Source organism: Schistocerca americana, chromosome 2, assembly GCF_021461395.2.
Source record: "Schistocerca americana isolate TAMUIC-IGC-003095 chromosome 2, iqSchAmer2.1, whole genome shotgun sequence".
In the NCBI taxonomy this organism is placed as follows: Eukaryota; Metazoa; Arthropoda; class Insecta; order Orthoptera; family Acrididae; genus Schistocerca; species Schistocerca americana.
The window spans coordinates 858,246,763-858,535,120 of NC_060120.1; the positions used below are offsets into that span (position 1 = coordinate 858,246,763).

At 42.7% G+C, this 288,358-nt stretch overlaps 1 protein-coding gene across 1 annotated transcript; it reads left to right on the top strand.

Annotated features, from left to right (window-relative positions):
* The first annotated feature begins 23,380 nt into the window (after positions 1-23,380).
* On the top strand, positions 23,381-230,438 carry LOC124594489 (suppressor of lurcher protein 1-like). The gene is made up of 6 exons (XM_047132864.1): positions 23,381-23,576; positions 51,951-52,137; positions 117,563-117,753; positions 143,415-143,628; positions 222,148-222,389; positions 227,144-230,438. Exons 1-6 carry the CDS (start codon positions 23,381-23,383, stop codon positions 227,197-227,199), a joined length of 1,086 nt encoding a protein of 361 aa, XP_046988820.1. The 3' UTR covers positions 227,200-230,438.
* Positions 230,439-288,358: the final 57,920 nt, after the last annotated feature.

The following is a 288,358-nucleotide window of genomic DNA, read 5'->3' on the forward strand; positions in this document are numbered from 1 at the left end:
GAGGTAACGAGCCGGCGATGCGACGCGCGCGCCGCCGCCCGGCTGCTTTCGCAAACTGGCGCGCGCTTTTAATCGCCACTTGCCACTCACTCCCGTACTTGTACTTTTCATCAGACACTTCCGAGTGAGTGCACTGCCTACCCAACGAGCTGTCGGATACACTGCCTATGCGTACACATTTACTAGACCACACAGGGAAATATACACTTCCGACAACGTCAGCGTGGGGTCGATCTGTAGTACTATGAACACTGAATAAATTTTTCAGCTGCCGAGATCACTAAAATCTTTTGTTCATACAGATTATCAGCTAAGGTAATTCTCTGTTGCTATCTCCGGTCCTGCAAAAGATGGGACCGAAAGTGCTAGGATACAGCAACTGACATTGCAGCACACATACAATATCCAACATTTGTAATACATGGCGTAACAAAATACCTACGTTTCGATCATTAAACAATCTTGTCTTTCAGTACAGTAAGTGGTGGTATGCAATGTTTGTCCTTGTTCGTATCGTGAGCTATACTAGAAGCCGGTAAGTCTGTTTAAAATAACAGCTATGTACATCCACTGAAGAGCCAAATAAACTGGAACACCTGGCTAATATCGTGTAGGGCCCCCGGCCAGAACGCAGAAGTGCCGCAACACAACGTGGCATGGTCTCGACTAATGTCTGAAGTAATGCTGGAGAGAAGTGACTATCACGGTATAAGTGTATATTTTTTATTTTTATAATTATATATTTTACGATTTTGGTTGTGGTGGCTTTAAATATTGTGGCCTAGTATGAGACTTTTAATTAACATATACCGCGATAACACTCGTACGGACAGCGGCTGCCGAGAAGTACGCACGATATAATATTTTTTAAACATAGCGCGCGACTCACCGCCTTCTAATAAATAGTTTGCATGAGCGCTGCTATTTAGAAAAGAAAATCTGCGTATTCTTACGCAAACTGTAATTATTAATATGGGTCTCAGGGGCTACTGGTTATTTATGTACCAAATTACACAAAGATTAACTGAGATATTGAGTAATGTAATGATTTTTTAATCTTTCTTTTTCATTATTTGCAAGGCAAAACTGGAGAGAATCTCGTCTGCCGTTAGGCGGCCAAAATGAAACATACTGAACTCACTCAGTATGCTAAATATTAATAAACGAAATCTATTTTGACTCTTTTTAACTGTGAAATTAACGAAGGGTCAAAATTGAGAAGTCTCTCGCATTTACATTTAATATTATGACATGATATTCTAATTAAATAATACAGTCAGCGTAATGGCCGACTAAATCCTGCTAGGGGAGATGAACTACCGGCACTACGAAGTTCTGTAATAATTTTATTAATTCTAATTAATGGTTGCAATCATGTGAGGTGCCAACTAAGTCAATAATACACACTTTCTAATACAATTTCTATTATATTTTTCAAAATACAGATAAAACTTAGGTTAATTATCAGACAGCACTACAATGGCGGCCTACCGCTAGACGAAACAAAACAGGAGAGCTAGTTCAATCAAAGCATTGTCTCTGATCTTCATGGCCTATGTTACACAGAGATTATACCAAAAAACTGTGTTTTGTTAATTACATCGATATTTGTGTTTTGATAATAATAACTTACGTTCTTTACTGTTTGTTATACATCGCCGGCCGGAGTGGCCGAGCGGTTCTAGGCGCTACAGTCTGGAACCGCGCGATCGCTACGGTCGCAGGTTCGAATCCCGCCTCGGGCATGGATGTGTATGATGTCCTTAAGTTAGTTAGCTTTAAGTAGTCCTAAGTTCTAGGGGACTGATGACCTCAGAAGTTAAGTCCCATAGTGCTCAGAGCCATTTGAACCATTTTTTGTTATTGAAATTTGTCTTGAATTAATTTATAATTCACACGTCTCATAACAAAAACTTCCTTTCCCTTTCTCCAAATGTCCATTTATGCGACGTACCGTCACATGACACAATGAATCGTGCAGTGCTGTCTATAAATCCGTAAGAGTACGAGTGGGTGGAGATCTCTCCTGAACAGCACGTTGCAAGGCATTCCAGATATGTTCAATAATGTTCATGTCTGGGAAGTTTGGTGGCCAGTGGAAGCGTTTACACTCAGAAGACTGTTCCTAGAGCCACTCTGTAATAATTCTGTCGCATTGTCCTGCTAGATTTGCCCAAGTCCACCGGAATGCACAACAGACATGAATGGATGCAGATGATCACACAGGATGCTTACGAACGTGTCACCTGTCAAAGTCGTATCTAGACATATAACGGGTTGGGACCACTCCAACTACACACGCCCCACACCAGTACAGAGCCTCTACCAGTGGAACAGCCCCTGCTGACATGCAGAGTCCATGGATTCATGAGTTTGTCTCCAAACCCCCACACGTCCATCCAATCGATATAACCTGAAACGAGAAACGTCTTACCAGACAACATGTTTCCGGTCGTCAACAGTCCAATATCGGTGGTGGCGGGTCCAGGAGAGGCGTAAAGCTTTGTGATTTGTAGTCATCAGGGGTGCACGAGTGGGCCTTCAGCTCCAAAAGCCCATACCGATGATGTTTTGTTTAATGGTTCGCACGTTGACGCTTGTTGATGGCCCAGTATTGAAATCTGCCGCAATTTGCGGAAGGGTTGCGCTTCTGTCAGGTTGAACGATTCTCTTCAGTTGTCGTTTGTCATATTCTTGCAGAATCATTTCCCGGCCGCAGTGATGTCGGCATACTCGCGAAATGGTCGTACGGGAAAATCACCACTTCATCGCTACCTCGCAGAAGCTGTGTCCCATCGTTCGTGCGCCGACTATAATAAGTAACCAGTTTATGAACTCTGAAACTACGGAAGAGTCCAAACAGTGGACGTGCACTCATACTCCTAAAAAGCCCAAAAATTTCGAGCACAACCCGTCAAACCGAAAAATAATTTTCCATTTTTTTTTATCTCAAAGGAATTATGGCAATAGATTTCATGAGAGTAACGCTTGAGAATACACTGAAAGCAGACGTTTATTGTGAGACTCTTATGAAACTTCGAAGCTCAGTCCAAAACAAACGGTGCAGGATCATTACCGAAGGAACCTTCTCCATCACGAGAGCCCACGACCCCTTCCTGCTTCCCGTAAATCAAAAAAATAAAAACCTCAGACGTTCTGCCTGGGAGATTTTTCAACACCCTCCCTAGCCCGGATTTGGCACCAAGTAACTTTCACCTTTTTCCCAAGATGAAGGCGTGGCTGGGTACTTAACGCTTCACTACCAACGATGAGCTCAACACATCTGTCAACAATTGACTTAAGAACCAGGCGCAGTCATTGTTCGTTGAAGTGATAAAGGATTGTGACAAATGTTTGAATTTTGGTGGCGTGGCGAGTACATTGAGAAATAGTGTCAGCAGCTACATTTTGCTTTTTTCATACCTATCTGAGTATCAGTTTGTGAAAAATTTGCGTCGTTGTTTTGGTTAGCAGTTAATATAAAATAAAGAAAGTTCTACCCAGAAATAGTTCTTACTCAATAACGTGCATATCACAGATAATAATAGAAAATATATCCTAAACGACTGCAATATATTCAAACTCTGATCTTATTCGGCTCCGCTAACATACAAGTCAGCACCAGTCAAGAAAAAATAAACAAAATTCATACTGTTCTCAACATCTTCCCGAAGTAACTTTATAACAAGGCAACCATAGTTATACTGCTTACTAAACGAATAAACATCACAAGAGCTACTTCTGCTACCAAAATTCTCCTCAGCCACTCACCAATGCTACCGACAACCCGACTACACAAGTCTACTACACAAGAATACCTAATATAATGACAGAGGACAGTCTCCTAACAAAAACTTATAGCTGTGACCAGTCATTGAAAGATATCTTCAGTGTGGAAACGCAATACAGAAAACACTCTATTTCGCCCTCAAGGCCGCTCAGTGCAGTGTACACTGAAGTGACAAAAGTCATGGGACAGTGACATGCAGATCGCGGTAGTATCTCGTCTAAAAGGGCAGTGCATTGGCGGACCTGTTATTTGTACTCAGGTGAATCACGTGAAAAGATCTACAGCTGAGCAGAGAGATTAACAGTCTTTGAACGCGGAATAGTAGCTTGAGCTAAACGCATGGGGCAGTTTATTTCGGAAATTGTTAGGAAATTCAACATTCAGATAGTACGAAATTTCGGGCATTACAACGCAGCTGCCGACGGCCTTCATTTCACAACAGCGAGTAGTGACGTTTGCGTAGTGTTGTGGGTGCTAACAGACAGGCAACAATGGATAAAGTAACCACAGAAATCAATGCGGGACGTACGAAGAACGTTTCCGTTATGACAGCGTGGCGAAATTTGCCATTAATAATCTATGGAAGCAGACGACTGACGCGAGTGCCTTTGCTAAGCACAACATCGCCTGCAGCGCCTCTTCTGGGGTCGTGAGCATATCGCTTTGACCCATGACGACTGGAAAACCGTGGCCTGGTCAGATAAGTCCCGATTTCAGTTGGTAAGAGCTGATGTTAGGGTTCGAGTGTGGCGCACGCTCCACGAAGCCATGGACCCAAGTTGTCAACAACTGACTGTGCAAGCCAGTTGCGGCTCCATAATGATGTGGACTTTGTTTACATTGAGTGGACTGGGTCCTGTGGTCCAATTGAACCGACCATTGACTTCAAATGTTTATGTTGGGCAACTTGAAGACCATATGCAGCCATTCATTGCCTTCATGTTCCCAGGGAAAGTGAAATATTTGTGGATGACTGTGCGCCACGTCACCAAGGCACAATTGTTTGCGACTGGTTTGAAGAACATTCTGGACAATTCGAGCGAATGATTTGGCCTCCCAGATCGCTCGAGATGGATACCATCTAACATTTATGGGACGTAATACAGAGGTCGGTTCGTGAACAAAAAAGTGCACCAGCAACTCTTTAGCAATTATGGACTTCTGTAGAGTCAGCGAGAGTAAGCATTTCTCCAGGCGACCTCTAACGATTTATTGAGCCCTTGGCAGGTCGAGCTGCTGCGCTTTCCCGGACAAAAATCGGTCCGGTGTGTTGTTAGGAGGTATCCCATAACTTTTCTCACCTCATTGTGTGTATGTTTCATAACTTGTAACGGTTACACTGCATTTGAAAACTCAACACAAACCAGTGGCTCTCCCCACTGTGCTCTGTATCCACCCTGCAATAAACGTCAGCTGCCCTTCAGTCAATATGAGAAATAACAGTAGAACGTTAGTGGGATTGGGTTGTTTTGGGGAAGGAGACCAGACAGCGAGGTCATCGGTCTCATCGGATTAGGGATGGATGGGGAAGGAAGTCGGCCGTGCCCTTTCTGAGGAACCATCCCAGCATTTGCCTGGAGTGATTTAGGGAAATCACGGAAAACCTGAATCAGGATGGCCGGACGCGGGACTGAACCGTCGTCCTCCCGAATGCTAGAGAACGTTAGTGTTCCGTACAACATAGCAAAAATAGATCACCGTTTCTTCTATGTGACTGTGGTTACCACATTCTTCTGGATGCTAATTGAAGAAGCCATCGCCGCGCAGGGTAGCCGCGCGGTCTAGAGCGTCATGTCATGGTCTGCGCGGCTCCTCTCCGTCGGAGGTTCGAGTCCTCCCTCGATCATGGGTGTGTGTGTCGTCCATAACGTAAGTTAGTTTAAGTTAGATTAAGCAGTGTGTAAGCTCAGGGACCGATGACCTCAGCAGTTTGGTCCCGTAAGATCTTACCACAAATTTGCAATTTTTCAAAGAAATTAACCGTTCTCCAAGTAGACAATGTATTTGTATAGCTTGGCCACACTATACATTGACCATTATGACTTCGTACGCTGCTCGGGCCCACGACAATCAGCCGTTCTTCCGTCTACAGTCCTAGCCACCAACCAACTCCTGTTCACCCTCATGGCAACTACTCGGACCAGCAACATCAAATCCCTAACAAGACTAGTCAGAGCCACATAAAAGGCTCGGCGCTGCCTCAAGACTTGTCAGCCGCTGTAACCCGCGGCCGCTGGCAGCGGCTCAAGTTATCGCAGCACTTCCGTGTCCCGCTGACTGGCACCTCCAGGGCAGCTGCAGAGCTGTAGCTGGCTTCCAGAAGATACTGTAAATTCCACATGATACTAGAGACCGCTACCGTTCGCCATCGCGCGAAGGCTCGGATTGGCACTGCTGCACGCCACACAGTCGGCTGAACACGCCGTCTTGGGAGACTTCTGAGGGCCACACCCGCACAAATGCTAACAGCAGGAAAGGCGGGAAGAGGAGCGTGCCATATAGATCGGTTTCATGGCGCACCACTTATTTATTGCCTTTCTTAGCCTCATGTCACGCAAATACTGTAGTATCTTGACTGGTTTCGACTCTTTAGTAAGTGAAATGATAATTAAATCAAGACCGTAAGCTGTCGACAGGCGCTGATATACATCAACGGGGACCTGAAAATATTTGCCCTGACCGAGACTAGAACCCGGGATCTCCTGATTACATGGCAGGCGCTCTATCCATCTGAGCCACCGAGGGCACAGAGGATAGTACGACTGCAGGGATTTATCCCTTGCACGCTCCCCGTGAGACCCCCATTCCCAACTTAATGTCCACACACTACATTCGTAGTGCCCCTGTCCATTACACTCATTACTCATGGCAGACAATCTTACCGAGTACCGTAAGAGTTCGGGCCATGCGCGTGCATCCAGCACAGAAGAAGAAGTTCAATGGGTGTTTAGCCTTAACTACACTCATGCTCATAAATTAAGGATAATTGCAGAATATGGTGCCACACAACGAGGCACTACACGAAACTGGCGCTAATAGCATAGGCACATAGAGAACATACATGACACAGATCGTAAATCCACGGTATTGGTGATAAGCTGAGAAAACTGTCCCGAAACACATGTGCTACTAAACTCCACTGTTTCCTGCGCATGTACCCCGACATCAATATGGGATATGATCACCATGCACACGTACACGGGCCGCACAACGGGTTGGCATACTCTGGATTAGGTGGTCGAGCAGCTGCTGGGGTATAGCCTCCTATTCTTGCACCAGTGCCTGTCGGAGCTCCTGAAGTGCCATAGAGGTTTGAAGACGTGCAGCGATACGTCGACCGAGAGCATCCCAGACGTGCTCGATGGGGTTTAGGTCTGGAGGACAGGCAGGCCACTCCATTCGCCTGATATCCTCTGTTTCAAGGTAGTCCTCTACCATGGCATCTGGGTGAGGCCTTGCGTTATCATCCATCAGGAGGTAGGTGGAACCCACTGCACCACTGAAAAGGCGGACATACTGGTGCAAAATGACGTCCCGATACACCTGACCTGTTACAATTCCTCTGTCAAACACATGCAGGGGTTTACGGCCACCAATCATAATCCCATCCCACTACATCAAACTACGACCTCCATGCAGGTCCCTTTCAAGGACATTAAGGGGATGGTATCTGGTTTCTGGTTCACTGTTCAGACTATACCTGGACTCGTCCGTGAACGTAACCTGGGACCACTGTTCCAATGGCTATGTACTTAGTTCTTGACACCAGGCTTTACGGGCTCTCCTGTGACCAGGGCTCAGTGGAATGCACCTTGCAGGCCTCCGGGCGAATAAACCATGTATGTTCAGACGTCTGCAGACTGTGTGACTGGAGACAACTGTTCTAGTGTCTGCAGTAATGTTCCGAGCAAGGCTACCTGCAGTACCCCGTGGCAGTCTGCGGGCACTGATGGTCAAATATCGGTCTTCTTGTGGTGTTGCACACTGCGGGCGTCCCGTACTGTAGAGCCTGGACACGTTTCCTGTCTGCTGGAATCGTTGCCATAGTCTTCAGATCACACTTTGTGGCACACTGAGGGCCGTGCTTCGGCCCGTTGTGTTCGACCAGTCTCCAGTCGCCCTAGTATTCTACCCCTCATAACGTAATCAGTATGTGTTCTCTGAGCCATTTTCAACACACAGTCACCATTAGCACGTCTGAAAACGTCTGCACACTTACTCGCTGCATCATGTCAGAAAGAACAGATACCATGTTCATATCTTTAGTAAGTAATCAGCAAATGTATAACAATGCAAGTAATTATTGAAAAACGGAAATGGGCTAGTAAAACATCAGGAAACTAAGTTACAAATCATACTTCTATTCAAAGGTTAAAAACCGTATTTGCATTAGCTATAAGACATATCATTCAATTCAAATTAACAGACACTTAACCATGCATTTGTTGCGTACGTAGCCATGTAATGAGGTGCAGTGAACAGCGGAAAGAACTTCCATGCGGAGAAGTGGGGTATACTGAAAGGATTAGCAAAGGACTCACACAGTACGAATAGGAAGAAACATTAACGCTTCGCATACTTAGTGGGTCATAAGCGACTAATTTGCTTTTTATTTTGAATGTTTACATGAAATTATTTGTTTCATCCTGCTGCAGACTCTGCTTTCAGTGTTTCGTTACGGCCTTTTCAATTTGTTTGCAAATGCGAGAGCACATATGAATACGGTGTAAAATAAGCACAAACAAAGACCGCGAGCCTGTGTTGGGAAGATAATAAAACAGAGCAGGTGACCGACGTACCTGCTTTGCAAACAAGGACTGGCAGTGTAAACGTGGCAGTCAAGTGCCAGTGTGTGCGCATTGCGTCCAAAACAGTGTTTTTATTTGGAAAAGTGAAACATGTAAGAGTGCGCGCTATTATCAGCTTTTTTCTGCACTAATCGTATTTTAATTCCGGCTTCTGCAATTAATGAGTCTCATCATGCACCTGACACTTTACAACATTTATGTTAGGTGTAGGGTGCGGCTGATGGTGTCAGAAACAGTCCCAGAACAGTTCAGATATTTACATTAGACACTTAACCTCACCACTTGGTACATTCCTGAATGAGGACATCGTCGGAAAATGTAGTTATGATTGTTATTGAGATTAGCTAATACACTGTGTCACAATGAGACCAACCGCCATGAGTGGAGCAGACATGCTTACAAATTAATTTTTGATATACTGATGACACAAAACATTATGCCCTTGTAAAGCGACACAGCGACGATCTGCCTTGGCATGGATTTGACAAGAACTTGGTAGTTTTACGGTAGCATGAGGCATCAGGTGTGGACGCATCGGTCGCGTAATTCTCATACCTTACAGCTCACGCCCACTGTCGTCCTAGATGGGTAGCGTTCGTTTCAGATCGGCACAATTTCGTGGCCAACGCATCTACGTGTCACGTTTCCCTTGATGGGACATCCACAACTGTTATTCATCGTCAATGATCAAATCTGCTACAGTTGTAAAAATTATTTATTTCTAGAAAGGAAAGCTCAATCCCTGTTTCAGGACATATGTCTCCTCTTCAGGCGCATATTAAAACGTGAGTCTATAAAGGACGCATAACGGAGATTAAAATATTTTGCATTCAATGTACCAAGGATTCACTATTGTAACATAATTTAACCTATTTTTACCTCAGTTATGCATCCTTTATGGATTCACATTTTAATATGCACCTGAAGATGGGACGTACGTCCTGTAACTGGTGTTGTCCTTTCCTTTTCAGAAATAAATGTTACAACCGTAGCCGATTTTATCATTGACATCTACGTTTGTTCGCTGTCATCCTCCTGTAACCACTGTAGCACGGGCGCTGTGACAAGGACAGTTATCCTAAGAAGATGCCAGTGCCGTAGGAGAGACATTAAGCGTTTAGGGATGCAGGTGGTCCTCAATGATGTTCATGAAATCCACAGCCGTCATGGTGCCTTCGATTACTAGCACAGGTCCCATGGAAGAACCCATAGCCTTTTTAGTTTAGTAGTGACCCCACCGGATCCATGGCGCAACGCATTTTTCGTGCAGCCGCTAGCCTTGATATATCTGGACATGACACCATGGACATATTGTAACAAGAAACCTGATTAATCCGACTAGGAAACGCGGTTCCGTGATGATCCCGTGTCGATTGCGATAGAACTAACTATGCCCTTGGGTCAACATGGCACACTTAGGAGATCGTCTGCTGTACTGGCCGTTGTGCTTCCAGATCTGTGGTCCAAGTGATCGTTCCTTAGGCATCACCGGACGCGAAAACGGAAGGGCATATGGTCAGCACACCACTCTCCCGGCTGTTGTCAGTTTCTGTGACCGGTGTTCCTACTTCTCAATCCGGACCCGCCAGGTTAACTGAGAGCGCTAATGCGCTGTTTCCAGGACCCGGGTAGGCGCGCCGGCCTCGGATCGAATCCGCCCTGCTGATTAACGACGAGGACCGGTGTTTCGGTCAGCCTGGATGTGGTTTTTAGGCGGTTTTCCACATCCTCCTAGGTGAATACCGGACGTCCCCACGTCCCGCCGCAGTTACACGCCTCGCAGATATTTGCAACACGTCCGCTCTATTTCATGATTTACAATGGACGCAGACAGTTGGGGTACACTGATTCCATCCCGGGGATACGGGGTGGCGGCAGGAGCGGCATCCGGCCACTCTCTCAACTAATCATGTCAAATCCGAACAATGCCGACCCTGCCGAAATTGCAGGACAAAGGCACAAGCGAAAGAAGTTGCTACTTCTCAGTCTGGTAGCTCTTCAATTGGCTTCACAAGGACTGCGTGCACTCCGCTTGCCAACAGCACTCGGCAGATCCAGACAACGACTCATCCAAGTGGTAGCCAAGCTCGACAGCGCTTAACTTCGATGATCCGACGGGAAGCGGTGTTATCACTGCGGCAAGGCCACTGGCATATTAACTTGCAAGCGGTTGGTATCGGCTGCTAGCCATTTTCGACTCATTTGTCGATGCCTTGGCGCCGAGCCACGGTGGTGGGTAGAACGCATTCGATTAGGGAACAAAAACTGGAGGGAAAGGCTATGAAGGGGTCCGAACGGAGCCCATTCTTAGGCCCGCGTACAGGGAGATGAAGTCGCCACGCTCAATGATAGTCTAGGGACATTCAGTGGCTTAGTAGCGAATGCTCTGAATGGATAAAACCCTATTTCCTGACAAAATGTGGAGCAGGGGCTTGCCACAACTGACGTCCGCAACTGCGATGCCCTAGGGAACCACATCCATTCTCTAGAGCCACTGTGACTGATCTCTTTCGGTGGAGCCAGGCCACGATACGAACACCTGGACCAGCTCGTTTGTAACAAGAAAATGTAACGCTTTATACCTGAGTTATCAAGCCATGCACTCTCCTCAAAAGTATCCAATAAATGAGCAGAATAATAAACAAGTATCATACAATGATATGTGATAAGTCACAACACATCTACTTTTTTAACAGGTAAATAGTTACCTGAATTTGCCGCTGGATTCATTGTCCGTTTGATTTAATTCTTTGGTTCTCGTGGAAAAAAGATTTGTTCAGAAATATAATCGGCCCTTCAGACAATCACGTGAGAAACGCGTGTTTTGCCTCTCTGAATCCTTGCGTGGTTTCTCGTCAACAGGCAAGCGGAGACACAATGCTGGAGGGACGGTCAAAGAAGGAGAGAAGCTCAAGATAAATAGGCCAGAGTATGGAGTGCCATGAGAGTGTGCGGGGAACAGAGAGATATTAACGACTGTGGAAATCATGTTGAGGATGCAAGAAAGGCTCGAGTAAATAATCGGCAAGGTGCTGTTTTCATTTCAGTATCTAACGTGATTCACAAACATACTGCAGTCGATACTATATATTACCAGCTGGTGTCGAGAATCTAAGTGAGTCATAACAATTCGTAATTCAAAAACTTACGCAGTTGTGGAGTTCTTATTTTAAATAATCTTCTTCCCACGCAAAAAATTTACAGTGACATCACCATTACACGAACGACGCCGTGACACAGATAAAACAGAGCACATTGTTGGAATGCTTTGGAAACCATCATTTCGTATATAGAGGACAACACATCATGGCACATTTACACCATGAGAATAATGGGATTCAATGTCTAACAACAGACATGGCATGTTGCTGATTCTTTTAGTAGCATTACGCAATCAGATTGTAACTAAATAAAGTCGTTGCCCAACGGAGGATTGAATAATAATTGGAGGAAAGAAGATAGTTTTATACAACACAGAAAATATTCAGTTTTTCTACCATCAGCCATATGAGTGGTTTGATGCAGTCTGCCTCCTCTTCCTATCCAGGGTTAATCTCTTCATCACATAAACTCAACATCCTCATTTGTCTGACAGATACCGATTTCAGTCTTCTTCTACAGTTTTTACATCTGCAGCTCCCTCTAGTACAACGGAAATCATTTCCAGATGTCTTAACACATATTCTATTATCCTGTCCCTTCTTCTTGTAAATATTTCCCACGTATTTCTGCAGAGAACCTCCTAATTTCTCATCTTACCAGTCCACTAAATTTCAACATCCTTCTATAACGCCACATCCCAAATGTTTCGTTCTCAGAGGCTGTGCTCCAGACGAGATTATTCTCAGAGAATTGTTCCTCAACTGGAGACAAATGTTTGATACTACTAGATATCTTTGGCTCGGAATGTCCTCTTTTTCTGTGCTAATCTCCTTTTTATGTCCTCCTTGCTTTCTCCATTATACGTTACTTTGCTAGCAAGGTATCAGCACTCCTTCACTTCGTGTAGTTCGTGATGCCGAATTTTTATATCAATTTTATCACTGATCGCATTGCTTCTACTCCTCATCGGTTTCGCCTTTATTTGATTTACTCTCAGTCCATTATCTCCATAACATTGGAAATATTGAGACACTGTACGCATCAGGTCTCATTAATTGTAAATTTCGCAGAAATTACATTTATTCAAATTCGCTAAAATGGAATGGTTGTGGTGATGAGGTTTGTCCATGAGTGCTCTGCAGACATTGTTTGCGTCTCTAGCACGGGTGGATCTCACTCAGAAGTGCCGTGGATCTTGCACACGTCTTTCTTACACATCTTAATAAATTGTAGTCGAAGTCTACAATAAACGTGCCTTAAAGTCTCAAACTGTGAAATGTAAGATTATTTCGCTTGTTTGCTACGAGAGTCACAGCTTAGCTGTCGGTAGTTACTGTACTGTATGAAGAGAAGGGATAGCCACCACTATTGCCTAGTTTCCGTACGCTTTGTACTGTAGTTTATAGTATTGAAGACCAGTTGTTTAGTAAATTTTTCTGCTTTAGGATCACGAAATCCCTTCGCAGTACGCCAAAGAGTAAGTATCTCGAAAAGAGTCTAATTTGGAGCTGTGATTTGCAGTAAATTAGCCATTTACCGCACACAGACTTTTTTTTTTTTTTTTTTTTTTTTTTTTTTACATAAAGATCGTTTCTGTAGTGCTATGTGTTGTAATCTTCGTTCAGTTGTTAATGGTGGGAATTTTTCACGAAATATATACGTGTACTACAGTTTCCTGTCGTGGGTGCCTTACAATAAGCTCAATGTTTTGGATAGCTGTATAACCGGGAAGTAATGAAGCAGACTGTTGGATATCAATCCCATCTGCAGATGAAAATTGCTCGAAATCATTACGCATTTAACGGACTAACTGGCATCTCAGTCCAACACTTGACTCATAAATACGTCGCCATACAATCACATGAATTTGGGCTACGATATTAACTCTTTATTACACTGAGAGGGAAACATTCCCAACGACACAAGACTTGTTTGTTAGGTGATCCCAAAGGGCTCGACAGCACAGGTACAGCCATGGGATGCACACAGCTTTCGATGTTGAAAGATCTATGTGAGAGATCTTTCAGATCGATTTCTGTTGACTGATTACGATATCAGTTCCCACTTGAGCCATTAGCATATAATCAGTTCTCTTCGCCAAAGCTTACCAACATACTGAAACGTGCCTGATACAAATGTAGATATTTACAGGAGCAGCCATGACAATTTGAAATCCTTCTTAATTTTGGCCCACGTTGTCTTCTCCGTCTTATACAATACATGAGGCAATTTTCGTTCATTTTACGTGTCGATGCTAAAAAAAAGCGTTGTGTTTTAAACATTTCCTTACGGATTAACACTGCTGTAATTATTTTCTATACAATAATGAGTTACTTGTTATTTTCAGTGAACGGTAAACTAAAAAACAAAAAAAGAACCATGAATGTAAAAAGCAAAGTAACAATTTAGAACATAAAGAAATGTAAGTAAGATATATAATTATAATAATAATGAATGTTTAGATATTTTAATGTTGAAAATAGTCGATAGCGCATTGTGTACAGCGTATTTTAAAAAATATTGTTCCAGAAGTTAGTTTTTATACACAGGGATGTATATGGCTTGTAAGCTGGTTTTATTTATGTTGTAGCAAAAGTTTCCATTTTTCAAAATCAATTTATGGTGGTGGAGTGGTGGAGTAATTTGCAAACTTTCAAATTATTAAAAAAGTTGATTATACAGTTTTCAAGAATATTAATTACATTTCAATTTTTAAATGATAAATATTTCTTATGTATCACCGTTTCAAAGATATTTCCTTCAAAATTAATATGCCAAATTACCTTTCGGTGTGTGTTTTATCCCGTAAAAGTGAAATTCAGCGTAAACAAAATAGTATGTATGGCACTATTTTACCCCCTCTACACGCTCGTTAAGTTTCATTAGGATCATTTGTTGACAATTAGAAATGTTCCCTTGTGAGTATCGATGCTAATTAACTCATAAAGCGCCCGTTTCTGTTACGATAACTGGTACGTACCTACGAGCAGTAACTTTCCTTTCTTTGACGTATTTCGATTTCCAACTGTATCAGTTATTACTAATAAATGTGTAAAAACGAGGCATGTAAGTACATTACTATAGTTTCAGTCTTAGCTAAGCTAGTAAACAAACAGCTTATGCGTAAAGATACGTTTAGAACACTCACTTATGTTGCATATTGTCGAAGATGTAGTTTGGTAATGTTGCCGGGTAAAATATACGTCGTCACGAATTGAGCTGCCTGTCGGCAACATTTCCGGCTACTGTTGCTCGTCACTGTTTGCAGCAATATATTTACGGGCCAGAAATGTTACATATGGCCACGGTATAATAGCTAAATCAACGAAAGCAGTCAATTGGTAGTTAGTGCGACTCTGCCGCATTTCCATTCCACAAGGAACGAAATTGTCAAGAAAAATATAAACTGGGCTTTATAGTTACGTTCTTTTTTTAAGTAAACGAACTACGTCCAATGCTCGTGATTTGATGCTGTAAATATGCCTTTTCCAGCATACTGAAAGACGATTTTACGTTTATTGCAATAGCAATTTGTCTGAGAATTGTTAAATACCAGTATGAAAGACTTCATAGCAGTTGTCGTGTCCTGTGACGGAGATAGAAGGATGACTTACAGAAGACGAGAGTTCTTACCTCATAGATACGGTCGATGAGAAAGAGTGACGTGGGCTGTTTCTAGAACTTCGACAGTGGCTCGGCTATAAGTTAAAAGTATTTCAGAGCACACAGTTCGGTGTAAATCTGAGGGGAGCAGAAGGGAAATAAAAGTCACACTGGATTCATGACAATGGAACTCTGCTCGAGATACTACTCACTGGCTAATACCTTCTTAGCTAATTCCATGTTTAGCTGTGAATTCGTGTCGTTGTAAATCTGGTTTCTTGGATCACACCATATTAGGAAGCTTTTAGAACACCACCTCTGATGTTTCTCTGTAAGCCAGCCGGGGTGGCCGAGAGGTTCTAGGCGCTACAGTCTGGAACTGCGCGACCGCTACGGTCGCAGGTTCGAATCCTGCCTCGGGCATGGATGTGTGATGTCCTTAGGTTACTTAGGTTTAAGTAGTTCTAAGTTCTATGTGACTGATGACCCCAGCAGTTAAGTCCCGTAGTGGTTAGAGCCCTTTGAACCATTTGAACCTAAGATCAAGTGACGTGTAGGCGCAAGAAAGAGGAAGCAAGAGAGAGAGGGAAACAAATACAGATGACAGCAGAGGTGCATATTTTCCCCTCTCGACAGACAACACCGGCAACAACGGATATACGGAAACTGTGCCCAGTGAATTTTGCATCCAACCAGATATCTGTGAAATTCTCGCCCAGTATTTCTAGAAACTGAGCCCTCATCTACCCCAGTGGATGTCCACTTGAAAACTTACTCTTAGTAATACCTTAGGTTCAAATTTTGTCAAGAAGCAACTTAGCACAGTTAACATTGAAGAGGAAAAGGGATGATGCACAAAATAGAAAAAGGCAGCCGACTCGACGTTTTGTAATAATAGGAGATCTACGTTGCAAAAATGGAAAACGCAGAACAAGCTCATAACGTCAGAATTCAAGTAGTTCCGACAGCAGATTTAAGGCTGTATGGAATGAGGTGAAGCGAGAGACAAGTCAACTAGCCGCAGGACAGGATACACTCACAACTGAACTGATTTGAAGAGCAATAAATAATGATTCATAGGTAGCAAATACATTTATAGGCATTTCTTAAATATAGTAAAAGATATTTGGACAAACAGCTCAAACCGCGCGGGGTAACCGCGCTGTCTAAGGGCGCCTTGTCACGGTTCGCGCGGCTCCCGCCGTCGGACGTTCGAGTCCTCCCCCGGGCATGGGTGCGTGTGTTGTCCATAGCCTAAGTTAGTTTAAGTTAGATAAAGTAGTGTGTAGGCTTAGGGACCGATGACCTCAGCAGTTAGGTCCCACAAGACCTTACCACAAATCTCAATTTTCAAACAGTTCAAGAGAAAAATCACAACTGTATGTTCAAAAAGCAAGTCTCGTAAAACTGAATCATACAAATGTATCACCGACTTCTCCTTCTGAAATTGCGGAAATTATACATTTGCTCAAAAATAACAGCTCATCTGGTACTAAAGATCTGTTCCCAGTCTTATCTAAAATATATAATGCGTCACTAACGGCATTTTTCCAGAGAGGGTGAAATATGCCTCTGTTACACCCTTTTTTAAGCAAGGTTCTAAGATAGATGTCAATAACTACGATCTATTTCGATGCTGACATCAATTTACAAAATTTTTGAGAAGGTGATTTATTCTAGCACATTATCTCAACTTAGAAACGATAACATCCTCAGCAAATCAGAGTTAGTGTTTCAGAAAAATTTCTCTAGTTAGCACGTCATTTACATGGTCACTCACCGAATTTTAGAAGCACTGAACAATCACACAGCGCCGGTTGGTTTTTCTACTACCTATGTAAAGCATTAAACTGTGTGCATCACAGTACTCTCTTGGAAAAGTTCAAGTTTTATGGGGATGATGGTATAGCCGATCAATGGATGTCACATCTTACCAAAAAAAATGTAGAAAATTGTACTTTAATAATTCAACCAATGTAGTCCAGGTATATAATACTGACTGGACAGAAATCACTTACTGGGTTCCATAGGCTCAATCTTAAGTGCACTATTTTTGCTCATATGTGCTCTCGATCTTCCGGCTAATGTATAACAAGCAGATTTATTCCTTTTAGTAGATGACACTATACCCGGGCCGCTGAAACTTGTCACTTCAAGGTCACCCCCCAAGCGCCGTAGAGTTGGTAGTATAACTAACAAACAAGTGAGGAACGGGAGGCCCCGCGTCTTCTGAACCAATAACAGCACCGAACAAAAGCCGGTTCCGGCGTCGACGCTACCACGTTGCCGGCTACCATGTAAACATTGTATGTTAGTGCGTGAACGCCTGCTGTTGAGTTGTGTTAACGCCTCGACTACAGTTTTTGTTTGTTAAACAATGTCACCAAAACGATGTCGCTCACCAAGCAACAATCCGTTGCGCCATGGAGTGCCATTAAATAGTCAGGCTTTGGAATTGCTACGGAGGACGCTTGAGTTTTACGAGCAAGAAAAAGAATTTGTTTCTGTTCATGGGCATGCATCGATTCCTGCCGATAAAGTTTTAGAGCGTACATCGAAAACTCTAGGACTCAGTGAAAGAACAGTTATAAGGAAAGGGATGCTACTTCAAGACTTTTAATGCAGTGAAGTAAACAGTGTGGAAGAAAGCCCCAGTGTGTTTTTAAGTACTCCGGGCAAGAGAAAAAGCAGTCTCGTCCTGTTACAGGTATTGATTCTTTCCAATCCGATGCAATTCGTCGGCACATATACGGATACTATAAAAGGAATGAATACCCCACAATAGCGAAGTTGATGATTTCTTTAAAAGACAGTGAACTTTTCTTAGGGAGGAAAAAGTCACTTAAGATTATATTAAAAAGCATGGGCTTCCGTTTTAAAAAGTTAGATGGACCAAAACTGTCACTAGAAAAAGCTCGTACCATTGTCTTACACAAAATTGTAGGAAAGGACATAAACTCAGTCATATGGTTAGACGAAACCTGGGCCAACGCTAGAAAATCAGTTGAGAAATGCTGGACAGATGATACTCCGAATAGCAGCGGTCATCAGCCAACAGGAAGAGGATCCCGATTCGTTGTGACCCATACAGGATCTTCAAACGGCTTTGTGCCTGAAGGAGTTCTAGTTTTTAGATGAAAAAAAAACTGGTGATTATCATGAGGATATGGACTACCCACGGTTTCTACAGTGGTTTAAAAATTTGCTGCACGAGTTTAGTGTTCCGACGGTTTTTGTGATGGACAATGCACCGTACCATTCCGTGATTCTAGATAAAACTGCCACCATTAGTGCCCGTAAAGAAACTATGGTGCAGTGGTTGCAGGCGAGAGATATTGCTGCGGACATGAGCATGACAAAGCTGCTGTTATACTCGCTCGTGAAAGAAAAGAAGCCTGTGACGCCTAAATACGTTTTAGATGAAATTGCAACCAACAGGGCAACTTGGTAATTGTCTACCGCCTTATCGCTGTCATTTTAATCCAATTGAATTGGTTTGGAGTGGAGTGTAGACGTACATTAGAATTGACAACAAGACTTTTACTATAACAGAAGTAGACAGACTGCTACGTGAAGGGCTTGCTACTGTAAACGCTGCGTCATGGAGGAAAAAAGTAGACCGTGTTGCTAAACTAATAAGAGAAGCGCAGACTATCGATGGCATTGTAAATGAAAACGAACGAGTAATGATTTCTCTTAACGATAATGATGATGATGATGATGATGATGATGATGATGACGAAGACAACGGTTTTGGCGCCGATTCCGAGGACAGTGAAGGAGGACTGGATGGAATTGCACCATTGACATCGTCGATTGGTGAGTGTAAATGTATACAGAATTAATTCTTTTTCTCTCCGCAATCGGGTAGGCTATGAATGGTTTTCTTTATTTCATTCTATGAGTGTGGATAGCTTGTTATTTGGTGTGCTTAGATTCCATTATTATACGACGTTTTACATGTGGATATTGCTGTAACAATTTGGAACGACGTTTCATAAATATTGTCATTAACTTCGGGTGTTTTTATTTCCCGGTTTAATATACTATCAAACGCTTAGTCTCCGCCGTCGCTCTCTCCATTGTTAGAGAAACGCACTTTGTTGCATTTACGTAGAAACGTTGATTGTAACTAACGTTTACAAAACCTACTTCGGAGTTGTGGGCGTGTGCGGTGGCAGCTATTGCAACCTCGCAGTCGCATTGTAGCCAACCACACGCGAGCTGTCAAGTGACATGTTTCACCGGCCCGGATATAGTGTAGTAATCAATCGATGAATGCGTACAGAAACAGAAGAAATGGTAAATAGTTTCTTAAAATATCATGTACTGGAGCCTCTATTGATGAGAATTTAAACTGGAAAAAGCACATTTTGAAACTTCTTAGAAAAACTTATTTCAGCCACATTTGCACTTACAATAATTTCAAATCTTGGGTCGAGACAAATCAGTTAGTTGACATATCTAGCACATTTTCATTCAATAATGTCATACAGAATAATTTTCTGTGACAGTTGACCTTTAAGAAAGAAAGTATTCCTTGCTAAGAAATGGTGATCACCCAACATCATCTTGTAGACGTTAGCTGCTTGACAACATACATTATATTTATTCTCTCATGAAGTTTGTTGTAAAATATCCATTACTGTTCAAAAGGAAAAATGATGTACATATAACAGTACCAGAAGAAAAAATAACATTCATTAATCCACATTTCGATTGTCTTTAGCACAAAAAGGGGTGCACAATGCTGCAACAAAAATTTTTCACCACTTATCCACTGATATAAAATGTCCGATAGGCAGAAAAGTAAAGTTTGAAAACAAATCAGCATGTAGCCATATTTACAAATTAATTTGCGACTAGAATATTCATTACGTTTTATCGTGCAAAATTATCCATGGTACATGAAACAAACAAACTAACTAACTAACTAGCGGACAAATAGCTTGCTGAACGAAATGAATTTGCCATTAACGCTCGGCTGAGCCAGGTGCTGGCTTTTATTTCTGCCAGAGTTGCGTAACGCCCATACTGAACTGCAATGGCGCCCTATCCGATGAGCGTGGACGCCTCCAAACAAATGACCAGCAACGTCAACATCCTGCTGCCGGAAGATAAACGCCACCAACTGTCGAGATAACGCCCTAAGTTACGCCCTACTACAAACGCATATTGCACTGGTTCTCCTTGTTATAAAGTTTAAATTCTGTTTTTATGTTGCATATTCTGTTCTAGTACAACAAATTATGTATACATGACGAGCAATTTTTTTTTTTTTTTTTTTTTTTGGTTTGGTATTACACACGTTATTTTATTATACATGCAATGCCCTTGTACAGTATACATTACTCGATATACAAGGCTATAATTCTCATTCATCTTCCGGATGCCATTAATGACGATGGTGCAGAGAACTATAAGGAAAATTGACTTTTTGCAGTCGCATATAGAGGACTTGTGCTTGTAGTTATTGGTGTGGATGAAGAAGCCATGTATACTATATATGTCACCTCTACATGTGCATTCTGGCCTTTTAGTTAGTATGGCAACAACAGTTGTAAAACTACTGTAGGCTATGGTATATCATAAGTAAGCGTAGACCACGGTAAGTTTCCAAATACCTTTGGTCAGTTAGGACTGTAACCGCATTACCTGTATATTAGGTGTATTGCATACGTATCGGGCGTTAAGTCATTTAGATTTGTCTGCGTATGCGATCAGTGTCTTACTAGATTCCCCTATAAACAGGAACCGGTGAACTGTCTAAAAACCAAGTAAGGCTATAAAGGACCGCGTAACCTGCAGAACATTTTTGTTGAATACAGTTACCCTCCTGTCTGTAAACAGTATTTGTAGCAAAATTTAATCTGTATGTTTATTTAAAGTTTTGATCTAAAATTGTTGCTACGTACTGTGAAACAGAGGGACGTTGTAGTAGAAATAAAAAAAAAAGAATTATACGGCGCTCGAAAACGCCAGTCATTAAAGCTCATATAAAACGTGTTCATGTTAATCACAAAAATTTCCGTACTTATCAATAATAACGGGACACTTTTGCCTTTTATAATAATGAAGAACGTTCTATTGAGTACAAAATAACAATAATGATAATAAAGATTTTTCTGTGTCTGTGTTTATAAACAGTACTTTCATCAAAAGTAGTTCCTATGGTTACATAAAAGCGAAGAAGCTACGCGATTAGATAATTGTTTATTACTTACTTATGAAATGGAATTTATATTTTGTGAGGATATAAAATACACAGCGGAACAGATTGAAAAATCAGTCAACCAGTTGCAAAAAAAGGTTTATTATCCCTTGACCATGGTTTCGATATTTGTAAAAATATCTTCTTCGGAAGTATTGGCCTTTCTACGTGATATGATCAAATGGGCGTCACAAGATAATATATTTGTGTAAGTTACATGTACCTTAAGTTTGAGACTAACATCAACTGCTACAAATATACGGATTGTGTATTTGTATAAACTGGCCAATACTTCCGAAGGAGATATTTTTACACATATCGAAACCATGGTCAAAGGCTAATAAACCTTTATTTGTAACTGGTTGGCTGATTTTACAATCTATTCTGAATTACACAGTAGCTGTTTCGCAGCCATGTTTAAGATTTTGATACACAGTGGACTATTCTGAAGGATGGGAGGTTTTAATTGTGTGCAACCAAACAAACAAAAAACAAGCAGAAGTCGTCGGCTCTCATTTCCTCTCTTACACGGTTATTTATGTTTATTTCCGTACCAATGCTACTAATAATACCGCTAATCCTATCATATATACGTCATTTATGTACTGTACCAAAACTACCGAGCTGTACATTCGGTAGAGGGCAGCTCTGATGGCAACGCATATGGTGTACGCTGATCCAAGTGTATGGATCACATATAATTTATATTTATTTTTATAGTATGCTTTGAAAAGTAGAAGAGATAAGACTTATTTTTTAAGTTTCGTGTTGGTAACTTGGTTTTTGTGTTTTCCATCGTAGTTTCTGAAAACACCCAACGTAGTTCTTGTTCGAGTACGTCCAGTCCTCTTCATTATCATCAACTAAAACACCACGTAGGAGTCATTGGGAAAATTTAGAGTTCGACCTTTCCTCGTCCTCTTCTGGGCGCTACTTTCTCAGGACAGGTTTTACAAAACATCGGCAATACATCGGCTATGCCTCGGCAACTACCTACAAAGACCTGTTCCATCAACAACAATGTACTACAACATAGCTTTGTACATGTGACTATTTCGGTTTGATACGTTATTGCGGTGCCATGTTGTTCATAAGCAAGATGTAGTGTTCCTTTGTACACATGGTTGACGACATATTATGGGAATTTGGGTCTGACCGTGAAGCGTGCTCGATTAGCCTAATGGTAAGGCGACTGCTAGCGACAAGAGTAATATTAAGCTTCAAGTCCGGTTCGGCACACACTTTCATTGTCGTTTTTCCATTACGCCTCTGATGGTTGTCCATATTCGAAACTGCGAATACATTTAAAATGGTTCAAATGGCTCTGAGCACTATGCGACTTAACCTCTGAGGTCATCAGTCGCCTAGAACTTAAAACTAATTAAACCTAACTAACCCAAGGACATCACACACATCCACGCCCGAGCCAGGATTCGAACCTGCGACCGTAGCGGTCGCTCGGTTCCAGACTGTAGCGCCTAGAACCGCACGGCCACTCCGACCGTCGAATACATTTCATGTATTGATGTTTGATGTTGGCCACATGCTCACTACGCTATGCGCTCTTCAGAGACATTCCTACTCCATGATAGACGCTTCTCATTTATCACCCAATATTCTAATAAGTCGAAAACTGGTTCGTTATAAAGAAATGGCAGTGGGAGAGAACGCTGTTTCTTCGCCTTTCGCCTTTGAGAAACTTCCTATACAATGTATGAACTAAACCCTACACGCGGAATTGGGGAGTGCGAGGTGTCTCGTAAATAAAACAGAGGTCGTTTCCGAGTCGTCGTCGGCGTTGCGTCATTCGCCTCGGCCGACAGAGCAGCAGCGGCCAGCGTGTCCCCCGTCTTGCGCCGTGGAAGGATGTGGGGCAGTACGCCGCGGCGAGCTTGCTGGTCACGACCGACCCCGCTGCTCCGTGAGGCAATCAGGAAGCGTCCAGCGGCTGCGGCCTCTCTAGGGACCAGGCCTCTGGACAGCTACCTGCTACCTGTCCCCGTCTGCCTGTCGCAGCGATCACCCATTCTTCCAGCTGCGTCGCCCCCACGGTGCCACTGCGGTACACCCTAAATAGCTACCTTCCATCCCATTTCCTTCCGTTTTTCTCCCATTACCTTCCATTCTCTCTCTCTCTCTCTCTCTCTCTCTCTCTCTCTCTCTCTCTCTCTCTCTCATACACACACACACACACCCACACACACACACACACACACACACACACAAACGTACACTCGTGCGCGTACGCACGGCTAGTGTTCAAAATTTGTAAGCCTACATTCCATTCAGAGAACTGTTACCCTCAAGTCTCTTAAGCACATATGCACTACTGGCCATTAAAATTGCTACACCACGAAGATGATGTGCTACAGAAATTTAACCGACAGGAAGAAGATGCTGTGATATGCAAATAATTAGCTTTTCAGAGCATTCACACAAGGTTGGCGCCGGTGGCGACACAACGTGCTGACATCAGGAAACTTTCCAACCGATTTATCGTACACAAACAGCAGTTGACCAGCGTTACCTGGTAAAACGTTGTTGTGATACCTCGGGTAAGGAGGAGAAATAAGTACCATCACGTTTACGACTTTGACAAAGGTCGGATTGTAGTCTATCGCGATTGCGGTGTATCGTATCGCGACATTGCTGCTCGCGTTGGTCGAGATCCAATGACTATTAGCAGAATATGGAATCGGTGGGTTCGGGGGGGTAACACGGAACGCCGTGCTGGATCCCAACGGCCTCGTATCACTAGCAGTCGAGATGACAGCCATCTTATCCGCATGGATGTAACGGATCGTGCAGCCACGTCTCGATCCCTGAGTCAACAGATGGGGACGTCTGCGAGACAACAACCATCTGCACGAACAGTTCGACGACGTTTTCAGCAGCGTGGACTATCAGTTCGGAGACCATGGCTGCGGTTACTCTTGACGCTGCATCACAGACAGGACGCACCTGGGTGCACGAATGGCAAAACATCATTTTTTCGTATGAATCCAGGTTCTGTTTACAGCGTCATGATGGTCACATCCTTGTTTGACGACATCGCGGTGAACGCACATTGGAAGCGTGTATTCGTCATCGCCATACTGGCGTATCACCCGGCGTGATGGTATGGGGTGCCATTGGTTACACGTCTCGGTCACCTCTTGTTCGCATTGACGGCACTTTGAACAGTGGACGTTACATTTCAGATGTGTTACGACCCGTGGCTCTACCCTTCATTCGATCCCTGCGAAACCGTACATTTCAGCAGAACAATGCAAGACCGCATGTTGCAGGTCCTGTACGGGCCTTTCTGGATACAGAAAATGTTCAACTGCTGCCCTGGCCAGCACATTCTCCAGATCTCTCACCAATTGAAAACGTCTGGTCAATGGTGGCCGAGCAACTGGCTCGTCACAATACGTCAGTCACTACTCTTGATGAACTGTGGTATCGTACTGAAGCTGCATGGGCAGCTGTACCTGTACACGCCATCCAAGCTCTGTTTGACTCAATGCCCAGGCGTATCAAGTCCGTTGTTACGGACAGAGGTGGTTTTTCTGGGTAATGATTTCTCAGGATCTATACCGCCAAAATGCTTGAAAATGTAATCACATGTCAGTTCTAGTATGATATAGTTGTCCAATGAATACCCGTTTATCATCTGCATTTCTTCTTGGTGTAGCAAAAAAATGGTTCAAATGGCTCTGAGCACTATGGGACTCAACTGCTGAGGTCATTAGTCCCCTAGAACTTAGAACTAGTTAAACCTAACTAACCTAAGGACATCACAAACATCCATGCCCGAGGCAGGATTCGAACCGGCGACCGTAGCGGTCCTGCGGTTCCAGACTGCAGCGCCTTTAACCGCACGGCCACTTCGGCCGGCTTTGGTGTAGCAATTTTAATGGCCATTAGTGTACACTGAAGAGCCAAAGAAACTGGAACTCTCACTTAATTTTGACGTGGCATGGAACCGACTAATGTCTGAAGCTGTGCAGGCTGTCCAGAAATCCGTAAGAGTACAACGGGGTGGAGATCTCTTCTGAACAGAATGTTGCAAGCCATTCCAGATATGTTCAATAATGTTCATGTCTGGGAAGTTTGGTGGCCAGTGGAAGCATTTACACTCTGAAGACTGTTCCTGAAGCCACTCTGTAGTAATTCTGGACATGTGGAATGTCGTATTGTCTTGCTGGATTTGCCTAAGTCCATCAGAATGCACAACAGTCACGAATGGATGCAGGTGATCAGACAGGATGTTTACGTACGTGTCATCTGTCAGAGTAGTATCTACATGTATCAGGGCTCCCATATTACTCCAGCTGCACACGCCCCACACAGAGCCTCCACCAGTTTGAACAATCCCCTGCTGCATCCTACTCGGCTCAGGCTCAACAGTGGAACGTTGTCATACGTCGTACAATGTCAGGGGTGACGTTTCCCTTTATTATGGCATGGGTTACGAGAGCATCGCCCGGTTCCCCACCTACCTTTCACGAATGTGCAGAAACATGCTAGACGGCAAGGGTCTATAGAACAACATTACTGTGGACAGGAAAGGCATGAGGTAGTGTCTTCGGACGAATCCAGCTTCTGTCTGTCTTAAATTGATGGCCGCATTTTGGTTCGCCACAGACAGTTGGGGCGGTATCACAGTTACTGCATTCGCACAAGCCATACAGCGCCATTTCAAGGCCTTATAGTGTGGGATGCTATTGGGCACTAAGACAAATCTTAGCTGGTGCGTGTCCAGGGCACTGTGACCAGTGTGACCTACATCCTGCGACCCGTAGTCATATCCTTTCTGTACAGCACCCCAGACGTCATTTTTCAGGAGGAGATAACACGATGATACGTTGCTGCACGAGCACGTGCCTTCTTCGTGTCACAGCATGTCAGCCTTCCGGCTCGCCAGATCACCAGGCTTGGTTACCAGACGAAAATGTGGGGGTTATTGTGACACGAACGGTGCAGTGCTGTGACAAAGAGGCACACACCACAGATGAAATTTGCAGCCAGGTGAATTCAGCGTGGATGGCTGTACCACAGGACGCCTTTGCCACCTTTACGCATCGATGCCATCGCGCGTAGAACAAGTTATCAGGGCCCAGGCGGACCCTGTGCTTACTAGGCAACTGGACACATGCTGAACAGAGGTTACTGAAATGCACATAATTTCTGTAGAACGTACTAATCTATATATCTTGTGAATTTGAGCGTTCTATCTCTAGTCGTTAAAGATGTTCTGCTTTCTTTTTTTTCTGAAAGTGACTGTAGTTTTCCGTTGACTGTTTCACAACGACACTGTATATGGTGGTAGAAGGCATCAGGAGGGGGCCTATAACTATGTGGCTTGGACACGTGTGGGTTTAATACCTTTCTTAACTTTCGTTTCTGTAACTGTTACTGAGTCTGTTATTGATAATCACTTACGTTTTAAACTAAGTTTATAGTGCGTCGTAAGAGATTTTCTTTGGTGATTTGTACTTCATACCATCACTTTTAAATTCACGTAAATAAAAGTACATTCATTTTACACTGCAGACAAATTTCATTTCTGTTCTTCGCCAACGTAAGATTAGGTTAAGTTAGTATCATTGTTTAATAAAATAACAAACAATAAGTAGACAGTATTTCCAAAAGGCTATACAGGGTGGTCCATTGATCGTGACCGGGCCAAATATCCCACGAAATAAGCATCAAACGAAAAAACTGCAAAGAACGAAACTTGATGGCGCTATGGTTGGCCCGCTAGATGGCGCTGCCATAGGTCGAACGGATATCAACTGCGTTTTTTAAAATAGGAATCCTCATTTTTTATTACTTATTCGTGTAGTACGTAAAGAAATATGAATGTTTTAGTTGGACAACTTTTTTCGCTTTGTGACAGATGGCGCTGCAACAGTCACAAACATATGGCTCACAATTTTAGACGAACAGTTGGTAACAGGTAAATTTTCTAAATTAAAATACAGAACGTAGGTACGTCTGAACATTTTATTTCGGTTGTTCCAAAGTGATTCATGTACCTTTGTGAACTTATCATTTCTGAGAACGCATGCTGTTACAGCGTGATTACCCGTAAATACCACACTAATGCAATAAATGCTCAAAATGATGTCCGTCAACCTCAATGCATTTGGCAATACGTGTAACGACATTCCTCTCAATAGCGAGTAGTTTACCTTCCGTAATGTTCGCACATGCATTGACAACGCGCTGACGCATGTTGTCAGGCGTTGTCGATGGATCACGATAGCAAATATCCTTCAGCTTTCCTCACAGAAATAAATCTGGGAACGTCAGATCCGGTGAACGTGCGGGCCATGGTATGGCGCTTTGACGACCAATCCACCTGGCATGAAATACGCTATTCAGTACCGCTTCAACCGCACGTGAGCTATGTGCCGGACATCCATCATGTTGGATGTACATCGCCACTCTGTCATGCAGTGAAACATCTTGTAGTAATATCGGTAGAACATTATTAGGAAATCAGCATACATTGCGCCATTTAGATTGCCATCGATTAAATGGGGGCAAATTGTCCTTCCTCCCATAATGCCGCACCATACATTAACCCGACTAGGTCGCTGATGTTCCACTTGTCGCAACCATCGTGGAATTTCCGGTGTCTAATAGTGCATATTACGCCGTTTGACATTACCGCTGTTGGTGAAGGACGCTTCGTCGATAAATAGAACGCGTGCAAAAAATCTGTCATCGTCCCGTAATCTCTCTTGTGCCCAGTGGCAGAACTGTACACGACGTTCAAAGTCATCGCCATGCAATTCCTGGTGCATAGAAATATGGTACGGGTGCAATCGATGTTGATGTAGCGTTCTCAACACCGACGTTTTTGAGATTCCCGATCCTCGCGCAATTTGTCTGCTACTGATGTGCGGATTAGCCGCGACAGCACCTAAAACACCTACTTGGGCATCATCATTTGTTTCAGGTTGTGGTTGACGTTTCACATGTGGCTGAAAACTTCCTGTTTCCTTAAATAACGTAACTATCCGGCGAACGGTCCGGACACTTGGATGATATCGTCCAGAAAACCGCGCAGCATACATAGCACACGCCCGCTGGGCATTTTGATCACAATAGCCATACATCAACACGATATCGACCTTTTCCGCAATTGGTAAACGGTCCATTTTAACACAGGTAATGTATCACGAAGCAAATACCGTCCGCACTGGCTGAATGTTACGTGATACCACGTACTTATTCGTTTGTGACTATTACAGCGCCATCTATTACAAAGCGAAAAAAGTGGTCCAACTAAAACATTCATATTTCTTTACGTACTACACGAATATGTAGTAAAAAATGGGGGTTCCTATTTTAAAAAACGCAGTTGATATCGGTTTGACGTATGGTAGCGCCATCTAATGGGCCAACCATAGCGCCATCTGGTTTCCCCCTTGAAGCTAGACAAGTTTCGTTCTTTATAGTTTTTTCGTTTGATGGTTATTTCGTGAGGTATTTGGCCCGGTCACTTTCAATGGACCACCCTGTATATACAGTAAAATCCGCACACAACCCTAATAATGCCTCAGCGTGTTATCTATTTTATGAAGGCACACAGACTTCTAGATCATCAAGCGGAGCTAAACTAAGGAAAACTTACAAGGAAATATCACCAAGCTGTATTTTTTTCTCCTAAAAATATGGTGAGGAGAAAAAAAAACACAGTTGCAAGATGCCTTGCCCAGTAACCGATCCACCGCAAGGATTTCAGACTTTCGCTCGCATCGGTTGTTAATAAAGCCCCCCGCCCCACTTCAGCTGGCTAACGTCCGAGCGTGAAGTACTATGGCAACCAGCGGTGGGGCAAAGAGGACCGTTCTATTCAGGGTATTCTGAAGGCGAAGAAAATAGAAGGGTGAAGTGGACACATATGCCCGAATAGCTTTGAAATCTTTTTCGTGCACACATGTTGTTTTACTTGAAAAAAGGGGAACTAATATGAGTGAATAATATATCACTCTCACCCACATATACACTGAAGCATAGGCATGCGTATTCAGATACGGAGATATGTAAAAATGCAGAATAAGGCACTGCGATCGGCAGCACCTACCTAAGACAACCAGTGTCTGGCGCAGTTGATACATCGGTTACTGCTGCTACAGTGGCAGGTTATCAAGATTTAAGTGAGTCTGAACGTGGTGTTACAGTTGGCGCATGCTCTATGGGACACAGCACATCTGTGAGGTAGTGATGAAGTGGGGATTTTCCCGTGCGACCATTTCACGAGAATCCGTGAATATCAGGGATGTGGTAAAACATCATATCTCCGACATCACTGCAGCCGGAAAAAGATCCTGCAAGATTGGGACTAGCGACGACTGACGAGAATCATTCAACGTGATCGAAGTACAACTCTTCCACAAACTGCTGCAGATTTCAATGCTGGGCCATCAACAAGTGGCAGCGCGCGAACCATTCAACGAAATATCATCGATGTGGACTTTCGGAGCCGAAGGCTCACTCGTGTAACCTTGATGACGACACGACACAAAGCTTTACGCCTCGCTTGGGCCCGTCAGCACCGACATTGGATTGGACCGGAAACATGTTGCCTTTTAGGAAGAATCTTGCTTCAAATTGTATATGGAGGATGGACGTGTACGGGTATGGAGGCAAGTCATGAATCCATGGAACCTGCATTTCACCAGGGGACTGTTCAAGCTGGTGGAGGCTCTGTAGTGGTGAGGGGCGTGTGCAACTGGAGTGATAAGGGACCCCTGATACGTCTAGATACTACTCTGACAGATGACACGTACGTAAACATCCTGTCTGATCACCTGCATCCATTCATGTCTGTTGTACATTCTGATGGACTTGGGCAAATCCAGCAGGACAATGCGACATTCCAAACGTCCAGAATTACTACAGAGTGGCTCCAGGAAGAGTCTTCTTAGTGTAAACGCTTCCGCTGGCCGCCAATCTCCCCAGACATGAACATTATTGAGCATATCTGGGATGACTTGCAACGTGCTGTTCAAAAGAGGTCAGCAGGATTCATGGCGTCAGTTCCCTTCAGCATTACTTCAGACATTAGTCGAGTCCATGCCGCGTCGTGTTGCCGCACTTCTGCGTGCTCCCGGGAGCCATACACGATATTAGGTAGGTGTACCAGTTTCTTTGGTTCTTCATTGTACTTTCAATATTATTTTGACAATATTCTCGTATTGTATTCTGCGGTAGTTACATGTTTGTAAAAGTGAAGAAACCCAAGTAACCGAAAAACTGTTGTCAAATGCAGTTAATAATTTCCGATTTACAATTTCATATCTACCATTCACGCTGCAAATGGATTTCACTTTAACAATGGCAGCTTTGCAATCCGAGGAAAATAACGCTAGCAGCGATGTTAATAATTAAATAGTGGTACTCTACTTCTTTAATGACACACTCATTCATTTCAATCGTTTATCCTGCGTGTGTGAATCGCTACATAAAAATGTTGAGTGCAAAGAGATCTCTGGCAGCAGCTACAGATTACAATCATCACACTTTGACACGATAAGCAATGCACATTACTAACCTTAAAACAGTATTTTGCTGGCTGTTCAAAGTGTTGTAGCCTGTCACTGTTGTTTTCCCTTCGATATCAGGCATACTGACAGACCGGCCGAATCACTGGAACGCGTAACTCTCCGTAAGTAAGAGGCTACATCTGAAGGATGTTATATGTTGTTACGCTGGCCCAAGTTCACATAGCCGCCAATATATGGTGGCGAGTTGTTAAGAGTGTGGACAAAAACCATTGAATATCCAGAAGCCAAACACATCCAGCGGTAGAGAGCATCTTGTTCCCCCTGGTGGTGTCGGCAACACAGAAACTGCTGGTCTTTGCCCCTTGTGTTAATAAAGTTCCTCTTAACAGTCATGGAAAAAAAAATTTCGTTCTTTCCACTTTTCCAAAAGCGTCTGTTCTTTTCACATACTCCTCATCTATTGAAAGGGCCAAGGCGCCGTTATAACTTTACTCGTTTTTCCATCACTGCGCCGTTGTAGCAACGAAGCTGACAGACGAATGTGACTGGGGGAAGGGCAGCCTTATTATCGTCATTGTAATCCTCAAGTAAAGATGCATTGAACGTCGGTTCACTATTTTACTCTATATGTAGGGCGTCTATGATTACTGAAAAACACTGAAAGGGATAAAAAATAGCCCAAGAAAGCTCCATACACTTTCCTCCGCCTTGTGTGAAAGTTAGTCGAATGCAATGACACCTACCAATCGCAACATCCAGCAGCTTTCGTTCTTTGACGTTTAAACGTTGAAATTTGACTGACCTACCGTACTGCCCCTGGTGGTGCACCACTCGCCTTGTATGAAAGTTAGTCGAATGCAATGACACCTACCAATCGCGACATCCAGCAGCTTTCGTTCTTTGACGTTTAAACGTTGAAATTTGACTGACCTACCGTACTGCCCCTGGTGGTGCACCACTATCTCTTTTTACTGTACAGAAATTCGTACTCGCATTACTAAGCAGTTGCAGTGTAGCGAAGCAAGTGTTGAACAATCTGTGCGCGCGAAGTTTGAAAGCTGTACGTTCAAGCCATAACTGCGAGCTATCAGAATTAAGGCACAAATTTTCAGGCGTATCTATTACTGGGTCTGATATCTAACAAGTGTGCTTTTTTCCTCCTTAAAATATGAGGTAACGTTAATGATTTTTCTCTTGTTAGGCATGCTTAACCCAGAGCCTAATTGCTAAAGACCGTCGACTGAACAAAACCAAACTGAAGATGAAAGTCACGAGCACTAGCAATTATTACTGGTTTTTCGTCTTAAGCTTACCACAGTTAAATTGCATTTTTTCGCCAGACAGTACCTTATGTAGTCATACTGAAAATACAGTATACATAACAGGTCTTTAAAGTTTATTACCTCCAGGTAATAAAGAGCATTTCCTCATAAAATTCGAGCACAGTTTGGCTACGGTACTTTTGCCCCCTTGTTTACATGTTTTGAAGCCCACTGCTATTTCCTTCATCGTTGGGGAAACTTGAGAAAACGTGGTTACACCTTCACTTTCCACAGTTTTTCGCCTTTTAAGAACATGCTGTTACTTACGTTGCAGTTTTTCCAATTCACCCCACTATGGTAAACTTCACAAGAGATTTCCGCACTGAGTTTACTTTCGTTTATTTGCTTCCTGTGTAGGATGTGAGAATTGTAACCTTGTGAATGCATTTCTTTGTAGTTGTGTGTGTGTGTGAGTGTGTGTGTGTGTGTGTGTGTGAGAGAGAGAGAGAGAGAGATAGAGAGAGAGTCAGTTCTAATTAGAGAAAATATGGGAGGAAGAGGGCCGGCCGCGGTGGTCTCGCGGTTCTAGGCGCGCAGTCCGGAACCGTGCGACTGCTACGGTCGCAGGTTAGAATCCTGCCTCGGGCATGGATGTGTGTGATGTCCTTAGGTTAGTTAGGTTTAAGTAGTTCTAAGTTCTATGGGACTAATGACCACAGCAGTTGAGTCCCATAGTGCTCAGAGCGATTTTTTTTTTTTATTTTTTTTTATTTATTTATTTTTTTTTTTTTTTTGGAGGAAGAGGGGTAATTAGATTGATTACAAAGAACGCAGCTGGGAGAAGATGATAGTGACGAATAGGAACTGAGTGAGTAACGGGGTGGGATGTGCTAGTAGTTGGGGACGTGATTGGTTCGCTACGATGGTCTAATGACTTTAGGAGTGGTCTTTTATCTGTTAAGGTTTTTATGAAGGTACGCTGAAGCGCCGAAGAAACTGGTAAAGGCATGCATATTCAAATGCAGAGATATGTAAACAGAATACGGCGCTACGGTCGGCAACGCCTATAAATGACAACAAATGTATGGCGCAGTGGTTAGATCGGTTGCTGCTGCTTCAGTGGCAGGGTATCAAGATTTAAGTGAGTTTGAAGGTGGTGTTATAGTCGGTGCATGAGCGATGGAACATAGCATTTCCGAGGCAGCGATGAAGCGGGTATTTTCCCGTATGACCATTTCACGAGTGTACCATGGATATCAGGAATCCGGTAACACATCAAATCTCCGCTGTGGCCGAGACAAGATCCTGCAAGAATGGCATCAACGACGAATGAAGAGGATCGTTGAAAGTGACAGAAATGCAACCATTAAGCAGATTGCTGCAGATTTCAATTCTGTGCCATCAACAAGTGGATCCATTCATATCCATTGTGCATTCCGACGGATTTGGGCAGTTCCAGCAGGACAATGCGACACCCCACTCGTCCAGAAGTGCTACAGAGTGGTTCCAGGAACATTTCTCTGAGTTTAAACGCTTCTGATGGACACCAAACTCCCCTGACATGAACATTATTGAGCTGATCTGGAATGTCTTGCAACGTGCTGTTCAGAAGAGATCTCCACTCCATCGTACTCTTACGGATCTGTGGACAGCCCTGGACAATTCATGGTATAATTTCCGTCTATTATTACTTCAGACATTAGTCGATTGCGTGCCACGTCGTGTTGCGGCAGTTCTTCGTGCTCGCGTGGCCGTACACAATAGTAGGCAGGTGAGCTAGTTTCTTTGGTTCTTCACTGTACTTGTTTCTTCGTAGGTAAGGTGTTTTTGTTCTTTATCCTTATGATTCTTACGTGACGGTCTTCAGCGATAATTTACGTTGATGTCTGTGTAAGTTTTCGGCAACAGTTGAATGATTTGTCCAATACTTCCATGCTCTTAAAGCTCTTTGTATCTGGTGTCAAATATTCTCCTGCTTTTTACTGCATAATTTGCATCGTATGTATTACACTCTAGTTGGTAGAGTCCTGATTTCTGACATAGGTCTGCTTTTTTATTGCTTTTGGAAAGCATTTTTGAACTGAATTTTTGTTTTGGTGAACTATTTTTATGCCCAGTTTTCTGAAAGGATTAGGTATTCTGCATGTGTAGTTATGGTTGTATGTCGTTGTACGCCATCTTCTATTTATTCTGTGTTTGTACATTACAGGTTTATGTAGCAGTGTGTCCTTGTGTTCGTGATAGCTGGCTGTTTGTCTTTTCAGTTTCTTCACGTTATTTTTCAGCTGTGTTACTAACTTTTCTTTGTATCCATTGTTTGTGGCTATTTTTACTGTGATTTTCATTTCTGTTTGGTATTTTGTTTGGCCTGTGGACTAATTGCTGCTTTTTTGTGTGAGTAGATGAAGTAGAACCTGGACAGGCAAACCAATACATCACGATTAGTCGTTAAGGAGCGTTTAGCAACATCCGAAATATCACAACAGGGGGCGAACAGTGAGGAAAGTAAAAGGTTTTAATGACGTAGGATTGAAAATTTCTCAAGTTGGTTAATACAATTTTGTCTGGTACGGTAGGTGTATCTGATAGGAAGAGATATGTAGATTAGCACAACATTTAGAGTTGAAAAATGGCATCAAGCAAAGGAGACAGCCACGGGCTCTTGCTAAAAGAGGTACAGTTTCGTGTCCTGACAGAGACCGAGGTATCACGTTCCTCTCCTGCTATTAGACGTAATTAGCCTTTGGTTCTCGATTAATTAAATTAATTATGGTCGAGCTATTAATAGAAATTAAGCATAGACGGTTCACTCACAAAGCTATGTTAATAAGAGTCGTAGACAGACTCAAAGAAACATATATTTTCAATAAAAGCCTTAGTTACAGGTGAAATAAGATCACTTGATTAATTGATATTATAGCACTGAAAGAAGTGGCAGAGAGTGTTTGAAATGTACCAGTTGCAGAGGCTATTGGGCTGGCTCGGTCAACAGTAGTAAGTCACTCGAAATACATGCTAAAATACAAGAGAAATTAAGGTTATGGAGAGAGATTCTGTCAAATGATGCTACGGTGACAATCGAAATTTCAGCCTTATCTGGACGGTAGGAGTGTTAATTACGAGGTTCGGTTGCAGTCGTACTTCCCACCTGTCATCGTAATATTTATTAATCGAGTTGTCACGACGTTTGAGCAACAACCGAGCGAGGTGGCGCAGTGGTTAGCACACGGGCTTCGTATCGGGGGAACGACGGTTCAAATTCACCTTTGGCCATCCAGACTCAGGTTTCCCATAAATCACTTGAGGCAAATGCCGGAATGGTTCCTTTGACATGGAACGGCCGATTTTCTTCAACATCCTACACAATCTAAGCTCGTGCTCCGTCTCTAATGACTCGATGTCGACGGCAATTTAATCCTATTCTTCTTTCCTTCCTTAATTGACCAACAAGATGCTTTAACGGTTTGCTCGTGGAAAACCGTCAGCTCTCCCTAAACATTTGATATTACAGCTCTCAGATTTGCTGCTACAACATAGTGCCTAAACTGTTGGTCCGTCTGGCTCGGAGGCTGATAGCATCAGTCGCGAAAATGTGTGTTGACTTACTCACATAAGTCTGTGAAGTGAGAGCCACTGTTCGCTTGGGCGCTGTTGGAAGTCTCGACTCCCAAAAGTGCCACTACATTTTATGGTCAGCCAACCTGTGAATTTTGCAGCAATTTCGCAAGGCACTCTGCGATGTTACGTTGCCCAACGACCCAACTTCGTCTAGCAGACGCATTCCTGAGTGAGAAAGAGCTCAAGTTCCCGGAAAGTTTTGCTTTTAATACAATTAGGCCGCATCTCGCAAAAGTAAGATAACATACCTTCACACCCAGTTACAACCATTATTTCTTATATTTTCCGACGTTCCTCATTAGCTTCTCTATTTCTGAAGACGTGGCTCGTATAACGCATGTGAATGAAAGGCGTTTCGCTTCTTTTTACTTGTCATTCATTTTCAACTGCGTCTTGTGCCGTCCTGTTGGTGTGCGTACATCAGGATGTTCAATTTTTGGCCCTTTTCAAACACGTTTCGACCGAACACCTAACTTTCACTGTGTTTTGGTTTGGTATGTTTTCCAATGAAGTTGTTCAGAAATAAAACGAAGCGAAAAGCATCCGCTACACTACAAACAGGCTTTTCTTTAGGTGCATTACTCGAACTACATGCCCAAGAATCTGTTATTTATTACCTCTTGTCCACCCCCTCACCATACATCGCACTGATATGTAAATTTGAACATTCACTCATTACCGAAGCTCTGGAATTAAATTTTAGCCCCACATGTTTTTCCTTCTTTAACCGATGTGCTAGCTGAAGTCTTATCGCCATCGTTTGAGGATTTGGAGTCAAAATGTGAACGAAGATCTCTTTATTAAATGATAACTACCTTTATCAAATGTCGGTATGGGATGGAGGCCCCAATTCTGAAAGTGTTCGTCTGGAACACCATCGTATCGAAGAAAAATGTGAACTGCTGAAAACATGAAGATGAAGGAAATGAAGGTACTGAAAATATGGTGACATAAAGGATATTAAAAGGAGTGAAGAAATGTACTATGAAATTAGAGGTTGCTAGAAGCTTTCGAAGTTCCTCACCAGGAGAAGGCTTCCTTTGGAGCAAGGAAAAATATAGCAGTGGAGGAAAATGTGGAGGCGGCCGACGATTAGAATACATAAATCAGGTCTTCTGCTGTATTTGGTGTAACTGATGCCGAGAGATATGTTAACAGAGCACAGAAGTTGAAACTAATAATGATTGGTCTGTACTGTACCAATATCTTCATCTCTGCTTAACGACTGCAAGCTGCAGCCATTTGATTCTGTTACGGTAGTCAACCCTTGGTGTCGTCCTAAAAGTTTCACTCCCACCACCTTCCTCCATTACCAAATTTACGATCGCTTGATGTCAATCACCAAAAGCTTCTACTTCTTCTCTTCCGAAATTTTTTCTTGGTTCTCCCCGTAGCTTGCTTACTATCATCGGGAATAGACTGCAATCCTATCTCAGTCCCTTCTTAACTACGATTCTCTTTCATGTTCTTAGACTTTTATAACTTACAGTCTGCTTTCAGTCTAAATTAAAACAAAAATAAAATATTTCTATCGCTGTATTTTATCCCTGCCACCTTCAGAATTTCAGCGGTACTATTCTACTTAACATTGTCAAAAAGTTTCTTTAAATCTATATATGCTATAAATGTAAGTTTTCCTTTCATCAGTTTATCCTAAATTCATAGCGTCAGCATTGTGTCGGGTGCTCTGACATTTCTCTGGAACCGAATTTTGATCGTCCCTGATGTCGGGTGCTATCTATTTCTCCATTCCCCTGTAAGTATGCGAGATGCCCGGGTGGAGAAGAGTTTGTACCGCTTTAATTCTGCCGAATTTTGCATTAGAACTAGACATGCACTCGGCACCCTCCTTACCTACCACCTAATTAATTATGTGCACAACGGTAACGAAAGGAATTGATAGTGGACCTGTTAGTTGGTAAAATAAGGAGTGCACACTCACCATAATTTGATAAAAATCGTAAACTACTCAGTAAAAAAAGGGAATTTTATCATAACAAACTATAGGAAATGGGATTCTGCGCCTATCTACGAAATGATACGCGGATTAAATATTGCAATGGGATTTATTATAAACTTGAACACAAAGGTACTTGATTGTCGATACAAACAGTAGGCTAAAGGATAGGGTATACTGAACTATTATGAGAATAAGAGTTGGCTCGAGAACAAGGAGCTCCTACTCTCTGTGATGCAACAGACTGACGATAATGACTGGAGGCCCTAATGATTCAAATATTACTCCTCCGATTATAATGCAGTATCGTGATTAGTAGTGAGAGCTCAAATGGAAACATATGGAGAAACAATCAAAGTAGACTTGCAGCAAGGCGAGCGTGCATCCTGCTGTGGACTTCAGTATAAAAATGATTGGGGCTGCAACGCCGGAGCCGCAAAATAGGCTTTGCCAGTCCCTAAACTGGAGCACGTCGTCGATAGGCAGCGTTCTGATGATGAAGGCGCCGACTCCTGCTGCTAATAAACTCATACAAGGAAGATGGACATGTTCTTTCAGTTACTAAAGACAATTACATTAAGAGACCTATATCGCCTCAAAATTACACACTATGAGACACTAATAAAACCATAATATTTATATGCAGCTGAACGCTTGGATATGAAAACTATAAAACAGAAGAAACAGAAAGCATGTAAAAGAAAGAAACGAAAACAAAGAACAATATTGGGGCCAGTAAAACGTAACGATGAATACAAGAACAGGAGTGATGAAGATTTGTACAAGAAAATTGAACAATTAAATGTAATGGCGTGCATGAATGAAAAGAGGATATGCAAGATAATTTTTGAACGTGTCAGGCGGAAAAAAAGCTCGTTGGTGCAACTGGTACCAAGAAATTAGAAGTGATCTGGAAGAGGTGAATATTTAAGAACATGAAATTCTGACGAGAGATATGTTTCAAGACACTATGTTACTTTCCGAAGTCCAGAAAAAGAAAACTGGAGCGAAGTGGGCAGAATTTCGGAAACAACACCGCTCTGATCGAATGACAAATTGTTAGAATAACCGGAAGTTAAATCAGAAGTAGATATGTAGATATTTACGTGGTCTATTAGAGGCAAAAAAGTGAAAGCTGTATTATGATGCCGGTATAATTGAGTATAAGTCATCCTTTGAACTGTGACAGCTATAAGAAGTCAACAGTAGCACATCTCAAGCCAATAAAGAGATATTTCTCTTTTGCAGTGCTGTTCCGAAATTACGTATTCCTTCGAGCAGGTCATGAAGGTGATTAACTGTATTACCTTTAGACAGAATTTGAAGACTACGAGGTAGATGGCAGCAGAAATGAACTTACCTAGAGTGAAAGCTCTCCACGAGAGAACAGTCACGCCTTGTGAGGTCCCGAGATACGTTCCACGGGATAATAAAAATGGAAGCGTAGATGGGATTTTCTCGCTGTGCTCCTGATGTTAATGTAGTATGGCGCCGGCCCTGTATCGCTCAAAGGTAACCGTATTACGTGAGAGTGGCGGACAGAATGAGGCGCACACACACACACACACACACACACACACACACACACAATGACAGGCAGAGCGGGCTCCGCCGTGTTTTGGCGCGGAGGAATCTAATTCTGGACTTACGTGACACGACTCCGGCGTTCCTGGAATATTAAAAAGGAGCAGGCGAGACTGTGTCGCAGGGCGTAGTCTTCCTGCAAGTCAGGACCTTCTGCAAGACGATGTTACACGATCACTACACTGTAATTTCGTAACAACAGTCGTCTATTGACAAATCTTGTTTGCGTAACATCAGCGAAAGTAGAACCTACGAGGATATATCGACTTTCTGATCACTGGACAACCTGGTCACATTCGTTTCACAAAACGCAGCTTCGCTAACACATCTCGTTTTATTGTAAGGCTTAGAGCTTTAAAAGCTTAGCATTGGAATAGAAGAGGAGCTCATTCCAGTTTCCTAGAAGGAGCGTAGAACGAACACACGTAATTATAGGTCTGTACCACTGATGTCATTCTGTTCTGGAGATACTGTGCATTTTTACACCCACTGATTTGGAGAAGGAAAATCTCCTCCATACAAACGATATTACAGTGCCTGCATGCGTGTCCGAAGGAACAGACACTGCGGCGACTACAGTTGTTACGAAATACTTGAAATGTATACGCAGTTGCGACATACAGTGGGCTGGCTTCGGGTCCCGGTCTGGCTCAGGTTTTCATTGTTGTAATTCCCTTATATAGCTGACGGTTGTTTGTAACCCCAGCTGCGAATACCGTTCATTCTCTACAAAAATCTACATTGATTCTGCAAACATATATCTTGCGAAACACAGGTCACTCTGTTCCCTCGTGATAATCTGGGTCCCTTGGATACCACTGCCCAGGTTGATGCCGTGTGTTGACTTCAGGATGGAGTTCGATATAGTTTAGCAACGTCCTTTATCGAACAAAACTCGCGCTTATGGATTACCAGCAAAGATTTATGACTGGTTTTAGAACTTTCTTGTAGACAAAACTCAACATGTCATTGTTAAAGAGCCAAAAGCAACAGATTTAAAAATAACTTCAGGAAGAAGTGTGACAGGGCAGTTATTGTCTTCAGTACGCATAAATGATTCAGTGGGTAATGTCGAAAGTTCCGTGAGGCAGTTCGCTGGCGACTCTGTTATCTGTTATCTATATGCACGTGAAAGCGCCAAAAGACAAAACGAGTTGGAGGAAGACCTGCTGAGAGTGACAATTGACTCTCACCGTATACGTATGTAACATACTGCACACAAATAGGCGCAGAGACCCATTGCTGTTCGATTGGTGATAAACAAAAATCGTAAAATAGCTAGAAGAAACCGTCCAAAGCGACTTAAAAGTGGAATGGTCACATAAAGTTGGTGATTGGAATTTCGTGAGAAGATTCCGCCGCAACGAAAAACGCCTATCTTTTAATGATGTCCATCCCAAATCCTGTATCATTGCATTGACACTCTCTCCCATATTTCGCGATAATGCAAAAAGTGCTGCCCTTCTTTGAACTTTTTGGTGTACTTCGTTAGTTTGTCCTGGTAAGGATCCCACTCAAAATATAGCTATTAAATTACTCGTCACAGAGAAGCTAATTTTACCACGTATTTTAATTCACTTTTTTGTCTGTCTGCCCATTCGGTATAAATTTTGCTGTTGATTTTATACTAACTTCCTGATGAGGTACAGACATGAAATGTTAAACGTAGCTCAGAACTGAATGAAAATGCTATATTGTCTCGCTTTCTTGTCAGTCTGTTCGGCAGGGGTGTAAGTGAAAAAATTAGGTAATGCCCCGCATCTAGTCTGCCCTGCATGAGTAGTATGTTGTGTAGGTGCATCGCACTGTGTTTCAGGGGTATATCTCCAGACAGGCTCAACTGAGCAGAGAGAGATGGACGAGGAAAAGGAGATACACAGATAAGATGGAGGAGACGTACAGTGTGAAGCAGAGGAGGTAATAGATAGGGGAGCAGATCCAGAGAGAGTGATAGAGAGAGAGAGAGAGAGAGAGGGGGGGGGGAGGGGAGGGAGATGGACGGAGTAGGGGAGGAGGAGATGGATGGAGGAGGAACTGTGTGCAACATATGGACATATAAAAAGCAGGCCAAAATCGCAGAATATGGAATTAGTGGGTTCAGGAGGGTAATACGGAACGCCGTGCTGGATCCCAACGGCCTCGTATCACTAGCAGTCGAGATGACAGGCATCTTATCCGCATGGCTGTAACGGATCGATCCCTGAGACGATGGGGACGTTCGCAAGACAACAACCATATGCATAAACAGATCGACGACGTTTGCAGTAGCATGGACTATCAGCTCGTAGACCATGGCTGCAGTTACCCTTGACGCTGCATCACAGACAGGAGCGCCTGCGATGGTGTACTCAACGACGAACCTGGGTGCAGGAATGGCAAAACGATGGTTGCATCCGTGTTTGGCGACATCGCGGTGAACGCACATTAGAAGCGTGTATTCGTCATCGCCATACTGGCGTATCACCCAGCGTGATGGTATGGAGTGCCATTGGTTACACGTCTCGGACTCCTCTTGTTCGCATTGACGGCACTTTGAACAGTGGACGTTACATTTCAGATGTGTTACGACTTGTGGCTCTACCCTTCATTCGATCCCTGCGAAACCGTACATTTCAGCAGAATAATGCACGACCGCATGTTGCAGGTCCTGTACGGGCCTTCATGGATACAGAAAATGTTCGATTGCTGCCCTGGCCAGCACATTCTCCAGATCTCTCACCAATTGAAAACGTCTGGTGAATCGTGGTCGAGCAATTGGCTCGTCACAATACGCCAGTCACTACTCTTGATGAACTGTGGTATCGTGTTGAAGCTGCATGGGTAGCTGTACCTGTACACGCCATCCAAGCTCTGTTTGACTCAATGCCCAGGCGTATCAAGGCCGTTATTACGGCCAGAGGTGGTTGTTCCGGATACTGATTTCTCAGGATCTATGTACCCAAATTGCGTGAAAATGTAATCACATGTGAGTTCTAGTATAATATATTTGTCCAATGAATACCCATTTATCATCTGCATTTCTTCTTGGTGTAGCAATTTTAATGGCCACTAGTGTATTTGTCCGCAGCTCGTGGTCGTGCCGTAGAGTTCTCTCTTCCCGCGCCGGGGTTCCCGGGTTCGATTCCCGGCGGGGTCAGGGATTTTCTCTGCCTCGTGATGACTGGGTCGCAGGTTCGAATCCTGCCTCGGGCATGTATGCGTGTGATGTCCGTAGGTTAGTTAGTAGTTCTAAGTTCTAGGGGAATGATGACCATAGATGTTAAGTCCCATAGTGCTCAGAGCCATTTGCACCATTTTTGGTAGTGTAATTAATTTTCCTTACTTATTTGTTTTATTTTTTAGAAAAATAAAAGGTAAATTGACTGGTATATTATGAGGTGAGAAGACACTGAAGGAACCTAAAATTTAACGTGTCCGTCCTGTAGTCTCTATAAAACACATTGAAAAATTTAACGTTGGCAAGAATGATAAGATTTAAATAAAAATAAAAATGTTATGTGTCATGTTTTTATGCCGAAATGAAAAGTATAAAATAATTTCGGTTAGTCTCATATAGATTCCTAACACTGTAACTCCTGAAAAACTGTGATTGTGAATTTTTAATAGCTATGAGAATACTTGTGAGATTTAAAACGAAAAACGTGGGATGCACGCAATACATGACTGATGCAAGGGTTCACCTCCTTACCATTATCTGTTGTGTGCATCACACGTTATCGTATTGAATCTTACTAGCTTCTTTTTAACTATTATAAATTCACAATGAGAAATAATTTTATAATTTCCCGAGCGATTTCACCGCTATTTATTAAAACTTTCTTTTATTTAAATAATTATCAGTTGCGGCCGAGTGATAAGACTGAACACGAACAAATGAACGAAATGTGTACTGCTGGCTATTAAAATGGCATCACATGGTGGCATACAACGAACATCAAATTGCATGAAGTGTACTACAAGCTTGGGCATGCAAATCGTTGTCATTCAGCGCAACCGAACAAAGCTCGTAAGAGGAGTACTACATAAGGAAAAATTACGTAGCAGGTCTCTCATTCACAAATCACTTTTGTACGCTGGTGTTTATGAGGGGATTGTCTGCAAGCATGTGCCAGAATTTCAGCTCCGTGGCCTATCAGTACTGTGCTTTATCATACAACGATATTGCTGTCAACATTGGTCGGTGTAAGGTACCCCTTATTTGCAGATAAGAGCGCATTTTACTTTATTTCCAGTTTTGCTGTTTCTCATATTTGAAGTGAATGTACCAACGCTGCAGTACCTAAGAGGTAGGGAGCGAGAGGTAAGTTCCCACGCTCGCCAGCAGAGGCGGTTGGCTATCTGGCGTTCTCAGAGCCAGTGGGATGAGGTGCCGATGCAGAAATCGCTGGTGACATCACAAAGAGATACGTGGGGAAAGTGCATTTATTCTGGTGCGAATCAGGTGAATGTCATTAATGAAAATTTGTTAACAAACGTTGCCTTTTACCGCTCAGACATTTGGATGAGTCTACCGGTCATGAATACTATATTTCAAAAATTTTACAATGCCAGGAAACGTTAATATTAATAAATAAATGAATAACTTTGGCATAACCGAAGATGTACGATCTTATGCGAACTATACCGATTGTACGCTCAGGTTACAGACTGTGCGCCATAGCCCGGCAGTCGTCAGTAGGATGGCTTTCGGTCTAGTCATGAGGTAGACCACGCTCTTGTACCGTTAATAGCTTACAGTCAATGTGAACAAGTTCATTTTATGGTGTTTGTTAAATAAACGCGCCATAATGGCATCCCATGAAAAAAATTATTTGCGCAAAAAAATTCTTTCCGCTTCATTGCATAAGACATAGACACTAGGACTGCACTTTTAGAATTAGATGATCTGCTACCTCTCTGCGAGTGGGTATAAAACTACGAGAGTGTATCCACATGATAGGTAGGAAGAATTCCTACGCGGCAGATTACTAATTTTTGTATCGGGATACCACGACTGTCACGTGTATATGGAGTCTAAGGGTTGGGGAACGTCATACCCTACGCCATGGAGGATCTCAAAGGTTCCAAGGGACAAGCAACCGAGGTGTCACTTCATGTACCTTGAGTCAGGAAATGGGCCTCTTTGTAGTAAGAAAAAATATCCATACAGAGGAACGGCGACGTCTGGAGCAGTCTGATCTGGAGCAGTCTCCTGACGCACGCCGACACTGGAGTGCCAAACAACACTGGACACAAGAGTAACATCACGCCGTCTTTTCAGGCCAGTTCTGGTTCTGCGTACAGCACCGCGACGGACGTACCCGGTTTCGGAGAGTACAAGAAGAACCAACGTCGTCAGGTTGCATTCAAAATTGTTAAATGGGTCCAGCATCCGAGGTGGTAGTATGTGGCGCCAGTGAGGACTGAATATAGTTACCTGTGGTTCGCATAGCCGGTAATTTTGTCAGTAGCCATTTCATATTTTACTTTTTGCACCCGTTTGATGTGCCCTAACTTTGAGGCCTCTGTGATGTTATCTTCCCCTAACGCACGACTCCGTGTTGTTCATGCAATCCTGACCTACTTCGATACGGAGCGTGTTTGACCAGCACTTTCCACAGATGCCGCACCCACTGAAAATATCTGGTCGTGTGTTCCCGAGAGACTGGTACGCCACCATTCGCCAGCCATTACCGTTGATGAAGTATGGCACATACTTGAAGCAGATTCGAACGACGTACCCGTATCTTGTCATAGAGGGAAAAGGCTGCTACCTTACCACGTTACGAGCAAAACGTGTTTATTGTTTTAATGTGTTTGCTGTCGTTTCGAAACAAACTATGCTTCATCTTTCGTTACTTCGGAATTTTATCGCTTGATACACCACCTCTTAGCGTACCCCTACATCCTATTGTGTGTTAAGACTCAAAAGATAGTTTTGCCAGCCGGCCGAAGTGACCGAGCGGTTCTAGGCGTTACAGTATGGAACCGCGCGACCGCTACGGTCGCAGGTTCGAATCCTGCCTCGGGCATGGATGTGTGTGATGTCCTTAGGTTAATTAGGTCTAAGTAGTTCTAAGTTCTAGGGGACTGATGACCTCAGAAGTTAAGTCCCATAGTGCTCAGAGCCATTTGAACCATTTAGCCATAGTTTTGCCGGTGGTCATTGGTCATTCTGTTGTTTCTGGGCGTTTTGTTCTTATGAATAAGTTAAGTTGTACTTGAGCTTTTTACGAAGCAGAAACGCGGCCTAGAAATACATGTCTAGCAGCTGCTAAAAGTTTCACTTGCTCGTTTTTCTAAAGAAAATAGCAGAGATATAGAAATACGTTGTCTAATGTATTCAGCCTGCAGATCGCTGCTTTGTATTTCCGAATTGCCTGTTTCGCGCAATGTCGCCCATCTTCAGGTTATATATTTCCTATTAGAGTCTAACTTGTCTTAAAGGAACTGTCAGCTCACAGTTATTTTCTGTGGTATACCTCAGTGAACTAACAGTTTCTTTACGACCCGTTTTTTCTGCAACTACAAAATACTACCTGAAGATAAGCGACGTTAGCCGAAACCGTAATTCAGAATTAAACAGCAGCGGTCTGCAGACTGAAAAAAATTGACAGTTTTATATAAATAAGGATCGCAAATACTCCCCGGTAATAAATATGTCCAGTTTTTACTGAAATAAGTGTCCACTGTAATATTGGATAGGAAATCAGTTAAGAAAATTTTTTATGCCTGCAATCAACAAAGATAACGTGTTATTGAAAGAGAACACCAACTAAGAGAGTTCCACAAACAAAGTAACGTCGTCGAAGTGCTGAAGAAGAGAATGTTGACCTGGGCTGGTCATATAGCAAGTATGTCAGGGAATAGACTACCTACGACGTTGTTCTCTAGAACAACAGCTGGAGTGAGACGAAGGACCCAGAATTAGGTGAGAATTAGCTCAAATGGACAATCAACACACTCAACAGTAAGAAATGGAAGATACGTGAAGCAAGCGTGTGGTCGATAAGGTCCTTAAGAGGCGTTCAATACATAAAGCAACATATTTTTTCCTGCAAGCAGGTTGGTTTTATTCGGCATTCTACTACAGCATATTGTTCCCCACTGTTTTGGCTACAAATCCCTATTTTTCAACACTACATCTGTTCAGTGCGACGTCCTTACGCCTCCTTAGAGGTAAGTCCTGTGTGCACGCATGGTATCACTCTACTGGCAGACGACTTGCTGCATCAATAACCTCCTTGTCATCCAAGTATTTCTTCTTTTGGAGTGCGTCTTTCATTGGGACAAACAGATGGAAGTTGGAAGATGCGAGATCCGGGCTGAAGGTTGGATGAGGAAGAACCATCCAGTGAAATTTTGTGAGCTCCTTTCGGGTGCGCCGATCAGTGGGTGCCATTTCTCTGTCACGGAGAAGGAGAAGTTCGTTTGCATTTTTGTCAATGAACACACTCAGGATGTTTCTTCACTTTCCTGAGTGTAGAGCAATACACTTCACAGGTGATCGTTGCACCATGAGGGAGGACATCAAACAGAAAACCCCTTCAAAGTCCCAGAAACCTGTCGCCATGACTTTACCGGCTGAGGTTGCCGCTTTGAACAATTTCTTCGGAGGAGAGGTGATGCGGCTCCACTTCATGGATGGCCGTTTTGTTTTCGGTTCGAAATGATGAAACCATGTTTGATCGGCTGTGACCATGTTCGACAGAAATTGTTACGATCAGACTCGTAACGCGTAAGCTATTCCGCACATACGGTCTTTCGTTGCTCCTCATGGTCATTTGTTAGGTGACGAGGAACCCAGAGGGAGCACATCTAGGAGTATCCCAAATGGTGGACGAGTGTGTCACCACCACCAGTAAGAGTGTCCGCACGTTTCAGCATTGCAGCTCATAGCTGTGTGCGGCCGGCCGGCAAGCGGAAGATCCAACAGTTCTGCGCGAACTTGTTGCGGTGGCGACAGACGCATGGCCCAGTGTCTCAATGACAGAGTTCTGCTTGGAACACACCTCTGTTACAGATGCAATTTTGAAGGCTACGTAAAGCGCTGCCACCAACCGGAAATTAATGAGACTGTAGTGGTGAAGCGAGAACCCGCCAGGTTAGCCGAGAGCGCTAATGCGCTGCTTCCTGGACTCGGGTAGGCGCACCGGCCTCGTATCGAATCCTCCCGGCGGATTACCGTCGTCGCTCGGTGTGCCGGCCAGCCTGGATGTGGTTTTTAGGCGGTTTTCCACATCCCGCTAGTAAATACCGGGCTGGTCCCCACGTTCCGCCTCAGTTACACGGTTCGCAGACATCTGAACACACTCGCACTATTCCATTAATTACACTCGACGCAGACAGCAGGGGTACACTAATTCCGTCCCGGGGGGTACGGGGTGGCGGCAGGAAGGGCATCCGGCCACCCCTTTCCACTAACTTTGCCACATCCGTTCCTAACAATACCGACCCTGCGTCAGCGCGGGACACGGCACCAGTGAAAGAAAAGAAAGAAAGTGGTGAAGCGAGAATATTCCATGATGTCCCACAACAAATTCTACTTTTGTTTCAACCGAAATTGTCCGAGAACAAAAATGTGTGCAATACTTGCTAAACGCCTCGCATATGTTGCCTCACAATCGACGCTGAACACTAATCACTGATGGGTTCCACTTGTGCAGCCTTGTAAGGTTCCGAGAAAAACGCTGAATTCCCTCGGGATAGAAAGCGAAAATACAGCGAAACGGAACTGAAACTCAAGGAGGAACTTCCCGACAACACAGAGGCGGCGCTCTTCTGCATTTGTCATGTCGTTGTTTCCGGGCGTTCTATTCTTATCAAAAATTTAAGTCGTGCCAACGCTGTCCAATTTCTCGCGAACGGAGGAAAATACGGTTCGTTCGTCGCCGTTGTATTATTCACGTGATGCACGCACGGCCCGCGTGCGGAACTGGCTGCGTCTCGCGCCTGCTACGAATGCGGATGGCGCTGTGTGACTGCTGCGGAAATCACGCAGTCCCGTTCCCCGGGGGAACGCGTCACATCTGCGTGGCAGCTGCCGGTTACACGAGGCCGTGGTGACAGGTTGTTCGAAATGTAAATAATAAAAGGCAAAAAAGAGCAGGCCAGGTAAAGTCAGGGGAAGCTTCCTGCGTACGGGATTAATTTTAAAAATAGTCATATTAATTACATAGACGAAAATGAAATTCCACCACCAAGAAGTTATAAGGTTAGAGGAATCAAATTTAGCCTAAGCAGTTGTGTAGCTAATTTATTTGACTGAAATTTCCGGATCACACATTACTATATTTACAAGAGCGTCCTGAGATGTAATGTCTCCGAATTTTTTTATGTGACAATCCATAAAGTTTTATTCTTAATTCTTCGTGTTTACATACTTCCAGCCCTCTGCCACTAGAGGGCTCAGAAATGTTCCGCGTAACATGGCCGTGTGTAACGTAACTCTGTTGCTGTGTGAGAAAACACTTGCTGTAATAGAGCTTCGAATTCTACAGTTCGTCCACATATGGTGTACCTTCTCCTTAAGCATGACAACACCAGATTACAAACGAGCGCTGACACATCTGCAACAATCAGATGCTTTGGATTCACTGTCACCGATTATCCCCCATACAGTCCCGACTTGGCTCCATCCGATTTTCATCTCTTTCCGAAACTTAAAGAACAACTACGAAGATTTCACTTTGATCGTGATAAAGTGGTGCAAACAGTGCGAAGTTGTGACTCCATCAACGAAGTCAAACATTCTGCAGGGTTCGTATCAACGAACTGGTGTCTCGTTTGTAGAAAAGTGTTCGACGCCAGGGAGACTGTATTGAGAAATGTCTACACATGGAGAACAAAATTGTAGAACGTTAATAAAGTTTGTTTTATTTTAAACAAACATTAAGAGCTTTCACATTAAAATTTCGGACGCGTTACATTTCAGCACACCCTCTTATTTATTGTTTATTTACCTTGTCTGGGTTACGTCCCTTAGGCTCTATGTTAAATCAGACCAGTAACAACAAATACTAGTAAACTTTACAAAAATATTCGCAATTTCTATGCGTGCTCCTGTCTCACTTATATACATCTGAGAAATTATCATTCGAAGAATTATAATTACCAACACTAATAACAGGTGTGAAGAATGATAATTATAAATGCCATTTATATTAACACTAAGAATAACAATAATATTGATTATTTAACACCTTCGAAGCCTTGTTCAGTATCAATAGAAACAAAGGAGACAAAGAAAGATGAGAAGGCTGCACTGACAGTGCCAATTGCTGTTTAAAAAGAAGAAATTTTCAATGGAGGTCTTAAAATGTCTCTCTAAGTAGGGAAATTTCTACAGTAGAACAGTCCTGCAGCTAAACGACATTAAGAAATGGGTATGATTCAAATGATTCAAGAGGACACTGTTTTCATCAGTTCGATGAACGGCCAAAATTGCGAAATTCAGTTCTTTTTATTTGATTGACGACCGGTTTGAGGTACCACAACACATTTTCAAATCATCCAAACAGAAAAAAATGGTATACTTCGTGATAGCACGTAAACCTTGTACAATATTAACAAGGTTTGCTTGTTGTTACGGAATTTATAATTTTTTTTGTCTTTGGATGACTTGAGAATGGGTTCTGATACCCGGAAACGGTCATTAATTAAAGAAATAGAACTAAGTTTCGCAACTTCGGCTGTTTTTGTTCACCAAACTGATTGATACCCGTAGGTATCCTATTATTAATCCAGCATGGTAGAAATCCAAAGTATCACCATTTATAAATATCCTGTCATCATCTAAATAGTAAGAGATATCATTAGAAGTTCTCTTAGCTAAAAGGAAAAGTTTTGATTGTCTGCGGTTATTGTTCAGTGACACTCAACCGCGAAAGTTTGATGAAATTGTTACTCTGAAATAATGTAGGAATTAAGATAACCGACTTCGATGTTGACGAGGACAGGTTGTGTCTATTAAGAGAATGATTAACGAAACAGCGCAAATATAGCCCGAATCGTTTGGTCGATTAAGAATCCGGTTCAAGCAATTTGAAAAACGGCCCCTGTAAACTTACATAATACATTTAATGCAAGAAATATTTCAAATTAAGTACGTCATCAGATCTTAAGAAATGAAATACAGCTGAAAAATTAATAATTTATTATTTCGTCAGTAAGAGTGCAAGGAATCGGCAGATCTGATGTACGTGTACAGCCAAACGATTACAGTTTCAGAAAAATTGGATGATTTATTCAAGGGAAGGAGCTTCATGAACTGAGCAAGCCATTAACGCGTTGGCCCACCTCCGACCCTTATGGAAGCAGTTCTTCGGTCTGATATTGATTGACAGTTTTTTATGTCCTCCTGAGGTATGTGGTCCCAAATACTGTCCAATTGGTGCTTTAGATCAACTCCTGAAATGGTTGGAGGATGCTGCCCCTAATGCTCCAAAAGTTCTCAAGTTGAGTAGAGATCCGGTGACCTTTTGGCCAAAGTACGGTTTGGCAAGGACAAAGACAAACAGTAGAAATTCCCACCCTGTGCGGGCAAGCATTATCTTCCTCAAACGTAGAGCCAGGATGGCTTGCCATGAAGGACAACAAAACGGAGCGTAGAATATACTCGACGTACCACTCTGCTGTTAGGGTGGCGAGGATGACAAACAAAAGAGTCCTGCTATGAAAAGAAACGATGCCCTAGACCATCACTACTGGCTGTCGGGCCGTATAGCGGGCTACAGTCAGGTTGAAATGGAATTGACCGTTTGGCGTCATTGGCCGTGAGGCCCCTTGCGGGGCAGGTCTTATTACTTTAGAAGCCACACTGGGTGACCTGCACGCCGGATGGGGATGAAATGATGATGAAGCCAGCACAACACCCAGTTCCTGAGCGGAGAAAATCCCCGACCCAGCCGGGAATCGAACCCGGGCCCGTAGGACGGCGATCCGTCACGCTGACCACTCAGCTGTTGGGGCGGACACAGTCAGGTTGGTATCCTACTACTGTCTGGTGTGTCTCCAGACACGTCTTCTCCATGGAATCTCATCGACTGGAGGAGATTTGTCTATAGTTATAAGTCCCGCTTAGCATTGAGCGAAGTCGTGTTTGTCTGTACATGTACATCACATCTACCGATTTACGCCGCATTCGGATAATTCCCTGGTTGTGTGACGTTTTGTTGGCCTTGGAGTTTGAAACGAAACTGCATTTTTTGAAAGACATGATATTTGCCTTCGACTGCAGTTATTATTTATTTCACAATTGCAGTTCCGGTCTTTGCGCCATTTTCAAGCGTTATTGCAAAAGATTTTGCTCCAGTGCCACTTGTAGGCAGTTGTGAAAGGAATAATTCCTTAGAGTAGAATATGACGTCCTTTAAAAGATTCTACAAGGCTGTTAACACTGCTCGTGAGAAGTTAATCAGAAATTGCATTTGTTGAACTCGCCATTCGGATACTTCGCATAGCAGGCTTGTAGATAGGGCGGTTCATCAGGCTGACGCTGACGCTCGCCTTCCTCTCTGGTGTGCCCACAGCGTCCAACTGCGACGCGACGCTGAGCAGCGACCTGGTGAAGAACGGGTCGGTGTCGTCCCCCGGCTACCCGGACCCCTACCCACCGGGCAGCCACTGCCGCTACGACTTCCAGGGGCGCGGCAAGGAGCGCGTCCAAGTGGTCTTTAACGACTTCCTGCTGCACCAGCCGCCAGAGAGCCACAGAGAGTAAGTATCGCACTATTGCCCTCTCCTACAGTAGTCTGCAGAGGTTCACATTTGGAAACCAGTTCTTCATTGGCGAACAGCCCCTTTGTGGAACCAGGTTTTTATTTATTTATTTATTTATTCTTGTTTCTTTTACTCGCTCACTGTTCCTCCTTATCTTCTTTTTTATACAACCAATAAACAATACCATAATAAAAACAGGTGTGTTGTTACACTACGAGAAATCAGCACTGCCTAGAGACAATGAAATACACTCATACTCATAAATTAAAGATAATTGCAGAATGTGGTGCCACACAACGTGGCACTACACAAAACTGACGCTAGTAGCATAGGCACATAGGGAACACACACGACACAGATCTGTAGGTCCACAGCATTGGTGATGTTGAGAAAACCGTCCCGAAACACATGTGCTACAAAACGCCACTGTTTCCTGCGCATGAACCCCGACATCAATATGGGATATGATCACCATGCGCACGTACACAGGCCACACAATGGGGTAGCATACTCTGGACCAGGTGGTCGAGCAGCTGCTCGGGTATAGCCACCCATTCTTGCACCAACGCCTGTCGAAGCTCCTGAAGTGTCCTAGGGATTTGAAGACGTGTAGCGATACATCGACCTAGAGCATCCCAGACGTGCTCGATGGGGTCTAGCTCTGGAGAACAGGCAGGCCACTCCACTCGCCTGATATCTTCTGTTTCAAGATACTCCTCCGCAATGGCAGCTCGGTGGGGCCGTGCACTATCATCCATCAGGAGGAAGGTGGGACTTACTGCACCCCTGGAAAGGCGGACATACTGGTGCAAAATGAAGTCCCGATGCACCTGACCTGTTACAGTTCCCCTGTCAAAGACATGCAGGGGTGTACGTGCACCAATCATAATTCCACCTGACACCATCAAACCACGACCTCCATACAGGTCCCTTTCAAGGACACTAAGGGGCTGGTATCTGGTTCTTGGTTCACGCCAGATGAAAACCAGGCTAGAATCACTGTTGAGACAATACCTGGATTCGTCCCTGAACATAACCTAGGACCACTGTTCCAATGACCATGTACTGTGTTGTTGACACCAGGCTTTACGGGCTCTCCTGTGACCGGGGGTCAGTGGAATGCACCTTGCAGCTCTCCGGGCAAATAAATCATGTCTGTTCAGTCGTCTGTAGACTGTGTGTCTGGAGACAACTGTTCCAGTGGCTGCAGTAAGGTCCCGAGCAAGGCTACCTGCAGTACCCCGTGGACGTCTGCGGGCACTGATGGTGAGATATCGGTCTTCTTGTGGTGTTGTACACTGTGGACGTTCCGTACTGTACCGCTTGGACATGTTTCCTGTCTGCTAGAATCGTTGCCATAATCTTGAGATCATACTTTGTGGCACACGGAAGGCCCATTCTACGGTCTGCTGTGTTTCACCACCCTACAGTCGCCCCAGTATTCTACCCCTCATAACGTCATCAATATGTGTTCTTTGAGCCATTTTCAACACACAGTCACCATTAGCACTTCTGGAAACGTCTGCACACCTACTCGCTGCATCGTACTCTGACATGCACCAACACACTTTTGCGTATGTGGACAGCTGCCAGCGCCACCGTGCGACGACCGCAGGTCAAATGCACCGTATGGTCGTACCCCGAGGTGATTTAAACCCGCCAACCGCCCACCAGAACGTTGTTTCACCATGTATCAGCATTATGCTTAATTTATGAGCGTGAGTGTAAATCAGTGAAGTAGGCTAAAATTTTGTGCAGGGCAAGGAACTCAAACCCGGATACTGCACTTCTCTAGAACGGTTTTCCTAACCCCCTTGACTATCTTGGTAAGCTTGCCATCCAACCCAAATTCTCACCCAGTCACGTGCAAGTAGAGGTCCCTTGCACTAATCCCAATGCTCGTAGCAATCGAAGTCCTGCCGGGGTTCGGTGCACCCACACTGAAAGTACCTAGAGCCATCCTCGCCCATATTGATTTGTAGTGTCTGTTCCGTCGGATGGGAAGCGTGTCCGGACGGCCACTAACGCAAACATTCTAGAGAAGCGGAGCATTGGGATTTGTCTCCGTCCGGCACAAATTTCCAACCTTCATCACTCATTTAATTCAACCCCTGTAGGCCGCTGGGGCTCCTCGTTTCTAGTAACATAATTTCTTTACGGCCGCTCTATCACCAGTCGTACAGACACCACATTTGTATGTAAGTATGGTGCGTCAGTGCGTGACGCTAAAACGTCGTAAGCCAATTTTTCAGGTCCACGGGGGCTACGTGGTAAGTTATCCCTCCATCCCCCACCCATTAAGAAGGTTTCGGTTCAGAGCTATAGGGGGTGGATTCGAAAATATCACGGCGTCGCACCAATGGTCTTCTTAAGGGAAGCAGCTGGGAATCGACTGGACTGAATGCTGAATAAAGTCGTAGAATCTTCCAGAACGTTATAGAATCTTTCAGAACTTTCGAGATTGTTTCATATCATTCTGGAATTTTCCAGAATGTTTAAAAATGTTTCAGTATGTCTGAGGATATTCTCCATTGTTCCGTTATCTCGTTGTGCTTGTGATACGCTTTATATTCTCCAGCTCAGAAGGGTATATGTAGACGGCGGCTCGATACATGCACCACTATATTTTTGTAAACCGATTAGTGTGGATCAAGGAAAAGTGAGAAATAATAGAAAGTGAAATAAACTGAAATGAAAGTGAATTGCGAAAGGTAGAGAAAAGTGTATTAACTGGAATTTTATTGTGTTACCCGAGATTAACATTTAACAGGATGCCGACAAAAAAGGAGAAGGTCTTGCTAATGATGAACTGACAAGGATACACAACAGTGAAGAAATGAAACAGGTCAGCAGCGAGAAGCATGTTTAGCTTCACAATCGAAGAGAATAAAGAGATTAAGAGAAAACCTGCATCTACATCTACAAGCATACTCATCAGATCACACTTAAGTGCCTGACAGAGGGTTCATCTAACTGCCTTCGCAATAATTCTCTATTATTCCACTCTCGAACAGCGCTCGGAAAAAACAAACACCTATATCTTCCTATGCGAGCTCTCATTTCCCTTATTTTTTTAATGATGATTGTTTCTCACTATGTAGGTCGGTGTCAACAAAATATTTTTGCATTCGGACGATTAAGTTGGTGATTGAAATTACGTGAGGTATTCTGCCGCAACGAGAAACGCCTTTGTGTTAATCGCGTCCATCGTAAATCCTGTATCATGTCCGTGACATTCTCTCCACTATTTACCAATAATATAAAATGTGCTGCCTTTCTTTGAACTTTCTCGATGTACTCCGTTACTCCTAGCTGGTAAGGATCCCACACAGTGCAGCAGTGCTCCAAAAGTGGGCGTAGGTAGGTAGTCTCTTTAGTGGATCTGTCGCATCTTAAGGGTGTTCTACCAATAAGACGTAATCTTCGCTTAGCTGACCTTTTCTATGCGTTGTTTTCGACTTCAGTTGTTCTTTACTTTAATGCCAAGGTTTTTATTTGAATTTATGTTCTTTAGATTTGGTTGCTTTATCGTGTAAGCAAAGTCTTATGGATTCCTTTTAACACTCGGTGGATGACCTCACACATTTCATTATTTAGCGTCAGCTGCCAATTTTTGCGCCATACAGATATCTTTTCTCAATTCTTTCGCTATCTGTTTGATAACTTTACTAGACGATAAACAACAGCATCATCTGCAAACAACCCAAGACGGCTGTTCAGATTGTCTCCTAAATCGATTATATAGAAAAGGAACAGCAGAGGGCCTATAACTCGACCTTGGGGAACGCTAGAAATCACTTATGTTTTACTCGATGACTTTCAGTCAGTTACCACGAACTGTGACCTCTCTGACAGGAAATCACGTATCCAGTCGCACAGCTGAGACGATATTCCATAAGCACGCAGTTTCACTACAAGCTGCTTGAGACATTCGGGTGTGAAGAGCCTTCTGGAAATCAAGAAATAAGGAATCAGTCTGATACTCCTTCTCGATAGCACTCAGCATTCATGTGAGTGAAGATCGAGTTGTGTTTCACAAGAAACATGTTATCTAAATCTGTGTTGGCTGTGTGTTAGTAGAGCGTTTTCTTAGATATAATTGATAACGTTCAAACATAATATACACTCCTGGAAATGGAAAAAAGAACACATTGACACCGGTGTGTCAGACCCACCATACTTGCTCCGGACACTGCGAGAGGGCTGTACAAGCAATGATCACACGCACGGCACAGCGGACACACCAGGAACCGCGGTGTTGGCCGTCGAATGGCGCTAGCTGCGCAGCATTTGTGCACCGCCGCCGTCAGTGTCAGCCAGTTTGCCGTGCCATACGGAGCTCCATCGCAGTCTTTAACACTGGTAGCATGCCGCGACAGCGTGGACGTGAACCGTATGTGCAGTTGACGGACTTTGAGCGAGGGCGTATAGTGGGCATGCGGGAGGCCCGGTGGACGCACCGCCGAATTGCTCAACACGTGGGGCGTGAGGTCTCCACAGTACATCGATGTTGTCGCCAGTGGTCGGCGGAAGGTGCACGTGCCCGTCGACCAGGGACCGGACCGCAGCGACGCACGGATGCACGCCAAGACCGTAGGATCCTACGCAGTGCCGTAGGGGACCGCACCGCCACTTCCCAGCAAATTAGGGACACTGTTGCTCCTGGGGTATCGGCGAGGACCATTCGCAACCGTCTCCATGAAGCTGGGCTACGGTCCTGCACACCGTTAGGCCGTCTTCAGCTCACGCCCCAACATCGTGCAGCCCGCCTCCAGTGGTGTCGCGGCAGGCGTGAATGGAGGGACGAATGGAGACGTGTCGTCTTCAGCGATGAGAGTCGCTTCTGCCTTGGTGCCAATGATGGTCGTATGCGTGTTTGGCGCCGTGCAGGTGAGCGCCACAATCAGGACTGCATACGACCGAGGCACACAGGGCCAACACCCGGCATCATGGTGTGGGGAGCGATCTCCTACACTGGCCGTACACCACTGGTGATCGTCGACGGGACACTGAGTAGTGCACGGTACATCCAAACCGTCATCGAACCCATCGTTCTACCATTCCTAGACCGGCAAGGGAACTTGCTGTTCCAACAGGACAATGCACGTCCGCATGTATCCCGTGCCACCCAACGTGCTCTAGAAGGTGTAAGTCAACTACCCTGGCCAGCAAGATCTCCGGATCTGTCCCCCATTGAGCATGTTTGGGACTGGATGAAGCGTCGTCTCACGCGGTCTGCACGTCCAGCACGAACGCTGGTCCAACTGAGGTGCCAGGTGGAAATGGCATGGCAAGCCGTTCCACAGGATTACATCCAGCATCTCTACGATCGTCTCCATGGGAGAATAGCAGCCTGCATTGCTGCGAAAGGTGGATATACACTGTACTAGTGCCGACATTGTGCATGCTCTGTTGCCTGTGTCTATGTGCCTGTGGTTCTGTCAGTGTGATCATGTGATGTATCTGACCCCAGGAATGTGTCAATAAAGTTTCCCCTTCCTGGGACAATGAATTCACGGTGTTCTTATTTCAATTTCCAGGAGTGTATGTATGTTCCAAAATCCTGCTTCGTACCGACGTTAATGTCATGGGCCTGTAATTTAGTGGATTGCTCCTATTGCCTTTCTTGAATACTGATGTGACCTGTGTAGTTTTGCAGTCTATATGTACCGATCTTTCGTCGAGCGAGCTGTTGTATATCATTGTTAAGTATGGAGCTATTTCATCAGCATACTCTGAAAGGAACCTAACTGGTATACGTTCTGGGCCGGAATACGCTTATTTTAAGTGACTTCAGTTGCTTCACTACTTTGAGGGTATCTACTTCTGAGGTACTGATGTTGGCAGCTGTTCTTGATTCAAATTCTGGAATGTCTACGTCGTCATCATCGCTGAAGGATTTTCGGAAGGTTGTGTTTTTGTCATCTACAGTTTTCAATCGTTATCGCGTAGAGAAGGCATTTCCCTTAGCATCCTTTACATACGACAAGAATTTCTTTGGATCAAAATGGCTCTAAGCATTATGGGACTTAACATCTGAGGTCATCAGTCCCCTACACTTGGAACTACTCAAACTTAACTGACCTAAGGACATTACACACATCCATGCCCGAGGCAGGATTCGAACCTGCGACCGTAGCAGCAGTGCGGTTCCGGACTGAAGCGCCTAGAACCGCTCGGCCACAGCAGCCGGCGTTATTTTTATCAAAATCACGTGCCTAGCAAATCTGTAAGGTACGATGGAAATGTCCAACTGTGCTGGACAATGCAAAACTTCCTGATGTTCCGTATCGATTGTTTCATTTACTTGTTTATCTTGTGGAAAGAATTATTTGTAACAGTTGACGTGTTCTGCCTTATTTTCTTTGGTTGCTGACGAACACACTGCTGCCGGCACAAACTCTGCACTGCTCCTATATTAATTTCGCTGAATATTATGCTGGCTTTGACAACAGTAACAAGACGAAAATGTCGCATTAAGCGACTACTGACTTTTGATAACTTGCTAATTCATACTGTAGCTGTTATATCAGTCTTCAGGTCAGCAGCACGTAGATTCCACAATTCCTTGACTGACAAGACGAAATGCTTACTTTACAAGTGTTTTAGGCTGAAATCAAACACGCTTATCTCCTTCATTGCTAAAGCTGAGTGGTAGTAATGACTTACGGGAGGCAAATTATAATTTCAGATACACATCAGCGGCTGCCATCAACAAAAAGTGACGTTCTGTTAACTTACTGTACAATCGAAAACATGAAACAGCTACAGACAGCGGAGCACACAAGTGACAAGAGCTACGACGCTGATCTCGAAGCGAGGGAAGTCGGGAAATGGGTGTTATTTAACACACAGTGCTCAGGCTGGCTTCACGCGGAGCCACTTTGCAGCGCTTCTCAGTGGTTCGTAAGCAGCGCTTCCGCCGACGTTAGTGGTGCTCCTACCGAGCGTTTAAGTGGTGCTCCAAGCACGCGTTAGTGGCGCTGCAAAGAGGTGTCAGCGGCGCTGCAAACTCTGCTCTCCTCGTGTAAGACACTGAGCAGTTAAGTGGAGGATATTTCATTAAATGTTCAACAAGATACGATAGAAATTACAACAGAAACTTCCTGTCTTCTGCATACCTTGTCAGAGAAAGATATCGGTGTAGGTTTGAGGACACGTCTTGTGTTTCTGGACTAGAGGATGAGATGCCGGTAGACAGCTCTTTACCTGGAATTGATACTAAATGCATCCGAACAAAGACTGCAGATTACTTCAAGAATGAAGGAACATGGAAATAACTTAAATGTACAACAAATCTGAAATTACGATTAGCATGCAGCTGAGATATTTGCTTGAAATACAACTCTCCATGTACTGCATTTGTGAAGTATTGTAGCTACTGCAACACAGGCTGTAGCAAAAAGAATCATCCGATTCGGCACGTCTATATTTCTGAAACTAATAAACATATGCAATGAAATTTTTTTTTTGAACGGGAAATTCAAAATGTTTTTCTTTTTTCTTACCTTTTCATATGTGTTCTACATGCCCCCATTGAGATGTACGGCTTATGTCAATGCGGTATTCAAATTGTTCACACGCTGCAGCGAGCATGTCTTGATTTGCAGCTTCCACAGCTACTGTTATGTCTCAGTTCACTCATTGTTGTTGGTAACAGAGACACATAAACAGAGTCTTTTATAAACCCCCACCAGAAATAACCACATGCAGTCAGGTCCGGTGATCTTGGAGGACAGTAATGTAAGGTTGAATCATTTGGTCCAGTGCGAGCGGTCGATCGTTCAGTAATTGTTCGATTTAAAAATTTCCGCACTTCCAGATGCCAGTGTGGCTGTGTCCGATTCTGTTGGTAAATGAAGTCGTTCGAATCAGTGTCCGGCTGTAGGAAAGAAAAGTTCTCAAGCATATTGGGATATGTGCTTCCTGTAACAGTGTTCTCGGCAAAGAAAAATGGACCATACACCTTTTCCCGTGAAAATGTACAAAACACATCAAATTTTGGAGAGTCCCTCTGATGTTGTACAACTCCATGTGGTTGTTCCGTACCCCATATTCTCACATTATGACGGTTCATCTTTCCATGTAAATGGAATGTTGCCTCGTCACTAAACACTAAGCGTGGAAGAAGACTGTCATCCTCCATGGCCGAGCTGCTCTAGACGCTTCAGTCTGCAACCGCGCGACCGCTACGGTTGCAGGTTCTAATCTGCCTCGGGCATAGATGTGTGTGACGTAGTGACGTACTTAGGTTAGTTAGGTTTAAATAGTTCTAAGTTCTAGGGGAGTGGTGACCTGAGATGTTAAGTCCCATGGGGCTCAGAGAATTTTTTTTTTTTTTTTTTTTTTTTTTGTCGTCCTCCATCGTGCCAAGTACGAAATTCAGAAGTCAACACGTTGTTGTATGTCGCCTTCACGAGAACTTGCAGTAGCTGAATTTGAATTTTGTACGGTTTCACGTGTAAACGTCGACGCAACACACGCCAAACGGACATCGGGGGCATGTTGAGCTGTCGAGCTGCAGGGCGAACGGATTTCAGCGGATTCCTTGTGAAACTATGGTGGATGCGTTCGACGTCTGTCCAGACACTCGCGGACGGCCCGGCGATTTGCCTTTACACAAACAGCCTGTTCCTCGGAATTGTTCATGCCACCGTCTAATGCTCCTTGCTGCAGGAGGATCCACACCATACTTAGTACGGAAGGCACGCTGAACGGTCGTTACTGACATGCACTGCGCACAACGTATAAAACAAAACGCTTTCTGTTGTCCCGACACTGTTTTTACCAGAACTGAGGTGGGCGCTCACTGCTGCTACCTATCGGGAACCACGTAGAACTAGAAAGTTTGCTCTTTCCAACAGTAAGTTGTTCTCGCACATATCTCAAATAATATAATAGTTACGTAAAACTTTGAACATAGCTGCTAAGGTTCAGTGACCGTGTCAGAATTATGTTAGAACAAATAAGCCCTTGGTCACAAATATTAAGTCAGTCAAAATTGACCAGCTTTCGACGCTACTATGAGCGTCGTCTTCAGAATCAGACTAACTGCTCTAAAACATATTATGTATATAATACATTCATAAATTTAAAGTTTGTACTGACTGGAAAAGATGCAGTACTTACAAGTCACACATTAAAAATATCTAAGCCGGAAAGGCGACTTCATGAATAGGGCTGCTCATACTGTGAACAAGGGTTGCAACAAGACTCTAGTCTTGTTGCAACCCTTGTTCACAGTACGGGCAGCCCTTAGCGGCTCGCCGTCTCACAACTATTCATGACGCCGCCTTTCCAGCTTAGATCTTTTTTGATGTGTGACTTGCAAGTACTGCATCTTTTCCAGTCAGTACAAACTTTAATTTTATTAATGTGTAATATACCTAATATGTTTTAGAACAGTTAGTCTAATTCTGAAGACGACCCTTATAGTAGCGTCGAAACCTGGTCAATTTTGTCTTAATATTTGTGACCGAGGACTTATTTGTTCTAATATAATATAATAGTTACGTTTTTTTTTTCAAAATCAGATGATTCTTTTTGATACATCTTGTATTTCCTGTACTTGGATATTTAGTCGAAATAAACATTACTTTTCTTACCGAGAAAATTTTCTCTGTTGTGGACATGCCAGTTACATTTGTTCTTAATGTCCCCATGATGGACTGCCAAGCATTCTACTTTGCAATCTCTTTGCAGTAATCGTGCTGTTTCAGATCGCATATGGCAGGCCACTTTTTAATTTCAATGGTAACATTTCTGTATTGATGTTTGGTGCTTTTGTTCCTTTGCCCAACGCCATACCCACAACTTCCTCTTTGCAGTAGCTATTGCACAAGGGATACGCGGGTTAGCAACGTTGCACTCGGCCGTATGAAACATTGGTATGCTGTGGCGTAGTCTGAACGCTACCATTACGTTGCCTGCATAGTCACGAGTGGCGCAACTCTGTGTGGTCGCCGTTCGCGACGAAGCAGCCGGTAGGCAGCTCCACCGGCCAGTGGCTGTGTGTTGGTTCAAATGGCTCTGAGCACTATGGGACTTAACTGCTGAGGTCATCAGTCCTTTAGAAGTTAGAACTACTTAAACCTAACTAACCTAAGGGCATCACACACATCCATGCCCGAGGCAGGATTCGAACCTGCGACCGTAGCGGTCGCGCGGTTCCAGACTGTAGCGCCTAGAACCGCTCGTCCACCCCGGCCGGCGGCTGTGTGTGAAACCGCTCGTACATCTGCAGCATTTGCCATCGGCAGCGCTGCTAAAAAGTGCTGCTACGTCTGCACGGGTCCTAAGGGCGATCGGATGAGGTGGGCAGCGACCAGCAAACGTCATGGTTCCTTTATCACACCCTTGGTACGTAGTCGACAAAACGAAGGAACTTTGACTCAATAAACTCTGTTGAACGGAATGTTCACCTGTCTGCGAAAGAGCTACGCTAATGTAAAAGTGATGAGGAGGGACAGAAAGACACATCTCTTTATTTTACGGCCAGTTACGGCGCTATTTTTTTCGCCGAATTTAGTGTTACTATTTGCCAATTCCGGTGTTAGTTTCTGGCTCCTTGTTTTTGAACTAAGTTTTTAATTTTGTACCGCTTTTCATTGCTTCTTTTGTTTATTTTTCAAATCTTTTTTTTAAATTTTTGTGCTATGTCATTGTGTTACAGTGTTATGTTGAAACTGGAAATATATCTATCTATTGTATTCTTCAAGCTATTCCAGAAAATTCATCCAATTCGTCGTATATTACACATAAATGAGGATAGAATCTTGGGGAGAATTTTAACTTTCACATCGGAACTGGAAGTTAACTCTGGGGCCAATTCTAAGTTGCTGGTTTGCGTGGCTGCTGGTAGTGATCTCCTTGCTGCGGTTCGCTAGCTCTCTCGTTAAAGTCACAACGAGATTCGAATAACCCAACAATAAAAATAATTTTGTGTTCTCCGTTTTAGCAGATGCACTACGGTTGCAATTGTGCTGCACCTTTTTTGTCGAATGTTCGGCTGTATACGTGATGCATTGGTAAGGGGCGTGCGACTGGGCATTTGTCATTGGCCTCCAAGGTTGCCTGTTGTCAATGATATTTCATTGCTTGTGGAAAGTGTCTGTATATGTGCGCTCTTGTAATACTTACGTGTGAAGGGCGACTGTGCATAGTAGCAGCAATGAATACAGGAACTCCATACATGCTCCCACATGTGTGGGATGAGTTTGACTATAGTTTGGATGTTTGCCATGCGTCCGCTAGAGAGCACATTGAACATTTGTGAAAGGTAACTGAAAACTTTGATGTTAAAAGTAAATGTAAAAATCATCGCAAGTTTTTTATGTGCATGCAAGTAAAAGAGTTTTACTTTTAAAATGGACTTGTTCTTTGAAAATTAAAATCCTGTAGTTCTGTGCATCTCCTGAAATTCATCCTAAGTTTCTGTTCTCATACACGTAGATCAGTGGTTCATAAATGTTAAGAGACCATTACCCCTGAGTCAAGGCAGATACTAGCTAGGACCATCCCCTCCCCCTTCTCCATTACACATATACACATTACCACATTCAGAATGATCAAGAATTTTCTTTGGAAACTTTTATTTTTAAAATGGCGAAAAGTAAATGATATTTAGATTTTGTGAGCGCTTTATTTTATCACAAACTAGAGAGTCAACAACACAGTTGGTATTTCTTATTTCTAACAACCTCTTTTATAGAATGATGAAGCGATTTTCAGTGCATGCCGAGTGCTATTACGAATCCTCAGAAATGAAAGCTAACTGGCCACACTCAAGGCTGTCACTTGTTACAAAACATGTTTTCGCCGAACCACTCCTTTCCCTAGTGGCACCCTGCACCTCCATTTAAAATCAACCAAGTTAAAATGAGTGCACTACACATACTGTTTGTAAATCAGTTGATTGCTGACTCCTCACATGCGAAATGGCAGAAATTGGAAGAGTTCGGGTTATCAGTGCTTTGTTTCTTACTACTGCCACTAATAATAATAATAATAATAATAATAATAATAATAATAACAGTAGTTTAGTAATCAATACAGCAGTGTAGTAACCATTAAATAGTTATTGTTATGCTGACGACATCAACTAGTCCGTTTACTGTTGCGAAGACTGTAAAGAAGCAATTTCTTGTCTACTATGGGAACTACCTTCAACTCAGAGAAGACATTTTCGTGAGATATTTAGGCATATGATACATTTGTCTCAATTTTAGTGTCGTATTGAAAGGTGGCTACACTGAGCCACAGCGCCAGAGATTGCGCCAAAGAGTATTATTCAGCCGCCTCCACTGGCAGTGCCTGTCGAGGACTCGTAGTAGTCAGTGCTTGTTAAGAACTCGTAGCGGAGAGTGCTTGTTGAGATGTGCTAGTGAAAAGTGGTTGCTGAGATGTCGTAGGGAAGAGTGTTTGCTGAGATGTGATACTGAAAAGTTCTTGTTGAGATGTGGTAGTAGCGAGTCGGTGTGGAGAGATTGTAATGATTAGAGTGCTTTTCATCAATATAAATGAAGGTAAAAAAAAATTTTCTTTTTTCTCTCATTGTTTCAGTGTCCTAAATAATGCGTCATTACAGGTTCAGTCAACAAAGCATCTGGCGTGTGTTCTTGTATTAGAGTGTAATTCTGGATTTCTTTCGCAATTATAGTGTTTCTAATTTTTTTTATCAAGTCAGTATAAATGATACTCAAAATTTCGTGCCTTATTGAAGAAGAACCGTGCCAGATGTGTACGTTGAGTCATACTTCCACACACAGAACAGTTATACTTGTGCTTTGGTTTCGTAGGTTTTATAGTTGCTGGGGATGCTGGGGACTTAATTAATTAATTGTGTTAACGAAAATTTTCATTTCATTCTTTGTTGTTGTTCTATGCAGTCAGATTGCGTAATAATACCAGTCAGGGCCGGCCGTTTACGAGACACAGCGTAATCGGACATACAGCTACTAAAAATTTAAAAAATCTTTTCATTAATAATAATTAAGCCCCCATGCAGTATATGCACTGTATAAATATGTTTGTAGCTGATGGACTATGAGAGGAAGATGCTTGTAACTTCCCAACAGATAAATTATCTCCGTAACCTCGCAATGAAAATGTGACTCATATATAGCCTTTCAATAATTAACTGACTGTGAACCTAAACTGGTAAATCTGGACATCACCAGTGCTGCGTCATGGCCCTGAAAAGTCATTCTGAATAAATTTAAAATTCTTACCTCAATGAAGTCGCCGGATAACGCTTATTATCTGTTCCTATAAGAAATTGTTCTGGCACAGCCCAGTGCAATGCTGGCCGCTACATTTGCCATGTATAAAAAGAAACAACTGATTTTTCTTTACGATAATTGGGATGACCATGGATAGGAGAAATTAGTAAATCTTTAAATTCAGATGAGTGATTGCCAAAAGTTATTTTATAAGAAAGATTATTATTAAAAGATTTTTTAAAAACATTTACGTGGAACTTGATATAACAATAGTACAAAATCAGTTGTTACAAATTACATATGCGCGCGGCTATGAATAGTAATTCTTGATTTTACCCTATAGTATATCGCTCTGGCACGACCATCGCTCTCCATGACCGGCCCAACCACCCCACTGAGAGCTACTACTACTACTACTGCTGCTGCTGCCGACACTGCTCTCTGGTCTGTGATTCTATTGTAGCTTACATATCGCAAGCAGCTTGTAAGCAAACCATCGAAATTACATCTGCTGGACTGCGCTAGCAATAAATTCCTTAGTCATGAACCTCTTACATGCTGACACATTCGTTTCACAAGCAGTAACCTCCTCCAAATCGTCTTACGCGTTAATACTAGTGTTCGAAATTTAAAAACAATGTAATTATTGCTAGCCTATGCAATCAGTATCACAGGCTGACCAAAGAGCTATATTTTAAAAATAATATAGCTTTGTGACCGAAACACACTGAATCATGTTCTTTTTACCCCTGAAAAAATTTTATTTTGTCCCCGTTTAGCAACCACTGATGTAGACGTTATAGCCTGTTTTGAACCTTGCGCTTATTGATATCACACATCACATTTATTCCACTAACTGAAAAAGAAAAAAACTGATATAGCTACTCAAATCTTATTAACTGAAGAAAACATTGCTCTGCAACCTAACATTGCTGAAAGTTTTTCGAAACAAAACATGTTTGTAAGGTAGCTTCGAAAACATTACGCCTCTGATATGTTAACACTTCTTGTGATAAGAGATCGGAGAATATGGCAGTAGGGCATATACGTCTGATATTACGTCTAGTGCATCATATTTCATCAACGAACTTTCCACTATAATAAATCCGTCACTAAGCCGTTTTAAGATGGAACAGAGGTAAAAATTTATTCAATGTCATCAGACTTCTCAACCTTTTTCCACAACAGGTCGCACAAAAAGCGACACATTTCGAAAAGACCTTTCATGCAGTATATTATTTAATCTTTATATGCTCGCATTTAACATTTCTAGCACGTAAATTAACATGGCGCCTGTTCAGTTTTCCCCTGTCAACCCAAGTCAGGTAAGTGCCATTATACCCTAAATAATTTTTAATGTTAGTGGAAAGAAGTTCCTGTTAGCACCCTCAACTTTAGTCCAGCTTGAGGTCAGACTGGCTGGCAGAAGCAAACCTGAGCAGCGACCATATTAATTTGCGCATTTATAGTGCTGAAGTACCGAATTTAGTGGCTCTCGTATTTTTAATTTCGTGCTATCAAAATAGGCAGCTTGAATGGTGCGTATAAAAATGCAAACAGAATAGCCAGCAGGGCATATAGGTTACATCTAGGGCATCAGTTCCTCGCTCGACAAATTAACGGTAACTGTAGGGCTATACGTGAAGATCACCTCTGAAAAAAAAAGTAGAGGAGAGTGTTGTAACTGGTGCATCGAGTACCCAGGAACATATGATGTTTCCTGGTCGTGTTTCGATCTAGTGACTGATATTAAAATCACAAAAAGGAATTCGCGGTAGAAAACGCCACAAATCGTTTCCAGCATTTTCTCCTGTTTTTGTTGTTATGAAACATGAAGTTGTGATTTGTGCATCGTTTTTAAATATTAGGAGCTCTGTATAATATATTGAAGCTGTTTGAAGGATATTGATCATTTTTCTGTTAAAGAGTGATACGGTGAGTGAAACTGTGTCTATTTTTGAAATTAATTATGTAACGTGTGGGTGGTTAAGACATAGTTCGTCAATCGTGCGCCATCTTGTACCTTGAAACAAAAGAACGTCGTCTACAATGGAACTCGTGATATTTGGAAGTGAACTGATTTCTTTTAATGTCATAACGATTTTCCCTGTCTTGAAAATGAAAACTTATGTTGTTTGCCAATAGCTTTTATTTCAATTTTTTTTTAATTATAATTCGTTTCTGATAATAGTTCTTAATTTGCTTTCAGTTACTGAATTTTGGTATACAGTAGAGAAAAAATGTAACTCATAAACTATTAAATGCACTGTTGACAAGTTTTCTTGAATGTAACACTTCTAAATAGAATAGACTATTTGTTCTTAGGTAAATGACCATGTAGTACCTTGTTACAATTACTTACATTCAGAAAAACCTTTTCGCATTATTTTTTGCAGTATAAGAAAAATTGTGCAGTATACATAAAACGAATGCAATCATTGAAAAATGGAAAAAGAAAATATATTGAACTTCTAGTACGGGTTGGCTAGAGAGGAAGTCTGCAAAGTGTTGCCCTGCAAATACAATTTCAACATTAAATAACTAATATTAAAAAACTGCTCCCTACAAATTTTTATTTCTATATATGAAAAATGCTATGTTACAATGTTTCGTAAAAACCACCGATTTCGCGTTGTTTGCCGTGTCACCGTTTCCATTAAATTTTCTTACCCCTAGTGACGAGTAACACATTCAAGTTATATATACCTGCAATATTTGAGATGCACTGAACTTTCATCATAGGTTCAGACTATATGTCGCTCCTAGATTCGAAAACATTGCGTGCATACTCTTAATCATGCTCTCCACTGCCGTTCTTAGCTTCAACATAATTAACTGCGTCAATACTTGAATCTGCAGGCTTGGAAATAAACTGTTGCCAGCCTCTCAGAACTCCTACAAATGAAAGCGTGTTACTATTTTACAGGCAGTAGAGAAAATTCAATGTGAAATGACAGGTAAGGTGATCTCCGAATGCTAAATAGGACAAGAACACCGCAGAAAAAGCATGGCCTGGGGTCTCGGTCTAAGATGCAGTTTCAATCTATCATTATAGGTGTAGAATGTGATCTTATTTTGATTATGATCCGAATATTGCAAAGTGAACATACTTACATGTTTCGGGTTATTTAACATTCTTCAAAAGTTGTTCACGTATTGAAACGCAGTTATGGTCAAGTGAAGTACTGTAATAGCAACTTTTTTTTTGGAAATCTGATCCTAAAGCATCAATGAGCTATACTATAAGTGCAAACCGATCAGTCTGTTGCTATTATGGATTATAATGTAGCATAATTTTGTATTCATCTAAAAACATTTTTTCTCAAGCGCAATGACAGAAGGCATCTTCTGTTATTGTTCAGGCTCACGCGACCCATATGGCACGTTGACAGCTGAACAATGAAAATGGTTATTAAAACTACAGTCGATTACCTCTGTTAAGAAGTCTACCACCCAATGAAGCACCTCTCTCAAGTAATTAAAACTGAATTTGAAGCAGCACCGAATGAACTGAAACTGAAGAAAGGTCCAGGTCCAGATGAACTCCCAAATGAAAAATGAACTTCCTAAATGATAAATCGGTATCATGTATGTGTAACTCTTTCCACAAGATTTTGTACAAAACGTAACGTTTCGTTTTCATAACGAAGGGATATGACTAACTGCTCCACTTACGGAATGATAACTCCAGTTTCACATGTAATAAAAATACAACCAAGTAAAAAAGGAATAGAATAAAATGTAAAACAATAGTGGAATGGAACATAATATCACTTCAGATTTAGACCAAAAATAGCGACTAGAGAAGCCATGGTAGACTTAAAGACTTTACTAGGGAGAAGGTTCGAATGAAATAGGAACACTTACATAGCCTTTATTAATCTATACAAGGGATTTGACAGCATTAAATCAGACATATTACCGAAAATCTTGACAGATACACATTTAGACCAACAAAATAGAACAACAATATTAAACATGAGTAAAAACCAAAGTGCGAGAACAGAGTGAAACCCAAATTAGAAAAGGGGTAAAACAAAGGTACACGTTATCACCTATTTGTTTCGCCTATTCGGTGAAAGCTATGACGATCTTCAAGGGCAAAACGTCTGGAGTTACTGATAACGGAATTCTCATTCGCTGCACAAAATTGGAAAATGTTGCAGAATATACTTTCAAAATTCCTAGTAACTATGGAGAGAAACCTAAATCAGTGACCAAATCAAAAACCAGGAGTGAACGTGATTTCAAAACTGAAAGAAACAGAGTAGAAAATTGATTAATTGTTATTCAGCCTTTTTTCTTGCATAAGACAACATGTGCAGCATGGAAATCGTAGAAAGAACTGCGACACTAAACGTTCTGTCAAATGAAAGAAGCCAACTACCAGTAGACTTTTGTTTATTGTAGGAAAAAACTTACTGCAAAAGAACTTACCGTACAAAGTGTCATTCCCCAGCTGTCCTGCTAGTACGTAGGGAAAACAGGCAGAAACTTTAAAACCCGTTTCCAAGAACATGTAAGACCAGAAATCTGTTAGAACAACTGGAGATATAGCTCCACAAAATAAAATAAAAAAACAAAAACAGAATCTATGTTAAACGAACAGAGATTGCAAGCCTCAGTTGTTTCAGTAATTTTAAAGACCTATTGTAAAGCAATTCCTTGTGTATGTCTATTGTGTAACAATTAGATCTCCAGCACTACGGACAAATTCATCTTTGATCACACCATGAACAGAAACATCTGTGAAGTGTTTACAAACATTTGTATGCAAATGTGCCTCTTGAGTGAAGTGATGTGTACGAAAAGTATAGAGAAAAAAATGTTTGATTGTGCTAAACAGTTTCTTGGAGTACGTGGTAAGTTTCCACTGTTCAGTTTTTCCTCTATTTCACACACATTTTCCGCGTTTGCCTTATGAAATTCATAAGTTAAAATCAAACATTTTGATGACACGAATATACATTTCACCTCATTCAAGAGAAAAAATAAATCACGCATTAAGACAAATTACTACGTGTAGAGTAGGTACAAATGAATATCATAGTTGTATTTGTTATTAAATGAAATTTACATGATGTAAATAGTATTTAAACACTCCGTTGCTCCGAAAACGTATTATCTCTCGGTCAAGAGACGTACATTTGTTTCAAATGTTTAAGAATTTTTTAATTAAATGTGAATTTCAATATAAAGTTTAATCATCATACGGTGTTTTGAATTCCTATACAAAAAATGTAATTGTTGATTGAAAAATTTCGTGGATTTAAGACTCTTCGGATATAATGTCTTCAACTGCTCTCCGATAGCTTCAGCTTCCAAAGTTATGTACGTTGTTTGCTCGAGTTCATCTCTTGTCAGAGTTCAACAATAAATCAAAGAACGCAGCTTGCGCAAGATCAGTAGGAACTTCTAAGTATTAGATTGTTGTGTTAAGCTGACAATGGTGCCTGAGTGAAGAATATCTGCTTGTTTCTATGGATGTAAATGAAAAAAATGCTTAGAGGAATAATGGCATCGTGTAAATCAGCCATATGCACTTCACTATACGAATAAACACAGGATAATAACATGCTTTTCCTCTCATAATTCAAAGCCAATTAGTTGGATGCATTTTGTATGTTCCGTAGATGATTTTTACAATATCTCACCACGATGTCAGCTGTGTTAAGCATAGGGTGCCAATTATTGAACTATATGGAAAAGAAAACGAAAGTTAGTTACAAACTATGGCTGCATGCACTTTATTCAACGTGTAAACGTCACTACAGATATTCGGATGTTGGTTACGACACGTTCGATATGGCTGCCATCACTTGCGATGATTTGGTGCAATCGAATAGCGAAATACTGCATGACCCGCCCAAGTGTTGGAACATCTATACTGTCGATGACCTCCTGAATGTTTTCTTCTCTGAAACAGTTTTGGGGTAGTCGTTGTACACCTTGTCTTTAATACAGCCCTACAAAAAGGAGTTGCATGTCTTCAGATCCGGAGAATATGGCGGCCAACCGAGGCCTATGCTAGTGGCCTCTGGGTACCTCAGAGTCAGAATGGAGTCACGTAAGTGCTCCTCCAGGACATCAAACACTCTCTTGCTCCGATGGAGGACCGACTTTGCCAACGCTGTCATCACGAACACTACCCGTTCTCTCAAACTTGCGAACCAAATTATTGATTGTTAGCGTACTTGGACTGGTTGTCTTAGATTTAACTCTGTTGCAAACCTCCTTTGAGCCGCAGTTGGGGTGTTATTGATCGCATAGTAGGCCTTCACAAGCACTATATGCTCAAGCACGCTGTACCGCGACATCTTCAAGTGTAAATGGCCGACAACAACAAGTCGCGTCCGCATACGCATACTAATTCCCATCATGCTCCGTGGCCAACCGTTCAGTTTGAACTTCCTATCCCAAATCGTTCAAAAGCTGTGACGTTTTTATTTCATATACTTCAATAATTGTTAACCGGTAGGTTTACAAATAAGACACGTTTTATCTATGAGAACATGGGCACATGTTACTCATTTACGTAACCTGATTCTTACTTTGAACTGAGTTACAAATTTTTATAAACGTAAGCCAAACACATACCGAAAGTACATATTCAGAAATTATCCTGTAAGTACAAGGCATTCGAAAACAGACATGTTTTTAAATTTGTGTTTAAAGGCTCCATTACCTGCTAGCATTCTTAATTCGTAATAGAGATGGTCAAAAATATATACTGCTGCCTACTTTGCTCAATCCAATGCGAAAGAAACGTTCAGTTATGGACTCTGCAAATTATTCTTCTTGCCAGCGTTATACTCAAATTTCTTCTGGTCTTCTAAGAAGATTCATGATAAAGTAAATGCGTAGAAATGGTGGTATCAATATGCCTAGTTCTTCAAAGAATTACTTGTATGAGGTTCTGCACCTACATAAGTACTCCGCAACCTACCGTTCGCTGCCTGGAGGAGGGTACTCTGTACCACAACTAGTCATTTCCTTTCTTGTGTCTCTAGCAGAATGAGCGACGGAAAACTGTCTTTATGCCTCCACATGTGTCATAATTTCTCGTATCTTTGTGATCCTGAAGCGAGATGTATGTTGGCGGCTGGAACCAGACATTATCTTCCAGCCACATTTATACGCAATGAATACTCTCCGGTGCATATTTTTCCATGTGACATAAATGAATGAAAGTATGCGCAGTCATCTATTTTCATGACTTCATCAACAAAATCAGCAGTTACAAGATGAGGAGATGCTGCTGAACTCATTTGTTTACGAAGCTCAAGTCCTGATCTATGTGCACAATTGTGAATACTGGACATCGAGGATTAGATATATCCGTTCCACCTTCCTCTACTCTATGTGTCGTTGCTACATCCTGCCATGTACAAAATTAAGTGTCAAGTTATTGACACAGACTATGAAAATTCTTTTGGGTTCTTCATTTATTGTTCCTTCTGTAGTAGCACCTCTGTTGGAGTTGATTAAAATATTTTCATTATCAGAAAAATTTGGAGGTCGTTTCTACAAGAAAGAACAGGTGACGTCTCGGTATTAAACCCTGTGGAACGCCAGTAGTTATCTCTCCCCACTTAGAATAACATTCTTTATCAAATGACGTCCGAGCACTTTTTGTCAGTGAAGTATGAAGCTAACCCCTTACTCATTTTACCTTCAAAGCCATAAACTCTGAGCAAATGGCGAGATTGTTTCCCGTACGCTTCTGACGAAAATTCCAGTCAAAGCATTAATCTGAGCAGGATGAGTTACTGGTCCTACCCCTTTTCCCCTTATACATAGGGGCTCAAGCTCGGAACGATGAATGGGAAACCGTAATTCCGGAATATTACTCGTGCGTATTAAGTCCATAATACTGACCTGCCTAGCGGACAATATGTGGGACGTTCCCGAAGGAGACACGAGCAACAAAAAAGGAGAATGAGCTGCAATTTCGGAAGCTAACGCAGTAATTGCGAGCGTCCGGATGGAGCTCGAAATGTGTCCGCAGCGGCAATTTCAAGCGATGTCAAATCAGCAGACGCAGAGGATTGCTGCAATCCGCTCACCGAGAACAACGAGCGTTAATTGCAGAACATTATGCGCCGCGGGGCTGCGGTTAATCGCGTAGGTGCGCTTACCACTGTGAGTTCGCGGTACAGGGGCGGGGTGGGGTATGAAGAGGGTTGAGGGGTGAGGGTCAGCAAGCCGTCCCCCCTCCCCGGGAGGTGACGACCGCCGCAATTACTGCCGCGAACGCAATCAGCAGTGCTGCCAGCCTTTCTTGCAGGCCGTAGTAATCGCTGTGAGAATGGAGACGGTCGCTGACAGATGAGGCTCTCGTTGCTCTGGGCCTGAGAAACAAAGCGGCCCCTTCCCACCACTCAGCGAGCGACTATATTCTGCGTGTAAGAGGCCGTAAACGTTTCCAGATTACGCTTTAAGGCCTGGAGGGCGAAATCCACATGTGGGCATGCCCTAAAGGGACGACTAGACGGGGCAATTTCTCGTGACCTCTGTGTTCTTCAGGCCGCTCATTCTTTCTCTCGGTTTCTGCCATTTTTTTTTTCCAAAGATGGTTGCTTCCTATTCGGGAGACGGGATTGCTCGTATACGGCTTTCTTTGCACGATATACACTGAATGACAGAAGACGTAGGACAGAGGTAAGGAAGTACAGATGGCGTGTACACAAGGTACTAAAGGGCAGCTCATTGACAAACAAACAAAAATTACGCGAAGCGAAATGTAGTGTGAGGAGGGCTATGCGAGAAGCGTTCAATGAATTCGAAAGCAAAGTTCTATGTACTGACTTGGCAGAAAATCCTAAGAAATTTTTGTCTTATATCAAAGCGGTAGGTGGATCAAAACAAAATGTCCAGACACTCTGTGACCAAAATAGTACTGAAAAAGAGGATGACAGCTTAAAGGCCGAAATACTAAATGTCTTTTTCCAAAGCTGTTTCACAGAGGAAGACTGCACTGTAGTCCCTTCTCTAGATTGTCGCACAGATGACAAAATGGTAGATATCGAAATAGACGACAGAGGGATAGAGAAACAATTAAAATCGCTCAAAAGAGGAAAGGCCGCTGGACCCAATGGGATACCAGTTCCATTTTGCACAGAGTACGCGAAGGAACTTGCCCTCTTCTAGCAGCGGTGTACCGTAGGTCTCTAGAAGAGCATAGCGCTCCAAAAGATTGGAAAAGGGCACACGTCATCCCCGTTTTCAAGAAGGGACGTCGAACAGACGTGCAGAACTACAGACCTATATCTCTAACTTCGATCAGTTGTAGAATTTTGGAACACGTATTAGTTCGAGTATAATGACTTTTCTGGAGACTAGAAATCTACTCTGTAGGAATCAGCATGGGTTTCGAAAAAGACGATCGTGTGAAACCCAGCTCACGCTATTCATCCACGAGACTCAGAGGGCCATAGACACGGGTTCCCAGGTAGATGTCATGTTTCTTGACTTCCGCAAGGCGTTTGATACAGTTCCCCACAGTCGTTTAATGAACAAAGTAATAGCATATGAACTATCAGAGCAATTGTGTGATTGGATGGAAGAGTTCCTAGATAACAGAACGCAGCATGTCATTCTCAGTGGAGAGAAGTCTTCTGAAGTGATTTCAGGTGTGCCGCAAGGGAGTGTCGTAGGACCGTTGCTATTCACAATATACATAAATGACCTTGTGGATAACATCGGAAGTTCACTGAGGCATTTTGCGGATGATGCTGTGGTATATCTAGAGGTTGTAACAATGGAAAATTGTACTGAAATGCAGGACGATCTGCAGCGAATTGACGCATGGTGCAGAAAATGGCAATTGAATTTCAACGTTGACAAGTGTAATGTGCTGCGAATGCATGGAAATAAAGATCCCTTATAATTTAGCTACAATATAGCCGGTCAGCAACTGGAAGGAGCTAATTCCATAAATTATCTGGGAGTAGGTATTAGGAGTAATTTAAAATGGAATGATCATATAAAGTTGGTCATCGGTAAAGCAGATGCCAGACTGAGATTCATTGTAAGAATCCTAAGGAAATGCAATTCGAAAACAAAGGAAGTAGGTTACAGCACACTTGTTCGCCCACTGCTTGAATATTGCTCATCAGTGTGGGATACGTACCAGATAGGGTTGATAGAAGAAATAGAGAAGATCCAACGGAGAGCAGCGCGCTTCGTTTCAGAATCATTTAGTAATCGCGAAAGCGTTACGGAAATGACAGATAAACTCCAGTGGAAGACTCTGCAGGAGTGAGGCTCAGTAGCTCGGTACGGGCTTTTGTTAACGTTTCGTGAACCTATCTCCACCGAGGACTCAAGTAGAATATTGCTCCGTCCTACGTATATCTCGCGAAGAGACCACGAGGATAAGATCAGAGAGATTAGAGCCCACACAGAGGCATACCGACAATCTTTCTTTCCACGAACAATACGAGACTGAAATAGAAGAGAGAACCGATAGAGGTACTCAAGGTACCCTCCGCCACACACCGTCAGGTGGCTTGCGGAGTATGGATGTAGATGTCATTTGTACCGAGATAATTCACGTGAAAAGGTTTCAGAAGTGATTATGGGACATGACGGGAACTTTCAGACACATGGGATATTCCATTTCGGAAGTCGTTAGGGAATTCAGTATTTCGAGATCCACAGTGTCAAGAGTATGCCGAAAATACCACGTTTCAGGCATTAACTTTCACCACGGGCAACGCAGTAGTCGACGGCCTTCACTTTACGACCGAAAACAGCAGCGTAGTGTAGAGTTGTCAGAGCTGGCAGACAAGCAATAATGCATGAAAAACCCCAGAAATCAGTGTAGGATTTTCGATGAACGTATCCATCACGAGAGTGCGGCGAAATCAGGCGTTAAGGGGGTTATGGCAGCAGCCTGCTGACGAGAGTGCCTTTGCTAACTGCACGATTTCGCCTGCAGGTGACTGGAAAACCGTGCCTTCATCAGATGAGTCTCTATTTCAGTTGGTAACAGCTGATGGTATGTTGCACACCCTACGAAGCCGTGGACTCAGGTTGTCAATAACACACTGTGCAAGCTGGTGGCGACTCCATAATGGTGTGGAATGGACTAGGTTCTCTTCTCCAACTGACCGATCATTGATTGGAAATTTATTGTTCGACTACTTCGAGACCATTTACAGCCATTCATAGACTTGAAGTTTCCAAAGAACCATTTAATTTCTAAGGATGACAGTGCGTCAGTGGGATTAAAATTCGAAGAGAAAGGAATTCAGTGATAAAATTCGCCGATGACATTGCTGTCCTGAGTACAAATAAAGAAGAACTTCAGGATCTGTTGAATGGAATTAACAGCCTGATGAGCGCAGAATATGAACCGAGAGTGAATAAAAGAATAACGGAAGCATTGAGAAGTAACAGAAATGAGAACAGCGAGAAACACAAGATCGGAATTGGGATCATAAAGTAGACAAAATTAAGGAATTCTGTTACTTATGTAGAAAAATAATCCGCGACGGATGGAGCAAAGAAGTCATCAGAAGCATACTAGCACTTACAAAGGGCACTCTTGGCCAAGAAAGGTCTACTAGTGTCAAACATAGGTCTTAATTTGAGGAAGAAACTTCAGGAAAGTTTGCGTTTGAAATATTGCGTTCTATGGTTGTTATATCCTAGCCAGTAATGCCACCCGAGCCCGCTGCCAAAAGGTTGGCAGCATCAAAGTCCGGGCGCCGTCCGCATAAGCAGCGCCAGCGAGACAGGAAATCGCCGCAAGTCTGCGCGCGCCACCGCTGGCTTCTGGTTTCTTAAGCGCTGGAGTCGCGAGCGCTAGGACAGTTCTGTATTCGCCGCTCAGTTGTATACTCGCCACCGACTTGTGTACTTGCTAGTCAGTTGTGTGTTCATCGCAGCAGAGTTGTTGTTTGTCGCCAGCCGACGCTGACCTAGCCGCTCCGACTCGAACTAGACAGATTTCTGTAGACACGGAGTTCACTACTGTGTTTCTGTATCTTCGTTAATAAAGATAAGTACCGACTTTTATTTAATCAGAGTGTTTGGGTTTTCATCTTCTGTTCACTGTTCCAGCGGACCGGTCGGCCCGCTATTAAAAGTGTGGCGGTGACTTCGTAAGCCGTTTCTACAGCGAATTGTTTGTCGCTACGAACGCCGCCACAAAAATGGTAATGAAACAAGGACTGTGGGAGAAACGGAACAGGAGAGAGTTGAAGCATTTGGGATGTGGTGCTAAGGAGAATTTTGAAAATCGGATGGACTGATATGGTAAGGAATGAGCAGGTTCTTTGCAGAATCGGCGAAGAAAGGAATATATGGAAAACACAAACAAGAAGAATGGACAGGTCGATAGGATATCTGCTAAGGCATCAGGGAATAAATTCCGCGGTACTAGAGGAAATTGTACGGGGTAAAACCTGTAGAGAAAAAAGAGAGTTTGGAGTACGCCCGAGAAGTAATTGTGGACGTATGTTGCAAATGCTAGTCAGAGATGCAGAGGTTGGCACCGGAGAGGAAATTCGATGCGGGCCGCGTCAAATCAGTAAGAAGACTGATGACTCAGTGAATAAATAAATAGAATAAAATCAAAAATAAAACGCCTCTCGAACACAGTACAACAATGATTTTGCGTGTTATTTATTCTGAAAGCCGTTGGTAGTTTCCCAGAAATATGTGGCACTAGATGTCTAGGCACAGGTCATGAAATTCCCGTACAGTACGGACCGGAGGACTTCGAGCGCGGAGATGGCGCCCAAAAGCGTCCGATATGCGTTTCATTGGATTCAGTTCACGCGAATTCGGAGGCCAAGACATTTACGTTAGTCCACTGTAACGCTCCTCAGAGTACTGCAGCAGGACCCTCGCCTTGCGACACGGACTGTTATCCTGCTGGAAAACGTCGTCCTTCGGGGCAGACCTCGAACGTTAAGAGATGCGGGTGGTCCGCAATAACATACGCGTGGTCCACAGATGTCATGGTCCGCCCTGGAGGATAAGACAAATATCCCCAATCAGCCTGCGTCCGTCGTTCGCCTTGTTGACAGCTAATGCGGACCCGACCATCGAGCTAGCGTATCAAGAAACGTGTTACATCCGATCAAGCGATGCGTTTCCATTGATTCACGATGCAAATTGATGGGTGTGTTACGTAAAAGGTGTCGCCGCTTCCTTCGCAAAGCTGGCAGCAGGTGATGCTCCAAAAACGAACAGTAATACTGTGCATTGACGGTCTCCCGTGGAGGAACGTAATGCGTTAGTGTCTCCACAGCAGTGTTGCTACTACACTCCTGGAAATGGAAAAAAGAACACATTGACACCGGTGTGTCAGACCCACCATACTTGCTCCGGACACTGCGAGAGGGCTGTACAAGCAATGATCACACACACGGCACAGCGGACACACCAGGAACCGCGGTGTTGGCCGTCGAATGGCGCTAGCTGCGCAGCATTTGTGCACCGCCGCCGTCAGTGTCAGCCAGTTTGCCGTGGCATACGGAGCTCCACCGCAGTCTTTAACACTGGTAGCATGCCGCGACAGCGTGGACGTGAACCGTATGTGCAGTTGACGGACTTTGAGCGAGGGCGTATAGTGGGCATGCGGGAGGCCGGGTGGACGTACCGCCGAATTGCTCAACACGTGGGGCGTGAGGTCTCCACAGTACATCGATGTTGTCGCCAGTGGTCGGCGGAAAGTGCACGTGCCTGTCGACCTGGGACCGGACCGCAGCGACGCACGGATGCACGCCAAGACCGTAGGATCCTACGCAGTGCCGTAGGGGACCGCACCGCCACTTCCCAGCAAATTAGGGACACTGTTGCTCCTGGGGTATCGGCGAGGACCATTCGCAACCGTCTCCATGAAGCTGGGCTACGGTCCCGCACACCGTTAGGCCGTCTTCCGCTCACGCCCCAACATCGTGCAGCCCGCCTCCAGTGGTGTCGCGACAGGCGTGAATGGAGGGACGAATGGAGACGTGTCGTCTTCAGCGATGAGAGTCGCTTCTGCCTTGGTGCCAATGATGGTCGTATGCATGTTTGGCGCCGTTCAGGTGAGCGCCACAATCAGGACTGCATACGACCGAGGCACACAGGGCCAACACCCGGCATCATGGTGTGGGGAGCCATCTCCTACACTGGCCGTACACCACTGGTGATCGTCGAGGGGACACTGAATAGTGCACGGTACATCCAAACCGTCATCGAACCCATCGTTCTACCATTCCTAGACCGGCAAGGGAACTTGCTGTTCCAACAGGACAATGCACGTCCGCATGTATCCCGTGCCACCCAACGTGCTCTAGAAGGTGTAAGTCAACTACCCTGGCCAGCAAGATCTCCGGATCTGTCCCCCATTGAGCATGTTTGGGACTGGATGAAGCGTCGCATCACGCGGTCTGCACGTCCAGCACGAACGCTGGTCCAACTGAGGCGCCAGGTGGAAATGGCATGGCAAGCCGTTCCACAGGACTACATCCAGCATCTCTACGATCGTCTCCATGGGAGAATAGCAGCCTGCATTGCTGCGAAAGTTGGATATACACTGTACTAGTGCCGACATTGTGCATGCTCTGTTGCCTGTGTCTATGTGCCTGTGGTTCTGTCAGTGTGATCATGTGATGTATCTGACCCCAGGAATGTGTCAATAAAGTTTCCCCTTCCTGGGGCAATGAATTCACGGTGTTCTTATTTCAATTTCCAGGGGTGTATTTAAGTTCCAACCCTCGTATTTGAAATTAGGGTTCTATACCCGAAAGAATGAGAAATAATACAGTGTAATGGATTGTAGCTGAAGGAGTAGGAAATAATATAGTGTAATGGAATCATGAATAAAGCCAGTTTTATTTTAGAAAAAAAGTGTTGTGTTAATTATTGAAGCCCTTCCTAAATGTCCTCGTTGCGAGCAAGTACTCCACTGCTCGGGGTGCTATATGGTATTGTGAGAGGGTGCCTTTACGGAATGTTGATTCAAGCAGTTCCCGCTGCTGTTGTCGTGCAGAAGGAACTATCTGTAGTGCACTAGTGCGTCTTTACACGTCATAGGTCACTCTGGCTTCATGCTGTTAAATTTTTAAAGTATAATAGCTGTGTGTTTACGATCTTCTACAACCTGTTTTTCTGCTACAATAACTGCAGTATGAGTCACCTCTTACGATGTCTCCATTCTCTGTAATGTGAAGGAGAGTAGCAGGTTTATCTGGGACAAAATCTTGCAGCCTCGCTCGCATGGTCGACGGTCACTACATCCACATCGCCGTCTGAGTGATGGTACCGATATCCGTCGGTGGGATAGTGAATAAGCCATTAGCACGCCGCTATGTCGACAAATTTGAGGTAGATTGTGCTGTAAACGATACAGAGGTGTATCCCAAGTACACTACTGGCCATTAAAATTGCTACACCACGAAGATGTCGTGTACAGACGTGAAATTCAACCGACAGGAAGAAGATGCTGTGACATGCAAATGATTACCTTATCAGAGCATTCACACAAGGTTGGCGCCGGTGGCGACACCTACAACATGCGGACATGAGGAAAGTTTCCAACCGATTTCTCATACACAAACAGCAGTTGACGGTCGTTGCCTGGTGAAACGTTGTTGAGATGCCTCGTCTAAGGAGAAGAAATGTGTACCATCACTTTTCCGACTTTGATAATGGTCGGATTGTAGCCTACCGCGATTGCGGTTTATCGTATCCCGACATTGCTGTTCGCGTTGGTCGAGATCCATTGACTGTAAGCAAAATATGGAAACGGTGGGTTCAGGAGGGTAATATGGAACGCCGTGCTGGATCCCAACGGCCTCGTATCACTAGCTGTCGAGATGAAAGCCATTTTATCTGCATGGCTGTAAAGGATCGTCCAGCCACGTCTCGATCCCTGAGTCAACAGATGGGTACGTTTGCAAGACAACAACCATCCGCACGAACAGTTCGACGATGTTTGCAGCAGCATGGTCTATCAGCTCGAAGACCATGGATGCGGTTACCCTTGACGCTGTATCATAGGCAGGAGCGCCTGCGATGGTGAACGACGAACCTGGCTGCAAGAATGGCAAAACATCATTTTTTCGTATGAATCCAGGTTCTGTTTACAGCATCGTGATGGTCGCACCCATGTTTGGCGACATCGCGATGAACGCACATTGGAAGCGTGTATTCGTCGTCGCCATACTGGCGTATCACCCGGCGTGACGGTATGGGATGCCACTGGTTACACGTCTCGGTCACCTCTTGTTCGCACTGACGGCACTTTGAACAGTGGTCGTTACACTTCAGATGTGTTACGATCCGTGGCTCTACCCTTCATTCGATCCCTGCGAAACCATTTCAGCAGGATAATGCACGACCGCATGTTGCAGGTCCTGTACGGACCTTTCTGGATACAGAAAATGTTCGACTGCTGCCCTGGCCAGCACATTCTCCAGATCTCTCACCAATTGGAAACGTCTGGTCAATGCTGGCCGAGCAACTGGCTCGTCACAATACGCCAGTCACTACTCTTGATGAACTGTGGTATCGTGTTGAAGCTGCATGGGCAGCTGTACCTGTACACGTCATCCAAGCTCTGTGTGACTCAATGCTCAGGCGTATCAAGGCGTTATTACGGCCAGAGGTGGTTGTTCTGGGTACTGATTTCTCAGAATCTATGCACCCAAACTGCGTGAAAATGTAATCACATGTCAGTTCTAGTATAATATATTTGTCCAATTAATACCCGTTTATCATGTGCATTTCTTCTTGGTGTAGCAATTTTAATGGCCAGTAGTGTAGTTCCTGTGGAACGATGAGTATTACTTCCAGCACAAAACGCTCTAATTCATATACCTTAGGTCGTGCGTACTTGGCACGGAACGTTAATTTTATCGTGTCCTTTCTGTATGAAAGCGCCATCGTCGGTCACGGTTGACGCTGCAACCCCACTCCTCTCGCGAGTGAACCAAAACCCGCTCGAGTCTCATCGCTCAGTGCCCCGCGCACATGCGCTCCACAACACGACTGAGAGCCGACTCGGCGAGCTATGACGGTTGGTATAGTAGTGGGTGGGGTGATACACGTTCCTCTGTACATTCCGGTGATCTGCACGATGTGACAGTTTTTCCAGCTTCTCGTTTTCGTACATGTGTTTTCAAAGTGCACCCGATCTGATTTTGTTAGATAAGCTTTTGTCTAGAATCTGGATGAGGAACCGTGCCGAGCTCTAGGTGCAGCATTTTTTTCTTTGTCCCCTAAAGGCAGTAATCGCTCATGGACGTATGATGATGGCTAAATTCATAAATGTGTCCTGACTGTCAATAAAGCCATTCCTGATATTTGACTTTTACCACTGCGATCCAGTCAGCCTGAATACAGAATTACTGACTATTATAATAATGGTCGGCTTCCCCATGCATGACTTGGCACATTTATACACACATCAAAAAAGTTTTGCATCCCCACAGTTCCCAGAACTCCTGAAGACAGGCGTTGACTATGGATATTGTATCACAGACACCGTCCCTTAGACTGGTCAGAGATGTCCCTAAACCCGCCCAAAGATGTAAACAACCATTCATGAGCAGCGCCTATTAGACGAAGGGGGTCCGACAGCCGATCAGTTCCAGTCATTTCCACCAGGAAGGAGGTACACGGCTCGTGTTGTCTGTAGTTCAACCATGCCTAGACCGTCAATAACGCGGTTCGATCGCGTCCGCATTTTTACTTTGTGCCAATAAAGATTCTTAACAAGGGCAGTGTCCAGGCGTCTCGGACTGAATCAAAGCGATGTTGTTAGGACATTGAGGAGGTACAAGAGACAGGAAGTGTAAATGACATGCCTCGCTCAAGCAGCCCAAGCGTTACTACTGCAGTGGATGACCGCTGCCTACGGATTATGGCTCGGAGGAACCCTGAAAGCAACGCCACCATGTTGAATAATGGTTTTCGTGCAGCCACAAGACGTCTTGTTACGACTCAGACTGTGCGCAACAGGCTGCATAATGCGCTACTTCACTCCCGACATCCATGACGAGGTCCATTTTTGCAACCACGACACCATGCAGCGCGGTACAGATGAGCCCAACAATATGCCGAATGGACCGCTCAGGATTGGCATCACGTTCTCTTCACCGATGAGATTCGCACATGCGTCGGGGACGTGTTTGGAGGCAACCTGGTCAGGCTGAACGCCTTAGACACACTGTCCAGCGAGTGCAGAAAGGTGGAGGTTCCCTACTGTTTTTGGATGGCATCATGTGCGGCCGACGTACACCGCTGGTAGTCATGAAAGGCGCCATAACGACTGTACGATAAGTGAATGCCATCCTCCGACTGATAGTGCAACCATATCGGTAGCATATTGGCGAGGCATTCGTCTTCATGGACGACAATTCGCGCCACCATCTTGCGCATCTTGTGAATGACTTCCTTCGGGATAACGACGTCGCTTCACTAGAGTGGCCAGCATGTTCTCCAGACATGAAACCTATCGAACTTGCCTGGGATAGATTGAAAAGGGCTGTTTATGGACGACGTGACCCACCGACCACTCTGAGGAATTTACACCTATTCGCCATTGAGTAGTGGAACAATCTAGAGCAACAGTGCCTTGATGAACCTGTGGATAGTATGCCACTTCGAATACAGGCATACATCAATGCAAGAAACGTGCTGCTGGGTATTAGAGGTACCGGTGTGCACAGGAATCTGGACCACCACCTGTGAAGGTCTCGCTGTATGGTGGTACAACATGCAATGTGTGGTTTTCATGAGCAATGAAGAGGGCGGAAACGATGTTTATGTTTACCTGAATTGCAATTTTCTGTATAGCTTCCGGAACTCTCGGAACCGAGGTGATGCAAAACCGTTTTTTCATGTGTGTTATTGAAATTGAAATGGTCTTGAAAATCTTATTAGGAACGGTATCTTGCCAGTATCAATGTCGATAACACGCAAAAATGGTCGAGATTCTCGATTCTTGGAGTGGATGAACCGTCTTTATACATAAATTAAGTTTGTACAGAAAGCTCGGTGCTCGAGCCCTACCCGACTAATTTTTTATTATGGAATACTGATACGTTTTCTGAGGTGTTTCGCTAAATATTATCGCTTTATTAAATACATTCGTCGTGTAATTATAGTTCTTTGAGGACGCCGATACGGCTCTTCTATTACGCTTTTTTAACTTTTCTCCGTATGAATACATTTTCTTATACCTCTATGTAGTAGTTGTTCTCAATTCGCTTCGTTTAGCTCTGCCTCATGATGATAGTTCATACTTGCTTGTAGAATAACCTTCATTCCCACTTTCAGTTGCTGCAGATGCATAAACACATTCATTCTCAAATGCATTCTCGTGGTCAGCATCAGACTCTTATTTAATGACTGACACATCGTTGACTGTGCCACATAATTTCGTAAAATGCTATGTTGTTCGTTGAATTTGTTCGGGGCGGACGTACTATGATACCCATTTTGGTTATCCGTTGATCTGGTAACTCAGTTTTTTTGTTACAGAGGGTAGCTAACCCTCTGACCGAACACGCTGAGCTACCGTGCCGCCGCCATCTGAGCTGCCCAAGCACAACTCACGACCCGTCCTCACAGCTTCAAATCTGCCAGTACCTCACCTCCTACCTTCTAAAGTTTGGAAGGTAGGAGACCAGATAGAGAATGCGGCATCAATACAGTTCATGAAACTTCCTGGCAGATTAAAACTGTGTGCCTGGTCGAGACTCGAACTAGGGACGTCTGCCTTTCGCGGGCAAGTGCTCTACCATCTGAGCTACCCAAGCACAGTCTCATTCTGGACAGGCAACTTAATAAGTTCCGCACGCAAATGTGTCTCCAGACCTTTCGAACGCTTGACTTTATCATGCGGGTACATTTTGTCAAAGTCTATCTCGCTCCGAAACTTAATCATTATATGCAAATTCTCTCGCAGCCTACTACGGTGGCTGCCAAGTTATAGAGGCCTTTGGTCATTTCGTCATTGACGGTAGGAAGTTTCAAGACCCTTTATGAGTCACTGGGACAAGGACATTCTAGTTGGCTTTTTCGGTGAAAGTGGCGGTGGTATCCGACAGCGGCTTTGTTTGTAAGTTAGGTTGATTTTGCGGACAGTATGAGTGTTAGGGTCCAACGCCTAAAGTAAAGTGGACGCTTCTGACGCGAGGGCTTCTTCGGCTCACGGAAAGAATACAAGTATACTGCAGCGAAATGAAGCCAACGTCCACAGTGGAGCTATAGTTCGAATCCCCGTAAAGTCTCTTTCTTATTTTTTAGACGTTCGTTCTCTAGTCGTCATCGTCGTTTACAAGCAGGAAATCACTTTGTCACATGAGAAACGTCTATCACAGAATAATGAGATCTAGTTAACTGTATGCATTAGTCTACTAACCGTGCAGAGCAAGGCCATAACTGGTCCTGTCAAGTTAATGAAGGGGGCTTCCCAATGGAGTACACGACGAATATGCTTTTGGTGCTGTGTGCATCTAACCTGCTGATGCTCGTGCATTGCTGCGCGGTACACTCGAAAGCGCCATCCCGATGTTTCTCGTCGCCTGGGGCAACGCCTTTGGGATGCCGCTAATCTTCATCCACAAGTAGTGGACAGAGGTCTAAGAACTAGACAGGTTGTTGAAGTGTTGCACGATGAAGAGCTGCATCCATATCGTTACACGTTAACTCAAGACCAGCGGGCAGAAGACCCCATTTGACAATTACAGTTCTTTGAATGTTTTTTTCGCCAAGTAGAAGACAACGGAAGTTCATAAATAACATGATATGGCCTGACATATCTAACTTTGGTCGTGTAGGTGTTTCCAACCTCAACAACAACAGTTATTCGTCAGAATGCAACCAACGTGTGAAGGTGGCTTTCAGACACGCCTTTGCATCAAGCTGTGGGCTGAAATCGTGGGAGGAGTCCTTTTGGGCCCTTACCTATTGCTGGAGAGGACAAGCTGAATGCGATCCTGTATTGTACGTTTCTTTGAAATACTTTCCTTGACGCATTAAGAAACGTTCTACTCGGTGTTCGGCGACAACTATGGTTTCACCATGATGATACACCTACACACTTTGGAATGAATGTGTGTAACTATTTAAATGAAGCGTTTCCAGGGAATTAGTCTGGTCACGGAGGCCCAACGTTCTGACCACCAAGTTCCCCGGAGCTTAATTCACTAGATTTTTATTTGTGGGGCCACTTAAAGTATCACATTTATAGTATTCCACTCTTGGATATACTAGAACAAATAGATCGCTTGCATTCCACTTCGGGAATGGTGGTTGCAGGTGTGTTGCGTAAGGTTTAGCGAAGTGTTTTCATATGCAAGGTGGTCGCTTTGATCATCTTTACTAAATTGAATGTTGTTCATACGTGAACGTACCGCCTCTGAGAAGGTAAGCGTGGACATCAAATATTCAGAATGGAATTACTGCGTGTAGTCGAACGTGAAGTCTAGTGCAGCCTACCTATTGTCTGTTTCGTACCTCATTGGATACAGACGATATGACTGTATCCACTGTTATTCCCTATTTGCTTTATTTGTGTCGTGTACCAAATGAAATGGTCGTTTATGTCAGTAAGAACGTCATGTTAGGTACTAATGTTTAAAAAAGGCAACAGTAACAGAAGAAATTCCTATGATACTGCATTATGGAGGTGTTAATTGGATACATTTTAATGTTTTAACTGCAAGGGAAAAAAGGATGTTTGGAGCGAACACGACTCGAACATCGGCGAGATAGCATCATAGCACATTCGCCCCTCATGGAGTTGCCTCGTCTTGTTGAGCTAAAGGGACAGCTCCGGCACAGTGCAAAGTTCATGCTACCTGTTCGCATGCAGTCACAGCATTGCCAGAGCCGCGTTTTTTTCTTTTTTTTTCAATTTCATTTATATTAAACCTAATGGCTGAACTTGATTTTGCTAGATACAATACACTTGAACTGGTACGAGGTATCGTATGCCGACCACCAAGTGCAGCACTTTTTCTTCACCCTGTACAAGTTGTGTTGCCTATTATCCTGTCATCTGCTCCGCGTGTAGCCTGTGAGGCTGAGCCAATTAAAGTTCGTGATTCCCTTCTAAAATATCTTTCTCTCCTTAGACACACTCATTCTTAAGTTTTTGTTGTAGAAAGCCACTCTTACAATATACTCGAACAGACAGTGTCGTCGTAACTGCCGTCTGCTTCACATCTGCTGTGCAGCGAGCTACGTTAATTTAAGTATTAACTGTATTTTTCTTACTTGGTACTTCTTCTTCCGTGTGTTTCTGCTTTTAAGAAGCTTTAATTTTCGAGTACTAGTAATAGTGTTCCATAGATTTCGTGTTTGTCTTGAATACAGAGAGAGTCCCTTTAGTCAGCCATAGTGCTAGTAGTGCTAGCGTTTGTATTAAATAGAGTCCAGAGACAGGTAGTGTTTATTTTCATTGTTTTCAACAAGAAGTGTCTAGTAACCACAGTTTAGTCAGCTTTCAGCCGCCTTTAGTGAATTAGCAGTCTAGTTAAAAGTTGATTAACTGTCTAGAGTATGTAACGACAATTATACGTATAATAAATTTTTTTCTTTATGAATTTAGATAAATTAATAATAGCAATGTGTTAAATTTCTTTTTCGATTCTTTTCGTGTCATGTTAAAGAAACTGTGAGCAACTTTTGAAACGAATATTATTATTTATGTTAGATTTCAAATAATGTGGTAATCAAAGGGACGTGTATTTAATGTTAAAACTATTGTAAGATGTGAAAATTGTAATTTATACACTTGGTCCATACGTAGGTAATGCGTTAGGATATGTGTAGTAGAAAACCTGTGGTGAATACCCTACCTGTAGGGGAGCGGGAAAAGGTGGAGGCAGGCGAGGCGGGAAAACGCACACTAGCGCGGTTCTGCACAACGGGCTCAGTAACAGTCGGAGGCGAGCAACAGTCGGAAGTACACGTACTGTACCGAGGAGGCTACCCAGGAAAAGTGGATTCCATTGAGCCTCGGATGAACCGATTCCGACGACTACTTGGCATGGCTATATTCTGAGGCACAAAATTGGAAAAATTACGACGCTAAGAAGATGGAAAGTGCCGATGTTGTGTGAGCGTTAGCCGTGCTTGTATGTGTGCCGTGCTGCTCGCTATCTCGCTGCCCGCCATCCGCCGCACCGACTTGCACAGGTCAAACATTTGTTTCATCTTTAGAAGTGTATCTGTGTGGACCAGTGTGAAAATGTTTCTAACTGTTCAATAATAACGTGACTTTTACCAGAATTGCCTTAGCCATTACTGATCCTGATCACTGTCCTAGACAGGGTCCTTACCTCGTATTGTGCAACCCGAGTATCCTAAACTGAAAGTTTAATGTTAAAGTTAATGAGAATTATCAGCAGATTAATCTATACCATAAAGGTATATAAAGTTCTGTGTGTTGTTGCAAATGTTGGTAAAGAACAAAAGAGTTATTTTTTTTAATTGAGTTAGCGATGTTATTTAATTAATTTGAAACAGAAATAATGACAGTTAAATTATTCAGAAGTAAGACAAAAGAGTAGTTATCCAGAGATTGATAAATTTTGTGTGTTAATTTGCCTTCAGTACTTAACAGTTTCAGTATAACCACTATAACAGTTTCAGGACCCCCCCCTTTTTTCTCTTATCCATCCGTTCAAACCTTGATGTGTACTGCTCAGATTTGACCAGTAAAGCTAAATTCTATATTATACCTAAGTGTATTAGTGTTTTTCCATCTTTAATAGTAACATTGTATATGTGCTTTCAAAACTACTAATTATAGGGTAATCTATGCCCGATGTCAGTCTGCTCAACATACAAAAATGTAGTTAGTAGTAATCATTACTGTGTGGTGTTGTGTAAATGTAGTTCGTCCAAATTAGTACAAAAAGAGCAAACTTTAGTTCAGTGGATTTTTCGGATTCTAAACCTTGCCATATAACGTATCATTACTACGTGTTACTATGCTTGTACATGCACACACTTGTACACTCATTGCCTAAGTAGGCTGGCGACCGAATTGTTAATTATAGGTAGCATCTACTGTGTGTACTTCTTGTCCATGCGAAAGAGTAATTATACTTTACGTTTGCTTGACTGCATCACTGTAGTTATTGACTGAATATAAGTCCGATCTTGCTTCTATTAGGTACACGCGGTCAACTTATGTACTAAAATCCTTGTTTATAAGGTGAAGCCCGTGAACTTATTACAGTACAGGCTTTATAGAGCTAACGTACGTCCGAGCAGGGCGGTAGTGTTACAAGTGGCGACCGTGACAGGACATCCATCTGTTGTCGGTTACAAATTAATGTAAATACCGAACAGTGGATGTTCAGTGGCACGAATTGCAATAAAGTTTAGCAAAATAAACTGCAGTGTGAGTCAAGTATAATAGTGTGGTGTAGTTGGCATTTAGTATGGACAGAAACGTAGACGGGGTAGGTGCGCCAAGCGAAATGGAGAATGCGGCTGGCAGTAGCCGGAGTTTACGCGGCCAGATAACAGATGGCGTTGGCGAAAGACAGTTGGCGTACATACAATACCACGAACATGTCAATGAACAGATTGAAAGGTTGAGATCGCCTCGAACACAACAAGGGACAAAACAGGAAGCAGAGGGTGACTTTGTAGATGATAGTGGGTATGTGAACGAATCCACTGACATATTTGATTCACCACAGATAAAGAAAGAACCGAAAGAAACTTCTGAAGTAGAATCGGAACACATCGATCCTGTAGAACAAAACAGTATAAAAATTTTAAGTATGAACGACTTATTTGAACAATTAACCAAACAAATTGCAGGACAGAATGAGCAACTTCAAAATCAAGTCGGCAATCAGGTTAATCAGCTTAAAACACGTGTTGATCAGCAGCTCAAAACGCAGAATGAACAACTCAAAACACACGTTAACGAGCAACTCAAAACACAGGTGGATCAAATTAAAGCACAGGTGGAAGGACAGGGAATTAAAATTAGTAAACAGATAGAACAGGTAGAACAAAAAGTGGGTAATTTAAGTTCTGTGGTAAATACTCTGAAATTTGAAATTGATACCATTAACAAAAATATGGATACTATGCAGGAGGAAATTGGAAACATTAATTGTAGATTTGATGTTGAAATTCTCAACATCCAAGAGAAAGTAGAACCTTTGGTTGAAACTAAGGTAGACGAAAAAGTTTTCGGTCTTAAAACTGAGATCGTAAACGAATGTCAACACGGGATATCGCAATTGAAAAAGGTAGTTTCAGACACTGAAAGTGATTTAAGTAAAAAAGTAACCGGATGTGTTCACAATTGTGAACAAAATACTACGAAAATTCAGGGCAAAATTTTCGATCTGGAGAGCAAAATTAAAGATAGGCCTGGTGTTGTCTGTAATGGCACACCAATTACGAAGCTGTTAGAAGGCGAGGAACGCTTCGATCCGGCCAAGAAACATAACGGGTGGCATCCGTTAGATTTTATCAAAAATTGCGAGAGAGTATTTCCTGAGCACTTGTCTGATCAGGAAAAGATAAACGTAGTAATTAGCGCCTTAGCAGGTGACGCTAAGCGCTGGGGAATAAATTTAAATACCGAACGAATGACTTTCGAAGAATTCAGGCAAAGATTTACGGAAGAATATTGGTCTGAACAAAAGCAGGACCATTTATGGCGCGAGTTTATCATGGCCAAACAGCATGATAACCGGGGCAGAAATTCTTTGAAAGATTTCTGTGATTATTGGTACCGGAAATTGACACACCTAAGAGGTAGAAGATCAGATTCGGAAATTATCTGGGAGCTATATAAAAAGCTTCCGGAGGATTCAAAAAGGTATGTAGGAAGCAATCATCGCAGCTTCCAAGCATTTCTCGAAAGAGTCGAAGACGAAGATCATTGGCGCGAAAGTCGTGCCAATTATCAAAGTTTTGGTAACCGTAATAACCGACACAATGACGAACGAAATGACGGCGATGGATTTCGCGTCAATGTAATACAGAGAGGAAGAGGCAGAGGAAGAGGTAGAGGAAATAATCCAGGTCGCGGTAGAGGGTATACCGCGCAAAATAATAACGACGCGGGAAACTAATTTCCGCGAACGTTGCGGGCCAAACGGAAGCGGACAATACATACCGGCCCCGATTCAAGAAAAGATACCGGACCGACCGTAATGTAATAAGACAGGCTAGGGACGAGCATGGAACGCGGCGACGTGTTGTGGCGAAACCAGCGTCAGGTGCGAGCGAGAATGAATCATCGCTGCCGCACAGAGCGCTACATGTTAACAGGCGAGTGGAGCATCAGAGGGCAACGGCCCAGCCTAGCCGAACATCTGTTCGGAAAGAAGCCGCTAGCAATACGGCAGCAGTAGGTACGAACGTAGCAGTCAGAGCTAATGAAAATTTTACGAGTGATAATTCCGTGGCAAAGGAAACAATAAATGAAACTGTGAATACACAGAGAGGTGCGGTTAGCAGTGTTTGCAATGAGGTAAAAGGCGATAATGAATTAGCAGAAGTAACTGATTGGCGTGTGCAGATCGATGATCTGTACAAGGGCCTAAAGCAATGTGAGTGGGAGGATTTTAAAAGGGAGTATGAGGCGAAGAAATTAGTTGGTGGAAAGAGAGATAGTAGGGACGTCCATAAAGTGACGTGGCCCAAATTTGAAGAGGGGAAAATAAATAGCGCCGCGCAAAGTACGCGTGCTGCCAATAGGATGAAGGTTAATGATAGGAAGGATTTGGAGGATGAAATCCTCCGCATTGATGAAGAAATAACTTCTGCTAACAGTCCGCCAATAGTACAAGCTGCTACCGAGAGGCACCGTGGAGAAGGGGTAGATGATTACCTGAAAGTAATTAAAGTCCACGAGGATTACACCAAATATGAAGTCACAGTGGATGTGAATAAAGCTGAGGATGAGGCCGTTTTGCCAAAAGAGGAGATTGAATTAAAATCTAAGCCTGACGACAATACAGAGGAAGAACTTAGTGCCTGTCTCAGAAAAGCTTTTATGTTAGAACCTGAAAGCGATCCGGAATGGTCGGATTCCGACGATAGTTCAGATGATGATAGATACGTAAATACAGACGAAAATGAATGTACTAACTCTCCCTATTGTGCAAAAGTAGCGTGCTTAAGGGAATCTGATGTTGAGGAAGAGAGTAGTAATGACTCTAGTGAAGATGAATTTTTAGGTGTAAAGGAAAATGAACATACTTTTACTGAAAGAGGATATGAGAAAATCAGTGAAAATAAAGGGGATGCAGTTAAGTACGATATTGTACCTAACGATGACGACGTATCAAAACAAAATCCAGACGTTGAAACTGAACAAAGAAAGAAAGAGCCACCGGACGACTCTGTGTTTATTTTGCAAAGAGTTCAAGTAAGCAAAGACTTTGAACTCCAGAAACCGAAAAAGCCGCCAGATATAAAAGGTTCACAGGTCAGGAACGTATCTTGGGACGATGTCACAGTCGACCAAGCTGCGTTGCGGAAAAAAAGAGGAAGGGGCATGATTTAGAGTCTGGGGCAGATTTATATCGGATTTTGAGACTGTCATGAACACATTACATCATGAAACTACTGGATTCCCACCGGAAGAAATTTTGTTAGGCAGAAGTAGTAAAAGTTTAATTGAAGAAAAACTAGAGTTTCCACCTTGTACAAGTTTGGGATTGGATCAAAAGAAAGAATTGGTGATAAAAAGGGCAAAGCAAAAAGCTGAATCTAGATCTAAAAGACACAATAAAAATTTAAAAGTTTCAAAATTTAAAATTGGAGATTATGTTCTTTTAAAAACCCACGAAAAGTCTAGTGAACTAAACCATGAAATTTCAAAATTTAAGTATATTTATAATGGACCATATGTAATACAGAATATTCCACACGACAATGCTTACTACCTGATCTACCCAAAATCCAAAAGACCTTTAGGCGTAAGAAATATTGTGGACCTAAAATTGTATGTACCTAGGAACGAGTAAATGTGCTGTATCTTATGCTGAACCCAAATTATTCTAAATGTATCTAATCTTTGTAAATGTCTGTATACCCTTGAAAGTGTGCTAATGTAGTTATGTGAGTTTCAGATTACCAATTGTACTGTAACTGTAAAAATGTACGGAGAAAAGGACTGAAAAGAAAGGATAAATGCTATCAGTCAGATAAAAGATGGGACTGTCAAAATGAAAATGGGCAGTGTATGAACCATAATATGAAGGACTGCCAAATACCAATGAGGGCAGATAAATAATCGATGGAAAATTGTAAATGTGATCCAGGAGATGTCACCATATGAAGTGAAAAGGACTGCCCAAATCCGCATAATAGGCAGCAAATATGTGTAGTTAATTTTCTGAATATATGTGTGTGTGTTTTGTTTAGTAAGTAAGAAAATGGACTGCTATTCAAAGCATGCAGCGATAAATTATTTTATAGTGTATACAAAATATGCAATTGTTTTTGTAGTTAAATGTTTGTATTCCAGAATTTTAAATTATTTCTTTGAGAAATTCAGAAAAAATGAGTAAATTGCTATTTTAGTGAGGTTATGATGGGAAGTTGGACTGTGCAAAAGGCACTTGAGTAAATGACAAATAATTATTCTAGAAGTATTAAAAAAGTGTAAACCTATATACAGTGAGCAAAAGGAAATATGTAGTGTAAATCTTTTTGAACAATTAAGTAAAGACTCGGAACCACTGTATAATTGTAAGAGTTATTAGTGTTCCCATAAAATTTGGATTTAAGAAAATTTTCTGGAAACAGGGGCATGTGTAACGACAATTATACGTATAATAAATTTTTTTCTTTATGAATTTAGATAAATTAATAATAGCAATGTGTTAAATTTCTTTTTCGATTCTTTTCGTGTCATGTTAAAGAAACTGTGAGCAACTTTTGAAACGAATATTATTATTTATGTTAGATTTCAAATAATGTGGTAATCAAAGGGACGTGTATTTAATGTTAAAACTATTGTAAGATGTGAAAATTGTAATTTATACACTTGGTCCATACGTAGGTAATGCGTTAGGATATGTGTAGTAGAAAACCTGTGGTGAATACCCTACCTGTAGGGGAGCGGGAAAAGGTGGAGGCAGGCGAGGCGGGAAAACGCACACTAGCGCGGTTCTGCACAACGGGCTCAGTAACAGTCGGAGGCGAGCAACAGTCGGAAGTACACGTACTGTACCGAGGAGGCTACCCAGGAAAAGTGGATTCCATTGAGCCTCGGATGAACCGATTCCGACGACTACTTGGCATGGCTATATTCTGAGGCACAAAATTGGAAAAATTACGACGCTAAGAAGATGGAAAGTGCCGATGTTGTGTGAGCGTTAGCCGTGCTTGTATGTGTGCCGTGCTGCTCGCTATCTCGCTGCCCGCCATCCGCCGCACCGACTTGCACAGGTCAAACATTTGTTTCATCTTTAGAAGTGTATCTGTGTGGACCAGTGTGAAAATGTTTCTAACTGTTCAATAATAACGTGACTTTTACCAGAATTGCCTTAGCCATTACTGATCCTGATCACTGTCCTAGACAGGGTCCTTACCTCGTATTGTGCAACCCGAGTATCCTAAACTGAAAGTTTAATGTTAAAGTTAATGAGAATTATCAGCAGATTAATCTATACCATAAAGGTATATAAAGTTCTGTGTGTTGTTGCAAATGTTGGTAAAGAACAAAAGAGTTATTTTTTTTAATTGAGTTAGCGATGTTATTTAATTAATTTGAAACAGAAATAATGACAGTTAAATTATTCAGAAGTAAGACAAAAGAGTAGTTATCCAGAGATTGATAAATTTTGTGTGTTAATTTGCCTTCAGTACTTAACAGTTTCAGTATAACCACTATAACAGTTTCAGGACCCCCCCCTTTTTTCTCTTATCCATCCGTTCAAACCTTGATGTGTACTGCTCAGATTTGACCAGTAAAGCTAAATTCTATATTATACCTAAGTGTATTAGTGTTTTTCCATCTTTAATAGTAACATTGTATATGTGCTTTCAAAACTACTAATTATAGGGTAATCTATGCCCGATGTCAGTCTGCTCAACATACAAAAATGTAGTTAGTAGTAATCATTACTGTGTGGTGTTGTGTAAATGTAGTTCGTCCAAATTAGTACAAAAAGAGCAAACTTTAGTTCAGTGGATTTTTCGGATTCTAAACCTTGCCATATAACGTATCATTACTACGTGTTACTATGCTTGTACATGCACACACTTGTACACTCATTGCCTAAGTAGGCTGGCGACCGAATTGTTAATTATAGGTAGCATCTACTGTGTGTACTTCTTGTCCATGCGAAAGAGTAATTATACTTTACGTTTGCTTGACTGCATCACTGTAGTTATTGACTGAATATAAGTCCGATCTTGCTTCTATTAGGTACACGCGGTCAACTTATGTACTAAAATCCTTGTTTATAAGGTGAAGCCCGTGAACTTATTACAGTACAGGCTTTATAGAGCTAACGTACGTCCGAGCAGGGCGGTAGTGTTACAAGTAAATTGATTTCTTAGAATGGATAGGATGTGTAACTGCTGTGTACGGACGCAGGAGGAGCTGGCCACTGTTCGCGAACAGCTCAGCGCGTTGATGGCCGCAGTCAGCCGTTTTCAGGCTGCTGCCTCCGAGTGTAGCGGCAATGGGGAGTCTGGTGCGTCGCATGGCACACCCCCAGGTGTTACATGCTTCACCCACTGTCCCTGCTGTCGAGACATCTTCGCGTGTACCGGGCGGGGTTGGGCCACCCTCTCCCCAAGGGGAGTGGCGGGTTCAGCAGCGTTCGCGGCGCAAGAGGCGGAGGGTCAATGTGGAGGCTGGACGTGTGGCATCGCCCGCTCTGCCTGTGAGTGGACATGTGGCTGCTCCTTCAGCAAGGTCCGAGCAGGCACACGGGGGGGACAGGTTTATTAGTGATTGGGAGCTCCAACGTTAGGCGGGTGATGGGTCCCCTTAGAGAGATAGCGGAAAGGTCAGGGAAGAAGGCCAGTGTTCACTCTGTCTGCTTGCCGGGGGGTCTCATCCGTGATGTGGAGGAGGCCCTGCCGGCGGCGATAGAGAGCACTGGGTGCACCCGACTGCAAATTGTTGCTCATGTCGGCACCAATGAATCTGAGCTAACTATTTGTAGTATCGTTCCCAGAACCGATCGCGGTCCTGTGGTTTGGAGCCGAGTGGAAGGCTTAAACCAGAGGCTTAGACGATTCTACGGAGATCTGGGGTGCAAATTTCTCGACCTCCGCTATCGGGTGGAGAAATGTAGGGTCCCCCTGAATAGGTCAGGCGTGCACTACACGCAGGAAGCGGCTACAGGGGTAGTGGAGTACGTGTGTAGTGCACATGTGGGTTTTTTTAGGTTAGAGAATTCCCTCCCTGGGCCCGACAAGACGCCTTCTGAGACGCGAGAAGGTAGTAGTAGGCAAGAGGCAACAGGGAATAACAACATTAATGTGGTAATAGTAAACTGCAGGATCGTCTATAGAAAGGTCCCAGAATTGCTCTCATTAATGAACGGTCACAATGCCCACATAGTACTAGGGACAGATAGTTGGCCGAAACCTGATGTAAACAGTAATGAAATTTTAAACTCAAATTCGAATGTGTACCGCAGAGACAGGCTGGACAGTGAAGGGGGAGGCGTGTTTATAGCGATAAAAAGTACAACAGTATCGAAGGAAACTGACGGAGATGCCCGCATCTCGTGGTCGTGCGGTAGCGTTCTCGCTTCCCACGCCCGGGTTCCCGGGTTCGATTCCCGGCGGGGTCAGGGATTTTCTCTGTCTCGTGACGGCTGGGTGTTGTGTGATGTCCTTAGGTTAGTTAGGTTTAAGTAGTTCTAAGTTCTAGGGGACTGATGACCGTGGATGTTAAGTCCCATAGTGCTCAGAGCCAACTGACGGAGATCCGAAATGTGAAATAATTTGGGTGAAGGTCACGGTTAAAGCAGGCTCTAACATGTTTATTGGAAGTCTCTATAAGCCCCCTGGCTGTTGTGGCAGAGCACCTGAAGGAAAATTTGGAAAATATTTCGAGTAGATTTCCCGACCATGTTATAGTTCTGGGTGGAGATTTTAATTTGCCGGATATAGACTGGGAGACTCAAACGTTTATAACGGGTGGCAGGGACAAAGAATCCTATGAAATCTTTTTTAAGTGCATTATCAGAAAACTACCTTGAGCAGTTAAACAGAGAACCGACTCTTGGCGGTAACATATTAGAACTTCTGGTGACAAACAGATCCGAACTATTTGAAATAGTTAACGCAGAACAGGGAATCAGCGATCATAAAGTGGTTACTGCATCGATGATTTCAGCCGTAAATAGAAATATTAACAAAGGTAGGAAGATTTTTCTGTTTAGCAAAAGTGACAAAAAGCAGATTTCAGAATACTTGACGACACAAAAGTTTTGTCTCAAGTACTGATAGTGTTGTGGATCAGTGGACACAGTTCAAAACCATCGTATAATATGCATTAGAAGAGAGTATGTGCCAAGCAAGATCGTAAGAGATGGAAAAGAGCCACCGTGGTACAACAAGCGAGTTAGAAAACTGCTGCGGAAGCAAAGGAAACTTCACAGCAAACATAAACATAGCCAAAGCCTTGCAGACAAACAACAATTACGCGAAGCGAAATGTAGTGTGAGGAGGGCTAAGCGAGTGGCGTTCAATGAATTCGACAGTAAAGTTCTATGTACTGACTTGGCAGCAAAATTCTAAGAAATTGTGGTCTTATGTCAAAGCGGTAGGTGGATCAAAATACATTTTCCAGACACTCTGCGACCAAAATGGTGCCGGCTGGGGTGGCCAAGCGGTTAAAGGCGCTACAGTCCAGAACCGCGCGACCGCTACGGTCGCAGGTTCGAATCCAGCCTCGCGCATGGATGTGTGTGATGTCCTTAGGTTAGGTAGGTTTAAGTAGTTCTAAGTTCTAGGGGACTGATGACCTTAGAAGTTAAGTCCCATGGTGCTCAGAGCAATTTTTTTAAATTAAATGGTACTGAAACAGAGGATGACAGACTAAAGGCCGAAATACTAAATGTCTTTTTCCAAAGCTGTTTCACAGGGGAAGACTGCACTGTAGTTCCCTCTCTAGATTGTCGCACAGATGACAAAATGACAGATATCGAAATTGACGACATAGGGATAGTGAAACAATTAAAATCACTCAAAAGAAGAAAGGCCGCTGGACCTAATGGAATACCAGTTCGATTTTACACAGAGCACCCGAAGGAACTCGCCCCCCTTCTAGCAGCGGTGTACCGTAGGTCTCTAGAAGAGCATAGCGCTCCAAAAGATTGGAAAAGGGCACAGGTCATCCCCGTTTTCAAGAAGGGACATCGACCAGATGTGCAGAACTATAGACCTATATCTCTAACGTCAATCAGTTGTAGAATTTTGGAACACGTATTATAATCGAGTATAATGACTTTTCTGGAAACTAGATATCTACTCTGTGGGAATCAGCATGGGTTTCGAAAAACACGATGGTGTGAAACCCAGCTCGCGCTATTCGTCCACGAGACTCAGATGGCCACAAACTCGGGTTCCCAGGTAGATGCTGTGTTTCTTGACTTCCGCGAGGCGTTCGATACAGTTCCCCACAGTCGTTTAATGAACAAAGTAAGAGCATATGGACTATCAGACTAATTGTGTGATTGGATTGAAGAGTTCCTAGATAACAGAACGCAGCATATCATTCTCAATGGACAGAAGTTTTCCGAAGTAAGAGTGATTTCAGGTGTGCCGCGTGGGAGTGTCGCGGAACCGTTGCTATTCTCATTATACATAAATGACCTTGTGGATAATATCGAAAGTTCACCGAGGCTTTTTGCGGATGATGCTGTGGTATATCGACAGGTTGTAACAATGGAAAACTGTACTGAAATGCGGGAGGATCTGCAACGAATTGACGCATGGTGCAGAGAATGGCAATGGAATCTCAATGTAGACAAGTGTAATGTGCTGCGAATACATAGAAATAAAGAGCCTTTATCATTTAGCTACAGTATAGCAGGTCAGCAACTGGAAGTAGTTAATTCCATAAATTATCTGGGAGTAGGCATTAGGAGTGATTTAAAATGGAATGACCATATAAAGTTGATCGTCGGTAAAGCAGATGCCAGACTGAGATTCATTGGAAGAATCCTAAGGAAATGCAATTCGAAAACAAAGGAAGTATGTTACAGTACACTTGTTCGCCCACTGCTTGAATATTGCTCACCAGTGTGGGATCCGTACCAGATAGGGGTGATAGAAAAGATAGAGAAGATCCAATGGAGAACAGTGCGCTTCATTACAGGATCATTTAGTAATCGCGAAAGCGTTACGATGATGATAGATAAACTCCAGTGGAAGACTTTGCAGGAGAGACGCTGATTAGCTCGGTACGGGCTTTTGTTGAAATTTCGAGAACATATATTCACCGAGGAGGCAAGCAGTCAAGAAGTATATTGTTCCCTCCTACGTATATCTCGCGAAGAGACCATGAGGATAAAATCAGAGGGATTAGAGCCCACACTAAGGCATACAGACAATCTTTCTTTCCACGAACAACACGAGACTGGAATAGAAGGGAGAACCGATAGAGGTACTCAAAGTACCCTCCGCCACACACCATCAGGTGGCTTGCGGAGTACGGAAGTAGATGTAGATAGTACGCAAGATGCCTTGTCAGTAGAGCCTTCTAGTTTGGTGAAATCTCGTCGTCCCATGGCCGGCAAATACTAAAGGACGCCTAGGATCGCCAGGAAGCGTCAGCGAACATCTTGCCTCTAACAAAACTGTTCGCCAGGACGTGATCTGCCTCCCAGAGATCCTGATGCAAAGAGTTTGAAACATCCTTTATACTTGCCTTACTGCGTCGTAGGCCCTTAACGGAGCTACTCATTCTACTCTTAATTATGTGACTTCGTAGTTCTCAACGGGACTCAGCAGACGCAGCGTTCTCCTGAAGATAACGAACAGTTGGGCCGCGGAAATATTGAAACAAGTTGATTTTAGGATCCGGCAGCAAACCCGAAGAGACTTTCAAGTAATGTTTGCAGCCTTGACCATTCTCCTTAACCGGTGGCTACCATGTTCTCATGGTGTCGCTTGATGCCGGAATTCAGATCCCAGTGCTGAAATAATCGTTAGCAGTTCGTCATAAACAAACAGGTTCTCAATTTACTGAATTAAATTCTAGACCTTCAACTTTCTGCCTATAAAATGTTGAAAAACTTAAGTCACTCCGGAAGAGAAACGATAGAATTACACTCCTGGAAATGGAAAAAAGAACACATTGACACCGGTGTGTCAGACCCACCATACTTGCTCCGGACACTGCGAGAGGGCTGTACAAGCAATGATCACACGCACGGCACAGCGGACACACCAGGAACCGCGGTGTTGGCCGTCGAATGGCGCTAGCTGCGCAGCATTTGTGCACCGCCGCCGTCAGTGTCAGCCAGTTTGCCGTGGCATACGGAGCTCCATCGCAGTCTTTAACACTGGTAGCATGCCGCGACAGCGTGGACGTGAACCGTATGTGCAGTTGACGGACTTTGAGCGAGGGCGTATAGTGGGCATGCGGGAGGCCGGGTGGACGTACCGCCGAATTGCTCAACACGTGGGGCGTGAGGTCTCCACAGTACATCGATGTTGGCGCTAGGGGTCGGCGGAAGGTGCACGTGCCCGTCGACCTGGGACCGGACCGCAGCGACGCACGAATGCACGCCAAGACCGTAGGATCGTACGCAGTGCCGTAGGGGACCGCACCGCCACTTCCCAGCAAATTAGGGACACTGTTGCTCCTGGGGTATCGGCGAGGACCATTCGCAACCGTCTCCATGACGCTGGGCTACGGTCCCGCACACCGTTAGGCCGTCTTCCGCTCACGCCCCAACATCGTGCAGCCCGCCTCCAGTGGTGTTGCGACAGGCGTGAATGGAGGGACGAATGGAGACGTGTCGTCTTCAGCGATGAGAGTCGCTTCTGCCTTGGTGCCAATGATGGTCGTATGCGTGTTTGGCGCCGTGCAGGTGAGCGCCACAATCAGGACTGCATACGACCGAGGCACACAGGGCCAACACCCGGCATCATGGTGTGGGGAGCGATCTCCTACACTGGCCGTACACCACTGGTGATCGTCGAGGGGACACTGAATAGTGCACGGTACATCCAAACCGTCATCGAACCCATCGTTCTACCATTCCTAGACCGGCAAGGGAACTTGCTGTTCCAACAGGACAATGCACGTCCGCATGTATCCCGTGCCACCCAACGTGCTCTAGAAGGTGTAAGTCAACTACCCTGGCCAGCAAGATCTCCGGATCTGTCCCCCATTGAGCATGTTTGGGACTGGATGAAGCGTCGTCTCACGCGGTCTGCACGTCCAGCACGAACGCTGGTCCAACTGAGGCGCCAGATGGAAATGGCATGGCAAGCCGTTCCACAGGACTACATCCAGCATCTCTACGATCGTCTCCATGGGAGAATAGCAGCCTGCATTGCTGCGAAAGGTGGATATACACTGTACTAGTGCCGACATTGTGCATGCTCTGTTGCCTGTGTCTATGTGCCTGTGGTTCTGTCAGTGTGATCATGTGATGTATCTGACCCCAGGAATGTGTCAATAAAGTTTCCCCTTCCTGGGACAATGAATTCACGGTGTTCTTTTTTCCATTTCCAGGAGTGTAGAACAAAATGAGATCAACAAAACAAAAACAAAGCAAGTCGCCGAAGTGGCGAAAGACTTGCACCCGGTGAACGGTCTACCCGACGGGAGGCCGCAGTCCCAAGACACATTTATTTAACACTTTCGTAGTTGTGAACGGCTATAGATGCAGCATGGCTCTTTATTTCTGCACGGGACTCCCGACTTGTTGAGTCCATACCAAGTCGAGTTGCTGAACTACGCCAGGCAAGAAGGATGTGCGACACGATATTAGGTGACTTTTGTCACCTCACAGTGAAATGTTCAGAAAAATTAACTACTACACTGTCTACAAAATAAATGACTTGACCTTACTTTGCGTCGAGTTGCTCGTGGTCCGACGTGATTCTTTTCATGGTATCCATTATTGGCAACAGGCTCTTCTTGGTTATCGAGAAGCCTGTATGACTTTGGAACCACACAGTAACCTTCCTTAATTACTGTACTGTGGCCATGTCCACATATTACGAAACCGACGACAGAACAATCTCCATTTGGCATTAGTGCGCCAACACTTCACGTCCGTATCCCACCACAGATCATTCGCAAGCCTCCAACTTGTCTAACTACGACTGCGCGCGTTCGCGCAGACGATGTTACTGTTACAGTAAAAGAGCCCCTTTGGACTCCGAACAGTATGTACTTCCCTCACGTTGCCAGGTGTGTTTACTACAAAGGTTCGACATAATTGGTTGATTGGTTGTGTTGGGGAAGGAGACCAGACAGCGAGGTCATCGGTCTCATCGGATTAGGGAAGGACAGGGAAGGAAGTCGGCCGTGCCCTTTGAAAGGAACCATCCCGACATTTGCCTGGAGCGATTTAGGGAAATCACGGAAAGCCTAAATCAGGATGGCCGGACGCGTGATTGAACCGTCGTCCTCCCGAATGCGAGTCCAGTGTCTAACCACTGCGCCACCTCGCTCGGTGCGTTCGACATAATTATTTGTTACTTGTTCTTCTACCATCACATTACAGTAATTGCTGACAAAACCCTGAAGTACATACACGCAGGTAAGAAAAGTCAAAGGATACCTCCTAATATCGTGACGGACCATCTTTTGCCCGGCGTCGTGCAGCATCTCGACTTGGAATGTACTCAAAAAGCCGCTGGAAGCTCCCTGTAGACATATTCAGCCACGCTAACTCTACAGCCGTGCTCAATTGCGTAAGTGTTGCCGGTGGCGGATTCTGTTCAGGAACTGACCTACCGATTATGCCCCTAGATGTTCGATTGGATTCATGTCGGACGATGTGAGTTGTCAGACCATGCGCTCAAATTGTCTGGACTATTCTTCAAACCTATCGCGAACAGTTGTGGTTCGATGACATGTTCGGAAGTCCATGAATGGCTGTAAATAGTCTCCAGGTAGCCGAGCACAACCGTCGGTTCAGTTGCACCACAGGACCCAGTCCATTGCATGTAAACACAGCCCACACCATTTCACAGTGCCTTGTTGATAGCTTGAGTTTATTGCTTCGTGGGGTCTGCCACACTCGCACGCTACCATCATTTGTTACCAACTGAAATCGGGAGTCATCTGACCAGATCACTAGCGCCCAACGCATATGGTCACAAGCCCAACAGAAGCGCCACAGGCGATTAGCCCATTGTGCCAAATTTCACCGCATTGTCCTAACGGATACGTTCGTCGTGCGTCCCACATGGATTTCTGCAGTTATTTCACGCAGTGTTCCTTGTCTGTTAGCGCTGAAAACTCCACGCAAGCGCCGCTGCCTCGGTGGTCAAGTGAACGCTGCGTTGACTGTGGTGTGAGGGAACGCCCGAAAATCCGTATTCTAGACACACTCTTGACACTGTGGATCCAATATTGAATTCCCAACGATTTCCGAATGGAATGTCCGTTGCATCTAGCTCCAACTATTATTCCGTGTTCGAAGTGTTAATTCCCGTCGTACGGTCATAATCACGTTGGAAACCTCTTCATCTTCATCAACTGACCACCTGAGTGCAAATGACAGATCTGCCAAAGCGCTGCCCTTTTATACCTTGTGTACGCGATAAGTAAAAAAGTAGGGGTAAGCTATAGGGAGAGACGGGTCATATAAAATATGTACAACAACCAAGAGGGAATAATAAGAGTGGACGATAAAGAACGAAGTGCTCGTATTAAGAAGGGTGTAAGACAAGGCTGTAGCCTTTCGCCCCTACTCTTCAATCTGTACATCGAGGAAACAATCACGGAAATAAAAGAAAGGTTCAGGAGTGGAGTTAAAATACAAGGTGAAAGGATATCAATGATACGATTCGCTGATGACATTGCTATCCTGAGTAAAAGTGAAGAAGAATTAAATGATCTGCTGAACGGAATGAACAGTCTAATGAGTACACAGTACGGTTTGAGAGTAAATCGGAGAAAGACGAAGGTAATGAGAAGTAGTAGAAATGAGAACAGCGAGATACCTAACATCAGGATTGATGGTCACGAAGTCAATGAAAAGGAATTCTGCTGCCTAGGCAATAAAATAACCAATGACGGACGGAGCAAGGAGGACATCAAAAGCAGACTCGCTAAGGCAAAAAAGGCATTTCTGGCCAAGAGAAGTCTACTAATATCAAATACCGGCCTCAATTTGAGGAAGAAATTTCTGAGGATGTGCGTCTGGAGTACAGCATTGTATGGTAGTGAAACATGGACTGTGGGAAAACCGGAACAGAAGAGAATCGAAGCATTTGAGATGTGGTGCTATAGACGAATGTTGAAAATTAGGTCGACTGATAAGGTAAGGGATGAGGAGGTTCTACACAGAATCGGAGAGGAAAAGAATATGTGGAAAACACTGATAAGGAGAAGGGACAGGATGATAGGACATCTGCTAGGACATGAGGGAATGACTTCCATGGTACTAGAGGGAGCTGTAGAGGGCAAAAACTGTAGAGGAAGACAGAGATTGGAATACGTCAAGCAAATAATTGAGGACGTGGGTTGCAAGTGCTACTCTGAGATGAAGAGGTTAGCACAGGAAAGGAATTCGTGGCGGGCCGCATCAAACCAGTCAGTAGACTGATGACAAAAAAAAAAAAAAAAAAAAAAAAAAAAAAAAAAAAAAAAAAAAAAAAAAAAAAAAAAAAAACACGCGATACTATCGTCATCTGTGTTTGTGTACATGGGTATCCCAAGACATTTCCTTTTGGCCTTTGTCCCACTTCAGCGCGGGGTCGGCCTTGTTATTATTATGGAACTGGGCAATGTTAGTGATCGGGGGGAGGAGGGAGGGGTGGCCAGATGCCCTTCCTGCCACCACCCTATGTGCCCCAGGGCGGAATTAGTGCACCCCAGCTGTCTGTGTCTAGTGTAAGCCATGAAATAGTGCGAACGTCTTCAAATTCCTGCGAGTCGTGTAACTGAGTCGGAACGTGGTGATCAGCCCGGTATTCACCTATCAGGATGCGGCAAACCGCCTAAAAACCACATCCAGGCTGGCCAACACACCGGCCCTCGTCATTAACCCGCCAGGCTGATTCGATCCGGGCCGGTGAGCCTACCCGAGTCCAGGAAGCAGTGCTAACCTGGCGGGTCCTTGTCACCTCACTGTATAGTTTTAAAATCAAATAATCCAGTGACTGGAAAGTACGCAAGGCACAATGTTGTTGTATTACAAGTGGTTCAGTAGTTCGTGAATTTCATGACGCTTCCCCATGTCTCATTTTTTCTGCATAAATGTTAGTTACTTTGTGCGCAACATTTTTGCCTTAATAATGTAGTTATAAGCTGAGAAGTAGAAATTGCAATTAAGGTCCCGCAGTCCTCCACCCGTCCACTTTGTGCTCTCGGTGCTGCAGCGAACGCAGGCCGCCCTGTAAATGAGGTTCCCTTCCTTACAAGCGGCGGGTAGCGACGCGACACAAATGAAACCGTTATTAAGCAGGCAAATGTAAGTTTGCGCCGTCGTCCACAGCAGCCACGATTCTGGCGACAACTCTCGGTGCCTTCTTCGTGTATTACGTCGTGTAGCCTGCGCTGTTCTGCCCACCAAGAGTTCATTTCAGTATGCTTCCATCTTTTGGTGTCATCAAAGGAACGACGAAAAGTTTCTGTTTCAAGTTGGGCGATGTCACAGGTGCAGCGTCTTGGCGAAACAACGGAATACACATTCTTAGATGGAGGTGTGCCAGGGTCATTCAGAAACTTACTCCTTCTACTGTTTTGTCTTAGCTTTGGCTGTCGCAGCCGCATTATGATGGTGCAGAACTCATTTTTAGTGTTCCGTAGCTAAGTCGGTGGTAACGGAACCCTTATTGGATCACAGTGTTGTCCGTCTTTCTAACTGTCTGGCTGTCTGTTGAAAAGCCTTTTTCTCAGCAAAGATGAGACGAATCACGTTGAAATTCATGTCATACATGAAGGTCTGTAGTCCCTTGGTGATACAAAAACGCGAGGCTTCTAAGTCAAAACAGTCGAAAGATGCGGCCGTTTACGTCTCATAGTCGCAAACTCACTCATCACAACCAACAGCGTACTTCTCGTAGAACTAGAATCATGAGATTCGCCAAGAAACAAGGTTTCGCACTACAAATAAAGGAAAAAAAATCCGAAAATTCTGAATTTGTAATTAGATCAAAGAATTCTTTTTATTTCATTTTTATTATCAGATTGTCACTCTATACGTCCGTCCATTAAACCCCGTTTTTCAGGAACGGGAAGACGTATCAAGTTGAAATTTATCTCACATACTGAGGACTGCATTCTTTTGATGCTGTAAAAATGCTAACAGAAGGGGAACGTTCCAAAATGAATGTCGAGGTGCGTATAAAACAGAGCTGAGTCACTCAGTGCCTCACTGCTCAAGCATTTATATCAATCGAAATACATCGATGCTTGCTGAAGACGTATGGAGACCATATGCGAGACATGAGAAGTGTGAGCTGAACTGTGTTGCGTTTCGGTACTGATGAAAAGGATGTGCTCGGCAAACCGTGACTAGCTGCCGTCCCTCATAGTGAAAAGCGTCTCGACTAATTCATCCGCGATGATCAGAGAGTTACTACCAAGGAGTCACGTGCAACCTGAATGTCAGCTGTATTGCCTTAAGCAAGATGGTTCAAAATGGCTCTGAGCGCTATGGGACTTAATATCTGAGGTCATCAGTCCCCTAGAACTTAGAGCTACTTAAACCTAAATAACCTAAGGACACCACACACATCCATGCCCGAGGCAGGATTCGAACCTGCGACCGTAGCGGTCGCGCGGTTCCAGACTGAAGCTCCTAGAACAGCTCGGCCACAGCGGCCGGCGCTTAAGCAAGATGTTTATCAACCTTGGCTATCACAAAATGTGTGCGTAGTTGGCCCCACGGATGCCTACATATGATCAAAACAATCCTCCAATGGAAAACCGTTGGGAACTCCAGGACCTGCACGAAGCTAACGGTCACATGTTTCTGAACTCCTTCACCACCGTAGATGGGAAGCGGTGTCACCATTATCAGCAGGACAAAAGACGGTTCAGAAAGTGCACGCAGTGGTGACATGCGAATTCTCCAAGAACAACTTCAAAACACAGCCGCCTGCAGACAAAGTGATGTGCACATTCTGGGGTAGGGGGTGAGTGCTACTTTTGACAGTACAGAAGAAAGCCCGAATATCCCGTCGGGCCAAGGACGAAGACGAACTGTCGCTTATCACACGCTAACACCGGTCACCAAGATCGTTTTAAGGCACTGAAACTTAGTGTTTATTTTGACTCAAAGAAGATAACACATACGTGTCGAGACATGTCTCTGTAGATATTAAAAAATTAAAAAAAAATAAAAAATAAACTCATTGTGTTTGCATAAGGCGGATTTTCAAAACAACCCAATTTTTAAATCGCATACACGGAAGAACATCAAGAGGAGCTTCAGATCTTAGTAAAAAAGGGAGGTATTAGTTTCAGGATGACTTTTCCACACAATAATTCCTGCAAATTGTGTCCAACACATGTAATTCAGAGATTCGTTCCAATAATTCTCATACATCAGTTGCACGACCGTTGTGTGTGCAGATTGTTCTTTAGGCCAACAGTGGACAACAGTTCTAATGTTCTGGATGTTCTGGGCCAGTGGTTTGCTTAATATGACGTTCTGTTCCTAATGGGAGTTCACCTACTGTAGATAAATTCACGTATATCATGATCTCAGATAAAGAGTCAGAATACATCTCTCACCGGCAGCCGTCACAATTCGAAATGCGTTATTTTTAAACTTAGGACAAGGGGACAAGTATACTCAGTGACAGGTACTTACCCAGTTTGTTGGCTACGGAGTGCGGCATTCCACAGCCTCTCCCTCCATACAGACGGTGTCGCTACATTTCACCTACTCCCCATTCTTCGGTTTACGCTCAGTTCATAGCGTGAGCTCATTAGATTGGTCATTTCATTTGACAGGTCCTGTAATACATTCGCACCTCACTTAGGATGGCAATGTCATCAGCAAACCTTGTTATTGGTATCCTTTCAGGATGAATGTGAACCGCAGTTCTGATTATTTTTTTCTTTTTCTTCGTTGCCTCACCGACGTGCAGGTTGAACAGTATGGGAGAATGACTACTGCCCTATCTTATGCTCTTTTAAATCTAAATACTTCGTTCTTGGTCATCCAATCTTCTTATTCTCTCTTGTTTCTTGTATATATAAAGCACTGGGTGATCAAAAAGTCAGTATAAATTTGAAAACTGAATAAATCACGGAATAATGTAGATGTACAAATTGACACACATACTTGGAATGACATGGGGTGTTATTAGAACCAAAAAAATACAAACGTTCAAAAAAATGTCAGACAGATGGCGCTTCACCTGATCATAATAGCAATAATTAGCATAACAAAGGAAGACAAAGCAAAGATGATGTTGAAACTTCCTGGCAGATTAAAACTGTGTGCCCGACCGAGACTCGAACTCGGGACCTTTGCCTTTCGCGGGCAAGTGCTCTACCATCTGAGCTACCGAAGCACGACTCAGGCCCGCTACTCACAGCTTTACTTCTGCCAGTATCTCGTCTCCTACCTTCCAAACTTTGCAGAAGCTCTTCTGCGAACCTTGCAGAACTAGCACTCCTGAAAGAAAGGATATAGCGGAGACATGGCTTAGCCACAGCTTGGGGGATGTTTCCAGAATGAGATTTTCACTCTGCAGCGGAGTGTGTGCGCTGATGTGAGTACCGGGCGTGAGTCGTGCTTCGGTAGCTCAGATGGTAAAGCATTTGCCCGCGAAAGGCAAAGGTCCCGAGTTCGAGTCTCGGTCGGGCACACAGTTTTAATCTGCCAGGAAGTTTCATATCAGCGCACACTCCGCTGCAGAGTGAAAATCTCATTCTGGAAAGATGATGTTCTTTACAGAAAATGCTCAGTATGTCCACCATCATTTCTTCAACAATAGCTGTAGTCGAGGAATAATGTTGTGAACAGCACTGTAAAGCATGTCCGGAGTTATGGTGAGGCATTGGCGTCGGATTTTGTCTTTCAGCAACCCTAGAGATGTCGGTCGATCACGATACACTTGCTACTTCAGGTAACCCCAAAGCCAATAATCGCACGCACTGAGGTCTGGGGACCTAGGAGGCCAATGATGACGAAAGTGGCGGCTGAGCACACGTTCATCAACAAACGACGCGCGCAAGAGATCTTTCACGCGTCTAGCAAAACTTTTTTTTCGTTCTAATAAAACCCCATGTCATTCCAAGCATGTGTGTCTATTTTTGCCTCTCTATGTACATTATTCCGTGCTTTATAAAGTTTTCACATTTATACAGACTTTTTGATCACCTGGTATATTACCCTTCCTTCCCCATAGCGTATACCTACTTTTATGAGAATGTAAAATATCTTTTACCATACGACATTGCAGAACGTTTCTCTTAGTCGATAAACCGTACGAAAAGGTTTTGATTTTTCATAAGTCTTGCCTCCATTACTAATCGCAAAGTCAGGAGCGTCTCTCCAGGCCTTTCCAGGTGACCCGTTTAAATTGTATTCAGGTCATGTGATGACTTGATAAGAGGTAGGAATCAGTAATAAAACCATTTAAGTTGACCGAGTCTGAAAAATACCTCAAAAGCATATCATTACAAAGTGGCCAATATCTTCCGCTAAGGCAGTACGCCTAGTATGCTTAACAATAGAATTTAGAAATGGCTACCTTACAAGTAGTTCTGCCACGGCCCTGTCTTCTAGGATCATAAAGGTCGGTATTATAGTATTCATGTATAATGAACAGCCGTCAAACGATGTGATAATATGGCTGATAGATATCTTTTCAACATTCAACAGCGAATTTTAGTATTTGACTTCGGTCTCACGAAGGTTGGACTCTCAAGAAATGACTCTCAAAAATATGTTTATCGTATCATGACACTTCGTACCATATGTGGTATGCTTCTCAAAACAGTGATTCACAAGTGAAATCAGCCGATATCAAAATTCTACCAACCAAATTGAATTTCACGTGTCTAAAAGAAATAGTATACATATACTACGCAACTAGGCGTCGTGCACACAGTTCCGGAGATTGTAAGGACCTAGAAGTGCGAGAATTATCGCTCAATCAGCTTAAAGGTTCATACACCCAAGTTTCTGACAAAAATAATATACAGAATAATGGAAAAAAACTGAGGATGTGGCAGATGACGATGTTGCTGTTCATAATGGAAACAAGACAAAAGATTATATTCAAACACGTTCATAGGTTTTGTCGATCTGTAAAAAGCGTACGACAATGCCATGTGGAGCAAGATGTTCCAAATTCTGAGAACCAAAAAGGAATATTAGGAGTGGAAGACGCAGAACGAAGTGCTCGAATTAAAAAGGGTGTAAGACAGGGACGTAGTATTTCTCCCCTGCTGTTCAATCTATACAGCAAAGAAGCAATGACTGATATAAAAGAAAGGAGCAAGAATCGGATTAACATTCAAGGTGAAAGGACACTGCTCTCCTGAGTGAAAGTGAAGAAAAATAAGAGCATTTGCTGGATGGAATCAACAATCTAATGAGTGCAGAATACGGACTTAGAGTAAACCGAAGAATGACGAAAGTAATGAGAAGTAGCAGTAATGAGAACAGCGAGAAACTTTACGTCAGGATTGATGATCACCAGATAGATGAAGTTAAGCAATTCTGTTACTTAAGCAACAAAGTGGCCCAGTACGGACGGAGTAAAGGGGACATAAAGGCCAGACTAACAGTGACAAAAAGAGCTTTCCCTGCAAAATTGTCTACTAGTGAGGACGATATTTCTGAGAATGTACATTTGGAGCACATCGCTGTGCGGTAGTGAAGCATGGGCTGTGGGAAAACCGGAACAGAAGAGAATCGGAGCGTTTGAGATGTGCTACAGAAGAATGTGGACTGATACGGAATGAAGAGGTTCTTCACAGAATCAGCAAGGAAAGTAAAATGGAGAAAACCCTAACATTTATGGCAGAACATCTGTTACGAATTCACGTAATCACTTCCATGGTACTAGAGGGAGCTGCAGAGGGTCAAAACTGTAAAGGAAAACAGAGATTGGAACACATCCAGCAAATAGTTGAGGACGTACGTAGCGAGTGATACGCTAAGATGAACGAGATGAAGAGGTTGGCACAGGAGAGGAAACCATGACGAGCCACATAAAACTAGATAAAAGACTGATGACTCAAATAAAATAAAATAAAAAAACATTCAAGCTTATTTATATCTCCGCTTTTTTTAGAATATGACTGCGTGGTAACTGCAAGACAAAAAGACAGTGTACAGTATATATTTAAGTGTTTAACTGACACTATGGGTGGTCAACATGGGCGTCGTTTGAGATGCGGTAAACGTCAATATGTGCTATCCAGGGTTTCAATTTTCGTGACACAATTTTTCTCCACCCTGTATATAAAGCTTCGAACCACTCATAGCATAAGAGGTGACCAAATAAAACGAGGCAATTGGAAAAAAAGCAAGTAAAATGTTTATTACTTCAAAAGTAATTGTCTTAATTGTTAGGACATTTATCCCACTGTAAAACAAAACGATCAGTGCATTCATGGAAAAATGTTTACGATTCCATAGGGAACCAGGAATGTAGCCAGTCGTGCTTTTGTAGCGTACTAGAAACATACTTGGTAACATGGGCACCCACGAACGTGTTGCCAAGGATGTTTCAGCTAAGATGCTGAGCGTTCACTGGAAATCTCCTACACATCCCGCTCAGTGAACACCCTGCCTCTTCCTAAGCGATTTCTATGTTTTAGGAGTTCTGAAGAAAGACATTCCTGGTCGTCGATTTGTTTCGGACTGAAAAGCACACGACTGGCTACATTCCTGGTTCCCTATGGAATCGTAAAGATTTTTCCAAGAAGGCACTGACCGTTTTGTTTTACAGTGGGATAAATGTCCTAACAATTATGACAATTACTTTTGAAGTAATAAATATTTTTCTCGCTTTTTTTCCATCTGTCTCGTTTTCATTTGACTGCCCCTTACACATAACGCCAACTGACTGGAAACGTTACAGACGAAAATCACTGGTGAAGAGTAGGGATAGCCTACTTCTGAGTGCTGTAATAGTAATCTGCGTGAATAAGCATTCAACTGTCTTCCACAAACATGTTAAGTTCTGATGGTACTTTCCCCTACATTTATAACGTGTAATTAACTAACCAGTGGCAAGACGCAATCAGTACCTTCACTGCGTGATATCAGAGGTGAAGTCACTGATGACAGTGTCACCAAAGGAGAATTATTAAACACGGTTTTCCAAAACTCCTTCACCAAAGAAGACGAAGTAAATATTCCAGAATTCCAATGAAAAATAACTGCAAAGATGAGAAACATATAAGTAGATATTCTGGGTGTAGCAAAGCAGCTTAAATAACTTAAGGAAGGCAAGGCTTCCGGTCCAGATGGTATACCAGTCAGGTTCCTCTCAGAGTATGCTGATAAAATAGTCCATATTTAGCAATTATATACAACCGCTCGCTCACAGAAAGTTCCGTACCTAAAGACTGGAAATTTGCTCAAGTCAACCCAATACCCAAAAAGGGAACTAGGAATAATCCACTGAATTACAGTCCCATATCACTAACGTCAATTTGCAGTAGGGTTTTGGGACATATACTGTATTCGAACATTATGAAGTACCTCGAAGAAAACGATTTACTGACACATAGTCAGCACGGATTCAGAAAATATCGTTCTTTAGAGAAACACAACTAACTCTTTATACTCATGAAGTAATAAGTGCTATCGACAAGGGATATCAAATTGACTCCACATTTTTAGCTTTTCAGGAGGCTTTCGACACCGTTCCTCACTAACGTCTTCTAATCAAACTGTGTGCCTATGGAATACTGCCTCAGTTGTACGACTGGATTTGTGGTTTCCTGTCAGAAAGGCCACAGTTCGTAGTAATAGACGGAAAGTCATCGAGCAAAACAGAAGTAATTATCCGGCGTTCCCCAAGGAAGTGTTCTATAGGCCCTCTATTGTTCCTGATCTACGATATTATGTTAACGACATAGGAGACAATCTGAGTAGCCCGCTTAGTTTATATGCAGATGATGCTGTCATTTACCGTCTTGTAAAGTCATTAGATGTCCAAAATGAATTGAAAAATGATTTAGATATCTGTGTGGTGCGAAAAGTGGCAATTGATCCTTAATAAAGAAAAGCTATTCACGTGAGTACTATAAGAAAGCCGCTAAATTTCGATTACGCTATAAGTCACACAAATCTTAAGGCTGTAAATTCAACTAAATACTTAGGGATTACAATTACAAATAACCTAAATTGGAACGATCACACAGATAATGTTGTGGGTGAAGCAAACCAAAGACTGCGATTCATTGACAGAACACTTAGTAGGTGCAAAGATCTACTAAAGAGACTGCTTACACTACACTTGTCTGCCCTATTCTGGAGTATTGCTGTACAGTGCGGGATCCGTATCAGGTGGGACTGACGGATGATATTGAAAAAGTTCAAAGAAGGGCGGCTCGTTTTGCACTCCCGCTAAATAGGGGAGATAGTGCCACAGACATGATACGTGAATTGGAGTGGCAATAATTAAAACAAAGGCGTTTTCGTTAAAATGGGGTCTTCTCATGAAATTTCAATCATCAGTTTTCTCCTCCGATTGCGAAAACATTCTGTTGGCACCCGCCTACATAGGCAGAAATCATCATCAGGATAAAATAAGAGAAATCAGGTCTCGCAGAGAAAAATTTAAGTGCTCATTTTTCCCGTGCGCTGTTCGAGAGTGGTACTGTAGGGATACAATTTGAAGGTGGTTCATTGAAACCTCTGCCAGGCAGTTAATTGTGTATAGCAGAGTAATCACATAGATGTAGATGTATGCTTGTAGCCAAGTTACGTGCTGTGGGCTTGTTTGCTCCATCTGTTAGCCTTGTCTTTCTGTATAAAAACCTGAATATTCACGTTATTTATATAGTAATGAGCTGCCATCGCCTTCTGCTAATTTCAGTGGTGAAGTTTCCTATAGTTTTGAAAGATAATGGAAATGAAATAACTGAAGCATATTGTAATGTTGATCACAATGACGGTTCAGGAAAATTGCTTTCTTTGATGAAGGCAAAATGCACAGTACCTGGAATAGCTAGTTACTGACTCTAAAGTGCAGTTCGACCGAAAAGTCATCGCATTTTTCGGAATGTAATTCTCACTCTACAGCGGGATGTGTTAACCTATGCGAACGAAACATTCTGGTAGATCAAAACTGTGTGCCTGACCGAGACTGGAACTCGGGGCTTTTGGCTTTCGGAAGTAAGTCCTCTACCGACTATGCCACCAAAGAACGACTCACGACTTCTCCACACCGCTCTACTTCCGCCAGTGCGTCGTCTGCTACCTTCCAAACTTCACAAAAGCTCTCCAGCAAAACTTGCAGAACCAGCTGTGAGGATGGATCGTGAGTCGTGCTTGGGTAGCTCAGTAGGTAGAGCATTTGTCTGCGCAAGGCAGAAATGCCGAGTTCAAGTCTCGGTCCGGCACACAGTTCTTAGCTGCAGCTGCCAAGAAGTTTCACATTTTACACGTAGCGGCAAGGCATCAACAGTAACTTATATAACTTTCAAGTAGAAAAATATGTAATTGCATTCAAAACATAGTGAAGCCACCACGCACACAGAGAATACGTGCGTATAAGACATGGTACAAAGAATGTGAAACAACTGTATAAAACACCAGCTATATGCATCTGAAAATAATTAAGGAACTTCATTAAACGCGGATGGGATGAGTTCAACTGCCCAAATATTCGGATAGAATAAAGGAAACCAGTTTGTATACGGTACATCAAAAGTCACCCCTCCTGCTAAGCGTCAGTGCCCAGCTAGTCTCTACTTTGTCGATGGAAACATGTCATTCTCCAAGAATCACGCGGCGCTCTTATTTTCCATTGGTCGCGTCAGCTGCCTCGCCAAAAAGTTCATTCACGGCTCCTGCTGATGATATCAGAGACAATCTTCTTCAGTTATCAACTGCTCGGAACGTAATACAACTTTGTGGAATGTCTGCGATTTGAGAAGAGGTGAAAGAATGTCAGCAGTGTAAGTTGTGAATGTGACGGACAACTTCCAACAAAGCCTGCCCCCTACGTCAAAACTTGGAGAGATGGACTACCTACTGATATGTGTTAATTTTCAGTTTTTCTTGTTATTTTCGCGCAGTCGCCTTCTGAAAACCTGGGGTTACTTATAAATAACGCTGCATACAGGAGAAATGTTCAGTATTCAGCGATATCTCAGCAATGATCGTCTGATGGAAAATAGTTCGTATGGATATGTACCCTATTCGAAATCTTTCCCGACATGTAACACTTTCAACGAACACTGTTATTTATTTTCTGTATTTTGTAATACAGTTTGAGGTGTACATCTGAACAACAGTTAGGAAACGCTACAACTTGCTTCTTACAAAGTACCGATTGAAAAACAGGTATTTTTAACACATTCACCTCTAAGTATTTTCGTACACGTTATAGCTGTTTTACAGTTTACGATAAATGTTCGAATATCCCACTCTCAACTTCAATGCATCTGTACAATAATGGGAGAAAAGGTAGTGTTGCCTCTGCACGTTCTCCGATGAGGGCAGCAGCGTAATTAATGCGACCAGGCAGTTCATCTCGCGTATTCACCTTTAGTTTGTACAGCCCAGCCGTCATCCAGCCCCATAAAAGAATATAATGGCGGTCTTGGTGGCCCCTTAATTGTACTACCAGGACTAGTCCAGCTATTAGGGTAAGGAACATGGGTGCGCACCGCTATACCACAAACCATTCGGAATAGGGCACATGTCTGTATGAAGTTTCTCGACTCAAATGAGCGTTCCTTTCAAATCCATGAATAATACCCCCTCTTCTCTGGACACCTTGTGTAGTCGAAAAGACAGCGTACCTTTGCATAATTATGGGATTTGTTGACATAGAAGTTGTAAGAGGTCCTTGACTAAGGAATTTATTGCTAGCGCATTCGAGCAGATGTAATATCGATGGATTGCTCACGCGCTGCCTGCAATATGTGAGCTATAAGAGAATCTCAGACCAGAGAGCAGTGTTGGCTGCAGTAAGAGCAGTGTTGGCAGTAGGAGTAAGTAGTAGCCAGCAGCAGTCGGGTGTATGGAGTTGGCGGGGCTGGTCGTGAGGAGCGATGGCGGTGCCTGAGCATTGTAGTATAAGGTAAAAGCAGCCGCGCGCATATGTAGTTTGTTACAACAAAATTTGTACTATTGTCATATCAAGTCCAATGTAAATATTTGTAAAAATCTTTTAATAATATTTTTTTTATAAAATTAACTTTTTTGACAGTCATTCATTTCAATTTAAAGAATTTACTAATTTCTGCAATCCATAGTCATCCCAATTATCGTAAAGAAAAATCAGTTGTTTCTTTTTACACATGACAAATCTAGCGGCCAGCATTGCACTGGGCTGTGCCAGAAAAATTTCTTATAGGAGCAGATATATACGGGTTATCCGGCGACTTCATTGAGGTAAGAATTTTCAATTTATTCAGAATGATCTTTCAGGGCCATGACGCAGCACTGCTGACGCCCAAATTTACCAGTTTAGATTCACAGTCAGTTAATTATTGAAAGGTTGTACATAGTCACATTTTTTTATTGGGAGGTTAGTCACGTTATTATGGCGAGGTTAGACTGAATGTGAATGCTATACTTATTTTTTACTGTTGAGCGGTTACAAAGAAGAGTATGGTATTGCGTCATAATGTAAATAACTATGTTGCAGAAATCAAGGTTTTGGCCGCTGTAACCATGACCAAAACGTTGCTTTCTCCTGTATACTTGTTTACATTATGGTGCGGCACCATACTCAAAAAACTTTTATGTCAACTTATTCTGGCCGCGGAAGCATACGCAGTTCCATTATGCGGTTTAGCAAACAATACGAGTAGATGATATAAAGGTTCTGTTGCTTATTCCACGCATCTGTGTCTGCTACACAATGTTGCTTGCTGTCTTCGTTTGACCTCGAGCGCCACGCCCCCTCTGTTCTCGTTGCAGCTGCGAGGGAGTGGACGCGCTTGTGGCGTACGTGCACATCGAGGGCCGCATGGAGAAGATCGACAGCTTCTGCGGGGACGCGATGCCGAAGCCGCTCATGTCCAACGGCGCCCGCCTGCTGCTCGAGTTCCGCGGCCAGCACTCCTCCAGCCACGCCAGGGGCTTCAAGGCCACCTACAGCTTCACCGAGAGTGAGTCCGGACCAGTGGTCCACGCTGTCGCGTTATGCCGTTGCAATTGCAAAGTGAACTCTAGATGTCCTACGCGAGAAACCAACATTTCGGCGCTAACCATCCCACTATCCCCCTCCACCCCTGACTAGAGCCCTGACAGTGTCTGGGAACCTCCTTTTAATTTCTTTTATTTTTTATTTTATTTATTTATTTATTTATTTTGAGCCGTCAGTTTTAGAATGATTTGATGCGGCCCACCCTGAATTCCTCTCCTGAGGCAGCCTCTTCCTCTCAGAGTAGCAATTGCAACCCACGTGCTTAATTACTTGCTGACGTGTTCTAATCTCCGTCTGCTTCTACAGTTTTTACTTTCTACAGCTCCCTCTAGTACCACGAAAGTTATTCCCTGGTGTCTTAACAGATGTCCTCTCATCCTGTCTCTTCTTGCTGTCAGTGTTTTCCATATCCCTCCTCGTTTATGTTGCAGAGAACCTCCACATTTCGTACCTTATCAGTTCACTTAATTTTCAACATTCTTCCGTAACACCACATTTCAAATGCTCGATTCTCTTCTGTTCTCGCTTCCCCATAGTCCATATCTCAGAACCATAGAATGCTGTGCTCCAAACGTACAGTCTCAGAAATTTATTCCTGAAATTAAGCCGTATGTTTGATACTAATAGGGAATGCCCTTTTTTCCGGTGGCAATCTGTTTTTTATTCCCAACTTGGTCCACTCATCATGAGTTATTTTTCTGCCTAGGTAGCAGCATTCCTTAACCTCGTCTACTTCGTATTCATCAATTAATATTCTACGCTTCTTGCTGCTCTCATTTATGCTACTTCACGTTACTTTCACCTTTCTTCGATGTACCCTCAGTCTGTATTTTGTATTCATTAGACTGTTCATTCAATTGAAGACATCACTGAGGATTGCAAAGTCATCAGCGAATCGTATTGCTTGTATCCTTTCACCTTGAATTTTAATCCCACTCTTGAACCTTTCTTTTATTTGCTTCTTCAAAAAAAATGTGTAGATTGAACATTAGAGGCGAAAGACTGCATTCCTGTCTTACGCCTTTTCTAGTGCGAGCACTTCGTTCTTGATCTTCCAGTCTCACCACTGTGTCTTTGTTCTTGTGTGTATTGTGTACTAACCGTCTTTACTTATAGCAAACAGTAATATGGGGTTTGTCTACTATTCGCCTTCATGACAGCTTGAACACTGCTGCCGCCACTTTCAGTGAGGTGTCTGTAGGAGAATGGCAGAGAGGTCAACATTCTAGAACATTCCAAATGCCGTTATGTTCAGGTACGGACTCTGAGTAGGTTAGTGCAGTTAAGGAATGTTAGTGTCACAGGCCACTGTTCACAGATACTGCTTTGTGATAGTGTGCATAGTAACACATATTTAGTGCGTACTTCATGTAATTTTCTATGTAGTAAAGAGAGAGTGCAACCCTTGTGCATAATTGTACTCCATCGCTTTGACAGTGAATGCAAGCTCTGCGATACTTTTGTGCTTAATTTTTTGGAGACAGTTGAAGTTCCTTGCAATATTCCTTTGCTAGAATTATTCAAGTTCAAAACTTTACATGCATTAAACTTACAAACGTATTGCACCGAGTTTACGTCAGTACGGCTGGGAAGAATACCACACATAGTTCAGTGCACTTTAAATTTGATGACTTATAGTTTATAAGGGTGATATTGTATTTTTAATTAAGGAAGTTTAACCCAAGCAGGTTCCGTGTTGCCCGACCTCTAGTCAACATACGTTCCGAACAGTGACTTAAGTATAATTTCATAGAGAATAAAGTGATACGCGAAAATTCCTTTTTTCAAGAACCTACCTGAGTTTTTATTGCTGAGTAAATACAACACGTAAGTCTCTTGCAGTTAATGTCTCAATGCAGATTAAAGCAACGACCATATTACAATAATCATGTACTACTATTTTCTATCGAAATCAGCGAGATAGTAGTTTTGTATACGACAGAATCCTATCGCATTTCACAATAGAATCCCTTTCATTTTATTTTTATTTTCCGAGAGTCGCGCAATAAAGAGTAGTCCGATTTCACAGGTAACTCTGAATACAACGTGCTCTTAAATACACTTTGCGGTTGACATAAATTCTGGCGCACAGTTAATACAGAAAGTACTTACTGATTGTCATTCTGATTCCAATAGTTATCCCCTCCGAGTTGTCCCTCCACTGTACGCAGTACACAGAGCTGTAAAATGTCTTCATAGCCTTCCGTATCCGCCCTTTTCTTGATTGCAATGAGGTTCCATCCAGTAACCACAAAAAGTACCCCCATACCATAACTCCACCCACTCTGCACTTCACTGCCGGCACTACTACACGTGATGTGGGGTAACGATCTTTCGACATTCGCAAAAGCCGAACACTTCCATCGGACTGCCACAGGGTATGGCGTGATTCGTCACTCCAAATCACTCATTTCCAGTCGTAGTACCGTCGCCCTTTACAATGTCTCAAGCGTCGCTTAGCACTGAGTACAGAAAATTTGTAGTTTATGAGGAGTTGGTCGACCATTGTACCCCATTCCTTATAACTCCCTACGCACTATCATTGTGCTGACTGGACTGGTGGTAATACATTGAAACTCGAGAGCGATTCATTCCAGTGATTTTACAACCACCTTCTATAATGGGCATCAGTCCATGTCCGTCAGGTATATGAGATCTGCTTGGTCTTAGTTTAGATTTAGTTTAGATATCGTTATTACATCACGTTTCCATTTCACAGTCACGAACAATCGACTTGGGCAACTTTAGAAGGGTTGAAATGTCCCTGATAGATCTGCTACTTGGTTGGCATCCAAAGACTAGTTCGCGTTCGAAGGCACGGAGTTCTCCTGTCCGACTGATTCTCCTTTTATCGCTTCTGTACTTGTCACAATACTCGCCGCCTCTTTTCACGTTGGAGGATCCGCTTGTTGTATCATCGCGTTGTTAGTTCTGCATTACATAGGGGTGTCTTTTCGTCATGCAGTGTGTGTTGTTGTTGTGATCTTCAGTCCGAAGACTGGTTTGATGCAGCTGTCCATGCTACTCTAATCTCTGTAAGCACCCTCATTTCGGAGTAACTACTGCAACTTACATCCTTCTAAATCTGCTTACTGTATTCATCCCTTGGCTTCCCTCTACGATTTTCACCCCCACGCTTCCCACCATTACCGTTCTCCTAGTCAGGTTGCCCCACAAATTTCTTTTCTCCCCAATTATATTCAGTACCTCTTCATTAGTAACGTGACCTACCCCGCTAATCTTGAAAAGTCTTCTGTAGCACCACACTTCAAAAGCTTCTATTCTCTTCTTGTCTCAACTGTTTACCGTCCATGTTTTACTTCAATACATGGCAAGACTCCATACAGATACTTTCAGAAAAGTATTCCTGACACATCTACACGTAAACATATTAGTTGTTCTGTGTCTGCTTCTTCAACAACACAGAATTTATTGAACAATAGTTAAGTATAAATAAATCACAGAAAAAACAGATGCTGACTCTTCTTCAAACAAACACAAAAAACTTCCTGACAGATTAAAACTGTGTGCCGCAGCGAGACTCGAACACGGGACCTTTGCCTTTCGCGGACAAGTGCTCTACCATCTAAGATCCCCAAGCACGACTGACGACCCGTCCTCATAGCTTCAATTCTGCCAGTACCTCGTCTCCTACCTCTGGAAACACAAAAAGTCGTTTAGAGACGCATACCTCACGGCATTTAAAATGAACAGAAGATTTTCTGAAAATCTTGTATGTCAGTGCTGGAGAACAGTGCATTTTTATTATGCTGCAACGTGCTAATATGAACAACTCCTCGGCGCCCACACAAGCTGTCGGTACGTCAATGGAAGCCTCGATAGAACAGGGACGGCGCTCCTTTAGCAAAATAGATACATCCTTCTGAAAGCCAAACGCCGAAGGACAGTAATAATACAATCCAAATCGCCGTCCAATTAATAACCAAGTTTCACTAGATCGTCGTAAATAAGTTTCCAGAGAGCAGTTAGTGTACACGAGGTAGTTGGAGTGAGGCCGAAACGCTCCACGGGAGGCCCTTAATCTGTTGCTGTAGCTTAGCCACGTGACCTGGTCCGGCGGATGAAGCTCTGCGTGCCGAGCCATGAATTATATGGATTGATCCATTGATACGACCAGCGGGATTAGAAGGATAATAATGATTAGTTTCAACATGACATTATCAAAAATCGATGCAAAGTACACTGAGGTGACAAAAGTCATGAGATACCGACGTGGACAAACACAGATGGTGATAATACGGTGTGCGCAAGGTATAAAAGGACAGTGCATTGGCGGAGCTGTCATTTATATTCAGATTATTCACGTGAAAATGTTTCCTACGAGATTATGACCTCACGACGGAAATTAGCAGACTTTGAGTGCGCAATGGTAGTTGGAGCTGGACGCATGGGACATTCCACTTCGGTAATCGTTAGCCAATTCAATATTCCGAGATCCACAGTTTCAGTAGTGTGCCGAGAATACCAAATTTCAGGCATTACCTCTCACAACAGACAACGCATAGCCGACGGCCTTCTCTTAACGACCGGAAGCAGCAGCGTTTGCATAGAGTTGTCAATGCTAACAGACAACCAACACAGCGTTAAATAACACAGGCATGAATGTGGAACGTACGATGAACGTATTCGTCAGCATAGTGCTGCATAATTTGGCGTTAGTGGGCTATGACAGCAGACAATCGACGCCAGTGCGTTTACTGACAGCACTCCATCGTATGCAGCGGCTCTCCTGGGCTCGTGACCACATCAGCTGGACGCTAGACGATTGGAAAACCTTGGCCTGGTCAGATGAGTTTCAGTTGGCAAAAGCTGAGGGTAGGGTTCGAGAGTGGCGCAGACAATACAAAAAGCCATGGACCCAAATTGTCAACAAGGCATTGTGGAAGCTGGTGGTTGCTCCATAATGGTGTTGGGTGTGTTTATGTGGAATGGACTGATTCCTCTGGTCTATCTGAACCGATCATTAACTGGAAATGGTCGTGTTTGGCCACTTGTAGACCTACGAGGATGGAATTTTTATGGATGACAATGCGCCATGTCATCGGACCAGAGTTGTTCGCGACTGGTTTGAAGAAGATATTGGAGAGTTCGACCTAATGATTTGGTCACTCAGGTCCCCCGACATGAATCCCATCGAACATTTATGGAACCTAATGGTGAAGTCAGTTCGTGCACAATATCTTTCAGTGGCAACACTTCAGATATTATAGAGGCAGCATGGCTCAGTAATTCTGCAGGAGACCCAAGGACCTGTTGGCTCCATGCCACGTCGGAGGAAAGGAGGTCTGACACCACATTAGGAGGTATGTCATGACTTCCGTCACCCCAGTGTAACATGTCTACATATACGTCTGTATTCTGCAAGCTTCTCGACTGGTTGTCGCGAAGGGCACTTCTTGCACCTCTATCTGGTCCCCATTTCCATATTCCATTCTCGAATGGCACGTGGGAAGAATGATTCTCGTTAGCACTCCATATGGGCTCTAATTTCTCGAATTTTCTCATTGTGGTCATTTCGCTAGATGTTTGTGGGAGTAAGTAATAAGTTGTCAGAGTCTTCCCGGAACGTTCTTTCTATGAATTTGAATAGCCTCTCTTGCAGCGTCTGCAACTCGAGTTGAGTATCTCCGTTACAGTCTAGCACCGAGCAAACGATCCCGTGACAAAACATAACGCTTTTCATTGGATCTTCTTTATCTCTCCTGTTAATGCAACCTGTGCAGCCTGGTAAGGGTCCAAAACTGATGAGAAATTCTCAAGAATTGGTCTTGTAAGCCATTTCTTTTGCTGATGAATGACATTTCGTTAAGGTTCTTAACACGCGTCTCTGTCTGGCATCTGTCGCTAAAAAAAACAAGTGTAACCTGAAAGATAAAGAAGAAGCCCTGATAGACCATCTTCATAGAACTTAACAAACGATAAAAATAAGAGAAAAACAATTACATGTATATCAACTTTTACAAGTTAAAATGACCTCATGAACTTTTTGTTTTTCTTCTACTGCTGCTTCTTCTTCTTCTTCCTCTTGCGGGTTAAACACGGAAGGCGCCACTTTTCCGTCCCCAGTCGTCAAATTCTTCTGTCTTCACTTTTCTCACCTTATTCCTTGCCTGCGTTGCTTCCTGCACATCAGTTTACCAGTTGCGTCGTGGTCCGCCTTTTCTTCCGCTGGGATGGTGTCCATAGTAGTATCCATAGAAGCTCATTCATCGTATTCACATAGCCAAACCACATCTTCTCTTTTTGTTGGGTGTCGTCGCAGATATCCGTATCCATTTTCATCCTTTGTGGGATTACATAATTTTTTATATATCCATTCTAGTACAGCTTGTGCTTCGTCTTAAGTAATCCATCTCAGTAGCAAACAGACTATTCTTATTCTTTCTGCTAACGTCCCAGGTTTGTGCTCCGAACAAATGTGCACTCAAGACTAAAATCTTTTACATTCTCTACTTCGTTGTTGTTCTTATATTTTTGTTTCACAGAACAGACTACTTTGTTCTTGTTACTGCTCGGTACTTATTAATCCTACTAGCGATTTCATCATTGCTTCTCCTGTTTACTAAATAATACCTCTCTTTCATCCCTAAAATTACTTCTCCCTTTACCTCAAAATTATTTTCTTTTGTATTTCAACAGCTAAGTACTCTCACTTATTCATTTTTGTCTTCGGGCCAGCCTTGTGGTATTCCTCTTTAAACTTTCTTATTATGTAGTATAGCCCAGACCACCTTTATCTTCCGCTAGCACAACCTGATCTGCAAACTACAGGCTCTACTGTCACTCCCATAACCTTGCATTTTTTATGCTACAGTGCGTAGCATAATTAAAAAAATACACATTCAGAATGGAAAGGAGAAATTGTTCCTGCTGACACAGCTTAAACAGGGTGGTTGACAGCATACAGACCTGCTGTAGACCCTTATTCAGCTTCAATTCTTCGGTCCAACTATTCCCAATTCTTACTATCGCTGTGTTATTTTCATATAATTTCATAACAGGGTACAGAAATTTTTGAACAAGTTCTGTGTCTTTCAGTTTTTCTCATAGTTTGTTGGTGTGTACATTATCGTATGCTTTCTCTAGGTCAGTCTGGGCAAAAGGCGTTTCCAGTCCAACCTTTGTGCGGTTTTCAGATATTAGTTTCATTGGGAACACGTTGCCCAATACCGTTCTTCCCGCTCGAAATCCTGCTTGTCCTGCTTACTGTTGTTATTGTTGTTGTTGTTTTTGTCGTTGTTGTTCCTAATAATATAAAATAAAAATAAAGAAAGGAAGTGAAACAGTATTGTAAGAAACGGTATTAGTGATTAGATTATTCAATTTCAATGCCTGGATTTTCAGTGTCTGTCAAATTTTGAATTCAGTTTTCAAATAAAGTTATTTTTGGATTTAACAAATTTTATGCAGGAAACAAAGAATTGCTGTATGCGGTTATAAAACTTACTGTCCCCTGGCCTCTCCATACGTGAGTATGCGTATATACGTATTCTCAGAACATATAGGTATTGGTAATGTTACTAAATATTTCCTGAGGGTCCTATAGAGTTCGATCTATGAAACTATAGATTCGGCACTAACATCGACAGTTCCATATTATGTCTGAGTGATATCCCTACGCTGGTACATATCCGCACACCTATCCATTTTCAAATTATTAATTACAATCTTATTCACAGCAAAACTGAACTGTTACACCTCAAATTCTATAGTTATTTAAGAAATTAGTTTATGGTTTTCAGGACCCCCATTTTCCTGCTATCCGTTGTAATGTTTTATTTTTCAATACACGTCTGCAACCCCAACACTTAGAGTCATTGTCAAGTGCTTAATATTGGGCCTCAAATAAATTAGAAAATGCACGTGCAGAATGGAAAGGAGAAACTTTTCGTGTTGAATACTGTATTCTGCGTTCAGACATAATGGTGATAACACACACAGGTATCTGTTTGATAGGATTTTTATTCATAGAGCTGAAATTATGATGCCACGGAGCGTTGTCGACAACTGCCTCGAGTGTCTCAATGATTGCTTTATGACCGGATATTTTCCACTTAAGCCAGGGCCCTGTTTTAAACCAAAGTGCCAAAATTACAATCGTGTACTGAAAACATTACGTTCAAAGGCAGAAAAGAGATTTCCAAAAAATTCATTTTGACTGTCGACCCCACGCGCCAGAAGACATTAAAATTAAAATGCGATATTCAATATGGTTGGTTCACGCACTTATCTGCCCCTCCTACGTTCGGTATTTTATGTTCTTTTCCGGAAGTCTGAACAGACGGCCACAAAAAGTAACAACATGCAAAGTTACTGACATTATTTCGCACAGGATCGCCGCTGGAACAAAGAAACTGGTATTCGGGATCACAAAACCCAATGAAATTCAATTTTACTTCTGCCACACTGTCTCGCCTGAATGGGAAGGACAGATAATTATACAATCTCCACTGTAGCTTGTAATGGAAACACAACACTCGTTGGTATGAAACAGTTCGCTGCGTGGCTCCTGAACGCCACGCCGTATCGAAGCTCTGCGACGCTCTCTTGCCATTTTCCGTTTCACGTTTCTCTTTGAATCATTTCGCTCCACGATCTGATACTGATTTTTCCGACAGCGGCGGCCACCTGCGATTCATTCACTTGGCTCCAGATTTCCCATTACGCCGGTGAGCGCTTGTTCGGGTTTTGCTTTTTCGCAGCCTCGACAACACCCATCCCACAGCTACGCTGCTGCTCACTCCCGAAATATCACGGCAGCAACAGCCTCACCACTCCCGACTAGCACAAAACCACTCTTGCAAGCACTGATCTTTCGTATAGGTGTGCTTCGTAATTTTTATTTTCTAAATACACACGATGTTTCAAAAATAGAGGACGTAATTTCAGCTATATGTTTCCATAGATAGATACGAAAAAAAGTTCCGTACAAGTGTTTGGAAATACTTAGTTTCAAAGCTGTTGCCTTTGAAAAAGTAATATTCACCGGTAAGTTCTTCTTTCAATAGTTGCCGTGACAACAGGACAGTGTACATTGAGTGTTGTGTTTAGCACTCGACATCAGCTTAACTCAAGAGCTGACAGAACTGCACTTCGTGTTCGGTAAGGCGGAAGGCAATACTGCTCTGGATCATTGTTTGTACCAGGAGGGGTTCCCTCAGTGAAGGTGTCCCGCGCGGAAGATATTCTAGTGCCTCCATCGCCTTCTGTGCGCTCCTGGGAAGCTTACGTCTTATGGTTTGGAGAAGCAATGTTCAAGATTTGCAGTTCTAGGCGCACAGGATTTTGGCCTTCAATCATCACTCGAAAGTTAGCCTTTTAAGTGAATGTTCCTCACACAACTGTCTGGAGACTTTTGCGAGAACATTAGTTGTATCCTCGCCATTTACAACATGGACAGCTCCTGTCACAATCGGATCATCCTAAACAAGTGATGTTCTACCAGTGGATCTTGCACCAGTATGCTATAAAATACGAGCTTTCTTGCCTTAGTATCATTTACAAAGTGTACCGGTATGAAATGAGCGTTAAGATACAAATGCGTCGATTGGGAACATTTTTTGTGAACGAGCCTTAATTTTTTTTGTTTGATTGGTATGACATCTGTCAAAGATGTTTAGTGTACATCAAGTCATGGAACAAACATCATCATATGTTTTCATCGTGTTAACAATGTCGAATTTTGTACCAGAAAGAGATGATTTGAGGAAAGGGTTAATTTTTTGTTTTCATTTGAAAAAAGTGCTGCAGAGTCGCATCGAATGCTTGTCGAGGCATATGGTGATCATGCTCTATCAGAAGCAACATGCAAAAGATGGTTTCAACGGTTCAGAAATAATGATTTTGATGTAAGAATTGAAGAAAGTGGAAGACCACCAAAAAAGTTCGAAGACGCCGAATTGCAAGCAGTATTGGATGAAGATGATACTTTGAGTCAGAAGCAATTGACATCAATGCTAAATGTTACACAACAAACAATTTCTGACCGTTTGAAAGCTATGGGAAAGATCCAAAAGTGTGGAAAATGGATGCCACATTAATTGAATGAAAGGCAGATGGACAACCGAAAAACCATTTGTCAAATTTTGCTCCAAAGACATGAAAGAAAATCAGTTTTCCATCAACTTGTTACTGGCGATGAAAAATGGATTTATTTTAAGAATCCTAAACGGGAAAAATCACGGATTAATCTGGGACAACCATCAACATCGACTGCAAATTCATATTGATTCGGCAAGAAGACAATGTTCTGTGTTTGGTGGGATCAGAAAGGTGTGGTGTATCATGAGCTTCTAAAACCCGGTGAAACTGTGAATACTAATCGCTACAGACAACAAATGATCAATTTGAACTATGTATTGATCGAAGAAAGACCAGAATGGTCCAGAAGACGTGGCAAAGTAATTTTTTTACACGACAATGCACCTGCACACAAAGCAGGATACAATCAAAACACTTGGCTGTGAGCTGCTACCCCACCCGCGGTATTCACCAGACTTGGCCCCTTCCGACTACCATTTATTTTCATCAATGGGACACGCATTGGCCGAGGAACACTTCCATTCCTCTGAAGAAATCGAAAATTGGGTGTCTGATTGGTTTGCTTCAAAAGACGAACATTTCTATTGGCGTGGTGTCCACAAATTTCCAGAAAGGTGGTCAAAATGTATAGAAAGCAATGGTGAGTACTTTGAATAAAATGTTTTTACTTTTCAATTCAAAATTAGTGTTCATTTTCATAAAAAACGCTCATTTCATACCGGTACACCTGTAGACATATGAAGCTCAGTTCACACGTGATGGCATTATAAACATTCAAGATCAGCGTCTAAGGGCACATGAAATCCCACTTGCAGTTGTTCCATATCTCCAGCAAGTGTCATTTACGTTCAACATGTGAGCTGTTACCATTGGTGATGGATTAGCTGGACCTCATGTACGAGGTGCGTTCAATAAGCAGAGCAACAGATTTTTTTCTAGGCCAATTTCCGTTGAAAAATAGGCGCAATTAGTTGTGGGACGTCTTGGAATATTCTCGCTTCACCCCCTATACTTCCATGAATTTCACATAGGTGGCGGCACTATACGTAGTCATCAAAACTGCGTCTGTAATAGATGTGCGTTCCAATCAGAGACTGTTATAAGGTGGGAGGTAAATCGGACGCAGCCCCGAATCCTCCCTAAACCAGGTAGGTAAGCAGTTTGACAGAGTATTGTGTGCGCTAATGAGCACAGCTGCCTGCGGCCACTTCACAGTTCGCAGCAGATCTTTGTAGAGTGAACATGTCCTCAGACGAGCTTACAGTTTCAGTAAGTAGGAAGGGAAGGAAAATGTTGGTTTTGAAAGGTAACACGTTCGGTTCTCAAAAACTGCTGAAAGATGGTCTAGCGTGATAGACGTGATACATTAATGTCTGCAGAAGTTTCGTTAAAAGTATTTCTATTGAGGCGCTGAATGTCGTGGAGTGTCAAGAACAGCACAATCATGAAGAAATGCCTCAGAACAAAATTCAGAGGCAAGAAATCATTTCTGACCTAAAGAGAAAAACCATAGAAGATAATTGTGAGAGACCGTCAAATTTCATTTACCAGAGGTTACAACGAAAAGATACACAAGATATAACTGAGAGAGATGTCAACAATTTTCGCAAATATACTTACAATGCTAGGCGCAAAATTCTGCCACAACTGCCCACGAATGCTGCAGATGTTCATGATGTTATCAATACGCTGAATGTGGAAACCACAGACGGGACAAAGTGTTTATTAGAAAATAACACCGAGAAAAAAGTGATCATATTTTGTGACTCTGCAAAACTTAAAACATTAACGCAGTGACAGCGGACAATTATCAATTTGTTGTATGTATAGACTTGCTGGAAATGTAACCGTAATTCATAAAATGAACACTGAGATAGAATATGTGTTGCAAAATCATGATTTGCTATTTTAATAAGTTAATTATGAAGAAATCAAGGCTATAAATGATTCCAGTTTCTAAACATAAATATCTAAATTAGATAAAAGATAAAACTTTTAAACATACTCACAAACACGCGAAAAATTTTTACATCTTCGACTGTAAATTCATATGCTTTCCTTTGTCTGCTTGGAGTATTCATAACGTTTAGAACTGCTACCTGCTTCAAAAGGGAGGATTCGGTCTCATCGTTTTTCAGACCCTTGCGGGCTTGGGAGGATTCGAAACCATTTTTCTGACCGCGGGAGGATTCGGGGGTGCGCCCGGAAAATCAGAGCTTCGCAGGTATTCACAGGCTCTTTCAGAATGTCTACGCCTCTACGGTGATCTGGTAGCGAACAATAGGTGGTGAGTCGTTGGGTGACGCGTTTGTCATTATCGCAACAAGGTCGGGCAAACCTGTCCGATCTTCCGCAAGCCGGATGTCCGCATACAGCTGTAATGTTGGAACGTGCGGACACTCTAATTCGAGGTGATCTACGGATCACAATCAGACACCTGGCTGCTCAGTTGGACGTCTCTGTTGGTAGTGCTGACACACCCGTCCATCACTTGGGGATTTCAAAGCCGTCTTACAGCTAGGTTTCTCGCCGCCTGACGGAAGACTTCCATCTGTTTCGCTCAGTGAAATATGCACTCTGTGGGGAGCGTACGTGGATGATGGGGAGGACACTGCGTCCGACATCGGGCAGTAGAGTGTTGTTATACATGCACAAAGGCCTTCTCAGTAAGGTGGTGTAAGGCCATTCCATTGAACGAAGTTTACCATGAAAAGTAAGTTTTTATAACCAAAGAGTGGTGAATAATATGGTGTGTTATAATCCTGACAAAACCAACCTGGTTTCAGAAAAAAATTTGTTCCATTACGTATTCAACGCCCTCGTATTTGTAAATAGACTTAGGGGGAAATCGTACAAAAATTAAGCATTTGTCAAGGATCTCACTTCTTACATTTTATAACCTTGCATAATTCAGTCGTACGGCTCGCTGGTGCACAGAGTGTTTTCTGATCGACGAGTAGATAGACGTGGCCCAACTACTTTTCCTCCACAACCTAACTTGAACCGTATCTATTTCTGTTTGTGGCGTGGTTTAAAACCATTGCTGTATTCGTCCCAGTGCCTGACATGGAATCCCTTTGGCTTCTAACTGTGGGATGTTGTGAGGAAATGTGTTCGTGTCCGCAGGCTGGAGATGGACGTTTTGAGTATCTTCTGGAAAGCCAACTACCGACAGGAAGAAAAACGTCCTGGTGAAGATCACTGTTTTGAAGACCATAACTCGGCAATGAAACTTTTTGAATAAATATTGTAAGGATTTCTTTATTTTCTATATGGGGATCGCTCAGCTGAAATCAAACCCTCTGTTTTTCAAACATCGTTAATTTATTTGTTGTCTATTCTCTTCCACCAACAAATACCGTCACAGATCGAGTAACATTTCAGTTTTGAACACTAGAATTCGAACGTCTGTACAGTTTGTAATATTTTTTCATCCCTCTTGCTGAAAAGAGAATTCTTTTGTCGTTTATTTTGTAATGTGTTTCCGAGCAAATCATTCCAGTATTTGTGTCTCACCTTCCTTATGGTTTCGCCTGCAGCTCTCTTATTAGGAAACTCTTCTCAAAATGTCCAACTCATTCAAATCTCCTCCTCCTTACTATTGCTGTCACATCCGGCACATAGTCTTGTATCAGTTTCTGTGTTTTATGTCGTGTGAATTCCGCGCTCAAACACATTTCGAAACGTTTTTCTTGACAAATTGCTTTGAGAGGTAGTAAGTTTCTTACCCAGGATCTTTCTCAATGTCCGTGACACCGTCACAAACTTTTCTTGTAAATATGGAGATTAGTTGTTATCGTTAACATTTTTACTGTCGAACAGTAAGGGAGACTGTTGGCCCTAGATGATATTGTAGCTAGGAAGACAAGAGTTTTTTTTCGGTACCTCAGTCTAGTGGCTGACTTTAAAATCACACGAAAGAATGCGCAGTAGAAACAGCCATAAGCAGTTCCGCCATTTTTTACAATTTTTGTTGTTGTTGTTAGACATAAGATTGTGTTTTGCAAATATTTCGCATTCTACACATTTAAGTGCTGTGTAATATAGTACAGGTATTTGAAATATATAATTAATTATTCAGGTACAGAATTTTGTAGTGAGTAATATGCTATGTCATCATCAATGACAAAATCCGCTACAGTTGTAAAAGTTATTTATTTAAGAAGAAAATCACAACCGGTTTCAGGGCCTGTGTCTCATCTTCAGGTGCATTTGCAAAATTATAAATCGATTATAACAGCTACCCACGTTGTTAAAATAAGACAAGCTAAACAGAGCCGAGAGAAATTCTTAGAAAAAAATGTACTTATATTAAAATGTGAATCCCTAAAGGATGCATAACTGAGCTTAAAATCTGTTAAAACAGTGTATCCCTGGCACACAGCATGAAAAAGGATATCCTTTTAAATCCTAGGCCAGCCAGAAAGCCTGTCTCAGAGGAGACCCTAGATACAAAACGAAGGTCGCAATTAAAAGAGCGGAATCACCGTTAAATGGAATCAAATTTAAAGTATTAAGGACCAACATCCCAAATCTTCATTACAAAACTTAAAACGATCTGGTTTTAAGGGCGTGCTACACATGAATCCGTATGAAAGTAGATAGGCAGTCTGGCTTCTTGCGGGCTAATCTATGGCACTTCCTTAAGTCCGGACTGTTTTGAGTTTTGTAGTGGTGATTGGAAAGTTGGGTCGTTAACACTTTATATTTTATTTCATTTAACGGTGACTCCGCACGTTTAATTGATGACCTTTGTCCTTATTTGTAGGTGCTCCTCTGCGACAGGCTTTCTGGCTGACAGGGATTCAAAAGTATATCCTGCTTCATTCCATGTTCCAGGAATGCACTGTTTTAACAAATTTTAACCTGTTTTAATCTCAGTTATGGTTCCTTGACGGACTAACATTTTAATGTACGTAAAGGTTTTTTATATTTAAGAAATTCTATTAGTTCTGTTTATCTTTTCTTATGTTAACAGAAGAAATTTCTGAGAATGTACGCTTGGAGTACAGCAATGTATGTCAGTGAAATATGGACTGTGGGAAAACCAGAAAAAAAGAGAATCGAAGCATCGGGGTTGTGGTGTTACAGGAAAATGTTTAAAATTAGGTGCTCTGATAATGTAAGAAATGAGAAGGTTCTCTGGAGAATCGTCAAGGAAAGGAACAACAATATACGGAAAACACTGACGATAAGAAGGGACAGATTGGTAGGACATCTGTTAACACATGACAGAGAAATTTCGATGGTACTTGAGGGAGCTATAGAGGGTAGAAACTATAGAGAAGACAACAAATAATTGGGGACGTAGTTTGCAATTGTAATTCTGAGATGAAGCGGTTGACACAGGAAAACAATTAGTGGGGAGCCGTATCAAACCAGTCAGAAGACTGATGACTCGAAAAATATATTAACAATATGGATAGGAGTTATTGTTGACAAATAACTTTGCAGATGCACCTAAAGATGAGACACAAATTCTGAAACCGGGTTGTGCTTTCCTTTTTAATTAAATAATTTTTACAACTGTTGCGGATTTTTTCATTGATGATGAATATCAACAGTTGTAAAATGTTATATATTTTCCGAGCTGTTTGTATAACATGTAGACTGTTAAGCCATATTGCGTCAGTCGTGCTACATCTTTTTTCTCGAAATAGAAGGTGTTTTACCATGGAACATGTGATACTTCCAATGAATAGAGTTTCTTTACTCTCTTAACAGATTTACCTGTCTTGAGAACGTAAATTGTGTTAACTGCCGGTATCTCCTGTTTCCAAACGTACTGAACTTGTAACTGGTATTTGACAACAATTCTGCTTAATTTGATGTTACTTACTGGTCATTGGTGTGTTTTAGAGTATTAATGCAACAGGAAGACTATTAACTATGGTACTGACAAGATTTTCTCGATTGCAACGCATTTAAATTTCAGTCGAATGTTTGTTCTCAGGCACTTGGCCATGTTGTACCTTGGAATCACCACATAAGAAATGAGTCCTACTGTTGAAACATGGAATAAAAAGATATATTAAATTTCTGATACACGTTTGCCTAGAGGTGAAGATCTGAAAAGTGTATCAAGCTATAGACTGTCCCCTGAATTAATTGAAAACATGCATCTCTCTGCAAACTTTAGACGGTTCAGAACCTCGTGCGCGTCTCAAGATTCCATTTAACAACGCTTCTTACGTATTCGAAGGACCAAGTCTTCTTAACACCGTGTTCCTACCTCCAAAGTTCCCTTCGCTTCTATATTTACCCTTCTTACTACTATACTCTCTACTTTCTCTTCATTGACCTTCAAATTCACATTCTTCAGATATTCACCCTTCAATGCGACACATTAATCCCAGCGAGCATGAGTTGGTGGAGACCTTCTTTGTAGAATTCTGCATTTTGGCTTTTCAGGAAATGGTCCACTTTGAAAATCACCTCGTCGCCATTCTGAAAGTGCCAGCGATTCAACGGTTTTCTTCTGAGGAGAGAAGACGAAGAAGTCACACTGCGACTACGGGCATGGGCTCAATTTGGTAGACCTAAGACGAAGCATGTCCGATTGTGCCCAGTGCTTGAGTGTTGTCGCTGGGCAGGGACACTCCTTTGGACAGCTTCCCACAAAACATCTTTTCGACAACTTCCCGTAAAATCGGCAGGAGACTTGGGTAGTATCGTGCTGTTGCAGTTTGCCCCTTACGACCATAATCTTTCCGCACCACACCGAGACCGATGATAGCTGGATGTTCACCTCTGTGCGCGATGGTAAATCCGCATGTTTCCGCTTCTTGCATTGCTCCTTTGCCTGGGGATTACCCAGCATCATCCATACACAAGATGACTGTAACTAGGTATTGAAAAAGGCGAATAAATTTTTCGTTTACAACGTTATTTTATTCAAATTAATCTTATTCATACAATGTTATATAAGAATGTGGATGCAAGCTTTTCAATGTAGGCGTCTATGACATTGGCCATACGCCTCAATCGGCTGGGTATGGAATCCAGTCTTCTGGAGGAAGTCGCCTGGAATATTGCTGGTGATGTCCCGAATCAGTGCTTCCTATTCCTTCATCGTGCGAAGTTTTGTCCGATACACCTCGTGTCAGGTTTGGACTTCTTGTAGGTCACTCAAGAGATCCGCGTCTTCACAGCCAATGCCCTGGAAACTCCTAATCCAACCACCCATGCGCGTCATTTGCAAAGTGAGATAGTGCGCCATCTTCTTAAAAATGTCTTCAATGTTGTCCCATGCAGATATTGTGGGCCAAACATAATTTTAAAGCACCCTCAAGTACCGTTCTGCGATCATTATGCCACGCAGGATGAAAGGCCTGATAACATTTGTGACTATGATTCCACGCGGTCACTTTCCGACGACATTGTGTCTTTTCCACCACCCCATCATGGCAATTGTGTCGACTGATAAAACTTCGCACATCGAATACCGCTTTGTCATTCGAGAGGCTGTAATTAAATGGTCGAGGCCACTCTTCGTGCCAACACAACTTCGACACCTCATTCTCCATTCTGCTATCACAGTCTTTCAGTGCCAGTTGGAGATGGAAAAAATGCCCTGCTTGGAGCGCAAGTTTGGCCTGGTAGTCAGATGTTTGCAGCTGTACCGTAGTTCATATGGCAATAATAAATCGTGACCAGCGGACGCATGTCCGCACACTGAATGTAGAAATCCAAACGTCTTTAATGAATTATTTGTACACATTATTTCCATTATGAGTTGATCGATATCAAAACTTCTGCAGCAATTTTATAAAAGGTAGTTACTTTCCAGACACCCTGTAGATTAGGCGGCTAAAAACGTTAAGGGTGAAAGACTACATCCCTATCTTATGATGAATCCATTCTTTCGATAATGATATCTTTTTCAGTTTCTTCACATTTTTCTTGCAGACATTTTGCCTTAGCTTCCTTGAACTTCCTATTTACTTAGGTACTAAATGACTTTTATTTCTGTACTCTTGAATTTCCTTCAACATTTTGGTATTTCCTTCGTTCATCGTTCAGCTGAAATATATCATATGTTATCCATGGTTTCTTCGCAGTTGTCTTCCTTGTACCTATGGTTTTCTTTCCAATTTCTGTGATTGCCCTCTTTAGAGATGTCCATTCCTCTTCAACTGTACTGCCTACAGAGCCATTCACTATCGCGGTGTCTATAGCCTCAGAGAACTTCAAACGTATCTCTTCATTTTTTAATACTTCCACCTCCCACTTCTTTGCGCAATATTTCTTCCTGACTACTGTCTTGAACTTCAGCCTACTCTATATCATTACTAAATTGTGATCTGAGTTTATATCTTGTCTTGGGTACGCCTTTGAATCCAATATTTTATTTCGGAATCTCTGCCTGGCCATGACATAATGTAACTGAAATCTCACCGTATCTTCCGGCCGTTTCCAAGTGTACCTCCACTTGTTATTCTTGAACAGAGTATTCGCTGATACTAACTGACATTTATGTCTGAACATGATTAGTTTTTCTCCTCTTTCGTTTCTACTACCAACCCCAAATTCTCCCTAACCCTTTCTTCCAATCCTTCCCCTACAAATGCATTCCAGTCTCCCGTGACTATTATATTCCATCTCCCTTTACATACTGAATCACCTTTCGATAGCCTCATATACTTTATCTCTTCATCTTCGGCTTGCGACGTCGGCATATATACCTGAAGTATCGTTGTCGGTGCTGATTTGCTGTCGATTCTGATGAGAATAACCCTATCACTGAAATGTTCACGGTAACACATTCTCTGCCCTACCTTCCTATTCATAACGAATCGTACTCTTGCTATATTATTTTCCGCTGTTGTTGACATTACCCTATACTCGTTTGACCAGAAATCCTTGTCTTTTTTCCATTTCAGTTTTCTGACGTCCCCTTTATCTAGATAGAGCCTTAACATTTCCCTTTTCAGTGTTTCTAGCGGGATGTTCAAACATCTAGCATCCCACGTCCCGGCTAGTGGAACGTTATCGTTTCGTTGGTTATTCAGTCTTTTTCTCATGGTCACCTCTTCCTTGGCAATCCACTCCCGGAGATCCGAATGGGGATTTATTCCGGAATCTTTTGCCATTGGAGAGATCATCATGATACTTTTAGAGATACAGGCCTCATGTCCTGTGTGTCTTTAATGCAGTGGTTCTCACTGCTTTCTCATCCCTATGCCGTTGATCACTGCTGATTCTGCCTCCTTCATTGAATCGAGGAAGCAATGAGGGAAACAGAAGAAAGGTTCGAGGGAGGGATTAAAATTCAGGGAGAAAGAATATCTATCATTGATAAGATGTTCTGATGACATTGCTATCCTCGGTGAAAGCGAAGAAGAATTGTAGGATATGTTGAATGGAATGAACAGTTAACTGAGTACAGAATATGGATTGACAGTAAATCGAAGAAAGACGAAAATATTGAGAAGTAACTCAAATGAGAACAGCGAGAAACTTAACATCAGGATTGATGATCACTACGTAGATGAAGTTAAGGAATTCTGCTATCTAGGCAGCAAAATAACGCATAACGGGCGGAGCAACGATGATATCAAAAGCCGACCAGCATTGACCAAGAGAGGTCTACTAGTTGCAAATATAGGCCATAATCTGAGGAAGAAATTTCTGAGAATGTACGTTTTGAGCACAGCATTGTGTGGTAGCGAAACATCGACAGTGGGTAGCCGGAAGTATTTGAGATTTGGTGCAACAGAAGAATGTTGATAATGAGATGGACTGATAAAGTAAGGAATGAGGAGGTTCTCCAGAGAATCGGCAAGGAAAGGAATATATGGAAAACATTGACTCGAAAATGAGACAAGATGGTAGCACATCTGTTAAGACATCAGAGAATAGCTTCAATGGTACTAGAGGGAGTTTTGAAAGCAAAAACTGTAGAGGAAGACAAAGACTGGAATACATCCAGCAGATAATTGAAGACCTAGTGTGCAGTTGCTACTCTGAGATGAAAAGGTCGGCACAGGAGAGGAACTACTGACGGCCGCATCAAACCCATCAGTAGACTGGTCACTCAAACCGGACACACGACGGAGTTGTTATGGAATTTGATCACAAACTGGTATTCATGCACGTGTCGACCGTCAACGCAAAACTGTAAACTTAGCCGGCCGATGGATGAATGTGTGACGGTGTAGCGCAGTTTGAAAGCGCAGCTGGCGAGGAAAGTAAACAGGGGACATCTCGATACGACGGCATAAAGCCTTTGCGAATTTCAGCATTTGATACAGGCCGTATTATTGGGGTTAAAGAGCCAACCAATTTTTCTGAAATTGTAATCACTTGTTTGTCTATACATCTACCGATTTCCGTCCTGTTCGGATAATTTCTTCGTGGTGTGTCATGTTTCTTTCTTAGGGTGTAGATTATGTAGAAATTATTTCTCGAGATAATACAGTGCATATATCTACATTCAGAACAACAAGTGTTAAGTAAGCGAAACATATCCTCCTCTTGTCGGGAAACGAACTTACCCCCAAAAATATCTCCTACCACTTCCCATCTCGTTTCAATTTGATTTGTCAGCAGATATAAGAATACTAGGTTGTTTTTTTTTTTGTAAATTTAAAGGCTTTGGGGTCTTGCACATACTCCTATCTCAACATTGGAAAGACGACGTGAAAGATTATTTTGACTGATCTGAATATACACTTGTTCCCTGGTACGAAGTTATGTAACGCCATTCAGGCGACTTTTGAGTCAGTGATTATGATACGAAGATAAGGAAAACACCCGGTCTCCTAGCGGTGAAATTCTCCGATCCGACCGGCCATCGATACCTGTCCCCTTCGGTTAGCAAGCAGCTGCGCTGGTCCCGCGACTACCGAGGCGGACAAGCCTAGGATTTACCGTCCCACAAACGGTAGATGACGATCAGTTTGGCTTTAGAAAAGCTAAAGGCACACGAGAGGCTATTCTGACGTTGTGGCTGATAATGGAAGCAAGAGGAAAGAAAAAAAAACACGTTCGCAGGATTTATCGACCTGGAAAAAGAGTTCTACAATGTAAAGTGGTGCAAGACGTTCGAAAATCTGAGAAAAATAGGGGTAAGGTATAGGGAGAGACGGTTAACACACAAAATGTACAAGAGCATAGAGGGAATAATAAAAGTCGATGACCAAGAACGAAGTGCTCGGATTAAAAAGGGTGTAGACATAGTCTTTCCCCCCTACTCTTCAATCTGTACATTGAAGAAGCGGTGATGGAAATAAAAGAAAGGTTCAGGAAATTAATTAAAATTCAAGGTGAAAGGATATCAATGATAACATTCGCTGATGACATTGTTATCCTGAGTGAAAGTGAAGAAAAATTACATGATTTGCTGCATGGAATGAACAATCTAGTGAGTACAGAATATGGATTGAGAGAAGAAAGACGAAAGTAATGGGAAGCAACGGAAATGAGAACAGCGAGAAACTTAACATCAGAACTGATGGTCACGAAGTAGATGAAGTTAAGAAAGTCTGCTACCTAGGCGGTAAAATAACCATTGACGGACGGAACAAGGAGGCCAACAAAAGGAGACTATCAATGGCAAATAGGGCATTTCTGGCCAAGATAAGTGTATCCATATCAAACATAGGCCTTGATTTGAGGAAGAAATTTCTGAGAATGTGCTTTTGGTTCAAATGGTTCAAAGGGCTCTGAGCACTATGGGACTTAACATATGAGTTCATCAGTCCCCTAGAACTTAGAACTACTTAAACCTAACTAACCTAAGAACATCACACACATCCATGCCCGAGGCAGGATTCGAACCTGCGACCGTATCGGTCGCGCGGTTCCAAACTGAAGCGCCTAGAACCTTTGCTTTTGGAGCACAGCATTGTGTAGTAGTGAAGCATGGACTGTGAGAAAACCTGAACAGAAGAGAATCGAAGCATTTCAGATGTAGTACAACAGGTGAATGTTGAAAATTAGGTAGACTGATAAGGAATGAAGAGGTTCGGCGCAGAATCGGAGAGGAAAGGACTATGTGGAAAACGCTAATAAGAGGAAGGTACAGGATGACATGACATCTGTTAAGACATCAGAGAATTACTTCCATGGTACTAGATGGATCTGTACACGGTAGTAATGGTAGATGAAACCACAAATTGGAACACATCCAGGAAATAATTGAAGATGTGGGTTGCAAGTGCTACTCTGAGATGAGGGGGTTGGCACGGGAGAGGAATTCGTGGCGAGCCGCATCAAACCAGTCAGAAGACTGATGACCCAAAAAAAAAAAAAAAAAGACGATCACGTGGTCACAGACGGATTGGGGAAGGAGAACACTGCATTCTGACTAAGCGTTTGAAGGAAATCACAGCTGCACCGGAATTCTATGATGATGATGATGATGATGATGATGATGATAATGTTTCGTTTGTGGGGCTCCCAACTCCGCAGTTATCAGCGCCCGTACAAATTCCCAACCCTTGCTCAGTCCAAACTCGCCACATTCAGGAATGATGATGAAATGATGAGGACAACACAAACACCCAGTCATTTCGAGGCAGGTGAAAATCCCTGAAGCCACCGGGGATCGAACCCGAGACCGAGAACGCGACCGCGAGTCCACGAGCTGCGGAGCCGGAATTCGAACCACCACCTGCCGAATAAGAGCCCGGTGTCTTCCACTGGGAAAACTTTTTCGATGGAATTAACCGCGTTGAATCCCCCTTCGAAAAGGAAGATGCGACAGAAGATATCTAAGTCGATTAGGAGTACATACGAGACCCAGTATTAGAGTCAGAATTTAACAGAGTTTTATATCAGATAAGGAAGTGATATAACTGTCCTTCGGGCCTTCTAAAATAAAGGGACTTCCTGAAACATGTCGTCCACCCAATTTGGTTATAGCAACGGCAGGTACATGTGAGAAATACCGCATACAGAGCTTAAAGAAACATGCATCCAAGTGGCTGACTGCAATAATATATGGAACAATGGAAAGGATGTGTCAGATGACAATCAGTTTGATTTTAGAAAAGATAAAAGCGCCAGAGAAGCTGTTCCGACGTTGCATTTGATTGTGGTAGCAAGATTTTAGGATATTTAACTTACGAGCACAAGATTTTGTCGACAGAAAAGAAGCATTTGACAGTGTGAAATGCTGCAAGATCTAAGAAATGCTCAGAAAATTAGAAGTAAGGTATCGGGAAAGATCTGGTATTTAGAAATCTGCAAGTTCCAAAAGAGAACAAAGGAAATAAACAAAGAGAAAAGTTTTCGAATTAAAAATAGTGTAAGATGGACAAGCAGTCTTTCTCCTCTACTGTTCAACCGGTACATGTGTAAGCAATGACGGGAATTTTAAAAAAATGTTTCGGTAGTGAAATTTAAGTTCACAGTGAACGGATATCCATGGCAGTGAGGTGAAGGAAGAATAGAATGAACAGTGCAATCACCACAGAATATGACTGACAATAAATCGAAGAAAGGTGAAAATAATTAGGAGTAGCAGAAATGACACCAGTGAGAAAGTTATTAAAATTGAGGACCATTAAGTAGATGGCTTGATTAAATTTTGGTACCATGAGAAGTCTTAAAACCAAATAACAGACGACAGATGAAGTGAGAAGAACATGAAAAGATAACTAACAATTGAAAAGAGAGAATACCTCGCTAACAGAATGCTACATGTGTCAAACATAGGACGGAATTTGTGGACGAAATTTGAGAGAATGTACGTTTGGAGCATAGCGTTGTATAGCAGTGAATAACCGGAAAAGAAGAGAATCAGACAGTTTGAAATGTAGTGCTGTAGAAAGATGTTGAAAATTTAAGTGTGCTAATAAAATAAGGAGAGAGGAGGTTCTCCACGGAATCGACAAAGAAAGGAGCATATGGAAGACACTGACAAAAAAAGAGTCTGGAATGTGGGACATGTTTTAACAGACATTAGGGAATAACTTCTAGCGTAGGGGGAAGTGTTGTTCCTCTCAAACACTCTTCAGACATTTGCAGCTAATCACCCCTGTAAATGAGGTTTTACATGTTTTCGAATTCCATTTTCAAATGTTGCCATTCATGTTTTGTTCCTCAATCGTTTTCTGAAATTAGAAATGTTACTCTCGAAAATTAAGGTAATCTTGTCAGTACTGTATTTAATAATTTATTGTATCATTACTTTACTACATACCAGTGATCAGTGAGTGAAATCAAACTAAGCAAAAGTGCTATCAGAAATCAGTTACCAGTTAAATAGATTTTGAAACAGAAGTTATTAGAAACCATATCCGTAAATTTTTGAGATAGTGATTACTTCAAATACCACCTGCCTTCTCGGCAGGTGATGGCATAATGCATCGCCGAAACTGGTAACCTAATAAAATAACAATTTGCCGGCTGGTGTGGTCGAACAGTTCTAGGCGCTTCAGTCTGGAACCGCGTGACCGCTACGGTCGCAGGTTCGAATCCTGCCTCAGGCATGGATGTGTGTGACGTCCTTAGGTTGGTTAGGTTTAAGGAGTTCTGAGTTCTAGGGGACTGATGACCTCAGGTGTTAAGTCACATAGTGCTCAGTGCCAAAATAACAATTTGGAAACTCAGACGGCTGAAGGGTGTTTGATTTGACATTCTGTACTGAACAGCTGAGGTCCCGACACCGCCTGTGAAAAGATGGTCTTACAGAGTGTGAAAAAATGGACATACAGATAATCAAAATATCCACGGGTATGCTGCCGGTCTATAGTGTCCAACGGGCACAATATTTCGGCGATCAAACATGTCGCCATCATCAGGTGAACTGACGGACTGAGCTCCTGTGAACGTGCCGGCACGGGATCCGTACGCTATGGCTGCTCAGAGGGAACTGAGTTCGGTCGCGGTGGCGGCCGATTTAAATACCCTCCGCCCGCGGCGCGCTCCCTCCGCCGTCCGCGCCCAGCGCCACGGTCGCGCGGTGGAACAGATTGCGACCGTGGCGCTGGGCGCGGACGTCGGAGGGAGCGCGCCGCGGGCGGAGGGTATTTAAATCGGCCGCCGCCGCGACCGAACCCAGTTCCCTCTGAGCAGCCATCCATCACACCGACGTCATCTCAGACGCCGTCGCAATCTGTTCCACCGCGCGACCGTGGCGCTGGGCGCGGACGGCGGAGGGAGCGCGCCGCGGGCGGAGGGTATTTAAATCGGCCGCCGCCGCGACCGAACCCAGTTCCCTCTGAGCAGCCATAGCGTACGGATCTCCGTGCCGGCACGTTCACAGGAGCTCAGTCCGTCAGTTCACCTGATGATGGCGACATGTTTGATCGCCGAAATATTGTGCCCGTTGGACACTATAGACCGGCAGCATACCCTTGCATATTTTGATTATCAAATACGCCGGGAGAAACTCAAGAATCACGACATACAGATAGTTAAGTTTGTACGGAATCGTCAGAGCCCCAGTCTTACTCGCACTTGTGCTGTTTTCTTTTTCCGTTCACATCCCACTTTTGTTACTCTCAGCTGGCTTTAACAAATATCGCGGAGTACTCGCCCATGCCGACACCACTGTATCCTCTGCGCTGATGTAGCAGCGCTCTCGCAGCGGTCCACTGTCGGCTGTTGCAGACTTCGGGGTGCTGGGTGGCGGCGGCCGGCAGCTGTCGGAGTGGCCGTGCGGCTTCGCCTTCAACAGCAGCGAGGCGACAAGCGGCTACGTCACCAGCCCCAACTTCCCCGGGCTGTACCCCAGGGACACCGAGTGCCACTACTTCTTCCACGGCGCCGGCACCCAGCGGGTGCGGCTGCGCTTCCACTACTTCGACGTCGAGGGCGTCCAACCGTAAGTACAGTACCACAGTTTCAAACTAAATTCCCGCCTCTGCGTAGCGCAATGTATATTTGCACTGAAATACACTCTAAAAGAAAAAAGTAAATATTAAAAAAAGGCGCACAAATAAGGAATTATCCGAATGGGACAGAAATCGATACATGTATGTGTACGAACAAACAAATGTTTACAGTCTTCAGTTAAAACTTCCAGGCTGAGAGGCCGGGGTCGATGTATAAAATTTCCACCTAACGTTTCGTCTCCATCTGCGGGAGACATCATCTGAGGTCGTCCGGCTACTGCCACTGAGGCTCCAGGCACTCTCGCATTTATAGAACGCATAGAGGGCACCACCATACGTCACGTGATGCCGACGGTATGCCTATCTTTGGGAGGCGTCATCATTCTCGATTAAGAGTAATCGATTATCAGTCTGCTTGCGTAACGTCGACAACCATATTTTGTCTAACTTTAAAACTTCCTCTTTCTATTAAAATTGTTATGCTGTTTGCGAATCTCTATTGCTTCTCTATACATGCGCTCATGATAACGGGATGTTAGCGCTAGAACGCGTGTCTCACTAAATTTAATTTCGTGGTTCCCATCTCGAAAAACATGCTCAGCTACGGCCGATTTTTCGATGTTTCCTAAGCAACAGTTTCTTTTATGTTCGGCTAAGCGGGTGTTTACAGTTCTTCTCGTTGTTCCAATATACACTTCTCCACAACTGCATGGAATTTTGTATACCCCAGGTGCAGTTCTTAAATGGTTCAAATGGCTCTGAGCACTATGGGACTCAACTTCTGAGGTCATTAGTCCCCTAGAACTTAGAACTAGTTAAACCTAGCTAACCTAAGAACATCACACACATCCATGCCCGAGGCAGGATTCGAACCTGCGACTGTAGCGGTCTCGCGGTTCCAGACTGAAGCGCCTAGAACCGCACGGCCACTTCGGACAGCTGCAGTTCTTAAATATTCCTTAATCTTCTTGGTGGGTCTGAAGATTGTTTCGATCCCATACTTGGCCAGAACTTTCCCGGTACGGTCCGTGACTTTATCAATGAACGGTAGGACAACGTTTCCAGTAGGTGACCGTTGTTGCTCTAGACTTCTGGCATCTTTTCTTCTCTGATGGAGTGGTCGATCAATTTCCTTGCAGATATATCCGTTTTTCATGAAGGCTGACCGTAAATGGTTTAGTTCATCTTGTAAGTAAGCCGGCTCGCAGATTCTGTTGGCTCTCTCCACCAAGGTTTTTTTGCCTAGCATTATGGTTTGATTCCTTGTGGAGGTATCGATCCGTGTGAGTGTTCTTTCTATGTACCTTGTGGCCCAGCGTCCCATCCACCCGTTTAATTACCTCTATGCGCTCTATAAGTGCGAGAGTACCTCAGTGGCAATAGGCGGATGACATCAGAAGATGTCTCCCGCAGGTGGAGACGAAACGTTAGGTGGAAATTTTATACATCGACTACGGCCTCTCAGCCCGGAAGTTTTAACTGAAGACAACACAGGCTGTGAGAGCCTACATTGTATTAAATGTTTACAGTTTCATAAAAAATTGGATGCTTTATTCAGAAGAAAGAGCTTCATATATTGAGCAAGTCAATAACGTGTTGGTCCATCTCTGCCCCTTATGTAAGCAATTACTCGGCTTCGCATTGATTGATAAAGTTGTTGCAAGTCCTCCTAAGACATATTGTCCCAAATTCCATCCAGCTGGCGGGTTGGATCGTAAAAATCCCGAGATGATTGGAGGGTTCTACCCATAATACTCCAAACGTTGTCAAATGGGGAGATGTCCGGCGACACTGCTACCCAAGGTAGGTTTCGACAAGCACGAAGACAAACAGTAGAAGCTCTTGCCGCGAGCGAACGAGCATTACTTTGCTGAAATGTGGAGGGCAACAGAACGGGGCGTAGAATACCGTGTCATATCGCTGTGCTGTAAGGATGTCGTAGATGACAACCAAAGGGTCGTGCTATGACATGAAACGACGCCCCAGACCTCTCCTGGTTGTCGGGCCATATGGCGGGTGGCAATCGGGTTGGTATACCGCTACTGTCTGGGGCGTCTCCAGACACTTCTTCGCTGGTCATTCGAAGCGGGACATATAACTCAGGACAATTCTATTCCAATTAATGAGATTCCAGTCCAAAGACGTGTCTGGAACGCCCCAGACAGTGGTGAGATACCAACCTGACAGTCACCAACCATTCGGTCCGACAGCCAGGAGTGATGCTTTGCGGTCCCATTATTTTCATAGCAGGACCGCTTTGGTTGCCATCCGCCACACCCTTACAGCGCAGCGGTATGTCAACGGTATTCCACGCCCCGTTTTGTTTCCCATCATGGCATTTGATCCTGGTTTCAAATGGTTCAAATGGCTCTGAGCACTATGGGACTTAACATCTGAGGTCACCTCAGTGGCAATAGGCAGATGACCTCAGAAGATGTCTCCCGCAGATGGAGACGAAACTTAAAACTACTTAAACCCAACTAACCTAAGGAGATCACACACATCCATGTCCGAGGCAGGATTCGAAACTGCGACCGTAGCGGCCACGCGGTTCCAGACTGAAGCGCCTAGAACCGCTTGGCCACTGCGGCCGGCCATCCTGGGTTTATATTTCATCAGTATAACGCCCGCCCGCACACAGCGAGAGTATCTACTGCTTGTCTTCGTGCTTGCCAAACTTTACCTGGGTAAGCAAGGTCGCGGAATTCCTCCCCAACTGAAAACGTTTGGAGCATTATGTGTGGGGCCCTCCAACCGTCAAGGTATTTTGACGATCTGACGCAACAATTGGAGAGGATCTGTCACAACGTCCCTCAGGATTACATCAAACAACTATATCAAATAATGGCAAGCCGAATAACTTCCTTCATAGGCGGCCAACACGTTATTGACTTGGCTCAATTTGTGAAGCTCTTTATCTTGAATGAATCATCAAATTCTTTCATTGTGTGTCGTTTCTTTTTTTGACCTATACAACTTCAGAAACGTCGGGACATAACCTTCTACTTACTGCTTATTCGCTGATTATCCTTCCTCTATCGATAACTAGAGGAGTCGCCATCTCCCATTCCAGTCATCCTTCACCATCATGAAATATCTACATCTGCATCTACATCTACATGACTACTCTGCAATTCACATTTAAGTGCTTGGCGGAGCGTTCATCGAACCACAATCATACTATCTCTCTACCATTCCATTCCCGAACAGCGCGCGGGAAAAACAAACACCTAAACCTTTCTGTTAGAGCTCTCTTATTTTATTTTGATGTGTCCTGCCAATGAAACGCAACCTTTGGCTCGCCTTCCGCACAATATTATCTATGTGGTCTTTCCAACTGAAGTTGTTCGTAATTTTAACACCCAGGTACTTAGTTGAATTGACAGCCTTGAGAATTGTACTATTTATCGAGTAATCGAATTCCAACGGATTTCTTTTGGAACTCATGTGGATCACCTCACACTTTTCGTCATTTAGCGTCAACTGCCACCTGCCACACCATACAGCAATCTTTTCTAAATGGCTTTGCAACTGATACCGGTCTTCGGATGACCTTACTAGACGGTAAATTACAGCATCATCTGCGAACAACCTAAGAGAACTGCTCAGATTGTCACCCAGGTCATTTATATAGATCACGAATAGCAGAGGTCCCAGGACGCTTCCCTGGGGAACACCTGATATCACTTCAGTTTTACTCGATGATTTACCCACTATTACTACGAACTGCGACCTTCCTGACAGGAAATCACGAATCCAGTCGCACAACTGAGACGATACCCCATAGGCTCGCAGCTTGATTAGAAGTCGCTTGTGAGGAACGATGTCAAAAGCTTTCCGGAAATCTAGAAATACGGAATCAACTTGAGATCCCCTGTCGATAGCGGCCATTACTTCGTGCGAATAAAGAGCTGGCTGGCTCTGAGCACTATGGGACTCAACTGCTGAGGTCATTAGTCCCCTAGAACTTAGAACTAGTTAAACCTAACTAACCTAAGGACATCACAAACATCCATGCCCGAGGCAGGATTCGAACCTGCGACCGTAGCGGTCTTGCGGTTCCAGACTGCAGCGCCTTTAACCGCACGGCCACTTCGGCCGGCTGAATAAAGAGCTAGCTGCGTTGCACAAGATCGATGTTTTCTGAAACCATGCTGATTACGTATCAATAGATCGTTCCCTTCGAGGTGATTCATAATGTTTGAATACAGTATATGCTCCAAAACCCTACTGCAAACCGACGTCAATGATATAGGTCTGCAGTTCGATGGATTACTCCTACTACCCTTCTTAAACACTGGTGCGACCTGCGCAATTTTCCAATCTGCAGGTACAGATCTATCGGTGAGCGAGCGGTTGTATATGATTGCTAAGTAGGGAGCTATTGTATCTGCGTAATCTGAAAGGAACCTAATCGGTATACAATCTGGACCTGAAGACTTGCCCGTATCAAGCGATTTGAGTTGCTTCGCAACCCCTAAGGTATCTTCTTCTAAGAAACTCATGCTAGCAGCTGTTTGTGTTTCAAATTCTGGAATATTCCATTCGTCTTCCCTGGTGAAGGGATTTCGGAAAACTACGTTCAATAACTCCGCTTTAGCGGCACAGTCGTCGGTAACAGTACCATCGGCACTGCGCAGCGAAGGTATTGACTGCGTGTTGCCGCTTGTGTACTTTACATACGACCAGAATTTCTTTGGATTTTCTACCAAATTTCGAGACAATGTTTCGTTGTGGAACCTATTAAAGGCATCTCGCATTGAAGTCCGTGCCAAATTTCTCGCGTCTGTAAATTTTAGCCAATCTTCGGGATTTCGCAGTGTGCATTATCCGCCAGTCCACCGGATGGTCCAGACCTTTTAGTCGGCCAGGTTTTGCGTGACGATCTCACCCACACTGATGCGTCAGAACATTATGGACCGCAACCCGCCGCGAGAAGGAATGACGCCTTGTACCGTCAGGGTAGCGTGACTCGGTAAGGAAGCTATATGTGTGGAGCAAAGATGAACGGGTTATCACTCAGAAGACGATATGAACAGCAGTCGGGAAAATCCAGTGATATAAGCAACTTTGACAAAGGGAAGACTGCTATGGCTAGGAGCCTAAAAACTAGCATATTGAAAACGGCGAAGCAGTGCGGCTTTTTCGCGTGGTACTCTCATGATAGCCTGTAGAAAATGGTAGAATAACGGTGAAACAACGGGCATGGGAACAAAGTGTTGGCAATCCACGCCATATCACAGAACGTGGAGGTCGTTGGCTTTTCCGCTAAGTAAAGCTGGGCGGGTGATCCGTAGTAGACCAGACGACAGACTGCAGTGCTGGTGCAGACACAGGTGTTTCTGACTATACCATTCAGCGCACCTTGTTGATCTTAGAGCCCAGCTGCAGACGACCTCTACAAGTCCCCATACTGTCTCAACGATATCATCAACTAGCTGTCAGACCTGGCTTTCCCAGATATTCATTTGCCATTTTTCTATTAGGAACGATAACAAAAAAACTGCTTTTATATGAACCATCGAATAAATTTCGTTTCCATGATATTATGAAACAACAGTACAAAGAAATGTAAGTGATGCACAAATTAAGTAACATGATCCCGAAGAGTTTCTGTACGCTGGGCGCAGCTGGTTCGCATGTCTACAATGTGATTATGTAAACATCTGTACCGCCACGCACCTTGATACCTGTGTAGACGACTATCGTTTCCTCTACAGCCGTTCATACTTTACTGTTGAAAGCTGTTAAAAGCGCCGCCAGATATTAGTGATTTCCTTAACTTGACTCGACTGCAGGGGTGTCTTAGTAGTAAAGCATTAATTTATTAATACTTCAAGCCTGATACGGCATTTTTTTCACTTATCTCATTGTTTATGACGTATTATCTCTTGAAATTTTTATCGTGCAATGATATAACTGAAAAACCAAACAATCTGGTGCACCTGCCTAATATCGTGTAGGGCCCCTGCGAGCACGCAGAAGTGCCACAACACGACGTAGCATGATCTCGACTATTGCCTGAAGCAGTGCTGGCGGGAACTGACACAATGAATTCTGCAGGGCTGTTCATAAATAAGCAAGAGGACAAGGGGGTGGAGAACTCTTCACGACGGCACGTTGCCAGGCATCCCAGATATGATCAACAATGTTGATGTCTAGGGAGTTTGGTGACAAGCGGAAGTTTTTAAACTCAGAAGAGTGTTACTGGAGCCACTCTGTAGCATTTATGGACGTGTGGATTGTCGCCTTGTCCTCCTGCAATTTCCCAAGTCTGTCGCAATGCACAATGGACATGAATGAATGCATGTGATCAGACAGGACGCTTACATACGTGTCACCTGTCAGAGTCGTATCTAGACGTATCAGGGGTCACGTATCACTCCAACTACACACGCCGCACACCATTACAGAGCCTCCACCAACTTTAACAGTCCGCTGCTCACATGCAGAGTCCATGGATTCATGAGGTTGTCTCCATACCCATACACGTCCATCCGCTCGATACAATTTGAAAGGAGACTAGCCAAACCAGGCAACATCTTTCCAGTCATCAACAGTCCACTGTCGGTGTTGATGAGCCCAGGTGAAGTATAAATTTTTGTGTCGTGCAGTCATCAACGGTGGTCGAGTGGGCCTTCGACTCCGAAAGCCCATACCGATGATGTTTCGTTGAATGGCTCATCCGCCTACAGTTGTTGATGGCCCAGCATTGAGCCGGCCGCGGTGGTCTCGCGGTTTTAGGCGCGCAGTCCGGAACCGCGCGACTGCTACGGTCGCAGGTTCGAATCCTGCCTCGGGCATGGATGTGTGTGATGTCCTTAGGTTAGTTAGGTTTAAGTAGTTCTAAGTTCTAGGGGAATGATGACCACAGCTGTTAAGTCCCATAGTGCTCAGAGCCATTTGGCCCAGCATTGAAATCTGCAGTAATTTGCGGAAGGGTTGCACTTCTGTCACGTTGAACGTCTCTCTTCAGTCGTCGTTGGTCCCGTTCTCGAAGGATCTTTTTCCGGCCGTAGCGATGTCGGAGATTTGAGGTTTTACCGGACTCCTGACATTCACGGTACACTCGTGAAACGGTCGCACGGGAAAATCCTCACTTCATAGCTACCTCGGAGATGTGTCCCATAGCTCGTGCACCGACTGTAACACTACGTTAAAACTCACTTAAATCTCGATAACCTTCAACTGTAGCAACAGTAACCGTTCTAACAACTGCGCCAGACACTTGTCGTCTTACAGAGGCGTTGCCTACCGCAGAGCCGTATTCTGCCTGTTTACATATCTCTGTATTTGAATACGATGCCTAAACCACTTTCTTTGGGGCTTCAGTGTAATTTTGCAGATATATTTAGTGCTATATCTTTATACCCGCTGCGATATGTGTTCCGATTATAGTAGTAAAGACGTAATAAATTCAAACGCCATACATGATGCAGCAATTCTTCACTTCTCTTAGTGCTTATGTCGTCATTTATCCTGTGTGTCATGTTATGATATGATTTTGTAGGTGCTCCCACATTCGTATGTGGTCAGTGTCTGCGGAATGAGTTGCGAACAGACTTAGTAGGAAATAAGTAATAAATTTAAACGTCATGCACAATGCAGCAGTTTTTCACACATCTGTGTGCGTGAGCCCTGCCTTTTGAACTGTGTGTGATACCATGATATACTTTTGTAGCAGCATTTAGCGCCGTATGTGAAATCTGGCTGCGAAATGCACTTAGCAGCACTGAAGTGATAAATTTAATCGTCATGTATGATGCAGAAGTTTCTCACGCGTCTCATTGTCTATGACGTCGAATCTTCTGAGCTATGAAAGGTAGGTAGTTCCTCCACCCATAGCGACTTTTACTTGGCAGTAAGGGACAAGTATACGAAGTTCGGCTAAAATCAGTACAGTGGTTTGGGAGCAGATGTGGAAAACACACACAGACACACACGTCCGTATTTTTTTTGTACTTATGGACTAATGGATTACGATAGGAATTGGCACGGAATCTACACTGGAATTTGGATCAGTGGAAACCTATCACCTGGTCATATGAATCATGCCTCTTGCTACACCGGGTCGACGGTCGTGTCTGGATACGCTGTCATCCAATCTAATTGCTAAACGAAACATGCACCACGCCATGGACACAGGCCTTTTGGCAGTAGCTCCATGCTATGGGAGACATTCCAAACAAGAACAACTGCCAAGATGAGAAACAGATGTCCTCGGTGTAACGAAGCAGCTTAAATCACTTAATAAAGGCAAGGCCTCCGGTCCATATTGTGTACCGATCAGGTTCCTCTCAGAGTCTGTTGATAAAATAGCTCCATATATAGCAATACCCCCCATGAACCATGGACCTTGCCGTTGGTGGGGAGGCTTGAGTGCCTCAGCGATACAGATAGCCGTACCGTAGGTGCAACCACAACGGAGGGGTATCTGTTGAGAGGCCAGACAAACACGTGGTTCCTGAAGAGGGGCAGCAGCCTTTTCAGTAGTTGCAGGGGCAACAGTCTGGATGATTGACTGATCTGGCCTTGTAACATTAACCAAAACGGCCTTGCTGTGCTGGTACTGCGAACGGCTGAAAGCAAGGGGAAACTACAGCCGTAATTTCTCCCGAGGACATGCAGCTTTACTGTATGATTAAATGATGATGGCGTCCTCTTGGGTAAAATATTCCGGAGGTAAAATAGTCCCCCATTCGGATCTCCGGGCGGGGACTACTCAAGAGGACGTCGTTATCAGGAGAAAGAAAACTGGCATTCTACGGATCGGAGCGTGGAATGTCAGATCCCTTAATCTGGCTGGTAGGTTAGAAAATTTAAAAAGGGAAATGGATAGGTTAAAGTTAGATATAGTGGGAATTAGTGAAGTTCGGTGGCAGGAGGAACAAGACTTTTGGTCAGGTGATTACAGGGTTATAAATACAAAATCAAATAGGGGTAATGCAGGAGTAGGTTTAATAATGAATAAAAAAATAGGAGTGCGGGTTAGCTACTACAAACAGCATAGTGAACGCATTATTGTGGCCAAGATAGACACAAAGCCCATGCCTACTACAATAGTACAAGTTTATATGCCAACTAGCTCTGCAGATGATGAAGAAATTGATGAAATGTATGACGAGATAAAAGAAATTATTCAGGTAGTGAAGGGAGACGAAAATTTAATAGTCATGGGTGACTGGAATTCGTCAGTAGGAAAAGGGAGAGAAGGAAACATAGTAGGTGAATATGGATTAGAGGGAAGAAATGAAAGAGGAAGCCGCCTGGTAGAATTTTGCACAGAGCATAACTTAATCATAGCTAACACTTGGTTCAAGAATCATGAAAGAAGGTTGTATACCTGGAAGAATCCTGGAGATACTAAAAGGTATCAGATAGATTACATAATGGTAAGACAGAGATTTAGGAACCAGGTTTTAAATTCTAAGACATTTCCAGGGGCAGATGTGGATTCTGACCACAATCTATTGGTTATGAACTGCAGATTGAAACTGAAGAAACTGCAAAAAGGCGGGAATTTAAGGAGATGGGACCTGGATAAACTGAAAGAACCAGAGGTTGTACAGAGTTTCATGGAGAGCATAAGGGAACAATTGACAGGAATGGGGGAAAGAAATACAGTAGAAGAAGAATGGGTAGCTCTGAGGGATGAAGTAGTGAAGGCAGCAGACGATCAAGTAGGTAAAAAGACGAGGGCTAATAGAAATCCTTGGGTAACAGAAGAAATATTGAATTTAATTGATGAAAGGAGAAAATATAAAAATGCAGTAAATGAAGCAGGCAAAAAGGAATACAAACGTCTCAAAAATGAGATCGACAGGAAGTGCAAAATGACTAAGCAGGGATGGCTAGAGGACAAATGTAAGGATGTAGAGGCTTGTCTCACTAGGGGTAAGATAGATACTGCCTACAGGAAAATTAAAGAGACCTTTCGAGAGAAGAGAACCACTTGTACGAATATCAAGAGCTCAGATGGCAACCCAGTTCTAAGCAAAGAAGGGAAGGCAGAAAGGTGGAAGGAGTATATAGAGGGTTTATACAAGGGCGATGTACTTGAGGACAATATTATGGAAATGAAAGAGGATGTAGATGAAGATGAAATGGGAGATAAGATATTGCGTGAAGAGTTTGACAGAGCACTGAAAGACCTGAGTCGAAACAAGGCCCCGGGAGTAGACAACATTCCATTAGAACTACTGATGGCCTTGGGAGAGCCAGTCATGACAAAACTCTACCATCTGGTGAGCAAGATGTATGAGACAGGCGAAATACCCACAGACTTCAAGAAGAATATAATAATTCCAATCCCAAAGAAAGCAGGTGTTGACAGATGTGAAAATTACCGAACAATCAGTTTAATAAGTCACAGCTGCAAAATACTAACGCGAATTCTTTACAGACGAATGGAAAAACTGGTAGAAGCGGACCTCGTGGAAGATCAGTTTGGATTCCGTAGAAATGTTGGAACACGTGAGGCAATACTAACCTTACGGCTTATCTTAGAAGAAAGATTAAGAAAAGGCAAACCTACGTTTCTAGCATTTGTAGACTTAGAGAAAGCTTTTGACAACGTTAACTGGAATACTCTCTTTCAAATTCTGAAGGTGGAAGGGGTAAAATACAGGGAGCGAAAGGCTATTTACAATTTGTACAGAAACCAGATGGCAGTTATAGGAGTCGAGGGGCATGAAAGGGAAGCAGTGGTTGGGAAAGGAGTGAGACAGGGTTGTAGCCTCTCCCCGATGTTATTCAATCTGTATATTGAGCAAACAGTAAAGGAAACAAAAGAAAAAATCGGAGTAGGTATTAAAATTCATGGAGAAGAAATAAAAACTTTGAGGTTCGCCGATGACATTGTAATTCTGTCAGAGACAGCAAAGGACTTGGAAGAGCAGTTGAACGGAATGGACAGTGTCTTGAAAGGAGAATATAAGATGAACATCAACAAAAGCAAAACGAGGATAATGGAATGTAGTCAAACTAAATCGGGTGATGCTGAGGGTATTAGATTAGGTAATGAGACACTTAAAGTAGTAAAGGAGTTTTGCTATTTGGGGAGCAAAATAACTGATGATGGTCGAAGTAGAGAGGATATAAAATGTAGACTGGCAATGGCAAGGAAATCGTTTCTGAAGAAGAGAAATTTGTTAACATCGAGTATAGATTTAAGTGTCAGGAAGTCGTTTCTGAAAGTATTTGTATGGAGTGTAGCCATGTATGGAAGTGAAACATGGGCGATAACCAGTTTGGACAAGAAGAGAATAGAAGCTTTCGAAATGTGGTGCTACAGAAGAATGCTGAAGATAAGGTGGGTAGATCACATAACTAATGAGGAGGTATTGAATAGGATTGGGGAGAAGAGAAGTTTGCGGCACAACTTTACTAGAAGAAGGGATCGGTTGGTAGGACATGTTTTGAGGCATCAAGGGATCACCAATTTAGCATTGGAGGGCAGCGTGGAGGGTAAAAATCGTAGAGGGAGACCAAGAGATCAATACACTAAGCAGATTCAGAAGGATGTAGGTTGCAGTAGGTACTGGGAGATGAAGAAGCTTGCACAGGATAGAGTAGCACGGAGAGCTGCATCAAACCAGTCTCAGGACTGAAGACCACAACAACAACAACATATAGCAATAACAAACAACCACTCGCTCACAGAAAGATCCGTACATAAAGACTGGAAAATTGCACACGTCACACCAATACCCAAAAGGGAAGTAGGAGTAATGCGCTGAATTACAGGCCTATGTCACTAACGTCGATTTGCAGTAGGGTTTTGGAACATACACTGTATTCGAACATTATGAAGTACCTCGAAGAAAACGATTTATTGACACATAGTCAGCATGGTTTCAGAAAATATCGTTCTTATGAAACACAACTAGCTCTTTACACTAATAAAGTAACAAGCGCTATCGACAGAAGGGTTTCGGCACCGTTCCACACAAGCGTCTTCTAACCAAACTGCGTGCCTACGAAGAGTCTCCTCAATTGTGCGACTGGATTCGTGATTTCCGGTCAGAAAGGCTACAGATTGTAGTAATAGAGGGAAAGTCATCGACTAAAACAGAAGTAATATCCGGCGTTCCCCAAGGAAGTGCTACAGGCCCTCTGTTGTTCCTGATCTGTAGTAACGACATAGGAGAAAATCTGAGTAACCATTTTAGATTGTTTGCAGATAATGCTGTCATTTGCCGTCTTGTAAAGGCATCAGATGACCAAAACGACTTGCAAAATGATTTAGATAAGATATCTGTATGGTGCGGAAAGCGGCAATTGATCCTGATTAATGAAAAGTGTGAAGTTATTCACATGAGTACTAAAAGAAATCAACTATATTTCGACTACGTGATAAGTCACACTAATCTGAAGGCTGTAAATTCAACTAAATACTTAGTGATTACAGTTACAAATAATGTAAATTGGAACGATCACATAGATAATATTGTGGGTAGAGCAAACCAAAGACTGCGATTAATTGGCAGAACACTTAGAAGGTGCAACAGGTCTACTAAAGAGACTGCTTACACCATGCTTGTCCGCCCTATTCTGGAGTATTGCTGTGCGGTGTGGGATCCGCATCAGGTGGGACTGACGGATGACATCGAAAAAGTACAAAGAAGGGCAGCTCGTTCTGTATGATTGCGAAATAGGGGAGATAGTGTCGCAGACTTGATACGTGAATTAGAGTGGCAATCATTAAAACAAAGGCGTTTTTCGTTGAGGCGGGATCTTCTCATGAAATTTCAATCATCAGTTTTATCAAAAATGCTTCAAATGGCTCTGAGCACTATGCGACTTAACTTCTGAGGTCATCAGGCGCCTAGAACTTAGAACTAATTAAACCTAACTAACCTAAGGACATCACACACATCCATTCCCGAGGCAGGATTCGAACCTGCGACCGTAGCGTCGCTCGGTTCCAGACTGTAGCTCCTAGAACCGCACGGCCACGCCGGCCGGCCTCAGTTTTCTCCTCCGATTGCGAAAACATTCTGTTGCCACCCACCTACATAGGGAGCAATGATCATTACGATAAAAAAAAAAAGAGAAATCAGGGCTCGCACAGAAAAATTTAAGTGCTCGTTTTTCCCGCGTGCCGTTCGAGAGTGGAACGGTAGAGAGACAGCTTGAAGGTGTTTCACTGAACCCTCTGCCAGGCACTTTATTGTGAATAGCAGATTAATCACGTAGATGTAGATGTAGACATTCATCGGCCTTTCCATGGGACTTCTGGTAGCAACAGAAGCCACCATGACAGCTGACGACGATCTGAACATTATTACGGACCACCTCCATCGCTTCGTGCTTTATATCTTCCCAATGGTGTTGGCGTTTTCCAACAGGATTACTGTCAGTGTCATAATCCCAGAATGCTGATATAGTGGTTTCAGGAGCATAAAGTAAACTCTTATTGATGTCTTGACCACCAAATTTTGATCTGCACCCGTTGGTACACATCTGGAACTTTATCAGGCGCCAGCTCCGCGCCGACAGGCAACCGGCCAAATTATGTCAATTTCGTAACCTGTGTGTAGACATCTGGTACCGCAGTCCTCGGGTAACCTAACCAGAATTTGTCGAATCCTTGACACGCAGATTCGCTACTGCACTCAGCTTCGACAGTGGATCAACATACTATTTACCATGATGTCACAATTCCTCGCTTCATCAGCATATCTTTCCGTTAAAGTTTGGGTTTCGACACTTGGTGAACTTTTTTGTAAATCCTTACATTCCAATAGAGAACTGTGATTTCACTAGATCAATAAGTATGTCCAACATCTCCATTGGATGTAGTAGCTACCTCCCCACTGTGTCATCTCGTGAGTAGATGAACACCATGTGCTGCAATGTCATGTCAGCGACATGTGGTGCTCAGCCTCGTCCCTGTTAGGTGCAAACACCGTGTCCGGCGAGAAATCATATTAGTCGTATCTATAGCTGTATTTCATTTTTATTTTTTATTACGTTTGGGAGAAACCTAAACACTCACCTCCTTTATCTGGCATTTCCTCTGGCTGTTGCCAAAAGAGCTGGGTCTTTTGTGTCTCTTCCACTTGCAAGAAACCTACGCTTGATCTGCTTTCACAATTTTTTCGCTTTTCAAGCCAGTAAACGTCAGCTCCTTGACGGGTGACAATGTTACAAGGACACAGCTTCATTACTGCTAGCAGGCCATCTGTTGGTAAGGTGCCACAGGCGCTAACACTTCTCAGTATAACGTTTCTCTGGACTCTTGGCACCACGAGGACCTTCCTGACTGGACGTCGTGTATGGGCCTACATGCTTACTCCATAAACAACCAATAAGGCGACTTTTTTATCATGTTAGCTGGACGATGAAAATTTATCTGACCTTTACTTACAATTTTATTTAACAAACCAAGTGTTTTCTTACTTGCTTCCTCTATTTGAGGCCCGTACTTCAAGTATTGGTCGAGGAAGACGCCCAAGTATATGACCATGTTTTGTCTTCTAAGGTTTTCATCATTTCCAGGTCACGATTTAATTTTTCTTTCAGGAAACTGTTATTGGACACCACCTATAAAATATTTCAGTGGTCGCGACGGCACTTTTCTCGAATTGTTTTCTTGAGTCCGTGCGAACCAACAAAAGAAAATCATGCAGATGGGTACGGCTCCGGCACGGCTGCTTCTTACCACATGGTTTTCAACAGTGGCCCTACCCTGATCGACTAAAAATTAGTTTATTTTTCTTATTTTGGGAGAACTGAAGGGAGATTTGTTTAGCTGCTAACAATCATTCAACAGCCAAGACCGCATAAAAAAGATTAAACACAACGGACTACTCTATCTTCTTCAGGTCTTAAAATCTTTTGTTGTAAAACATGTTCATTTTATGCTCAGGCACAGCTGTGCTATTTTTATCCACTTGACGCCTTGTGCGTGAGGTCAGCTTAAAATCAACAAGTTTTACAACAAAAAGATTTTACGACCTGAAGATGACAGCATAACCTTCTGAAATCAGTTACCTCAAATTAAAAAAAAAAATGTAAATTTGTGGTAAGAGCTTATGGGACCAAACTCCTTAGGTCATCGGTCCCTAAGCTTACACATTACTTAATGTAACTTCAATTAACTTACGCTATAAACAACACACACACCCATGTCTGTGGGAGGACTTGAACCTCCGACGGGGGAAGCCGCCCCGACCTAAAATTTAAAAAAAATGTATTTTATGTGATCTTGTCTGTTTGGTTTACACCAAAAAGTTCAGCCGCACTCAGGACCTTGAGGGCACCCGTTGGAGACGATTTTCTCAACAAGTTGCGGGATGCGAGCTTAACAGCTCTGTCTTTTAAGTAGTCCTCCAACCGACAGAAGACGCCCCATCCGTCGTAAACAAGAGAGTAGTGACGACCGGCAAAGCTTCTCGACGGTCCTCACGACGTCTTCAATCACGACCCCAACAACATTGCTACAAGTGGATTCAACGATCAGCTCCAAGGCTTTATTAATAACATCTTCGGTTGACAGGCAGCCGTCCCGCTCCTGAAATAACAGACGTGAAAGAATCACCGCCAACAAACAGACCCACATCCTCGCTCAGCAGATTAACGGAGGTACCAATTGAGTAATGATTTGAAGAAAGTCAGATATACCCACAGCCATCCGCGATGAAATCTCTAAACTATTTCCCCGTCGGCCGTAAAACCAACATCAGCTAATCTTTATCTATTCTTGGATATTAGAGCCTGATTTCTCATTCTGCAGACTGAGTGGGGCACCGAAGTCATGACATCGGGCGGAGACGGTCGATCTTTTCAAATCAGTACGCCAGTACGTGTGCGTTGTCGGTGTTGCTGATCTCAATGCCGGAACGTACAAACTTCGGACGCCGATCTATGGAATTCAAGTCAGTTTGTTTTCTTCGGATAAATCGGGAGTTGTACCTAAACACAAAACCTTTATGCTTCGTACGAGAAAGGTGTTTCTGGTAAACCGAGAATGAGAAATATAATAATAGGAATACGTTTCCGAATCTATGGTCTAAAATCGCTAATTTATTGGAAATCACAAGTTTCGAACAATTTAAAAAATTAATTATTATCAGTGAAACGTTACCGTATGTTACACTAGGGGACCTGGCATGGCTTCACAATCACTAAATATGTATAAGGGTCTCCCCCCCCCTCTGTTGTCCATCTCCTCTTCCCCATCCCCCTCTCTCTCACTCTGTTCTCTCTTCCCCAGTCTATCTGGCATTTAATCTTGTTTATTGTTTGTGGAAACTAAACCTTGATTGGGAATTGAGATCGCTTAAAATGAATAGGTAATCTGACTGGGATCATTGGTATATCGGGTGAGGCGAGGGGACTCACTGGAAACAAGTACCCGGGCATTCGTTTACTTGCAAGAAACAAATCGTTCTTTTCAGGACCACCAAATCTTAAACGGGAATAAGTTCATCTTTAGTTAGCGAGTGGGTTAGTCTTTTCCTCAGTTAGTCTTTTACTTTGTCTACTCTGTGAATCAATGAGTTCACTCGTTATTAAGTAGGATGTTTGGTTAGTTAGTTAGCTAGTCAGATGATTTGTTTGATAATTAAAAGTTGTGTGGCCTCATGGTCACGAAACAAACAAAACGTATCCGAATCTGCCCAAAAAATTAATATTTAGGTCAACATTTGTAAAACTCTAATTCCTCTTTCTCATACCCCACCTTATGGGGAGAGAGGGAGAGTTTTAGTTTTAGCGTATCAAAACTTACGAAGTAAATAAATATTTTTTATTTATCCGTACCCATTTTCCACGCAAAAATGAGAACATGGATTTTCTTGATTTACAGCGCCTACTACTAAGAATCAAAACAAATATTTAAGACAAAATTTACGCAATTTTTTATGTAGAATCTGATTCTGTAATGAAAAGTGGGGGTTCCCATTTGAAATTTTAAAGTTGCCTCCCGTCCCACCCACAGGGGGGGCTAATTTTAGCATCAGCAGATGTCCCCATCGAAAATAATCAACTTTGGGTTCTACACCTTTTTTCCTTTGAAGCTTATTTTTCGAGTTTTTCTGGTTTGTCAACTTAAAATTTACACCCTGTATATAACACGCGCATGCTCACACATGTTGTTTTCATATAACAGTATAGATTATGCATGTACTGTGGCTTTCTAGCCATTAAAGCCTTTTGTTTGTACTTAATGCAGCATGTCACCTGCAAAACAGGTAAAATCTGTTTCGGAAATTTTAGGCCTTTCTTATAACCTCTAAAATTTGTTTGTTCAAGTGAAGATATGGATTTTGATGCTTAAAGTCCACTGCAGTGGATGTTTCCGGGGTTGTGGTAGGTGGACATTAGCTGTCTACCAGTTATTATTGTTATTATTATTATTATTATTATTATTATTGGTCAATGGTATTTTAAAACAGTAGGGTGGTGATTCCGTTACACGAGACGGTGTGCAAAGGTGTTATATTTGATTCCGCTTTTCAATGATCCAGGGTTTCAGAGTATCTTATTCTAAAATTTGTGTTTGTCTTGAAGGTTAACTGACAATGTCCGTTTTACTGAATTGATTTGAAATGTGCAGTGTGTGTCACCACCAATCATCTCGAGTCAAGGGGAAATGATAGAACTCTTGGTAATTTTAGAACTTGTGTTGTCATTTAATTATATTAAGTTTAACTATAAGACTTTTTCAGAAGGATGGACTCGCAATGGGCAACAATTTTCCGGGTACTTTAGCTGAGATATTTGTAAATGTGCTACAAAATAAGTTTCTTGATCAGAATCCCGAAGTCTGCGAAGAAATCGTCTATTACAGACAATATGTACACGATATCATACTAATGTAGAAAGGTGACGAACACGAAATACGCGAGGTAGCAGGACGAGCAAGTGGGATACACAAAAAATTAAGTTCACAGTGGAACTGGAAGAAGAACGAAGTATAAGTTTTTGGATATTAGGCTACCTAAAAGAGATTGAAGGCATAAAATTAGCACATTTAGAAAAACGACGATTATAAATGTGATATAATGTCACCCTAAGAAGTAGAAATGGGCATACTTCAGAGCCTTGATTAACCGGATGCTAAAACTACCACTCACCCCTAGCGACGAACTGGAAGAATTTAGTGTGATTAGAAAAGTAGCCAAGGCAAACGGGTATATGAACCGTGGTGTAATGAAATTCTATATTAAAGTCAAAAATACGTGACAATAAGGAAACAAAAGGACCAGTTTGTTGCTATGTCATACAATGGTGCAGTTTTCGACAGAATTCCAAAGGCTTTCAGAAAAACAGAAGTGAAAATTGGATTTGAAACAAAAGGTACAATTCATTCTAGGCACCAAGTTGACAACAACAGCAACGAATACTTAGAATATGATGTCTATAAGATCAACTGCCAGGACTGTGACAAGTTTATATCCGTCAGACGGGAAGGAACTTCAAGAGTCGTTTTAGAGAGCACACGTATAAGCAAAATAAAAGCGCTTCCGGTACATACTTGGATAGAAAAGAACATTCGGTGGAAAACATAAAGGACAGTGTGAAAGTGTTGTATAGGGCGTCAAAGGGGCAATTACTGAACCTAGTCGAGGAAATGGAGACTTATGTACAAAGAGAAAGGCACCCGGAAATACTGGTCAATGAAGAGAATCAGTTTAACCTGAATGCTTGTCCTGATGTATTCACAAAACCTACTAGTCTGAGCAGCGTCGAGCGCCACAGCAACTTGTCGTGCGGTGGCGTGAGCTCTTTACCAGCGGCGAGGAGCCTGGGCCTTCTTTCGCAATCTCCGCCACAGCAGAACGAACGTTATATAGAGACGCCAAGAAACGGAGTGCCGCGCGGGGTAGCCGTGCGGTCGGGGGGGCCTTGCCGCGGTTCGCGCGGCTCCTTCCATCGGAAGGTCGAGTCTCGTTTGGGCATGGGTGTATAAGTTAGGTTAAGTACAGTGTAAGCCTATGAACTGACGACCACAGAAGTTTGGTCCCACAGAACTTACCACAAGATCCAATCCAAATCCAAGAGGCGGTGCCATGTATTATCGACGATCGTTTTTTAATTAATAATCACTGTATTGTTAATTATCTTCCGTTTATAGTTTTGTTTTAATTGCTGTTTTATGGTGGAAGATTTCAATTTATAGATGTGAATTTATTTTTAAATTTTTCATACTGGTTCTTACACGATTGCGTATTTTACTTTGCCTGGCTAGGAGCTAACCATTATACTATTTTTACTTTTAATGTGTATTTCAAGTGTGGATCTAATTACACATATTCTATATCAGTACATGTTTTACTGTTAGACGCTCGTTCTGCCGTGCGAAGTAATTTTAATTCATGACTACCCATATTGCACTCTAATAATTAAATTTGCGATGGTTACTCGTGTACCCTAGCTATGCCATCGGCTGGTCTCAGTTATTTGTATAAATAACAGACGCATCTAGATCATCACCAGCACTTACTATGTACCTACATGTATAGTTTGACGTTGATAACTTCATCAGAATATTTCATGGTATTTATGTCTGGTATTCATAGCGGTTAATCATGAAAGTACTTTTTATTTATCTTGTATAGCAGTAGGCCTTTTATAGATTTGGCTTCAGCAAACTGAAATTAGTTAGCTATACCCTGTTTTCGTTTGTAACAGATCTAAGATGGTAGTAGGCGAAAGGGGTAATAGCGAAGTGTAAAGGTTTGTGCGATTAAAACGGATATGTAAAATAAATCATCTCGAGTATGTAATAGTTTCTCTCTTCATCTCAAATATTTGTAAGACCTCTGTTTTTATTCCAGTAACTGAGAAAAGAGTGTACAGTACATTCTTTTCGAGGCAGATGTACCTTATTCACGTGCATTCGGCTAGTTCTAGTTGCAAAAGCCGTCTCTAAACAGAGAGGCGTCGTGGCAATCATCTCGCCCAAAAAGGTCAGGATACATGCTAACCCGTTCGACAGAATGAATTTTCTGACCTTCTTGACCCTCGCTGAAACTGACGACAGACGGACTGATCGCAGTCACTGTGGGTAAGCTGTCGGCCGATGTAACCGGGCGACAGCTGGCGACGGTGTCACACCCGCAGCCTCGAGGTGCAAAGCCCCAGAAGACGGCGGTACACATAATGACGCCACGAGCTCGCCACCTCTCACTGTGTTTGTAAGGACACGATAATTCGGACCATACAAACTGCATACTGCCGACAACATATCCGCACAACATTGTCTAGCAACACTGTTGCCACAGAAACGTACGGTAGTACGTTATCGGAACCAGTTGTACGGAAATGTTTTCGGCTATACACTTCCGTGTCAGAAGTGTTCACAGAGAGCCACGCTATTTCCACAAGATGGACAAAAGCGAGGTAGTGAAAGTAAGGGCGTTTTTTCTGCTTTTACATCACACACGCGACGATGTTAGAAAGAACAAGAGCAACCGGGTTTGTGGATGGATGAGTTCTTTTTAGGATTCCATACATCAGTCGGAAACCTATTAGGTCCATTCTGTTGTCCTTCTGCCTGCCTGTCTGGCAAAAACCGTTTTTCTCAGTAAATTTACGTCACATGTTAAGATCTACAGTCGCTTAGCGGTGTAAAAAATTGAAGCATCTAAGCCAATGCAATGAAAAGACACGGTCACTACTGTCACGTGTTTTGCTACTCACAAACTCACTAATCAAAACGTGTAGGGTTCTTTCCGTTGACTTATCACGATGAAATTTGGCAAGAATCAAGGTTTCGCAGAACAACTAAAGGAAAAAAATCCAGAAATTGAAAATTCGTATGGCGGGGGCCTCCCGGTGGGTAGAACCGATCGCCTGGCGGAAGTCTTTAGAGGTGACGCCACCTCGGCGACTACCGCGTCGATGAGGATGAAATGATGATGATGAAGAGGACACGAACACCCATTCCGTAAGCGAAGAAAATCTCCAACCCAGCCGGGAATCGAATCCAGGCTCTCCGACATGACAAACCAGCGCACTATCCCCTCAGCTACGGTGGCGGACTTAGAGCCGAAAATTGTTGATCGGTAATTATATCGAAGGAAAAAAAGCTTCTGTCATTTGTTATCCGACTGACTGACTCAGTCCGTTCGTTTGTTAAGTCCCCATTTTCCCAAGGACGGGTAAACGTATTAGTTGGAAATTCATGTCACATACTAAGGTCTATGGTCCCTTTGTTACTCAAACATGAATGCCATTTACGTCAGGTAGCTTGGTACTCGTAAACCCACTCTTTAAAACCTATAGGGTGCTTCCCATTGATCTAATTCACGACATTTGGCAAGAAGCAAGGTTTTACAGAATAAGGAAAATAACAGAAAATTGTTAATTTGTGATTATATCACAAGAAAAAATGTTCCTTTTGTAATTTATTATACGACTTCAAAATTAAAATTAAAATATCCTCGAAATTCTTGGAATTCGCTGTACGATATCTTGCCGGTATCAATGTTGATAGAAGGCAAAAATCATCGAGATTCTCGACTCCCGAGATGTCTACATATGTAATTTGTGTGGGATCCTCAGAGTGAGAGTGCTAATCACATGTGGCTAATTTTTTTAAGTAAGCGAAACGGTTCACAAAATTTAGCTCGTGCATTGGTGCTGGACGCATAATTTTCTTATAATTTTATTAGAACGTTGAAGCAGTATTACGAATACCTCGTATCGCGCGAGATGGCGCAGTGGTTAGCGCACTGGACTCACATTCGTAACGCCGAAGGTTCAAACCCGCGTCCAGTCATCCAGATTTATGTTCGCCTTGATTTCCCTAAATCGCTCCAGGTAAATTACGGGATCGTCTCTTTCAAAGGGCATGACAGATTTCCTTCGCCATCACTGAAACATTCCGAGCTCGTGCTTTGTCTCTAATGACCGAGATGTCGATGGGACGTTAAATCCTAACCTTTCTTCCTACGAATATCTTCTAGAAGCAATTGGTCCAAGAACTGCTGAATCAGATAAAAGTATGAGAGAGTGTTAAAGTGTACTATTCATCAATAAATACTATCGTACCAGAAATATGCAATGCTTTTGGTAGAAGAGCTGAAGGATTTCTTTAACGAACTTATGAAATAAGAATACAATTTCTATCTACTGTTTGTTCAGCAGCACACGGAAACACATGTTGCAAAGCGTGCAACAAAAAAAGCGTTATTTCGACATCAACGGCAAGAGCTTGCTACCTGACTTTGTATACTTTATTTTCGACGTCCCAAATCCCTGGTCGTAGATGAATCGCATTTATGAAATTCGTAGTTACCTCGTTTGTCCACTTTTTCACTGCTGCACACAATAAACTCACAAAACAAATAACTAAACAAACAGAGCACTATAGGGACATGCGTGAATTTTGAACAAAAGCGGAGCGATATTGTCTTCGCTCAAGTCAGGCACGTGACAGTAGCTCTGTCCGTGAAAGAAGTAGGACACATCAGTGAGAGCGAGGGGGACGCATATACAGACAAGGACAGAGACCGCTATTTCCCTGCAATACAAAATATTCTCCACTCTTCGTTTACAACACCAGCAACCTCCCAGCAAAACTACATGCCACACCATACTCCATCAGCAGTACCTCAATGCTGCCGTTTATTGCATCCATATCGCAGCGTTATTGCCGCCGAATATCGCCGTATGGTATGGCTCGTGTAAACGCACCGTAGTAGTTGAACTTGACCAAGGCCGCCGCCCAGGGATACTTTGTAGCGGTGGTTGTATGCGTGTGTGTGTGGGGGAGGGGGGGGGGGGGGGGGGAGGCTAGACGTTGAGGTATGCCCTCCCCCCGCCCCGCCCCTGCTTTGCCCACGGGAAAAGACGACATTGCACTCGAGTGCGGTCTGTTACAGTATTACGACGACGAAGAAGGATGCTGAACGAGATTTAAGAGGCCGTACTTACTCGTCGCACCCAGAGTAAACCCAGGTGCTCTAGCTGCGATAATTTCACTTCACTAGTTTCATTTTATTTTGTATTTGTGTCATTCAGTGCCAGCTGAACTAGGTGCTCCAGCCAGCGTTAACCGTTTTGAAGAATTTAATATTTATCGCTCATACAGCCATCTGATATCGAAGTGCCTAAGGCTATATTGCATAGATTGTAGTTTCTCAACAGTGGCGTGCTAAAACTGCAAAAATTGATGTTTTTGTTTCGCTTATCGTGTTATCTCGCTTCCATATAAAACTGACCGTCAATTATGTATTAAGGTTTGAAAATATCGCCAGACGTCACGCCAAAAAACAAAAGGTAAAACGGTTGCTGAAACGGACTTATCCTTTGATTTTATCGAAAATTGTGAATAATATTTCATGTTTTCCCGAGAAAGTGTTCCTCTAGTTCCAGCTTGTGGTCGGTAAGGGAATAATGAGAACAGTAATTTCATCTTTGCTTTCTTTTGTTTTTTCTGTCCTCCAGTTTCGAAAAAAAATGGTGCGTTATTCTGAAGTGCTAAGAGGACTACACAGGGAGCTACATTCGGCAGAACAAATGTTTATTAATAGTATTTTTCATCTATGTTGGTGGCCTAAAGCCATAATTGTAGTTCTTCTACAGAGGGATTCGAAGGGCTACTTGTGTGACACATCTTTAAGAATATTCACTGAACAGTCACGAAATATTACTTTTGAATACATTATGGGAGTCACAGTGATCAATATGTTACAAATATTTACTATTAAAAACAGTCTTGATCACAATTTATTTAGTACGGTGATCGGTTTCGACCACTACTGTGGTCATCTTGACCCATGAGTAAGAACCTCCTTCTGCTAGAGAAGTAGTGATTCTCTAGCAGAAGGAGGTTCTTACTCATTGGTCTGAAGATGACCACAGAAGTGGTGGAAACCAGTCACCGTACTAAATAAATTCTGATCAAGACTGTTTTTAATAGTAAATACTAGTCAAGAAATAGCTTCATAAAGGCACCTGCTCAACACAGTGTTCCAGTTTTCTAGTACAAAGATGTCTGTAAGCGAGAGGGAAATAAATGTAAAGACGAAAATAGTACAACGTTGAAATAATGTATTCATTAAACGTGTACTCTTGATGCTACAATTTCCGCTTTAGGTCATTCATTATCGACCTTTGTCAGCTTGCATTTCAGTACGAATGTGTTCAAGTAGCGTTTCTCATGACCCATAGTACTCGAGCCACGAGTCTGTGGCCGCCCCACTCCCCAGTAGCTGCCAAGGTCACGAGAGGCGAGAAAGCTCGATGCCCGTGGTGGCAACTTCTACTTGGGTACGCTCTGACTGACTGGACATAGCCACAGGCTGGTTTCACACTGGTGTTGCGGTCACAAAGTTCACCGTGCGATTAAACCGCTACATTTAATAAGTCGATCCGTTGGGGCCTTAAACACTGGCGTATTAGACGTAGAGCAAAATATGTTAAACTCGATAATGGTTCGCAATTACTAAAGGTTTATGGGAACTGCATAAACGTCCTAACCTCCTCCTCCCACCTCCTCCTGTACATTTCCTCCTCATTCTCTAGAATAAGGATCAGGATACACAGGGTGAACATTAATAAAAACTAATACTGCAGGGACGGATTACTGATTGCAAACGGAGTAAAAATGTCCTCAGGACATGTCCGGAAATGCATCACTGCCACGGTAGCTGGCGCTAACGAATGAAAGTTTCTCTCGCCACGTGCCTTGGGTTCCTTGTGTGTTGCAGGCTGCGTGGTTGATACAGCGTAGTATAAGCAGCAGAATGGTCCGGTATTCACATCGGAAACCAGCCGATATGGCATAATTTCTAAGACTTCCCCGCCGATATGTTGTCATCTCTTAGAATCGGGTGTACTGCCGGTAGTCCACGTCTTCCCAAAACGATATTTCGACGCCGTAACTCGGCGTCTTCATCAGGTGTTCCCTGAGACTGGTTGACGAGCTGACTTTGTACCATATTTATGCCTGGGCGGTGTGCTGACGAGTTTCTTCAGATACGTTGATGACACGTTCGTCATTTGGCGATATGGCAAGAGAAGACTGGATGAGTTCCTGGACCATCGGAACACAAGACTCCCCAACATCAAGTTCACCATGGAACTAGAGAGTGATGGTCAGCTCCCATTCCTCGATGTCCTGGTAAAGACGAAGCCAGACGGTACCTTAGGCTACACTGTGTACAGGAAACCAACACACACTGACTTATATCTACAGGCTGACAGCTGCCATCACCCAGCACGGAAGCAGTACTGAGAAGACTCGTACACCGAGCCAAAACACTCTCTAACCAAGACAGCCTGACAGCGGAATTAGAACATCTACAAAGAGTGTTCACAGACAACGGATACTCAACCAGGGACATCCGCAAAGCGCTCCATCCCACCAGACGACCTGAGGCAACAGGACAGGAGCAGGAAGAAGAGACCAGGAAAGTAGCCTTTCTACCATACGATGGGCCTATATCTGCCAAGATCAGCAGAATCTTGAAGAAACCCAATATCAGGAGTGTGTTCTGCCCACCTAACAAGATAAGGACTCTCCTTGGAACTGTCAAGGACGATTTTGGGTTAAGAAAACCTGGTGTTTACCATATGCGTTGTGAATGTGTGATATCTTACATCGGTCAAACAACCAGAACAGTTGAAATAAGACGTAAAGAACACCAGAGACATACCAGGCTACGACAGGTAACTAAATCTGCAATAGCAGAACATTGCCCGGACTTTGAGCACACCATGGATTATGACAAAACTAGGACCCTGGTTCAGACCCCCCGTCACCCCCCCCCCCCCCCCCCCACCCTCGATTCTGGGCCAGTGTCATTAATGAATCGATTGTAATCAAGATGGCGGAGAACTTGATCAACCGGGAAGCGGGACATCAGCTTAGTACTGCGTGGAATCCTGCTTTGTAACTACTACAGAAACAACGGAAGAAAGTTCCCTCCTCCAGGAATGGACTACAGACGTCCAAGGGCGTAAGTAACGGAACAGAACGGCATACGCGATACCAGGCCGCAGCAAGCTCCTTGGAGGATGGCCATCATAATATGCACTTCCAACAGCAGCCGGATGCCGCAGGAAGCGTACCTCACCGGCGCATAACGGGTTCAGAAGGCAAGGAGAATGGCTCGGCCACGAGAGAAACCCGCCGCGGTCGCGGACAGCATAAGGAACTTCAACAGAGCCATGACAGTGCTAGGATCGCGCCTATCGGGCACGGACCCAATATGGAACGCTTTGGGATGTCCCCTACCTCAGAAGAGAGCCGCACCGGGCGCCGACCGAAGATGGAGCGCTTAGAGACTGATTCCACCGCCAGAAGTGGCCACAGTGGGCGCGGACGGCATAGGGAGCACCACACACCACCCAGGTATAAATATGGGACAAGGTCAGCTCGTCAACCAGTCTCAACCAGTCTCAGGGAACACCTGACGAAGAAGCCGAGTGTGTGTTATTTTTTTTTTTTTCATCAGTCTACTGACTGGTTTGATGCGGCACGCCACAAATTCGTTTCCTGTGCTAACCTCTTCCTCAGAGTAGTACTTGCAACCTACGTCCTCAATTATTTGCTTGATGTATTCCAATCTCGGCCTTCCTCTACAGTTTTTGCCCTCTACAGCTCCCTCTAATACCATGGAAGTCATTCCCTCATGTCTTAGCAAATGTCCCTTCTCCTTATCAGTATTTTCCACATATTCCTTTCCTCTCCGATTCTGCGTAGAACCTCCTCATTCTTTACCTTATCAGTCCACCTAATTTTCAACATTCGTCTATAGCACCACATCTCAAATGCTTCGATTCTCTTCTGTTCCGGTTTTCCCACAGTCCATGTTTCACTACCATACAATGCTGTACTCCAGACGTACATCCTCAGAAATTTCTTCCTCAAATTAAGGCCGGTATTTGATATTAGTAGACTTCTCTTGGCCAGAAATGCCTTTTTTGCCATAGCGAGTCTGCTTTTGATGTCCTCCTTGCTCCGTCCGTCATTGGTTATTTTACTGCCTAGGTAGCAGAATTCCTTAACTTCATTGACTTCGTGACCATCAATCCTGATGTTAAGTTTCTCGCTGTTCTCATTTCTTCTACTTCTCATTACCTTCGTCTTCCTCCGATTTACTCTCAAACCATACTGTGTACTCATTAGACTGTTCATTCCGTTCAGGAGATCATTTAATTCTTCTTCACATTCACTCAGGATAGCAATGTCATCAGCGAATCGTATCATTGATATCCTTTCACCTTGTATTTTAATTCCACTCCTGAACCTTCCTTTTATTTCCATCATTGCTTCCTCAATGTACAGAACACTTCGTTCTTGATCGTCCACTCTTATTATTCCCTCTTGGTTGTTGTACATATTGTATATGACCCGTCTCTCCCTATAGCTTACCCCTACTTTTTTCAGAATCTCGAACAGCTTGCACCATTGTATATTGTCGAACGCTTTTTCCAGGTCGACAAATCCTATGAAAGTGTCTTGATTTTGCTTTAGCCTTGCTTCCATTATTAGCCGTAACGTCTGAATTGCCTCTCTCGTCCCTTTACTTTTCCTAAAGCCAAACTGATCGTCACCTAGCGCATTCTCAATTTTCTTTTCCATTCTACTGTATATTATTCTTGTAAGCAGCTTCGATGCATGGGGTGTTAAGCTGATTGTGCGATAATTCTCGCACTTGTCAGCTCTTGCCGTCTTCGGAATTGTGTGGATCATGCTTTTCCGAAAGTCAGATGGTATATCGCCAGACTCATATATTCTACACACCAACGTGAATAGTCGTTTTGTTGCCACTTCCCCCAATGATTTTATAAATTCTGATGGAATGTTATCTATCCCTTCTGCCTTATTTGACCGTAAGTCCTCCAAAGCTCTTTTAAATTCCGATTCCAATACTGGATCCCCTATCTCTTCTAAATCAACTCCTGTTTCTTCTTCTATCACATCAGACAAATCTTCACCCTCATAGAGGCTTTCAATGTATTCTTTCCACCTATCTGCTCTCTCCTCTGCTTTTAACAGTGGAATTCCCGTTGCACTCTTAATGTTACCACCGTTGCTTTTAATGTCACCAAAGGTTGTTTTGACTTTCCTGTATGCTGAGTCTGTCCTGCCGACAATCATATCTTTTTCGATGTCTTCACATTTTTCCTGCAGCCATTTCGTCTTAGTTTCCCTGCACTTCCTATTTATTTCATTCCTCAGCGACTTGTATTTCTGTATTCCTGATTTTCCCGGAACATGTTTGTACTTCCTCCTTTCATCAATCAACTGAAATATTTCTTCTGTTACCCGTGGTTTCTTCGCAGCTACCTTCTTTGTAACTATATCGTGTTGGGAAGACGCGGACCACCGGCATTACACCCGATTCACGAGATAGCTGATATGGTGTTTGTGTACGCCCAAGAAGATGAAAACGGTCGGGAGGCGGCACGACTATACCAAACCCCTCGGACACCAGCCACATCCCACAACATTTCAAGCTCTTTTTGTGTGTTTGTGTGATCATGTGCCCTTCGAAACTGACGAACGCGTACACCAGATTCGGAGGGCCAGGCTCAACGGAATATTGAGACGAACCCTAGTACAAGTGGTCCACCGACGTGGTGTAAGCCGAAGTACAATTACGTGTCTCTTGCGTGACAATTGCTACTATCGCTATCTCTATCAGTTGCAATGAGTGCAACAATTTTCATCAACAGATTTACCTATACGGGGAAAATTTTGTCGATAGTTTTTGCACCGGAATGTGTGAAAGAGTGTGACAGTTCACAGTGCGATCCGTGAACAGGTGCAATGCATCCCATGGAGACCATTTTGAACATATGTTGTGACGTGGATGCGATGCAGCTCTGTACTGTGTTCCGTGACGATTTGTTGTTATTGCACTCAGACCGTCCATTTCTAGACACGCTAGTAGGAACTTTTTCCGTCCATTTCCAATAAGGAATCCGTCCATGTAGTTTATCGGTTTCAATAATGTTCACCCTGTCTATGGGAAAGAGAACTTTTTGAAAGGTGAAGTAGTTACTAACACCTAAAAGAATTCCAATGGAGCTGTGGAAAATACTTGGTGAATATTATACAGCAGTGAATCATGGGCAGTTACAAAGGAAGAAGAAAAATATTTAGAAAGTTTGGAAATGCAGCTGTTGAAAAGAAGGTTATGGTGAGGTGAACTGACAGACTTAAGAATGAAGAAGTAATGAAGTAAACAGGGGAAGAAATAAGATCATTGGAAATTACCAGAAACAGGAAAAAATCTTTGGTGGAACATATCGGTACGTCATGAATTTAATTCAAAGAGATGTGTAAACAGTTGGTTTAAACACGTCAGCTGCGTGACAGAAAAAATTAAAACCTGCATGAAAAAAATGCAACTCATTGTTGATCTCCTAGAAAGTAGCTAAATAAACTAACTTTTCTGTAGGGTGTTGAGAAATTTTTGTCTATAGCCAGGTTAAACTTCATAATAATACGTGTTCCATTTTTAATATAAGCTACAATTAATTTTGGTACAGGCTATAGAGTCTTATAAACTACACCGCTTTTTAAATTGTATGACTTTCATGTCTAGCCACCAATGTGCATGTTAATTCTGGCAACTGAACAACATGTGTATTATTCAATTCAATAAAGTTTACCAATAGCCGTTCACTTTAAGCAACTTTGCTGTCACGCTTTCGTATAAATCAGCTGGACAAACATTGGGATTCACGATATCCAGTTTTATGGCGCTATACGATAAGTTCCTTGATTCGAAAAACGTGTATGGGGCCTGAAGATGGCAAAATGAATTGGCGAAACTGGTTGCTTTCAAAATAAATAAAGTATCTTAAAGTGTACGGCTGTTGGTAAAGTTTATAGAATTGAAAATTACTTACCAGCCGATGTCCCCTGGCTGTAGTGAACCAACAAAGATTAAATGTGTATTATGTTATATTTAGTTGCTGCAGTTGACCAGTTCGACATACTATTGAGAATTCTGACGTGGAGGTGGTCAAGTTTTTTTGTGTTCTGAGGATGTAAATATTTGTTTATGAATCTAATCGCCCGTACCCTTACAGATATGTAAAGTCTATTTATAATTTGTATAGAACATAGACATACCTATTCTGTGATAATAAGGAGCAGAAACATTTAAAATCGCCATAGCCTCTGTGCAGTAAGAAATAAGTTGGAAAAAATGCCATCGTCTTATAAATATAAATTTACCATCACCTTTCTTGTATATTGTACCACTTCATTTTGAAACAGTGTTCATTATACATGTTTTAACAATTTATTTGATGTAATAATTGCACTGTTATATGTTTTGTGAACTGTAAAAATGTTAGTTATCATTTCATTTTATTTAACTAAAGAATAAGAGAAATTATGTTAAATTTGTAATTGCAGTTTTCAAATATTGTTTTACTGCACTTCATGTGCTGCATAATTTTATTGAAACACGTAATCGTAAGATCGTAAAATTTGACTCTAATATAAACGTGTTACTAATGACATGTAATACCTAAAAACCTGCAAACTATAACTTCACCTTTGCCTGTCTCTCCATGCCACTTACAGGCCTCATCATCTAGACGTTGCATTTTTAAGGTACTTGCAGCTCATTACAATCAAGCAACTGAGAAAACGCTTCACACAAACCCTGACAGCAATTTGTCACACAAGGATTGCTCAGTTGTTAGAAGAGTCATATGTCAGGGCTGCAACAGTATAAAATACTATTAGTAGCCTTCCAAAATGGGATTCTGGTCTTTGGATCCCCAGATTTTTCATGATTCGTATTTCGTGGCGACTAGGTCCAAACCAGAATCTGAAGCTAGATATGAGGAAGAAAATATGAGTGAACAGACAAATCAAGAAATCACCTGTAGAAGGAGAGAGTCAGTGAGCCCGAAGAAATCTCCATACGAACTCCACAAAAAAATAAGCAGAGTGACATCATCTGCTTTTGGGATCACCGATACACCTTATAAGAGGCTCCTCCAGGACAAATAATGGGACAGAAACGCGAGTAGACCTAACTAAAGTAAAATTGGCGAAGTGGAAAATGGCAATACGTCTTAAATCTGGCTCTGTAAGATCTGCGAAATTGATCGGCAGAAAGAACTGATAAAATACCTCGAATGTTGTATATGATTCCACACTGAATGTGCGACAGTAAGTGAGGAAAGAAAGAGTATTACTGTGACAGCCGCAAACCTGAATGAATAGCTAAAGTAAAAACTGTCCAAAGGTAATTAAATATATTAGATAATGCGTATGTTAAATTTGCTGCTGTTGTACACAGTAAATTAATTTTTTTAACATTTTAAATTACACTATACGCAATGGACAATATTAAAACCAACAAACAATTAAAATACACAAAATTACACTATTATAGGTTAATGGTTATGATACTATAGTTAGTGAGGTCGTGATACTGGTTGAGAACTATCTAAATGAGCAGAATACGAAATTTTATTGTTATTTAACTTTCTGTAGCAGTGTCATCGTTGCGCCGTTTGTGGGTACGTGGCTGATTCATTTCATCATGTGAAGCTTAAAAGTCGGTGCAGTCAACCAGCCACAGTTCCACAAACAATCACAATGATACATACTGCTATACTAAAACATAATATTTCACCATTTCATATCCCTTACCTTGCTTACACCAACACTTTAACAATATAACTTCTAAGAATATAACAATGTGCATTTTAATCATGTTCTTTGTTTAGTATTGTTCATTGAATAAACTGTAAATCAAATTGTAAACCATATTTATTGCACAACATAAGTGACTAGTGCTCTGACAGTTTTCAGCCATTGTCACGACCACACAACTCTAGCATCATTACTATATAATTTGTAATATTGTAATATTGTGTAGTTTAATTATTTATTGCCTTTAGTAGTGTCCATTGCTTAAAGTGTCATTTACAACGTTAAAAACCAAGACTGGTTCAGAACAGTCTGTACAAGTGGATTGTATCTTTGATTATAAAGTTTGGCTACCTAAGTAAGAACTGCTGTCTCTTGCGGACGATAGTCGTTTTTTCTTGAAGCTGTCCCAGTAAACCGAAAACTAGTTAGAAATAAAAGCAGTTTACTTCTTATTTAACCTTAAATATGTAACTGTGCTAGCAAGAAGTGACGGTCGACTCCATAAACAAGATTAAAATAAATACTGATCATACCAAATTTTGGTTGAGAAAACATTTAGTGGTACAATTTAGAAGACCTACTTATAAACTGTACCACTTTGCACCCCTTCACGAGTTTTGTTAAATTGTTTAAGTTGTAAAAAAAATTGTCTAAGAAACTTTCAACGTATGTGTCTGAGAGAATGAGCATTAGCATTAAATTAGACAAAAGATATAAAATTTGAGTAAAATCAGTAAAATTGTGAAAGTGCTACAATTTATGAGACTTTAGTCTGCATCTCAGCTCCTGGAATGGCTTTCAACTCCGATTCCTGCTTGCCAGTAAGTCGAGCAATGCTAAAAATCTCGAACGGTGAATAACTTATTTTAACACCCAGTGTAAACAGAAGAAGGGGAACCTAGATCATTTGGTTGGTTTCAGTGTATACACACAGCCTACATAAGTAACGATCCACAAATTTTGTTTCAATATTGTGATGAAAATGGCACGCTGTTGTGCTAGTTAGTGAAATAAAATTTTGTTAGCAATTACCGTTACATGTTGTTGCTGTGGCCTTCAGTATGAAGACAGATTTGATTCAGCTCTCCACGAAACTCTTTCCGGTCCAAGTTTCTCCATCTCTGAATACTACTGTAACGTACATTGAGGGGACAAAAGTCATGGAATACCTCTTAATATCTTGTCGGACTACATTTTGCCCTGCATAGTGCAGCAGTTTGACGTGGTATGAACTCAACAAGTCATTGGAATCCCCTGCAGAAATATTGAGCCATGCTGTCACTATAGACGTCTGTAACTGCAAACGTGTTGCCGGTGCAGGATTTTGTGCACGAACTGAGCTCTACATTGTGTCACATAAACATTCGATGAGATTCACGTCGGGCAATCTGGGTGACCAAATCATTCGATGGAGTTGTCCTTGGTGTTCTTCAAATCAATCGCGAACAACTGTAGCCCCATGACATGGCGAACAGTCATTCAGAAAATCTCCACCTTTGTTTGGGAACACGTAGTCCATGAGAGGTTGCAAATGGTGTCCAAGTAGCCAAACGTAACCATTCCCAGTCCAGTTCAGTTGGAGCCGAAGACACAGTCAATTCCATTTAAACAAAGCCTACACCATTATGGAGCTGCCACCAGCTAGCACAGTGCCTTGTTGACAACTTGGGTCCACGGCCTCGTGGGGTCAGCACCACATTCGAATCCTACTATCAGCTTTTACCAATTGAAATCGCAATTCATCCAACAAGACAACGATTTTCCAGGTGTCTATCGTTCAAGCAGTATGGTAACGAGCTGGGAGTGGCGCTGCAGCCGAAGCCATGCTACGAGGTGCATTCAAGTTCTAAGGCCTCCAATTTTTTTCTCCGGACTGGAAAGAGATAGAAACATGCGCATTGTTTTAAAATGAGGCCGCGTTCATTGTCAATACGCCCTAGAGATGGCAGCACCGTACGGCAGATGGAATTTTACCGCCAGCGGCGAGAATGAGAACTGTTTTAAATACTGAAAATGGCGACGTTTTCATTACTTGAACAGCGTGCAATTATTCGTTTTCTGAATTTGCGTGGTGTGAAACCAATTGAAATTCATCGACAGTTGAAGGAGACATGTGGTGATGGAGTTATGGATGTGTCGAAAGTGCGTTCGTGGGTGCGACAGTTTAATGAAGGCAGAAAATCGTGTGGCAACAAACCGAAACAACCTCGGGCTCGCACAAGCCGGTCTGACAACACGATCGAGAAAGTGGAGAGAATTGATTTGGGGGATCGCCGAATGACTGTTGAACAGATCGCCTCCAGAGTTGACATTTCTGTGGGTTCTGTGCACACAATCCTGCATGACGACCTGAAAATGCGAAAAGTGTCATCCTGGTGAGTGCCACGAACGCTGACGGACGACCACATGGCTGCCCGTGTGGCATGTTGCCGAGCAATGTTGACGTGCAACGACAGCATGAATGGGACTTTCTTTTCGTCGGTTGTGACAATGGATGAGACGTGGATGCCATTTTTCAATCCAGAAACAAAGCGCCAGTCAGCTCAATGGAAGCACACAGATTCACTGCCACCAAAAAAATTTCGGGTAACCGCCAGTGCTGAAAAAATGATGGTGTCCATGTTCTGGGACAGCGAGGGCGTAATCCTTACCCATTGCGTTCCAAAGGGCACTACGGTAACAGGTGCATCCTACGAAAATGTTTTGAAGAACAAATTCTTTCCTGCACTGCAACAAAAGCGTCCGGGAAGGGCTGCGCGTGTGCTGTTTCACCAAGACAAAGCACCCGCACATCGAGCTAACGTTACGCAACAGTTTCTTCGTGATAACAACTTTGAAGTAATTCCTCATGCTCCCTACTCACCTGACCTGGCTCCTAGTGACTTTTGGCTTTTTCCAACAATGAAAGACACTCTCCGTGGCCGCACATTCACCAGCCGTGCTGCTATTGCCTCAGCGATTTTCCAGTGGTCAAAACAGACTCCTAAAGAAGCCTTCGCCGCTGCCATGGAATCATGGCGTCAGCGTTGTGAAAAATGTGTACGTCTGCAGGGTGATTACGTCGAGAAGTAACGCCAGTTTCATCGATTTCGGGTGAGTAGTTAATTAGAAAAAAAATCGGTGGCCTTAGAACTTGAATGCACCTCGTATTAGGAAAGGTACTCGCATCGGTCGTCTGCTGCCACAGCCCATTAACGCCAGATTCGCCGCACTGGCCTAACAGATACGTTCTTCGTACGTCCCACATTGATTTCTGCGGTTGTTCTACGCAGTGCTGCTTTTCTTTTAACACTGACAACTCTGCACTAACGCCACCATTCTCGGTCGTTAAGTGACGGATATCGGCCAGTGAATTGCGCGTGGTGAGAGGTAATGCCTGAAATTTGGTATTACCGGCACTCTCTTGACACTATATGTCGCGGAATATTGAATTCCCTAACGACTTCTCAAATGGAGTGTCCCGTGCGTCTGGCTACAACTACTATTCCGCTTTCTAAATCAGTTAATTTCGGATGTGCGGTCCTGATCATGTCGGAAAACCTTTTCATACGAATCATTTGAGTAAAAACGATAGCTCCGTAAATGCACTGCCCTTTTATACCCTGTGCGCGTGATTCTACCGGTATCTGCATACGTGCATATCGCTACCCCACGACGTTGTTACATCAGTGTACATCCATTTGAATCTTCTTATTGTATTCGATGCTTGGCCTCCATCTACAAGTTTTGCCGCCCATGCTACTCTACATGACAACACTGACGATTCTTTGAAATCTCAGGATGCTTCGTACGAGCTGATCCCATCTTTTAGTTAGGTTTTGCCTCAAACTTACTGTGTTTTCAGACCGATTCATTACCGCCCCATAGATTATTCCATTATCCGCTTAATTTTCAGGATTCTTCTGAAGCACCACATCTCAAAATCTACTATTCACTTATTACTTGGACTGTGTACTGTCCTGGTTTCACTTTCCTGCAATGACACACTTCACACAAATGCATTCAGAAAACTTCCAAATATTTTAATTTTCCTTCGATGTTAACAAATTTCTCATTTTCATAAGCGCTTTTTTTGTCATTGTCTGTGTGCACTTTTTTATTTCATCTCCTTACGCAATAGTCGCTATTTCGCTGCCCAAATGATGGAATACTATTTTTTAGAGTCACTTCCTAATCAAATGTCCTCACCATCACCTGAATTAATTCGAGCACATTCCGTTACGCTAGTTTTACTTGTGCCAGGGTTCTCGCATAATGTTTCTTCAAGAACCCTTACCATCTCTGACAGTGTTGCAATGTCAATAGCAAACTCCAAAAGATATTTTATCTCGTCCTAGAGCTGTAGTTGAGTTTCCAAATTTCTCCTTGATTTCCTCCACAGACCGCGTAATGTATAGATCAAATAACATCACTGGTAGGCTACAAATCAGTCTTACTTCCTTTTCAGCTAATGCGTTTCTTTCATGTGCTTACGCTTTTACAGCTGCAATCCGCTTTCTGTATAAGTTACACATTAACTTCCGCTCCCTGTAATTTACCCTTGGCGCTTTTAGACTTTCGTACGGTGCAGTGCACTCAACGTTATCAAAAAATTCTCCTAAACTACAAGTGCTATTAACATAGGTTTGTCTTTCTTTACCCCAAGGTATGACATTGCGTGAGGCTCTAACGCATGTTCCTACATGTATGTGGACGCCAAACTGACTTTCACCGAGATCGGTTTCTACCTGTTCTTTCATGCTTGTGTAAATAAGTCGTATCAGTAATTCACAACCATGACTTATTAAATTTCGGTGAGAATTACATCTTTCAGCATCTGCCATCTTTGGAATTGTAATTATTACATTCTCCGGGGAGTCTGAGGGTATTTTGCCCATCTCGTACATCTTGCACATTAGATGGTACGATTACATTTTTTTTGGGAACAATCAGTCTCCTGACTAATATCTGAACAGAAGTCTCATCATCCTGTCCCTACTGCCTTTCAGTGTTATACATATGCTCCTTTCTTTGCTGATTCTGAGTAGAGTCTCCTCAATCCTTGTCCTATCAGTCCACCTAATTTTAAACACCCTTCTACAGCACCATATCTCAAATGTTTCGTTTCTTTTCTTTTACGATTTTACCACAGCGCATGAATCAATAATATACAATTCTGTGCTCTAAACGTACTTTCTCAGTAAGTTATTCTTCAAATTAACGCCAATATTTGATACTAGTCGATTTTATTTTACCATTCTGTGCTTATCTACTTTTCATGTCTTCCTTGCTCGGTCTGCCATGAGTTATTTTGGTTCCGAGGTAGAAGAATTCCTTCATATGGTCCATTTCGTGATCATCAGTTTCGATATTAAGTTTATCGACGATCTTTTCTGATACTCCTCATAACTTTCATCTTTCTTCGATTTATTCTCAATACATAATCCGTACTCATAAGACTCTTCACTGCATTCAGCGCGTCCTCCAATACTTTTTCATCTACACTGAGGACAGCAACGTGTTCAGTAAAACTTATCATTGACATCCTTTCACACTGAAATTTAATGCAACTCTTGAACCATTCTTTTATTTCCATTATTGCTTCTATGTATTTAATGAACAGCAGTGGCGAAAGACAGCTTCCTTCTCTTACTCATTTGTTACTCCGAGCACTTCGTTCTTTGTCTTCCAATCTTGTTGTTTTCTCTGCAATGGGTGCTAAAATCAGACAGTAAATCGTAAGGTATTCCCAGGAGGAAATTTATACTCACATCACAACTACTATCGGTAATGAAAATAAGGCTGAAAGAGAATCGTCCGGAAGAAACAGCGTGAAAACAAATGAGCTACCGAAGTACTTAGGAACGATGTTTGTCTGAAGTTCTCTTGAGACTTTTGATTCATCAGTCTTCTGACTGGTGATTGGTACGATGCGGTACGCCACGCATTCCTCTCTTGTGCCAACCTCTTTATCCCGGAATGGCACTGTCACTCTCCATCTTCAGTTTACAGAGTGAGGTGACAAACGCAAGACACTTCATATACATCCGGAATGAATAAATGTATCGATGAGCGCTTTTCACCAAGTTACAAATTATAGCGGGCAATATGACGAATTTCCTGACGTTCGCAAATATTTTCTGTCGTTTGTTGGCGCCGAATTACAACACCGACTTCGTTTTTTTCTAAGGAAATATGTATATTTTATTGCTGAATTTGAAAGAAACTTCTAAGACAACTTCAACGACATAACATGTGGGACTTCATCAAATACACTGAAGCGCCAAAGAAACTCCTATAGGCATGTGCATTTAAGTATAGAGATATGTAAACAGGCGGAATACGGCGCTGTGGTCGGCAACGCCTATATAAGACAACGAGTGTCTGGCGCAGTTGTTAAATTGGTTACTGCTGCTACAATGGCAGGTTATCAAGATTTAAGTGAGTTTTAACGTGGTGTTATAGTCGGTGCACGAGCGATGAAACACAGCATCTCCGAGATAGCGATGAAGTGGGAATTTTCCCGTGTGACTATTTCACGTGTGTACCTTGATAACGGGAATCCGGTAAAATATCAAATCTCAGCCATCGCTGCGACCGGAAAAAGATCTGCAAGAACGCGGCCAGCGACGACTGAAGAGAATCGCTCAACATGACAGACGAGCAATCCCCCCGCAAACTGCAGCAGATTCCAATGCTGGAGCATCAAAAAGTATCAGAGTGTGGACCATTTAACGAAACTTCATCGATATGGGCTTTCAGAGCCGAGGGCCCACTCGTGTACCCTTGATGACTGCACGACACAAAGCTTTACACCTCGCCTGGACCCGTCAACACCGACAATGGACTGCTGACGACTGGAAACATGTTGCCTGGTCGGACTAGTCTCTTTTCATATTGCATCGAGCGGATGGACTTGTACGGGTATGGAGACAACCTCATGAATCCATGCACCATGCATGTCAGCAGAGGACTGTTCAAGCTGGTGGGGGCTCTGTAATGATGTGCGGCGTGTGCAGTTGAATTCATATGGGACCTCTGCGTTCAGACGCGACATGGGCAGTTCCAGTAGGACAATGCGACACCCCACACGTCCAGAACGGCTACAGAGTGGCTCCAGGAATACTCTACTGGCCGCCAAATACCCCAGACATGAACATTGTTGAGCATATCTGGGCTGCCTTACAACGTGCTGTTCAGAAGAGCTCTCCACCCTCTCGTACTCTTACTGATTTACGGAAAGCCCCGCGGGATTCATGGTGTGAGTTCCCTCCAGTCCTACTTCAGACGTAGTCGAGTCCATGCCATACGGCACTTCTGCGTGCTCGCTGGAGGGGGGGGGGGGGGGGGGGCGGGGGGCTACACGATTACGCGATATTAGGCAGATGTACCAGTTTCTTTGGCTCTTCAGTGTAGTAAGAAACAGCACCGCAAAGTACTGTCACAGCGTAGGAACAAGAGGTATCACAAACGTATCCCTGTGAAGGATGCAGAATGATGTGTGATGGGACACAAATAGTTGATCCTGCGGCTCACTGTTGGGAACATGTCTCACAGGTATAGGATGAAGTTAGACTGGCAGATAATATTAGCAATGCGAACAACGGCTATGATACAACTAAAACATGGGATCCTATTTTATCTGAAACATTTGACTCGACTGGCAGAGGCACATACCACGTACTGCTAACTCTGTCTGAAACACGGTCAACAGCAACAGTTTCTCTCGCAGGCATTTACTTTCTCTGTACACTATAAAGTAGCCGACGTGTGCTGTTTATGGGGATTTTATAGGCTAATTCCTCCAGGCCAATTCCTCCCATTGCTTCATGTTGCGATATGCGCAGCGCATACGATGTTTAGTATTACAAGCAACAAGTAGCAACTGAACGGTTAGCAGATGTGTTGAATGATGGGTTGATAACGTTAAAATAATGACACGAATAAAGCTTTCGGCCAGCAATGCTTTCGTCAAAAAATGATGACGGACACACGCACGCACACACACCGTCGTCTGTGAGAGTTGCGATTTTGTGTGTGTGTGTGTGTGTGTGTGTGTGTGTGTTCGTAGTTTCAGTTTGCGTAGTTTCAGTTGCCTGAGATTGCATTTGTGTGTGTGAGTTGCGTTTGTGTGTGCGTGTCTGTCTGTCGTCTATTCTGAGGAAGTCATTGCTAGCCGAAAGCTTTATTTATGACAGCCTATTTCTTGTGCCTATCTGCAGCTCAGTATCTTCGCCGTATGGTGAGTAGCACAACTGTCTGAGACTGCGGTCGTGTGCGTGAGTTGTGTTTGCGTGAATGTTTGTGTGTCTGTCGTCTATTTTGACGAAGGCCTTACGAGCCGAAAGTTTTATTTGTGACAGTCTTTTTGTTGCGCCTATCTGCGACTTAGCATCTCTGCTGTGTGGTGAGTAACAACCTTCCTTTCATTAATATTGTTACAATCCATCCAGGTTTTTCCCTTGTTTGATTGATGCTTGGTATTAGTAGTACTGAATAATCAGGGAAAGTGACACGCTGTGTTGGCTACTGACAGTCCCGTGAAGTCGGTAGACGTGACATATAGCAATGGCATTCCGTTTAAATGCTTGCGGAGACTTCCGTGGTACAAAGACATATTCAGATAACTACATACAACGAACAATGGAATAATATCATTCATTGTTCCGTGCACGGTACCAACATGTTCCAAAAAGCCGTGCGCGAAATTGATATTTTCGGGAGTAAAATCTCGAGTTCCACTTATCACATAATAAGGGGACAAACGTTTTGGATAGCTGTTGGCCTAGGTACCACTAGTATACCGAAATGGGCATACTGCAGCTATCCTGCATTACAGGATCAAAATTTAAGTATTACACACTTACGCCAACCCAGACTAATTGAGCAGATGTGTTGATTCTTTCGCATTAGGTGTGGTGTCGGGTGGACCTTTGGTGGCTTATAAAAGCAACATCTGTTCATGGACGGTTCCTGAGAAAATGCCGACAAACCGTAATTTTTTGGGTACTAAAAGCACCAGCTGTGGGGATGTTCACTTGTACAATTTATATTCATGGCAGATAACCGAAATGCTTTCCATATATTCTTAAGGTGATGCTCTCAGGCAACCTTGAAACTTTTTTCGATATCTCTATCAGTTACCGAGATCCATAGGTTCAAAGTTACTGTACTTACGCTAGAAATATCCGGTATGAGGCGTAAATGTAGTTTTAGCTGACGTTGTGAACACATCGAAAGGGTTCTATGAGCATCACTATAGTTCTGATGTCACCAAACTGTATTTTAGTGAGCATTAATATCGCCAACAAAACTTCATGATGCGCCGTCTCCGCATAATTTGAACTTCACCCTAGCATAAATATGCTCGACGGATACCGCAGTGACCAAATGGGGGCTAAAAGAAGTCTTGAGATGCCTGAAAAGAATTTAAAATGACTGCCAAACATAATATAAAACTGAGAAGACAACAGATTCAGTAAATTATTTCTAGTAACACATTTACTCGTAAGATACAAATCATAAGCCGAGGGTTTTCGATGAACCTTCGATCGACGAGCGAATTATACAGAAAAAAATGTAAAGCTAACGATTTTGTGTTAACCGTGTACTATGTGTACTGATTTGTTCTTTATACGTGTGAAAGTATATAAATGTGCCGAAGTATACAAATAAACTATAAAAATTTGCAGACCTATAGAATTCCATCAATATAAGCACCACAGTCTGCTGTAGCAAGCAAAAGAGGGAAACAAGCAGAAAAATTCTCTTGTCGAAGCGAAAAAAAGGCAAATTTGTTACACTTTAAAAAACTGACAGAAGATTGGGGAACCAGATGCCTCAATCCTCATTCTGCCTGCATCACCAAAAAATTTGGCAAGTGAATATATTCACGCTTTTCCGTTCTGTCGGAGGCGACGGAAACTTGCCGCGCTCACTCAGGAGACTTCAAATAATAGATACATGTAGTTTCACATTCGAAACATTGTTTTCGGCTGAGAAAAAAAATGTGGTGCATTGCTTTCTGGGCAAGCCTCGTATGTAATAAATCTTTCGACAGTTAAAAAAAAAGCATATTTCTGCCATCAGCTGTACTGTTGTATGTTCATTCTTTACAGCCGTGTTTTCCAAACTGTCGGTCGCGACCCACTATTTAGGTGGGTATTTTTAAAATAACGAAGTAAAATATTTTACCGACTGACAATGTGAAATCTTATTTCAAGACGAAAGTTTAATAATCCGAGCAGTTATACACAAAATCATTCTAAGCCAGAAAATATTGTAGCTTAATAACGTGCTCTGGGGGAAATGAGAACAGCGCAGGCGCAAGACTCATCGTCAACTGCGATATTGCAACACCGCTTTCCCTTCCACTTGCGATGAAGTGACTCATGGCTGTGAGAGCGTCCTTTGTTTGTTTGTTGGTATAGTGTGTGCATGCGTGTTTATTGTGGCAGCTTGTTTCATGTTATTTCACTATGGATGCTTGGATTAAAAGAGAATGGTGCTGCGAAAGACAGACTTCGCGTAAGTATGACGAACCTTCCACATCCGGTACCAGTGCATCATGTAATACACCTAAAGGTGAATGTGGTAGTGAACAAGGCAAAATTTTCCTTTCGTAAATACAATGATCGTTATTTGAAATGTTGGTTTGCGTTTTCTGGCACAGATCTCGAGCCGCTTCCTCAGTGTGTTGTTTGCTTTGAAGTACTTCTAACCAGAGTATGAAATACTCAAAACTGAAAAGACATTTATCCAAGAAACATCCAGAATACGTAAGTAAGTCAATTGATTCATTTCAAAAATAAAAAACGAGAATATTTAAAGTCAAAATCAGTGATGACAAAATCGACTTCTGGGGAACACAATAAGCAAGTTACAATCGCTTCATATCGACTGTCGTTACTGATGGCCGAAAAGGAGGCATCTCACACCGTAGGAGAGGGTATAATTTCACCAGCGGCCAAAATAATATCTCATGCTTTATTTAGCGAAAAGCACATAAGACTAATTTGCGAAATACGTCAATCAAACACAACGGTAAAGAGAAGGATCGATGAAACGTCAGAGTTTGTAAAGTAGTCAATGATCACAGTGACTATTTTTCACTTCAACTTGGTGAAAGCAAAGACATAGCCAGCGAGGCTGTTCTTTTAGCTTTTGTTAGGTTTGAATTTGATGGGAGTATAGAAGAAGACATGCTCTTCTGTACATGTTTGCCAATGACAACAACAGGGGAAGACATTTTTAAATGTCTTGTTGGCTTTATGATAGAAAATGAAACAGAGTGGACAAAATGTGTTGCACTGACGACTTCTAATCAAGCTGCGGGCCTATGGAGTATCGTCTCAGTTGTACGACTGGATTCGTGATTTCCTGTCAGGAAGGTCGCAGTTCATAGTAATAGATGGCAAATCATCGAGTAGAACTGAAGTGATATCAGGTGTTCCCCAGGGAAGCGTCCTGGGACCTATGCTGTTCCTGATCTATATAAATGACCTGGGTGACAATCTGAGCAGTTCTCTTAGGTTGTTCGCAGATGATGCTGTAATTTACCGTCTAGTAAGGTCATCCGAAGACCAATATCAGTTGCAAAGCGATTTAGAAAAGATTGCTGTATGGTGTGGCAGGTGGCAGTTGACGCTAAATAACGAAAAGTGTGAGGTGATCCACATGAGTTCCAAAAGAAATCCGTTGGAATTCGATTACTCGATAAATAGTACAATTCTGAAGGCTGTCAATTCAACTAAGTACCTGGGTGTAAAAATTACGAACAACTTCAGATGGAAAGACCACATAGATAATATTGTGGGGAAGGCGAGCCAAAGGTTGCGTTTCATTGGCAGGACACTAAGAAGATGCAACAAGTCCACTAAAGAGACAGTTTACACTACACTCGTTCGTCCTCTGTTAGAATATTGCTGCGCGGTGTGGGTTCCTTACCAGGTGGGACTGACGGAGGACATCGAAAGGGTGCAAAAGAGGGCAGCTCGTTTTGTATTATCACGTAATAGGGGTGAGGGTGTGGCAGATATGATACGCGAGTTGGGATGGAAGTCATTAAAGCAAAGACATATTGCGTCGTGGCGAGATCTATTTACGAAATTTCAGTCACCAACTTTCTCTTCCGAATGCGAAAATATTTTGTTGAGCCCAACCTACATAGGTAGGAATGATCATCAAAATAAAATAAGAGAAATGAGAGCTCGAACAGAAAGGTTTAGGTGTTCGTTTTTACCGCGCGCTGTTCCGGAGTGGAATGGTAGAGAGATGGTATGATTGTGGTTCGATGAACCCTCTGCCAAACACTTAAATGTGAATTGCAGAGTAATCACGTAGATGTAGATGTAGATGGTGCCTGTGCTATGTCTGGCGCTTACTCAGGTTTGACTGCCAAAGTGAGGGCAGTTACCCCCTCGGTGCAGTGGACTGTAGCCTGACCGAGAGGCCCTTGTATGTAAAGGTCTGTCTGATAGCTCGAAGAAAATCATTAATGATGCAGTAAAAATTGTGAATTTCGTTAAATCTAGACCAAAAAATGCAAAATTGTTTGCCATACTGTGTGATGAGATGGGCAGTGAGCACAAAACACTTCTTCACTGTTAAGTACCCTGGCTGACAAGAGGGAAAGTGCTATCATGATTATTTGAGCTTCGAGATGAGATGAGAATCTTCCTGTCGAGCAAAAAAGTGATGCGAAATCTGTGAGCAGTTTCTTGGACGTGTTAAATGACGGAAATCGGCTAATACGTCTTTCATATTTTGGAGGCATATTCAGTGCTCTTAATAGTCTTAATTCATCGCTGCAAGGGAGAGATGCCCACAAGTTCTATGTTCAAGATAAAGTAGAAGCAACTATTAAGAAACTTGAAAGATGGTCCAGTTAAGTGAAAGAAGCCTGTTTTGATGCATTCCCACTCCTCAGTGATTTCTTAGAAATATATCGAATTAAAGTTAACGAGGAAACAGCAGCTGCCACAAAGAAACATCTTGAAGCACTGGCCTCTAGTTTCAGGTACTTCTTCTGAAATAATTTTACTAGTAATCACTTAGATTTGAAGTATTCCTTATTAAAGATGTTTATAATTTTCGTGTTATTATTTTTCACCCAATACGCAAAAGTAACAATTAAGGTCAACCACCTCCATTTTCAAAATGATAGTTAGACCGTCCCCACATAGCGAACTCAAAAGAATCTGACAGTTTCACGTTATTCCTATTGATAGTTGTTTGCTTATTCAAGAGTGTTACTTAATATTGATTTCTTCTTGTAGGTATTACTTTCCAAGAATTCCTGATGAACTACTATGGATAAGGAATCCGTTTGAAGAACACAAACTTAAAAAGTTAAAACTGTTGACATCTGCGGAAGACTCCCTGATATACCTGTCGTGTGATTCTTCTTTGAAAACTTTATTTCAAGAATTAAGCCTAATCCCATTTATGATCAAATTAAAGGTAGAGTATCGAGTGCTTGCAAACATAGCTTTGAAGGAACTAACTACTTACGTGTGTGAATGTGCTTTCTCTAGCTTGGTTTTCTTAAACTATATATAGAAGCAATTTACGACTAGGACTAACAAGCTTCAATACATATTTAGAAGGTGTCATTAACACCAAGACTAAACAATACCACGAATCTCACTAAGTTCATCATTTAATTTGCGTGAAATAAAATTCTTAGGGGTCAAACTATTGTTTCAGCATTTTCAAAATTATTACTCAGAAAAGCATTTTTTCATACAATACTAAGTTCAGTTTCATATTATATATGCGTAGTTACTGTAATGGTAGAGTATACATATGAATATACTGGGTCGCGAAAATGTTTCCAGAAAAATTGTGGGTCGCGTTTCAAAAAGTTTTGGGAACCACTGCTAAACAGTCATCTTCGCAGGAGATAAAAAATACATTTTCCTCAAGTATGACCTAACCAAATGTAGAACACACCTAACTCCCGTAACTGTCTGCCTTAGCACAGTCCCTAGAAATGAGCAGTGCCGTAGCACAATTATTGACTGTAATTTGCCAAGGCGCAACACGTTTACAGTTAACAGACACACAGGGTGCCATGAGCAACATACTAGGAACCCTGACCGGTGGGGCTGGCCGTGTGAATGGGATTTGAGGCTCACATTTTTATGCTGTTCTTGAATAACACGAAAATTGCGATACCTAGCGCAAATTTATCCCAGTACAAAGTAAAATTACCTGCAAAAAGGACCCTGTTTATTTTTTTTTTTTTTTTTTCTGTGTGACTAAAAGTCTGCTGTAGCGAGCGAGATAATATGAAAATTTTGCGCGTGGTTTTTGGAGGCCAGAAATAACTTCGCGAGTTCCATAAAACGGCATCGGTAAGTGCTCCAGAATCATCCTGTGAATCGCAAAAATATTTCTGGTAACCGACTCGTTACATTCGATTTTCATGTTACTTCCCCTTCTGCTAATAAGTCTATTACGCCTGTTATTGTACATATTTTAAGCTCATTTCTAATATCGTCTTCTATCAAAGTAGTTGTTATAGTCAGATCGTCAACTTAGATAAATTTTTTTTATAAAGGTCCTTTTTTTCTTTTTTCTTACAATTTTTAATTTTGTTATTCATATACAAACTAAAAAGAATTGGGGGAAAGGCTTAAACATTTTTTAACTTTTTGCTTAGTTACAATGCCATTCTTTCTTAGTTTCTTTCCTGTTTTTACTTCAAGTTTAGTTTCACTGCACAAGCTCCTTAGAGCCCGTATCAAGTGTCGCGTAATTCCATTTTCTTATTGTATCGGCGAGAGTTTCGTCCTGTTTAACCTGTCAGACGGCTCAACATAATCGATGAAAGCAGTGTGTGTGTCATTATTGAATTCTATTCCTTTTATTATCAGTATCTGTCCATTGTTTTTCGACCAAATCTAAACCCACTCTGGTCCTCAGTCAAAATTGTTTCGACTACTGGTCTTAATCTCAAAGTTAAAATTATTGCATGTGTTTCTTATCAAGCTACTAAAATGCCAATTACCGCATAATTATTACAGTCGCTTCCATCTCCCTTCTCAAAAATTGAGTACACAACCACTGTTCACCTTTAGCACTTTCCTCTCAGCAAAATTTTAGGAAATGTAAAAATTTGAATTTAATGAGAATTCCGCCACATTTCAATAAAACGACTGTTAGTGCCGTCTATACCAGCTACTTTTAATTTTTTCATTATTTTTAAAGCTTCTTTAATAGCTCTTTCCCACCTTCGTACATTTTTGCTTGATCCATTAAGTCATCATTTCATATTTGCAATTGAAACTCAGGACAATATTTTCATAAATTTTCTTCATCTGACTTCAAGTACGGAGCATTAAAAGCATGTACAACATTTACATGGGAAACAAGCTTATTCTAATTTCTCATGCTTTACAACCTCAGTTTGCGTTAATAATATACCTGTCGATCAATGTAAGAGTGACAATTCACATCACCTCTTACAGATAGGAACTTTAAATATGGATTTACAATGATAAAACAAAAACAATGATAATGGGGAAAAATAGATTGACAAGGAATGCAAAAAAAACTTAGAACAAGAGCTGTGGATGGATTTCGTCTGAATAATGTGCATAAATCAGCAGTCAAAATGTGCACAAGTTAAACATTTGTACTGACCGATGAAGACGTCTTACCCGTCCATGTTTCTCCCGTATGGCTTCCAACTTCATCTGCATTTCATTAGGTCGTTGTCGCTATCTGTTCGTCTCTCAAACCGTCAGAGAACGTCCTTGGTCGATATGAAAGTCGTTTGCCTGATTGTGTGTCCCACCTACCGTAATTCCTTTTCCTTACAGCTAGAATTACATCTTCAACTCTTGTCTCTTCCCTGATCCATTCATACTATCCCTGTAGCTCTCAGTAATTTCAAATGTGCATAACTCAGTTCATAACCGAGTAACCGTGAGTTTTCGTATTTAAAGTGAATGAATGTAAGCTGGTAATTTACATTTATTGTACGTTTTTCTTTTCCACCACATCGCAATCTTAAATTTGAAAATCCTGTTTGAATCGGTCACTGGAGAAAGGAGATAAATCAAGGAATGTAAATCCTGATATAATAAAAGAAAAATTAATTTCTCTTCCAGTAATTAATATTTATAGCCCTTTTTCCCAAACTCAGATTAATATTCAAGAAGCTTCACTGTGCACGTTTTAAGCCGGAGGTATCTAGAATATTCTTTAATCTAACCTAGAGTTACTTTCTCTCAATAATGTAGTGTCTGATATACTGTAAGAATGTAGTGGAACACATCACTTTTTAAGCACAAGTAGTATGGAAAAAGGATAATTACTACAGCAGAAAGCAAACAAGTGACATACCCCACATTTCATACTGTTTTCCAATTTATAAATCTTATTTATGCACAGACAGTCAAATACAGCTTAACGGAAGGTAAGGAAGAGTGTTGCACCTGGAGGATAGTGTATCCGCTCTATGTTTCTGACTAGTGATCGGTTTTATATCGAGGTGAAGGTATACGTACTAGAGCTAGACATTAGCAGTTTTCGTCATCCCTAGTTTTATCGTTGCTGTGAGACATGAAGCGGCATTTTGTAGAGCATTTCCAAATATTTTTAGTTCTATACATTGAACTGCTTGCGTAATATAGTAAAGATATTTAGAGGCTAATGTTTATTCTTCAATAGTAGAATGTGATAGTCGGTAAAATTCTGTAAATTTTTAAAACATGGCCTAACGTGTGGACAGCTAAGCTATGCTTCGTCAGTCGTGCACCATTTTGCATCCTAAAATGGTAGAAGGCTTTCCACCGTTGGAAATGTAAATATTTTTAATGAACTAGTTTATTCAATATCTTAGCAATTTTACCTGTCTAGAATACTGAAATGTATGTTATTTTTCAGCAGGTTCTATTTCAAGATATAACTGGTTTTTGATAATACATCTGCGTAATTTTATTTCACTTATTATTTGTCGGTGTGTAGTAGAGCAATACTAATGTAACATATATTATTTGCCAGTGTGTAGTAGCGCTATACTAAAGTAACATATACACTTTTAAATACAGTATTGGCAAGATTTTCTCGACTGTAGTAGTAAAAGAGTATTTGTTCCTTGGTATCTGACCATGTATCTCGAAACAGTTTTTCACATTTGGAAAAAAAAACTTTTTTTTCTAGAGTAAAAGTTTTCGAAGAGACGACTGTAGCGCATTAAAAGTGAATGCGATCATTAAAAACTGGAATAAGAGAACATATTAAGCTTCTACTACAAATCTGTCTACAGGTGGAAGTCTGAAAATTGTTCCAAAGTACAAAATTCTCCCGTACTAGAAAACGACATAGCTTAACATTAAAGAAATGAGACTGACTTATTATGAGTAACTGTTACTACAGCTTAATAAAGAGTTGTTTCAGTCTTGCAGTAAATATTTCAAAGTAAACCTCCAAAATTAACGGCAGAACACTGATGCATACAGTGTCATCTCAAACGTAATTCTCAGCACACACCTTGTCACAAAATGGCCAGCCCTGCACATGTTCAGAGAAGGTGCTGTGTTCTGTTAGGACTGTACTGCTTCACTTTTGTTTATTTTTTTTTTATTAATGGTAGTTGACACACTACATGCCTTTTGTATGGGTAACGTCATGCATCCAGCGACACGTTTTCGCAAATACAATATGTCGTAAGTTACTCTATTACCATTGTAAACACTGGCACTTACAAATCCAGGTTTGTCATTTGAGTAAACAAATTCACTTAACTGCGCGCGAGAAAACATTTTTTCTTCACTTTTTATCCCAAGTACCACTCTTAAGCAGCAGATTCTCTTGCAAAATTCTGGCAAATTTTCTTTTCATGTTCAGAACATCATTCAAAGTGACTGTATTAACAGCGAATTTACTCTTTACGCTTGCATGTTTGTGTAAGGTATATATTATCCTGGCATATATACCCTCGCCTATCTTCTGACTTCGTGAACTCAGGTTATGATGGAAGAAATTAATGACTTCGCTGTGGGGCACACTGAATGATCTTGTGAAACATTCCCAGTTTTAGTTAGCGCAAATAAAAGTCGAATAACGGCACTATTTTTGTTTTGATCCCGCCGCAGTTATTTGAAAAAATATGCAATTCTTTCACTGCTTAAGTAGTGTTATTCTGAATGTAATGAAGCCGAAATGAACGTACCTCATTTGGAGATTGAACCTTCATGGCCTGAACAGTACTGTGCCTTATTGTCTTTCAGACTATGGATACTGATTGTGTTCAATCACAGTTATCTACGAAAATATTTTTCTACTGGTACATTCGGCAAAGGAAAGTTCTCCATAAAATGGAAGCATATTCCAAGTACAGCACCTCGTTATTTACATTTTTCCTATACGTCTTGCATTCAGAATAAAGATATCTAACTGCGGCGTCTGTGAATCATAGTTCTCCAATGTGCTCTCTCCTTACATTCGCACAGATTTGAACTTTTTATTTTAACTCCTTGCTACTCACTCTTACCTCTCATATGTCGACAAAAGTAGATAGAAAAATTCTCACAAACCTTACTTTTCTTGTTTACATTTCTGCGATAATTACTACCATTTCGCTTACGTTTAGCACTAACAAAACACATTTTTTCCTGGAAATGCCTCCTACTTCCAGCTTATCCGCCGTTTACTTTACTAGCTGACGATTCCGTGCCCTACAGTTACTCCAGCGCACTAAGGCGAGAAGTAGCTCATTCATCCCATTCCTGAAATGACCGCATTGTCTGCGGTACTCTGCTCTACGTTTAAAACCAACAAACAAGTTTTTCGAGAGTAGAGAGGCGGTGGGAAATAAGTTACAACCAGAAAGAAGTAAAACTCTGCAACATGTTGCGCTTACAAGGAGAGGATCTCGTTTTATCTCTTGAATTATACGAACATTTAAATATATTGTGGGATGTTGGTACAATGTTCTCTGTGATTGTTGGAACTGTCAGTTGAATTGGTGAAAAAGTTATGTGGTTTACTATTTTCTTTCTTCGTGCTCACCAGTTCTTTCTGATTGACTTTTATTGTATCCTTTCACAATCTCTTGAAGCACATAGTTTTGTTTAAGTCACTGTTTATCTTCTCCGGAACAGCTGCAACGTTCCACCTGGAGTTTTCTTTCCATTTGATCTCATTGCACGTGGAACATGTCTTGTTGTATGCAAAATAGCTTTTATTCCCACTTCCCACGTCCTCTCTATGGATGCTACGTGTTTCTGGCTCACACAGAAGCTTTGTTCAGTTATGACGTCACAGTTTTGGTTAAAACTACTCCAGCCGTTGTATAGTAGGCAGTCCCATTCCTTAGTCTTCCAGGAGGGCTTTAACCTATGACAAGTGATAAATGTAATAATTTTGGTTGAAATTTCTCCACATGTTCCAGAGTTACACTTGTTTTTAATTAAGTAATTAATTTTCTCACCGCCTCTCCATTGTTAGCCGTGATAGAGTTATGTGACACACTATTATTCTCCATATATTAAGTTGTATGCGTACAAAATTTAGTTTAAATTACTTTCAGAATTATGACTATTTTTATATCATTCTTTTTCATTGATATTTCCACCTCTGGTGGTTCTAGGGGTGTTCTAACTCACGTATTCTTTTCCACGGTACTATCGGTACTATTTTCCAGATGATAAATCATTTATTACCTACTTCAGTAGAAATTGCTCCTGCGCTGTATTGGAACAAACCTATACACGTCAGTTTCATACTTTTTGATTTATGATACACTATTTTGTAGATGGATGACATTCCCGTGCCGCCGAAATTCATAGGAGTAATATAATTTGCTAATTAATATCTCCAAATCAAGTAATTAGACAAGAAAACACACTACAAGAAACAGGAAACGTTATTCAGAAAGACGAGAGAAATGGATCATTGAGAAAACTCTTCATAACGAATTTCAACAACGTTTTCTCAGCATGGTTGTTTTTTTGTAGTGATTCAATTCATTGCTTCAGTTTCGGACATTGAACTCAGAAATTGACGTCTGTTTTTTCTGTCTTGGAAAATTGTATGTTTGTTGATAAACAGAAACAGAAAACCGATGAGTTAATTACTGTGTTGCAAAGTGAGTCTGCTGCAAGCTGGACAAGTTAATTTCAATGGATATTACCAATTTAGTTTTCGCTAGCAGTCTGGTTCCATTGCCTGAATCCTTGGAGCTAAATTAGTTTCTCCTCTACCGAATTTCTGCTCTCTTTTGTGCACAGCGTGAAACAATTATACGACAGTACATCTACAGGTACATGGCTACTCCGCAAATCACACTTAAGTGCCTGGCAGAGAGTTCATCGAACCACCTTCACAACAATTATGTTATTCCGCTCTCCAACGGCGCGAGGAAGAGACGAGCACCTATATCTTTCCGTGCGAACTCTGATATCCCTTATATTTTTATGATGATCGTTTATCCCTATGTAGGTCGACGTTAATAAAATATTTTCACATTAGAAGGAGAATGTAGGTGACTGAAATTTCGTGAGAAGATCCCACCACAACGAGAAACGCCTTTGATTTAATTATGTCCATCGCAAGTCCTGCGTCATGTCCGTGCCACAACTCTTCCCTACTTCTTAATAATACAAAACGTGATGCCCTTCATTGAGCTTTCTCGATGTCCTCCGTTAAACCTACCTGGTAAGGATCACACTCCACGTAGCAGTCCTCCAAGAGAGGACGGACGAGCGAAGTATAATCCATACCGTCGACGCTTGCCGAAAGCAGTTTCAGCATCTGTCCTCTCGCTAGAGCCAACATACAACGAATGCGCAGTAACCGATAATTACTTCGACTTCTAATTTTGAATGTCGAACGAGTAGACAGGAGAGAGGCACGAAAAAGTTAATTTGATGGCGATCTCCGTCCTACAGAGTAAACGCATGGCTTTAATTACTCATCGTAGCGCTAGCCAACTTCAGAATGCCTGTATTTGTCACAGGAATTCGAGCTCGGATTCTAGTAAGTGAGCGTGCCAGTGGCGTGTACCGTAGGTTTCTCATCTGTCTTGGACTGTGCACAGTTCGACTGAAGCACCACAATTATACTATAGGTTTGTATTGCTCAATGTTTCTGAGCGTGACTCAGGTAGCACATTTTTGATTTGGGGTCTTAAAATGTGTGTTGGAAAGTTCCTGTTTCATTCATGAACAGTTGCAGGACATTATTGAAAATTATACTGCCGACTGTGCATTTAAGGTACTATTAAACTGTGCGAAATCAGCGGAATTAACCAGAAAAATCCAGTATCGTTGCTGAATCACAAGACCTGCTGCGAATGAACTGTTTGGAATTATGACGAATCCAGATATCTCTTGTTATGATGGTCTGCATGAATAACATTCAAGAACCTTGTGTTTTTCCTGTGTTTAACTGCTCATGACACTTTAAGGGTGGGGAAGGTCAATAGACCTTAACTCGGGGAGAAAGTGTGCTGTTATTTTTATAGTTGTACTACTTTGAATAAGTCACTTGGAAATGACGAAGAACTGTTAAAGTAACTGTTCAGTCACGGTTACGGATCTGCGAGGACAGAAGACTAAAATACATTAGCGAAAGTATTGAACATATGATTGCTGAACTGATCTACAGCTCGTCATTAGGAGCAAGTGAATATATGAAATAACTGATAAAGTGAAAACAGACTGCATAACGCACAGTGCGGCTTCACAATGCTACAGAAAACGTTCGTAGTCGTTGACAAGCCCTTATCAGGTGGCGCAAGTTCGGTAAGAAATCTCAAAGGTTTGTGTCACGTGAAAGTGGCTAACCGCAAAAAAAGAAAAGGAAATTGGGCTCTTCCAAAACGGGACCTGAGGTACCAGCCCTTCCCTACAAAAAATTGCTATATCAAAGGAGGAATAGCTTCAAACATAGCAGGATCGATGAGCACAGTTTACCCAATTTATGATGTGTGCCCATGATTTACCCCAGCTAGAAACACGGATAAGGTCTCGCTGCTCGTTTGAATAAATGTTAACAAACCACAAGTGAATAAATACTACACAGCAGCATAATCGCAATGAAACAGCAAAACGAAAACACTAACCCACTCTCGCGTGAGATAGTGGCAGCTCCCTTGTGGTCGATGACTCCGGATTGCGACGCCCCACCAAACACCGAGTGATCCAGGAAAAGGGGAACCAGAAACAGAATGGAAAAAATGAACCATCAAAACTCAGATGTGTGATTCGCTTCAAAGATTTTAGCATACTTCAGCGACCAATGATATATTTAGCTTAATGAGAAGAAAACCCATCGGATATTGATACTTTGATACTGCAGAAATGTGTGGAAGACCATCAGATGTCTGAAGAATGATTTGAAATGTGCAGGGATCACTATGATCCAAAATCAGAACTATATAATAAAATAAAACTGGGAAATGAAAATTACTGCATTACGGCATATACATCTACATCCACATCTACATCATACCTAATGTTGTCTGGCGGAAGGTACATTTGCACCAGTAACTGAGCCCTCCAATCGTGTTACACTCCCTAATAGCACGTAGAAAGAATGATTGTCGGTAAGCTTTTGTATTGGCTCTAATTTCTCGAATTTTCTCCTCGTAGTCATTATGTGAGACTATGTGGGGGAATGTAATATGTTTTATGCCTCTTCCCGGAAAGTACTCTCTCGAAATTTAAGTAGTAAATCTCGTCGTGTTGCACAACGCCTCTCTTGTATCGTCTGCCAACGGAGTTTGTTGAGCGTCCCCGTAGCGCACTCACGCAGCCTAAACGATCCCGTGACGAAATGCGCCGCAATTCGTTGGATCTTCTCTATCTCTTCCATCAGTCCTACCTGGTACGGACCCCAGGTGAATAATACTTAAGAATTTGTCGAACAAGCTCTTTGTAAGCCACTTCATTCGTGGATGAGTTACACTGCCTTATAATTCACCGAACGAGGTGGCGCAGTGCTTAACACACTGGACTAGCACTCGGGAGGACGACGGTTCAAACCTGCGTCCGGCCATCCTGATTTAGGTTTTCGCCGGCCGCGGTGGTCTAGCGGTTCTAGGCGCGCAGTCCGGAACCGCGCGACTGCTACGGTCGCAGGTTCGAATCCTGCCTCGGGCATGGATGTGTGTGATGTCCTTAGGTTAGTTAGGTTTAAGTAGTTCTAAGTTCTAGGGGACTGATGACCTCAGATGTTAAGTCCCATAGTGCTCAGAGCCATTTAGGTTTTCGGAAATTTCCCTATATCGCTTCAGGCAAATTCCGGCGTAGTCCTTGTGAAAGGGCACGGCCGACTTCCTTCTCCATCCTTCCCTAATCCCATGGGATGGATGACCTCACTTTTGCTCCCTTCCCCCAAATCAACCAACCAACCTTAAAATTATTCCTATGAATCGGAGTCTGGCATCTGCTTTCCCAGTATTTGTTTTGCGTGGTCGTTCCAGTTAAGGTTATTCTGGATAGTTACTCCCACATATTTTACAGTAGATATGTTTCCAGCGATTTGTGTAGCTGTAAGTAGTGGATCTCTTTTCCTATCTATTCGCAATATGCTACATTTACTCGTATTTACGTTCGGCGTCCATACGGCATACAGTCAATGGTCACAGTATTATGGACTGTAATAGAACACAGAGTGTCACCTTTCTCCGTACGCACGCACGCAATTAGCAGAATATACTACACGACTGCGATAATTCCCTTTAAAGCGAATATAGCAAACAAAATATTAGTCAAATGGTTCAAATGGCTCTGAGCACTATGGGACTTAACATCTGTGGTCATCAGTCCCCTAGAACTTAGAACTACTTAAACCTAACCAACCTAAGGACATCACACACATCCATGCCCGAGGCAGGATTCGAACCTGCGACCGTAGCAGTCGCGCGGTTCCGGACTGAGCGCCTAGAACCGCTAGACCACCGCGGCCGGCCAAAACATTAGTCCTCGCCGTTGTTACATTCCCTGACAGAGAAAGTGAAGAAATGGTCGGATGTTAGTGTAACTTCATACACGGACACAATATGGCGAGTATGTACACGATTAGAGTTGCAGAACAACCACCAGAGCGTGTTAGCGTTGTTCGTGTTTAATGTTTAGTGTTGTTGCCAGCCTTGATAGGGTATGTAACGGGAGTGAACAGCGTAAGGTGAAAACACTGAAGAATAAAGAGGTTCCACGTAATTGTGTGACACGGCGTTATCAACACCTAAAAAGTGTCTGATAGGGATCTTATTGTGATTCTAAAGATGCCCAGGTGGTTTAATAATGCGATAATCAGATTTGTGAAAGTGACCCAATTTTGGGCTGCATCGGAATGTCAGGGCAGATATACTAGTCGTCATGGTTCCAGTCGACGACGTCTGACTACCAGAATAGACGAGAGTCGTATTGTGCACAAAGCAAACCCTAACTCATTCACATCACCATCTACAATCCGAGAACAACTAAAGGACTAGAATGAGTTTTTCACTCTACAGCGTAGTATGCGGTGGTATAAAACTTCCTTGCAGATTAAAACTGTATGCCAGAGCGAAACTCTAACCCGGAATCTTTGCCTTTCGCGAGCAAGTGCTCTACCAACTGAGCTACCCAAGCATGACTCAAGGACCGTCCAACGTGAGCACCGCCGACGATAGGCAAAGGTCCACCGGCTGCAGTGACCGATCAGTTCTAGGCGCTTCAGTGTGGAACCGCGCGACCGCTACGGTCGCAGGTTCGAATCCTGCCTCGGGCATGGATGTGTGTGATGTCCTTAGGTTAGTTGGGTTTAAGTAGTTCTAAGTTCTAGGGAATTGATGACCTCAGATGTTAAGTCCCATAGTGCTCAGAGCCATTTGAACCATTTTTGGCAAAGGTCCAGACTTCTTGTCTTGGTCGGACACACAGTTTTAATCTGCCAGAAAGTTTCAAGCAATGGAATCCCTTTAATATTCTGTGTCATCCGGTGGGTGACCTGGGAAGAAGAAGTCCCATTCTTCCAGTGTTTTGGAGAGGCACGGTAGTGTTACTAAGACAGTCATGCTGTGGGAAGCCATTATATATGACTTAAGGCCTTCAGTGGCAGGGACAGAGAGGACACTGAGGGCACAACAATACGTCACGGATATCGTGTAACCTCATATGTTACCTCTCATGCGACAGCGTCATGACGCCTTTTTTCAACAGGACAATGCTTGTCGACACTTGACATGTCCTAATTAAGTGAACGCGTTGCCCCTCGGGAGAATTTTTGGACCAGGTCAGCCGTCAGCTCCGTCCTAGTGCTAGTAACAAGGATTTTAAGGACTAATTACAATGATTCTGACCATCTTGCAGTAGGAGAGGATACAACGGCTTTATAATACCGTTTCCAGTCGAATCAGTACATCAATTCCGGTGATAAGGGGGCAGGGTGGTAAACAGTGTAATGTCATATTGTCAAATGCCTGACACTGTCAATTAAATTTGACACAATTTTGTAATAGTTGAAATAACATCACATACCATCTAAAATTGTAAAGTTTCATTTTCGTCCGCGTCCCCTTCAGGGTGCTCCACTTTTTTCTTGTCAGGGTTTGGTTATTAGGAAAGATAATATCTTTACAGTCAGCTTCATAATAAGAACTTTACGGTGACTCAAATGCAGAATGCACTGACACTGCACAGCTACAGGGTCACAGTTACTGAACTATAAGAAATAAAATCGTCGTGACTTCTTAACGGTTTGCTTTAGGACGTTCAAACTGCACGATTGGCCGCGAGGTGTGATGAGAATTAGTATGCCCATTCATGGTTTGGTTTAGATACGAAGCCCACTTTCATTTAGATGGGTTCCTCAATAGGCAAAATTGGCTGATTGGGGGGCTGAGAAAACGCATTTCGTGATCGAGAAGTCTCTTCACCCTCAACGGGTGACTGGGTCGTGTGCAACGTCCAGCCACGGAATAATATACTCCTGGAAATGGAAAAAAGAACACATTGACACCGGTGTGTCAGACCCACCATACTTGCTCCGGACACTGCGAGAGGGCTGTACAAGCAATGATCACACGCACGGCACAGCGGACACACCAGGAACCGCGGTGTTGGCCGTCGAATGGCGCTAGCTTCGCAGCATTTGTGCACCGCCGCCGTCAGTGTCAGCCAGTTTGCCGTGGCATACGGAGCTCCATCGCAGTCTTTAACACTGATAGCATGCCGCGACAGCGTGGACGTGAACCGTATGTGCAGTTGACGGACTTTGAGCGAGGGCGTATAGTGGGCATGCGGGAGGCCGGGTGGACGTACCGCCGAATTGCTCAACACGTGGGGCGTGAGGTCTCCACAGTACATCGATGTTGTCGCCAGTGGTCGGCGGAAGGTGCACGTGCCCGTCGACCTGGGACCGGACCGCAGCGACGCACGGATGCACGCCAAGACCGTAGGATCCTACGCAGTGGCGTAGGGGACCGCACCGCCACTTCCCAGCAAATTAGGGACACTGTTGCTCCTGGGGTATCGGCGAGGACCATTCGCAACCGTCTCCATGAAGCTGGGCTACGGTCCCGCACACCGTTAGGTAGTCTTCCGCTCACGCCCCAACATCGTGCAGCCCGCCTCCAGTGGTGTCGCGACAGGCGTGAATGGAGGGACGAATGGAGACGTGTCGTCTTCAGCGACGAGAGTCGCTTCTGCCTTGGTGCCAATGATGGTCGTATGCGTGTTTGGCGCCGTGCAGGTGAGCGCCACAATCAGGACTGCATACGACCGAGGCACACAGGGCCAACACCCGCCATCATGGTGTGGGGAGCCATCTCCTACACTGGCCGTACACCACTGGTGATCGTCGAGGGGACACTGAATAGTGCACGGTACATCCAAACCGTCATCGAACCCATCGTTCTACCATTCCTAGACCGGCAAGGGAACTTGCTGTTCCAACAGGACAATGCACGTCCGCATGTATCCCGTGCCACCCAACGTGCTCTAGAAGGTGTAAGTCAACTACCCTGGCCAGCAAGATCTCCGGATCTGTCCCCCATTGAGCATGTTTGGGACTGGATGAAGCGTCGTCTCACGCGGTCTGCACGTCCAGCACGAACGCTTGTCCAACTGAGGCGCCAGGTGGAAATGGCATGGCAAGCCGTTCCACAGGACTACATCCAGCATCTCTACGATCGTCTCCATGGGAGAATAGCAGCCTGCATTGCTGCGAAAGGTGGATATACACTGTACTAGTGCCGACATTGTGCATGCTCTGTTGCCTGTGTCTATGTGCCTGTGGTTCTGTCAGTGTGATCATGTGATGTATCTGACCCCAGGAATGTGTCAATAAAGTTTCCCCTTCCTGGGACAATGAATTCACGGTGTTCTTATTTCAATTTCCAGGAGTGTAGGTGCGATATTCCTTGATGGCACGGTGACTAACGAACGGTACGTGAAGGTTCTGGAAGATGATTTGATACCCATTATCCAAAGTGATCCTGATTTCGACAATATGTGTTTCATGCAAGACGGAGCTCTAGCCCATTAAACGTGAGAGTGTTTGATGCCCTCGAGAAGCACTCTGGGGATCGCATCCTGTTTCTGGGGTATGTAGAGGCCACTGGCATGGGCCTCAATTGGCCGCGATATTCTCCGGATCTGAACTCATGAGACTCCTTTTCGTGGGGCTGTGTTAAAGATAAGACGTACAGCAATAACTCCAAAAACCATTATTGAGCTGGAAACAGCCATTCAGAAGGTCATCGACAGCATTGATGTTCCGACACTTCAGCGTGTCATGCGGACTTTTGCTATTCGTCTGCGCCACATCATCGCCAATGATGGCAGGCATATCGAACATGTCATAACTTAATACGAATATCTATAGTGACGATTACGTGTTGAATAAAGTGTGTGCACGCCGTAGTAATTTACGTTTTTTTCATATAGTCCAATAATTGGCACTCTGTATCTTCATAAAGATTTCTTTTAGAAGACTGTAAGACAACTTGGCAAACATTACAGAAAACTCATTTACTATTTTAGATCACAACAGGACCTCCACTATCGAACATCACCCACCCAAAAAAAATTATATTATATTCGACGATATTTGATGGAAATCGATCGTATGCAAAACATTCGGCGTAAGTTTATTACAACTCGTATTCATAGACCCATTACAAAGTACAACGTAGATACGCGCATATGAAATGGAAATTTATGTGAGACAATATTAAGAACTCCATGTTAAGGTGCAGCTTCACTGCGCTACGGTACGTCTTGTGAACGAGGTAGATCCCACAGTAGACAAACAGTATGAAGTAAAGCTAAAGCCGAACCCCATTCTGTGAAAAGTGTGACCTCGCAACCACATTAGCATATACTTTTATATGCGGTGACCATAACAGGATATAGAAATGGACTAGGAAGAAACTGGCCATCATGAACAGAACATCGAATAAATCAGTAATGGTCGAAGATATTTTGAAACTTGACTGGGAATTGTGCCCTATTACAAGGAAGAACAGTTAGACCTGAGTCGTCAGTTATTGTTTTTGCTATGTGATTTGTGAAGAAAAATTAAGGAAAGGCAAACCTACGTTTCTAGCATTTGTAGACTTAGAGAAAGCTTTTGACAATGTTGACTGGAATGCTCTCTTTCAAATTCTGAATGTGGCAGGGGTAAAATACAGGGAGCGAAAGGCTATTTACAATTTGTGCACAAACCAGATGGCAGTTGTAAGAGTCGAGGGACATGAAAGGGAAGCAGTGGTTGGGAAGGGAGTAAGACAGGGTTGTAGCCTCTCCCCGATGTTGTTCAATCTGTATATTGAGCAAGCAGTAAAGGAAACAAAAGAAAATTCGGAGTAGGTATTAAAATTCATGGAGAAGAAATAAAAACTTTGAGGCTCGCTGATGACATTGTAATTCTGTCAGAGACAGCAAAGGACTTGGAAGAGCAGTTGAATGGAATGGACAGTGTCTTGAAAGGAGGATATTAGATGAACATCAACAAAAGCAAAACAAGGATAATGGAATGTAGTCTAATTAAGTCGGGTGATGCTGAGGGAATTAGATTAGGAAATGAGGCACTTAAAGTAGTAAAGGAGTTTCGCTATTTGGGGAGCAAAATAACTGATGATGGTCGAAGTAGAGAGGATATAAAATGTAGGCTGGCAATGGCAAGGAAAGCGTTTCTGAAGAAGAGAAATTTGTTAACATCGAGTATTGATTTAAGTGTCAGGAAGTCATTTCTGAAAGTATTCGTATGGAGTGTAGCCATGTATGGAGGTGAAACATGGACGGTAAATAGTTTGGACAAGAAGAGAATAGACGCTTTCGAAATGTGGTGCTACAGAAGAATGCTGAAGATTAGATGGGTAGATCACATAACTAATGAGGAAGTATTGAATAGGATTGGGGAGAAGAGAAGTTTGTGGCACAACTTGACCAGAAGAAGGGATCGGTTGGTAGGACATGTTCTGAGGCATCAAGGGATCACCAATTTAGTATTGGAGGGCAGCGTGGAGGGTAAAAATCGTAGAGGGAGACCAAGAGATGAATACACTAAGCAGATTCAGAAGGATGTAGGTTGCAGTAGGTACGGGGAGATGAAAAAGCTTGCACAGGATAGAGTAGCATGGAGAGCTGCATCAAACCAGTCTCAGGACTGAAGACCACAACAACAACATGTGATTTCAGAAATACGAACACTACTATGGGAGCCAACGCCAATGGACTAACTTCATCTTGGATAGTCATCACCATATAGCACAAACATTCACATTTCCATGCATGGTTTCAAATCTTGTAGTTGTTCTCATAGCAGGAAGCAGAATTATGTCAACAGAAACTGCGTAAAATGTATTCGCAGTCCAGAACACGAACGACCAAGTGTGTAACAGAATGGCGACAGTGCAGTTTTGTGCAAGACTTTGACTCGCAATCAATCTTCCAGCTTTACACGAGCTGTCGCCTAAAACGTTTGGCTATGCATGTACAACTCACGGGCCGACCCAAACTTCCGCATGTCGTCGTTCCTACGTCAAAACCTGTATTCATAGACATATTATGCAGGGTTACCATTAATAAAACCTACAAACTACAGGGGTGGGTCCCTGACTGGAAATGGAGGAAGAAAGGTCCTATGTAATGTACATGTGTCCGGAAATGGACGGTACGCATGCAACGACAACAAATCATCCCGGAACACGATACTGAGCAGGAACGCATCCACGTCACAATATACGTTCAAAGTGGCCTCCATGGAATGCAATGTCATACAGGATACGCATAATTGTACTTTGGCTTACTCCATGTTGGCGGGCCGCTTACCTGGGAGATTGTACTAGGGCTGTAGAGCCCTGCCCTTCATATCTGAAGTACATACAGTCGACGGCTTCCCCTCACATTTGTCTATTTGGAAGAATCCATGATCAAACAAACGCTCAAAAAGCGCTTGAAATGTGTGACGTGGTTGGTGTCTTTGAGGGCACTTGTTTTGGTATAGCCGTACTGCCCGTTGTAGAGAAACTCGTCAGCTCCATGTACCACGGCAACGATGCATTTCCGGGCACGGCCTTGAATAACGTATTCTAAGGGATGGATGACAGTGCACTCCGGATTAATTTATTTCAAATGGTTCAAATGGCTCTGAGCACTACGGGACTTAACTTCTGAGGTCATCAGTCCCCTAGAACTTAGAACTACTTAAACCTACCTAACCTAAGGACATAACACACATCCATGCCCGAGGCAGGATTCGAACCTGCGACCGTTACGGTCGCGCGGTTCCAGACTGTAGCGCCTAGAACCGCTCGGCCACTCCGGCCGGCCTTAATTTATTTATCCTGTTGCTGCTAAATAAGGATTTTAATGAAGAATGTCCTTATCAATCGTTTTTATTGTCAAGACAAATCTAGTGCAATGAGAACACTGTGCGTGGATATTGATAACCTAAAACGTGCTACTGCTGTAATAGTAACGAAAAAAAGATAAGTATAACGTCATAGAGAAAATAATTATAGATGGATGAATAAGTTCTTGCCTGTTGTGCAGATAGGCATCTCAAACGATTCCAACATATTTTGCACTTCGTACGTGGCATGGGATGGTTGTGGCTGGATGCTGACGTTGATGTCGGTGAAATATGACACGCATGGGAACTGCAGTCGACACTCACTCCCACAAAAGCGCGAATGCAGCGCTGTGCTACATGCTGACGACATGCACATCATTGGTTGCAGACCTGGGGCACTTGGGGGTGGGGGTGCTTTGTGCAAATTGTAACAGCGCAGGGCAGGGGAGGAGGGGAGTCAGACTTTGCCCTTCCTTTCGCTCCCGTCCCATCCTTAATGTTGGCATGTGGTTCCGGGTACGACCTTGAAGATAAGCAAGTGTAATACGACTCCCCAGATAAGAAAGAACTGATACTAATGTGAGCACTCTCTCCGCCAGAGTGCTCCTTGCCACCCTGCTTGCAAGATGCAGAACAGAATTAGTTAACTGCGAGCTATTCAGAAGCTGGAGTGCGCTACAGCCTGAGTGATACTTATATTTTCCAACTACAGCGACTGTGCTCCAGTCAGGACAAGACGAGAGCTGTGAATAGAATAGATATTAACTTCAAGTTCTCTCTTCTGAACTGACCACAGTTCCAAAACTCCACTTGGAGGGGTGACAATGCAGCTGCTTATGTCACGAACGAGAATATTCTTCACCTGTGTAATGACAGGGGGTACCAGAAACAAGCCACTTAAGCCATACAAAAATGCATATCACATTTCATTAAGTTGGTGCTGGTACTGAACAGTCTCTTTGCTTTGGTCAGCATCGTTCGGCCCAGGGCTGGTGTCAAGGGTGCTACTCTGTAATGGTCAGTCTACAAATCGAAAGGAAAGTAAGAAGCTCTCACGCGGTCAGCGTACAGCCGTTAGGCGGCTTCCTTTGATGTGTAAACAGAACGGCAAATTTCACCCCGAAGTCCCCACAGGGGAACGCTGTTGCAGCCGGCAGCTTCATACCTGTTGCACCGGACTGGCGCCAGGGAATGGCCTACAATGACATTTTGGGAAACAAGCTTTATTCGAAAACTGGGCGCCTCACACGAGGCTGCAGTTCTTTGGTTTTGAGACATAGTGAAAGCCTTGAGCTGAACAAATGGTTCAAATGGCTCTGAGCACTATAGGACTTAACATCTGAGGTCATCAGTCCCCTAGAACTTAGAACTACTTAAACCTAACTAACCTAAGGACATCACACACATCCATGCCCGAGGCAGGATTCGAACCTGCGACAGTAGCGGTCGCGCGGTTCCAGACAGAAGCAGCTACAACAGCTCGGCCATTTCGGCCGGCTTGAGCTGAACAAACTGTACACTGCCGAGCACTCGAGGCCCATTCTCTTCCAGCAAGAAACCTAATAACTTTCCACTCCGGTTAAGAGTACCAAGCTTGCAGAATAAATTATGAAGTAACTATGACAGAGTTGAAACGATACTCGTGAAACGATATATGGCAGTTGTATCACACATTCCTCAAAAGTACTCAACACTTCTGCCAATACAAATTGCTGCAGACACAGTAAGCGGTCTTATATTATCGACCAGTTATATCAGGCGTTCCTGAGTCTTCTCGCTATAGTTTAGGAAACACGGCTTTTCTCTGGGTCTCCAGGTTCACCCAAGTTGCGTACCTGACTATGTTGCTTATGATGGTTTATATGAGCACTGCATCTTGCCGAGTCATTTATCATAATGAGAACACCTAAACGTTAATATGTAAATCTTTGGTATATGGGTAGATATTTCATGTGACCAAGTAAGACCAAAATGCCTGATTGGTATAAAGTAAGTTTGGTCGGTCGCACAATAACTGACGCGAAGTTTCAAAACAGCACTGTGCCCGCTGCAGAGAGAAAGGTTAAATATGAAAGCTCAGGTACAGTTGACAAAGCATCCCAGTATTTCGGTACCGTGTCCCTGCAATAACGAGCGGTAGAAATTTACAATGACAATGTAAGCCATATTACACAATGTATAAAAATTTGTTACATACGATTTATCTACATTTTTGACTATGATTTTCTGGCTAAGGCTTATTAACAGACCCTACTTGTAGTAGGGAGAGTTATTATATTTCACTTGGAGCACTAGTTGCCACAACGCAGTATGATTCTTTTGCACTCGGCTCTATTGTTGCAAAGCGTCAATACATATGGTTCAAATGGCTCTGAGCACTGTGTGACTTAACATCTATGGTCAGCAGTCCCCTAGAACTCAGAACTACTTAAACCTAACTAACCGAAGGACAGCACACAACACGCAGTCATCACGAGGCAGAGAAAATCCCTGACCCCGCCGGGAATCGAACCCGGGAACCCGGGCGCGGGAAGCGAGAAAGCTACCGCACGACCACGAGCTGCGGGCACGTCAATACAACTAACAGGTCTACTCTCTTGAAATAAACTTCAGAATAGAAAATTATTTAAACAATTGGTCTTATTATAGTTCAGTAAAAACCGAGCGAGGTGGCGCAGTGGTTAGCACACTGGACTCGCATTCGGGAGGACGACGGTTCCATCCCACGTCCGGCCATCCTGATTTAGGTTTTCCGTGATTTCCATAGATCACTCCAGGCAAATGCCGGGACGGTTCCTTTCAAAGGGCACGGCCGACTTCCTTTCCCGTCCTTCCCTAATCCGAGCTTGTGCTCCGTCTCTAATGACCTCGTTGTCGACGGGACGTTAAACACCAATATCCTCCTCCTCCTCCTATAGTTCAGTAAAAGAAACAAACAATTATCTCTGTACTGCAACAAATAACATGTAGCTATTTATCTTCGTTTACTTTCAGTGAAGTTAAATCATTGACATTGTAAACAGTTCCATGTAAAAATACAAGCAGTAAGTATTTGTTTAAAGTTCACTCTTAACATAATTCTTCATTAAACTTGCTGATCATCGGGGCTCAGTTCCAAGTGGGACTCGTCACTGAGGACAATTTTTCTACAGTCAATGAGATTCGAGGCCGAAGACCTTTCGGCAGAGGCCCCGGACAGCAGTAGTATACCAACTTGACTGTCGTCCGCCATAGGCCCGAAAACCAGGTTTCAATTACAATGTATTAATATTATAAAAGCCCACCCGGTTAACCGTGCGCTCTAACGCACTGCCTTCCGGGCGAGAAGGCGTGTCGGTCCCCGGCACGAATCCGTCCGGCGGATCAGTGTCGAGGTCCGGTGTGCCGGCCAGTCTGTGGATGGTTTCTAAGGCGGTTTTCCATCTGCCTAGGCGAATGCGGGCTGGTTCCCCTTATTCCGCCTCAGTTGCACTATGTCCGCTATTGCTGCGCAAACACTGTCTCCAAGTACGCGTACACCATAATTACTCTACCACGCAAACATTGGAGTTACACTTGTCTGGTGTGAGATGTTCCCGGGGGAACCACTGGGGGCCGAACCGCACAATAACCCTGGGTACGGTGTGGGGCGGCAGTGGGATGAGTGGACTGCTGTAGCCTGTTGTGCAGTTGTGCACCACTATTGGCTACGGCGGGGACAAAGCCTCTCCGTCGTTTTGAGGTCCCCAGTTCAATACAATATCATAAAATTTGGAATAAATCAGCAAACTTACAAAAATGGTTCAAATGGCTCTAAGCACTATGGGGCTTAACATCTGAGGTCATCAGTACCCTAGACATAGAACTACTTAAACGTAACTAACCTCCACACACATCCGTGACCGAGGCAGGATTCGAACCTGCGACGGTAGCAGCCGCGCGGCTCCAGACTGAAGTGCCTAGAGCCGCTCGGCCACAGCGGCTGGCAGCAAACTTAAAAAATGGGCCTCAAAACCAAAGGATAAAGTCACTGATTTATAAATTAAGAGCACTGCAAGACAAATATCTGGGTATGATGAAATTTACCAAATATTGTTTAGTTCAGTGAGTATCTGAGAGTAAAATTACATGAACTAAACGCTATGGCTTTGAATAAAATCAAATAACACTTAACAGGTTTTAGCTGTCCGCGAAGTAATGTACACAAACTCACAGTAAAACCAATTTGAACCTTAACTGTGCACTTCCAGTGACATTTAATTAATGTAAAGAATGTTTTAAAAAAGACGTATACAACAACTCTAATAATAAATTTTAAGATGAACTTTTTAAAAAATATTAGTAGTTAGCTTTTGGTATTGTAATCGGTTCTTACCAGGCGGAAGAGCCCGTGACACTGCACGAAAACTCGGCCCAGTATCCTAGGTTAAAAGGTTGTAAAACATACAAAACACGCGTTACAAAAACTAAATTAACGCTCGCAATACAGCGTGCCAACAATTAGCTGAACCTCAGACTTTGGAGATAGATTTAGGTATTAGCTGCACCCCTTCCTTCAAAACCACTGTTTTACCATATAAGACAGGACAAGTAAAAAAGTTCCGGGTACCAGACGATAACAGACTTACAATAATTTAATACAATTTTTCTTCATTTGCAGTTCTTAAAGAATTAAACTAGTACTTGGACAACGCGGCCTAGTCGACTCCATAATGTTCAAATGGCTCTGAGCACTATGGGACTTAACTGCTGAGGTCATCAGTCCCCTAGAACTTAGAACTACTTAAACCTAACTAACCTAAGGACATCACACACATCCATGCCCGAGGCACGTCGCGCAGTTCCAGACTGTAGCGCCTAGACCCGCTCGGCCACTCCGGCCGGCCAACTCCATAAGGAAGGCCGCTAGAACACAGCGTTAAAAATCACTCGAAACTCTACAAAGCTCACAACCGAAAAACTTACATGTAAGATTGTATCCCCTTATCCACTCGCTTCACCAAAGGACCAACGCAATAAACAGCAAGCATATGATTAGATGGAAGTTTTACCATAGGAGGTTGAACCTTGTCAAACAAATCAAGTGATATAAATAGGAAGATGATAATTAGTGGGTATCGTCTTCTCTCAGAGTCCGCTCAGTGGACGAACACTGCCTAAGTTGGCGCCCCTGCAAGACACTCGGCTGGTATACCGTGGTGTAGTCTCAGTTACAACAGAGCTGCTGCAATGATAATGTAAGCAACAACTTCAACCTCCTCACCAGGTATTAAAGGAAAGACGTGAACATGCAGCTTGCGGTCCCGTGTCAGCACTTTGAGTAGAACTTTGGCACAGTCGGCGGTTTGCAGCACCAGTCCTTAGGCCGCAGCAGGGAAGGCCCCCTTGTCCGTGATACCACTAACTAATGCGGACCGCAGCCCACACGCCAGGAGCTGGTCGCTTCCCATGAGCCTTCCAGCTAAGAACCACCTGCCTCCTCGGCGGACTGTGTACGAGAGAGCGAGCTTGCCAGAGACCTCTTAAGCCTCATTTACACTGAGCCAACATCTTGCAACATTGTGACACGCTATAGTGCCGCATGTTGCACGACGCACGTTGTCACCTGATTCAAGAGGCGTAGACAATACCGTGTGTCATGTCGCAGGCTGCCGTAGTGTGCCGTAAGTAGCGTCCGAGCTGAATGGGTTCATGTACGACATCTTCTGTGCGGCAGCGGCAAATTCGAAAATACTTGAGGTTCAGAGGATCGTACGTGAAAATAATTTTAATAATAATCTAATGAATAGAGACATTATACGGAATATCGTTTCAAAATATCAAATCGATGAGAACACTTTGAGAAAGAAGACGAAAAACACACGCGTGTAGAGAAAGCTGCTGAGCGCCTAATACAGAAAGAAAATGGTCCGCATATGAATAATTAGAATTCATTCCAGATGTGACGGAACCACGTGCAGGAATGGACAGCTCAATTGTTAGTATCTTGATTACAGTAACTTTTCGTGTTTCTTAACTGATTACTGTAGTATACCACTCCATGGCCAAAACCCATCAACAAGTGTACATCTAAAATAAGAAATTTTATTCCGTTCTTAGAAAGAGCCAACTTCTTTAATTCTTCTAATGGATACGCTACATATAGTACCTCCTACCAAATGCCTTCGAATAAATATGTAGTAGATAGATGTAAATAGTAGTTTCTAAGTTCGTTAAGTTCGTTTTACTACAGTAGACCACACTACGAATTGGTAGAAAAAAGTAATTAAAAAGTTTGAGTTCATTTACAGGATGACAATTATTGAACTGTACGAAATAAAATCGTCAAACTTTTGAACGGTTTGCATTAGGACGTTCAAACTGCACGGTCGACCGCGGATCATGATCCGAATTAGTGCGTGCAATATGTTTTGGTTTAGCCGGATGCTGTGGCCGAGCGGTTCTAGGCGCTTCAGTCTGGAACCGCGCTGCTGCTACGGTCGCAGATTCGAGTCCTGCTTCGGGCATGGATGTGTGTGATGTCCTTAGGTTAGTTACGTTCAAATAGTTCTAAGTCTAGGGGACTGATGACCTCAGATGTTAAGTCCCATAGTGCCTAGAGCCATTTGAACCATGGTTTGGTTTAGCGACGAAGCCCACATTTATTTCGATGGGTTCGTCAATAAGCACAATTGACGCATTTGGGCGACTGAGAATCTGTATCTCGCGATCGAAAAGTCTCTCCACCCTCAACGGCTGACTCTGTGGTGTGCAGTGTCCAGTCACGGAATAATCGGTGCTATATTTCTTGATGGCACCGTGACTACCGAACGGTACGTGAAAGTTTCGGAAGATGATTTCACCCTCATTATCCAAAGTGACCCTCATTTCGATAAGATGCGGTTCTTTAAGACGGAGCTCGACCCCACAGAAGCAGGAGAGTGTTTGATGTCCTGGACGGGCACTCTGGGGACCACATTCTGACTCTGGGGTACGTAGAGGCCACTGGCATGAGCCTCGATTTGCCGCCATATTCTTCGGATCTGAACGCATGAGACTCCTTCTTGTGGGGCTGTATTAAAGACAAATTGTACAGCATTAACTACAAAAACCATTGCTGAGTTGAAAACAGCCATTCAGGATGTCATCGACCGCATCGGCATTCCGACACTTCAGCGGGTCATGCAGAACTTCGCTATTCACCTGCGCCACATCATCGCCAATGATGGCAGGCATATCGAACGTGTCATAACCTAAATTCGAATATCTGTAGTGTCGTTGACATGTTGAATAAAGTGTGTGCACGCCGTACTTTGTGACTAATTTACGTTTCTTTCGTATAGTTGAATAATTGTCACCCTGTATATAATTCTATTTATTTACGTAAATGATTACCATTGTGGTACGTACATAACTAATATACACTGACGCAGGATGAAACTATTGGTATCTATTCTGTCACTCAACCAATCCATACGGTGTCATAAAATATTCTTCGAATTCCTCTCTTATTGCCTGTGCGTCACAGAAGGGTCTTCATAGCACCTTTGATAAACTCGTTAAACCCGTATAGCTGCGGATATCTTCTCTGCGCTCTCAAAGAATAATTACACCATTATCTACGTAGGAGACGAGATACTGGCGGAAGTAAAGCTGTGATGACGTGGCGTGGGTCGTGCTTGAGTGGCTCAGATGGTAGAGCACGTGCCCGTGAAAGGCCAAAGTCACGAGTTCGAGTCTCGGTCCGACACACACTTTCAATCTGCCAGGAAGTTTCATTTCAGCGCACACTCCGCTGCAGAGTGAAAATCTCATTTTGGACTCATTCCCAACTTTAAGTAACATTGGCTTCCCAAGCACTCAAAAACCGAGGACAATTTTCCGAAACCATTTTTGAGAATACGTCTTACTCAAGAAAGTGGGTAGTTAAATATACTTTCCTCAGACCCCGGTAATTACCCAGCATACGGTTTCACTATATTTGTGGGCATTGGAAACTCACTCTCTACTAAAACATACAATGTCAAATTTTCTGTACCTGGAAAACATTGTGGGGGAGAAATGTTTAACTTATTTTCAGTTAACACATTATGAACCGAAGTGTTTTTGAAAAAGTTTTCGATCTGATATGCCATCCTGACAACCAGCATGTACGTACTGAAAGCAGTAATTTGCGTTGGAAATTGCCATACGGACAATGATAAATTGTTTTGGTAGCTAATATATTCACTTCCAGTATTGACAGGACATATAATTTGCACGTGTTTGCCATCTATGACTCTTATACATTGAGAGAAATTCCACTTCACTCGAAAATTCTGGCAACGTTCTTCCATTCTTCGGTATCTTTTGGAATCTCGAAGGTAAAACATTATCATTACTTTCCCTATTTTTTCTGAATGACAACGCAAACGACAAAGAAACAAAAGGTAAAAATTCAAGTCAGCGTTCTGAAGGAAATGTGCCTCAAACCCCAACTGTATCTCATGAGTAAACACAGCGGAAGATAATTACTAAACCCAAAAAATGAGCAGCTCAGTAAATGGAGAGAGGTGCTCGAGCTGAGGAAGCTTACCAGCACTGCACTCATCTCTTTGTAACCCAGAGATGAATGGAGTGTGTGTTGGGAGTTCATCGCCAATGAAATGAAAAAATTTTCCCCGACAACAGGAACATTGATGAAGCACATCTTTGTGTGTGTGTGTGTGTGTGTGTGTGTGTGTGTGTGTGAATTCCTAAGGGCCCAAACCGCTGAGGTCATCGGTCCCTATACACTACCTAAACTAACTTTCTTTAGGAAGAACACACACACGCATGGCCGAGTGAGGATTCGTATTCACGACAAGGCGCCTCTAAAACAGCGGCCACTCCGCGTGGCAGCATCTTTGCAAATGTGCCATTCAAAGTAGCGTTGGGGTAGTATGAGAAGCAGACTCCCATCATCACATCACTAACGGTTATTGAATCAGAAATACGGTGTCCAGAAGCTCTCTGCAAAACTATGTATGTTGACGATGATACCGGTGAGAGTAAAGAATTTGTTGACATACCAGATACATCAGAAGACCTCTACCAATTTTTGCGATATAAAATATAAGTTAAATATCTTGTAGCAATCATATAATTTCGATTACAGCTTACTCAAAAATGAAAATAAAATATTATTTAAATAAAGTCTGTATTGGATGTTGTGTACTGACTTTATGTAAATCATCTGTGTTGATGAAATAGCTTCACATACTTCTGGTACTATGAGGGAAATAGCAGAATATCATATCTTGAATAAGTCCATTAGTGACTTGTACGAATCCGCATTGGCTAAAAATAGTAACGTAATGGCGAGTCGAATTCTTGGTAAAATACTCTCTTGCCAGTTGGTATCTTTCTTTAGAGTAACAGGTGTACTTAACTGCAGTTAATAATTAAAGTCTTCATTGGACATTGTCGTAAAATTACTAAAAAATCTACCATCATCTGCAGCTAGAGCCCCTAGGATACTACACTCGTGCTCATAAATTAAGGATAATTGCAGAATGTGGTGCCACACAATATGGCACTACACAAAACTGGTGCTAATAGCATAGGCATATAGGGAACACACACGACACAGATCTGTAAGTCAACGGTATTGGTGATGAGTTGAGAAAACCGTCCCGAAACACATGTGCTGCAAAACGCCACTGTTTCCTGCGCATCTACCCCGACATCAATAAGGGATATTATCACCATGTACACAGGCCGCACAACGTGTTGGCATACTCTGGATCAGGTGGTCGAGCAGCTGCTGGGGTATAGCCTCGCACTCTTGTATGAGTGCCTGTCGGAGCTCCTGAAGTGTCCTACGGGTTTGAAGACGTACAGCGATACGTCGACCGAGAGTACCCCAGACGCGCTCGATGGGGTTTAGGTCTGGAGAACAGGCAGGCCACTCCATTCGCCTGATATCTTCTGTTTCAAGGTAGTCCTCCACGGTGGCAGCTCGTCGGGGCCGTGCGTTATCATCCATCAGGAGGAAGGTGGGGCACACTGCACCCCTGAAAAGGCTGACATACTGGTGCAAAATTGCGTCCTGATTCACCTGACCTGTTACAGTTCCTCTGTCAAAGACATGCAGGGGTGTACGTGCACCAACCATAATCCCACCCCACACCATCAAACTACGACCTCCATATAGGTCCCTTCCCAGGACATTAATGGGTTTCTGGTTTCTGGTTCACGCCAGATGAAAACCCGGCGAGAATCACTGTTCAGACTATACCTGGACTCGTCCGTGAACGTAACATCGGCTCTCCTGTGACCAGGGGTCAGTGGAATGCACCTTGCAGGTCTCCGGTCGAATAAACCATGTCTGTTCAGTCGTCTGTAGACTGTGTGTATGGAGACAACTGTTCCAGTGGCTGCGGTAAGGCCGCGAGCAAAGCTACCTGCAGTACTCCGTGGCCGTCTGCGGGCACTGTTGGTGAGACATTGGTGTTCTTGTGGTGTTGTACACCGTGGACGTTCCGTACTGTAGCGCCTGGACGCGTTTCCTGTCTGCTGGAATCGTTTCCATAATCTTGAGATCACACTTTGTGGCGCACGGAGGGCCTGTGCTACGACCTGCTGTGTTTGACCAGCCTCCAATCGCTCTAGTATTCTACCCCTTATAACGTCATCAATATGTGTTCTTTGAGCCAATTTCAATACACAGTCACCATTAGCACTCCTGAAAACGTCTGCACACTTACTCGCTGCACCGTGCTCTGACATGCACCAACACACCTCTGCGTATGTGGGCTACTGCCAGCGCCACAGTACGACGATCGCAGGTCATATCCCGAGGTGATGTAAACCCGCAAACCGCCCGCCAGAGTGTTATTTCACCATGTACCAGCTCTATCCTATCAACATGAGTGTAGTCAGTGGGCCCTTTTTAAATGTTCTTCTCTTCCACCATCGTTTCCTTTTCCGTTTATTTTTTTTTTTCCATTAGTAGGTGCATGTGCGAGACCAAGTGAGCAGGCGCCGGCAACCACTTTGTCACCCATTCTCCTACAAGACCGATTCAGTGTGGCACAAACTCTGTTGCTTTGATATAAATTTATCTGGCGCGTGCAATATATGCCTCAAGATGCTGCCTTCTGTAGCATGCTACAAGACGGCACACTCAGGGTTTCCGTAGCACGCCACAATGTTGCAAGACGTTGCCTCAGCGTAAACGAGTTTTTAGAAGCCGCCCGTGGACGCCCACAGCGCGAAGATAAACGCACAAGAAAGCCTGGCGCAGTACGCCGATTCGCGACATGGCTCAGATGGCATTTCTTTCCATAACAGGACCACTTTGGTTGTTATCTGTGGCAACCTTTCAGCACGGCGGTACGTCGACGATATTGTACTCCCCATTTTGTTGCTCTACCTGGAAAGCCGCCCTGGGCCTACAATTCAGCAAGATAATGCCCGCCCGCTGCTTGTCTTATCTTGGCCAGCGAGGTCACCGGACCTCTCACCAATTGAGAACGTTTGGAGCTTTATGGGTAGGGTCCTTCAACCAACTAGTGATTTCGCAGATCTAATGCGCCAATTGCGCATAATTTGGCACGATATCCCTCAGTCAATCAATGCCAAGCCGAATAACAGCTTGCATAATGGCCAGAGATGAACCAATGCCTTATTGACTGGCTCAGTTTGTGAATCTTTTTCTCTTGAATAAATCGTCCATATTTTCTGAAATTGTAATCATGTGTTTGTCTGTACATGTACGTTACTTCCGCAGATCTCTGCTGCATTCGATAATTGCTTATGTGCGTTTCCTTTTCTTTTTTTTTTTTTTTTTTTTTTTTTTTTTGTTCTTGAAGTGTATGTATATGTAATATACAAAGAGGAAGCAGTATTATCAAAAATATCGTAATGTTCTTGTCCGATTTACTTGAAATACACTCCTGGAAATTGAAATAAGAACACCGTGAATTCATTGTCCCAGGAAGGGGAAACTTTATTGACACATTCCTGGGGTCAGATACATCACATGATCACACTGACAGAACCACAGGCACATAGACACAGGCAACAGAGCATGCACAATGTCGGCACTAGTACAGTGTATATATCCACCTTTCGCAGCAATGCAGGCTGCTATTCTCCCATGGAGACGATCGTAGAGATGCTGGATGTAGTCCTGTGGAACGGCTTGCCATGCCATTTCCACCTGGCGCCTCAGTTGGACCAGCGTTCGTGCTGGACGTGCAGACCGCGTGAGACGACGCTTCATCCAGTCCCAAACATGCTCAATGGGGGGCAGATCCGGAGATCTTGCTGGCCAGGGTAGTTGACGTACACCTTCTAGAGTACGTTGGGTGGCACGGGATACATGCGGACGTGCATTGTCCTGTTGGAACAGCAAGTTCCCTTGTCGGTCTAGGAATGGTAGAACGATGGATTCGATGACGGTTTGAATGTACCGTGCACTATTCAGTGTCCCCTCGACGATCACCAGTGGTGTACGGCCAGTGTAGGAGATCGCTCCCCACACCATGATGCCGGGTGTTGGCCCTGTGTGCCTCGGTCGTATGCAGTCCTGATTGTGGCGCTCACCTGCACGGCGCCAAACACGCATACGACCATCATTGGCACCAAGGCAGAAGCGACTCTAATCGCTGAAGACGACACGTCTCCATTCGTCCCTCCATTCACGCCTGTCGCGACACCACTGGAGGCGGGCTGCACGATGTTGGGGCGTGAGCGGAAGACGGCCTAACGGTGTGCGGGACCGTAGCCCAGCTTCATGGAGACGGTTGCGAATGGTCCTCGCCGATACCCCAGGAGCAACAGTGTCCCTAATTTGCTGGGAAGTGGCGGTGCGGTCCCCTACGGCACTGCGTAGGATCCTACGGTCTTGGCGTGCATCCGTGCGTCGCTGCGGTCCGGTCCCAGGTCGACGGGCACGTGCACCTTCCGCCGACCACTGGCGACAACATCGATGTACTGTGGAGACCTCACGCCCCACGTGTTGAGCAATTCGGCGGTACGTCCACCCGGCCTCCCGCATGCCCACTGTACGCCCTCGCTCAAAGTCCGCCAACTGCACATACGGTTCACGTCCACGCTGTCGCGGCATGCTACCAGTGTTAAAGACTGCGATGGAGCTCCGTATGCCACGGCAAACTGGCTGACACTGACGGCGGCGGTGCACAAATGCTGCGCAGCTAGCGCCATTCGACGGCCAACACCGCGGTTCCTGGTGTGTCCGCTGTGCCGTGCGTGTGATCATTGCTTGTACAGCCCTCTCGCAGTGTCCGGAGCAAGTATGGTGGGTCTGACACACTGGTGTCAATGTGTTCTTTTTTCCATTTCCAGGAGTGTATTACGTGATAATCCAAAGCACGTTCAGACGGGTTCTAGGTTTTATATACTTGTATATATTGACTAGAGCACAGAAGAGCATTTTCTTTCTCGTAGACGATTTTTTTTAAAAAGAAAGCCTGCACATTGTAGTTTCAACAGTATCTAGTCTCTGTCTCTCTCAGTGTATAATAAAGTGTCGTTTAAAATTTGAAGTAAGTAGAGCACTTGTCCGCGAAAGGCAAAGGTCCCGAGTTCGAGTCTCGGTCCGGCACACAGTTTTAATCTGCCAGGAAGTTTCATATCAGCGCACACTCCGCCGCAGAGTGAAAATCTCATTCTGGAAACATCCCCAAGGCTGTGGCTAGGCCATGTCTCCGGAATATCCTTTCTTTCATGGGTGCTAGTTCTGCAAGGTTCGCAGGAGAGCTTCTGTAAAGTTTGGAATGTAGGAGACGAGGTACTGGCAGAAGTAAAGCTGTGAGAACGGGACGTGAGTCGTGCTTGGGTAGCTCAGTTGGTAGAGCACTTGCCCGCGAAAGGCAAAGGTCCCGAGTTCGAATCTCGGTCCGGCACACAGTTTTAATCTGCCAGGAAGTTTCATATCAGCGCACACTCCGCTGCAGAGTGAAAATCTCATTCTGGAAGTTGATCAAGAACTTTTCGAGATTTTAGCTAATAACATTTAACTATTAGAAGAAAACGATGTGCTGTGCTTTGTCTTAATAATGTGCAGTTGTGTTTCCTTTGTCGCTGCCAGTTTTAACTATGATAGTGGGATATTTAAACCACTGAATAAATTGTTAGAAAAAGGATACCAAGACCCATAATTCCTTCTAACACTTTGTATTATTCAGGCAGCCACTTTAGACGCTTGCTTTAGGAATAATTACAGCTCATGATATGCTTGTTCTACGAGCTATGGATCAGCTCCCGTCCCGCATCCACAACCACACGATGGATGTAGAAAAACTAATCAGAGAAATTGTTTCTCCCATAAATAATCTTTCTAATTGTCTGTATTTTAAACAAGGAAATGGTAATTAGAGTTCGGCGTCATTGGCCGGGGGCCCCCTAGTGGGCAGGTCCGGCGCCTTGGTGCAGGTCTTATTACATTCGACGCCACACTGGGCGACCTGCGCGTCGGATGGGGATGAAATGATGATCAAGACAACACAACACCCAGTCCCTGAGCGGATAAAATCCTCGACCCAGCCGGGAACAGAACCCGGGCCGGTAGGACGGCAATCCGTCACGCTGATCACTCAGCTATCGGGGCGGGCTATTTTTAAACATAAATTGTATACACAAAATGTGCTGTTTTGTTTTCCTCCTCGCAGACAGCTTTCACAGAAAACAGTAAAGTTGTGTTTCTGGCTTATCGACTTGTGGTTAGAATAGTACGACAGAATCGCAATTGCCAATAACAATAAACAAGCTAGACGTCAGAAGGGGGGGGGGGGGCGAGAGATCGAGAGAGGGCTGGGGGAAATGGACGTAGGAGGAAAAGGGAGATGGGCAGAGAGAGGGGTTAGGAAGAGATGGATATAGAAGGTCTCGCGTCCGTCGGCCGTCGTAATTTAATATATTATTATTATTTTGATTGTTGCCGACTTACGTGTTGGGCCTTGATAAAAATGATATTTCATTCAATTTTGATTTACGATTACATGCTTTTGTGAAGTTCTCTTTTTTAACAGTATTAATCTTAAATTATTTGTTACGTTAATGAATGTTAGACTCGCTGAATCTTAAAACAGGAGCATATAAGCTGAACAATGTAATAAGCTTTTCATATTAATTTCCTCGGCTAGTCAGCTCACTTTAAAGGAAAAGATCTTTAGTTATTAATTACAATTGCGGCCCACACATGCGCGACAGTATTTTTTCTTACCTCCGTTAACCATTGCCTCGTAGTCGGAGTCCTGGCTCTGGCTGTCGGCTATGGTAGTGAAAATAAGAATCTTAAAGCTACGTATTTTCTGCAACTTCGTGCGGCTGTGGAGATAAATGTGTATTACGTTAATAGTGAGCTAGTTTTTTCGCTTCTGCTAATGTTTTATAAGTTAATATCGCCACGTAATGGCGCCGTTGGCTGCATCGGCCGCTGCGATTGTTGAACTGTAAATTACTTGACTGCAGGTTAATTCAAGGAAGGCGGACATGAAATCGGGATCACCGCTTACAAATTAAAAGTGAACAATGATATTAAATCAACATATTATCTGCTTATTCGTACAAATATGCTTACATTTGCCAGCACTTGCAAGATGTCCGTCTACACACAACCAAGACAAGGTAAGAAGTGAAGACGACTAAAAATTAACAAAAGAGCGTATCTTGTCGTCTCTTTAGATAATTTTGTTATATTTCTTTGCACTCGAAACTTACACAGGGAAATTATTATTTTACGGCTACATGATAAAAATATATTATTCAATTTTTAAATGTCTCTTCTTTATAAATACTGTTTCTTAAGTCTTTTCGTAATATAGCACTGGGGACGCTATAAGAGGGTGGGGAAGATGGACAGAGAGAGGGGGAGGAGGTGATAGGGGGGAAGGAGGATGAGATGATAAAGAGAGGGAGAGGAGGAATGGACAGATACGAGGAGGGGGGGGGGGGCAGAAGGAGATTAGGACAAATATCCAGTTCTCATACACATTTCTTTCTTTTTCGTCCAACCACACAGTGTCACAATAATGTGTCGTCGGGTACAGTTAGTAGGTCATAAATCGGTAGAACACATCGTGCATTACTTTGTGCAGAATTCTTCTTCCATACAGTGGTGACGCTGAACGATTAGTTATGTACATACTATGCCATTCGTTTCATCTCACTAACTGCACTGTTGCAGGTGCGAAGCATCTTCCGCCAGCGATTACGTCGAGTTCTCCAACTTCATGGCGCGCGACCGAAAGTACTCGAGATACTGCGGCCAGCTGAAGGAGTTCGACATCGAGTCTGACCGCAAATTCTTCAGGCTGACTTTCCGCTCGAACGACCGGCTGGACGGCACTGGCTTCAACGCGACCTACTACTTCCTCGACGAGGAGGAGAGCTCGCCCGCCAAGCCGAGACCGACCAGCAGCGCCAGAGGTACGTGTGCCTGTCTGCAGGTGTGCCGAGTCACTTCGTAAACAGTGCAACCAATGCTGCGAGGAGTCTACTGTCAGCGACATAACAGGCTTTCAAGAAGGGGTCGTATATAGCTGTTAGTTTTGGGACAACTAGGTCACTTGTTAATTTTGTTCAGCGGGCATTAGGCAGTGATCCAAGACGTATTTCTCAGCCCGAGGTTTCGGTTTCTAATGCTGGAGACATCGTCAGAGGCCATAATGGCTCAGAAAGTTGGCATCCCAATTTTTAAAAACTTGGAACATTATTGTGGTGAATGTAGAAGCATTCCAAAAGGCACACTGAATTTCACTGATTAAAATAGCATGTTAGGATTTGCAAACTATGAAGATAAATTCCAATGACAATAACGAGGCAATTGCAGAAGATGGGAGGCAAGGAGGCCCCTACTTGAACAACTACTGGAACATCGATTGCAGATTGATAGGGTTTGCTCTTTCAGTTAATGTAACGTAGCCCTCCAGATGCAACTTCGCGTAAGGGACATTTTACGGTATTATACTAGATAGATGCAGTAATACATTGCGGAAGAAGGTTCCCTATGTTGATCTTTTCCAACAGAAAAGACTGGTAATTAATTTCATTTTCATGTATGGGGAAGCGCCACATCTCCCGATCACCAGGCGGAAGCAACTGTGGCTTCCTCATGTAACACCTCATGAGGTCCGAACACCCGTTCCTTGTCCTTCCTAAGGTGTGTAGGCCACGGTGTATGGAATGCCTCCGTTCGTAATTTTAACACTGACTGTTAATATACCAGGGCGTTGTAATTGAAGTATAGCTGCAGACAGAGGTCCAGTGTGGGCTGTAATTGTCGTACGGTAGTGATGCTTGATAGATATACTAATGCTTTAATGCGGAACCGATTTGCGTTGAAAAACAATTAGTTCCAATTTTGGCCACCAGGTGGAAATCTGGCGCTGTGAACGCAAGAAAGAGGTATATAAATATTTCCATATGTAGTTGATTATGAACAGGACGTGGATTAGAAAGGTGCAAAGAAGGGAGAAAGTCATTCTGTTGATATTATTAACCAATGCTTACACAGTTTGTTCAATGTCACCACCAAAGAACCGACGAGACGCTGCATCGTAAAGCTCGCAGCATTTCCGGTGGAATGTATGTAACGTGTTCCTGTATGCTGGCCTTCAGATTAGAGGCCAAACGTGTCCCTGATAAAAGCATTGTTTTTGATATGCAGGTGTGCCGAGTCACTTCGTAAACAGTGCAACCAGGGCTGCGAGGAGTCTACTATCAGCGACATAAACAGGCATTCAAGAAGGGGTCGTATATCACTGTTAGTTTTGGGACAACTAGGTCACTTGTGAATTTTGTTCAGTGGGCATTAGGCAGTGATCCAAGACGTATTTCTCAGCCCGAGGTTTCGGTTTCTAATGCTGGAGACATCGTCAGAGGCCATAATGGCTCAGAAAGTAGTTACAACCTCAAACAAGCTCAGCAATCCGAGCTGTTCATACGTATGCACGCAGCGTTTGGTTCGTGACGTCATGAGACCGATGGCTGAGGTCGCGCAACCGCGCCGACGTATGTTGCGGACGTTGTTGGAGATTGCAGCTGCATTCTGAGTCGTTTTAGCCCCTGGTGATTTCCCAAGTATTGGAAGACGACTCATTAATCAGAGAAATATGTGTTATGACTTGACGAAATTACAGTCGTCCGGTCATATCTGAAGGTTCTTTGATTGCCAGGGAGATGGCTTATCGGGCTACAACACCTGAGACAGCAATTAACTTTATTACAAGGAGGATAAAAAGACGTACTTGACTTTATGTAGCCGGCCGGGGTGGCCTAGCGGTTCTAGGCATATAGTCTGGAACCGCGGAACCGCTACGGTAGCAGGTTCGAATCCTGAATCGGGCATGGATGTGTGTGATGTCCTTAGGTTAGTTAGGTTTAAGTAGTTCTAAGTTCTGGGGGACTGATGATCTCAGACGTTAAGTCCCATAGTGCTCAGAGCCATTTGAAACATTTAACTTTAAATAGTCCAGGAGAGTGTCGAACACTTCCATCTGTCTTTGACAGTAAAAAATCACCTTCTGCACACAATTATACGTACAAGTTCATCATTTACAAAAGCACAGATCCATCTGAAACTTGAGTAACAGTCGTAATCTAACTAGATGATATTGGCTGCTTCATCAGAGATCACCAACTGGGACAGAGTGACTCTGTGCTCGCCTCTATATAGAACTCTATGTGATGGCGCTGCAGTGCTGACACAGGGAGTATCTCCAGGAACGCCTCCCATTGGTCGTTGCGGATTGCAGCGAGACATCAGTGCGCGATGTCGACTTTCGTGAGCCACCGTGATCTACGAATGAAATCACAGCGTAGACCAAAGCTTAATGCCTATAAAACAAAATTCGCCAGAGACTCAAATACCAGTAGTGAAAGCCTCAGTTGTTAGATGGACCCCCAAGATGTTCATTCAGCAGACTAATCGAAAATGATTTTATTCCCTGTGCACAGAGGTCCATTTTCTCGCAGTGTATGAGAGTGCTATCTTCAGGTTATATTTTGACAGTGTTGGTTGTTTGTGGTGTCACGATTGTGACCTATAACGAGAGAAAGGAGTCGCATGGTCTTATCCTCTCGAACACCGCCTATGGGGTCGCCGAACTAATTGGCCCGTCAGTGCCGCATTTGCTCACTCCATGACACACTGCAGAGAAGTCTATTATTCAGTCGACCTCACTGAAGCAAAGTCTTGTTAATCAGGAACTTTACGCCACCATTTCTCCTCTTTTCGATGATCAAATAATAACGTTTTTCTTCTGTGCAAAGCATTATTTACCTGTTACGTCACGTTATGCATTTAAGTGAACCCTTTCGTCTGCCCATTACGTCTGAATCTTCAAAATATCATAGTAATGATGTAGTTCCATTACAATGCCTTGTTCGCCAAATGCCCAGTTATTTTAAATTTAGGTGGGTAGTGAAGAGCTCAACACTGCTGTTTCAAGTGATGGCAGCTTGGATTGAACTGAAAATGAGACTGATTAGATGAAGAATTGAGCCTGGGACGGATGTGCACGTCACCTAATGGTTTTTTAAAGTAGTAAAACAACGAGCTCTTCTAATGAGTAAAACCAGCGTCCATGCGATTTTTATCGAGGCTAGAATTAAGTACTAGGGGATTTAAAAGAATGTTTTCGTGTTAGAGAACATAGTCTTTACCAAAACTAAAAACGAAGTTTCACAGTTTTGGTGATATTTCGATGATCGAGTGTTATAATAGCTGTCCGTCTATTGACGCCGCAGGAGGCGTACCATCTGCCATCTGATGTTTGCTATCTTATACGTCCTTCAGTGCTCCTTGTCGCAGTATCAGAAACACAGGTGAACACACCCAACTGGTTGTGGATTTGGTCCCATGTACATTCTATATTCCAACAACCTTAAAACTCCCCTTAACCACCAAGGTGAATTTGACGCTGAGACAATAATACTGCGTCTTCTGGAGCAATACATCGTTCATTATACGTTTCAATTATGTGCCGTCATACCAGGTACAGAAAATGGTATGTTTTCCCATCGTCTATAACGTACAGCAAATTTATTTCCGCAGTGGTAGGGTTAACGATTACTGATATTAATTTCTCGTTCAGAAATTACTGGTGAAGAAAGACCTGTAGGTCATAACCCAAGGTCTTTTTATTTCCGATCATATCCTTATAAAACTTTTTTTAGTTTTCACCATTATTATTTCTTGTCAGAATACGGGACAATTGTAATTAAACATCATTTACATTTTTGCTCCTTGCACACTGGACCCTCCCAGACTCCAAATCGACATAACAATAACCAAAATGTGCGTAAGAAAAAATGGTTCAAATGGCTCTTAGCACTATGGGGCTTAACATCTGAGGTCATCAGTCCCCTAGACTTAGAACTACTTAAACCTAACTAACGTAAGGACATCACCCACATCCAGGCAAGAGGCAGGATTCGAACCGGCGACCGTAGCAGCAGCGCGTTTGCGGACTGAAGCGCCTAAAACTGCTCGGCCACAGCGGCCGGCGTGCGTAATACTAAACTAGGATGGAGGAAAAATTAAATAATAATTTTCAGTCAATAGCTTGTTGAACATTAACATCACACTAATACAGACAATAGGTTATAATTTAACATTAACACAGAGAGAATGCTGAAAGTAGCCAAAATGTATTTGTACTTCAGAGTCAGTCACTTAAAATATTGTAATCTAGCTATGAATTCAAACTTCATGCTGTTGGATCTGGACACCAGATTAAATATCTGTACGAGGAAATCAACTTAAACATTTAAAAAATTTCTCAAGTTACGTAATTCAAATGACAGAATGATTCCTTTAATGTGGTTGTGATATGTTTAATATCCAATTCATGCATGATCCTAATTCCTTTTCCTTTGTTAAAGAACTTTTAATTGACAACACGTTAAACCGTAATGCCACTTTCTTTTGTTTTGCTTCCTTCTAGTTTTTCTTACGCCACCAAAGGAACAAAACAGTCTTTTTATGTATGTCCCATAACAATGTCAAACCATCACTCTGCCAATCAAACGGCTAAGTGTACGACCTTCCCATGGAAGCAATGAAAGTAGCTTTAAGTATAATGCATGGCAGTATAAAATCTTGTACTAGTCCTGAATGACCATAATTTGTCCATGTTTAAGTGTGTTACATATATGACAATCACCAACTCTATTCACAGGAAATGCAGTCTGCTGGGCCTTGGTACTCCTCAGCATCTTCTCCCTGCTGTGCTGATGTCAACTCTTGAAACAACGAGTGCAGATGTAACACAGTGCTTATAACTAAAATGGTTTATTTACTTTTCTCTCTCTGATGCTCATTTGCGAGCGCATGGACAACCTTTTCGTAAGTGCTGAACAGAAGGACAATCAACAATGCTACAATAGATTATAGCCTCTACTTAGAAAACACTGTACATAAAAGTTATTTGTAACTGTTCTTAATACCGCAGGTACCACATGCGTGGGAACAAAGTAATGTTGAAAATTACTAAAGTTTATTTGTAGACAGACTTCGTTATGTAAATAGTTTAGCACATGTTAAGGCAAAACTCAATGTAAGAGTAGTTTGTTAAACGTGTGTGCCAATTCAGAAATATATGACCAATATGGAAGTGTTGATTATTTTAATAGAAGCGAAGGTATTGCTAAACGGAACTACATTGTTTTAAAAGATACGTCACATTTCAATATTACGAGGTCACTGCCACAGATCGAATATTTTAATCATCCTAACTACATCCAAAACTCATACTACATACTTTTAGTATATAATCTTTCATTATAGTTTCTACGTGTGAGTATTTAAAATTGCAGCAATAACATCTGTTCTTCCATTACCCTGTATTTAAGCTCACCACGAGTTTCCCTCAGACAGGAGAACAGTGGTATTTTTTCAAGCCAAAAATAAATTATTTAGACTTGTTTCTACATGGGTTACATCTAGAAGAACAAACTACAATTGTCAATCCCCTTGAAACACAACACGTTGTCGTTACCTCGCACTATGCACAGTAGCGTCATTAGTATATGCTAATAACTTTATTGTGCTTCTGATGATAGCTGCTTGTGGAAACTGTGTTGGATAGTTATGAAGAGGAGCATTTTGTAATTATTCAAAAAGTTGAATTCTGTTGACAGCGTAAAGAAATTGGCGATGTACCTTAGCACGAACTCCGTGACGCCTGTACACGAAAGTAGAATATGAATAACATCTGTGTATTTTGCACCTTAAGTGTGTTCGGTCATATCTATCACTACGCAACACAAGAAGTTAATGTCCTCTCACAGATAGAACGTGTATACTAACGAAAACCTTTCAGCATGAAATTCTGATGGTTAGACAATGAGAGTACCTGTCGCTCACAAAATAAATAATAATACGGCAAAAATTATATTTATAGTGTCTGAAACAAATAACGTAGAAGAGAAACGCGAAACAGCACTGAATGCAGCAGTATCTTAACGAAGTGAACTTCTGTATGTCCTCATAACGTCGCCTTAGGTGTTGATTCAGTGGATCTCTCATCTGATGTTTACAACAGTTTGCGTCCATAACGATGTATTTTGTTATATCATCTGCACTGTGAACAGGAATTACTGCAGCTCTGCGATGGAACCATCAGACATAAATTACATGCATTTATGAACAGTGAGATTTCAAAATAAGAATAATCAAATTTTCAGTGTAACATTGCTTCATAATTGCGAAAACATAGATACTATGCTGTGAGAAGATTTCAATATTCCAGTCTGTTCTTTGATCATAAACTAATTTACTTACACTTACCGCTTAGGTTGCCCATGGCGTCAATTAACACTGTTCCCAGTCATGTATTCTTCTTGCTCAGTTGAGTAAACATGTTCTGTATGCACTGCATTACTTGCAAATCTTTTGCCAGCACTTATAAAATCTGTGAAAACTTAGCAGGTTTTAGCATTATTACACGATCATATTTGTGAAAATGTTTTTGCTATTTTTTGTAAAATATTATTTCTTAATATGTGAAATTTAATGATCTGAACACAATAACTCACATTACAAAAAAAGTGACAAACAGTATCATAAATTCCAGACGCTTTTTAAAGTGCTTCAAGTAACTAGTACAAGGTCCATACTGATCCACTGTTAATGTCTAAGGAAATTATTATTCTTTAACACACTATACATTATGCTACAGAAGGAACATGTTTCAAGTTGATGTCCAGAACCAAACATTTACCTAAAACTTGAGTAACTTATTGCTTGACTGCTGTAATTAGTCACTGAGAATCTCATAAACTGTAATCATTACTGTCATTATTTCTGCTAATATATCACAACCAAACCTTTGTGTTATATACAACAAAGTAAATTCATTCAATTTTTTCACAGAATTTCTAACTAATGATGGATAAATTGCTGAATTTTAAATTGTACCAAAAAGTTTGTGTTTGTCCAAACACTGGTCTAGCTCGATAGGTTGCAAAGAGACTGGAAATACACATAAAGATACTCCTTAGTTAGTACTGCTACAGAGTTGTGATGCAGATGCGTTAAGTCTACTGTAGCTGTTCCTGTAAGTCTGCCTTGTGTAACTGATTCACAATAGTTGCAGTTATGCATATGTATCTATATATTGTATTTCATAATTCTTTATAAGAATTTTCGTTTTATAAACATTAGTAATCCTGTACTGTAGTTTCTTTTCCTATGAACATGTTACTTATATTTTACACAAATTCGATTTAAACTGACATCGCTTAAATTTGCATAAAGTTTACAAGCATTATGAAATCAGTTCCCTGAAACGAAAACATCTGTTCTATTTTCTAATAACCAAACCTTTGAAGTTTCATATTTCTAAACAGATTTTATACTGTGATCCCTTGACATAATTTCACAATAAATTTTGTTATGTCTCATTTTTGAAAATGAATTTTATACTAATACTGGTACTGTCAGTTCACTAACTAGATATCAACCTGCTTGCAGCAGAATATATTAATAAAAGTGTTTCTAATATTTGTGTACTTATTTGTCGAGCGTTTGGGGAATAAGATATGAAAGAGGAAGCCATTTATGACAATTTTTTGTCGAATAACTATAATTTAACGGTGAACTTCCAGATAAATCTTGTGATTTGATCTATGATTTTTATCTTCATGGTATTCACGAGCTTAATATCTCTCTTAAAATTGTATATACTAACACATTTGCAGTTCTGAAGGTAGGATTTCTTAAAAGTATTTAAGTAAATGACGCCTGACAGCTTTAAACAGCACTCACTACGGCAGTGGGCATTACCAACAGCACACAAATCTTGTGCACTGTGTAAAACATGTGAGTTAGAACCCCAAAAGATATTGAGCGAGGTTAATGCATTGTAAAAATAAATCGAAAAGTATGAGTGCCCAACTCACACTTATATTGTTTATGAGCACTTTTAGTTGTAATGTTGTACAATCTGTAAATCTCTTAAAAGAATATTTGTAACCCAGATTACTGAGAAACATATCATAATGTTTAATAACGAAAATAAATGGTTGTTTGATTGGAAATTTTACGTCATGATTGTCCATTTTGTTATTTGGTACATAAATACTATTGTTAAGCTTAGCTCGTTCAGATTGTGGTAGAGTTTCTTTCTATAGTTGCTCTGAAACTCTATTTAAAAATTCTCACACATAGCCTATGTTATGTATCTGCTACTTCCTTGAACCGTACACTGCTTAAACATCCAATGAGATGAGTCCTCTATTATCACAGTTTCCACAATAATTAATCTAACAATTGCAGACACTTTCCAAAAACTACTTTGTAATTAATGGTGTGTCTTTGTAAGAAGCACCTCCCCCACAGTTTTGGCAGACAAACAACTTGAATTTGAGATAAATTTTTCTGTGTGTCATTAGAGATAAACATAGCTTCCAAAGTGTTTAAATCCAATTAGACCACAGTACTGTATTTTGAGTCAAAAGAAATTTTATTGTTCCTCTAACAACAACAATTTAATAAAAAATGTAGAAATGTATGTATTTAAGGCTAACATCACTGTCATACAGCTTGTTTCCTTTATGCTGTCAAGTTGGATGGAATCACTCGCTTTATATTCAAATGTCACGCTTTTGAAAAAAGGAAGATGGGGGATATGTTACAGAGTTAACCAATATGAAACTTTCTGAGAGATTAAATGTGTGTGTGGGATTTTGAGATGTAACCAGTCTGTTACTTCTCTCAGACAATACTCTCAGTGATCAAGCTATTCAGATGAGTCCCACTGCTTGACTTAAACGTTCATTCCACGAGTATCTTACTTGTACTAACCCCCGCAAGTATCATCTAACGAAGAAACATTTTTATAGGCACACCTACACCAAATCATCAATCTTGAGGATTAGACGGAGAGAAAGAGGAAAAGTGAAATGACTAGATTTCGCCTAAGACATTTAACTAACAGATGCTGTCAGTAAGGTAAATAAAAAGAATCTTGACTTCAGCAATTCTATCGCACATTTCGAAATTAGTCAGAGGCAAACCTGTGGTGCTACTTCAAATTACGACGTATTTTGCGGGAGTTTTAAGGGTAATTCTAGTTCTAGGCTAGATCAAAGTGTAACTCCCCTGTATTGTTCAAGCTCTCTAATAATTTACCACATGATGATACGTAATTCCTTTAGAACTTACTCCATATAAAGCTACATTAGAGTTGAAAATATTCTTATATTTTTGAAGAGTGAGAATACGATGCAAACAATCTTCTGTCGACACAATAAGGAAAGTGTGTGAACTCCACTGAGCTTCAAACACAGTTTTATGCTGGATATTCTGTAACACATGGGTGACACAATCATTTCCAATACTTTAAAAAGATGTTTGCAAATCTACTCATACAAAGAATACTGTACTAGGATCTAGTAATGGATTTTACACAACATAAAGCCATTTCTTCTGTCGATGGACATACAATTGAATTTATAACTGTGTGTCCCGTGCTGCATCACATGCCCTGTGTGAAATGCGATGCAGATTCAAACAGAAGTGTGTGTGTGTGTGTGTGTGTGTGTGTGTGTGCAGGATACTTTTCATCTGTTAATTACAATTTAAGTGATCTAACAAATTCACAATACACATCTCTTATGTCCAGCAAAGAAGGTAAGTACAGAAACATTAAAATTTACGAATAAATAAATAGGGGTCAAGACCTAGCCTTATAGGTAATATGTAGATAATCGCAATGGAAACAATATGTAACAGTGTTAGGTCAGCAGTAGGTACATCCACAGTCTCACAAATAAATACTACGGTAGATCCATAATCGCAGCTGAAGATGGCCTATATACAAGGCCAAAGTTTACTTACTGAAAAGTCGAGTATCTAAGCACAACAGACAATGATCATAGAAAAACACGCCATGCACAAAGATTTATAAATAGATTATCGTAATAAACTGTAGCTAAAAGAGGTAAACTATGTACAAAGCTCAACAAATGGCAACAGACAGGAAACAGCTTAATACATTTAAAAGAGATTAAGAAATTGCATTAAGCGCTGAAGAAGGTGAATAATAAGTATGGTCACAGAAGTGACGAAATATGTAGACAACTGATTAGATGTACATCTAAAGAAATCTCATTAATATTTTTAAACAAAAATAACAGAAAATACCATAATGCTACAGACATTCCATTGTAGAATTTACTTTTCAGTTGCGAGAACGAGGAACTAAAAATATGTGCATATATTGCTGCCCAACATAATATATAAGTTACATTTAAAAACAATGGAGAGTTGGCGAAAGTATTAGGAAGTATCTTGCTAAACCAACAAACTAGTTTATATACGGGATATTCATGCACATGTTACATTTTGAGTGTTATGCACTTGTCAAGAGATACTGAGAATATAAAAAACTAGTAAGATTTATATGTTAATTAAGCCACCAGTCAATGAATTTAGCCAGAAAAAATGGGTTCTTAGTGGAAGGCAAACAGGTTAGGACAACACTTACTGCTCCTAATAAAAACGAGACACACAGATTGAGAAATAACTTTTGCATAAACAAAGATGTAATGTTCGATTTATTACGGATTTATGTAGGTCTAGAAACTAGTTTAAATTAAATGTCTTTGTTAAGCGGGAACAATTGACTTTAGTGCAGAAAATTACTTTCATTCAAACCAATTACAGTAATTAATTTGAGTGTAACATATGCAGTACACAAAAATACAAGGAACCACCTGTGATAATGAGGCATAACAATTGGTTTCGAATTTTCCAGACAGATTAAAACTCTGGCAGACTGGGACTCGATCGTGGTCTTAGGTTCGTTTTCCGGCCCAATACAGAGTTTTAATTTGCTTGGGAGTTTCATATCGGCGCACACTCCAATGGAGAGTGAAACTTTATTCTGGAAACAACTGCTCTCATTTCTAAGATATCTATTTTTGGCTGTGATTAATCTGATAGTAACATTAATACCATACCGTGATGTAATTAGCACAAAAGGCCTTATGTACTTCTACCACAAACCAATATTATTGTTAATAATGGCAAAGTCACTTTTCTAGGTATTGGTTATAAATTAAGGCAAATGGCACATTAATAGGAGACTCTTATTAGGACATTATACTTCTTCATCAAATTTCAATCAATTTGTTATTTCATCAGATGCCATGAGCCTTTAATGCAATGTGTGGGGGAAGGAGACGACTATTGTTGCTCTCAAACTATTCTTAATCTGTTCTCTTAATCTAACACAAACGCCTTACGAAGATGTTCTCGTGAACTTATGACAGATATGCAGCAAATTCGTAGTTCTTCCATTCGAATGGCTTGCAAGTCACTCAGAAGTGAAACAATAGTTGGAAGTAAACGAATGGAAATTGAGGATAATATATATTTAGACAAGTTCCTTGAATAAAACTTACTGTTCTTGTATGTGTACTATAGAGAATGCGTTGCGTGCTCGTTTTCCAGCCATCAACGAGCAGGTAGGTTTAGTTGAGCTCCAGATCCACAGTACGCAGAGCAGCACTCAGCACGAAGGTAAGAGCTTCCTTAAGAGACTTTCACTCTGACTATGCACCAGCAAAGTTTCTTGCTGACTCATGTAGTCAGCACTTTAACAGGCTTACATTCCAATTCTATGGCACTGCAAAAGCTGATGTGCCTGAACTTGTTATGAAAACAGAGTGAAAAAAATATATAAAAAAGCAAAGCAAGACAAGACAAAAGCCAGCAATGTTCAAAAATCGAGGTACATTTCTCACAGAAAAAAGGCAATTTCACAAAATAGCAGCCTTAACATTCCAGCGCTTTTAACACTCTACTCCTCGATTGATACGAGAATAATATCTGCAGACATATAAGGATCACTAAAAATATAAATCTGTTGATTCCAGTGTCTAATTGTGTGTTCCTTTGGTTATCACAAATATGGATTTTGGAGATGTTCTAGAGATCTGGATTGTTTTGGTGTGTCATTAAAGAAGCTTTATATACACATCTGTTCGTAAATGTTACAGTACAAATTTTGTTTCACATAAGGTACCTTCACAATCAATATAGTTGAACTGAAATTCTCTAGGTAAGTATTTTAGGAAAATATACTTGCTTGTGAATCTCGATAAATACAATGTTAGCTTGAGAGATGCAGACGTGACACAACCTGGATAAACTACTTTTGCCAAAGATATTTGGCGTCGCATGAAACAGTTGATGAGCAAATGAGTGTTAGGCCTTAATCTGTCTACAAATTCCAAAAACTTAATACTGCAAATATCTGCCAAAACACTAGAGAAAACGAGACTGATGTCCCGTAGACGTGAATGCCACCATGGAAAAGGACAGACAATCTGACATCTCAGCCAGATATTGGTCCTAGAAACACGGAGTTTGGAAGGAACATTTCTTACATAATGCGGACATCCACTAGAACTAAAAAAGTTAAACCCAGATCTTGAAGCAGGCCTTTACATATGTTTATTTTTCGGGCGGACGGTGGGAGGGGAGAGATATATCAGAAAGCTAATTTTAGCTAGTGTGAGTTTTATATTTTAATGTAAATACAGATGAGATTAAACCGTTTAATATACAAGAGAAGCGGGGAAGAATATTTGTTTTCATTCGCCGTAAATGATCCACAAACGTGTTAATAGCTCAAATTTCCGAGAACTACTAGATAAATATTTATTTAATGTACAGCTGTGTTACTAAAGCTTCAGTTTCACGTAGCACGCAATAGAAAAGCAAATACGTCGAAAAATCCAAAGAAACTATCAGAAGGTTACAAATTTAAGCCATAATCGTTTGCTATTTTTTCCTACGTGAAAGACATCTATTGTTTTACATAAGTTTGCTAATAACTCTAAGCCTATTCTGTTCTATTGCGAAATGTCCCAGACGCAGCATTGTTGCACCTACATTTTTCCTTATGTGGCTAATTATAGCTATGGGCATGGAAACAAATGAAGCTAATTAGCTCAAAACTGTCCTTGAGTGACCTGTTTTCAGCTACATGGAAACCTTTTCGCAAATACACAGTTAGCAACATTATGAAACTGTTCACCATCTACTCTGCTTTACAAGAACTGAAGTCTGTTATAGTTTCGTGAATCTTCCTCTGTTTTCATCAAATTCTTTACGCCTGGAACTCCTTTCAGTGACTTGCAGTCACAATCAAGAATGAACAACACTAAGAAAACATTTTGATACTAGAAAATTTCCATTTTATCTAGTAAAAGGCCGAATATTTCGGGGCACGGAGTCAGGGGGCCCCGCCCCTCCCACCCTGCGTGCTGATCTGTCCTGAAGGTCATGAAAAGTCGCCCAGCCACCTTGTCACTCTCTGTCACGTGACGCCAAGCCGATGCCGTGCAGAGAGTCATGGGGTCAGCACACCACTCTCCAGGCCGTTTTAGACTTTCCAGACGTTAGGGCCACTAAATCTTATTCAAATAGCTCGTTAACTGGCATCACGAAGCTGATTGCACTCTGTTCCAGTACCCCAACAAAGTAAAAATCCCTGTCGTTACCGGTTATTGAACCAGGGTCCTGTGCACGAGAGTCAGATGCGCTGACCTATTTTCATTTCTCTCCTACTTCTACATCTACATCTACATGATTACTCTGCAATTCACATTTAAGTGCTTGGCAGAGGGTCCATCGAACCACAATCATACTATCTCCCTACCATTCCACTCCCGAACAGCGCACGGGAAAAACAAACACCTAAACCTTTCTGTTCGAGCTCTCATTTCTCTTATTTTGATGATCATTTCTATCTACGTAGGTTGGGCTCAACAAAATATTTTCGCATTCGGAAGAGAAAGTTGGTGACTGAAATTTCGTAAATAGATCTCGCCGTGACGAAAAACGTCTTTGCTCTAATGACTTCCATCCCAACCCGCGTATCATATCTGCCACACTCTCTCCCCTATTACAGTGCCTATTACGGGATAATACAAAACGAGCTGCCCTTTTTTGCACCCTTTCGATGTCCTCGGTCGATCCCACTAGGTAAGGATCTCACACCGCGCAGCAATATTCTAACAGAGGACGAACGAGTGTAGTGTAAGCTGTCTCTTTAGTGGACTTGTTGCATCTTCTAAGTGTCCTGCCAATGAAACCCAACCTTTGGCTCGCCTTCCCCACAATATTATCTATGTGGTCTTTCCAACTGAAGTTGTTTGTAATTTTTACACCCAGGTACTTAGTTGAATTGACAGCCTTGAGAACTGTACTATTTATCGAGTAATCGAATTCCAACGGATTTCTTTTGGAACTCATGTGGATCACCTCACACTTTTCGTTATTTAGCGTCAACTGCCACCTGCTACACCATACAGCAATCTTTTCTAAATCGCTTTGCAACTGATACTGGTCTTCGGATGACCTTACTAGACGGTAAATTACAACATCATCTGCGAACAACCTAAGAGAACTGCTCAGATTGTCACCCAGGTCATTTATATAGATCAGGAACAGCTGAGGTCCCAGGACGCTTCCCTGGGGAACACCTGATATCACTTCAGTTTTACTCTATGATTTGCCGTCTATTACTACGATCTGCGACCTTCCTGACAGGAAATCACGAATCCAGTCGCACAACAGACGATACCACATAGGCCCGCAGCTTGGTTAGAAGTCGCTTGTCAGGAACGGTGTCAAAAGCTTTCCGGAAATCTAGAAATACGGAATCAATTTGAGATGCCCTGTCGATAGCGGCCATTACTTCGTGCGAATAAAGAGCTAGTTGCGTTGCACAAGAACGATGTTTTCTGAAACCATGCTGATTACGTATCAATATATAGTTCCCTTCGAGGTGATTCATAATGTTTGAATACAGTATATGCTCCAAAATCCTACTGCAAACCGACGTCAATGATATACACTCCTGGAAATGGAAAAAAGAACACATTGACACCGGTGTGTCAGACCCACCATACTTGCTCCGGACACTGCGAGAGGGCTGTACAAGCAATGATCACACGCACGGCACAGCGGACACACCAGGAACCGCGGTGTTGGCCGTCGAATGGCGCTAGCTGCGCAGCATTTGTGCACCGCCGCCGTCAGTGTCAGCCAGTTTGCCGTGGCATACGGAGCTCCATCGCAGTCTTTAACACTGGTAGCATGCCGCGACAGCGTGGACGTGAACCGTATGTGCAGTTGACGGACTTTGAGCGAGGGCGTATAGTGGGCATGCGGGAGGCCGGGTGGACGTACCGCCGAATTGCTCAACACGTGGGGCGTGAGGTCTCCACAGTACATCGATGTTGTCGCCAGTGGTCGGCGGAAGGTGCACGTGCCCGTCGACCTGGGACCGGACCGCAGCGACGCACGGATGCACGCCAAGACCGTAGGATCCTACGCAGTGCCGTAGGGGACCGCACCGCCACTTCCCAGCAAATTAGGGACACTGTTGCTCCTGGGGTATCGGCGAGGACCATTCGCAACCGTCTCCATGAAGCTGGGCTACGGTCCCGCACACCGTTAGGCCGTCTTCCGCTCACGCCCCAACATCGTGCAGCCCGCCTCCAGTGCTGTCGCGACAGGCGTGAATGGAGGGACGAATGGAGACGTGTCGTCTTCAGCGATGAGAGTCGCTTCTGCCTTGGTGCCAATGACGGTCGTATGCGTGTTTGGCGCCGTGCAGGTGAGCGCCACAATCAGGACTGCATACGACCGAGGCACACAGGGCCAACACCCGGCATCATGGTGTGGGGAGCGATCTCCTACACTGGCCGTACACCACTGGTGATCGTCGAGGGGACACTGAATAGTGCACGGTACATCCAAACCGTCATCGAACCCATCGTTCTACCATTCCTAGACCGGCAAGGGAACTTGCTGTTCCAACAGGACAATGCACGTCCGCATGTATCCCGTGCCACCCAACGTGCTCTAGAAGCTGTAAGTCAACTACCCTGGCCAGCAAGATCTCCGGATCTGTCCCCCATTGAGCATGTTTGGGACTGGATGAAGCGTCGTCTCACGCGGTCTGCACGTCCAGCACGAACGCTGGTCCAACTGAGGCGCCAGGTGGAAATGGCATGGCAAGCCGTTCCACAGGACTACATCCAGCATCTCTACGATCGTCTCCATGGGAGAATATCAGCCTACATTGCTGCGAAAGGTGGATATCCACTGTACTAGTGCCGACATTGTGCATGCTCTGTTGCCTGTGTCTATGTGCCTGTGGTTCTGTCAGTGTGATCATGTGATGTATCTGACCCCAGGAATGTGTCAATAAAGTTTCCCCTTCCTGGGACAATGAATTCACGGTGTTCTTATATCAATTTCCAGGAGTGTAGGTCTGTAGTTCGATGGATTACTCCTATTACCCTTCTTAAACACTGGTGCGACCTGCGCAATTTTCCAATCTGTAGGTACAGATCTATCGGTGAGCGAGCGGTTGTATATGACTGCTAAGTAGGGAGCTATTGTATCAGCGTAATCTGAAGGGAACCTAATCGGTATACAATCTGGACCTGAAGACTTGCCCGTATCAAGCGATTTAAGTTGTTTCGCAACCCCTAAGGTATCTACTTCTAAGAAACTCATGCTAGCAGCTGTTCGTGTTTCAAATTCTGGACTATTCCATTCGTCTTCCCTGGTGAAGTAATTTCGGAAAACTGCCTTCAATAACTCCGCTTTAGCGGCACAATCGTCGGTAACAGTACCATCGGCACTGCGCAGCGAAGGTATTGACTACGTCTTGCCGCTTGTGTACTTTACATACAACCAGAATTTCTGCGGATTTTCTACCAAATTTCGAGACAATGTTTCGTTGTGGAACCTAATAAAGGCATCTCGCACTGAAGTCTGTGCCAAATTTCGCGCGTCTGTAAAATTTAGCCAATCTTCGGGATTTCGCATTCTTCTGAACTTCGCATGCTTTTTCCGTTGCCTCTGCAACAGCGTTCGGACCTAGTTCCATCTCTTACCAATTTATGAGGTATGAATCTCTCAATTGCTGTTGCTACTATATCTTTGAATTTGAGCCACATCTCATCTACATTTGCGTAGTCAGTTCGGAAGGAATGGAGATTCTCTCTTAGGAAAGTTCCTAGTGACACTTTATCCTCTTTTTTAAATAAAATTATTTTACGTTTGTTTCTGGTGTATTTGGAAGAAACGGTATTGAGCCTAGCTACAACGACCTTGTGATCACTAATCCCTGCATCAGTCATGATGCTCTCTATTAGCTCTGGATTGTTTGTGGCTAAGAGGTCAAGTGATTTTTCGCAACCATTTACAATTCGCGTGGGTTCGTGGACTAACTGCTCGAAATAATTTTCGGAGAAAGCATTTAGGACAATCTCGGAAGATGTTTTCTGCCTACCACCGGTTTTGATCACCTGTTTTCTCAGTAGTTTTTGGGATCCCACACCTCAGTCGGCAAAAGCGCAACGACTGTATGATCACTTTTTTGTTCGTCTGTGTGTCTGTCCGACAGTTAAGTCCTCTATTTGCCTAGGACTGGCAGAGGTATTGTTGAAATTTATGCTAAGTATTGGGTCTTATGGTTCCTTTGTGATGCAAATAATTTAAACTTCTACAGGTAAGAGCAAAAAACACTGGTTACTTGCCTAATATCCTGTAGGGTCCCTTCTAGCTCGCAATACGACGTGGCATGGACTCAACTAATGACTGAAGTAGTACTGGAGGGAACTGACACCAAGCATCCTGCAGGGCTGTCCATAAATCCGTAAGAGTACGAGGGGGTGAAGATCTCTTCTGAACCGCACTTTGCAAGGCATCATAGATATGCTGAATAATGTTCATTCTGGGGAGTTTGGTGGCCATGGGAAGAGTTCAAACTCAGAAGAGTGTTCCTAGAGCCACTCTGCAGTAATTCTGAACGTGTGGGGAATCGCAGTGTCCTACTGGAATTGCCCTAGCACGTCGGAATGCACAATTGATATGAATGGATGCAGGTGATCAGGCAGGATGCTTACGTACGTGTCAACTGTCAGAGTCGTATCTAAACGTATCAGGGGTCCCATATCACTCCAACTGCACACGCACCATACCATTACAGAGCCTCCACCACCTTGAACAGTCCCCTTACGACATACAGGGTCAATGGATTCATGACGTCGTCTCCATACCTGTACCCATCCATATGTTCGATACAATTTGAAACGAGACTCGTTCGACGAGGCAACATGTCTCCAGTCATCAACAGTCCAGGGTCGGCGTTGACAGGGCCAGGCAAGGCCTAAAGATTTGTGTCGTGCAGTTATTTAAGGTACACTAGTGGTCCTTCAGCTCCGAAAGCCCATATCGATGATGTTTCGTTGAATAGTTCGCACGCTAACACTTGTTGATGGTGCAGCACCGAAATCTGCAACAGTCGGCGGAAGTGTTGTACCTCCGTTACGTTGATCGACTTTCTTCAGTTATCGTTGGTCCCGTTTTTGAGAAATCTTTTTCCGGCTGCAGTTATATGGGAGAGTTGATGTTTTACCGGATTCCCGATACACTCGTGAAATAGTAGTGTGGGAAAATCCTCACTTCATCGCAACCTTGAAGATGCTGTGTCTCATCGCTCGTGCTCCGACTATAACACCACGTTATAACTCATTTATATATTGATAACCTGTATTGAAGAAGCAATAACCGATCTAACAACTGCGCCAGACACTAATTGTCTTATATAGGCGCTGCCGACCACAGCGCCGTATTCTACCTGTTTACATATCTCCGTATTTGAATGCGCATGCCTATACTAGTTTCTGTGGTGCTTCAGTGTACATCAGTGCAATCAAAAGGTACGTGTATTTGAGTCACCTATAGGATACTTCGCGTTGACCTAGAATCAAGTAATGTGGCAAGAAGCAAGGTTTCACAGTACATGCAAAGGAAAAAGCCCAAAACAATTAATTTTTTATTAAATTGTTAATTAGTTATTAAAAATATTTTTTGTTATTTGTCGTCCGTCTGCCTCAGAAACGGGTAGAGGTATCAAATAGAAATTTGCATCAATTTGCACACGTTGAGCTACCGTAACGGCAGCGCTCTGCTACGGAGGCGGACCCATTGGAATTGGTGCCCGGGAGACTTCCCTCCCCCGTAACGCCACTACTGGAACTGGAATCCTCCCCCAAATATTTCCAGTTAGGATTCCCTCTGTCCCACTAACAGCTCGGCTGGTGTTTGGTTGCAAAGTGTCTGACTCTTCAATGGGTCATTACTCTAAATTTAGAGGTAGATTTAAAAGTTTTTATAAAAATAGCTACCGTATCGTGTTATACACTGACACGCAGCACACCACTTGTACACATACACTTTTAATATTTTTTTGGGGCGATGGACAGCGTTTACCGAGAAGTTACTCTCACTCGCCCGTCCCGAGCATGGCTTACTGCAGGTTTCCCTTGCTTGTCTGGCGAGTGCCGGATCTACGAATCTCTACCTAAATTCCAACCTTGGGTCGTCCTTGGTCACACTGTCAGCCTACTGGGATATTGCCTGGCGTACACTGAGGCCAAAAAAGTAATGGGATACCTCTTAAAATCGTGTTGGACCTCTTTTTGCTCTGCGTAGTACAGGAACTCGACGTGACGTGGGCTCAACAACTCGCTAGAAGTCCCCTGCAGAAATATTGGGCCATACTGGTAACATAGCCTTCCCTAATGGCGAAAATGTTATCGGCTCAGGATGTTGTGAGCAAGTTAACCTCTCGATTATGTCACATAATATTCGATAGGATTGACGTCGGGCCACCTGGGTGGCTAAATCGTTCGGTCGAATGTCCAGAATGTTCTTCAAACTAATTGACAACAATTGTGACCCTATGACATGACGCATTACCATCCATAAAAATTCCATCGTTGTTTGGGACAATGAAGCTCACGAATTGTTACAAATGATCTCCAGGTAGCCTAAAATAACCACTTCCAGTCAATGATCGGTCCAGTTGGACCAGTCTGCAGCTCGTGGTCTCGCGGTTGCATTCTCTCTTCCCAAGCACGAGGTCCCGGGTTCGATTCCCAGTGAGGTCAGGGATTTTCACCTGCCTCGAGATGACTGGGTGTTTGTGTTGCACTCATCGTTTCACCCTCATTCATGAAAGTGGCGCGTTTGGACTGAGCAAAAGGTTGGGAATTTGTACGGGCGCTGATAACGGCGCATTTGAGCGCCCCACAAACCAAACATCATCATCCAGTTGGACCAGATGACCCAGTCCATTCCATATAAATACAATCCAAACAATTACTAATAACTTTCACCGTGCCCTCTTGATAACTGGGACCCGTGCTCTTGTGGAATCGGCACCGCACTCCGGCCCTACCATCAGCTCTTAGTAACTGAAGATGGGACACATCCGACAGTGCCACAGTCTTCCAGTCGTCTAGCGTTCAACTGAAACTGTCATGAGTCCAGGAGAGGCGCTACAGGCAATGTCGTTCCGTTAGAAAAGGCACTCGCGTCGTTCGTTTGCGGCCATTGCCCAATAAAGCCAATTTTCGCCGCACTGTCCTAGCAGATACGCTCGTCGTACGTCTCACATTGATTTCTATGGTTGCTTGACTGTTAACAATGACAACTGTACGCAAACGCCGCTGCTCTCGATCGTTAAGCAAACGCGGTCGGCCACTGTGTTATCGGTGGAGAGACAGTGCCTCATATTTGGTATTCTCGTCACACTCTTAACACTGTGCCTCTCGGAATACTGAATTCTCTAACGATTCCGAAATGAAATGCCCCATGCGTTCTGTGTTCAAAGATTGTTAATTACCGTCGTGCAGCCTTAATCGTGTCGGAATCCTTTACATTTGTATCACGTGGGCACAAATGACAGCTCCGCTAATGCGCTGCCCTTTTATACCTCGTGAATGCAGTGCTACCGCCATCTGTATATGCGCATATCACTATCCCATGACTTTTGTCGCCTCAGTGTAAACCACGTCCCCAGACCTCAAACGGCCCGCGTGTTCCTTGGAATAGAGAATGAGAGGTAAAGACAAAACAGTCTTCTCATCCACACCAGTAGCTACACAGGTACGCTGCACATATCAAATGGTTCAAATGGCTCTGAGCAGTATGGGACTTAACATCTATGGTCATCAGTCCCCTAGAACTTATAACTACTTAAACCTAACTAACCTAAGGACATCACACAACACCCAGCCATCACGAGGCAGAGAAAATCTCTGACCCCGCCGGGAATCGAACCCGGGAACCCGGGCGTGGGAAGCGAGAACGCTACCGCACGACCACGAGATGCGGGCCTGCACATATCGAGAAGTCTTCAACTTTAAACTATATACGCTCAAACAAATACAATGTCTTACACTGTATGTTTTAAATTTTTCTGTGGAACATTTTATCCTTCAACTAAATCAAAAATAGTTCCCATCCGACCATTCTGGCCAAGGCTTTAAGGGAAGTATTCCTCGGTTATAAGATAAATGTCGAAAGTGGATATACCTGCCAAATATTTCCATCTCAGACTGTCTCTGAGCTCGTCTGGAATTTGGCTGAAAAGAAGTGAGGCTCCAGCAAGGCCAGATTTCATACAGACCTATCTGCCCTTCTGTACAGAATTTTTTGTAAAAAAAGGCGACTAAGATCTTGTAGCTGTTTCTACTTCTTTCTAACTAATTAAATAATTAGAATGTTCCTGCCGCAACACCTTACTGTGTCGGTCATGCCAACAGTGCAGGTTGTTCTTTGCAGATCATTGCATGTGGAGGGCTACGTTGACCAATTACCAATGAGAAGCTGTAGCAAGTTTCCTTACACTGCCGCTGGGCAGAAGTTTTTCTTACCTCGCGGCTTCTAACACTGTCTCGAGAGCCCTATCATACGAGTAGTGAACAGTGAATAACGAAATATATTAAATCTCAAAGCCACAACAATGAAATGTCAAAATAAAGGTTGACACTTGATTTTTAATGCTATCAATCTCAAAATCAGGAAAATGAATTATTATAGAAATAAATTACTTTAAAGTCAGTCCAAAAGCAATTAATTCCATCAAAAGTCGAAGCTTCCTTTTCTAGTCATGAGTCTTCTATATAGTTTGATGCGGCCCACCACGAATTTCTTTCCTGTGCCAACCCTTTTATTCTCAGAGTTGCAGTTGCAATCTCATCCTCAATTTTTTCTGTCTTCCCCTATAGTTTTTACCTTCTACAGCTCACTCTAATGGATTTGAAGTTATTTCCTGATGTATTAACAGATATCCCTTAATCCTTCTTATTGTGAGTCTTTTCCATGTTCCTTTCCTCGCCGAAATTGCGAAGAGCCGCTTCATTCCTTACCTAAACAGTTCACATAATTTTCAACATTCTTCTGTATCTGTAGCACCACATTTCAAATCCTTCGATTCTCTTTTGTTCCTTTTTTTCTACATGACATATTTCCCTGCTAGACAATGCTCCAAACGTACACTCTCAGAAATTTCTTCCTCAAATGAAGATCTATGACACTTCGCCAGGAATACTCTTTTTGACAGTGCTAGTCTGCTTTTTGTATCCTCCCTGCTCCGACCACTACGGGCTATTTTTCTGCCTATATTGCAAAATACCTTAACTCCATGTACTTCATGATCACCAGTTCTGATGTTAAGTTTCTCGCTGTTCTCATTTGTGCAACTTCTAATTCCTTTCGTCTTTCTTCAATTTACCCTCACTCCATACTCTGTACTAATTAAACCAAGGCTTTACAAAACATATCGATACGTATTAGATGATTGTATAGGGTCATATACAAATGATTTCTGATGAAATCCAAGAATTAGTTCACTTTCAAGTAAACTTGACAACCGCACATACTATTCCAGGACTGACTTTTTAACAGCCACTTAAAAACTTAATTTCATTTTCAAGGACATGATAATATAATTTATATAGCTTACATGCATCTGTGGTCGAGGGAATCAGAGGGTTAGTTGGCCTCTGTTACTAAAAATTGAGTGAAAGGACTAACATTGAATTTGAACGAGTGTCTTGGGAAGTCCGCCCCGAGCAAATGCAACGAACAATATAGAGCAAAATGAGTTAAGAAAAAAGGGAAAGAGTGTTTGATTAGTAGTCAGAACGTTCTTGGATCCGGGTTAGAAACCAGCCACCACTTAAATTTTTATTAGTAATCACCACTGACGGCCGAATAATTCCGGCATGAGAAGTCACCCTAATTCTGCCAACAGCCTTGTCGAAACAGGGCAAAGGAGCTGACAGGAGTTCAGGGCAGTCTCTCCTCTAGAGTGGGAAACTGCCCCTAAAGGCGGAAGAATCATAAATTATCAACGGTATGAGGACGCAGAAGAAAATGGAAACCACTGTACCAAAGACACATAAGGTATACCCATAGGACATGTGGCCAGCAATTGGAAAAGTGCCATGATGATGTCTCCATAGATAAAATATTCGGAAATAGTTCCCCATTCGTATTCCGGGAGGGAACTGCCAAGGGGAGGTGACCACCAAGAAAGATTGAATAACCAAGGAAAGCATGTCGTTCTATGAGTCGCGGCGTGGAATGTCAGAAGCTTAAACGTCGTAGGGAAGCTAGAAAATCTGAAAGGGGAAATACGAAGGCGCCATCTAGATACAGTAGGACTCAGTGAAGTGAAATGAAAAGAAGACAAGGACTTCCGGTCAGATGATTAAAGGGTAATATCAACAGCAGCAGATATTGGTATAACGGGGGTAGGATTTCTTATGAATAGGATGGTAGGGCAAAGAGTGTGGTACAGTGCACAGTTCAGTGACAGGGTTTTTCCTCTCAGAATCTACCGCAAACCAACAGCGACAACGACAGCACTTCGTTCTTGGTCTTCCACTGCTATTATTCCCTCTTGTCTCTTGTACATACTGTATATTACCCGTCTCTCCCTATAGCTTACCCCTATTTTTCTCAGAATTTCTAACATCTTGCATTGTTTTACATAATCGAAACTTTTTTTTCAGGTCGACAAATCCAATGAACGTGTTTTGATTTTAGTTTCGTCTTGCTTCCATCATCAACCGTAACGTCAGAATTTCCTCTCCGATGCCTTTACCTTTCCTAAAGCCAGACTGATTGTCATCTACGTAACCAAAACGAACGCTCAGGAGCTCGGTACGGGCTTTTGTTGAAGTTTCGGGAACATACCTTCACCGAGGAGTCAAGCAGTATATTGCTCCCTCCTACGTATATCTCGCGAAGAGACCATGAGGATAAAATCAGAGAGATTAGAGCCCACACAGAGGCATACCGACAATCCTTCTTTCCACGAACAATACGACACTGAAACAGAAGGGAGAACCGATAGAGGTATTCAAGGTACCCTCCGCCGCACACCGTCAGGTGGCTTGCGGAGTATGGATGTAGATGCAGATCTAACACATCCTCAATTTCCTTTTCCATTTCTGTATATTACTCTTCACAGCAACTTGTATGCATGAGGTGTTAAGCTGATAGAGTGATAAATCCCGAAGTTATCAGCTCCTGCAGCCTTCTAAATTGTGCAGATTATATTTTTCCGAAAGGCAGATGGTATGTAGCCAGACTCCTAAATTCTACACACCAACGTGAAGAGTCGTTTTGCAGGCACTTCCCTCAATGATTATACAAAGTCTGATGAACTGTTATCTATCCATTCTGCTTTATTTTATTTTAAATCCTCCGAAGCTCTCTTATAGCGAGGTGGCGCAATGGGTAGACACTGGACTCGCATTCGGGAGGACGACGGTTCAATCCCGCGTCCGGCCATCCTGATTTAGATTTTCCATTATTTCCCTAAATCGCTCCAGGCAAATGCCGGGATGGTTCCTTTGAAAGGGCACGGCCGACTTCCTTCCCCATCCTTTCCTAATCCGATGAGACCGATGACCTAGCTGTCTGGTCTCCTTCCCCAAAACAACCCAACCAACCCAGAAGCTCTCTTATATTCTAATATTCGACACCCTGTTTTGTCCAAATCGACTGCTTTGTCTTCTTCTTCTTCTTCTTCTTCTTCTTTACCCTTATAGAAGACCTCAATATAATATTTCCACCTATCCGCGCACTCCTCTGCGGTTTACAGTGGAATTCCCGTTGCTCCATTAACGTCACCATCAGTGCTTTTAATATCACCGAAACTTCTTTTGACTTTCCTATACGCTCAGTCTGTCCTTCGGACAATCGTTTCTTTTTAGATTTCTTCACATTTTTCACGCAGCCATTTCGTCTTAGCTTCCCTGCACTTGCTATTTATTTCATTCCTCGGCGACTTGTATTTCTATATTCCTGAATTTCCGTGAACATTTTTGTACTTCCTTCTTTCGTCTATCAGCTCAAGTGTTTGTTCTGTTACCCATGGTTTCTTCGCAGTTACCTACTTTGTACCTACGTATTTCCTTGCAACTTCTATGATTGCCCTTTTTAAAGATGTCCATTCCTCTTCAATTGTACTACCTATTGAGCTATTCCTTATTGCTGTATCTACAGCCTTAGAGAACTTCAAGCGTATTTCGTCATTCCTTAGTACTTCCGTATCCCACTTCTTTGCGCATTGATTCTTCCTGACCAATCTCTTGAACTTCAGCCTACTCTTCATTGCTACTACATTGTGATCTGAGTCTATATATACTCCTGGGTAGCCTTATAGTCCAGTATATGATTTCGGAATCTCTCTGACCATGGTGTAATCTAACTGAACTCTTGCCGTGTCACCCAATCTTTTCCAAGTATACCTCCTCCTCTTGTGATTCTTCAACAGAGTATTCGCTATTACTAGCTGAAATTTATTACAGAATCAGTCTTCCTGCTCTCTCATTACTTGTCTCAAGCTCATATTCTCCTATAACCTTTTCTTCTACTCATTCCCCTACAACTGTATTGCAGTCCTCCATGACTAACAGATTTCCATCTCCCTTTCAATATCCTCAAATACTTTTTCTATCTCTTCATCTTCAGCTTGTGACATAGGCATGTATACCTAAACTACCACTGTCGGTTTTGGTTTCCTACCGGTTCTGATAATAACAACCCTATCACTGTACTGTTCATAGTGACACACTCCCTGCCCTACCTTCTATTCATAACGAATCCCACTCCAATTTTAACGTTTTCTGTTGATGTTGATATTACCCTGTATTCATCTGATCATAAATTCTTGTCTTCTTTCATTACACTTTACTGACCTCTACTGTATATACACTCCTGGAAATGGAAAAAAGAACACATTGACACCGGTGTGTCAGACCCACCATACTTGCTCCGGACACTGCGAGAGGGCTGTACAAGCAATGATCACACGCACGGCACAGCGGACACACCAGGAACCGCAGTGTTGGCCGTCGAATGGCGCTAGCTGCGCAGCATTTGTGCACCGCCGCCGTCAGTGTCAGCCAGTTTGCCGTGGCATACGGAGCTCCATCGCAGTCTTTAACACTGGTAGCATGCCGCGACAGCGTGGACGTGAACCGTATGTGCAGTTGACGGACTTTGAGCGAGGGCGTATAGTGGGCATGCGGGAGGCCGGGTGGACGTACCGCCGAATTGCTCAACACGTGGGGCGTGAGGTCTCCACAGTACATCGATGTTGTCGCCAGTGGTCGGCGGAAGGTGCACGTGCCCGTCGACCTGGGACCGGACCGCAGCGACGCACGGATGCACGCCAAGACCGTAGGATCCTACGCAGTGCCGTAGGGGACCGCACCGCCACTTCCCAGCAAATTAGGGACACTGTTGCTCCTGGGGTATCGGCGAGGACCATTCGCAACCGTCTCCATGAAGCTGGGCTACGGTCCCGCACACCGTTAGGCCGTCTTCCGCTCACGCCCCAACATCGTGCAGCCCGCCTCCAGTGGTGTCGCGACAGGCGTGAATGGAGGGACGAATGGAGACGTGTCGTCTTCAGTGATGAGAGTCGCTTCTGCCTTGGTGCCAATGATAGTCGTATGCGTGTTTGGCGCCGTGCAGGTGAGCGCCACAATCAGGACTGCATACGACCGAGGCACACAGGGCCAACACCCGGCATCATGGTGTGGGGAGCGATCTCCTACACTGGCCGTACACCACTGGTGATCGTCGAGGGGACACTGAATAGTGCACGGTAAATCCAAACCGTCATCGAACCCATCGTTCTACCATTCCTAGACCGGCAAGGGAACTTGCTGTTCCAACAGGACAATGCACGTCCGCATGTATCCCGTGCCACCCAACGTGCTCTAGAAGGTGTAAGTCAACTACCCTGGCCAGCAAGATCTCCGGATCTGTCCCACATTGAGCATGTTTGGGACTGGATGAAGCGTCGTCTCACGCGGTCTGCACGTCCAGCACGAACGCTGGTCCAACTGAGGCGCCAGGTGGAAATGGCATGGCAAGCCGTTCCACAGGACTACATCCAGCATCTCTACGATCGTCTCCATGGGAGAATAGCAGCCTGCATTGCTGCGAAAGGTGGATATCCACTGTACTAGTGCCGACATTGTGCATGCTCTGTTGCCTGTGTCTATGTGCCTGTGGTTCTGTCAGTGTGATCATGTGATGTATCGGACCCCAGGAATGTGTCAATAAAGTTTCCCCTTCCTGGGACAATGAATTCACGGTGTTCTTATTTCAATTTCCGGGAGTGTACATTGATACAGGTTACTCGTCTTCAATGCAGTGCTTTCAATTGCCTTTTGCATCCTCATGCTATTGATCATTACTGATTTTGCACTTTTAGAGGCTGTTTCCCACCCCAAGGACAAGAGAGTGCCCTGAACCTCTGTCTGCACCTCCGTCCTCTTTGACAGTGCCGTTGGCAAAATGTGGGTAACTTCTTACGTCCAGAAGTCTTCGGCCGCCAATACTGATTATCAGTGAAATAGTAAATGGTGGCGGGTTACGAACTCGGGACCAAGGACGTTTTGATTATTAATCAAAAGACGCTATCCCTAGACCACGCGTGCACTCAGACAGCGGATAAATGCAATAATTCAAAGCCGTCTAGCGACAGACATTTTGCATCCTTGTGAGCTAAGTGGGAAAGTTGTCCGAGTAAGACGCAAGACAAGCAATATCTCAACCGATATCGAGACCAGAATAAAAAATACTGAGGCATTACTATTAAACACGCCCTCGTATTGGCTTTCTACTCAGCTCGGGACTAACGTGCCCAGTTAAATAGTGATATGCAGATGTCATTAAGGCATCCGTGGACACCGATGGCATTCAGACCCTCTCTCTCTCTCTCTCTCTCTCTCTCTCTCTCTCTCTCTCTCTCGTCAAAGGTAGAAAGAACGCTTTCACTGTATTATTCTTTTGGTCTTGCTAAATACGTACACTGCTGATCATTATTGTGCGGTATTTGAGTCGAACTTTCTACATCTACATCTACGTGATTACACGGCTATTCACAATAAAGAACCTGGCAGCGGTTCCAAACTGGTCTGAGCGCTGTGGGACTTAACTTCTAAGGTCATCAGTCCCCTAGAACTTACAACTACTTAAACCTAACTAACCTAAGGACATCACACACATCCATGCCCGAGGCCCGATTCGAACCTGCGACCGTGGAGGTCGCGCGCTTCCAGACTGTAGCGCCTAGAACCGCTCGGCCACTCCGGCCGGCCCTGGCAGAGGGCAGAGGACTTTAATCCCCCGCAAGGGACTGTATGTCCTGTAAATGATTTGTGCCAAAAAAAGTATCTTTCTGCCACAATGTGTGTTCGTCTGTTCCATTATGTTGCAAGATTTCCTTGTCTGAACTAAGGGCCATATGGCTTTATATGGTTGTACCACCTACGCATATTTCATCAGCACATCAACAGCTTACGTAATTTCGTACATTCACACTTGAAATATAAAACCTCGCAGCGATTTCTCTTCTAGATGTAGAACTGTGCACAGCATTTAGCGACAAATTACGAAATAAAATGTACAGGAAACCGATGTCTAAGGGCTACCGTCCATCTCAAAAGAACGCTGCACTACGCTGGTTGACAACGCGACCTCGCCAGATTACCTACGTTGACAAGCTCCAGTAGAAACTAAACGAGTTCTGGTCAATATCAGTGCGATTACATTTACACCAAGAACTTACAACAAACAGTGAGGTACAGTGAAAGTAAAACGGACAAAGGGACAGAAGTACCACTTCCTGTTGCTCGCTTCACATACGTGAGAGGCATGAACGACTCTTAGGCAAGGTGCTGCACTGCGGAGGAACAAAATCAATATTCCCAAGTGACCACAAGTTCCGAGATGTGTTTAGGTCCACAAAGAATCCCTTATATGCTCTCCACACTACAGGCATTTACCAACTTCGATGTGAATGTGGCGAAATATACATTGGTGAAGCCGTGAGACTGATTAGTATTCAAGCGTCACAGCATCAATGCCATGTGTGACTGCCCCAACACAACAGATCAGCTAAAGCCAACAGGACTGTCGATACATTTTGAAAACCGTCGTCTGCTCGCTTGGCAGCTGTGGATGCAGCAGCGAAAAATAGTAGAACCTATCTAATTAGCTATACGCCCTGACACCATGAACAAGTAGGATAACTACAAGTTCCTAATGACGTGCCATCACACATATCCATGGCAGGATTAGAAAATGCGACCGTAGCGGTCGCGCGGTTCCAGACTGAAGTGACTAGAACCGCTCGCCCACACGGGCTGCGACTAGCAGTTCCACACGACCGAGGTTAAACAGCACAAACAAGCGGCGATCGGAAAAGTGTCGTGCGGCATCAACGTCTCGCTGAAGGAATGTTTACTTCTAACTGCCCAGTGTCATATCAGAATTTGACGCCTGCATTCACTGATTACCAGATCCACACATATTATAAAAATGGAGGTAGACTCGTGTTAAAAAAACAAAAAAGCAGAACACCTTGAACAAATAGAAATAGGACAATCACATTCACAGAACACGTGCGTTAGTAGATTCAGCAGAAATGATTAGCGCATGAACCATGTCGGCTCGCGGGTCAGCATCTTTATTGCAGTACAACACAGGTAACATGTTCCTTTGGCTCTCGTTGTCGTTATAAACCGAAGTTAATGGATCAATGTGACTTGAGCTGACATGCAGGATGTCTCGCAGACGTATGTGTGAACCAAACCATCAAATCAGTGAGTTTGAAAGAGGTTGGATCATTAGCATGAAAGAAAGTGATGCATTCATCCAGGAAATTGCTGCTCGTGTGGGACGAATACCGTACAACACGTCGACGTGGGTCACGTCGCATCACCCAGACAGTATTCATGTATGCCATTGAATGTAGCAGCAAAATTATATCACTGTACGTCACAGACGTCATAAACGTTGAGATGAGTGAAAAACTGCCACATCATTCCAGGTGATTAAATTTATTACTTAGTTGCTACTAACTCGGTTCGCAATACTTGCTGCTGGATGTAAATATAAAAATATACCGTTGTAAGATACAATGTTGAGAAGATATGACGTAAAATTCTGAGATCCATGAAAATCTACGGCATCATGCATGACGTTTTAATTTGTCACTTCTTTACTATTAACTCAAACATCTGAGGCCATCAGTCCGCTAGAACTTAGAACTACTTAAACCTAACTAACATAAGGACATCACGGACATCCATGCCAAAGGCAGGATGCGAACGTGCGACCGTAGCGGTCACGTGGTTCCAGACTTAAGCGCCTAGAACCGCTCGGCTACAGCGGCCGGCTATTAACTCCTTACGCAACATATTTCGCAGACAGTATCCACATACATCCCTGAATGTACCTGCAAAAATATATCGTTGTACATGACATAACATACTGAAGTGCGTGAAAAGATGCTTCATCAAGTAAGACATTTTAATTTATGACTTCTTTACTACCAACAGATTTCGCTGTTAGCAGCCACATCTACCACTGAATATACCTGCAAAATAATATCGTTCTGCAGCACATAGTTCAAAACATACGACGTGGTAAATACTTAGCTGCGTAATTATGAAGCAATTATGCGAAATTAATGAGATGCAGGCGAATTATGTGTACAAACACATGTGAAACAAATGTATGTGAATTATATTACAAACATGGGTACATGGGCAAGTCCACGGGTAAAGTGTTCATCCTAAACCCGTGGGACGATTTCAACAAAATTTGGTATACACGTCAGTTACTATCTGAATAGAAATACTGTGGGGGTAAGAATCGCCAGCCTCCTATTAGAATAATCGTGATAGAGTGGAAAGGGAAGGAGGGTGAAGGAGATGTAGGGACAGCGATGGTAAACGAGGAAACAGACACAGACAGGGGGAGGAGAAGACAGACAGAGAAAGGCGAGGAGGTCAGAAAGGAGGAGATGGACAGAACCAGCAGGAGGAGAGAGAGGTAGTGAGGGTGGGGAGGAGAAGATGAACAGAGGGGTGTAACGACGCGAGTCAATACAGAGTAGAATTTTATTGCAGTAAGCTACTTTGAAGTACGGGCTCGTAGCTTTGGAGCCGTTGGCGGTGGCAATATGCAGCTGCTAGTATCTTAGCGTGACTCTCTCGTACCTGTCGTTAGCCTAGCCGTGGGAAGCGCAACCTGTGTTAGTTCGAACGACAGAATATTCAAGTCCCTAAGAATCTAAATAAAGAGTATTAAATATTATTCAATTTTGTTAAAAGTCATTATACAGTCTTTTGTTATTAAAAGGAAGGTTGTATTAAAATATAAGCTATCTAGCTGAGATACTTTCAGATTTAGAAATAGTTACCCAAAACACCAAAAACCGACACTTATAATTAAAGTCAGTTAGGATTCACAGCAGTTTGTCTTTTAATATCATTTGGAATTATTACTGAAGTTCACTAAATGGCAGAACAATTTATTTAGATTTTTTATAATGAAAAACGTTCACTATTTTTCATTTTCGTAATATAGAAGTCAGAAAGGATTAATATTTATTTAATAACTATACGTGGGACATACGTAAAGATTTAATATTATCTTCAAGGATACTTACTTTTGTAAGAAAGCAGCCAAAATAGCCATTTGAAGAGTAATGATTTTCTAAAGTCATTTCAAGATTAGTTTTCTTTTCGTTTGGTTTTGTTAAACATTTTATTAAGGTTTGCATGATGAATTGACGTAAATGCATCTGTGAATATTGATTGGCGTATGACAGTTTTGGCGCCAGGCCGGCCGAAGTGGCCGTGCGGTTAAAGGCGCTGCAGTCTGGAAGCGCAAGACCGCTACGGTCGCAGGTTCGAATCCAGCCTCGGGCATGGATGTTTGTGGTGTCCTTAGGTTAGTTAGGTTTAACTAGTTCTAAGTTCTAGGGGACTAATGACCTCAGCAGTTGAGTCCCATAGTGCTCAGAGCCATTTGCACCATTTTTTTTTTTTTTTTTTTTTTTGGCGCGAGAAAGAACTCGAAGGGTTGTTTTGATTGGCTGGTCATTTTGAACAACCAATCAGAGTTACGCATTTTCCGCGCTCCGTCAAGTAGTTATAGGCCCTGGAAGGAACAGCAGTCAGGCAGTCGTTGGCTAGCTATCGGATGTACAGGTTGTGTTGGACGTGTCCGTCTACGTTATGAGTAAAATGAAGAAGTTACTGGTATTTCGCATCGGGATGGTATTGCCGTGAAAGCAGTTGCATTTACGGACATATTGTGGAAATTTGAGCTTTGTGAAGTGTTTAGATGGAAAGATAAACGCGTGTGAACTATCGACCTTTGTACACAACTGGGCATTAAAATTGCTGCCAAGCAAAAATGCAAATGATATACGGGTATTCATTGGACAAATATATTATACTAGAACTAACATGTGATTACATTTTCACGCAATCTGGGTGCATAGATCCTGGGAAATCAGTACCCAGAACAACCACCTCTGGCCGTAATAACGGCCTTGATACGCCTGGGCATTGAGTCACACAGAGCTTGGATGGCGTGTACAGGTACAGCTGCCCATGCAGCTTCAACATGATACCACAATTCATCAAGAGTAGTGACTGGCGTATCGTGACGAACCAGTTGCTCGGCCATCATTTACCAGACGTTTTCAATTGGTGAGAGATCTGGAGAATGTGCTGGCCAGGGCAGCAGTCGAACATTTTCTGTATCCAGAAAGGCCCGTACATGTCCTGCAACATGCGGTCGTGCATTATCCTGCTGAAATGTAGGGTTTCGCAGAGATCGAATGAAGGGTAGAGCCACTGGTCGTAACACATCTGAAATGTAACGTCCATTGTTTAAAGTGCCGTCAATGCGAACAAGAGGTGACCGAGACGTGTAACCATTGGCACCTCATACCATCACGCCGGGTGATACGCCAGTATGGCGATGACGAATACACGCCTCCAATGTGCGTTCACCGCGATGTCGCCAAACACGGATGCGACCATCTTGATGCTGTAAATAGAACCTGGTTTCATCCGAAAAAATGTTTTGTCATTCATGCACCCAGGTTCGTCGTTGAGTACACCATCGCAGGCGCTCCTGTCTGTGATGCAGCGTCAAGGGTAAGCGCAAGCCATGGTCTCCGAGCTGATAGTCCATGCTGCTGCAAACGTCGTCGAACTGTTCGTGCAGATGGTTGTTGTCTTACAAACGTGGCCATCTGTTGACTCATGGATCGAGACGTGGCTGCACGATCCGTTACAGCCATGTGGATAAGATACCTGTCATCTCGACTGCTAGTGATACGAGGCCGTTGGCATCCAGCATGGCGTTGCATATTACCCTCCTGAACCCACCGATTCCATATTCTGCTAACAGTGATTGGATCTCGACCAATGCGAGCAGCAATGTGGAGATACGATAAACCGTAATCGCGATAGGCTACAATCCGACCCTTATCAAAGTCGGAAACGTGATGGTACACATTTCTCCTCCTTACACGAGGCAGCACAACAACGTTTCAAAAGGCAACGCCGGTCAACTGCTGTTTGTGTATGAGAAATCGGTTGGAAAGTTTCCTCATATCAGCACGTTGTAGGTGTCGCCACCGGCGCCAGCCTTGTGTGAATGCTCTGAAAAGCTAATCATTTGCATATCATAGCATCCTCTTCCTGTCGGTTAAATTTCGCGTCTATAGCACGTCATCTTCGTGGTGTAGCAATTTTAATGACCAGTAGTGTAGAATTCTGCGTGGTATGTTTCATATTCATCCATGGAATAGTTGGCGAGCAGTATATTAGAAATCCACTGAAAAAAACACCGAATGTGAAACTCATATATTGTAGCGGAGCATCGACTGCGTATCACGTAATAATTCGGGTCGGACTTAAGTACATTTCTGGCTGTCTTGCGTGTATACTGGGCTGTATGAACTGTGAGCTGAGGACATTGATATTAGTCGTTTAAATAAATACGGGCTGATAGAGGAATCTTTAATTTTGAACCTAAAGAAATAAATAACGTGTTGCGGAATTTTGATATTTTTCTAAAATCGTTATAAGATATTACAGGATAGTTTGCTACCAGAGTTTAGGAGGACTTTGCAAACGTAAGTATTGATCATGTTTTTCTTCAACGCTGCTTTGAACAGTATGTACGTATGTAGAGAATCGGGTTGGTGACCAGACGCCGTACTGAGGTAGGTGGAGCTTTTTTTAGTGCACAGTACGACGAAAGGCAGTGGTCAAACAATTACGCAACGCAACGCTACTTTTAACCCGCCTCGCCGCAGGGAGAGGAGGAAATAGACAGAGAAAGAGGAGGAACGGACGGATAAAGTAGAGGGGGGGAATATGGGCAAAGAGTGAGAAGATAGGCAGAGGAAGATTGGAAGAGGAGATGGACTGAGAGTGACGGGGTTGGAAGAGGTGGACAGAGAAAGCGGTGGAGGAAATGGACAGAAGGAGAAGATGGACGGAGAGAGGGGAAAGGAGGACGCGGAATAAATACATATCTGGGCAAAGCTTGGTACTCAGTTTATTAAGACGTACATACGGAAGATCAAACTGAGAAACCAGTAGTTAATAGCCCTGAAGAGTATCGGTTCCATGTCGGCCTGAACGTCGGAGGTTTTACGATGACGTGATGTCGTACCCAACATAATAATTTTATTTTACTCAGAATGACACTGGTCAAGGAATCTTACTAACGTACGTCGGGACCCACACGACTGATGAGCAGTCGCTCTCTACGGACAATCCATTGTACCTGTCTGAGTCTAGTAATGGACCTAAAACGTGAGTTTTTCCGCGAGTCGAGGCCCCATCTCCGGTACAGCGGCTCTTGCGTGGCAGTATCGGCTCCTTCGTTACTGACGGTGTTGTTCTTGCACCACGCCTCGTTACTGCACTGCCCGAGGCGCACGCAATCCCGCTAACAAGCTCGCCTGAATGCCAGAACGCCGGCAGATGCGCCCCACCACAGACTCTTGTTACCTACAGTAACCTCCATTCACAGAGAGCCATCGCCGACGCTACGTTCATCACCTTCCAGAACACGCGGATTATACGTTGTGGATAAAGATATCGTTGTACACCTGCATCTTACGACGGTTTCATTTTCTTCTGAACAACCATTGTTTACCGCCGCCACGAATGTTTTCATTTGGTCCACGGTCCTGTTCTCCTTTATACTGTAGTCCGTATGGGGATCGCAGGTGATTCTGATACATCGGAAAAGATCTACACCTACATAGGCAGCTACATTCACATCTACAATGATACTCAACAAGTCACCTTAAGGTTTATGACGGAGGGTACTTTGCGCACTTTGAGCCACTGCCATCTTTTCTTGTTAGTCACGAATGGTTCGCGGTAAGAACGATCATTGGTAAGTCTCCGTGTGAGCGCGAATATCTCTTGGATGGACATACACATAGAAGGAACCGATATATTGGCTCACTCTTCTAGGAACGTATGATCTTAGAACTTTAATAGTAAACTATATCCTGTTCCAGAACGCCTCTCTTGCGGCGTCTGCCGCTGGAGTTGGTGGAGCATCTCCGCAACGCTTACGTGACTACTAAATGAACCTCTTACGAATTTTATTGCTCTCCTTCGCATCTTCTGTCAATCCTCTCTGGCCCGAATCTCACAGACACGAATGATATGCCCGCTAAACCCGCTGGGCAGAACAGGCGATTAGGATTGTGGAAAGGGCCAAATATGGTGTCGGTCAGGTTCACTTAAAATTATAATTTATTGTAATTTAATAACATCTTTAAACCAAAACGGCACATAGCCCAACCTTTAGGGCTACGAGTTTCAAAAAGGCAACACTTCTCGGCTGAAGGCCTCCAAACAAGAAATCTCAAATCAATAAGATAAATCTCAAGTGGTTAAAACCTGCAGTTCAAACTTCAAATAAAATAATTAACATACACATACACAGCGAGGCTGAGAGCCTCAAGGCAAAGGTGAATAGACAAACATAAACAAGATACAATATAAACAGGCTGAAGGCCCACAATAAAATTTTCAAGATTTTATAATAAATTACCATAACCCTTCAAAGGCAGAAGGTCGCAGGTCGCAATGGTTTTTTTTTTTTTTTTTTTTTTTTTTTAGTATTAGGATTTAAGTATCTGAAGGCCCCACAATTGATCATTGGCTACGATAGATTATAAACAGACAATTAAACACCGGTGAGAAGGACAATAAAGAAAACGGCACTCAGAAGCTTCCAGGGAGGTCGGTCTGCCCTCGTTCACTTAGATGAGATAGGTGGTGAGCCAACTAGATCCGTCGGAACCCAACCAGGGGACAGCCACGGACCGACCGACAAAACGACTTGCTTCCCACCAATCGGTACATGAGAACTCAAACACAAAAGTTACGAACGTGTTTGACCACAATTAAATATGTATTAGCTGTCAAAACTACACACCATGTTGGGCAGCGACAACAGGTGAGGAAAGGACGCTGCCTGAAATTACGTTAGTGGCCAGGGCAGGTAACCAAAACACTAACTGCCACAAGGAAGAAAATTCCGCTGGTGCACTTGAATTGTAGTTAACCAATATAGTTAATTACACCGCATGGCGGCTAAATTTTCGCAAACACTCGGCATTGCTCAGAGGAAAACCTCCCCAATACCGCACTACCGAAACGAACCACACAACATGAATGGACATGGCTTGGGTAGTTGAAACCACTACTCAACTTTGACGTCGTGGGTCGGTGAACCACGAAGCTCGTAGCGATCGGACAGCTCCACACACGCTCCGCCATTGTGCAGGGACCGCCAGCGGACCCAGCCGACTGCACCGCGCGGAGATAACTTCCCTGGTCCGCAGCGACCGACCGACTCGCCGCAGAATGCCGACAACATCTAAATTCGTCGTCATTAGAAACAACGGCAACTACACACACAACCTGACAAACACTTGCAAGAAAATCTGAACGATACCCAACAGTATCTAAGCACGTACGAAGTCAAATCGGGAGTCGATGCGCACGCACACACACACACACACACACACACACACACACACACACACACACACACACACACACAGCCGACTCATGAACGATCGGCAAGGCAAAACGCATCGTCCGGTAGGACGAACGAACGACGATCCACCAAGACCGTGGCCCAGCTCAAGTGATGCGTGGTGGCAATGGTCGGGTGAGCCATACCTACGGAGACCTCACTGCTGCTCTATCCGACTGCACTAGTGCCGCATTGCAATTCCCTGACTGGCAGGTCCGGACTGCACTACAGACGCGTTCCAACTGACTAACAGCCCGAACTCGCGACCCCAACTGGCTTACGACAGACAAGGGCCGGGAAGTAATAGCAGTCCAGCAAAGATACTACAAGAGGGGATATATCGATACGCGCTGCTAGCGCCGGTCGCGGTCAGGCAGAGCAACAACTCAATGACAGTAGTAATTTAAATTAACGTAGTGAAGTGAAAGTACATTAAAACAGGGTGTAACACGAGCCACGCACGGCTCAGAGAACTCTACAAAAGTATTGCTCGAACGAGCGACTTCTAAGCCAACTCCTTTGTGGCGGGCTACACTTCTGAAGATTCTCCCAATGAATCAGTCAGGCCTTACCTACGAATAGTTTTGTCTCATCCCTCCTAATTTAATCTCCCCGTGCGAATACTGCTGCATAGTTTATTGATATGACTACGCCTAGTTCTGCAATCGTGTAATTACACAATAACGGATTTTTCCAACGGGCAATGCGTTACATTTGTTTGTTTTGAGCCTGACTTGCCACTTCCTGCTTCAAGCGTCAATCTCTGCAGGTCTTCCTACATATCCCTGCGATTTCTACCGTCGTGATTTCTCTGGGTAGGACAGAATCATTCACCATCATTCACAAAAAATCTTGTGGAAATCCCGATACACCCTTTAAATACGAATCTTGTTACTTTAAGTCTGAAGATTTCTGTCTGTTAAAAATGATTTGTCGTGTTTTCTTTGCTATATTTTGTCTTCAGTGAAGACTCAACGCTTCCAAATAAGCCCTGATGATCAGTGAAGACGTATCTAGAGACGCCCCTGAGCCAGACGCTGTGGCCGAGCGGTTCTAGGCGCTTCCCTCCGGACCCGCGCTGCTGCTACTGTCGCAGGTTCGAATCCTGCCTCGGGCATGGATGTGTGTGATGTTCTTACGTTAGTTAGGTTTAAGTAGTTCTAAGTCTAGGGGACTGATGACCCCAGATGTTAAGTCCCATAGTGCTTGGAGCCATTTCAACCATTTTTTGACAGCGGTGGCATACCAGCCTAACTGTCGCCCACCATACGGTCCGACAACTGGATGCGGTGGCCTGGGGTGCCATTTCATTTCATAGCAGATCCCTTTGATTGTCAACGGCAGCATTCTTATAGCGCATCGGTAAGCTGACAACATTATACGCCCCGTTCTTGTTCTTCGTGGGAAGCCATCCTGGGCTTCCATTACTGCAGGATAATGCCCATCTACACACAGCGATAGTTTCTACTGCTTGTTTCGTGCTTGTCACACCCTACCTTAGCCAGCGAGTCGCTGGATCTCTCCATAGTTGAGAACGTTTCGAGCATTAGGGCCAGGGCTCTCCAACCATCACAGGATTTTTGACGATCCAGTACGCCAATAGAACTTCGCATGATATCCCTCGTGAGGATATCCAAAAGCTCTGTCAATCAATACCAATTCATATAACTGCTTGCATAAGGACCGGAGGTGGACCAGTCCGTTATTGAGTTGCTCAATTTGTGAAGTTCCTTCTCTTGAACAACTCATCCATTCATTCTGAAATTTAAATCACTTCTTTGTCAATACATGTACATCACACCTACCGATTTCCATCCCCATCCACATCTACATCTACAACTACATGAATACTCTGCAATTCACACTGAAGTGCCTGGTAGAGGGTTCATTGAACCATTTTCACACTACTTATCTACCATTCCACTCACGAATGGCACGTGGGAAAAAGGAACACCTGAATCTTTCCTTTCGAGCTCTAATTTCTCTTGTTTTATTTGATGATCATTTCTCCCTAGATAGGTGGGTGTCAACAAAATATTTTCGCATTCGGAAGAGAAAATTGGTAATTGAAATTTCGTAAATAGATCTCGCCGCAAAGAAAACTGCCTTTGTTTCAGTGACTGCCACCACAATCATATCAGTGACACTCTCACCCATATTGCGCTATAACACGAATCGAGCTGCCCTTCTTTGCACTTTTTCGATGTCCTCCATCAATCCCACCTGGTAAAGATCCCACACGGCGCAGCAAAGTTCCAGCAAAGGACGGACAAGTGTAATGTAAGCTGTCTGTTTCGTGGGTCTGCTGCATCTTCTAAGTGTTCTGCCAACAAAACCCAGTCTTTGTTACGTCTTCCCCACTATATTATCTATGTGGTCCTTTCAGTTTAAGTTGCTCGTAATTGTAATTCCTACGTATTTATTCGAATTGACAGCCCTTAGATTTGTGCGTTTTATCGTATACACAAAATTTATCGGCTTTCTTTTAGTACCAATGTGGATGACCACGCACTTTTCTTTGCTTAGTGCCAATTGCCACTTTTCGCACTATACAGAAATTCTCTCTAGATCATTTTGTAATTGGAATTGATCTTCTGATGATTTTACTAGACGGTAAATTAAAGCGTCATATGCAAACAATCTAATGGGGCTGCTTAGATTATCACCTAGATCCTTTATGTAAAGCAGCTACATCAGAGGGCCTATGACACTACTATTCAGATAATTCCTAAATGAAGTAGAGATTTTGTCCCACTCGGGTAATTCCTTCGGGGAGAAGTTATTTTCTAAGTTTTTAAAGTATTGTACATGTGCTGGATGACTTTGATTTAAAATTTGACACATTATGGTGAGAATGTTTTGTAATTTTTATACAGTGGGATCAGTATTTACGTTCAAATATGACAGTCGACTATCAGTACTTTGACGTTACAATGAGGAAGATCTATATATATTGTGATGATGAAATGTAGGAATTTTCTTCGTGATCTAACGCTATATTAACAGAGTATAGGTTGTACTGTAGTATTTCGATGTTGGTGATTATGACGACATGTGTCAGGAAGCTTCGGTCTATATATACTCTGGTGTGTGACGATAAGTTGCGTCATGTGAAATGCATTTTCATCAAGGAATAAGGTGAAGATTTGTAATGAATTCACTGTTAGTCTGGTGGTAATATGAAGAAGTATAAACTATATTCTAAAAGAGTAATGAAGTCATAGAATTTATTTTGGTTAGCATCCAATTAGATATGAAGCACTTTGCATTTAACGTACTTCATTTCATTCTGTATAAACACAAACTTACAATTAGTTGAAACAACTTACACTACTTGACTATTATTATGTAAGATACATCATTTTTCTAGTGATACATTTTGGGGGGGGTACGTTTTCCCATTCACATTATATGCAGTAACGTCATATGTAATTACTAGTTACATATCTGAAGTACATCTCAGATGATTAACGCATATGTAAATTCACTTTAATGCAACAAAGTATTATAATATGATGAAGACTAATCGTACTATTTGACCATTATTATCATTATTATTTGAGATTATAGGTATCCAGTTATTGCCATGATAAGCAGAACTTTGCCATTTCTTATATAAACATTATGTTTGAAGACTTATGATCACTATATCAACTGAAAGATGTGACTGTCCTAGGAAGGAGCAGTCTAGGATGAAACTTATTTACCGTTGGAATACATATGTTCATAAGAAAACGGCACTGTAGAAACAAAATGTCATTGTAAACGCAATGTCTACGATTGTACACATATAGATACACTTAAATTTACTAGTGTCATTGAATTACCAAAGGAAAACTGACGGAAGACGAATAAGAAAACAATTTACACTCATTTAACTTTTATACTGGCGTATTGGGAAATCTACATGATGAACTCGTAAACAATCACATTCATTCTAATGATTAATACATTTGATTAACATTTTATCTTGCAAACATGGGCTCAATATACATTCCAAGCATCCCCAATGCTAGAACAAGACATTCTAGCCACTCAGAATCTGTATATGTGAATAGGTCCTAAAACATGAATTATTCAATGATATATTCGTACTCTAATAATACAATTACCTGAGACATTTAATTTTAATTATGTACTGTAAAAATTGTGTAATTAAACTGTGCATTTTGATTGCTTACAAGTGTGTGTATTTTTCTAAAGTTTTCATCTAACTGAACTGTTGGTGATCGAGACTATGCATTATTTCAAAGAAAAACAAAGGCTCTAAGTGAATTTGAGATGTTGGGCACTGAATGGTAACTCTTCAAGCATGAGTTTTGATTGTCCTTGCGGTATGTGTACTCTGTATATGCATAGGGTGAGTCACTTACGAGGTAACACCCCTTTTATTTCGTGAACGGTTACACGTATCGAAACGCGGGTTTCGGCAAATGTTAGAGCGCCGAGGGGCATGTTTCGTTAAGACGAATGTTTATTTTGCGGTGTACAGTTGGTCACTAACATATTGCAATAAACTGTTTAGTTCAACGAATACATCCCACATAAAAATATTTTGAGTCATATAGGTAGAGCCAGTTGTCCGACAGTATGTATTTTACCTCTAAGAAGCACACAGTCGCGTACAGGATAAGAGAGCTCAAAGCTTCCTTCTAAGATGTGGATATTTAATACAGTAGTTGCTTTTTGCAAAGTATAAAATCTCTTAATTTTTTATGAATGAAAGTTGATTTCTCCGTTCCAGCTCACGTAAATCTGGGAAGATACATACGTGCGAAAAAGTTTTCTTAAGCCCTTTGTGATACCTACATTCTAGCTTACATCGTATTTCCACATAAAACATTCGTAGATCGATCTGCAGCTAGCTCGTAAGTTGGTTCAAGGGGAAATAAAGCTTTATTCTCGTAGCGCAAGCCTACCTTACGGTATACAACTACGCAGCCCGGTCCGAGACGCCTAATTGGCAGTGCTTGCACCGTAAATGCCTTTTCCGGACACCGTGCTCTCATATTCTAGGGCGTTTGTTGAATTTTTTAGGATAGGTTTAAATGTCAACGTTAATAAATGTTATATCACAGTAACTCTCTTCTCAAGAGCTATGGAATGCAGTTATAAAAGTATATGGTTCCATTAAAAAAAATTAAAGAAAACTTACTTCATTATCTCAGTTGATACAAGCGCTAAAAACATTAACCAAACAAAGACATACGTGCCCTTGACCCTCTAACATTTGCCGAAAACTGCGGTTTGAGGTAGGGTACTCGAGATCGTAGAAGCCAGCTTAAGGAGATATGGAAGTAAAATTGTCTACCACTTCGTTTAGAATTACTGTCTTCCAGCTTACTTATAACTAGCATGTGTACAAGTTTACACGTACTGTGCTGTTTATTTACATGTACATTCTCTATTTGCTGCAAGGAAACAAGGAGGACGATCCTGATTACTAGGAAGTCATGTTGCAGGTGTTGTTTGCTATACTTGTCCATTAGATGGCTCTGTTGTGTCGTATTTACGTAGTATCATGATTGAACGTGCTATGAATCAACGAGAGACCCATTCATTACTCGGTGCTGTTCAGAGACTTACAGTACATTACGATGGAGCAATACCGGTACAGTTTCACAGAACTCACTGACATACGCGTTGTGTATGAGGAACTACATTCTGATGTGTCGACAGAAGTGCCGACACAGTGTGGTTTGAGGAGACCGAAATACACGCTATAAAGAAAAGTACGTAGCTGCTGGAATACTTAACTTTAATCCATCCTTGTGGTACATCGCTATTGACAATATAAGTGAGACTCTATAGTTTCAGATAATATACTGCTAAAGGCGCCTTGCTAGGTCGTAGCCACTGACTTAGCTGAAGGCTATTCTAACTATCTGCTCTGCAAATGAGCGAGGCTTCGTCAGTGTGCATCGCTAGCTACGTCGTCCGTAAACTGGGGCGAGTGCTAGTAAGTCTCTCTAGACCTGCCGTGTGGTGGCGCTCGGTCTGAAAGTGGCGACACGCGGGTCCGACATGCACTAATGGACCGCGGCCGATTTAAAGCTACCACCTAGCAAGTGTGGTGTCTGGCGGTGACACCACACATTCTAATGCTCTTGCTGCTGAAAGGCTGTAAAGACAAGGATTTCCTAATAGGATCACCCGTCACGACGAATGTTCATTTCTCTCGATCTGCGAATCCGCAGAAATGGTTCATTGGAAAGAAGAAACGAGGGGTCTGGCAACATGAGGACCACTCGCACATCACATTTTGAAGAGGAGGAGCTGGAACGTGTTGCAACGGACCCTACAACAAGTACTCGTCGAATCCACGTGAAATGGGCACCGCACATAATGGCATGTGGGGAGTACTCCACGAACCACATTTACGTACATGTTACCCGTGGTGTAGCGTCTTTAATTATGAACCAAAACTTCCTCGAGCTCGAAACCCACAACTGCCAAAGTTTTGATTAATAAGCAACAATTCGACAGAAGACTTCCGGCATAACAAGTCACCCATATTCCGCCAACGGCCTTTTCAAAGAGAGCCTAGGAGCGTGCGGAGGTTCAGGGCACTCTGTTGTCCTCGGAGTGGGAAACTGCCCCTAACGGCGGAAGAATCAGCAAAGGTCAACGGGATGAGGATGCAGAAGGCAATGGAAACCACTGCATTAAAGACACGTAACGTATATCCACAGAACATGTGGCATGCAACTGAAAAAGTGTCATCATGATCCCTCCATTGGCAAATGATTCCGTAATAGTCGCCCATTCGGACGTCCAGTAGGGGGCTGCCAAGGAGGAGGTGACCATGAGACAAAGGTTCAGTAATCAACGAAAAGATAACGTCCTACGAGTCGGGGCTTTGACTCTCAGAAGCTTGAACGTGATATACAGGGTGTTACAAAAAGGTATGGTCAAACTTTTAGGAAACATTTCTCACACACAAAGAAAGAAAATATGTTATGTGGACATGCGTCCGGAAACGCATACTTTCCATGTTAGAGCTCATTTTATTATTTCTCTTCAAATCACATTAATCATGGAATGGAAACACACAGCAACAGAACGTACCAGCGTGACTTCAAACACTTTGTTACAGGAAATATTCAAAATGTCCTCCGTTAGCGAGGATACATGCATCCACCCTCCGTCGCATGGAATCCCTGATGCGCTGATGCAGCCCTGGAGAATGGCGTATTGTATCACAGCCGTCCACAATACGACCACGAAGAGTCTCTACATTTGGTACCGGGGTTGCGTAGACATGAGCTTTCAAATGCCTCCATAAATGAAAGTCAAGAGGGTTGAGGTCAGGAGAGCGTGGAGGCCATGGAATTGGTTCGCCTCTACCAATCCATCGGTCACCGAATCTGTTGTTGAGAAGCGTACGAACACTTCGACTGAAATGTGCAGGAGCTCCATCGTGCGTGAACCACATGTTGTGTCGCACTTGTAAAGGCACATGTTCTAGCAGCACAGGTAGTGTATCCCGTATGATATCATGATAACGTGTCCATTGAGTGTAGGTGGAAGAACATGGGGCCCAATCAAGACGTCACCAACAATGCCTGCCCAAACGTTCACAGAAAATCTGTGTTGATGACGTGATTGCATAATTGCGTGCGGATTCTAGTCAGCCCACAAATGTTGATTGTGAAAATTTACAATTTGATCGCGTTGGAATGAAGCCTCATCCGTAAAGAGAACATTTGCACTGAAATGAGGATTGACACATTGTTGGATGAACCATTCACAGAAGTGTACCCGTGGAGGCTTATCAGCTGCTGATAGTGCCTGCACACGCTGTACATGGTACGGAAACAACTGGTTCTCCCGTATCACACTCCATACACTGACGTGATCAACGTTACCTTGTACAGCAGCAACTTCTCTGACGCTGACATTAGGGTTATCGTCAACTGCACGAAGAATTGCCTCGTCCATTGCAGGTGTCCTCGTCGTTCTAGGTCTTCCCCAGCCGCGAGTCATAGGCTGGAATATCCCCTGTTCCCTAAGACGCCGATCAATTGCTTCGAACGTCTTCCTGTCGGGACACCTTCGTTCTGGAAATCTGTCTCGATACAAACGTACCGCGCCACGGCTATTGCCCCGTGCTAATCCACACATCAAATGGGCATCTGCCAACTCCGCATTTGTAAACATTGCACTGACTGCAAAACCACTTTCATGATGAACACTAACCTGTTGATGCTACGTACTGATGTGCTTGATGTTAGTACTGTGGAGTAATGAACCGCATGTCAACACAAGCACCGAAGTCAACATTACCTTCCTTCAATTGGGCCAACTGGCGGTGAATCGAGGAAGTACAGTACATACTGACGAAACTAAAATGAGCTCTAACATGGAAATGAAGCGTTTCCGGACACATGTCAACATAACATCTTTTCTTTACTTGTGTGTGAGAAATGTTTCCTGAAAGTTTGACCGTACCTTTTTGTAACACCATGTAGAAGCTAGAAAATCTGAGAAGGGAAATGTAAAGGCTCAACCTACATTCAGCAGAGATCAGTGAACTGAAAAGTAAAGAAGGCAAGGATTTCTGGTGAGATGAGTATAGGGTAATATCAACACCAGTGGAAAATGGCATAACGGGAGCAGGATTCGTTATAAATAGGTAGATAGGGCAGCGAGTGTGCTACTGTGATAAGTTCAGTGATAGGGTTGTTCTTATCATAATCGACAGCAAACCAGCACCGACAACGATACTTGAGATATACATGCCGTCAACTAAAGCCTAAAGTGAAGAGACAGAGAAAGAATATGAGGATACTGAAGGGCTAATACAGCATGAAAAGGGAGATGAAAATCTAATAGTCGTGGGCGACTGGAATTCAGTTGTAGGGGAAGGAGTAGAAGAAGATGTTCTAGGAGAATTTGAGGTTGGAACAAGTAATGAGAGAAGAGAAAGACTAACTGAACCTTGTAATAAATTTCAGCTAGTAATAGCGAATACTCTGTTCAAGAATCATAAGAGAAGGAGGTATACTTGGAAAAGACCGGGGGATATATTATAAATTTCAGTTAGTAATAGCGAATACTCTGTTCAAGAAGATTTCAGTTAGATTGCATCATGGCCAGACAGAGATTCCGAAATCAGATATTGAGTTGTAAGGCGTACTCAAGAGCAGATATAGGCTTAGATCACAATGTAGCAGTGATGAAGAATAGGCTGAAATTCAAAAACTTAGTAGTCAGAATCAATACGCAAGAAAGTGAAATACAGAGGTACTACATAATGACGACATACACTTGAAGTTGTCTAAGGCTATAGATACAGCAATAAGGAACAGCTCAGTAGGCAGTATAGTTTAAAAGGAATTGTAGGGAAGCAGCCTACTCACGATGTAGTAAATTCACATCAGTTTCCATTGTGTGTCAGCCAGTCTGCTGTAACTAGCTCTGACGTCATAAATGTTGCGCAATACCTTAAAAATCAAGCAAATGGCCTAAAACTTTTCTAGCAGGTCAGGAATAATACTAAATTAATGTGTGTTAAATATCAGTTCGATAACTTCAGCCGTTTTCGAGATTTGGACGTTTTTCTGAAAAAATCATTGGCGCAACAGAAAAGAGCTAGAGACTTCAAAATTTATATTTAGATTCATATTTCATAATGATTTAATAAAAATAGTACTTTGGATTTCACAAATTAAGATTTTAGTGGAAATTCATGATTTTGTGGTTTTCGTCTCAAAACTGAAGGAAGCAAGATAGATTAAGTAGGCTAGTAAATAAGGCTAGGATGTTTAGATTTAAATAGGTTGGAGGTCCGCTATGATTATGAAGATGTGTTAAGTTTCTTTTTAATACCTATAAAATTATGGCGATAGCGGATCTCAACAGGGCCAGTTCAGAGCTCATCTACTGCGTGCAGGGCAATTAAATTAATTCTCTCGCCCAAAATATTTAACTTAGCCACGTCAAAATTTTATTATCAATACTTACCTGCGTGCTGAATGCACGTTTAAATTAAGAGCTTCTTCGGCCATCAGCCAAAGAAGCTATATATTATTATGTAACTTGAAGTGGTGCGTTACTAGCCCAGCGGCTAGGCGAGAGAGCCGAAAAGATCAGGCGTTCCCTTAGCCGTCCGCACCACGGGTTTATATATAAGGACGCTACGCGAGGAAGGCAAGGCCCCAGTTCTCTCCAGACGCTGAATGACACGCCATCTGTGTCGGTAGTCGCGTCGCATCAGTGTATCTGCTACAGACAGCCTCGGGTGCCGTATTAAGTTACTAGAGATACGCGGAACCATGAAAACATTTTATGTGAAGTGTTAATTCTGGGATGATTTTCATTATCTAGCTTCAGTTTGCGTACCGTCGTATTTTCACGTGCCGTCGCGGGACAGACATTCTACCAAAAATTTAGCGTGGCGTTTGATGAAGTATTTTCATCAAATTATGGCGAGCATTCTTTTTAACATTTGATTCGGACATTTATAGTTGCATCAGCGCATTAGACTCTGAACTGTTCTGTTAGTTAGGTTGTAGGGATACTTGTGGTTTTTATCAGTGAATTTCAGAATATACTCAACTATTTTGGAAAACCGTTTTTGATTAGAAATCCCGGACAATCTCCTAATTCCTCAGAGCTATAAGCTGCAGCTATAAGAACATTCTCAGGTAAAGTGGGCACTAGGATATCTGTTTACTGGCTCCAAGTTTTATTAAATCACTTTCTGGGGGTCACGGAGTAAATAGAGAGCCAGTGTTGAGAACGGCAAAAGACAGCAATAACAACATTCTGAAAGCCAGAACTGATTTCTACATGCAAGCGTTTATGCAGCAAATTATTGTTTCTACAAACTTACATCCGCCGCCCCACATATGGTGCATCGGCCGGGAAATGTTTCTACAGTCTACAAATATTTTTACAAACTTATACATCCGCCGCCCCACATATGGTGCATCGGCCGGGAAATCAACTAAGTGAAAGTGATTTTTAACTAACTGGTTTCGCAAGTGAAATGCGAAGCGCAACTGAGAATAGAACAGTGAATGTGTTACGTGTGCATGTGGACGACGCAATTGGATTAACAACGCATCTGGATTGACGGAGCTGGCACTGAGTCTAGCGGTGCTGCCGGCATCGCGAGAAGCCAGTCTCGCCGCACCGCAGTCGTCCACTGAAGCAGCCGGCGCAGAGCCTGCAATTGCGGGCCACGCAAACACACAACAGCCGTCGGAGAGCCGTCTGCAGTTCAACGGGCTACGTCGCATCAGGAATCCTGGTACGCCGCGCCGGCAACGACATACGTCGTGCAGAAGGAACTAAGTTAAGTGAAAAGCTGTTAAAAATTTTACTAACCTGCACTAAAAGACTGTCGGCGATGGAACCGCCAAAAGAAACTGAAGTTAAACTTATATCAGAACCCATGTCTGTTGAAGGAACTGTAAATCCAGACAACGGTTCAAGTGTAAATATGCTTGAAAGTAGTAATGTTAAAGTGAAATATGAAGTATTGTCTCCTGACAGTAGTGTGCGAAGGGGTAATGATTCAATAATAGAGACCCCTGTAGTAAAGCGGAAAGTAGAAATGGTAAATTTATTGGATGATAGTTTCTCTGATGAATTAAAAGTGAAACAGTCTTCAGAGATGGTAGAGTGTAAGAAGGAGAAGTTAGATATGACTAATCAATCAGAAGTTTCAGTTAGTTTTGATGATTCTGGTGTTGGAGCTAGTTTTTCGTCACCTGAGTGTGATAAAAAGCCAGCTCGTGAGCAACCCAAAGATGCTGGGGCTGTTGATTTAAATGTTATATTACAAGCAATAGCTGCCAGCCAAGCTGAATTAAAGTCTGAAATGGTGGCCAGTCAAACAAATTTTAATAAACGGTTTGAGGCAATGGACAATAAATTAGAATCCAATAATGCTGAATTAAAGTATGAAATTGTGGCCAGCCAAACTAGTTTTAATAAACGATTGGAGGTAATGGACGATACCTTCAAGGCTGGTTGCAATAAGTTGAAAGAGGATCTTGACAGTTTGAATTGTAAAATTGATTGCAATCATGAGGATATTAAGAAAAAGGTTGCTCAACAGTTTTCTGAAATGTATAAAACAGTTAAATCCGAAGTTGCTGAGGTTCGCAAAGACTTCCAAATGGAAGATGCGAAGCTGGAGCACAAGTTAACAGAAAAGATCGAGGCAGAATCTGAACTGTGCTCAGATAGATTTAAAGATGTTAATATAAAAGTAAACATATGTCAAGCAGAAGTAGAAGCAATCAAAACTGACACTACTCATATTGTACAAAGAGTAGATAATGTTGAAATGAAAGTAGAAAATATCAGTACTAACATTGCTAACATTGAAAGTAAAGTAGCTTCAGTAACTTCTGGTAATGGTAGTATACAACAAGTTGTAGCTGCAAACGCCGCTTTTATCGGGTGTCGGCAGTTCTTGCGGTTCGATCCAGATAAAAATATCCACCCGCTAGATTTCTGGAACGATTTTGAAGATGTGATTCCACCAACTTGGTCTGAGCGAGAGAAAATCTCATTTATTAGAAGCCATTTAGCAGGTGACGCCATGCGTTGGTCAGCTGATGTTATGTTGAAATGTAAAGCTTTAGCGGAATTTAAAACAGCTTTTATTAATGAGTATTGGTCTAGCAATAAGCAAAATGAAGTGTTGAGAGAATTTTGGAGTGGAAAACGCTTCAATGCAGGCAAGGAATCAATTAAAGAGTTTGCTAGGTCATGGATTTCACGTTTGTCACATTTGGCGGAAAAGCTAAAACCAGAAATGATTATACTAGGTCTGGAAGCTAAACTGCCATGGTACTAGCAAACTAGAATTATATCAGCCCCTAGAGACAATCTGGATCGTTTCATTGAATATTTGGAACGTGTAGAACGTGTTGCTGCCAATGAGGAGCAAGCACGTAATAACCGTAATGCCAATAATAATAATAGTAATTTTAGGAACGAGCAGAATGGCAATGTAAACATCAGAACAGTAGGTGTTCGTAATCCTAAGAGAGGTAGGAATTGGGGAAATAATTATCAGAACCAACAATGGCGTCCAAGGGACAATAATTTTGTTCCAAACAGAAATATGCATGTAAACAACAGTACGGAAAGTAAGGCTATGCCAGCTAACTATAATGAAACTAAAGGAAACAGTAGTATGCCGAGGCAGGAAAACTAGTTCCCGTCTATGAGGACACTGGCGCTCACCAGGCGGTTACTTTTCCTAAGCCAGTAGTTACGGGAATTGGTAAGACAGATCAGAATACTCAAACCGAACATGTGGATGAAGAGTCGGTAGCACCTAAGGATACAACAGAAATATTAGATCACTCACAGTATTTGATAGATACCGCGTTAGAGACGCTTTCTAAGTGGGAAGAGAAAGAGAAGGCGCAGCAGTGTAACAGTAAGTATGAGCTACAAAATACTGAATTGTCAGGTGAAGAAGCAGAAGAAATTCATGCTTATATTTACGATGAGGATGATGTGCTCTTATCTAAAGTGCCTGTGCAGGATGTTGATAATGTACTAATAGATTTAGGACAGGAGATAAGTGGGAATGTAGAGGGTAGGCTGTTTGGGGTCGATGAACCCAGTAGCTGTGACCAGTTGTCACTTGAGAAGGAAACCGACGATAATGGTGAAAGTTGTTTAGCTGTAACTAGTGTTATGCCCGGTCTGGAGGCGCAGAATCGCTCAGACTACAGTAATTTGGGTTATGTTCAGCAAACTAAATGTAATGAAGTCGTGCGGTGTTTCGATTTAAAATTAATAGACAGACTGGAAAAGGCAGCTGAAAATGTAATTCAGGAAACCCCTACACACTGTGACCTAAATGTAATGAAGACAGATGTTGATCACTTTAGTTGGAGACAAATCCAAAAGGAACTATTAGATGAATTTGAGAAACCACCTGTACAACCTAGAATAAGCCACCCTATAATAATAGTGAATATGTTGGGTATCAATGTACGTTGTCTCTTAGACAGTGGAAGTGAGGTGAGTGCAATATCTCAGTCCTTCTTTGATGCATTACCTGGTAAAGACAAGCTTACAGTAATGAGGGTATCAGGACTAAGAATAATTGGTGCTACTGGCAAAGTGTCAAAAACAGTAAAGCAAGAAGCTTTGCTACCTTTTAACATAAGTGGTAATTTAATTGATCATCCATGTTTAATTGTAAATAATCTCAGTATTGAGGTTTTAATTGGCATAGATTTCTTGTCAAAATATCAGAGTGTTGTTGACTTTGAAAGAAGCCAGTTAAAAATGGTCTTGCCAATAACCGGAGTAATTATAGTACCTTTTAGTGATAAACATGTAGTAACTGATCATGAAACTTGGGAGCTGCCTATACGAGTTCTGAAAAATAGGAGGTTTTGGGACGAAGGTATTAATCTTAATAACAATAAGCTGAATACAGAAGAAGAAGAAGAAGCAATTATTTTAGACAAAATAGAAACTAAATTGCAGGAAATCGATAGGATTTCAGCCAATCAAAAGGAAGAATTGAGACAGGTTCTAAAAAGGCACCATAAAGTATTTTCAGATCGACCTGGCAGATTCATAGGTAGCCAATGAATGCTGTAGGGAGGAGGTTGCTCTATAACCTCCACACAGTGTGGCAGCTGTGCGGTCCCAGCTGTGTGAGATCTTCTTTCCTTTTCAGGTCTCACTCACTCTTCATCTTTTCTATCCACCTAAAATTTCTAACTCTTCTTTACAGCATTTAAGCTAATGAATGCTGTAGGGAGGAGGTTGTTCTGTAACCTCTACACAGTGTGGCAGCTGTGCAGTCCCAGCTGTGTGAGATCTTCTTTCCTTTTCAGGTCTCACTCACTCTTCATCTTTCCTATCTACAAAAATTTCGACGTCTTCTTTCCAACACATTAAATTTTCCGGTATGATAATCAAGCCAGCATTAAGCTAATGAATGCTGTAGGGAGGAGGTTGTTCTGTAACCTCTACACAGTGTGGCAGCTGTGCAGTCCCAGCTGTGTGAGATCTTCTTTCCCATTTCAGGTCTCACTCATTCTTCATCTTTCCTATCCTCAAAAATTTCGACATTTTCTTTCCAAATACTAAATTTTCCGGTATAATTATCAATACAGCATTAAGCTAATGAATGCTGTAGGGAGGAGGTTGTTCTGTAACCTCTACACAGTGTGGCAGCTGTGCAGTCCCAGCTGTGTGAGATCTTCTTTCCCATTTCAGATCTCACTCATTCTTCCTCTTTCCTGTCTTCAAAAATTTTGACCTCTTCTTTCCAGACATGAAAATTTTCTGTCATGGCTATCAAGCCATGAGTTAAGTAACCATTCTATCTACCGATTAGTGAAGAAAAATACCTAATGTGACAAACCTAATAGTGACAAACAGTAGAGAAGTATGACGTAATGAAGATATAAAATGTATTTGAGTAACAATTATGTATAGTACCCTGGTAATATAGTAAGTACAAAGTGTTGTTGTATTGGAAATGGTCCACCAACAGTAATTTAAAACGATATATGAATTCATGTACAAGCAAGATCTGAAGTGGTAGTGAAACCTAGTGTATGCATTAGAGCTAACTAATAAATAGTAAGAAAGAGATTGCTTAGTGTTATGAAAAATATGCAGATAAGTTGTGAGATTAAACTCACCTGGTATAGCAAGGAAAGGCAGTGTAATAGAATTGAGCAGTGTTTGTGGTTGAGACGTGAAGGACACGTCCCTGAAGTATTTATAAGGTTGGAGCTGGCCATTATTTTAGTGTAGTGTGTGACAGGATACACCTACACGTATTGAGGTTATGAGTTGGAGGCGTGAATGCGACCATAGGTACCCTTATGTTAGATGAGACAGAGCAGCTCATGGTGTCCTATAGGTTTAAGGAATTTAGCATTACGCTCGTCCATAATTACTTGATGCAGTTTATTGGTAGGTCCGAGAGAGACTACCTGAGGTTTCAGCATCCGATCGAGTGGAAATGGATTGCCACGTGAGCAAACTAATCAGCTGCAATACACTATGAATATGAAATAAATGTGCTTTCCTATGTTTTAAATATTAATAGAGTGAGTATTACTTAAGTTCATACACTAGCAAATGAATAAATAACATACTGACAGACGTGAAACATTATTTTAGCTCAGCATAAATACACTTCAAAGTAAGTAAGTACCTAATTGCAGATGTGGAACTGACAACAGCAGAGGACCAATAAGTGGATTTTGTAGTCAACTAAACGTAGTGTGTTTTGAACACTCAAAACTGTACTATTACCAAAAGTTACTCACATGTACAAAGAAGCTGAGAAAACAACCACTAATCATACTCATACTATCTCTAAGAATAAAGTAATCAAAGATGAGTCAGTTAAGTGCTTAAAATGCAAATGTATCAAGGATGTACCGAGCATTGGTTCAGTGTTCCGGCCCAGAAATAATAAATTCAGATTAAATATGATTTATGATTGTATGCCTTAGGAGCATAAATTTTCTCCAGTACGTGACTAACGGCGTTTCGAGCCATTTGTTTACCGATTTTATGACAATTAAGTAACCGCGAGAGTAATACTGAAAAAGTTCTGTTAACTTTGTTCCAGTAACATATTGGAAGATAAAATGTATATATTCCCATTTCATTGTGACCCACCCTTAGATATTAAGTGAACAGAGTCTGAGGCACTCTTTTTGTTTGTTCTACAGGACAAACCAGATAATGGCAGCCTGATAGCTGCGTGAAAGCGTGGAGTGGCTTGGACACAACTCACAGTGACCCCTCCCCTTTCCCCCATGTAATTTAGAGAGAACGTGAAGGACGCACACCATAGCAACTTCCCCTTCTCTACCCCTGTGAATGGAAGTGTAGGACGCCAGCCAAAGCGGCTACAACCACGTGTGTAAAAATTATTTGTGAACTTTTCTTTCAGGTTTAGAAAAGACTGCTAAGAGATAATCATCTGTTTATGTATCATGTTATTTTCTTTGAATTTGTGTATGTAAAAGTGTATTTAATGTATTTAATGGATCTAAGATTTTCATAATTTTTCAATTTGTATGTGTTTGTTTGTCTAAGGCAATATGTATGCCAAAATATTTCATTGACTTTGCTTAAAATTTTGAGTAATGACATTGTTTAAAAGGCAGTGAATATGCCTACAATTTAAATAATTAATGTAGGTAATCAGTTTTCTTTAATGTTTCTACAGGTTTATATTTCAATTTTGATTTTTCATAGGGAGTTAAACTGTACTCTTGCTTCCCTTTTTGTAATTAAATTTTTTTTCATTCATTAACATTCATAAACAAAAAATTTAAGTAGAGGGTGATGTAGGGAAGCAGCCTACTCACGATGTAGTAAATTCACATCAGTTTCCATTGTGTGTCAGCCAGTCTGCTGTAACTAGCTCTGACGTCATAAATGTTGCGCAATACCTTAAAAATCAAGCAAATGGCCTAAAACTTTTCTAGCAGGTCAGGAATAATACTAAATTAATGTGTGTTAAATATCAGTTCGATAACTTCAGCCGTTTTCGAGATTTGGACGTTTTTCTGAAAAAATCATTGGCGCAACAGAAAAGAGCTAGAGACTTCAAAATTTATATTTAGATTCATATTTCATAATGATTTAATAAAAATAGTACTTTGGATTTCACAAATTAAGATTTTAGTGGAAATTCATGATTTTGTGGTTTTCGTCTCAAAACTGAAGGAAGCAAGATAGATTAAGTAGGCTAGTAAATAAGGCTAGGATGTTTAGATTTAAATAGGTTGGAGGTCCGCTATGATTATGAAGATGTGTAAAGTTTCTTTCTAATACCTATAAAATTATAGCGATAGCGGATCTCAACAGGGCCAGTTCAGAGCTCATCTACTGCGTGCAGGGCAATTAAATTAATTCTCTCGCCCAAAATATTTAACTTAGCCACGTCAAAATTTTATTATCAATACTTACCTGCGTGCTGAATGCACGTTTAAATTAAGAGCTTCTTCGGCCATCAGCCAAAGAAGCTATATATTATTATGTAACTTGAAGTGGTGCGTTACTAGCCCAGCGGCTAGGCGAGAGAGCCGAAAAGATCAGGCGTTCCCTTAGCCGTCCGCACCACGGGTTTATATATAAGGACGCTACGCGAGGAAGGCAAGGCCCCAGTTCTCTCCAGACGCTGAATGACACGCCATCTGTGTCGGTAGTCGCGTCGCATCAGTGTATCTGCTACAGACAGCCTCGGGTGCCGTATTAAGTTACTAGAGATACGCGGAACCATGAAAACATTTTATGTGAAGTGTTAATTCTGGGATGATTTTCATTATCTAGCTTCAGTTTGCGTACCGTCGTATTTTCACGTGCCGTCGCGGGACAGACATTCTACCAAAAATTTAGCGTGGCGTTTGATGAAGTATTTTCATCAAATTATGGCGAGCATTCTTTTTAACATTTGATTCGGACATTTATAGTTGCATCAGCGCATTAGACTCTGAACTGTTCTGTTAGTTAGGTTGTAGGGATACTTGTGGTTTTTATTAGTGAATTTCAGAATATACTCAACTATTTTGGAAAACCGTTTTTGATTAGAAATCCCGGACAATCTCCTAATTCCTCAGAGCTATAAGCTGCAGCTATAAGAACATTCTCAGGTAAAGTGGGCACTAGGATATCTGTTTACTGGCTCCAAGTTTTATTAAATCACTTTCTGGGGGTCACGGAGTAAATAGAGAGCCAGTGTTGAGAACGGCAAAAGACAGCAATAACAACATTCTGAAAGCCAGAACTGATTTCTACATGCAAGCGTTTATGCAGCAAATTACTATTTCTACAAACTTACATCCGCCGCCCCACATATGGTGCATCGGCCGGGAAATGTTTCTACAGTCTACAAATATTTTTACAAACTTATACATCCGCCGCCCCACAGAATGGACATCTCTAAAAAGGACAATCACAGAAGTTGGGAAGGAAAACATAGGTATAAAGAAGGTAACTGGAAAGAAACCATAGGCAGCAGGAGAAACAATTCAGTTGATGGATGAAAGAAGAAAGTACAAAAATGTTTAAGAAAATTCAGGAATACACAAATGAAAGTCGCTGAGGAATGAAATAAATATGAAGTGCAGGGAAGCTAAGCGAAATGACTGCATGGACAGTCTCAAGAAATCTAAAAATAAATGATTGTCGGATGGACAGACTCAGCGTACAGCAAAGTCAAAACAGCTTTTGGTGAAATTAAAAGCAAGAGTGATAACATTAAGAGTGGAATGGGAATTCCACTGTTAAAAGCAGAGGAGACATAGGATAGGTGGAAAGAGTACATTGAAGGCCTCTATGTGGTGGAAGATTTGTCTGAGATGTTGGAAGAAGAAACAGGAATCGATTTAGAAGAGATGGAGATCCAGTATTAGAATTAGAATTTAAGAGCGCTTTGGAGGACTTGAGATCAAATGAGGCAGAACGGATAGATAACATTCAATCAGAATTTCTAAAATCATTCGGGGAAGTGGTAACAAAACGACTATTCACGTTGGTGTGTAAAATGTATGAGTCTGGCGACATACCATCTGACTTTCGGAAAGATATTACCCACACAGTCCAGAAGACTGCAAGTGCCGACAAGTGCGAGAATTATCGCACAATCGGCTTAACAGCTCATGCATCCAAGTTGGTAACTAGAAGAAGACACACGAGAATGGAAAAGAAAATTGATGATGTGTTAGATGACGATCGGTTTGGTTTTAGGAAAGGTAATGGCACCAGAGATGCAATTCTGACGTTGCGGTTGATGATGCAAGCAAGACTAAAGGAAAATCAAGACACGTTCACAGCATTCGTCGATCTCAAAAAAGCGTTCGACATTGTAATATGGTGCAAGATTTTCGAAATTCTGAAAAAATGAAGGTAAGCTACAAGAGAGACGGGTAATATACAGTATCTACGAAATACAAAGTGCGCACCTCGTGGTCTGGTGGGTAGCGTTGCTGCCTCTGGTTCACGGGGTCCTGGGTTCGATTCTCGGGTGGGTTCGGGATCTTCTCTGCCCGGGGACTGGGTGTTTGTGTTGTCCTCATCACATCATCATCATCATTCGTGACAGGTGTTAGATTGGACTGATTTAACATTGGACTGTGTAAAAATTGGGACTTTGTACGGGCGCTGACGACCGCGCAGTTGGGCGCTCCACAAACCAAACATCATCATCAACTACAAGAGACAAGAGGGAATAATAAGAGTGGACGATCAAGAACGAAATACTCGGATTACAAAGGATGTAAGGCAGGGATGAAGTCTTTCACCCCTACTGTTCAGTCTGTGTATCGAGGAAGCAATGATGGAAATAAAAGAAGAGTTCTGGAGTGGGACTAACATTCAAGGTGAAAGGATATCAATGTTGCCATACGCTGATGACGCTTCTATTCTGAGTGAAAGTGAGAAGAAATACAGAATCTACTGAACGCGTTGAACATTCTAATGAGCAGAGAATATGGGTTGAGAGTAAATCGAAGAAAGACGAAAGTAATGACAAGTAGCAGAAAAGAGAAAAATCAAGAAACTTGTCATCGGGCTCGATGGTCACGAAGTAGATGAATTTAAAGAGTTCTGCTATCCAGGCTGTAAAATAACCAGTGATGGACGGAGCAAGGAGGACATCAAACGCGGAATAGCGCTGGCAAAAATGGCATTCCTGACCAACAGAAGTCTACTAGTATCAAACATAGGAGGAAGAAATTTCTGAAAATGTACGTTTGGAGCACAGTGTTGTATGGTAGTCAAACATGGACCGTGGAACACCGGAATCAAAGTATTCGAGACGTGTTGCTACAGACGAATGTTTGAAAGTTAGGTGGATTGATACACTGAGGAATGAGGAGGTTCTGTGCAGTATCTGAGCGGAAAGGAATATGTGGAGAACACTGACAAGGAGAACGGGCAGGATGATAGGACATTTGTTAAGACATCAGAGAATGACTTCCATGGTACTAGAAGGGATTTTAGAGGGCAAAAACTGCAGAGGAAGAAGAGATTGAAACACATCCAAGAAATAATGGAGGACGTATTTTGCAAGTACGACGCTGTGCTCCAAACGTACTCGTAGATTTTCTGAAATTTCGTCCTCCTATGCTTGATACTAGTAGACTTCTCTTGCCAGCGTTGTTCTGTGTTTGATGTCCTCCTTCCTCCATCTGCCATTGCTTACTTTGCAGCCTGGATAGCAGAAATCCTTAAATTCATCTACTTCGTGACCATGAAGCCTGATGTTAAGTTTTTTGCTTTCCTCATTTCAGTTACTTCTCGTTACTTTCGTCTTTCTTCGAGTCTACATGAAAGTAATCCAACAGTGCTCCTTTCAGATCAGTTTATAGAAAGATTGTGCTACAAGCCAAAAATGTGTTCAACAGAATGTAAACACAGGTTTAAATCATCTTTTCTAGATTTAATATAAAAAGGGTAATAGTAATAACGGTGGACCCATTGTAAAAGATACCACATTCGTGTTAGAACCAACAGTTATACTGTAACTATAAAGTAATTAACAGAAATAATTAAAAGTATTGGTATCGATATATACTTCATGAAATTATATTATGAAAACCAAAATACTTCAACATATTAATTATATGAAAGATGTAGTCATGATTTGCAAAGCTAAAATCGCTAATCAGTTTTATGGAAATATATAAATTTCAATTGTAAGTTCAGTTATGTTCAGTTTCAACAATATGTAAAGTGATCATGTAATTGTTGTCTATTACAAAAGGAACTGCAGCTGTAGCCATGGTGGGCAGTCTAGATTGATTTATGTGAGCACTAATCACAAGTCAGTTTTATGTGTGTTGTGATGCAATCAACATATCATAAAAGTATTTTCTGTGTTTTGTGAGTGCTAAATACATGACAATTTTATCTAGATTGTGGTGCAATAAACACATTTTAAATGTATTTTCTGCATTTCGACTACGATATTAATTGATGAACGCATCGCAAAGTGCCCGTCACTTAGATGATGTTTCAGTGGGGCAATCATATTAAAGCTGACACACCTCAGCATCTGTTTGACAATCAGCAAGTTAAGTAACTGAAATGTAGCCACTAAAGCTGGTTACTTTTGAAAGCTCACTGATCTTTGGCGCCATGTGCTAACTGATGGCGTCAATGGCCTGCAGGAACACTCAATGCACCATGTGACAAGTTGTATTATGTATTACACAAGCATCCTTTTAGTCTGGAGATGGAAGTCCTCGTGTTTTGTTACTGCATTATTTTTTTCTAGAATCTTCAGATCTGATGTTTCAACGTTCTTCTTGAAGCTTTCTCACAGGAAATTGCTGCACACTTTAGTGCACCGTAGTACAGTGGAAGAATTCCATATTGTCAAGGAGACTATTAGTAAGGGAACAGAGAAGTTTGCATTGTTGCCATTCACATTTAAAGTCACCCTTCCCCCTCCCCTTCCCATAACACTTGCCCCTCCCCTTCCCTTCTAGGCCAATTGAATGAGGTATAAATGGTGACAGGTACAAAAATTGGAATGGGGCATTATCCTGTTGGCTGGGGTACTGGCATAGCCTGCATGACTGCCAGATATCCAATGTATGTTTAGATTTAATTTATATCGAAAATTTTAATGCTTATAATATATGACCAAAAATGGCTGACACTAATAAAACATGGCTGCCTCTATGTCACCCTTATCTTAATGGCTATAAGTTATAATAAACGATATAATTTATGACACAATATAGCCAACGCCATGACATCAAAATAAGGCTGCCTAATATAAGTCTGACGATATGGTATAAGACTGAATGCGTAATAAAGTGAGAAATTAAAAAATTATTCCAGTCTATTGATGTAGGGTTTTTTCTTCAGATATAGATACATCACAAGACACACTGCTCTGTAGTTTACAAAAGACATCGCTAAAGCTACTCTGTGGAGTGGAATAAACAAATGTATCACATGCTTACACGTTTAAACAACTTCCCCCTCTCAGTTGCCAGCCCACTTTTACTCTCACCACCACCACTCGTATAGAGGATAGAAATAATTACACCTGGGCACGCCACTGCCACCACACTGCATGCCATAAGATGTCTGCGAAATGGACAACACTATACCACAGCTGCATCCAGCCAGCAAAAGAAAGCGCTGCCCACTACCGCGTCTGCCCCAGCTGGAGGCCCAGTTTTGAATGACTAAGAGCGCGAGGTGCAGAACGGCCAGCTGGGCATCTGTCTAACCGAATTAAAGCTCCTCTCTTCACTCTGAGAGCAGTGTAAGTGGCCAGAGGCAGCATGTGGCTTGAGCAGCGTATGCAGGAAGTGACCAGTAGTCTTATGCTTAAACACACCATATTAATTTTGTAGCTGGTCTCTTAATTGTCTGTGATATTTCCATGAATGAGACATTGCTAATATTCCAGCAACCTGACGTATTACCACCTTGGAAAGTTCTCATGTACACAACTCTACACAAACTTTGGTCTCGAACTTTAAGAGGACAGAACACTTGTACAGTAGCTTTTGATACAATGATCGATCTCGACACATATTACAACAATCATAAAATGCCACGAAGCGAGGTGGTGCAGTAGTTAGCGCACTGGATTCGCATTTGGGAGGACGACTCTACAAACCCGCGTCCGACCACCCTGGTTTAGGCTTTCCGATTTCCCTAAATCATTTCAGACAAATGCCGAGATGGTTCCTTTGACAGGGTACAGCCGTCTTCCTTGCACATCCTTCCCTAAACCGATGGGACCGATGACCTCACTGTTTGGTCCTCTTCCCCAAATCAACCAACCATAAAATGTCACATCATTCATCTATTAAAGTACAGATATCACATTATGGAGCAATCCTGTTTCACAGCATGAGCTTATGTCATTTACTGTTATGATTACACTTCTTCTAAACACAGTATGTCTATAGCAGTTACTGCACAAGTTTATATTGTCCAACTAGCGGTTGCACAGCATCAGTCTCAACCCCATTTTTCTTTCTTGTTGTAGCACAAGTGATACCATTTTTCATAGCTGTAATAATAATTTTTGCCGCATCCATCGGCCAACACAGGCTGAGAGATACGGACGTGATTACAGAAGGACCCAAAAGTACTTTAACATTCGAAAATTCAATACTTCGCGGAATAATGTAGGTAGAGAGGTAAAAATCGACCCACATGTTTGAAATGGCACAGTCTTTTATTGAAATCAAAAAGTGCACAAAATTACCAACAGATGTTGATTTTAGCGACGATTGTGTTCCTTGTAACAAATTCTCAACACGCTGTCTTTTAGCATCCCTAATGAGGTTTGAGGATCGACTTCAGATAACCCGCCAACCAATAATCACACGGATTGAGATCTGGGGACGTGGGATGTTAAGCGTGACGGAAGCTACGGATCAGCACTTGATCCTCACCAAAAGAGGTGCGCAAGAGATCTTTCAAACGAGTAGCAGTATGGGGTGCAGCGCCGTCGTTGTTGTTTATCAGCCAGGTTAGGGATGGTGCGATATACATATCGGTGTATATCGCACCCGTCACGCTGACAGTATGGAAATCAGACCTATATTTCTTCGAAGAAGAAGTGTCTGATCACGACTGATGTGACAAATCTACCCCACACCACGTCTTTCGGGTGATGCAATTGCGTTTTTAGGATTTTCGATAGCCGAACTCGTTGTGGGTATTGACAGATCTTCGAAGTATGAAACTAGCTCCGTCGGTCTACATTGAACAACCGATCGTAATCTTCCCCCCTTTCTTTTAAATGCCCACACCACAAATACTCTCTGCATCATAAAATCGGTGGCTAACAGTTAATGACGACGCTGTATTTTGTACTGCTAGCACTGGAGGATGCACCTTATGACACTCGAAACTGTAGCTTATGGAATCCCGGTGCGATGTGCGATTCCACGAGCGCTGACTTCACCGTGCGGAGATGAACCCTCTACAGTCTCCGTGTCTTCCTGAACTGCCCGAGCAGCAGCAGTACTACTTGTGTCTTGCCGCCCACTAAGGGGCCGATCGTTTGGACAACCCATGGGTTCAAACTTCTTCATCATTTTCTTCACAGCGGCGACACTTGTCAGAGGAGCTTTACCCGTTCTTATACCTTCCTTATGGTGGTAGAATCGTGACGCTACAGCGTCGGATTCTCTGTTCTGTTACTAAAGCTTGATTAGCAGTGAACTTTCTTGTAAAGTCAACAGCCCCGCAGTTGCTGGCGCATCTCACTCCCGCTCTGACAGCTCATTTGATACGCGATTCTCATGCAGCGTCACTGACATGTTGCTGTCCAACGGCATCTGTTGGTCAGGTTTTGTGATTGTTTTTGATTTCAGTAAAACCTCAAGTCACTTCAGGCTTGTGTGTCCATGTTTTCCTCCACATCTACATTATCGCGTTAATTAGCGCATTTTCAAATGCTAATGGGGTCTTTGTTCACCATATATATCCTCTCGTCAGTAGTGATTTGTATAGAAACTTCAGGGACTAATAATAGTACATTGCCAAGTAGAGCATCCACAGACTGGCGTTAATTCATATAACAGTATTTTCTTGCAAAGTGGTAACACAAATTGAAGAGCTACTTTAAGAGTACAGAACATTTACGGATTTAATAAAGGCATTGTTCATTTTCCCCATTTGCTTTTTTACAGCGTAATGGTCAGAATGACTAACATTCATATTGGATTTTGGCTAGAATATGAAGATGGTGAAAAGTCCCCTTTTTGAAGAATTATACAAGACTGTGCTTTAACTGACACACAATATTTTTTAGCGCAACGCAATCTGACTTTCAATAATCCCTACAAAAGAATGGCCCTGTCTAATATTAACCTATACGTTTCACAAATCACTTACCTCACAAAAATCTTCGTTACTCGAACTACTGCAATACAACGAGCGCCACTACTGCCAGCTAAATAAAAGATTCAAACTAAGGAAGGCACTAACTACTGATAGGCATAGTTAGCAAATGAAAGATTTTAATAGAGAACAAACACTGTATTTACCTTAATAGTCATATTATATATAGCAGTTCATGACAGTCTTACAAATTTCAAAACTCCGCCATCTCTCTCCCCACATCCATCACTGCCGGCGGCTCACCTCCAACTGCGCAACGCTACGCGCTGTTAACATCCAGCTGCTGCTGCCCAACACTACAATGGCAGACAACAATGCAAACTAGCCACAGACTGCACACAGCACAGCCAGTGATTTTCATACAGAGCGCTACGTAACGTTGCCAGTAAGAAAACATAAACAGCCTACTTACATAGCCCCCATGCTCCCCACAAAAAATTTTACAAATTTTTTTGGGCAGTGGCCAATAATGATTTGATAAAATTTTTCATAATTACAATAACAAAGATATCAAATGCACACACTTATTGATACACTGTTGGTCAAAAGCTAAAATTTTCTCACAGTCCATAAAGACAGTCCTGATCGTTCATCACAGTAAAATAGCAGTGTTTTTCTCAAAGTCTGAACAGTAAAAGAAAATGCACACAGAAGTAGTGGATTTCCATGCTGTCTTGAAGAAGTAGTGTTGTCCTTCCAATGGAAAGACAGTGCTGACTCTTGACATGCAGACAAGTAATGGGCCACAACAGAGCAAACCCACAGCAGAGTCAATCGAAGTTTTGAAGAGTATTGGTAGGTCATCACAGAGCAGACCCACTGTAGTCCTGGTAGAGACGGCCAGCAGCCATCTGTTGCAAATGTGCAGGTGCACAATCACCATTGAAGAGTCTTGCGGACAATATAGCAAGTCCATAAACCACCACTTGTGCACTCACAAAGTTTCTGGAATTGTCCTTAGAACCAGAAATGCTGTTATCCAGTCCCTTGCTGAATCATTAACACATGTGCAAACACTATCAGTCCCTACTTCTCACATATTGTCCATATACTATGACCAACAGAAACGTGTGCAGTGAAATGTAACTTAATTTGAAGAACTGGTGTCTATACAATTATAAATTTACAACATGAAAATACAATTACAAAGGTACAAAATACATCATTAAAGAACATAATAGTACAGATAACATTTGTAGTAATATGGGCTTTACAAAAGAATCGAAATAACATATACATCAGTGTTACAGGAATTATGACATAAGTACATACATAAAAGATCAGAATAATTATTGAAACATCGACTTCACACATGAGCATTAAAACAGAGCAGAATTAATAATGTCTAACATCTTTACAAAGTAAATAACATATTATTAATGCAAATTATATTTGAGGATAACAGTATTCCTCATCATAGTTCATGTAGCTGAGTATTAGAAACATTCTACAACATAAGTCTTATCAGATAAACATGTTAAGACAGGAAGAACATAAATACACAAGGGTCCACAAACACTTTCTTTACTTCTCGGAGATCTCCCTTCGTTCTTCATTATTCCCAAAAGGTCCTATCTATACCTGCTTTCTGCACTTTTTTCGTATAACTTCTCAATGCGTTTCTTCCAATTCATCGCAACTCATTCTCTTATATAGTCTACCCCCTCTTAAGCTAACTTAAATCTACTGAGCTCAGATGCTAAACTAAGGGGCGAGGCAATGCAGCAGCACAAAACAATTAACACAAACAGCAATGACAAAAAAATGCAGATTTGCAAAGGAAGCAGCATTACAGAAATTAGCAAAGCAATTGCAATATTACAACTAATATAAGGCAATGCGCAGCAAACAATAAAAATAAATCTGGCTTAACAGAGTAACACAAATTAAAATTCAGTAGCACTATGCCTGGCAAACAGCAGCAGAAAATGAAATAAATTACACCTAAACATGACATAGCTCAAGCAGAAAAAATACTACACTAAAGATAACAATACAGATAAGGGAAATGTATAATCGCATCTTAATGTCTAAGTAATTATAGTGGTGCACCACAAGAAGTTATTCTACCAAAAAAGTTACAAAGTACTTGAAAAGAAAATTATGAATGCAGTTCCTGTGAAGGTAAGTGTCTTTTGTGCTCCCTCATTTTTTTGAAAAAGTTATTATGTACTCGATCTGTAGACAGAAAATATTTATATTAGTACATCTATAAAATTTTATTTTAACCAATGCTGCAGTGCCGCTAAAAACTAGATATTGAACAAAATGAGCAATCTCTCAACTAGAAATACAATGGATGTAAAATGTTTCTCATCATTTCATTAGGCATTTTAGTAAATATCATAAATTAAGAGCTCCACAGTGTAATCATATGTTTTCAAGTTTGAGCGTGTCGTATTTGCGATGCTTTCTACAAAGGAATGTCAATAGCGAGGATAATGGCCTCCCTTTTTTTTTTTTTTTTTGCACCTTATGGCTTTCTTTTGTCAGACGTCTACCTCTCAGCTGGGCGCCCAAAACGCATTACGCCAAGGTCACTTACCTTTCTTGCTGAAATATTTACGACGGCAGTTTCCGCCACAGTGGCAGTCTCATATAAAAATATTTCACAGGTCATGAATTTGGGTTACACATCTGTACAAACATAATCCTGTTGATATAACAGTGTCCAAAAATTTTTTCGTCGGCATTGTAATACATTCACACATGTACACACATT

Excerpts from the sequence above, each read along its gene's own strand:
- LOC124594489 (XM_047132864.1), top strand. The coding sequence starts at position 23,381 with ATGTGGGGCAGTACGCCGCGGCGAGCTTGCTGGTCACGACCGACCCCG. Across the intron at positions 52,138-117,562 it reads CCGCCAGAGAGCCACAGAGA|CTGCGAGGGAGTGGACGCGC; the intron begins GTAAGTATCGCA and ends TTCTCGTTGCAG. Across the intron at positions 143,629-222,147 it reads GACGTCGAGGGCGTCCAACC|GTGCGAAGCATCTTCCGCCA; the intron begins GTAAGTACAGTA and ends GCACTGTTGCAG.